General features: G+C 51.4%; 7 protein-coding genes and 1 long non-coding RNA gene across 19 annotated transcripts; 6 read left to right on the top strand and 2 right to left on the bottom strand.

Moving 5' to 3' along the window:
* Positions 1-2,537: 2,537 nt before the first annotated feature.
* LOC308561107 lies at positions 2,538-6,185 on the bottom strand. Of its 2 annotated transcripts, none has more exons than XR_013999434.1 (3): positions 6,115-6,185; positions 4,400-4,496; positions 2,538-2,789 (listed from the first exon to the last, which is right to left on the bottom strand). It is a non-coding gene; the product is annotated as an uncharacterized lncRNA (long non-coding RNA). The 2 variants fall into 2 exon arrangements; XR_013999435.1 differs by having other exon boundaries at positions 4,400-5,048; positions 5,804-6,133.
* A 385-nt stretch (positions 6,186-6,570) lies between these two features.
* IFNLR1 (interferon lambda receptor 1) lies at positions 6,571-24,348 on the top strand. The gene is made up of 7 exons (XM_081145655.1): positions 6,571-6,745; positions 10,224-10,347; positions 16,411-16,598; positions 17,933-18,075; positions 19,755-19,914; positions 20,225-20,358; positions 21,617-24,348. Exons 1-7 carry the CDS (start codon positions 6,688-6,690, stop codon positions 22,295-22,297), a joined length of 1,488 nt encoding a protein of 495 aa, XP_081001781.1. The 5' UTR covers positions 6,571-6,687; the 3' UTR covers positions 22,298-24,348.
* Positions 24,349-31,705: 7,357 nt separating this feature from the next.
* IL22RA1 (interleukin 22 receptor subunit alpha 1) lies at positions 31,706-46,576 on the top strand. Of its 2 annotated transcripts, XM_081144063.1 has the most exons (7): positions 31,706-31,797; positions 34,491-34,623; positions 35,504-35,682; positions 37,651-37,826; positions 40,321-40,459; positions 44,066-44,187; positions 44,585-46,576. In XM_081144063.1, exons 1-7 carry the CDS (start codon positions 31,755-31,757, stop codon positions 45,518-45,520), a joined length of 1,728 nt encoding a protein of 575 aa, XP_081000189.1. In that variant the 5' UTR covers positions 31,706-31,754; the 3' UTR covers positions 45,521-46,576. The 2 variants fall into 2 exon arrangements, with proteins under 2 accessions (XP_081000189.1, XP_081000190.1); XM_081144064.1 differs by lacking the exon at positions 31,706-31,797 and having other exon boundaries at positions 34,618-34,699.
* Positions 46,577-51,069: 4,493 nt separating this feature from the next.
* Positions 51,070-96,433, top strand: MYOM3 (myomesin 3). Its single transcript, XM_081144793.1, has 37 exons — positions 51,070-51,215; positions 54,306-54,484; positions 54,723-54,803; positions 55,522-55,681; positions 56,419-56,576; positions 60,510-60,605; positions 62,209-62,297; positions 64,135-64,179; positions 64,665-64,805; positions 66,281-66,442; positions 67,082-67,223; positions 68,395-68,594; positions 69,331-69,384; positions 69,747-69,874; positions 70,370-70,553; positions 73,461-73,635; positions 76,134-76,255; positions 76,617-76,804; positions 77,051-77,177; positions 78,189-78,367; positions 80,162-80,276; positions 81,196-81,352; positions 82,097-82,206; positions 83,612-83,656; positions 84,293-84,429; positions 85,929-86,073; positions 86,210-86,269; positions 86,604-86,671; positions 87,736-87,846; positions 89,442-89,529; positions 90,079-90,117; positions 90,368-90,476; positions 91,595-91,758; positions 91,963-91,999; positions 92,186-92,208; positions 93,890-93,945; positions 94,855-96,433. The coding sequence occupies exons 2-37, from the start codon at positions 54,324-54,326 to the stop codon at positions 95,116-95,118; spliced, it is 4,320 nt and encodes a 1,439-aa protein (XP_081000919.1). The 5' UTR covers positions 51,070-51,215; positions 54,306-54,323; the 3' UTR covers positions 95,119-96,433.
* Positions 96,434-98,730: 2,297 nt separating this feature from the next.
* Positions 98,731-123,253, top strand: SZRD1 (SUZ RNA binding domain containing 1). Of its 4 annotated transcripts, none has more exons than XM_081145238.1 (4): positions 98,731-98,832; positions 116,890-116,939; positions 118,664-118,918; positions 120,159-123,253. In XM_081145238.1, exons 1-4 carry the CDS (start codon positions 98,782-98,784, stop codon positions 120,259-120,261), a joined length of 459 nt encoding a protein of 152 aa, XP_081001364.1. In that variant the 5' UTR covers positions 98,731-98,781; the 3' UTR covers positions 120,262-123,253. The 4 variants fall into 4 exon arrangements, with proteins under 4 accessions (XP_081001364.1, XP_081001366.1, XP_081001365.1 ...); XM_081145239.1 differs by having other exon boundaries at positions 98,744-98,832; positions 118,667-118,918; XM_081145240.1 differs by lacking the exon at positions 116,890-116,939 and having other exon boundaries at positions 98,738-98,832.
* A 635-nt stretch (positions 123,254-123,888) lies between these two features.
* SPATA21 (spermatogenesis associated 21) lies at positions 123,889-142,690 on the bottom strand. Its single transcript, XM_081145237.1, has 9 exons — positions 142,613-142,690; positions 141,221-141,693; positions 140,696-140,784; positions 139,701-139,838; positions 137,326-137,397; positions 137,094-137,211; positions 125,654-125,829; positions 124,603-124,780; positions 123,889-124,067 (listed from the first exon to the last, which is right to left on the bottom strand). The coding sequence occupies exons 1-9, from the start codon at positions 142,673-142,675 to the stop codon at positions 124,010-124,012; spliced, it is 1,365 nt and encodes a 454-aa protein (XP_081001363.1). The 5' UTR covers positions 142,676-142,690; the 3' UTR covers positions 123,889-124,009.
* A 15,255-nt stretch (positions 142,691-157,945) lies between these two features.
* NECAP2 (NECAP endocytosis associated 2) lies at positions 157,946-170,737 on the top strand. 2 transcript variants are annotated; one of them, XM_081145235.1, is made up of 8 exons: positions 157,946-158,114; positions 160,648-160,748; positions 163,006-163,110; positions 163,193-163,274; positions 164,173-164,281; positions 166,663-166,840; positions 168,684-168,768; positions 169,496-170,737. In XM_081145235.1, the coding sequence occupies exons 1-8, from the start codon at positions 158,023-158,025 to the stop codon at positions 169,542-169,544; spliced, it is 801 nt and encodes a 266-aa protein (XP_081001361.1). In that variant the 5' UTR covers positions 157,946-158,022; the 3' UTR covers positions 169,545-170,737. The 2 variants fall into 2 exon arrangements, with proteins under 2 accessions (XP_081001361.1, XP_081001360.1); XM_081145234.1 differs by having other exon boundaries at positions 157,980-158,114; positions 168,681-168,768.
* Positions 170,738-179,173: 8,436 nt separating this feature from the next.
* Positions 179,174-214,046, top strand: CROCC (ciliary rootlet coiled-coil, rootletin). 6 transcript variants are annotated; one of them, XM_081145233.1, is made up of 37 exons: positions 179,174-179,319; positions 179,853-179,994; positions 181,161-181,315; positions 185,823-186,008; positions 186,105-186,188; positions 186,262-186,323; positions 186,406-186,499; positions 187,112-187,218; positions 190,293-190,529; positions 190,950-191,046; positions 191,713-191,796; positions 192,204-192,437; positions 193,073-193,272; positions 194,612-194,794; positions 195,582-195,726; positions 196,175-196,321; positions 196,745-196,975; positions 197,607-197,800; positions 198,075-198,202; positions 199,305-199,474; positions 200,948-201,127; positions 201,790-201,924; positions 202,202-202,345; positions 202,747-202,985; positions 203,476-203,635; positions 205,331-205,498; positions 206,662-207,034; positions 207,458-207,627; positions 207,732-207,852; positions 208,158-208,321; positions 209,381-209,596; positions 210,267-210,491; positions 210,913-211,062; positions 211,411-211,611; positions 211,824-211,955; positions 212,542-212,718; positions 213,404-214,046. In XM_081145233.1, the coding sequence occupies exons 1-37, from the start codon at positions 179,260-179,262 to the stop codon at positions 213,488-213,490; spliced, it is 5,982 nt and encodes a 1,993-aa protein (XP_081001359.1). In that variant the 5' UTR covers positions 179,174-179,259; the 3' UTR covers positions 213,491-214,046. The 6 variants fall into 6 exon arrangements, with proteins under 6 accessions (XP_081001359.1, XP_081001358.1, XP_081001356.1 ...); XM_081145232.1 differs by having other exon boundaries at positions 208,131-208,321; XM_081145230.1 differs by having other exon boundaries at positions 186,406-186,571.
* Positions 214,047-214,879: the final 833 nt, after the last annotated feature.

Raw genomic sequence — 214,879 nt, 5'->3', positions numbered from 1 at the left:
CTTGGTTAACTATTCCCTGGAAGTTTCACAGGCGGAAACCTTTGACGAAGTTTACAAAGGGCCGGGGAGGGGAAGGGGTCATTGTTTCGAAAGCATTTTGCTGCTCCCGCTTATCTTCAAAGTGGCGATTGTCAGGGTAGAAGATGGGAGCGCCCTACGTGCTAGACTTCACAGGCAGGGAACTTTCTGGCACTCGGGCGGTTTTTCTGGGCCGATAGACAGTTACTTAGCGTTAGGAACAGGCTCTCAGGCAGGCAGGGAACGGGGCCAAGCGTAACTGAACAGGTTGCTGTCTGAGTTCCTCTGAAAGTTACTCTCTCATGCAGGGGAGGGCTGAGCCCTCAGGAACATTAAGCTTTTGTCCAAACCTAACAATAACAGTTACCGGGGAGGGGCGGGGATCTGTGCTAATTATTAAAACGAAAAAGAAAGAATAAAAAGCCAGAAGGGAGAGGGAGGGAGGGAAGGAGGAGCCCCCCAGGAAGATGTAGCACACAGGCCCACAGGGACAGGCAGACAGGAACGGTGACCCCACTGAGATGGAAAAAGCCAGCAGGGAAGCAGGGAGCAGCAGCTCCGCTGCAGGGACAAGGTTGCCAGTCTCAGGTTCGAGCACCACCCCCTCTGCTTTCCCAGAAGTAGCCAGCCGGCCTCCTGGCCCCGAGCCAGGTCTCAGGGTCTTGGCACGGGGACTCTGTCCCTGCACCCCTGCCCGGCGGCCAGCACACCTGGGAACCACTGTCAAGTGCCTGGGGGCCTTCCAGGCCTGAAAGGAGCCGTTAAAGGCAGGTTTGGAAAGAGCCAGGCTGTTCTTACCAGAGACAGAGACTTGGTTCTCAGATAACAGAGGCCCCACCCCTCCTCTAGGAGCCCCCCACCCTAAGGGCAGCGTCCCCACCTCATAGGAGCAGCAGGGGAAGCTGAAGCCAGAAGGGAAGATAGGTCATCACCGTGGGCTCTTTCCAGGAGGCTCTGCCCCTGGGTTGAAATCCCAGCTCCCTCTCTCTCTTTGCGCCCTTAGGAATTTCCTCGCAACCCTCCTTAGTTGAGATATAATCTACTTACCATAAAATCCACTCTTTTGACGTGTACAGTGTTTAAAAAATATATCGAATAGACAAAGTCATGCAATCATCATCACTGCCTAACTCCAGAGCAATTTCATCACCTAGGAAAAGAAACCCCATACCCACCAGCAGTCAGGCCTCCGTTTTCTTTCCTTCCCCAAGCTCCTGGCAACGACCATGCACTTAATGTCTATAGACTTGAGTATTCTGGACATTTCCTATAAATGGAATAATAGAATATGCGGTCTTTTGTGACTGGCTTCTTTCCAGTAACATGTATCAGGATGTCATTCCTTTCACTACTGAAGAGTATTCCACTGTGTGGATGTACCACCTTTATCAGTTGATGGAAAGTTGAGTTGTTTCCACTTTTTAACTGCTATGAATAATGCTGTAAGGAACATTCAGGTACAGTTTTTGAGTGGACATGTTTTCAGTTCTCTTGGGTACATACCTAGGAGCGGAATTGCTGGGTCATATGGTAACTTGGTATTTAACTTTTTGAGGAACTGCCAACAGTTTTCTAGAGCAGCTGCACCATAGGAACTCCATTTCTTAACCTCTCTGAACCTGTTTCCCAATGGCAAAGCATTAGTATTGATACCTTATAGAATGGCTGATAAGAAGGCTCCAGAAACCTTAACATTTGAAAGGCTCACATGGAGTAGAGGGCCTTGTTTTACTTTGTGAGGCCCCAAAGGAAGAGCTAAATGATTGAGGGAAGTTACAGGAAGGTAGGTTAATTTAAGGAAGGTATTTCTAACTGGAATTGTTCAGAAACAGAATTGGCAGCCCCAAAGTGTAGTGAGAGCTCATCACTGGAAGATTCCAAGCAGCATCTGGAGGCCCACCTTTCCAGGATGTTGGAGAGGGGAGACTTTCAGGGGAGGAATTGGTGTGGGTGATCTCAGGGGGCTCCTCATATGTAACCTTCCGTAGTGGATGTGGGCTATTGTCTCAACAGCATCCATTCTTTGAGGAGCCACCCTTTTTCTGCTCCAGTGTTTGGAAGGGCTGTCAATCAGAGTGCTCCATTCGCCCCTCCTACCCCAGGGGAGGGCATACAATCCAGGCTAATTAGAGTATCCCAATCTCCCGACCACACTGATTGGTTCAAGGAATGGCATGTGATCCAAAGCAGGCCAATCAGAATCTGTTTCTGCTGGAGCCAGTTCATATCCACACCCACCCTTAAATTTTCCAACTTGATAAGACTGAAGAATTCTTTTTTTTGCTTAAGCTAGTTTGGGGGTTCCTGTCCTTGCTAATAATGAAGTCCTAAATACCATCACTCTATCAAAGTAGGTCTCCTTGTTCTTGTATGAGGGCCTGCCTCCCTCCAGCATTGCATTTAAACAACAGCAAGGAAAACAACAGGCAAAGCTACAATAGTTTCAAACCACTTAATCTTTACTTGAGACTCTTGAAAAAAATGCCAGAAGGGATTCCAGTCCTAATACCAAGCAAAAAAGTTTTAAAATCCATTATCTCCACCTCTCCATGCAGCTCAGATTCACAGCAGCTGGCCCCTCAGCTTGCTCCTTTCAAACACCCAAACCCCAGTTAGCTCTTAGCTTTTTCCAGTGTCCATCGACACAACCTTGCTGGGCCCTTTGCCCGCCCAGGCAGGACAGGAGGAGGCTGTGAATCCTCATACAGTAATGTGGTTTTACAGATGTTATTTTCAGGGTCAATGGAAGAGGCATGACTGTAAAATCCCATCTGTGGAGAGAGGCATGACTGTGAAATCATACTTTCAGAAGATACTGAGGTCTTTCAACCACAAGTCACATGCCAAGTTCAGCTTGGTACACATTTAGTGAGTGGCTGAGTTGTTTGGGGGCATCTGGATTTGTGTTTGACTGAGCCCCAGACATTGAAGGTCTGTTACTCTTCACTGAGTACCTGCTATGTGCCAGGCCCTGAGGGTGTATCCAGGAAAGAGAGATATTAAGGCACAAAAATGATTTCTAGGAAGTAGTGATTAAGTACTACCAAGGAGTCTTATATGGGGATTGGAAACAAAGTTGGAGTTAAGGAAGGCTCCCTGAGAAACATTTACCAACACCACCGTTTCCACCTAATAATCTCGTCCAAAGAGGAAGCTGGCACTCGGGCACACAGCTCGCCACTTGTGAGAGTTTCATGCTGTGATCTTTGCAAATCAGGAAGTGAAAGGGGCTGCGGGGATTTTATTTTTGTCTGACCTTAACCATCTGGAGGCTGAGTAGCAGTTGTTTTAAACCCACAGGTTTTGAGGACAGCTAGACTGAGGTCTGAAACCCAGCCCTGTCACTCATCAACTGTGGGACCTTAGGCAAATAATGCTACTTCCCAGAGTTTCACTTGTTAAAAGGGGCTTTTAATACCCACCTCAAGGGATTGTTGGGAGTATGAAATGCTGTCCTACAGGTAAACTGGAGTGCCTGCTGCACTACAAAGACTCAATAAATATTAATGCTATTGAATGCTGTTTTAGATAAAGAGATTTCAAGAGAGACGTGCCCATCTTATTGAAGAATGGACTTTTTATCAGTATTTGAGAAACTGAAGCAGCACACTGAGGACATATGTAGAGCCTATGTCCTGGTAACTGGCTGAGATTTTCTGACCTGCATCCAAGGTGGCTTTTTTTCAAGGTTTTGAGAGATGCAACTTGCCCAAGTTTGTGGATGGGGCAAAAGCAGGTTCATAACTGTTCATATAGAAAATAATACAATAATTAATAAATAATAATACAAGAATACACTGTGTTTTGCATACTCACAACTTTTGTGTAAACCTACTTTTGCCCCACCCTGTATTGATGTACCAAGGCACCCAGACACTCAATTTCCTAACTTGAAATGATGGGGTGGAGGGAAAGGACGCAGGGGAAAACAAGCAAAAAGAGTGGGTGCCACATTCGGACTAATGTCACACCAGCAGGGCAGATGCAGCAGGTGGCACATGAAGGCAAACCTGTCCCCACTGAAGAACTGCTCCCAGTTCAGAGGGATTCTTATGGCTGCTTGACAGTCATAAGCAGAGTGGCATGGAGTTAGGGCAAGGAAAGCGACTTCATTTTAAAAGCCGGCAAGCCAAGAAGACGGCACACTAGAGTCCTAAAGAACCATCCTGAGAAAGTACAGAATTTAAGCTTCTTTTCTGTCAGGGGAAGGGGGAAAATGGGAGGGGCTTGAGGTCAGGAGGTCATTGGTGACCACAGACATCTGGACCTTAGGTAAGGTCCAAGAGGATTGTGAAACTTCTTTGTATTGGTCAACAAACTCTGGCTGCCACTCACAAGGTTCCTATAAATCTTTAAATAAACAATCTGTTTTTCTACATACCTTCCTTATCTCCTTTGGGACATAGTTTCAAGCAGGGAAGTTGTTTCAGGAATTCCTAGGCTGCAGGTTAGAATCCTTCAGTGATTAGCATACCTACCTGCAGGATTAAGCAGAAGTTACCAACTGACATGTTAAGGGAACTGGGCAAGCTCAAGCAACATAGAGTCAGAAAGTCGGATAATTTTATTCTATTACAAAGTCACAGTGTCAGAGGAAATTCCAAGATACTTAAGTGTGCCTCCCACACTTCCATCTTCCTTGTGCGTGAAGTCCAAGCATGGCCACTGTGAGCTCCCGTGAAAAGGCCTGATTGAGCTGAAGGCATGTGGCCAATCCCAGAACTATCCTGAAATTTCTGAATGTCTGCACCCAGGGCCAAACTCAGGGCAACTTTGGGATCCACTAAGTTCTTTGAAAATGCATTCTCTCTCCCAAGAACTGCTGGGATCCAAGCTAGAGCCAGCATCTGCGACAGATATTTCTCTCTGCTACCCGCATGTCTGGTCCCAGTTCATGGGCTTGGTCACAGCTGCACAGCGGTCACCAGGCCCGTATCAGAGGCAGTGTGGAATGCGACAGGCCTGGGGCTGAATCCAGAATCCAGCACCTGCACAGGCTCTCTGGGTTCTCAGAATGGCAGTTTCCTCGCCTGTAAAGAAGAGGCAATTACCTCCTTTTAAGGGTTGTGGAAAGGACAGAACAGAACATATTTAATAAAGGAGAGCGATGATCATTTTTAGAATAAAAGTGACCTTTCTTGTTGGAAAAGCAACACACAGATTATTGAAAAACTTAGAAAGTAAACATGAACAGAAAGAAGAAATTAAAAAACAACAACAGCCTGGCCGGGCGTGGCTCAGCGGTTGAGCATGGACCTAGGATCCAGGCCATCGGGGTTCGATTCCCGGTCAGGGTACATGCCCCGGTTGAGGGCTCGATCAATGACTCTCTCCATTGATGTTTCCATCTCTCTCTCTCCCTCTCCTTTCCTCTCTCTGAAATCAAAAAAGATATATTTAAAAAAACACACACAAACCAAAAAACCCAAACACCTCACCACCCAGAGATAACAGCCACTAACATATCGGTGTATAGCCTCTCAAATCTGTTACCCATGCCTCCAGACACACATTTTTTTAACGGGCCCATGTTTTGGTGCTTCTTTCCTGCTCCTGAGTGAATGTATTGTGCACGCCCCTGAGACCACTCTGCACACGCTGGGGCAGCAGCCTTTTAAAGGACTGCAGACCATTCTGCGGTGAGGCTGGCTCCGTGATTTGGAAGCAGTTACTGAAGTGAGGGGTAACACACCACAGGCTTTGGCGTCGGGGGACCAGCTTTCCCAGGAAAAGCCTATTAAGCCCTGGAGGTGCCCCCCCCCGTGTGAAAAATACAGAAACTAACAGGACCAAACCCCTGGATTCTCCGGGCAGGTGGATGGGGGGCGGGGGGAGATTAAAGTAGATGGCGTGTTAAAGTGCTTGGCTCCGTATCTGGCGCATAGAACAGCTCAGATCCCGCAGCTGCGCCTGATCAGGGCTTTGTTTTTGAACTGGCCTTGAACTCTTCTTGGTCCTGCAAAAAGTCCCGTCTCGGAATCCCCAACTGTGGTTATTAATAATAAACAGTTTTCCTGCCATTTCTTCCCCCCTACACGGGTTTATTGTTCCCCCACTCCCACCTCCACCCCCACCCCGGGATTGGGCAAAACGAACCGAGCGCAGGCTGCTGGGGAGCTCGGAGCAGGGCAGGCACTGGGAGCGGGGCGCGGGGCGCGGGGAGCTGGAGGCTGGGAGCGGGGAGCGAGGAGGGGGGAGGGGGGAGGTGGGAGGTGGGAGGTGGGAGCCGGGAGCCGGGAGCCGGGCGCGGGGCGCGGGGAGCGGGGAGCTGGGAGGTGAGAGGTGGGACCTGGGAGGTGGGACGTGGGAGGTGGGAGCGGGGAGCTGGGAGGTGGGACCTGGGAGCTGGGAGCGGGGAGCGGGCAGCGGGGAGGTGGGAGGTGAGAGGTGGGACCTGGGAGGTGGGACCTGGGAGGTGGGACCTGGGAGGTGGGACCTGGGAGCGGGGAGCGGGGAGCGGGGAGCGGGGAGCGGGGAGCGGGGAGCGGGGAGCGGGGAGCGGGTCTCCGGGGGCAGCGCGGCGCCTCCGCGAGAAGCCCCCTCCGAGTCCCCGCCCACGAGGGGCGGGCCCGAGCCTCGGCCTCCCATTGGCTGCCGGTCGCGTCACATGAGCCCGGCGAGCGAGGAGGCGGGACCTGGCCCCTCCGGGCCGGCGGGAGAGCCGCTGACATGACCCGGGCCGGGCTCTGGGCCCTCCTGCTCCTGAGCCTGCCGCTGTCCGCTGGAGGTAAGGGCGCGGGGAGGGTGCGGGGAGGGTGCGGGGAGGGTGGGGGGCCGCGGGGCGCCCACCCTGGGACCCGGAGCCCCGAGGAGGGAGGGGCGCGGACCGAGCCTTCCGGCTGCCACGGCCGCGGAGCGTGGCCACCCCGCCCACTCGCTGACCCAGGTTTCTTCGGAGAATCAAACGGATTCGAGGCTTTGAAATCCCTTTTGCGGGAGAAAACGGTGCCAGTTTCCGAATGCCAGCCCGTTCAGCCCCAGGGGAGCAGGAAACAAGACGCAGCTTGTAAAGTAGCTGCATGTGGAAAGTGCATTGAAAGGTCCCCAGAAAGCTCTGGCTTCTGCATTAAGACCCTCGCTAGTTGGGGTGTCAGACAGAAGTGCCCCCCGCCCCGCAGTCCCTTCCCCTTCCTGCAGCTGGGGTGTCAGGTGGGCCACCTGGCCTGGGGGAGAGGATCTGCCTCAGCCTGTGCCCTGCTGTGATTCTGTCCAGCCACCTGTTTGCTGAGCCCCCCCCCCCGTCCCGCCCTCCCTGCCCCTCCATAAATAAGGTAGCGGGGTACAAAATACCTTGGGATAGGATCAGATCACCAAGTCCCAACCAATCCAGGGAGATGACCCTGAAATTTTCCCCAGGATACCTTCCTAGTTTTAGACTTACAATTTAAGAGCTTAGAAGGGCCCTTGGACATAATCTAAAAATTATATTTAAAGGCAACTTTCACTGAGCAACTCCTTTGTGCCAGGCGCCACATTACTCTATTTAAGCTTCACAGCCCAGCCATCCCATCACGTAGATATTATCTTCTCCTTTTCAGGTGTAGAAACTAAGGCTCAGAGCAATTCAGGGAACTGCCTAACAAGGAAGGCAGAGGCGAGACACCATAGAGAAGACAAGCTGGAGCAAGCATGGCCAGCTTAGACTGTGGGGTGGGTAGCTGGCACAGGGCTGTCCCCACCTAGGTCAGCTCAGGGATGCCCCAGCCCCTGGTTCCACCCAGCAGTGAGTGTTTTTGCAGCTGATGAGGGACAGTATGAGGGAGGGGAGGAGGGGTCCTCTGACCCCCAGTTTCACTGACAAACTCGGTACCTTTCTTGTCTAGACCTAACTGTACTTTGCCTGAGGGATTTTTAATTTGTGCAACACAAACTGGGAGAAAACCCAGAAGCTGGGAGCAGTGACAGCACCAGCATCCCAGTGATCCATTTCCAGCTTAAGCACAAGGATACGATGAAAACAGACACCCGCATTTGGGCCTAAAAGGCCAAGGGTACCCCAGCCAGTGTGGCTCAGCTGTTGAGCGTCAACCTAGGATCCAGGAGATGGCGGTTTGATTCCCTGTCAGGGCACATGCCCGGGTTGCGGGCTCAATCCCCAGTAGGGGGCGTGCAGGAGGCAGCTGATCAATGACTCTCATCATTGATGTTTCTATCTTTCTCTCTTTCTTCCTCTCTCTCAAATCAATAAAGCTATATATATTTTTTTATTTTATTTTTTTTCTTTAAAGGCCAGGGGTAGGGAGCCCAGCTGAGAGCCATCAGTAGAACTGACCCCTCTTTCCCTAATGCCGTTCTGTAACCTGTATGGATTTCTGTCATGGTCCGGGTGGGACTGAATTCTCCATGGCACCATGAGCTCATAGAGGGCAGGAATGGAGCTGTATTCTTCTTTGAAACCTCTGGTAATAGAAGTTGTTGACCAATAAGTCCATTGATGTTGGAAGAATAAAGCTGGACAGGCCTCATGAGAACCTCGAGGAGGCTGTGTAGTCAGGAGCTCAGATTTTGGAGTTGGCTAGGCCTCGATCTGAATTCTAATTCTACATCTTATTTATTTATTTATTGATTGATTGATTGATAATCCTCACCCAGGGATATTGATTTTTAGAGACAATGAGAGGGAAGGAGAGAGGGAAGGAGGGAAGGAGAGAGAGAGGGAGAAAGAGAAACATTGATGTGAGAGAGACACATCAATTGATTGCCTCCCTCATGCACCCTGACCAGGACCGAGGATCGAACCTGCAACCCAGGTAAGTGCCCTTGACGGGGATTCAGACCCATGACCCTTTGGTGTGTGGGCTGACACTCTAACCACTGATCAACACTGGCCAGGGCTGATTCTACAACTTATTAGCCGTGAGGGCCTCCGTTTCCTCATCTATAATGTGATGATCAGAATTAGTACCTACCTCCTAGGGAGTGGGGAGGGTTAAAGAGAAAATGCAGGCAATGTACTTAACATGGTGCCTGGCACGTAGTAGTTGGGACACAATACACGTTAGCTGCTATCATCATTGTCATCATCGTCACTTCTTAGAGATGTCAGAGATGGAGGAAGTGACATCCGAATCGAGTCATTAAAAGATTAGATGATGAACACCAGATAGTCAAAGCCACCTGGGTGCAAAGGCTCCCAAAAGAATGCGGTGGTTGGAGAAGGTCAAGAAAGTAGATTGGCGAAGCCTAATGAACCTGTGGGGAGAGGTTGGCCAGGTGGCCTGACCAGGCCAAGCTAGGCAGGGCCTCGTGGACCTGGATAAGGACTGTGGACTTTATTCCGAAGGCAAGGGAAGGGCGTGAAACTGGGCAGTTGTGTAATCAGATGCATATTTCAGAAGAGTTAACAGAGAGGAGGAGCCAGGGAGGGGAAATAAAGGTGGTCAGGAAAAGTGTCCCCGACACAGTGATACCTGCTGTTCACTTGCGGTTCCCAAAGCATGCCTGGCATTCTTGAGGAAGGGAAAAAAGCCAGTGTGGCCGGAGACGAGGGAGCAAGGGGGAAGTTAGTGGGTCGGCTCGGATAGAGTTGTGTGGGTGATTGTAAAGACTAGATTTTACCTTGAGTGAAATGGGAGCCCTTAGAGGGGGTAAAGCAGAAAGAGTGGCATGATCTGACTTGCATCTTAACTTGTGCTATTGTTTGGAAAACGGACTGAGGAGACAAGGTTGGAAACAGGAAGACCAGGTAGAAGGCCTTTGGAATAATCCAAGTTATCACAATATTTGTTCATTCACGCAACAGGTATTGACTGTGCATCTACTATGTGCAGGGACCATTGCAGGCAGGCTCTGGGGACATGGCTGAGAACCAGACAGAGCACCTGCTCATTGAGACCCTTGGGGCTGTTCCCTCCTGTAGTCCAGGAGACCCAGGAGTCTGTTAGATGGGTCCTGCTCTGTGGTCTGCTGGGACCCTCAGGTGTCAGAGTAAGCAGGAGCTTCCTCTTAAGGCACACGTGGGCTGCTGAGGCCTGGGGGGGGTGTGGGGCTGCAGTACAGCCGGTCATGGCGTGGCTGTCATGGGGATCCTGACCCTCAGGTTCCCAGCCTCCCCCGTCCCCCACGCTTCAGCCGCTCCAGATGGCTCCTGGTTCCTCAAACCCATTGAGTGCGTGACTGCCTGACATGCCACTCTTCAGCTCAGAATGGCTGAAGTCAAGACCAGCAGGAGCTCCAGGCTTCATGACCTCTTTTTTCCCCCCTAGGGAGACCCCATCTGGCCCCTCCCCAGAATGTGACGCTGCTCTCCCGGAACTTCAGTGTATACCTGACGTGGCTCCCAGGGCCTGGCAACCCCCAGAATGTGACCTATCTTGTGGCCTATCATAGGTAACGAGGAGCCTCCAGGCTGGTGGGTGGGAAGACTGAGGAGGTAGGCGGGGGTAGGAGGGGTGTCTCTGGTGTTTCAGTGTGGGCGGCATTTGCTGGATTTCTAGGTACCTCGGGATATGGCATGTGGCAGGTACTTGGAGAGGGCGCTTGATAAAGGTCTGGAGGTGGGATTGAGGTTGAATGAAGAACAGTGCACAGGTGACAGACCTTCCAGGGGTGAGGGTGGATCTTTGAGAAAATTCAAAGCAGGGTTTGGGTCAAGCTATGAAGGCCCCGTGAGGGGATTTGTGGCGGCCTGGATTCAGCGCTTGAAGTTGTTTCAGCAGATAAGGGAGGGCGAATGGGTCTCCTGCAGAGCCTGTGTTGGGCATCACTAGGTGTCACCCTTTTCCCCAGAGAACCCACACAGAGACTTGGGGTCCCTCCCAACTTGGCAGGCCAGACAGCCACTACTCACCCAGAGGTATCTCAGAATGTGAACAGCTTCACCATCCTTGCACATAGGTGGGAATCATGTGAGGTTCTCTAGTAGGAGAATAAGATGAGAAAAGCAGGTACTCAGGAAGATTGATCTAGAACTGGTGAGGAGGGAGGGGGAAGCTGGAAGGGGAGGACACTGCCATGTCCTCAGGACCTACCATGTGCCAACTGAGTGCTAAGGGCGTTGCATGAATATTTCACTCCCTCCCAGCATCGCCAGGCAGGCAGGTAGGCACTGCACCTCCCCCATATTAGAGGTGAGGAAACTGGGCTCAGAGAGGTGCCAGGGTTTGCCCGAGGACACTGGTGATGGAGCCAGAAAAAAATCTCAAGTCTGTCTGACCCCAAAGCTTGTGCTCCTCCCGTTCCATCATTGTCCCTCTACCCAAAGCACCCAGATGCGAGTGATGGGGGCCTGGCTTGGAGGACAGACTGCAAGAGAGCTTCCCAAAGAAAGAACTGTATAAAACTGTATCAGGAGGCAGAACACATGTCGTATGGAGTGTGCGTTTGCTGTTAGGTCAACACTGAGGCAATACATTAATCGTATTTAATCTCACACAGTCCTCTGAGGAAGGATGCAGTAGCTGCACTCTGCAGTTGAGGAAATTGAAGCACCAGGAGTGTGTTTTGCTCAGAGCCGCACTGCCGGGAAGAGTGGGGCTGGGGTAAATTGATTAAAGATCTCAAAGGCCCCTTGCAATGTTCTCCGTCTCTCTTACACTCCTTAAACACCTGTGACAATCGCCAAATGGTAACATTCTAGTTGTTAGTTTTCATTTTGTAGTTGGAATTATTTTATAAAGGGATGCTTTCCCTATGTAGTATCTGATCTTCAGAGGTTCTTTTCAAATAGGCCAGACAGAATAAATGCTTAATTTTTTTCCTCTTATTTACCAGTTTTCTAGATAATGAATTGGTCCCCTATCATCTCCCAGTGGTGGTGGATTCATGTTTCTTTTTATTATCATTATGAACTCAAGCATTTAAACGCATCTGATGGTTTCAATCTGTTGCAACTTACTCTACTCAATGAAGCTTGAGTTGTCCCATCTTTGGCCAGCGAAAGGCTCTTCAGATTGGCTCCTGAGTCCTTCCCACTTGACCCTGGTAGTCTTTGATATCTTTATTGTCATGACAAGATGTTCCAGGCTCCTTCGCACAATTCCTAACCTAAAATTTTAGAATCAGCCATTTCTCCATTTAGTAGGGAATAGTTTTAAAGAGCACAGTCTGCCCGGACAGCGTGGCTCAGCGGTTGAGCATCGACCTAGGATCCAGGAGATCGGGGTTTGATTCCCAGTCAGGGCACATGCCCGGGTTGTGGGCTTGACCCCCAGTAGGGGGCGTGCAGGAGGCAGTTAATCAGTGACTCTCATTATTGATGTTTCTATCTCTCTCTCTCCCTCTCCCTTCCTCTCTAATTCAACAAATAATTTTTTTTTTTTTTAAAAAGAGCACAGTCTGTGTGCTTGTTATACTGATCACTACTTAGCTGTTGCTTTTAGATCTTTTCCTGGCTTTTCCTGGAGATGGCTGATTAAATCTACAAGTCATAACCAAGCTCTCTTTATCAAAAAATTTTTCAGCCACGCTCTTGGCATTGTCTCCAGAATGTGCTTTCTCATCTTTTGCAATATACATAAGCTGAGAATTTTTCAAATACTCAATTTTTGCTTAACAGTAGTTTCTTCAACTTATTGCGCTCCTCTCTCATTTTACTATATAGGCAGTAAGGAGAAACCAGGTTACATCTTTAACACTTTGCTGAGAAATCTCCTCAGCTAAATGCCCAAGGTCGTCGCTTTTAGCTTCTACTTTCCGCAAAACACTAGAAAAAGATTCACCCACGTTCTTTGCCTCTTTGTACCAGTGATCACCTTTCCTTCAGTTTCCAGTAAGACATTCCTCCTTTCCACCTGAGATCTCCCCAGAATCACCTTGAACTTCCATGTTCCTGCCAACAGTCTCTTCGAGGCAGTCTAGACTTTTTTCCAGCATGCGCCTCAAAACTCTTCCAGCCTCTACCCATGACCTGGTTGCAAAACCACTTCCACATTTTTAGCTGTTTGTTACATTAGCTCCCCACTGTGGTACAAAAAGCTGAGTCCTTTTAATCTAGTTTGCTAAGGCTGCCATAACGAAACATTGTAGACTGAGGCTTACACGACAGAAATTCATTTCTCACAGTTCTGGAGGCTGGCCATCCAAGATCAAGGTGTTGGCACGTTTGCTTTCTCCTGAGGCCTCTCTCCTTGGCTTGCAGATGACCACCTCCTCACCTGGCCTTTTCTCTGTGTGTAAGCATCCCTGGTGGCCCTTCCTCCTCTTATAAGAATACCAGTCTTACTGGTTTAGGGCCCCACCCTTACGACCGAATTTAATATTAATTACATTTTTAAAGGCCCTGTCTCCAAATACAGTAGTCAAACCTTATCCATGGTTTGGCTTTCTGGTGGTTTCAGTTACCTGAGGCCAATCGTGGTTGAAAAATATTAAATGGAAAATTCCAGGAATAAATAATTCATAAGTGTTAAATTGCATGCCATTCTGAGTAGCGTGATGAAACGTGGCACTGTCCGGCTCCATTCTGGGAAATGAATCATCCCTTGGTCTAGCATGTCCATGCTGTATGCGCTATCCACCTGTCAGTCACTTAGTAGCCATCATGATTATTAGTTTGGTTATCAGAGACAGAAAGACCACATTCACTAACTTTTATTACAGTATATTGTTATAGTTCTGTTTTATTATTATTGTTACTCTTACTGTGCCTCATTTATAAATTAAACGTTATCATAGATATGCATGTATAGGAAAAAACATATATATAGGGTTTGATACTATCAGCAGTTTCAGGGGGGTCTTGGAACATGTCCCCCTCAAATAACGGGGGACTACTATACAGTCACATTGGGGGTTAGGGCTTCAATATACAAATATGGAGGGAACACAATTTAGTACCTAATAAACTGGATTTCATTAAATTTAAAACTTTTGCTCTTCAAAAAAAGCCTGAGGAAAATGAAAAAGCCAGCAACTGAGGAAAAATACTCACAATATACACACTGACAAAGGACTTGTATCCAAAATAAAGAACCCCCACATCTCCATAAGAAGACAAATCACCCAAAAAGATTTGAAAAGTCACTTCACAAAAGAAGATACGTGAATGGCCAGTAAGCACATAAAAAATTGTTCAGTATCATTAGTCTTTAGGAAAATGTAAATTAAAGCTACAATGAGACACTGCTACGCACCCACTAGAATGGTGAAATTAAAAGGACTGACAATACTAAGTGCTGTCAAGCATGTGGAGTAACTGGAACTCTCAGACATTGTTGATGGGAAAGTACAAAGGTACAGTCATTTGGAAAACAGCTTGACAGTTTCTTATAGTTACACATTCAGTTTATCAAATCTCCCAGTTTCTACTCCCAGATCTTTACCCAAGAGAAATAAAAATGTCCATGTAGAGACTTACACATGAATGTTCATAGCTGCTGAATTCACAATAGCCCTCTTATGGACTGGATTATTTCCCTTCATCCCCATATATATATAATTATAATTATATGTTAAAGCTCTATGTGACTGTATTTGGAATAGGGCTTTTAAAGAGATAATTAAGATTAAATTTGGTCATAAGGGTGGGGCCCTAACCCAATAGGATTAGTGTCTTTATAAGAAGACAAAGGGAAAACAGGGATGCTCACACACAGAGAAAAGGCCCTGTAAGGACACAGAGAGAAAGAAAGCCACCTGCAAGCCAAGGAGAGAGGCCTCAGGAGGAAGCAAACTTGCAGACACCTTGATCTTGGGCTTCTAGATTCAGAACCGTGAGAAATAACTTTCTGTTCTTTAGCCACCTAGTCTGGTATTATCATGGCAGCCAAAACTGACTAATTCATCAGGTTTCTTTTTTTCAGGGTAAAGGCTTTCAGTGTCCATAGAAATACTTGGCCGACTCATGGTCATGAAGATAGTTTTATAATTTTAGCATTTACATTTCTGTTCTTTTTTAAAAAAGCTTTTCTTCTTTTTACTTTCTGTTTCTTTTAAGACAGTATCTGTTGTATTAACTTGCTCTTTTATTCTAGTTTATTCATTTCTGAAGTGAGGTTTTTTAAAAATCTCATTTTTTTCTAAGCCTCTCTGTTTTATGTTGTTCTTTCATGTGTTGTATCATTTTTTAGTGTCTTTCGGACCATTTTGAAGGAGTAGGTTACAGCTTTGATCTGTTCATGTATGGGTGTTGTGGTTTTTGGGTTTTTTTGCATGTATTTCCTGACTTCTTCAGCTGATTGCTCATTAGCTTATTAATTTCTATCCTTTCTTATTTTATGCATATTTAGAGCTGTATTTACCCTCTAAGTATTATTTAGCTATATCTCAGATTCTTATTTATATTATATTTGTAATCATTTAGTTTTAGATATTTACTAATTTCCATTATAATTCTTTCTTTGATCCATGAGTTATTTAAAAACATTTAAAAATTTTCAACCTTTCTTTAGTTTTCTTTGCTTTAGTGACTTTTAGCTGTATTATTTGCAAACAGAGGAAACCGTTTATGAGATAACTATTCTTTGAAATTTCTTGAGAGTTGTTTTATTTTTGTTAATACTTGTTAATATTTTTAATATGTTATTAATGTTCATGTGTGGCTTAACCAGTTTGTTCAGTTTGTTCTATATGTGTTCATTAGACCAACTTCGATAATTATGTTGTTCATTTTTTACATATTTTTTATTCTTTTTCTTTGTTCAGTTGTCAATTAGTGAGTCAGTTGTACTAAAATTTTTCTCGTTATAATTATGGGTTTTCTGTTTCTTCCTGTAGTTTGTCTACTTTTGCTCCAAAATATATCCTGAATTCAACCCCTTCTCCCAAGTCTACCGCCATTCTCTCTGGGATCATTGCTGCAGCCTCCTAGCTGGCTCATCAGTGATCTTTTAAAAACATAAATTAGATCAGTCCCCTATTCAGAACCTTCCAGTGGCTTCCTGTCACACTTGGAATAAAATCCAAATTCCTTACCAAGATGGTGAAGCCCACCCGCTCTACCCATCTTCACCCCATCTGTGCACAACTCCTCCCTCCCTTGTCCACTGGGTTTCGGCCACATTAGTCTCCTTGCTAGTGTGTCCCCCTGTGACATCCACACAGCCCCCAGCAGGGTGGCCGGCACACAACAGGTGGTCAGTCCATAAATGCCTGAATGAATAAACATGTGGAAAATTGTCACTAGCACTGGCAGTAGCAGCCACCGTGACCCATGGCAGGTGAGGAGCCTGGGCCCAGGGCTGGTTACCTGCAGAGGGTCCCCGCGCTGGTGAGGACCGGAGCCACAGTTCCCGCCCACGTGTGTATCCTTGGAGCCTGAGCTCCTAACTGGACTGTTCTCGTTCTGTCGCAACCAAAGGCTGGCTTCTTGGACAGATGGACGGATGGAGGACAGATGGGTAGATGAGTGAATGGACCAGGCGGAATGGAGGGACGAGTGATCCCGTGTTCTCTAAGTTCCCTTGCCCCAGGAGGCTGAGTCCACGGCCCAGGCTCTTCTCTTTCCTCCCTCAGCTCTGCAACAACCTCCAAACGGTGGCGGAAAGTGGACAGGTGTGCAGGAACCCAAGAGCTGACATGTTCTCTGATGTGCCTGAAGAATCAGGACCTATACAACAAGTTCAAGGGGCGCGTGCGGGTGGTTTCAGCCAGCACCAAGTCCCCCTGGGTGGAGTCCAAGTACCTGGAGTACCTTTTTGAAGGTAGGTGTACAGGTAAGGGACCGAGTGGGAGGCTTTCTGTCCAAGAACTTGGTTCAGAGGCAGGCACTGCTGTGCAACCATCTGTCTCCCACTTCCCCAAAGCAGAGACCAGCCCTGTGGGGCAGCCACCATGGGCCACACAGCCTGCCTTCGTGGCAGGGAGTTAGGGGAGTGCCACACTGCCAGCAGCTCAGCTTACCCGTCCTGCTGTGATATTTATGATCTTCTATTGAGCACAACTTTGGTGTCATGAGCTCAACAGGCACTTATACTAGGAAAGAAGCAAGTATGGATGGAGAGATGGATAGGAAGGCAAGGCAGCTGGGCGGATCAGTGGTTAGAGAGCAGAGAAGCAAGGCTGGCGGCCTGGGAAGGGCGGGGGGAGGCAAAAGAGGCAAGAACAAACGGAGGAAGGAAAGGCAAGGAGGAAAGATATATGGAAAGGAAAGAAGAATAGATGGGTGAGTAGAAAAGTAGGCTGATTGGCTAGAAAGGATGGATAGGAGGAAGGAATATTGGTTGGAAAGGAAGGGTGGGAAGGCAGGAAGACGGGCTGCCGGCCAGAAGAAGGATGGATGAACCTCTGGAATGGTTGGATAGGTAGGAACGAGATAGAAATGGAGGGAAAGATGCAGAGAGGAGATGACCTTTGTAAATTAAATTTTTTGCCGCCTCCTCCCTGAAGCTCTCCTGATTCTCCCACAGCACACCCTAAGCCTGAATGAGCCTTCCTGCCTTTTTCTGCCCTCCACTGTGGCCCTGGTCACTTTCTCTCTTGAGTTTTGGCAGTTTGCATATTTCATTTCCCCCTAATTTCTTTCAGTTCCTGCACGTCAGGATCCATAAAGGCCTCATCTCCCCATTACCCTCAGCTCCTTGCTCAGAGCTTAATACATAGTCAGTATCCCCTGGACTCTGACCTGTAGCCCTGTGAGATAATAAACTTGTGTTGTTTTAAGCCACTAAGTTTGTGTTAGAGCAGCTGTAGAAAACTGATACACAAGGGCAGGATTCTGGCAGACCAGTGGTATGCGAAGGGTACTCAGGTAGAAGGGACAAATTGAATAAAGGTAGGTTAACTGTGACCTTGACCTCTTTAAGCCTCAGTTTCCCCTTCTTTAAAATGGGACTATCTCCCATGGACACTGCAGGGCTTAAATAAAATGGCTGGGAGGCTCCTGATGCATAGTAGGTGCTAGACAAACAGTGGTGCCATGTTCCCCTTCCCAGGAGAGCTCCCTGGGCTAGGTGAGGAGCAGGCTCGCCTGGAGGCAGGGGCGTGGGTGCACTGTGGCCCCAGAGGGTACTGACAAGTCCTGTTCTGTTTCTGCCAGTGGAGCCGGCCCCGCCCATCCTGGTAGTTACTCGGGCAGAGGAGATCCTGAAGGTCAATGCTACATACCAGCTGCCCCCCTGCATGCCCTCATCGAATCTGAAGTATGAGGTGGATTTCTGGAAGGAGGGGACTGGGAACAAGGTGGGAAGCCCCTTTTCTGCTCCCTTGCTGTTCCCCCTTCCCCCACCAACCCCAGTGCTCCTCACCCTCCCAGCCTACTACCTGCACACCTCCTCCAGGAAGCCTTCCCTATATACCCCTCACTCTTAGCATACCTCTGACTCTGCATAGTGTGAATGGCCTGTGGGCCCCCCCCGCCGCCCTTCTCCTCCTAAGAGGCCAAGGACAGGGCATTTTGTCCCTGTTACAGGTGGTAACAGCACAGCAGTTTTCTACCTGATATTTTTTAAAATTATGAAACCTTTTTAAAAAAAATAAAATCTGATTGAAGTATGGCAAGCTATAGGAGGTCTGCTTACCAAGCCACCAGATTCATTATAGAAAAATCAGAAAATACACATAAACTCTATGGGGAAAACCAAAAGTATCAGAGATGACCACAAATAAGTCTTTGGTGTCTATCTAGACTTGTTTTCTATGGGCGCATGTGTGTATGTCTGTATGTATTTATGGTAGGATTGGCAAACTTTTTCTGTAAAGGACCAGATAGTAAGTATTTGTGGCTTTGCAGATCATATGGTCTGTCACAGCTACTCAACTCTGCATCCGCAACACAAAAGGAACCAGAGACACTATGTAAATGCACAGGCTTAGGTGTTTTCCAACGAAACTGTTGCCAAAAAAGCTGGCAGCCAGATTTGCCCACAGGCTGTATGGTTGACTGATCCCATCCTATTTTATTTTTTCTTTCATTGAACCAACATTCACACTCCTGACCCCCTGCATCCTCTGGATCCTAGGATGTACACCTTCACCTGATGTGGTCCATGCCTTCTGGAACCTTACAAATATTCTAGACCGGCGCTGTCCAATCGAAATGTAATGCAGCCCTGGCTGGTGTGGCTCAGTTGGCTGGGCGTCATCCCATGCACGTAAAGGCTGCCAGTTCAATTTCCAGTCAGGCACATGCCCGGAAGGGGGCATGCAGGAGGCAGCCAATCTGTGTTCCACTCTTGCATTGATGTTTCTCTCTCTCTCCCTTTCTCTCTGAAAAATCCATAAAAATATTTTAAAAAAAAAGAAATGCAAACCACATATGTAATTTTAAGTTTCCTTGTAAATTAAGTAAAGAGAAACAGGTGAATTTAATTTTTGTAATTTATTTCATCCAACATAATGTTATCATTTTAACATATAATTAATATAAAAATTATTGAGATATTTGACATTCTTTTTTACTTAGTCTTTGAAAGCCGGCATGTATTTTATACTCAGAGTCCATCCTAGTTTGGACTAGTGCTCAGGAGCCACGTGTGGCCAGTTGTCACTGTATTGGATGGGCAGCCCTAGAGTTTTCTGGCAGCGATGGCTGAGTGATGTCCCCCTCTCCCCCAAGTACATTGGGAGGCCCTTAGCGTAGGAAGCCTGAGGAATATGTCTCTCAAAGGGAAGACCAGCAGGCCCTGGGCATGGGGCAGGGAGTGACCCAGAATGGCAGGGGTGCTTTTGAACCCTGACCATCTCTACCTCAAAATTCAGCAGAAAGGAAACCAGATGGTGCTGTGAAAAGCTGCCTTAACATTTGAACTTGACTGTAGGAAAAGAAGATGCTGGATCCTGCCTGCCAGCCCCACCCCGTCCTGGCTGTACAGAGCCGGTTCCCACAGCAGCCTGCTCACCTCTGCTTCTTACTCCAACAGACCCGATTTCCAGCCACCCTGCATGGCCAGCCAGTCCAGATCCCCCTCCAGCTGGATACCGGTGGACACCACTGCATCAGCGCCAGAACCATCTACACCTTCGGTGACCCTAAATACAGCGAGTTCTCCAAGCCCACCTGCTTCTCCCTGGAGACCCCAGGTGGGTGCAAAGTGGTACAGAATCGAGGACTTTTTCCCTGAGCGTCAGGATCTTCATAATGTGGTAGTTAAGAGCATGAGTCTGGAGACAGGCTCACCTCGATTAAAATCCTGGCTCTACCACACCCACTGTGCACCTTTGGGCAGCTTCCATAACCCTTCTGATTCTTAGTTTCCACAATCTGTAGCATGGGTTTATTCTTATGAGGATTAAATAGGATGATGTACACATGTGAGGTCCTCGGGACATATGCAGTTGCTAGACAGGAGCCATTGTTGTTGTTTCAGTAATTATTATTATTTTTGCCTAGGAGTCAACTGGGCATTCCTGGTGCTGCTCCCACTTCTGCTGCCCCTGCTGTTGGTTATTGCCACAGGGCATGTGATCTGGAAGAGCTTTGCAAGGAACCCCTGGCTGCAGCGGACAAAGATGCCACAGGCTCTAGTATGGCAAATCTGGGGATGTGCATCGGGGGGGGGGGGGTGTTGAGTAAGGAAGTAGGACTGGACTTAGAGGTAGTTTAGGGAGAATATTATCAAGATGGCCCAAACTGCAAGACTTCTCCTTTCTTTGTGTCTAAATTTCCACTATTAGTAATTCATTCCTTTGGCATCAAATTCAAATACCTGGGAGGGAGAAGTGCCTTAAGTCCCTGTTAGTTAAATAACTTCATCTCTGCTAAGGATTTGTCAGGTGCCAAGAGCAGAGCCCCCACCCTTGGGACTCAGGAGAGATGCCCAAAAGGGGAAGGGAGAGATGTCAAAAGGGGAAGTCTTAGAAGGGTCCCAACACTTAGTTCACAATCTACCCCAGGGTGGATCTTGCCTCAGCTGACCCTGGAATTTCCTCACTTGTCTGCTGGCTCACTCCCTTAGAATGCGGAGGCCAGCTGGGGCAGGGAAGCCTGGGGAGGTCGGGTGGGTCAGACTTGTTCAGATGAGGGCCTGGTGAGGGAGGCTGGGCCATAGTGAGGCTCAGTGGGCTCTTGGGCTGGGTGGGGGCTTTGAGGATAGATTCTGAGTGTCTCTGCTACGTGGGAAGGAGTATTTAAAAAATATTTAAATATATATATATATATATCTTTATTGATTTCAGAGAGAGGGAGGGAGGGAGAGAGAGAAAACATGAATGATGAGAGAGTCATGATTGATCTGCTGCTCCCTGCACACCCCTGCTGGAGATCGAGCCCACAACCCGGGCATGTGCCCTGACCGAGAATCGAACCATGATCTCCTGGATCCTAGGTCGATGCTTAACCTTTATTTTTAAAACTTTATTTTTAAAGTTCCTTCCAGCAGCTGGCACCTGCATCCTGGGAGCTGTCTCTGGCCTCTGGTGTCCACTCTGCCTGTGCACGTGGCAGGCTACAAGTGCCAGGGAGGTGGCACTGCTTCCACTCCTCCCTCCCCTCCCCTGATGGTGCTCTGAGATATGGGCACTGCAGTGGCTCCCTGAGTCTCCAGCAGGGTTAAGCTGGAGCTGCCTTAGAAGTAACTTGCCTGATAACACCCATTTTAGTGGCCACCGCCCCACCCACCCTCCCGGTCTCATTTGCTCACTCCCTTCTTGGCCTTTCCTGGGACCACTTCCCAAAGAAACCATTTATATTTGCATCACTGTCTCAGGGGAACCCCAATTAGAGAACAGTCATGCCTGGGGGGAAGCCTGAACTTTCTGTTCTTGTCTCCCCTCCCCCAATCAGGAATTTTCTGGACACAGACACCCCGTGGCAACCTTTCAGCCGAGTGTTCCAGAGTCCCTGGATGACTTGACCCTCTGTCCCCAAAAGAAATGGACCAGAAGGGTCAGACTGAGCCCTAGAGGCAGGGCCCCAGCCACCATCCTGGCAGGACCAGGGGAGGACACAGACGACAACATCAGTCTCCAGCCCTACCTGACGGCCTCCTGTTTCCTGGAGCAGGAGCAGCAGAGCCCGGGGCACCCCGAGGCAGGGCTCCAGGCCGGCGAAGGCTGTCCTGCTTGGGGTGCCTCAGACGGAAGCTGGGCCAGCACCGTCGGCTCCTCCCTCCTGGATGAGGCTGGGTCCTCTGGCTGTTTGGCCAACAAGGGTTGGAGCAGGTGTCAGGAGCCTCTCCCACTCCTCGACTTCTCCAAGGACTTGGGTTCCCTGGAGGAGCTCCAGAGAGAGGACATCTCCTGGGCCAACTGGGGCTCCTCTTCACCAAGGCTGGATCTGGTCCCTGGGGAGCCTCCAGTTTCTCTTCGGACACTGAAGCTCTGGGACAGCAACACAGAGGAGGAGGAGGAGGGGGAGGAGGAGGGGGAGGAGAGTGGGAGGGAATCAGACACTGAGGACAGTGGTGCCGGCAGCTGGGGGACCGAAGCCTGGAGTAGGACACTGGGGCATTACATGGCCAGGTGAGCTGTCCCCCAGCTTCCTGCCGAATCTGGTGCTACTGAGCTTCCTGAGGGCCCAAGATGACACCGAGACTCGAAGGCCTGGGAGCATCGTGCTGGGGCGGCCGAGTGTTTTTGCAGCGCTCCCAGAGCCCCGGCTGGAGGCTCTTTGTTGGCTGGGGTGAGCAGTGAGACGTCACCCCGTCCTCTGACCCACCAGCTATGGGCTGAGCTCCAAGAGGACTAGAGAATAGGATGGGCTGAGGTCCGACCACCCCACTGTCCCTGGACAACATGGAACAGGTGAGGCTGGGTCACAGTGGACATCAAGGGCTGACACCACAAGGGGCCATCTGGGTTGGGGGGAGGACATTTGGGGGCAGAGCTGTATTAGAGCCTCCTGCCTTTCTCCAACATGCTCCTCCCCAGGCCTTGGCGTCCTGATTCACGAGTCCCTAGGGTGGGCCCAGTGAGGAAATATCTAGTTCGCAGAGGGTGTTGGAGGAGAAGGGGAGGGGCGGCCGTCATTCAAACCCCAGCCTCCAGTCGTGAATTGCACAGGGTTACTCTCAGGCAGACCTGGGTCCAGGTCCCAGCTCTGCCATATCCAGGCCTTGTGACCTTGGGTAAACCGCTTTCCTTCTCTGTACCTGGGTTTCCTCATCTGCAGCTCCCAGCTGGGGTGTGGGGCGGGTCCTGGGAGAAAGAGGCGTGTGACGTGGTGGCTGGTAGGACCCTCCATCTGCCCAGGCTCTGTGGAGACCTCTGGGCATCTCACACCTGTGACCCTTGAACTCAGAGCACCTGGAAGCATTCGCCTCTTAGCTTGTGTCCCCTCATCTACCTCATGTCTTCTACCTTTGCTGTCTCCACCTCCTGGTCAGAAAACGGGGTTCTCAGAAGCCAGAACTCAGCCAAGGGGGACCTTGGTCCCACTTCCTTTTTCCAGTAAAAAAACAAATGACCCATCTTCCAGGGGGTCTGATTTGTTGGGGGTGAGGCAGCAACTGGCAGGGAATTGGCCTCCTGGGCTCCGGGCCAATTCCCAGGCAAATGCCCAGACTAAGGCTGAAGTTCTTTCTGGGACCCAGCCGGGCTGCTTTCTGAAGGTAAACTTCATGTGTGTGTTTGTTTTTTTTTAAACTAAAAGTCTTATCACTCTCACAAAAGAATCACTTTATCTCTATGATTAAACCTTGGGATTTTTTTTAAGCTCCCCCCCCCCCCCAAAGTTTAATTTCAGAGACAATCTGAGCTTTTTAGTAATTCTGAATTCCAGCTCCTTTATAGTCATTAAATCATTTAAAAACTGTAGGAAACATTAGGAAAGAGCATGATAACCAATATAATAACCTGTCGGGTGTGCTCAGCATTAACTGTTTGCAAAGCCCTGTCATATACACAGTCCAGGGCCACACCCAAGGGACAGCAGGTAAAGATGCCTGACGCCTCAGGTTAAAGCAGCCTCATAATTCTGAGCACAGTTGACTCGGAAGAGGTGAGGGGCGCTGACCCCCACACACAGTGGAAAATTCAGACAACTTTCAAATCCACCGAAAACTTCAATCATACCTCAGAATCCGCGGGGGGATTGGTTCCAGGACCAGTCCCCCCTGCGGATACCAAAATCCATGCATGTTCAAGCCCCTAATAATAAATGGAATAGACCAGTGCATACAGTTCGGCCCTCCGCATCCGTGAATTCCAAGCCAGGGATCAAAAATACCATTTTTCCATCAGCGTTTGGTTGAATCTGTGGATACAAAACCCAGGGATGCGAATGGCCGATTGTATACAGGGGTGGGCAAAAGTAGGTTTACAGTGGCAATACAAATACAATAAATAAAAATACAAGAATTAACTCACATACAACTGTATTTATTGAAAAAAATCTGCATATAAATGGACCCGAGCTGTTCAAACCCATGTTGTTCAGGGGTCAACTGTACTGAGATTATATATTAGGTTTTTGTATTTATTTCTAACTTTCTATGTTTATATCATATTTAAATAATTTCTTAATGTTCATTGGTATCCTGTCTCAAATAAAGAGCTCTATTTTTAGAGAAAAAGGCAGAACTGAATGGAAAAGTGTGTGTTTTTATTTCTCAAAGGCTCCTCACCACTCCGCTAGCTGTTTAGACCACAAGGGGTTGTGTCCCCAGCCGCTGACCCAGAGACCAAGATTTCAGAGTACAAAGCCCTGCAGTCGTTCCAGTAGGGGAAGCCACACAAGAGGAAGGACAGCCAGTCTAGGTGCAAAATCAAACAGGTCACTGCCCCGGGCAACTGGGGCCCTGTCCTTCTGAGGAGCATTGGGACCAATGTTCAGTGTTGGACACCCCCCAGGTTTGTCTGCCAGGGGCAGGAGCTGGGGAATCGATCTTCCAGCTCTTGTCAGTCCTGTGCAGAGGGCTGCTCCCTCCCAGAGAGTTGCAGGTACTTAACAGTTGGAATCCATCAAGGTGAGCGCCGGGGGGTGGGGGCAGGACACCCACATCACCTGCTACAGTGAGGCCAGAGCTGTGCCCACCACCCTGGCAGCTCACCCTACTGCAACTCATGGAAGGATACAGAGCATATTCAGCTTCTGGCCTTGCAAACCCAAACTCATTCCAGTAGATCGCTAATGGATCCTGTCAGGCCACCTGGTAACCACCCAGATTGTCACCATTTACTGATGCCATCGCAGGCACTAGATCCAAGCTGAGCTGACCCAAGTCCCTTTCCCTGGAATTCAGAAGTCTTCCTGGCTGGCTGAGCCTGGACCAGGTTCCAACCTACTACTGCCCAGCTTTCCACTCTGAGAAATGGGAAAATCAAGTATGCGGAAGAGACGAGAATGAGGCCGCCACGAAGCTGCTGAGATGAGAAATGATCAACCCTGCTTCCGATCCATTCTTGCAGCCCAGTGGCAGCCCTGTCATTGTCAGCTTCCCTGCAGCCCAGTTTTAAGCCATCTCCCAGGACCTATTACATACAACCAAATGTCCTTGCCAATCCACATTATGTGCATATGGCAGCTTGTGGTCAGGTTGGGCATCTGCCCCCTTGGATGGGTGTGCAGTAGGTCCTTTCCAGAACACAGGGCAGAACTTCCTCTGCAGGTGACCCCCAGCTGCCTCCCACCCTGCCCTCCGATGCCAGGTCACCTCTGAGCTGCTCTTGGCCTGTTGGTGGCAGCTTCTAGGTAGTGGTGGGTTGGCAGGGCTGCTGGGTCACACAGGTTCTTACAAGAACAGTGCTCAGGGGGCTGGGAGAGGGGAGGTTTGGGGTAATGGATGTCACATCCTTAGAACTCCTTTAGGGAAGGGACTGTTTTGCTCCTGGCACCAGCACCTGGCCCACGGTGGAAGCTTGGTATTGAATCAGCGAATGAAGGAATGATGTATGAATTGATGTACGAATTGGAGTCAGTAAGGAGCTGGCTGTGGCTGACTTATATTTTTATATGACTAACAGGAATTATGAGGGCCAGAGGTCTTGGGTTAGAGGATACCATCTCAGATCCCAAATTCTTGTCGCACGTGGATGACTGCTCTTCCTCAGCCCAGCATCTGGCCCGAGGTGAGGCCATCAGTGCTGCTCAGAGAGGAAAATGGCAAGGGAGGGGCCCAAGTGGGAGCAGAACAGCACCTGATCCCCTGACGGTAACTGTTTTTCGTATGACTTAGCACTTGGTGGATGGCTGCTTGCTTACATCTCCCTTGAGCTCATTCCTGTGTGTACAATGTGATAAAAGGGGGAGAAAAAAAAGAAAAAAAACACAGGCCAGAAGTTACATCTCTATCTAATGAGTGAGTCAGATTCATGAGTCAATTACTCAAGAGCTACTGGTTGCCGCCGGGACCCACTTCAGCCCAGGGAGCCCCACCTCTTGGCATGTGATGATACAGGATACAGAGGTGACAGCTTCTATTGCTTGTCAAGACTCTTTTTTCCCCCTTGCTGCCTCTCTAGGTAGGCGAGGAGGAGAAGCTGGGAATCCCGAGGTGGGAATGCCCCCGCGTATATTCTCCTGGTGGGAACACCTTCAGCAGGTGGTGGGAGGCCCCTCCAGGGGCTGACGCCTTCAGGGTGAGTCTCACTGGGTCTTGCACTGCATGCCTCCCCCCACCCAACTCTAAGCCTCAGCTTCTCTGGGCACTAAATGGACCGTCTGGGAAGCCAGGTCTCAGCAGGGGCTCAGCATCCCTCCCCCACTCCCATGTTTGAGCCTTCATGGACACCCCTCTTCTAAATAATCCTTACTCAAGCTCAATGCCTAAACTCCGGGGTGCGATGGCCGCACTCCTTGGTCCCTGGGATTTGGCCTCAAGCACTAATGTCAGCTCAGACTTCTAAGGGGACACTTATCGCTGTCCTCGTTGCCCCTCCCACCATCCCCACCCCGACACACCCAGGAGTGTGGGGTTTCCCCAGAGTTTTCAAGGGACCTCTCTTGGACTTGGTTCCTTGTCTTATGACAGAGGAGACATGCAGCAGGAAGCCTCCTCCTCAGAAACTGGGGAGACATCAGCTGCTTTTAACCTTCCAGCAACCCCAGGAGCGGAGACGATTACTTCCCTTTTGTGGCTGAGAAAGCTGAGGGGGAGGTGAAGCGACCTGCACACTGGGCAAGTGGCAGAGCCAGGACTCAAAGCTGGGCCTGCTGCCCAAAGCCCAATCCTGTTCACTGCCTGCCTCCCAGGGCCCCTGTGAAACTGCTCCCCCAATCCTGGCATGAGACGTGGGGTCTTTTTAATGATTTTATGAAGAAGCGTAGTCTTATAAGCGTGTAATAAGCTTCAAGAACTCCTTACTCTGAGAGAGCTGAAATGATAAGCAGAGTCAATAACTGCTGAGCTCACCCAGCTGGCGTGACTCAGCGATGCATCGACCTAGGATCCAGGAGATCGCGGTTCCATTTCCAGGTCAGGGCACATGCCCGGGTTGTGGGCTCGATCCCCAGTGGGGAGCATGCAGGAGGCAGCCGATCAATGACTCTCTCATCATTGACGTTTCAATCTCTCTCCCTCTCCCTGCCTCTCTCTAAAATCAATAAGGCATATTTAAAAATAATAACTGCTGAGCTGAATTTGTGTTTGTGTCACCAACAATAGCCATGAAGGGAATTCTGCAATGTCAGGAGAGGTTTCCAACCCCAAAGTGACATAAAAACAGAAGCCATTCAAGTTCCAAGGGCCATTAGGGGACTTCTAGACCAAGCCTCCATTACAGACAGAAAAACTGAGGCCCAGAGAGGAGATGAGACCAAGCCAAGGTCATTTGGAGTCAGGTGCAAGGTAAGGGCAAGAGCCAGGATCCCAACGTGGAACAGCTAAGTCCGTGTCCCTGGTTGACACAGCCCAGGCTTGGAGACTCCAAAGTGAGTCTGGCTCTCAGGCTTTTCTCTAAGAAGAGGCTCTGGGGCTGGTTGCCAAAGCTTCATTCCTTGCCCTCCCCATCCGTGAGTGATCAGGGACCCCCATCAGGCTCTCTCACTGCTGTGCCACCAACCACAGAGATGGCATAGCACTCCCCTTCCCCCCAAGCACACCCCACTGTCAATGTTCTTGCTTCTGCAGAACAGGCCCTGGGGTCCCTGCGTGTTGAAAGAAGGGACAGGAGCAGGTCACATTCCTGAGTATTTGTCATTCTAGGATATGTTTTTTCTACAGCTTAGGGATGTCCCACGGCCAATATCGAAACCCTGGCCAGTTCACCCAGCTCACTCATTCAGTCAACAGACATTACCAGGTACCTGCTCTGTGCCAGCTCGTGGTGGATGCTGAGATGTCAAAGAAAGCAAGTTACATACTTGGTCCCCATAACCGATGGCAGAAGGAAAAAATAATATGGTGCAATGCACACTAAGATGAGGGAGGAGCACAGAGCCGGGGCTCCTAACCCGCCCAGATCAGTGGCTCACATAGGCAAGGCTTCCTGGAGGAAATGAATTTGAGAAGAGATCTGAAGAAGGAACAGAAATCAGACAGGGAAAGGCGGGTGGGAAGGGTGTTCTGGGCAACTGGTACAGCTTGTACAAAGCCTCAGAGGCAAGACAATGCAATGTGCGTTGGAGACATTTATCAGAGAGAAAACAGGTGCTTTTCCTGGTAGTCCCGGCCAGAGAGAACCAGCAGGTGGATCTGCTGCTGTAAAGGTCAATTCCACACGTCAACACTGTACAGTTCTCTGTGTTCATCACGTGGAGGGTGCGGAAAAATACAAGGTGTGCTCTTTGCACTCAGAACATCTTGTCTCTTGCTGGGGAGACAAGAAGCATGGACTTTTAGAGGCCAGAGAATAAAGTGACCTATGGACCATGTACAGTGGTCACAGCCTCTCACTGACGTATGGAATTGACCCCCAGCAACCAAGAGCAGCCCATCTTCGGCCACGCCATCAGAACAAGTGCTATTTCCTTCCATCCAAAGAAATGTGCCTTCTTCGCCTCTCCCCTCACAGGCCGCCTGGTTTTCCTGTTTAGAGGCAGTTACTCAAAGGGGGACTAGACCCTTCTCCATGTGGCAGCCCCTTTGGTATTTGAAGTTGGTCCTCTTGTCTCACCTTGCCCCAACCTGAGCCTCTCCTTTCCAGTCTTAAACAAGAGCATAACTGAAGAATAATACTGGGAAATGCCAAAGGCACACAGACTAGAGCTCTAGAAGGATTTAAAAAGTGAAAGTGTGGTGGGCTGGAGTTGCCACAACATCACGCAGCAGGAGAAACCATCTCTGGGGATTTCGAATAAGTGGGAGTTTGCCTGAGGGAGAGGACATGGCATTCCAAGAGCAGGGTGCAGCCCAGCCAAAGGCACGGCTTTTTTTTATTACAGTTCACAGTCAATATTATTTTGTTTTAATCTCAGGCGCACAGCACAGCGATCAGGCAATCATACACTTCGCAAAGTCACTCCTTTCACGCCTGTTTGTTTTGTTCATTGACCTTGCCTTTTCTTAATACAAAGCATTTCCTAGAAAAACTAGAAAATGCAGACGAGCAAAGGAAAGGAAATAAAAACTGCCTGCAGTTCTACTACCACCCAAAGATAACTGCATTAATATTTTCATATTAGATCTTTCGAGAGTTTTTCTCTACGTGGGTGCGTATGTGTTTCACCCAGGCTTGTGCTCTACAAGGCGTATGATGCGCTTCTTTCCACTTGATGGAAAGAAGCCATCAGAACAAGTGCTAGCCGCAGGACAATTGTCTCCAGCATTAGTGTGAAGGCTGCTTTCATCTTGCGATGGGTGGACGTACCATACTCATTCAACCAAACCCCTATGGTTGGAGGTGGAGACTGTTTTTGTTTTTTTACTATTAGAAATGAAATCTGCATGTTCCCAAGTTCTCTAACAATTCAGGTATCTTCCTTCCCATAACTCCTACATAACCACAGTCCCTCAGAACGATGGGAAATCTAGCTCTTCCATCAAGTTTCTCCCTCCAGGGGCTTCTGAGAGTCCCCAAGGACGGTTTCGTGTCCCACAGATCAGTCCTCCTTGCAAGGCAGCCAACGTGGCTCCGGTGACTGCTCCTCTCCCTTTGTAACCTGTTTCTCTGGCCATGGTCTCCCTACACCACCTTGTCACTGAAGTCATCGAAGGCCCTGCATCCATCACGGTCCATTCAGGAGCACAGAAACCTCTCAAGTCTTTCAATGCAAGGGCCTTTAATACAGGTGGTTGGCGACCCAGATGATGGAAGAGCTGATAATCCAAGCAGGAAGCTGCTCCACCCTTTGAGCTAAAGGGGAAAACTAGGGGAGAGGAGATAGAGAGATGTTGTTACCAGGAGCTGGCCACCGGACAGAAAGATGTTGGTGGCTGGCTGCCTGGCCGCAGGGAGCTAGAGCTCCAGACGACACACAGCCATTGCTGGGGATGCCACTCAAAGCAAAGAAAGAGGGGAAGAAATACCCTGCCTTCCCTCCTTCACCTCTCCCTTCTTTCTCCAGTGCCCCCCATTGGCCAAACCTCTCAGAAGGCAGCTGACAAAGGAGTCTGGGAAATGTAGTGTCCTGTAATTACAGGACATGACTGGCACGGGCCAGTCTTAAATTCTCCCAAAGCACAGCTCAAATTTGGCTGTTTTGTCAAATGAACTTTACCAAAGACTGAGGGCTGATAGAAAACAATTACAACACAGGAAAGAACAGCTTAAATACAGGTCCCTGGTTATCACAGCCTCGCTTAGGAGCCAGCTCTCCTGCTATTGGCCTCAGCCTGCTGTGTCAGCCAAACTCTCCCCAGGGACAGAGAGCTATGGTCATGTCTACCCTAACCAGAGTCCAAGCCCCTTCAGTTTTCCCAGTGAGAAAGAGAAAATATTTCCTAAGCTATTGAGGAAATTCTTTCCTAAATCCCCATTCCAGTGAACTTCACGTTAATCCCTATGGACACAGCACTTGGTAGAACGATAGCTCGGGTGAACCTTCATTGTCCCAAACTAAAGGCCCATTCATGAATTCTGCCCCCATCTTTAGCACAATAGAGTCACTGAAGTTTGAGATCGCGCCCCCCCCCCCCAAACCTTTAGCAGATCCCAGACCCCAAAGGCTCAAGGTGAGAGTGCCCTGGCTTCTCACCCCAGCAATCTCTCTAGGAGGGAGACTATTCGCATCCCATCATCCAGCATGGGGACCTGCTTTGATATGGGGCACAGGAGGGACAGCAGACACCCTATACCTCCTCCTGCCAGAACAAAGCCAAGGAATCATTGCTTTTCCCTTGGCACAAGGAACATTCTGGAATACATTTTCTGCTCCCTGGTCCAGTGATTTTCCTCAAGGTAAATCCCTGAGAATGGAATTTCTGGAGCAACATGTATGTGTTATAGGCTTCTTTTTTTTTTTTTTTTTCAATCCTCACCTGAGGATATTTTTTTCTATTGCTTTTTCAGAATGGAATGGAGAGAGAGAGAGGAACATTGATGTGAGACAGACACATCAGTTGGTTGCTTCCCGCACGTGCCCTGGCTGGGGCCGGGGATCGAGCCTGCAACCGAGGTACATGCCCTTGGCTGGAATCGAACCCGGTTCCCTTCAGTCAGAGGGCCGATGCTCTAACCACTGAGCAAAACCAGCCAGGGCACCTGTTACAGGCTTTCGATACCCTGTGCCAAATTGCTCTCTGATAAGGCCGTGTGCTATGGATTCTTTTTGCCTTTTCTGCCTCTCGGTTCGCTGATAACCACCGAAGAGCCTTGGGATGAATCAGCCACAGGACCAGATAAACAAGCTGGCCTGTCATGTCACTATTGCTATTTTCTGCATCTAGAGAAGGAACTCCCTTGGATCCTACCCAGGACCTGGAATTCCCAGGCACCCACACCAGGCACCTTTGTACCCGCTCCCCACTGCTCGGGTCCCACCCTCTCCTGCTTTCCCCGCCCTGAGCCCTGGTGGAGTCAGCTGCCAAGGCGGCAAACCTTCCCGGCGCTCACTCAGTGTCGGCCCGGAGTGGAGGCCAGAAGAGGGCTCTGCGCCCGGCGGCCCGATGAGGACACTACTGACCATCCTGGCTGCGGGATCCCTGGCTGGTGAGTGCCCATCGCCCTGTGGCCCCCACCTCCCCTGGGAGCCAGTGATCGGGCCCATCTCCCTGCACCTTGCCTGGCCCAGGACAACCAGTTTCAGTTTCTCCTCTGCTGGGGCTGAGCTGCGTGCTGGGACGTGGTGGACAAACCCCTGCCTCTCTCCACACTCCAAGGGGGCCTCTTCTAACCCTTCTTGACAGATCTGGAAGGTATTTCCTCCCACCGTGGCCAGATTTGCCGCATTAATATGTCCTAAAGCACCCGGGCCCTTTCAAAACAGGGCCAAGGGCATAGTTTTCAAATCCAATTCAGTGGATTTTTTTAAAAAATTCTCACCCAAGGATATGCTTTTATTAATTTGAGAGAGAGAGCAGAGAGAGAGAGAGAGAGAGAGAGAGAGAGAGAGAGAGAGAGAGAAACATTAATGTGAGAGAGAAACATTGATCGGTTGCCTCCCACAAGCGCCTCGTCCAGGGATCAAACCCGCAACCTAGGTACGTGCCCTGCCCCGGACTGGAACCCTCAACCTTTCATGGTGCACAGGACAAAGCTCCAACCAACTGAGCCACCCGCCGGGGCTGGGGGATGTTTTGATTCATCATGACGGAGAAATTTCAGGCAGATGAGTGAGATACTAGATTGTATCTGCTCCCTGAGAAGTTTAATGAAATCCAGAGAGCTTTCTCAGGAAGTAAAAGCGTAGCTTTTGCTGAAGAGGGGAGATGGCTGTGCAGGGCCCTGTGGTTCAAGTACAGGATGAGCCCACGAAGGGCCAGAGCTTCACCAGCCGGTGCTGACTAGACGCACGGTGTTTCCCAGGCCCCTCTGGTCTCTTCTCCACCTGCCACCACACCGGGCCCAACACACTGGGCCTTAGATGAGCTAGGAAGATGCATCCTCAAGAGACACCAAGACATGTTCCTTCAGACCCCCAGGCGTTCTGGTTGGGAGTCACGGAGGCCCCTGGCCCTTTAAGACAGGGGAGCCAGGGAAGCCGACCCTAGGAGATTAAGAGTCGGTGAGGTCACTCAGGGAGCCCGGGTTCCCTCACCCCAGCTTTCTTAGGCTGATTCCAGAGCACGGTGAATTGTTTTTGTTCGTTTGTTTTCCTCAGCTTCCCATCTGGTTGACATAAAATCGTTTTTTCATAAAAATGTGCAAACTTCCTTTTATAAGATCTGTATAGTCTGTCAGTCTCCGCAACACATGTTTTCCCAGATTTCACAATGCAGACTTTCATCCGGGAAGTGTGGAAGGGACACAGGCCGAGGAACAGAGGATGGATTTGAGGAGCAAAAGAAACGAGTGGGTGGGAGGAGAGGGGAGAACTTGCTAGCCCTGACACCTCCTAAAAGAGGGGGCAGCCAGGTCCACCCGCTCCATTTCAGGGAGCCAGCTGCAGCTCCCTCCTGAGCAGTGGTGCCAGACTCCGCCCGACCCGGGCCATTGCCTCCCGAGCATGTCCCAGCCTCAGCCCCCTGCCTCCCCTCAACCCAGATAGCCCAGGATACTGATCCCAAAGAGCAATCTTCCCACTGCAGACCCTAACCCTGCACTAAGGGAGGCTAGGCCCACCCCAGACAGGCCCTGGCCTTCTCTCAAATCCCAACCTCTCTCTCTCCAGCCCTTGACCTTACTACCCCACCAGAAGCCACCGTTCAGTTCTGACTTCAAGGAGAGCCTTTGCCTTCCTAAGAAGGCACATAGTGGGTGCACAGGGACTGGTCTGGCCGGCAGAGAGGCAGGGACTTACAAACATCTGCTCCATCCATGATTGAGGTTACTGACTTTGGGCAAGCTACTTAGACATCTTAGTTGACTATCTCTAAACTATAGGGGAGGACGCCGGCTTCCGATGGTGTTCAGAAGTGAGTGAGAGGTGACAACCAGTGTTGACAAGGATGTGGGCTAATTGGACCACTCAGGCATTGCTGGTGGGAACGTAAGGTGGTGCAGCCACTTTGGAAGACAGTTTGGCAGTTCTTCAAAAACTTAAATATAGAGTTACCATATGACCCAGCTATTCCACTTCTAGCTATACACGCAAGAGGACTGAAGACATATGTCCCCTTGATCGTGTGTATACAAATGCTCGCAGCAGGCACATTCACAATAACCAAAGAGTGGAAACAACACAAATGTTCATCAGCCAATGGCTGGATAAACAAAATGTGGTATATCCATTCAAGGGCATATCATTCAGCCATAAAAAGGAAATAAGCACTGATTCGTGCTACAACGTGGATGAACCTTGAAGACATTCTGCTAAGTGAAAGGAGCCAGACACAAAGGCCACACACTGTATGACTCTCTTGACATGAAAAGTCCAATAAGCAAATCCACAGAGACAGAAAGCAGATGAGTGGCCGTCTAAGGCCAGGGGAGGGGAGGCTAATGGGCACAGGGTTTCTTTTCGGGGGGGGGAAATGATCTGGCATTAGATAGGAGTGGTGATAGCTGCACAATTTTTTGAATATACTAAAAACCCACTGAAATATATGCTTTAAATGGTACTTTCATGGAATGTGAATTTTAGCTTGATAAAAAGGAAGCTAAGTGAAGGAGAGCAGTGACGGTCAGTGAGCACAGCCCCTGCTGAGCGGGTGGGTGCGCCGTCTCACCCCCCTCCTTGGGCGGTCTGTGCTGGGGGCGGGGTCCACCAGCCCATCCGCTCACCCTGCTCCCACTCCCTGCAGCTCACATTGCTGAGGACGCCTCGGATCTCCTTCAGCACGTGAAATTCCAGTCCAGCAACTTCGAAAACATCCTGACTTGGGACAGCGGGCTGGACAGCGCCCCAGACACAGTCTACAGTGTCGAGTATAAGACGTAGGCTTCCCTCCCAACATGACCTCTTCTCACTCTGCTCTGAAACCAACCCTTCCAAGAAAATGCCCCCTTCCAGGTGCCCCAGGACCCCCACCCCGACTACTGTTATACCCCCAATATAGCTCTGCTCCTTTGGTTCTTTTGCAGAGGGAGCATGAAATAATTGTTAGAAGTATGGGCTCTGGCTTGAACGCCAGCTCTCAACTATATAACCTGGGGCAATTGGGCAACCACACCAAGCCTCAGTTTCCCCGTCCATAAAGTAAGGATAGAGATCGTGCCTTCATCATAAGGTCGTTAGGTGGAGTCAATAAGATAGTCATTGGCACCGATGCCTGGCAAATCGTTATTATTACTGGTGAGATTAGATCAACACAAAGTTGTGCCCACGCCATCCAGCCTATGTCCCTGTTCCCATGCAGAGAAGGAGGGTTGGCATGCGCTCAGGAATCTGCAAATCTGGGCTTCTTCCCTGGTCCTGCCACTTTACCCTGCGGCAAGTCACTCCCCATCTCTGAGCCTCAGTTCCTTCATCTGTAAAGTGGGGATAATAGTGCCCGCCTCAAAGGGTTATGGTGACGATGAGGCCAGAATGTGGCTTCGGACCGGCTGGGTTCAAGCCCTGGCTCCCTGAAGGCATGCTTCAAGCACCTGGGCATAATTTACTTGTAAGCCTCAGCTTCCTTATTTGAAAAGGAGAGAGGATAATGCCTGAGCCTCAGGGGATCAATGCGAGAACTAACAAATCATCCACATAAAAGGCCTGGAACACAGAGCCTGCTGAGTAAATATTAGCTATCGTTATCATTATTAATAAACCACAGGCCTGACACCAGGCCTGCTCATTGAAGGTGTGCTCGGGCCCCTCCCTTGCCTGCAGGTACGGAGAGATCGAGTGGCTGGCGAAGCAGGGCTGCCAGCGGATCACCCGGAAATTCTGCAACCTGACCCTGGAGACGGGCAGTGTCTCCGAGCTCTACTACGCGCGGGTCACGGCCACCAGCGCGGGAGGCCGCTCCGCCACCAAGATGACAGACCGGTTCAGCTCGCTGCAGCACAGTGAGTAGGAGCCTCATTACAGGGGCGGCCAGGACGGCCCAGGAGGGCTCTGCCTTCGGCCTGGGGGTGCTGTTCAGGATGTGGCTCCTAGGGAAGGTGTCCTGGTGGAGAGCGTCCCCAGTGTGGTTGTTCGCCCTCACCTCCACCCCAAACTCCCCAGTTCAGACCCCCTTCATCTTCCCTCCACTACGACCAAGGCCTCCGAACTTGGGCTCTTTCCCAATCCTGAGTCTGGTCTCAGCTTCAACATCACCTCCTAAGTGAGGGTCCCCACCACTCCCAGGCCCCAACCTGATGTTACCAGGTCACCGCCTGGTATTCTTTGTCACATCAGCTGTGCGTTGTTTCCATAGCTCGTATCCCACCCTGCAGTTTTAGTGTCTGCTTACCTGGCTGTCCTCCGCCTCCCCGGCTGACACCTGAGCTCCGTGAGGGCGTGTGTGGTGTGGAATCCACTGTACCCCAGCCCTTAGCGTGGTGCTTGGCACATGGGAGATGCTCCATACATCACTGAGGAGGGAAGGAAGGGAGGGAGGGAGGAAGGAACGGAGGAAGGAACGGAGGGAAAGGAAGGAATATTTGTTGCCAAACTCCCCACACAAGTGAAGCCGATGATGACGTTCACTAACTGACTCGACAACCACATGTGTGTCTTTTTTAAGAAAATTAAAAATTAAAGTAAACAAGCTATTTGATTTTTTCTTGTCTCATTCGATGAATACATGTTTATTGTAGAAATTCAGGAAAATATAGAAACGCACAGAGTAAAATAAAAGTAGCCCCACGTAATCTGAACACTTCAGCGTAGCTGCCGTTGCTAGCAACTGTATCTACTCTTTGTAACCCGGCTGTTTGTTTTTCATACAGTGGTGTCGTGCACATTTATTTGCTCACGCTCATTAAATATTTTTCCGTAACATGCTACTTCACTGCTTAAAATGATCCATGCTATAGAGGTACTCTGATTTACGCCCCTAACTCACTTTTGAAGACATTTAACTCAGTTTCTCAATTTTATAAACAACACTGAAGTGACCGTTCTTGTGGCGCAGATGTTTTTAATCTTGGAAGTTAATGGACCCTTGAGCGTTTTTTATTAATTAGCTTCAGGGGGAGTGAGGTTCATGAATCCCTGAAACTGAGGGCAAGATTTTTGTATGTACATTTTGGAGGAGAGAAGAGCCGTAGGATCCATCCAATTCCCAAAGGGGCCTGTAAACCAGTCAAAGTCATTTGGTTATTTAGAAAGTACCATCTGGGCCTGGCCAGCGTGGTTCAACGGTTAGAGCATCGCCCAGAGCACTGAAGGGTCACGGGTTCGATTCCCCGTCAAGGGCACGTAGCCGGGTTACAGGTTCCATCTCAGGTCCTGGTGGGGGCACATGCAGGAGGCAACCAACCAATGTGTCTCTCACATTGATGCTTCTCTCTCCTCCCTCCCTTCTACTCTCTCTAAAAATTAAGGGAAAAAATATCCTTGTGTGAGGATTAACAATAAAAACAATAAAAATAGAAAGTTCCATCTGGAGAAAGACTAAACTCTTAGGCCTGAGCTATTAAGGCAGAATCAATAATATTGGGCACCCCAAACATTACTTAGGATATGTCATTGAACTGTCATCAGTCCCCAAAGCTGTCATTGCCAATAGGCTAGGGGGAAAAGTGATCCAGGCAGACTCAAGGTGAGGTGAAGGGCCCAGGATATGTGGGGGCTGGGCCAAGGGCACGATCGACCCCCTAGGGGGGCAGTGTCCCTCTCCCTGAGATCTTCCTACTCACTTTTGGTCACCCCTTTGCCAGCCTGAAACCCAAACACCGGTCGCTGGCAGAACTCCTCTCATCTATTTGTTTCACTGAGGCGTTGAGAAGCAGAGCTGGGCCTAGAGTGGGAGGAGTAGGGAAGCAGCCACTTCCCGCTGCTGGCTAATTCTGATCTTTTTCTTTTCCTTTCTCTCTCCCTTGTTCCAGCTACCATCAAACCACCTGATGTGACCTGTGTCCCCAAGGTGAGATCCATCCAGATGACTGTCCATCCCACCTCCACGCCCCTCCCCGCAGGGAATGGCCACCGGCTAACCCTGGAGGACATCTTCCATGACCTGTTCTACCGCTTAGACCTCCAGGTCAACAAAACCTACCAAATGGTAAATAAATGGCCAGTGTATGTGCCGCCCTGGTCCTTCCCTGCCTGGGAAATCCATTCCCCTCTCAATTAGATCTGCGTTGCTTTAAGTAGGAAGGAGATGTGTTATATAAGTTAGCATTTCCCGAAGCATGTCCACAGCCTCTCCCTAGTGGAGTCACACACAATAGCATGCTAAAGTCCCTGACAAGTCCTGCAAAGCCAAGACGCCAGTTCCAATTTGTTTAATGCAAACTTCTCTCAAATGCATTTGACCTTTTATTTTGCACAATATTTATTGTTTCTCATAATTTTTTGCCTAGTGCCTTCCAACATCCTGGTGCACAACCTCTATTAATATCTACTTCAGAAAATGCTGGAATCAATTGCTACCACCTCTGTTCTTTTTGCTGGGTCTCTACTATTTGTAGGAACTGGATATAAGCAGGGTCTTAATATCAGTAATAATGAAAAAGATGAACAGCAAGGGCATGAACTGTCAAACAATATACAAGTTATTTCTTTTTGTATTCAGAAAATATGTGGTATTTCCTTCCCCCCAGCATGTGCAATTAATCAATAATTCCATTGAATGACTGTTTCTGCACTCGAGGAGTTTATTATGTAGTGGGTAGGAAGGGAATTTAAACATTAATTCGAACAGGTATAGGTAGAAGGAAATAAGGGTATTGTGTGAGGCAGAGCAGAGGCCAGCAAGAGAGAGGGGAGACGGCAGTGAAGAGAAATTGGGAAAGATTTCTGAAACAGAAAACTTTCTGGTGCCAATGCCGATTTCTGAGGTGCCCCAGATAATGTATGTTTATGATATCGCTTAATCTTCACCCAAGCCCTGTGTGGAAGGTGCTATTACCTCCTGTATTTTCTGAATGAGAAAACAGAGGCTCAGAGAGGTTAAGTCACTTGCTCAAGATTGTTCAGCAAATAATAGCCTAGTCAAGATTCAAACCCAGCCCTGTTCATAGCCCACATTGTCCCCACTGGCCTACACTGCCCCGCTGTGATCAGAGAGAGGAGCAGAGAAACTTAGGATGTTATTGGAAAGCACCGAACTGCCCGGTTTGCCTGGAGCAAGAGGCCATGCAGAACAATTTCTCAAAACAGGGTCCCAAGCCAGGGGCATCCGAATCTCCTACAGCATTTGTTAAAATGCTCCCCCTTCCCCCCTGGCCAGTGCTGCTCAATGGTTAGAGTGTCAGCCTGTGTACCGAAGGATTGTGGGTTCGATCCCCGGCCCCAGTTGGGGCATGTGCAGGAGGCAACCAATCAACGTGTCTCTCTCACATCGATGTTTTTCTCTCTCTCTCCCCCCCCTTTCCCTCCCTTTCACTCTCTCTAAACATCAAAGCAAAAAATATCCTCGGGTGAAGAATAACCAAAAAATAAAATAAAATAAAAAATGCTCCCCCTTCCAATCTATTTAATCGAATTCTCTAGTTGCTCCCGAGGATCTGAATCTTAGTGAGCACCCAAGTGCTTCTTGCCCACACTGAAGTTTGAGAACCACTGATAGATGGAGAGGAACCATGGGAGATATGCCCAGGAAGACAGGCTGGGGCCATGCTGCATAGGTCCGGGATGGCGGGTGGAAGAATCATCTCAGTAGTCAGGGGGAGCAATTTGAGATTATTGAGCAGGGAGAGTTCTTATCACAACTATTTTTGGGTAAATATTTGAGGTTTTACTGAATATTTTAATGTTATTCATTCATAATTTAATTCAGTTTGTGGTCAGAAAAAACTCTGTGCAATTTCAGTCCTTATAAATTCATGGAGACTTGTCCTATGGCTCAGCACATGGCCTATCCTGGCGAATGTTCCATGTGCACTTGAAGGGAACGTGTACCTGGCAGTCGTTCGGTGGAGTGAGCCACACATAACAAGTAGATGGAGGAGGCGAGGGGTGTTAGCCAGGCCTCCTCTGCCCTTCCCCACTCGGGAGGAGTTGCTTGTCCTTTTAACTGCTCGGAGTGTGACAGTCTCCAGCTGTGACTGTGGAACTGTCTACTTCTCCTTGAATTCGCAACTCTATTATCAAGCACATACACATTCATGATTACTCTAGCCTCCAATAAATTGGTGGTGGCGGTGGCGGTCATGGTAGTGGTGATGGTGATAGTGGTGATGGTGGTGGGGCTGAGGGGGTGGTGGTGAGAGTTGTGGTGGTGATGGTGATGGTGATGGTGGCCGTGGTGCATATGATGGTGTTGATGGGGCAGTGGCGATGACGGAAGCTAGTGTTTATTGAGCGCTTGCTATGTACCAGGCACTGTTCTAAGCGAGGGTGCGTGGAGCTTGGTGACTGCCTGGACTGGGGGTAAAGCAGAAGGCAGGGGACCGGGAATGGAGCACTGCAGACTGACCCCCCAGTTTCTGGTTGGGGGCTGGTGGAGTCCTTGCACTAAGCGCAGTAACCCAGCAGGGGTGTGAGCAGGCTTGCTTGAGCTCCGCGTGGAGGGTGTGTAAGAGGAGTCACCCTGGGTTCTCTGTCAAATCCAGCACCTTGGAGGAAAGCAGAGAGAATACGAGTTCGTTGGCCTGACCCCCGACACGGAGTTCCTTGGGACCATCACAATTTTTGTTCCAACCTGGTCCAAAGAGAGTGCCCCCTATGTGTGCCGTGTGAGGACACTGCCAGGTAAGTTTGGCTGAAGCCAGAGGGAGGGGGGACTCCTGAATCGAAGCCTTGACTGTGTGCTTTCCTCCCTGTAACCAAGGTGAGGCTGGGCAGTGCCCTGAAAAACAACGAAGGGGTTATTAACGTATTATTAAAGTCGATCTTTGTTTGTCCATAAACCTGTTCGCTTATCATAGCACATGTTTAATCTCCTCGCTCCAGCCTGTGTCCGGATTTCCTCTCTCTAGCAAGCTTAGTGTGTACCCCTGCAAAGCAACTGCACCTTAATAGTAACCCAGGTGAGATATCCTGGGAGATAATCTGCAGGGGGGCGAGCAGAGAAGATAAAAAATCCCTCCGTATCTTGCAGAGTCAGATAATAACAACAGCAATGACAACTAGCATTTCCGCCAACCAGGGACCAGGCGCTACTAAACGCAATCCTATTACCATCCTCATTTTACAGATGAGGAGACAGTTCAGAGTGGCTGAGTAACTTACCTGAGGTCACACTGGTGGTGAGAAACAGAACAGGGTCTAATTCTGGAGACCACAGTCACACCCTTGGGCTACTATAGAAATAGCTTTGAGTCCTTGGCTCAGCGAGATGGTGTCCCACACTCCCGTCCTCTGGCACTCTGAAACTCAACTCTCATCATAAGCACTGTGATATTTTTATTAGCGTTTATTTTCATAGACAGATGTTCAGAGAATGAAAGCAGTATGGTGGGTTGGATGGATTTGGAAAGCCAGTCTCCCCCGTAGTCATCTCGTTTAGATGAATGGTGTCAGTAGGTGATTTCTGTTCTAATGAACCGAGGTGGGGTGGCTGCAAGGGTGGGCCCTGGGTAAAACTGTGGCTTGGAGAATCATCACCAGGTAGGTTCTAGGCCTCAGTTTTGTTCAGAAACTCAGCTCATCCATTGCTCCAGGAGCCCACAAGAGACTGATTTTTCCACCACAGTGCATTAATGTTCAGGGGAAGATTGCCTGGTGAAACAGCCAGCGCTGGCCATGTGCACAGGACATGCCCTTCCTGGGGACAGGGCCACCTAGGAGACCAGAATAGACCTTGGCAAGAGGAAAGCTAGAGAAAGGAAATCAGTGTTACAGGCACTAAGCTGGGCACGTATAGGTGGCTCATGACCCCTCCCCTGTACCAAACTAGACAAATCTCATCCACTCCTGGCCCCCCTCCCCCACCCTGCTTTTATACAACATGCATGTTGGCTTGTTCTTTCATGATCTGGCTCATGATGTGATACCATTTTTTTCTAAGACTGAAGCTGCTTTTATATAAATCACCTTTCTTGTTGGCTATTTCCTGCTGGTATATAGAAGACACCTTATCCTTGAAAATAAAGTGTATTAACGATAATTCTTACCATTTATTAAATACCTACTCTGTTGCCAAGCACTGTGTTAAATGCTTTACCTATATTATCCCATTTAATCTTTATAACAATCCTGCAAGATGAGTGGTCTCACCCCCATTTTACAGAGGAGGAACTCTGGCTCAGAGAGAGTAAGCAACTTGAAGGTGACCACACAGCTGGTCAGTAAACCTAGTTAGGTTCATCTGATCCTGAAGGCTGAGCTCTAACCACCATTTTGCAATTTTGTTTACAGCTAATTGCCTCTACTGCACATTTATTCCTCTTACTGCCACTTCAGAATGATATGTCCTGCCCTTGACCCAGTATCCTGGGGTCTGTCCTATCCCCAGAGCCCAGAGTCTCCACTTTATCCACCTCTCAGAATATCTGGGAGGGTCACAGAGCAACATTCCAGTATCTTGATGTTGGACAGTACTCTAGGGGTTGTCTCACCCCACATCCAATTTTTACAGATGAGGAAACCAAGCCATCCTTATGTCATGTCTATGAGGATGCGCTTTGGAGTTATATATGTCAATCTTGGATTTTCCACTGAATAGCTGTGTGACCTTGGTCAAGTCACTTAACCTCTCTGAGACTCAGCTTCATTATTTATATGAAGGGAGCATCCCTGGCTCTCTGTGTTTGATAAGATAACATAAGTAGAGCACCTCACACAGTGCATGGCACATTTTAAGAATTCAATAATTGCTGGCTACTGTTATTAATAAATGGTAGACCAGAGAGGGTTGTACAGCAGAGAGAAGGACACTCAGCATTTCAGAGCTGAGCCAGACATCTAATACCCCACACTCTAGTGTAATTTCTATTATTTCTTCCTTCCTCCTCGTGGGTGAAATGGCATGTGGGAATGTTCCATGTCCCTGTCCTGTCTTGGTACAAGGAGCAGTGGTTTTCCATTAGCTATGTCACGTAGAGACATTCAGGTCATGTCTTCTCCCTGGAGCCGTGCTGGGGGTATCGAGTGACAGGGGACAGGGTATCACTGAGGTGGGAAGCTGACCCAGAGAGGCCACGGGGCTGGGGGAAGGGCAAGGAGGGGGCTAGAAGCAGAGGTCCCGGCCCACAGCGTTCACAGCAACTGCTAAGGTCATTGGCAGCTGGTGAGCAGTGCCTCCAGCTGAAGCCACACGGGGGCTGGGAATAGGAGGGTGACTTGGAGAGTCAAGACCCCTGGGTAATACAAATTGCCAGTTTTAACAACAACAACAACAAAATCCACTTAATTCTTCTTTACCAAGCCCCTCACCAGTCCCACTTGGGTTGGTGACAGGAAGTGTGACATGCCAAGAACTGGCTGTGCCCATCCCAGAGACAGGGGACCATCTGGAGAAGGCTCGGCTAAAGGCTTCAGTATCCATTCCTGTCCCTTTTAGAAAAAGCAGTGTCTCCCAGCTGCCTTCTGAGCAAGGTCTTCCCCGATACCCAGCCCTTTACCTTGGTAGGGGGGTGGGGAGGACAGGCCCTTCCCATTGTCAGTTCCCACCCCTGCCAGGGAGGCAGGGCTGTCCTCTGTGCCAGACAAGAGCCTTGTGGCTCTCCCAACAAGATGAAGAGTCCTTAGGTCCAAGTGGACAAGTCCCCCTGGAGCCTGTGACCTGCCCCCCTTCTAGACCACACTCTGAGTACCCCAGACCCCAAAGTTCCCTGTAGAGGTGCCCCAAGCCTGTGTCCACTCTGGGCAGGTCCCTCCCTTGAGTCCTTTCTCCTGAAGGGAGACACTCTCTTGCCGTGCAGACCCTCGGCACAAAGGGTGGCCCATAGTTGGCTATCTGTTGGGGGCATGGATGAGCTTGGCCATGTGGGCTGGGGGGTCCTTATCTGTGCTCCAGGCCCCTGGCACTGTGAGATGGAGCCAGGTGGGCTAGGGGCCTATGGCAGGCTCTCCCGCACCTCCACTTGTCAGCACAGCTCCCCAAGGCGTCCAAGACCTCAGACTTCGAACCAGGCCTTCCAGGCTGTTATGAAAAGTGCGTTTGTCAAGGTGGGAGCATAGAGCATATTTGCATTACAGCGTGAAAATGCGACTGACAAATTCTGAATATTTAGTCATGGTGAGGGGCCCTCTCCCTGTGCTCTCGCTGGACCGGCGAACATTCGGGTAGGAGAGGCTCCCTGGCCTGGCCTGGCCTGGGGCGGGAGGAGCCCTGAGAGTGTCGCATCCACACTCGGGATGGGCCCAGCCCTGCACCAGCCTCACCCCCGTGCTCTGGCCCCTTTGCTCACGCAGACCCGACGTGGACCTACTCCTTCTCAGGGGCCTTCCTGTTCGCCATGGGCTTTCTGGTCGCGGGGCTCTGCTACCTGAGCTACAGATACGTCACCAAGCCTCCTCCGCCTCCCAACTCCCTGGTGAGTAGCCCCGCCTGGGCCGGGGGGGTGGGGGAGAGGTCTGGGGGGGCCCCAAAGCAGTAATGTGGGTCCCCACCTCTAGAGCATAGCCCAAGGCCACCCCAAACCTAAGTCATATACCTCCTGGAGAAACTGCAGCCGAAATCCCTCTTCCTGGGATAACCCAGACCTTGGGAGTGGCCCCCAACTGCAGGGCTGGCAGCCCTGTCCCTCACAAGAGCCCCGGCATTTAGAGGGATCTCTGGGAGGCGAAGGGGACATGTGGGATATGCATCATGAAAAGCCCTTGATGGCCTCCCCCACACCTCTGCCTCCCCCCGGAGGACCTCACTCACCCTGGGCGCCCCTGGCGAGCTGAGAATGGGCCCTGATGGTGGCTGTCATTGTCCCTGTGCAGAACATCCAGCGTGTACTGACCTTCCAGCCTCTGCGGTTCATCCAGGAGCACGTCCTGATTCCTGTCCTTGACCTCAGCGGCCCCGGCAGCTTGGCCCAACCTGGCCAGTACTCCCAAGTCATGGTCTCTGGGCCCAGGGAGCCCCCAGGAGCCCCACCGCTGCACAACATATCTAAGATCACCTACCTTGAGCAGTCGGACATCGTGTTCCAACCCTCCAGGATGCCACCTCAGCAGACACCGTCCCCGCTGTCCTATGCCCCCCAGGCTGCCCCTGAGGTCAGGCCCCCATCCTACACACCTCAAGTCACCCCCAAAGCTAAAGCCCCATCCTACACCCCACAGGCCATCTCTTCCTACACCTCTCAGGCCAGTCCGGACAGCTGGCCTCCTTCCTATGGAGTGTGCATGGAAGGCTCTGGCAAAGACTCCCCTCCTGGGACACTCTCTAGTTCCAAACACCTCAGGACTAAGGGCCAGCTCCAGAAAGAGCCACCAGCTGACAGCTGCATCACAGGTGACCTTTCTCTGCAGGGGATGGCCTCCACGACTATGGAGGAGCCCCAAGAAGCAAAATCCTTCCACCAGCACCTGTGTGTCCACATGGACAGAGCACCTGACACTAACGTGCTGCACAAGGGGGAGCCAGGGACACAGGGGTACCTGAAGGGCCAGCTGCCCCTCCTCTCCTCTGTCCAGATCGAGGGCCACCCGGTGTCCCTCCCTTTGGAGACTCCTTCCCCCTCGTGTTCTCCCATGGACCAGGTTTCCAGTCCCTGGGGCCTGCTGGAGTCCCTCATGTGTTCCAAGGACGAGGGTCCAGTGTCCGAGACTGAAGCCAAGAGCACAGGCCCTCGGGCCTCAGACCTGGAGCAGCCCACAGAGCTGGACTCTCTTTTCAGAGGCCTGGCCCTGACTGTGCAGTGGGAGCCCTGAGTGGCAGCAGGACTGGCCTGGGGCTTTCTCTTCACCCCCAACCCAACCTCTTATTCTCTGCGGCCAATCCCAACCCAACGGTGCTGCGAACACAGCCCAGCCTCAGGTGGGCGCTGCTGAGAGAACCAGAGGAAGGAAGCAGGGGCACTGGGCCCCTGCCATGGCTGGAGCAAGAGATGCGATGAGAACTCCGGACCGGGAGATGCTGGAGTACATCATGTGCAAGAGTGTGTGTGCCAGTGAGTGTGTGTACGCAGAGCTCTGCAGGGCAGGGCGGGACAGTCAGGGTGCGGGAGTTAATGCAGGGAGACCTCCCGGAGATCCAGGGCTCAAGCTGGACACAAGCTTCTCCAGGAGCCTACCTCTCCTCGCCCCATTCCGGGCCAGTTTCATAATCTAGGTTGATGGAGAGCAAGGTCCTGCCTCCCCTGTGATTCCCCAGGTGAGAAAAGGAGCCTGGAAAAGAATGCCTTGTAGCAGGCCGGGCAGAACCAGAACAACCTGCACTTCTGCCAAGGCCAGAGGCAGCGCGATGGCAAGACTCCACGGAGGGGTGCGGCCTGGGGCTCATTCCCAACCAAGGCGGCTGCCTGGAGTTGCTCCATTTCAACTTCATTCCTCTACTAAATGCTGTAGCTCAAGCAAAATGCAGGTCTACCAGGGAGGGAGATCACATAAGCCTTTTCTGTCGGCTTGAAAAGGAGTTTCAGACCCCATCCTGAGAGCAGGGTTTGAAAGGAACATGGGGCCATGGGGCCCCTGAAGGAGACACAACCAACGAACAGTACTGACTTCACAACTTTGGAAACTCAGCCTCGGGTTCAGCCCATCTGGGTTCAAATTCCAGCCTCACCATTTACCAGCTGTGTGACTTCACAGTCAGGGCCAGGCCTCTGAAAGCAAATGACTCAGTGCTCAAAACCTCAGTTCCCTCATTTGTAAATGGGGATTCACCTACTTCACAGGGTGGTGGTGAGGGTGAAATGAAACAACGTCTGGAAAGTGCTTAATAGCACCTGGCTCATGGGCAGTGCCAATAAATGGCAGCTATTTCCTGTTGTGATTTTTTTTTTTAAACTGAACTTACTGCCCCAATTCAGGTTAGCTGAAGACCGGGAATTTTCTCAAATTATCCTGATTTCCTCAGGATGCTCCAGGCCCAGTCAGAGGACCTAGACTGTCAGGTGGAGGAAGCGAGAATGTTACAGGGCTTTCTGGAAACAGGGTGCAGAGACAAGTGGGACCTTCTCCCCAAGGTTGTAAGTAGAAGCTGTTTTGGGGGGTGTTGACATTCTCAGGGGACCCCTTTGCATGGAGCCCCCAGGCCTGCCTCCACTCCCTCCTGCCCTACATCTGCTCCCCTATAGGAAAAGGGCCCTTGCTCTGTGCTTCCAGGACCGGCACTGCCTTTGTGTCATTTGCATCTCAGATGACCCCTGTGATGAGAAAGCAGGCCTTGAGAGAAGGGACCCACCCAAGGGCCCCCAGTGAGCCTATGATGGTCAGAGCTCAAACCTAGTGCTTTTTGGCCTCAAGAGAAAGAACTTTCCATGCTGGTTTGGATTCTTGGAAGATGAGACATAAGGAGGGGAGGGCCCCAGTGGGGTTCCTGAGGGGCAAGCGCCCCCATCACCTGCCTGTCCCAAAGCCTGATCTGGACATTTCTGAGAAACAGGACCAAAGTCCGGCTGCCTCAGTGGGACCTTTTTGGGATGTAGTGTTCTCCTTCCCCTGAACCCAGATACGTCTCCCCTCCGCTCCCTCCCCTCTCTGTGACACAGCACCAGGTGGTGTTGCTCTTATCAGTTTGTAATTAATATTTAACATCTCAGGGTTGCTGGTTCAGACCCAGTATCTCCATAAGAGAGGGGTGGGCCGCCCTCCCAAGCACCCCAGGCCCATTCTCCTCTTAGCAGCCACTAAATCGATGTTAACAAATGCTTCCCCTCTCCCCACACTGCAAACAAGTCCACTTCCTCTCCCTTGGGGCGAACGTGGCCAAAGGTTGACTGTCTTCACCTTGGTAAGTAATGAAAACAGGCCCCACAGCTGGACTGCTCTCACCAGGTGAGACAGGGCAAGACAGAGGGTTTCTATTAAAAGCCATAAACATCGCTGGCAATCCACAGGGCCACAAAACTCTCTAAGCAACTCAGGGTGACAGACAGGGTGGAGCTGGAGTGCCTGAGGAGAGAGGTGAATGACTCTGAGCACTGTGACCCTCTTCAGGCTGACCCAGTCCCCACGGAGGGACAGACAGGCTGCAGGGCAGGGCAGGTCCCTGGTCTCCTGTCTCCTAGGCCCAGGCCTGCAGTTACAGCCGGAACCGCTAGAGGCCAGTGTCCCAAGCCCAGGGAACTGGCCGGGACCTTGGCATCCCTGAGTGACCCAGGCCCTGAACCCATTACCTGCAGTCTCTGAGCCGTGACTGCCTCCAAGGCCTGGCGGAGCCAAGCCCAGGAGTAAGGAACAGTAGCAGTCGTCAGAGAAGAACTCAACCATGTGGCCCCACAGTTTCAGCGGGTGATGACTCACCTTCCCCCACTAACCTTCCAGATAGGTTATATTACTGATATTTGCAAAGGAGGAAATGTTGCTCAGGGAAGTGACTTGCCCAGGTTGGTTTCCTAAACTTGCCTCATCCTGAGACGCCCCTGGGAGTTTAATAAAAGTACAACTTCCCCAGCCTCCCCTGCCCCTTTCTGCTAAATCTATGGCTCCTGGGAATCTGGCTTTTTAACAAGCACTTTTAGGGCTTCACTTCGGATGTGTTGATGGAATGGAGCCCTTACATCAACAGTTTCCCTATCCATGGCCTCAAATCATCTCCCTAGAGTCACCCCCATTATACCCCTGGATGGGGGTAGGGCTACTTGGAGGATATTTCAATCTGTGCTGCCTGCAGACCCCCAGCCTCCCAAGCCCCGGCCCCCCAAAACATAAAGGGGTTGCCTGAGTTTTCAGCCACAGAATAGGGGCCGATGGGACTTGAGCTCCTCCAGGGTCCCAGGAGACCAGGTCCCTCTTGCCCCTCCCAGGTCTGAGTGTCAACCTAGACAAGGAAGCTGTAGCCAGATGTCAACATCAAGGCTTGTCCCTTTTGCTGTCCCTATCCTCCCTTCCAGAAAGTGGGATAGACAAAAACAATAAGCTGAGGCAGGAACAGAGGGAGAGGTACAGACAACCCCGTCTCACCTGCTGGCGGCGATGCTGGTGGGACACAGCTCTGAGACCCCAGCCCCCTGCTTAACCCCCTTGAACCCACTTTCCTTCCCACTCTATGGATGGAGAGGCATTAGGAAGATCCATTTTAACCTGGAAGCGTGAGAAGAACAGTAACCGGAATTAACTGCAGTGCAGGAGAGACAGAGGGAGGGAAAGGAGACGAGTACAGGATGAAGGAGGTAGCGGGAGAAAGCATTGGGCCCGGCAGTTCTCTACTTGGCCGCCAGGAGAGCCATGAGCCAAAGACAGTTGGGTTGCTGTCTGGAAAAATGGTGTGGAGGTTCAGGGTGGTTGGTAGGTGAAATGGGGTTCAAAGGACTGTCCGAAATGTTCATAAGTCCAGAGAAGGCAATAAGAGGGAAAAGATAAGGAAGGGGGAGAAAGAAGGACATATTTTGAGGAATATTAACCGTGAGACAGGTACTATACCAGACATTGTACACATTGTGACCTCATAACCATTCTGCAAGGTAAATATTTGTTCACTCATTTATTCATTCGTTTTTAAACAAGCAGACACCAAGGGCTGTATGCCAGGCACTGTTTTTGGGGTTAGGGATACAGTGAATTCGACAGGCAGGCAAGTTCCCTGTTGTCTTAGATCTTGTCTCCAATTTACCAATTAAAAAAACCGAGGCCCAGAAACAAGGCCCAGGTCCCTCCACTGGAAAGTACAGGTGCCAGAGATTGGGATTTAGACCAAGATTCACATGACTCCCAGTCTAACCTCCGCTCAGTCTCATGACCTGAAGATTGTCTGTGTTCACAATAAGACACATTGGGACCTCTCTGTGAGGAGTGAGGGCATCACTGGGGCTTGGTCAGCAAAGGGGTACATGGGAATCCCACGTCCAAAAGGGCAGGTAGGAGAAGGCTCTCGGCATCCCTAGAGTCGTGCAGTTATCAGTGGGGCTCTCATTTAGCAAACGTCTGTTGGCTGCCGGGCACTGTGCTGCAGGCTCCACATTTCCTGGATGAATCTTTCCAATCAGGCTGCAAGGCAGGATTCATTGACCCCACTGTACAGATAATAAAACCAGAATGGTCAAGTGACTTGGCCAAGGTCATACAGTTAGCAAGTGGTGGCACATCTACCAGGCTGCCTTGGGGGGAAAGGGGGTTGCAGGACCAGTCTAAACATGTGTCTCCTGCTGGAGTGGAAGCCCACACCCCTCTTTGCTGTAGGTACACATTCACATCCACCCTCACCATCAGTGTATAAATGTGGATCTTGGAAATCCCTTAGCAATGCAAGATGGGAGAGAGCTGCCAAGTGTTTCCCCCAAAAGATGCTCTTAACACTGCACCAGGGAGAAGGGAGAATGCTTAGAAAGGAGCTTTCAAAGAGGGCAGGAGACTGAGATTTTGGCTGCGAGATCACTTGTGTGTTCTCTCTCTCTCTCCAGTGAGAGGTCCCGAGGCACTAGGAAGAGTGACAGGCGCTGTGTTTCTGGCCCCCTGAGGCCCCAGGAGAGGGCCAGGGAGGGAAGCTGTGCTGTCTGGACTGGAGCTGGCATAGCCTTCCCCAAACCTGGTCATCCCTTGAGATCTGGCTCAGGGGTACTTTCCTGATCTCCCCGTGTTGTAACCGTCTCCAGGTCTATATGCCTCCACATCGTGGGTCTTACCTTACTCAATTCCGCATCCTCAGTGCCCCCCAGGCCTGGCAAAGGGCGGGTATGACCAACGCGAGGGAAAAAGAACTGAGATGGGGGAGGGGTGCGGCAAAGCTTTGGAAGAAGGGTCCCCCGGCGGCCACTCTGGAAGCCCGAGGGATTTAGACAGTGAAGGAAAGATGGCATCCCCACTCCCCTCCTGCCTGTGCATGTCCCCACACAGGACCGTGGCCGCACAGGGGCTGGGGCAGTGGCCACATACTTCCATTTTAACCAGTTACAACTTCTGAGCGCTAAAGACGCATCTTAAGTCACATGCCTTCCACTGTCTTCATGAAGCCTGGGTGCCCAGTCTCACTGTCTCCATTTGAATCAGATCAGAGGAGCTGGGTCTTCCCCAAGGCACCGGTCAGTGGGGGCAGAATTCAGGCCAGAAGTCTCGGCAGCTGGGAAACCACCCTTCTCCGCGTCCCGTACAACCAAGCCTGAGCTTCTGCCTTCTTCCCTCTTTCATGGGGGCTGGAGGTGGGGAAAGGGGCCCAGCTGAGGGGAGGAGCAGTGGGGTGGGGACAGCTCCACCTGTTGCTCCAGGGAGGACGAGTGGGGTGGGGACAGCTCCACCTGTTGCTGCCGCTGAGCAATGCTGGACGGAGCGAACAGCCCCTCCCTCACCCCCCCATAGCCCGCATCCATTGTCATCACTGTCTCAGCGCTGCTATATTTAAGGCCCATGCAGGCTCCAGGACCGCATTCTTCCCCCTTCCCCGCCAAGCCCAGGGCACGAAGGGACCAAGGATCCTCTCGTCCTCTGGAATCTTCTCACCAGAGACGCCCAAGTGGACACGGCTGCTTCTGTGAGTCACCTCCAGGGATCAGGGTGGAGAGGGATACCTCCAGGGAGTGAGACCCTCGCTTCCCATTGGGAAGTGGTGCCTGTGTGTGTGTGTGTGTGTGTGTGTGTGTGTGTGTGTGTGTGTGCTGGAAAAGGAGTTGCCTGGGAGGTTTGGAAAGAGAAGGTAGGCATATGCCTAGGCACCCAAATGAAAATGGGAGCCTAGAAATCTCTTTTCATCCCACTGTTGTGTGATCCTGGGTCTTCCAAGCTAAGCCCTCTGCGATGAGAAAGCTGAAAAATAAAAAATAGACACCTGGGGGTACCTGGGAAGTGGAGGCTTTCCTGCAGTGGAGCCAGATCGGCAGGGACAGGGTGAGCTGGCAGGTCCAGCAAACCTAAGCAGTGCTGTCCGGGTCCTGCTTGACAGACCCGAGTGACAGGGAAAGAGAGCAAGCCCTCATCCAGCCTGGGATCACTGGCAGGAAACTGAGGCCCCGACAGGGCAGAAATGGTCTCAGTTCCTCCGTGGCAGGGTCAGAATTCCTGCCTCTCGGAAGCTGGCGGAGCCACAGCAGAAAGACTGGACAGGCTGTCTCTGCTCCGCCCACAGGATCCTGCTAGAAGCCTCCACGCACCTCCTTCCCTCCTGGGGTGGGGGGGAGAGGCTGTCTTGACCCTTCATACTCCTGTGCCTGGTGCAAAAACAGGCTGAGACTTGGGAGGAAAGTGGCCACATGGCAGGACCTCTAGCCCAGGGCTTTGCACCCCCAGGAGAGGGCAAGGGGCGGTTTTCTCACCTGGCCCTCACCCTGCTGACCCCTCCACCGGGCACACACAGCGTCTGGGAAGAGGGCAGAGGAGGCTGCGCTCTTGGTGCTTAATCCCGAGCCTCAGTCAGCGCTTTAAAAAGAACCGATGGCTCATCCGCTAAAGATGGGGGTCTGGTTTCGGGGAGGCCCAGGAGGTCAGGGATGAGCGCCAGGCCCACTCACTGTGCTAATTGGGACAGAGCATGGGGAAGGCAGCCAGCCCCTGACGCCAGGGAACGTTAACCCTCAGCTGTTGGGGCCAGGGCACACGGCGTCCCAGGAAAGCTGGGGGCCTCCCCTGCCTAGGGTGGTACCCAGCAGCTCTCCTCTTGGGCTGTGAGCAGGGCCATTCTTTGGGTACAGGCAGATGCTTTTCCTCGGGAGTGACCACATGGGAACCCAAGGGGTGGCTGTCCTGTTATGTTCAAATGAGGACATGGCACGAGGCCAAGGAAGCTTCGAGGGCAGCCCTTGGTCCTGACCAACTCCCCTCAGTGACCAGTCTCTCTTGGGCGTTCTTTGTGGACATGCAAACAGAAGAAACTTTCAGACACTGGAAGGAGTCAATAAGTACCCAACAAGATTGACATTTGGCAGCCTGAGCCCCCTGACACCCCACAACAGGCCCTCCAGGCCAAGGATCTCTGATGAGGCTAGCGGGCCCACCTGCCATGCCATGAACTTAGAGAAATGGTCACCCACATACCCAGGTGTGAACAGAATACACACGCAGGTCAGGGCTGAATGCCAGTCTCTTCTGCTTCCTTCTTCATGTCCAGGGTCTGTATCAGGTCCAAGCGCACAAGGACCCTCCCAGGTCAGAGGCCTGCCCCCAGAATTCCTACCTGGAGGAAGTGTCAAAGCCATTCTGTGGACTCCACCAAACATCCTAGAGCTTCAGCATCTGGGAGAGGACTTACTGCAAGAACCCAAAACTCCTAGCTCTGGGGCCTCCACTCCCCTCGCCTCCATCTCCAAGATTCACTCCCTGATCCCTGAGCCTCTTCCAGACCAATCTGATCCAACCCTACTGGGTACCACCTGGGGGCCCAGACCTGCTCCTCAGGAATACAAGGGAGGACCCCCTCCGTTGTGACCCCCTTATGAGAAGAAAGGCTATGTGGCCCCAGCCTCAGCCAAGGCCTGGCCCTGAGTAGATGTGTGGTGTAGAGGTCAGGAGAGCTCAGACTTGGGGAGACCTGGTGCCAGCCATGGCCCCACCACCAGCCCTCTGTGTGGCCTTGAGCAAGTACTTCCCCTCCTCATAGGTAAAGTGGGAGGATAGCAGTGCTGTGTCATTTGAGTTATTGCAGGGACAGGGGATAATGCATCTGAAAACTAATATGCGGCTCACAGTGAGCACATGCTGTTGTGACTTTTAATTCATTTACAACCTTGTCGAAGGTCGAGGTGCACAGATATGAAATAATTAAATCGCAAAAGGAGGCATTTTTTGAATCAGAGCTAAATTGTGAAGTCCAGATACAAAGTACAAAATGAATCAGAGGAGGGAAAATTTTAGATGGCCTGTAGTTTTTCGACAGCACTTAGAAAAATAACGTTAAAGTCTATCGCTTATATAGTACCTACTATGCGCCAGGTACACATCAACCCTTTACAACCCCCCTGAGAGGTTGATAGACCCATTTTATAGATGAGGAAACCAAGTCACGGAGTCTTGCCCAAGGTCACACACTTGTAAACTGGAATGAGAAGCTGGGATCACAGTTAGGAGGTTGGCCCTGGAGTCCCCATGCTGCACCTGTGTGCTCATGAGCATACTCAGGTTGGGCTTTGAAGCATGAGTAGAAAAGCAAGCCAGGGGGAGAAGGTTCTCCCAGTGAGGAGACCAGTCCAGGCAAAGGCTCAGAGGCAGGACTGCCTGTGGCGTACGCAGGAAGAGTAAGGACAGCTGCCCATCTTGAGTATAGAACAGCCCTTGACATCACAGTGATCAGTCATCTGGGAAGCTGGGGCCCAGGGAAGGCAAGGCCTTACCCCAGGTCACACAGTGAGGCAAGGACAGGGGTGCAGCTGGAAGCCTGATCCCCAAAGTGGGGCTCTGCTCCCTCAGCTGGGGAACACGTGGGGTGGTGGATAAGCCAGGCTCAGAGCACGAAGTCGGCCTCCGTCACCTTGGGCGAGTTCCTCTCCCTCTCAGGCCTCCATTCCCCTGTCTGCCCGCTGGAGAGAGAGCCCCCACCCTGCCACCCCACAAACCTCCCAGAGATGCTGGGACCGCACGGGGAAGGGATGGGCCCACGCCTGGTGGAGTGACTGTGCAACCTTGGCTTTGGCAGGTTGTGGTTCTCGCAGCCATGACTCTGCCCCACAGCCCTGGAAATGTGGGGGAGCCCCAGCCCCCCCAGGCCGTGGAGGTGCACAGGCTGGAACGCCGCCACGAGGAGGAACAGAAGGAGCAGCGGCAGCACAGCCTGCACATGGGATCCTCGGTGCAGAGGCGGACCTTCCGCAGCAGGTGGGAGCACTGGGGACCCCACCCCGGCCACTGCCCTACCCCCAGTCCCCAGTCTGAGGGGGAGGCACAGCTCTGTCCTCTGGAGGCTCCAGTCTGAGGGGGAAGGCATGGCCCTGCTTCCTGAGACCCCAGTTTGAGGAGGGAGGCTGAGGTGGGGAGATGCAGCCCTAAGCTCAGGGAGCCCCAGCCAGAGCCCCAGCCACACCCGCAGGAGCCATGGCCTCTCTTTTCTGCGCAGCGAGGAGGAATACCAGTTCAGCGCCGCAGACCGCGCCCTCGCAGCCGCCTTGGCTCTGACGGCCTCCTCCGAGATGTCGTGGTAAGTCAAGTGACCTCCTGAGAGCCCTGGGCTGAGATGGGCCATCCTCCCAGTCCCCTGCCTCCCTGCTGGGCTCCCACAGTGAGCTTAAAGAAGCTGCCCGAAGTGACACATCTAGACTAAGGGGCTAGACCAAAGTCAAAGCCCAGGGCTCTCTGACCACAAGGCCCACCTTGGGGCCCTGAATCCACAGGCAGTAGTGAGGGGCCATCCCTGAGAGAGGGACCCCCCACCCTTCCCCAGCCGGCTGCACATGGTATGGGAGGGGCTGGGGAGAGGAGAAGCTAGTAAACCAGCCCCAAGTTTCGGACACGAGTCCCAAGACTGGAAAGGGGCCTGAGCGTGAGAACATCAGGTGGCCTCGTCCTGGGCTGGGAGGCCTAGGTCCTGGTCCTGGCTGGCCTGAAGCAAGTCACTGAGCCTCGGGGTATCGCTCCTGTAAAATGGCAGGACTAATGCCTGTCCACTTGGGTGCAGTGAAAACCGGAGGAAAAATTAATGATCTGTGAAGGAGCCTTGCAAACCATACTGAGAGTAGTTATTATGTACCTACTGTGTTAAGAAGGACCCACTCAGGGTATTTTGGAGGCAAGAGAGGACTGAGTTACTCTTGTCCTCAAGAAGCTTAAAATATAGGTGGCAATGCTGGGTGCGGGGATGGCATTGCCACCCCAGCCAACCCTAGGTTCTCAGCCACTGATGTCCTCTGTCGCCACAGGGAGGCCCAGCTGAGGCGCCAGACCTCCACCGTGGAGCTGGAGGAGCGAGGGCAGAAGCGGGTGGGCTTCGGCAATGACTTGGAGAGGACGGACATCGCCTACCTACGGACCCAATGGCTGCTGCGCCAGAGCCGCGATTGGAAGGCGCTGAGGCGGAGGGTGAGGGGGGTGGGCTGGGGAGCCCCCGGGACCAGAGACCTGGGACCCATCCCAGGCCACGCACCTCACTCTACCCCCTTCTCAAGAAGCAGTTGGACACCAGGAAAGAACCCAGACCCTGATGTTGACCCGGGTTTGAATCCCGGTGCCCCCACCCCCAGCCCTGTGACCTTAGGCAAGCAACTGATTCCTCCTGAGGCTCGGTTTCCTTACCTGCAAAATAGATGCATGTGGTTGTACCAGCTCTCAATGTGGAGATGTGAATTAAATGAGCTTAGGCTTCTAAAGTCATTCTCCCGGAGCCCAGAACTCAACAGACCCTCAGGAAATGCTAATCCTGACGAATGTCAGGGATCTGAAGCCACGCTCCTTACCCCCTCCCTGGGCAGGAGAACAACACCCATGCTTTTCACATATTAGCTCATTGAATCCTCATTACGGCCCCACAGGTGGGGGGGGGTGTATTATTATCATTTCCATTTTACAGAAGAGGAGCCTAAGGACTTGCCTATGGTCTCACAGATCTAAGTGGCAGTTAGGCCTTGACCCCAGGCCAGCTGATTCCAAAACCCATGGTCTGCCCTCTGGGCCACACTGCCTCTCAGATGCTGCTGAAGGGGCTCCCGATCACGTGGGTCTGACTCCAGAGCCTGGGTGTCACGGGGAAAGGTGTCCCTGAAGATGGGGAGAGTTGGTGCCCTGGCTCGTAGGAGTCACAGACCTTCTCCTGCCTCCAGACGGAGGAGAAGGTTCGGGAGGCCAAAGAGCTGCGGGAGCTGTGTTCCGGCCGGGCGCCCTGGTTCTGGATCCCACTGCGTTCCCACGCTGTCTGGGAGCGCACCACGGTCCTGCTGACCTGCACCATCCAGGCCTCGCCTCCACCCCAGGTCACCTGGTAAGCCACTGGGGCAGGAGAGAAGGGTGCTCGCCTTGCCTCTGTGGGTACTGGGCGTGAGTTCCTTCCAGCCCAACATCCCCCAGGGGCCAGCCCCTGCCCCGGAAGCTCCTGCTGCCTTAGAAAAGCTGCAGCCCCACAGACCCGGGGCTCTGCCCACCACCCAAACAGAGCAGCAGCTGCTGGGGAGGCTCAGGAGCGGTTATTTTTAGCTGCCTCCCCGCCAGCCTGGGGCTAGAAGACAGGGCCACCAGGGAGCCAGCCCTCGTAAAAATCTGATGCTGGTGGCATGGGAAGGCAGCTGCTCCCAGCTGGGTATCTCCAGGGTTGGAGGATGATGGTGGGAGGCAGGGCAGGGGGCAGGGGGGCAGGAGAGGAGGTGGGGAGGGCAGGGGCCCTACAGTGAGAAAGAGCTCAGGCCTGGAGTGGGAGCCCTACGCTCCAGGCCTCGAGCTCTCTCTCTCTCTCTTTACTAACTCACTGTGTGATCTCAGCTACATCTCTTAACCTCTCCAGGCCTGCCTTAGTTTCCTATTCTGTAAAATGGGTTGAAGACCTCCTGCCCCCCTTGCATGTGGTGAGGACTTAATGCCACAATAATGGGAAAGCTCTCGGAACTTGAAAGGTGCTTGAAAAGCAGGAGATAGCATTCCTGGGGAGGTGGCAGGTGTCTCCTAACAAGCTTGGTGGAGGTGGGGGTGGGTGGGGCCATGTCTGGGTCTCAGTTCTACCCCGGAGGGAGGCGTGTCGTTCACACAGCTGAGCTCACTGCTTCTTGAGTTCCCCTGAGTGTAAGGCCCATTATCAGCCACGCTGGGAGACGAGGAAGGGATTTCAACCATTATTTACAAGAAATATAATCTGTCCCAGGCCCTGACTCAGACACTGTGGTGTAGAAATGACTCAGACACGGCCTCAACTTGAGAAACTGTCAACCCAGAAGAGAAAAGTCAACACGCAGAGAAATATAGTCATGGGTGACATTTGAGGTAAAAGAGCGGAGGTGAAGAGGAGGAAGTGGCTGCCTCCACCTGGAGGATCCAGGAAGGCTTCTCAGAGAAAGTGACTAGCCCATGGTCTAGTAGGAGAGAGAAGATAAGCACACAGAAACCGAGGTCGCAAAGGAAAAGGCAAGATCTAATACCTGAACCCGCTTAAACAGACCCAGCGCTTTTCTCTCATTTGAGCCTCAGGGCCACCCATGAGGTAGGGAATATTATCTCCATTTCACAGGTGGTGATATCAAGGCTCAGAGAGGCAGTGTGACCTAGGATTCAAACTCGGGGCTTTTGCCTCCCAGCCCATAGCTCTTCCCACTGGACTAGAGAGTGGGAAAGTCATAATTCTAGTTTTGTTTTGTGTAGTTTTTTTACCTTAAAGCATACATAATGCTTCAGAAGTCAGAGAATTAGAACACACTTAAGCCAGGAGCAATCAAGAAAGGCATCTCCAGGGTGTTGACACTGGGGCTGGCCATTGCCAGATGGCATTCATTCCAACAAGTGTGCCAGGCAGGGCACTGAAATGTTGTGGGGTCCAAAGTAGTCCCTGCCTACAAGTTTCTGGTTCAGTGGGAGGACTGCTCCAGACAGCTGGCTGGGCTAAGTGGGGGTCAGTACCTCAGCTGGCCTGGCAAGCAGCCCTGCCCTGCCCTGGCACCGAGGCCCACATCTGAGACATTCTGTGGGAACCTCTTGACAAGGGACTCATTTCCACCCGTGCCAGTAATGTCGCCACAACAGGGCAAGGTTGCCACAATAGAGCATTCCCTGTAAGAGGTGGGAGCCCAGGCCAGGCCCACCTCCAGCTGGAGGGACCCTGGTGGCCTCTGTGGCTCCTGGCTTTGAGGGCTAGTTTTCCATCATCAATCACCTTCAGCAGGACCACGTGTCATCCTGGGACTGGCTTCCAGAGCTCTGTCCAGGCCCCAGAGTAGACCCAGCCCCCAGGTCAGGAGGAAGATCCTGGCCCACCAGGCTGTGAGACAAGTCCTTCATTCAGCAGTTATTGAGCACTTGCTGAATGCAGGAGCAACAACAGGGCAGGTGGGGCAAGGCTCTAGTCTGGCCATGTTGATGCTGCAGAAGTAGGCCCTGGATGTGATTTTACCTGATGTCAGAATCAATCTCCTAGGCGAGGCAGCCTAAAAAATGAAAATCTAACACCAAAGTATGTAAGGAAAAAATTAATTTAGATAAATAATAAAAATCTCACCCTTTTATGTGGCCATCTCCAAGCCAGACTCTGGGCTGGGTGCCTGGCCTCACTGTCTCATTTAAGGCGATTTTATGATTGGCTGCCACTTAGGATCATCAGCACAGCCCATGCCAACGAGAGCCCACTGTACAGGTAGGAGAAGCCCAGGGAGAGAACAAGATGAGCACTGAGGTCCCTGGAGGTCCAGGTCATTCCCAAAGCTGGCCAGGCTGAGGTGTCTGGAATGTTCCTGATAAGTGGTGGTGGTGAGGGGGCCTGATCTTGGCCCCCAAGCCTGGGAGAAGTGGAGAGATTAGGCATCCAGATTAGGCACTGCCCTCCCCACAGAAGACCTAGTTGGGCTCCTTTCAGAAGAGGGTGTAGCCTGGGGTTTTTGTGGTGGAATGTGGGCCTGGCACTGTTTGGTTGCCACGGAGACAAACAGGGCATGGGGTGTGGGAGCCAAGTCCAAGGAAGGCCGAGGTGCCCTCTATCGGCTGAGGCCTGCTCTTCAACTGCAATCACTCCTGGGACAGCCTGTTCATGCAATAGCTTCGACTCAGAGGCCCAGAGAGGAGACTGACTTGCCCAAGGTCACACAGCAATATGTGTCAAAACCTCATAATTTTCACAGACTTTCATTTGCCAGCCTTGACTCCTCAGGCTCCAGACCTCCCTCAATGGACCATGGACAGAGGCAAGACCATCTCACTGCCCAGAGCCCCAGCAGGGAGAACAGGACCCCAGTGTTCACAGGAAATAGCAGTGGTATCCAGGAGCAGAGGATAATCGGCTGGCCCACCCTTGGGAATCTCCTGAGAACTGAAAAAATATCGATGCCCAGGTCCCACCTCCAGGAGTTCTGATTTTAATTCTGGGTTGCAGCCTGGGCATGGAGGTTTTTTAATGGTTTAAACAAGATAGTTTATTTTTCCTTCATGTAAGCGTCTGATGTAGACAGGGTGGGGCTGCTGTGGCAGCTCTGCTCACGGGTCACTCGGGGATCAGGCCTGGTCTTCCCTATGCGAGATGGCGGCATCATGGCCATGTCCTGCCTCGGGTGGCAGGAAAGGACGTGAAAAGGGGCGGGAGCAACCACGTGAGACTCATCTTGCTTTCTGTTGGCAATACTTAGCCACATGGCTACACCTGGCAGAAAGAGAGGCTAGAAAAGTTAGTATTTAGTGGCTCCGTGATGAGTTCTATTCCTTTAGCATAAGAGGAGAATCCCTAGAGGTGTAATTAGCAGTTTCAGATGCAGATTCCCAAAGGCTTATGTTTAAAATCTGGGCATGGAGATTTTTAAAGCTTCCTCTGGTGATTCTAACAAGAGCCAAGAGAAAGAACTGCTGTCCTGAGGGGTCAACAGGGAGGTAGGGATGGGGGTGCCTTCCTTGGCCACCCACCTCAGAGGAGGAAAAATCTGGGGAGGAGCAGCTATTCCTAGTTACAGGCTCCCTCTTCTCTGCCACCCAGGAGGGGAATGAACTTGTGAGCATCACTTTCCATATCTTATCCCATTTAATCAGTACAACAACCCTACAAGGTTGGTTCCATTCTCACACCCATTTCACAGATGAGAACAACTGAGGTTCAGAGCAGTGAAAGTGCTGCCCTGGGTCACATAAGTGAGTAAGTAGCACAAAGCTGAGGTTGGAACCCAGGTCCAAGAGGCTCCGAATCCTTCCTGCCAGAATGACACTGCCTGCCACAGACCACTGTACTGTGTCTCCACAGGTACAAAAATGACATGCAAATCGATCCGCGCCTCTTCCCTCCCGGAAAGTACCGAATCACCAACAACTACGGGCTGCTGACCCTGGAGATTAGGAGGTGAGACTGTGAGCCCTGGAGAAACCCACAATCCCTAGGCCAGAGCAGGATTCCCAACCCTTCCTCGAAGCTGTTTCCGAGTGGGCTGCCTCTTCAGAAGTGTCTGGCCTGCTTGTTCAAATATCAATTCGCGGGAGGACCCTTCCTTTGCTCCCAGAGATTCAGATTAAATAGGTCTGGATTGGGGCCCAGAAATCAGTTGTAACACACACTCCCATGGGGTTCACATGGTATTCCCTTGGAATACTCAGTGAGAAAAGTGGACCCAGAGGCTAGCAGCTAGGACTGAATGCTGAGCTAGGAGAGTTGGGAGAGCTCCTTGCTGGGGGAGAGAAAACACAAATCCTCACACACACACACACACACACACACACACACACGTGCATGCACTGGCATGCACACACACACAAGTGCACAGGGAAACAGTTGGAAGGGAGAGTAAGGCTTTCAGGAGATGCTGAGTCTTAAGCATGGTTTTGCAGGAAGAGGCCATGTGTGTGGAGGGAGGCAGGAAAGCGCAGTCCCCAAACTATATGTTACGAGCTGCCACATGTTACATTTCTCCCAGCACCAAGCCCTGTGCTGGGCGCTGTACACATTCGGTCAACACCGCCCACCACTGTTCCTGCAGGGAAGCCTTGTTGCAGGCGAGGAAACAGGGGCTGCGAGAAGTCAAGGGTCTTGCACAGCTTTGACAGGGCAGGGCCTGGGTTTGAGCCAGTTCTCTCCACCTGGGTTCTCCCCAATACAACAAACCCTTCACTTCAACCAACTTGGGCTTCAGAGACGCAAATATGAACAGGACATTGATCCTACCAGCCAGAAGCAGTGTAGGGACGTGGACATCAACACCTGGCCACACAATGCTACAAAGGGAGGTGTTCTGTGGGCTGTGCAGTCAGGGAAGGCATGCAGTCCTGGGGGGTGCTTGTAGAGGCAGGTGGGACTGGCCCTTAAAATAAAAGGGATCCCTGCCCTGAGCAGCCAGGGGAAGAGAGGGGGCACCAAAGGACCTCTCTGCTTGCCGGTGTGCCACATCCTGCCAACTACTCTCTTGGTCACTAATGTGCCTCTGGGATGGAGCTGGCCCAACCCTCCCCTGGGAAGATGACAGTGTTGGCCTGGATGGTGGGGAGGCCTGGGCCTGAGATTGAGAGCACCTGGGCATCTGGCCCAGTTCTGGCACGGGCTGGCAGCGTGTCTCCGGCAAGCCTGTGCCCTGCGCCTGCCCCAGGCTTCTGATCTGGAGGTGTTGATAGGGCGGGAGGCCATGCCTGGGGGAGGGCTTTTTGCCTGAAAGCTGGGTTGAGTTCCAGTTGCTGTGTGACTCTGGGCAAAGCACCTAACCTCTCTAATCCTGCAGAGTCAGTAATAACAATCGTACTTTCAGAGTACTTTCACCTGAGGTGCGTTAGGCGGACGTCATGTCTCCAGTTTCTCAGAGGTGGACACTGAGGCACAGAGAGGAGGAGCCAGCCCAAAGGCACACAGCTTCTCAGAGGTGGAGCCTGAGCCAGAGCCTAAAGTCTCCCCCCTGAGGTCCACTCAAGTTTCCCATGCAGCCCAGCAGTCTTGGGGGCACTTCTCCCTCTCTCCTTTTCAGATGCACCGTGGATGACACAGCCACCTACACGGTGAAGGTGAAGAACACCTACGGCCAGGCCTCCTCCTTCGCCAAAGTCCTTGTCCGCAGTGAGTCCTTCCATCCCCAGCAGGCCAGGCTGGCCCACAGCAGACCCAGGATGAGCAGATGAGGGTGTGACTCTGTGGTCAGAGTCCAGGAAGGGCCCCAGCACAGGGGTATTTGGCCTGGGACCTGGTGACCAGGGTAGCCATGGAGACACTCACTTCCCTGTGGCCTTTGGAGCAAGTGAGAGTCTCGCCCTCAGACTGCACAGCCTATAGAGCTGTCTCCAACTAGCGCTTGTCCTGTTGGGTTGGGCTTGGGTCCAGCTCCAGCTCCAGCTCAGGGCCTCTGGGAAGATGGTCGGGCCCTGCCAGCCCTGCTGAGGGGTCTTCAGGGGCGAAGGCCAAGCCCTACCAACTCCCCTCCTGATCCCTACTGCCCCATTTGGGTTCTGGTGCTATTTCTCAGTTGTGCATCTGAACGTTACCCCAAGGGCATCTGAAATGACAGCACAAAGCAGGAGAGGGGCTCAGGAGTTAGCCAACCCCAGTTCACATGCTGGCTCTGCCACTGACTGGCTGGGCAAGCCACTTCAGTCTCAGCCTCTTCCTCTACAAAGGGGACTCTTCCTACCTCCCTCAGACACTCATGTGGATTAATTTAAATAGTGTAGGCAAAGCTGTCCCTCCCCCACCCCATGACCACGACAGAGCACAGCCCAGAAGGCCATACCTCTGGGCCTAGGACAATGCTGCCCCTTGACCTCAGCAGCCCTGCGAGAGAAACAGCATGTGTGCTTGTGTGCGTACACAAAAGTGCACACAGGCATGCACACACACACACAGGCAAATGGACACATACGCACACACATACTCCAGCAGATTGGCTGGAGTTCAGCTCCTCCCCCCACCTCTTATCAGACCTGGTTAAACCACCCTTCACAGTCTTCTCCACCCTTTCCCCTCTTCCCCAAGTAGCTCTTGGGAGTCAAGCCCAAGGTCAGGCATCATGGCCCTGCTGCCCCCTCTTTCTGCCCATCCTTCCCCTCACTTCCTCCAGATCCCTGCCCCTCTTTGGGTCAAGGCCAGCAAGTTTGGATCCACCAGGCTTCTTCTTGGTCCCCAGACTCCAGCCAGGTTCTTACTAAGACCATCCAGTCCCTGCCACTACCCCCCCCCCCCCATCTCCAAAGCATCTGCGATGGTCCTAGGGGAAGGCTTTAGACTGGGAGGCAGGAGCTCTGGTTCTAATCCTGAGTCTTCCACTGACTCTGTGTGACCTTGGGCAGCCTCTTGGACCTCTTGCCCAGGACCAATGTTGCACGATAGCTCCAGGCTGGTTGGGTGATTATACCTCAGTTTGCCCACCTGCAGGAGAATGTTTTCATGGCACCAGCAGGCAGGCAGCACGCGGTACTTACTATGTGAACAGCAGCGTTCTTACTCTTCTCCCGTGTTCTGTGCCAACATCTCTTTGGATTTCACTCTGAAGCCCCCAGATGGCTCCCTTAGCACTGCCCCTTCCCCTGACCCCACCAGAAACCCCAGTCTGGCCAGGCTCTACCTCTGTGAAGACTCTATGAAGACTGTGATCCTGGCGGTGAGTTGGGCAGGGAAGGAAACCACCATTTACTGAGCCAGGCTCTCGGGCTCGGGCTGAGGGCTTTGTTTGTGCAAATTCACTTGTTCAGAACCCCAACCCCACCACCATCAGGCAGGAATCACAGTCCCCATTTTACCGAGATAGAAACTGGGGCACAGAGGGGTGAAGGAACTTTCTCAAAGCCAAAGGGGGAGCCACTAGCACAGCAGGATTCAAACCCACACCCAAGGGCCATGCTGCCACCTTCGAGCGGGAACACGGCTCTGAACCTTCTCAAACTCCATGTGCTTTGGTTTTCAGCTTACCTGGGGAAGGATGCCGGCTTCGACTCAGAGATCTTTAAAAGTAAGGAGGCTGGGGGAGGGACGAGCTTTTGGGAGGAGGGGTTCTGGGACTTCTGGTCACACCTCCCCACAGCCCCCCTTTAGAATATAACCGTCCATTGCCCACTAGGGAATGTCCATGTTGGGTTTGCCTATGAGCTGTTAACATGTCTGGTTTCTGGGGCTCCCAAGGCAGACTGGTTTCTGGGGCTCCCAAGGCAGCTGCCGAATTGCCTAGTGGCCAAAACTGAGGGGAAAAGGCAAAGCCAAAAAGACAAATGGACATGACCTTTGGGTAGTTGCTCTTTCGGCTCATCTGGTCCCATCTAGATAAATCTCCTCCCCACCCCCAGGACCTGGCCCCTCTCCTTGTTAAGACCTCCTCAGGAACTGTGGCTCCTGACCCAGAGACGAGAGCCCCCCAGAAGGGTCCTCGCTCCCACCTAAGCCCCAAGCTAGGCTGGCGGCCTCTGAAGGCTTCTGTCCTGAATTTCCGTCCCCACCCAGGATTCACATTTGGCCCCAGCGTGGAATTCACATCAGTGCTGAAACCAGTCTTTGCCCGTGAGAAGGAGCCCTTCTCCCTGAACTGCCTGTTTTCAGAAGATATATTAGATGCGGAGCAGAACATTCAGTGGTTCCAAGACGGTGAGGACCCCAGTCCTGGTCCCCAGCCTCCAGAGGCAGAGGTGGAAGAGAGAAACTAGAGCCCTGGCTCATTGCCAACCCTGGGACCCCAGGGGAGAGAGAAACTCAGCTCTGCTGCTCCCCCGATTAGTACAAGCTGAGCTGTGGTGTGAAGAGGGAGAGGGAAGCAGGGGCAGCCAGGTGCGTCCAGATCAAATGGTCACCGAGCACCACCGTGCCCTGTGCTGGGTGCCAGGGCAGGGGAGGCACAGATGTGCATGAGCTCAAGGGGCTCTGGGTCTGGGAGGAAGGAGGAAGCTAAAGCACAATTGTAGCCACTGCCCGTTGAGAGCCTGCCATGGTCAGGCCCTGGCTCAGCCCTAAGCGTGAGCGGTGGCATCCAAAACAACGGGAACAGATGCCAAGGCCAGGGGACAGGAGGCACCAGGGGGTTCAGGGCAGGCTTTTCAGAGTCAGGGTGCGGGTGCCGGTACATAATTACCACCCATGAGCTGAAGACCCCTGGGGGTGTCACAGGCAAGGCTGGAGAAGGCTGGTCAGATAAGGCAGGAGAGGTGGCCCAGCCAGGGAGGAAAGCACGGCTGACCTCCTGCCCTATCTGCGCGGCCTGCAGCCAAAGGACAAGCTGTACAGCAACTGCCCAGCCCCGCAGCTCTGAGCTGAGGGAGGCTGCGCCTGCCCCGAGGGGGGAGGAGAGAAGCCTTGAGGAGCCTTGGGGAACAGCTGCAATAACAAGTCTGAGATGTTTTCCCAAGCTGCAGGTCATCCAGAATAGCGATGCTGACAGGAGGGAGGGGCCTTGGGGTGGGACAGAGAGCAGGACGGCCCAGCAGTGTGGCCTCAGGGCAGGGCCCACTTCCCTGAGCCCAGAGCCCCTTCAGGGGGCCCCCATTCCTCTCCCTCAGGTCCCACCCACTGAGTCCCCAATCTCCTCGCTGACCCCTACCCCCCCAATGAGCCGTCTACCCTCCTCACTGACACCTCAGCTCTCCCAATGAGCCCCACCGCTTTTCTAAGCCCCCTCAACAAGCCCTCACTCCCTTCATTCAGTTCACTATCCCCCTCACGGAGCTCCCACACCCTTCCTAGAGCCCCCAGCCCCTTCGATGAGTCCCTAGCCTCCTCACAGAGCCCCTGACCCTCGCACGGGGCCCCATCTCTCGTTCATTTTTTCACAGAACCTCCAACTGCTCACTGAGCCACCACCCCAACTGTTTCCTAAATCCCCACTCCGCTGGTTGAGGTCCCAACCCCTTCCCTGAGCCCTGCCTCGCCCCCAAGCCTTCTGGAGAGTTCAGTGGCCACCTTGGCAGGGCTCTGGAGGTCACCACTCCCTCCCTGACTCTCCAGCTGAGCCTCAGGCTATAGCCACAATGGCCCTGCCTCTGCCTAGACCCCCAGAGCATCTATAGACTCCCAGGTGAGGCCAGGATCCCCCACGGCTCCCACTCACAGCGGACGCCTCTCCTCATCAGGCAAGCTCATGAGGCCTTCCGGACGCCGGCAGATCCTCTATGCAGACCGCCAGGCATCCCTGAAGGTGTCCTGCGCCTATAAAGAAGACGAGGGGTTCTACACGGTCCGGGTGCCTTCGCCCTCTGGGCCCCTGGAGCAGAGCACCTACGTGTTTGTGAGAGGCAAGCTAGGGGCGGGGCAGAAGGGACAGCTGAAGCCCAGAGACCAGGGCTCTGCCCTTGACTGATCTGCTGTGGGACCTTGGGCAAGTCCCCTGCTCCTTGGGGCCTCAGTTTCCCTGCTATAAATGGGGGTGTTGGGTTAAAGTCTCTAGGACTCTCTGTGGCCTTCGATGACCCTCCAGAGAGCACAACCTCACAGTCTCAGACTTGGTGGAAGCTGGCGAGGGTGCAACTGCACATGGGCTGGTATGAGTCTAGCGCCTGGTTCATTTCTGCCTCAGGGCTCTGCCACCTCGTTGACAGGGTGACCTTAGGCAAGTCACTTTTCCTCTGTGGGTCTTGGTTTTCCCATCTACAAAGTGGAGAGTTGCTCTGAGGCTCAGAGGTTAATTATGCCAGTTGTCCAGGCGCATGGTGTAGAATGGGCCCTAATAAATGGTACCCCCACCACCCCAGATGCTGCTGTTCAAGAGGAGGATGCTCTTATTCAGGCCTGGTCTTCAAGATCAAAACTGAGCCCCTGGGTGGCTAATGAAAAGAGGATGCTGGGCGGGAGTAGGAGGGAGCCGCTACCCAGCGGGCATGGGCTGGAAGAACCTCCACATCCCCCCTCTCTCCCACCTCCACCCTGGGTTTCAGATGCTGCAGCAGAGAATCTGGGGGCCCCAGGCTCCCCACTGAATGTCCTATGCCTGGATGTGAACAGAGACTGCCTCATCCTGACCTGGACCCCACCCAGTGACACTCGGGGCAGTCCCATCATCGGCTACTCCATTGAGCAGTGAGTCAGCCTCTTGAGTGGCAGAGTCCCATGGAGGGAAGGTAGCCCTCTGCCTGGTTGTCAGGACAAGAACGGGGGCCACAGGAAAGAGGGAGCCCCCATGCCCAGTCTCAGAACAGGGCAAGAGGCCATCTGTGTTGTACATTTTAGGGGCATAAAAGGGTGTTCACCGATACCTGGAATTCCACCCTGGAGTCAGCGCTGCCCTCTGGACCAGCTAGCAGGAGTGACCCTGGGAGGGGCAAACTCCAAGTGCCTGAAACTCGAGCACATGTGCTCTTGTTGAATACTTTCTGCCCTGGGTGACAGACAGAGATGGAGTAGCTGTGGCCCCCAGAGGGAGGGGCCCACCGAGGAGGGGAGGGCCCGGGACACAGGCCTCCAGTGCTGCCAGCTGAGGCCCAAGCCTGAGGCAACACGTAATCCTGCCACTTGATGGGGCCAGAAGACTATGTACCGGGAGCTTCCTGCCTTATCATTGAATCCTTCCAACAGCCCCCATCTAAGGGGCAGGGGACTCTTCAGTGCCCCATCCTATAGATGAGGAAACTGAGGAAACTGAGATACATGGGATGATGGCTTTGCCCAAAGACACATTGCTCCTTAGTGGTAGAGTTGGGATCTGGACCCACATGTGACCACTGCCCCATCCTGCCTGTAATGTGTGCTATGATGTGACCTGAGGACGGTGGTACCCAGAGGGGTCAGAGCCCACACTCTGAGGGTCAACCTGGAATGTTCACCGACTTAGGGAGTGGAGAGCCCCCGGGTGAAATCATAACTCCATCACTCACTCACTGTGTGACCTTAGGCAAGTCATCTCCCTCTCTGAGTTGTGGGTCTGAGTTTCTAGAGTGAAGGTTATCACACCTGACCCCAGGGACTGTTGGGATTAAATGAAATAATGGACGTGGAGGGCACAGCACAGCTCCAGGCACACGGGAAGCTCCATGAAAGGCATGGAAGCTTCCATCACAGGAGGTGGCGGGTGACCCCCTACCTCCTGGGGGCCAGAGGTTGGAGCCAGGCTTTTAAATGAAGAGTGGAACTTTAATTAGCTGAGACAAGCTGGGCAGGCTGCCCAGGACAGGGAAATGACCCTGGTGGAGGCTCAAACTGAGAAGGTGTGAGTCATGGGCAGGGGCTAAAGCTGGGGCATCTCTTCCCACAGGTGCCAGGGCAAGTCTGGGCAATGGGTGCCCTGCCATGAAGCCCCCGGAGGGACCTGTCGGTGCCCAATCCAAGGCCTCATCAAAGGCCAGAGCTATCAATTCCGGGTGAGAGCCATCAGCAAGGCAGGCAGCAGCCTCCCCTCCAAGGCCTCAGAATCGGTGGTCATGGTTGACCATGATGAAGCCCGGAGGATGACAGGTGGGTGCAAAGGCCCTGAAGGGACATCCTAGAGCATCAGTCAGGGCACACTCAGGACCGACTTGCACAGGAGACAGGTGGCGCAGCCCCCATGCCAAGCCTTATTCCAAGGCAGGAGACACAGCCCAGCCCTCAGGAACCCCTAATGTGATGGAGGAGACAGCCTCAGGAACCTCTAGTCTGTTGGAGGAGACACAGTGCCGTTCTTAGGAAGCCCTGGCCTGAGGGGGACGGCATGGCCAGTCTGATGGAAGAAACACAAACCCATCCACAGGAGATGCTAAGCTGAGGGGGGACCACAGCACCTCTACAGCTGCTCTTAATCTGAAGGGGGAAAACAGCCCTGCCTCGGGAGCCCCCAGCTGGGGGAAGGAAGGGGACAGCCCTCCTGGCCCTGAGGAGCCAACCCGGCTTAGGTTTGCCTCCCAGCTCCACCGGGCCCTAGGTGCCCGACCCCAGGCTCATCACTTCTCCTCTCTGTCCTCATGTGTCTGTCCCAAGAGGACAGAGCATCACTCAAGGTCTAGAGCAGCCTGCTCCACTTCGGACCCCTGAGAATACTGGGGCCAGCGGGGACCTGCCTGAGGTCGCACCATGAGGGGCCGAAAGACCAAGGCCAGGAATGGGGGGAGGAATTAGCACCCAGAGCAGGACAGGTCCTGCCCTACTCTCCTGACCCAGCCCCACATATCCTGCACCCCTACTTGTCCCCAACTTGCTCCATCCTCCATCCTAGAGATCCCCTTCGATCTGGGGAACAAGATCATGGTCAGCACAGATGACTTGGAAGGTACGTGTGAACCTCCTGACACTTTGCCTCAAGACTCCAGCCCCGTTTACCGTTCTGGAAACTCTGGTCCACAGACTGGCAAAGAGACAGAAGCTGTCCATGTACAGGGTGGGGGCAGGGGAGGGGAGGGGTCTAGTGGGAGGAGCTAGAGTTCTCAGGTGACTGTGGCCTGTCTTGCTATGCCCCTCCTGGAGGGGGTGGGAAGCATGCGTTCTGGCCCCAGCTCTGCCCAGCCTTGCTGTGTGACCTGGAGCAAGTTCCTGCCCTTGCTGGGCCCCGTTTCCTCCTCTATGAAGTGGGGGGCTGAGATTCGGGGTCTCTGAGGGCCCACTCATCTCTGCCCTGGATGACTCTGATTCTAGACTTCGTGACCATCCCCTCACCCCCGACCAATGTCCATGCCAGCGAGATCCGTGAGGCCTATGCGGTTCTGGCCTGGGACGAGCCCAGACCCCGGGGCAGAGCTCCGCTGACTTACTCCCTGGAGAAGGTACAGAGACCCTGCGGCCCCCAGCCCCAGGCCAGCCTGAGAAATAGACGTGCTGTGGGACCGTGGTTGTGGGGAGCTCAGGGAAGCGCTGAGAGGCCCTGGGCAAGGCAGTGCCCCTGGGGAGCCTTCAGAGCATAGCAGTGAGTTTCCTGAGCTGCTGGCCCCGCACAGGAGCAGGGGGAGGAATTAAATGGCCTTTTGAGGTTTCCCCCAGCCCTGAGAGGCCAGTTTCTGATGGCGGTTCTTGAGGCTATTCCTGGAAATACACAAAACTAAGAAACGCAGACAATAACAACAGTAAGATCCCCTATTCTGTGGGTCCCTCCCCACCCCCAAGATCTCACCCTTACACTCTACAGCCTTGCAAAAATAAGCTCAGTGTTCAGGGGCAGCTTTGGCCCTGATAAAAGTTAATGAGCCTGTGTGGGAAGTGGCCCCACAGAACCAGGCTCAAGCAGTTGCTTATCCAACTCAAGTTTCTCTCCTTTGTCACAGTCGGTCATAGGTAGTGGCACCTGGGAGGCCATCAGCACGGAAGCTCCTGTGAAGTCCCCGAGATTTGCACTTTTAGACCTGGAGAAAGGGAAGTCATATGTCTTCAGAGTGCGGGCGATGAACCAGTATGGCATGAGCGACCCCTCGGAGCCCAGCGAACCCATTACCTTGAGGGGAAAGCCAGGTACCTGTGTGTGCAAAGGATGGGGGCAGGGCAGGCCCGGCCGGTGGGCTGTCAGCATTCAGGGCTGTCAGATCCCAGGTCACAGGGACAGAGCCGTGCTCACTTCCCTGTTCATGACCCCTTCTCCCTACCATGAAGCTGAAAAGCAGCATGATCTCAGGCCTATAAAGTGTTAGGACATCAGAAATCACATTTCTCTGGACAGGAGGCTCATGGAAGTACAGACATTTTTTTTCCATAACAGTTCACAGCTGGGTCCAGCATAGCTGCTGATTGTGACCAAGTGGTCCCTTAGTTCTAAAGGTCTCCAACCGGCACCCACTGCTGCTTCCCAAGCAGGCTTCCTGCGCCCTCCCTGGTGGGGGCTAAGCTGTCTCACCCGAGCCCTGGCTCACCTGGTAGGACACCTCTCTTCTTCAGCACAGCATGGGCCTGGGCAAGTCATCTCAGAGCCGCAAACCTTGGTGTCCTCACCTGCCAAATGCATATGTATATTCATAACAAGTATCAATGGGTTGGTGGGCATATGGGGTTTTTCTTTAATTCTGGTCCAGAGAACATCTAGGCTTGATTTGGGCTGGCCAGTGAGTGGCTGTTGACTGGATGTGGGCTGTCTCTGGACCACAAGCCAGCCTTAGGGCAAGATTCTAGCACAGTTCAAAAAAAGGAAGGGAGAGAAAACGGTGGGAGAGGAAGGAAGGCAGGGAGAGGGGAGGAAAAAGAAAAGATATTTACTTGTATTCTAAAAGTAAAATTATGTTAAAATGGGAAAGTACCAAAAAGGGCAAAAGAGTGGGCCAGCTGGTGCGGCTCAGTGGTTGAGCATAGACCCATGATCCAGGAGACCGCGGTTCGATTCCTGGTCAGGGCACATGCACAGCTTGCAGCTCAATCCCCACTTGGGGGTGTAGGAGGCAGCTGATCAATGATTCTCTCATCATTGATGTTTCTGTCTCTCTCTCTCCCTCTCCCTTCCTCTCTCTCCCTCTCCCTTCCTCTCTCTGAAATCAGTAAAGACATATTTTTTAAAAAATCAAAAGAGTGAGAGAGGAAGGAGGAAAGAAGGGAGGGAGGGATAAACTGAGAAGTTGAGAGAGAAAAGAATGCCCCCCATCATGATTCCACTACTCAGGGGTAACCACTGTGAGCATCCAGGTTCCTGGGTTTCCGGCCTTTTGACCACATATATATCAATGCATCTTTTGCAAATATGATCAAACCATAAGTGGAGCTTTGCATTCTACTTTTAAAAATTAACATTACATCACAAATATTTCTTTAGGTCATGAAATCCTTTTTGACAACATGATTTTAATGTCTGAGGACTACTTCCTACCATGGAACCCTCAGCTCAAGTTCTTGCCCTTGGGTAGAATCAGGTCTCAGGCACATAGAGTCTCTGAGTGTCTCCTTCCAGCCTGAACTTTCCTGTGCCCAGGACTTCAAGTCTCTCTCTCAGTGCATCCCCTGTGCCGAGTGTAGAGCCTGGCTCAGAGGAGGCACTCAATAAACACTGGATTTATGCTGGATGGATGCTGAGTTCAGCCTTTTCCTGTTGGCTTTGAGGCACCATCAGAACATGAGGAAAAGTGTCTGGGGGAAATGGAAGATGAGTTCTAGAACTTGGGAGAGGACAGGGCTGGAGTTAAAGCCTGGGAGTCACCTGCAGAAAGGTGAGGGTTGAAGACATGGGAGTAGATGGGCCCTTAAGATGAGAGGAGAAAAATATAGCAAGTCGAGGAACAGAAGTTGCAGGAGTCTCACATTTGGGGACAAAAAATATGGGGAGCCACCAAAAGATATATAAGGAGTTTAAAAAATAGAAAGAGAAGGAAGCTCCTGTACCTGCCATACATTCATTCATCCATTCATCTATTCATTCATCTACCCATCTATTCATCTATTCACCCCCTATCCATCCATCCATCCATCCATCCATCCATCCATCCACCCATCTATTCATCCATCCATCCATCCATCCATCCATCCATCCATCCATTCATCTATCCATCCATCCATCCATCCATCCATCCATCCATCCACCCATCTATTCATCCATCCATCCATTCATCTATCCATCCATCCACCCATCTATTCATCCATCCATCCATTCATTCATCTATCCATTCATCCATCCATCCATTTATTAATCTATCCCTCTATCCATTCATCTATCCATCCATCCATCCACCCATCTATTCATCCATCCATCCATTCATTCATTTATCCATTCATCTATCCATCCATCCATCCACCCATCTATTCATCCATCCATCCATTCATTCATCTCTCCATTCATCCATCCATCCATTTATTAATCTATCCCTCTATCCATCCATCCATCCACCCATCCATCCCTCCATCCATCCATTTATTCATCCATCCATTCATCTGTTCATCCATCTTTCCACCCATCCACCCTTCCATTCATTTGTCTATTCATTTATCTACCCATTCACTCATTCATTCATCAATCCATCCATCTGCCCATTTAACAAATCATGGCAGTCCCTACCTCAAGGAGCTTAGTCTCAGGAAGCCATGAAAGTCAGCAGAGACATTTCAAGGAAAGAAAATCAAGTTTTCTAGAGACTGAATATAAACACTTTTCTAGAGATTGCAGATTTGGTAACTTCTAAGTGAGAGGGATTGTAAGGATTAATGAATGGAGCTTTAGTGAGGAAGTGGAGATGTTTGGAGGTAAGAGGGGAGAGGGCCTTTGAAAAACAAGAGTCTGGGGCACACCTCTGAGACAAGAAAAGAGCTGCCCAAAGCCCCAGGGCACATCTGGAATACACAGTTCTACCCTTGATTGCTGTGGAGGCTCCTCCCTACCTCTCCCCACACCCCACCCTTCCCCATCCTGTAACTCAGCATCCTTACTCAGCCCACGTTTCTGTTTTTTAGCTACTCTCCCTCCTCCAGCTAAAGTTCAAGCTTTCCGAGACACACAGACCTCCATCTCCCTGACCTGGGATCCCGTGAAAGAAGGCCCAGAGCTCCTGGGTTACTACATCTACTCCCGGCAGGCAGGATCATCTGAGTGGCAAACAGTTAACAACAAACCCATCCAGGGCAGCAAGTAAGTTTGCCCCACCTCTTCCTGCACCAGGGCATCCTCCAAGGAGGGGCCATAATAATCACGAAGCCCACCATTTCACAATATGGTACTGGGCACTGGGCACTGGGCACTATTCTAAGCTCTGCTCATATATTAGGTCATTTAGTTCTAACTGCAATCCTGTGATTTTAGGACTAATATTTTTATTACCATTGTACAGGTGAAGAAACTGAGGCACAGAGTGGTTGAGTAACTTGCCAAAACTCCCATAGCTAGTAAGTGGAGGAACTGGGACTTGACCCAGGTGTCTTCTCTCTCAGCAGACACTTGCTGAAGGCATCCTGTTGGCAGATAGAGGTGACTAATTAGGTCTCAACCTTTTAGGAACTTAGAGATACAGGGAGGCAGAGGGGACAGAGCAGCCAGTGGCTTCAGGACCAGGGAGGCCCAGGTTCAGACTCTGTACCCACCCCTCACATGCCTGGTGCCCTTGCACAGAGACTTTCCCTCACTGAGCCTCAGCTCAGACTTCAGTCCTCTGGCCTTTCCAACTCCCACTCCCCTCCAAGGCCCCCTCCTCGCTCAGAGGCGCTGGTCCTTTCAGGCGCGGTGAGCCGAGAGGTTTCTGGGCTCATGCCTTCTCTCAGTTTTGAGGCTCTGTGAGGTAAGGGGCTCAGGCGGTGACACCCCTCCCTTCCCTTTCCATTGGAGGACTGGACAGACCCTGAGCACCCTGGCTGGGCTCCCCTTGCCCTGGGCCACAAGCCCTGAGATCATCTTATCCAGAAAAAAGGACATGAACTTGTGTCCCTCTGGTCTTCAGTACCTGACAGTCAGTTGTGGGGGGGTGTCGCTCATAATTTATTTCTGCTAAAGTTTCCAAACTGAAGAAAAAGTGGGTGTTTGGCAAATTAGCTCAGAGTCCAAATTATTCCTAGAATAGTATCTCTCCCCCCACTTGCATTGAGTGTGCTTCCCTGAGGAGGGGCAGGGGTTGGAGAGTCACATGAAGGATGTGACATGCCTGGGGAATGCGTCACACATGGGGGAGTGGCATGCTCCTCTGATATGTCCAGAGAGCTCATCACACATGTGCATGTTGCTGGTAACATGTGTCATGGCTTGAAAGAGGCTAAACACTGCCGCCCGCCTGGGGCAAAGCACAAAAGTAGCTCAGCTGGTCTGTGGTGGTCAGTTTGGTGCCATGTTGCTGGGCCCCAAAGAACTTGGCTCATAGGAGATGCTCAAAGTGTGTCTGGATGGATGGATGGATGGATGGATGGATGGATGGATGGATGGATGGACGGATGGATATAATGGCACTGAGCTGGGACTCAGGAGACCTGGGCTTCGGTCCAGCTGTGTTCCCAATTGGCTGTGTGCTCTTGGCAGGCCTCTTTCTTTGGGGGGCACTTTTCTGACCTGTAAAGTGAAGAAACTGGACAGTTGGATCCATAAGGCCCCCTCCAACTTTCAACTTCATCTTCACCTTCAAAACTGGGACAAGTTACCGTACCTTCCCCAGGGGGAGTTAGGACAAGTGCCGTGAGTTTACACAGATTCCGTGGAAACTGAGTGCCAGGCAGGTGTGCACTGCGGTCAGTGTCCTCAGGCGCTGTCAGCAGGGGCTGGCCCGCGAGCCCCCAGCCTCGCCCGTTCAGGTGCTGCCTGCGTGTCCTTCTCGTAAAGGCCTGTTGCCCGTTAGATGCGCGTGTCCCTGAGCAGGGGGACAATCAACACTTGATTGAAATCCTTGGGGCTCCTCAAGGTCAAACTCCACATAGAACAAGATTTGCCACAGGAAAATGTCAATAAATGGAAAGGAGAAAGAGTTCCACAATTTGGGTTTTATCAAGAAGGGGCAGCCCAAGAAGGACATTTCTCTTTAAACCAGAGTGGACCTGTTTGTCTCTGGATGACAGTTCTCTTGGGGTGGGAGGGATGTCCTTAAAGGGACTCTGTGTTTTACAATCAGAGCATTTGTGCAGATAATAAGAGCCACTTGTGTTTCAAGGACAAGGCCAAAGCCCCGGAGATGTACTAGGAGAGCACAGTTCAGGGGTTGGCTACCTGGGCCTCCAACTGGTATGTTTCCCGGCATATTTGCATTTTAATGGTGGGCTCTAGGAGAGTCCCATTTGTTTTCTCTAGTTTTATTGAGAAATGATTGACGTGCATCATTGTATAATGTGTACAACATGATGGCTTGAATTACATATAGTGTGAAATGATTACCATAAGAGGTTTAGTTAAGATCCATTATCTCATATAGATACAGTAATAAGACAAGAATAACTGAAAGTTTGTACCTTTTGATCACCTTTAAAATCTTAAGGAATTCTCCCTCCAAGTGTGTACATCACTTTGGGTCAAGGGCAGTATTTCTAGGTAAGAGCTGGCCCAGAACCCTCAAATCCTACCACGCTGGTTACCGCTTACCCCACAAGGTTGTTCTAGAAAGTTTGGGGATGCCTGTGAGTTTGATGGCCATCTCTGAATGCTGCACATTTCTCCCCCAGGTTTACGGTTCCCGGCCTAAAGACTGGGAAGGAGTATGAATTTTGTGTCAGATCAGTCAGTGAGGCTGGGGTAGGTGAGAGCTCGGCGGCCACCGAACCCATCAGGGTCAAGCAGGCTCTAGGTAAGTCCAAGGGGAGGTGCAGCCTGCAAGAGTCTGGGGCAGCTCTGGGCTAGGCAGAGACCAGGGACTTAGAGACCACATCTTGGAGGGTGCAATCCCAGAGGCCAATGGGGATAAGCACCCTGAAGGGAGCTGGAGCGCCCCCTCCCTGACCAGTGTTTCCTTTGGGAAGGAAGCAACAGCAGCCTGAGTCCATGCAGTGAAGCCCTCGCAGGTGCCCTCCCAGGGACAAAGTCAAGGTTGCCAACAGGCACCTCTGGCTAAGTTAGTGCCCCTGGAACAGGGTGGGTGCCTACTGGGAAGGCCTGATGGCTCCCTCAGGCCCCACTGCCCCTGGCCTCACCTCCTTGCCTCCCCACAGCTACACCATCTGCCCCATATGACTTCACCCTCCTGAACTGTGGGAAAAATGACATGGTCATTGGGTGGAAACCCCCCAAGCGCCGTGGAGGTGGCAAGATCCTGGGCTACTTCTTGGACCAGCACGACTCAGAGGAGCTGGACTGGCACCCAGTCAACCAGCAGCCTGTCCCTACCCAGGTCTGCCAGGTAAGGCTGGAATGTGGCCACCCAGCTGGTGTCCTGACTCGTGCTGGTGAGTCACTGTTGGAGGTTCTGAGGCTGAGAGGGGCCTCGGGTCTCCTGGCCTCGGGAATCCAAGTGCAGACCCACTTGGCCAATCTTGTCTAAGGCCCCCAGGGACTTCCTGCTCTGAACCTCTCCCCACCCCAACTGCAGTACCTCTGCTCCCCCCTCCCCAGCCTCGGTTTTCAGTCTGTGTTTCTGTTCTTCAAGGTCAGCAAACTTCGTGAAGGCCACTTCTATGAGTTCCGTGCCCGGGCGACAAACTGGGCAGGTGTCGGTGAGCTGTCGGCGCCCAGCAGCCTGTTTGAGTGCAAAGAGTGGACGATGCCCCAGCCAGGTGAGGGGCCTGGAAGTGCTGGACCCCTGCACCCCCTCCCTCCCCAAATCCAACCAATTCGATGACCGCTGCCGAGCTCCGTATGTTCATGTTTGCTCTGTTGGTTCCTGACATCAGCCCCCTGGCCCCTTCCACCAACAGACCCTGTAATCTCTGACACAGGCAGTCTTAACCCTGCCTTAGAGGACCCTTGACCTTGACCATCTACTGGCCCTGCACCCCAGCACACACTATCTTCTAGCTCAACTCATCATCTGACCCCTGATTCTGGCCACAGACTAATCTCAAACCCCAAAGGCACACTGCTAGGGTGACCAGCTTGCCCTAGTTTGCCCAGTTTGGTTTTACCGCTGAAAGTCCTGGACAAACAAGGAGGGCTGGTCACCCACAGTCCTGTTCGCTTCTCACAGATGAACCCCACCCCTCCATCATTCTCTGCAGCTTGGTTCTGTTTTCTACACAAACCTTTACCTGAATGGAAGGTAATCAGTGTGTGTGATGCTTTAGCCAACAACAATTATAAACAGCTAATATTCACTGGGCATTCACTATGAACTTAAACTTTCTATACATTGTCATTAATGCTCACAACAGCACTATATTATAAGAACTAATAGTATCCCCATTTTACTGATGAGAAAACAGGAACACTGAGACTCAGTAACTTGCTAGAGTCTCCATAGCCTGAAAGGGCTGAGCTGGGACATGAGCCCTGGTGATCTGACTCTGGACGTCACACCCTTAGCCCCTCCACTAAAAACTGAAATGGCAAAGACATTGGAAGGATCCTGCTGTCTGGCACGGGGATGGGAGGATCTAACCCTATTTCAGGCCCAGACCAAGCTTTGTCGTGAAGCCAAGGCCAGCCAGGTCCCCAGTGTGGCCAGAACAGGTGCTTCCAGGCTTGGCGTGACTGACAGATTGACAAGCTTGCTGACCGACCGCCCAGCTCGTTACTGGCTGTCTGGCTGGTTGCCTGGCTGCCCAACTCCCCTACCCCCTCTCCCACAGGTCCCCCGTATGACGTTCGGGCGTTCGAGGTGCGGGCCACCTCCCTGATGCTGAAGTGGGAGCCCCCACTGTACATAGGGGCCGGGCCGGTCACAGGCTACTACATCAGTTTCCAAGAGGAAGGCTCTGAGCAGTGGAAGCCAGTCACCTCAGACCCCATCTCTGGCACCCATCTGAGGGTGAGTCCCTGTTCCTTCATCCTCTGACCCACCCTGAGCCTTCCTGCTGCTGGACATGGCAGGACTACAGAACATCAGAGCTGGAAGGACCCTCAGGGATTACTGCCCTCGCTTAATGGCAGCAGTGGACCAGAGAGGGGGAGTGGCTTACCCAAGGTCACACAGCGAATTGGTAGTAGGTTTGGCTGGCTGGTAGACTTAACCTGCTCCACTCTGAGCAGACTCCTCCCCAAAGACACACTTACAATTGGTAAGGCATATCAGCATTGGGATATGCTCATCCCTGGAACCAGGAATTCTGCTTCAAGAGTTGAATTGCAAAGAAATAATTAAGCAAGTGCGCAAAGATCTGAGGATGCTGCTGCTCATTGTTGCATAGTTTAAAAAGGCAAAAGTTGGAAACCACTTAAATGTCCATCAAGGGGTTTGCTTAAATAAGTCATAACGTATCCTTAAAGTGGAACCCTGTGCCCGGGAGCTAAAGACTAGGTGATTTAAGGAGTGGCAATAGGATCAAGATCAAGGCCAACATACATGTGGGTACTGACATGAAAATATATCCATCCTGTGTGGCTAAGAGAAAAAGCATAATACAGAGTAGGACATATATATGTTAGATAACATATGACACATGCGTATCATAGTACACATGTGACATATTAACAAACATATATGCAGATATATGTTTCTTAACATAGGTTGGCCCAGGCCAGGGCAGGACGGGCCTCGGTGACTTGGCACCGTCTCTGCGTGTGGATGGTTGGCTGGCATTCACTCACTCGGTCGCTCACTGAATACTTCCTGCCGCCTACTTAGTGCCAGGTCTGGAACCAGGAACCAGGTCCTGCACGTAGCCATCCTTGGGCGACAGGCCTTTATAATACCGTGTATTGTACAATGGAGGGGCGACTGAAGGATTCTGGAAGCTCCAAGGAGGAAGGTCAGAGACCTTCCTGGGTCCTTGCATCTGCCCGAGCTGGGAGGTCAAGAGTGCGCTGGGGGAAGGGGCGGGGGGCTCTGCAGAGGGCTCAGCAGAGGCAAAGACAGGGGGCATAAAACGATGTGACAAGTGTGGGGACCCTGAGGGGTTCATGGAGTAAAGGGGGCACAGGGAGGAGGAAGTGGACAGCCACGAAGGTCGCTAGGAGGAGCGCAGGTACTAAACCCTGAAATCTGAACTCGATTGACCCTGAGGGCTGCTGAAAGATTTAAGCGTAGTCAGACCGGCGTCTTAGAAAGGTTGGCAGAGGGAAAGGCAGGCCGGGAAGAGGGTTTGGGGCAAAGATGCAGTTTGGGGAGCTGCAGTTTGAGGGTTTGGGGAGCTGTTGGACTCACCCAGGTGAGGCGATTAGAGCTTCAGCGGAGGCCCTGGCCGCAACGTGAGCAGGAGCAGCTGCACTCAAGAGACGTTAGGAAAATAAAATGGGATCTTGGTGGTGGCATGTGTAGGGCTCCAGAAAAAGATGTCGAAGGTGGTCCCCAGGGGCAATAAATGGAGGAGAGCTGGGGTGCGGGAAGGGGGAGGGTTTCTCAGGGTGATCAGTTAAGCTCCGAGCCGAGCCCACGGAGTTCCAGGTGCCACAGGTCGGAGATAATCCCAGTGGGGAGACCTACTGACAACTGGGAGTCGGGGGAGCAATGTGCTCTTGGCCCGTCCCCACCAGGGCCGCCTGTGCCTTCCTGGGGTTCCACAAATGCGCGGTTCCCAGCACCCCGAGGCCAGGGCTTGGGGAAGGGTGGTCTTTGCTGCCCTCAGAGCTCACTCTCGCCTCCCTGCCCCACTCCCACCCCCAGATTTCTGACTTGCAGCCGGGGAAGAGTTACTTGTTCCAGGTGCAGGCTGTGAATTCGGCCGGTCCGGGGCAACCGTCCGTGCCCACCGACCCCATACTCCTGGAGGACAAGCCAGGTAGGGGCAGGCGGAGGGGCTCGGAGGGGTGGGGAGGGGCATGTGGGCTTGCAGGAGGCCTGGACCTGCTGTCCCCCACCCCCACCCCGCCACTCCAAGCTCCCTCCAGCGTTTCTTTCCTTCCCGCCTGTCCCCCCCATTCCCTCTCCGTTTATTTCTATGGGATCCCAGGATACGACACAGGTCCCCCCCCATTTGAAGGGGTCTTTCGTTCTTCCACATGCTGCATTCATAAACCCCTACGGCTCTTCATGGATATTTAAAACAATACCCAACTCCAAGTCCCAAGTATCATTTCAGATACCACCCGAGGCTTTGCCCGCTCTGCAGTCACAAACCCTGAGGTCCCCCCCTACCACACACGCCAGACTCTGTGCTAGGTCCTTCCCTCCCAACAAGCCACTGAGGGAGCTTCATCAAGGAGCCACTCGGGGGCGGGTATTATTGTGGCTCAGAGAGGCTGCATGATCAGGTCACAGAGCTAGGGCATGACGGAGCCACTCACCTCCCCTAAATATAAAGCATATCTCTTCCCAGCCTTTTAATCATTCATTCAACAAATATTGGGCGGCGCCCACATTGCACTGGGGACTCAGCAGTGAGGAGAATGCAAACAAGTAACCAGTTATGTGAAGGAGACAGCGATAAATGCCATAAGGGAAAGGAAACAGGGAGATATGCTGGGCTGAGGGTTACTTTAACCCGGGCGGGCGGTCAGGGAGGGCTTCTTTGAGGAGGTGGCATTTGAGCCGAGAAGGAGCCAGATCATGCAAGGCCTCAGAGGCCACAGCAAGGAGTCTGGGGTTGTTATTTTATTCAAGTGCAGCAGGCAGACGTTGGAGGGTTTAAGCAGGGGAGGGGCATCGCCTGGTTTATTATTTCTGGACATCCAGTGCCCTCTGTTCGATCCTGCCCTCAGATGCCCCGGAGATCAAGGTTGGCGTGGATGAAGAAGGCTTTATTTACTTGGCTTTCGAAGCTCCCGAGGCCCCCGACTCCTCAGAGTTTCAGTGGTCCAAGGACTACAAGGGTCCACTGGACCCCCAGAGGGTCAAGATCGAGGAGGGAGATAACAAGTGAGTGAGCGGAGGGGTGGCACAGCTAGTCCATGGGTCCTACACGCTGTCAGATGAGTCACATGGGTGCAGAATCTCATGGGTGAGACCACTGGGCAGGACCCACAGATGATGAATGAAGGGGCCTTAGAGGGGCTGCCTGTCTCACTAAGGATGCTGGCTGCCACCTTAGGGTGAAATGAAGGAACAGGGAATTTAAGGAGCTGAAATGATAGCATTCATTTGGGGTCTTTTTCTGTAAGCAAATGCCTGTGCCTCCAAGGAGACACGTAAGACTTGCTTTCTAGCCTGGGAGTAAGTGACTTGTTCTTGGAACATCTCTGGGCTCAGCATCATCTCATTTGTAAAAAGAGGAGTTGGGAACAGATGATTACAAAGGTCCCTGTCAAATGCCCCCAGGTCTCACTCTCCACCCCCAGCAGCTCATGGCCTGGACCCTGTCCAGCAGGAGATAAAGCCGATGACTTGAGCTCTTGGGGGGAGAGACGGAGAGAGACAGGGCAGGGCAGCCAGTAAGACCCTGAGCCAGACAGCCTGCTAATGGGGCCACTGAAGGCGCTGGGCCAGAGCTGCCCTGGGCAAGGGACCCCTGAGAAGGTGTGAGAGGCAGCCACCCCTGCTTCCCAGCTTGGCCAGGGTCTGGAGCTGGGCTGCAGGGCTCCAAAGCTGAGGGAGACTCTCCAGCTCCCAGGCCTCTAGTGCATAAGGCCCTGCTCAGAGCATCTGCTGTCCTTTCTCTGCCAGGTCCAAGGTCATCCTGAAAGATCCTGGCCTCAAGGATTTGGGGACCTACTCAGTGGTGGTCACTGATGCTGATGAAGACATCTCAGCGAGCCACACGCTGACGGAAGAAGGTAATGTCCCTGCTCCACTGCCACCTGCCCAGAGACAGGCCCAGATCGAGAGTCCCCCAGAGGTGGGCAAAAAGCAACAAAAATTAGAAAAGCAGCGACTTCCAGAGAAGTGGGTCCTCACCCACCCATTCAGTCAGCCAGTCAATTAATAACTATCTAGTGAGCACCTTCCATATGCCAGAGACTGTCCTGGGATTACATTGTGAATTCAACGGACAAAAATCCCTGCCTGAGACATTCTTGTCTCTCCTTTTCCTACTTCTGATAAAAGCAAAGATACCAGAATTATTTCACTTCCTTCTGTAGCCTAAAAATAACGACCCCAAAACCCCAAAAAGGATTTGGTCAGAGGAATGAGGATGGCAATAGGGAGCAGTGGGGATTATGACAAACCATAGAGTAGATGCCATGTCTAAAGGGTTATCCATGTTTGATTATTTAAACAGAACTGAAATCAGTGCTAATGACTGACAGACTCACTCTCTGCTGTCTCCATAGCAGCCAAGGGACAGCCCATTGTCTTCTCTGCCGACTTCCCAGGAGGTCCTTTGATTTTGTTAAGAAGTAGAAGCCAAACAGGCCCAATTGCAATTCCACAATTTTCTGGCTGTTTGACCTTGAGCAAGTCCTGTCACCTCTCTGGGCCTCAACTAAAACAATGTTATGCAGATACATTTAGATGATTCTATGCAAACGAAAGCCATCAACGAAAGGGGTGGGGTTTTTGTTTTGTTTTGTTTTGAATGGATTCTTGCTATGAATCTAGAATCATCATGCTAAAGACTTTGGGGCTTACACGGGAAAAAGAGTGTGGGCTCTGCCCCTGCCAATTCATCCACACAACACACATTTATTGGGCACGTACTGTGTGCCAGACACTCATGTAGGTCCAGAGCTCAGCCTAAAAGGAGAGACAAACAAACCTAACATAAAGTAGCAGTTAGCAAATGAGGCAGCACTCTGCAGAACTGCCCTAGAGACTTCTAGACTGAAGTCTCAGTGTTGGGGCCAGGCCTCAGAGACTGGGACAGTATATTACAGGGTGTTAAAATAGGGTTCAGAACCCAGTGGGCCTGGAGTGGGCAGAGGTGGACAATAATGCTCACCCCACAGCATTATGTGAGGACTAGTGAGATAATGCAGCACCTGGCACATAGTAGGTGCTTCTCTGGGCAGGTGGCACTTGATCTCAAGGTGACCTGCAGCAGCCCTCTGCATCTTCCTCGTGCCCCAGGGCTAAGGCCCACAGTGTTCATCATCAACTCCTGTGTTGCAAGTGACCCCAAATTGAGGGGGTGTCTCTGGGAACTTTCACCCAGCATGGACCCTAAGGTGGCTCCCATGGACCCCACTGGCTCCAGTATTTCATTTTCTTTGGTTTCTTCCTTGCTCTTCCCTGTCCCAGAGCTGGACAAGCTGAAGAAGTTGAGCCACGAGATCAGAAACCCAGGTAAGCAACCCTCAGGCACCTCCTGGGCTGTTTGGAGCAGAGCTGAGTCAGCAAGAGCCAAAAACTAGCTGGGAGGGGAGAGGAGGGGAGCAGAGGGTGAGGGCATCTTAGGGCTGGAGGGCCAGAGACCTGGGGTTTCAGCGGTCTGTGAGATGGAAAAAGGAAGCCAGCAGGGTGGAAAGGGGGTGAAGGGAGGGCAGACTGGATGTTTCTACTTAGTTGGATTTTGGATCATTGAAACTTCTGCTTCCCTCCACTGGCCAGCAGTGCGCAGGGGTCATAACTTGGGTGCACACTGGAATCACCCCAGGAGCTTTTCAAAACCCGATGCCCAGGCCGCACCCCAGACAAGTCAGAACCTCGGGGCCTGAGCCTAGACATTGGTGGTTTTGAAAGGCCTCAGGGATCCAGTGTCCAGCCTCTGAGGCGTGGGAAGAGGAAACATCTCCTTGAAATGAATTCACTCTAGAGTGAGCGTGCGTAAAGCCCTCCTCAGACCCCCCACCCCACCCCAGTCATTTCTCCTTAGACATTCAAGCACTGTCCAGAAAAGCTCAGGGTGTGGCTGGTGAGAGGAGGGAGGGGAGAAGGGGGACCCACCCTGCTCCTTCCTGAGCTCTGTCTGCTGCCTCCCAGTGATCAAGCTGATCTCAGGCTGGAACATTGACATCCTGGAGCGAGGAGAGGTGCGGCTTTGGCTGGAAGTGGAAAAGTTATCTCCGGCCGCTGAGCTGCATCTAATCTTCAACGAGAAGGAGATCTTCAGCTCCCCGGTAACTGGAACTCAGGCTCCTAAGAGAGGTTCCCCCCAGCACCCCAGCACGTGGCTTCCCCAGGCTGTGGTTCCTCACGAGGCGGCAGCACCCCCTAGGGGGCATTTCAGAACCGGCCACAGGCTTTGGCTGGCACAGTGAGGTGGGGATGGATGACACCCGGTTTTCAGCACCTGGGTAGCAGATGGTAGGGACGATAGATGCCTGCCCATGTGAGGGGCAACCCCACAAAGAACTTCCCACACCCTCTACAACTTCGAATGTCCCGCCAGACATTCTTCGGATGAAAAACCTACATTTATGCTTACAACTATCCAAGCCTAGACCCTAACTCTGAGATATAGAGAATTTTTGCACAGTTTTACTATACACTAACTAGAGTTTTTATCCAAGTAGACGCTTCGCCTATGCTCTTTCACTCATTTTCCTGTTCTCGTGCCAAATCGTCTTTATCTTTTTGCTTTGCCCACCTCTCTTAAATTCAAACCAAATCATTATAAACCAGTGCAGCCTGAGAGCGTATCTGAGCACCTGTGTATTGAAAATCATGTTACTGCTATTTCATCTTCCTATTATAGCTGTGGCATTCCATTGCTTTTTATTAGTTGACTCACATGAGTTTCCCATAGTCAACTGTTTTTACTACTTAGAAAGATGACAATTTCAATCTCATGACCGATTCAATCATGAGATCATATTGTTTGTGAATTTTATCGCCCTCAGAAACTATGTCTTATAGACAGGGCGCTGGTTCTGCAGAGGAGAGAGAGCTCGGGGCTGATGTCACAGGACCCGTATCATCCCCCATCGGTTGTGTGCCCTCAGGCAGAGCCCTTCCCCTCTCTGTGCCTCTGTTTCTGCATCTGTACAATGGGGCTGGTTGGCCCAGACTCAGGATGAGCAAATGAGCAAATATATTTGAATGTTCCGCTTCATGATTAAACATGAAGAGAAAGTGTCACAAAGTCTAGACTCTTAGTACACAGCAGTGGCCCTGAGAGAAATATAAAACAAAACTAGATGGCTCTCTCAAACCACACATACAAATAAGGCTGGGGGAGTAAGGTTCTAAATGTGGAAAAGAAAACTTTTAAAAACTGTTAGGATGTGACAAAATATAAACGAGTGTTAATTCTGGGTAGCAAGGGCACAGGCTTTTTAAATATTATCCTTTATGCTTTTATGAAGATAGAAAATAACAAACAAACAAAAGTTACTCAATAGAGGAATGGGGTTTATTATTATTTGCAATTAATTCAGGCGCCCAAGGCTCATTCCTGTGCCTGCGGGCCCCCACGGGTTCTTCCCGGCCGAGTGTGAGGAGAGCCCCACGCTATAAGCAGCAGAGGGTTATCCAGGGCTCCCTCCCCATCCCTAAGGCTTCTGACTCTGCACATATCACCCCCCAAGTCCACCCGCACCCCAACCTGTGCCCCACAGTGCAAATTCCCTGGGATTGGAAAAGGGCCAAAGTGATTCTTGGGCTTTGTTCTCCCCAGAACCGCAAAATCAACTTTGAGCGAGAGAAGGGCCTGGTGGAAGTGATCATCGAGAACTTGTCTGAGGATGACAAGGGGTCATACACAGCTCAGCTCCAAGACGGGAAAGCCAAAAACCAGGTCACCCTGGCCCTGGTGGATGACGGTGAGTGGCGCCCTGCCCACCCCTCCCACGCGCCAGGCCTCAGCTCTCAGCTCTGGGCTCTTCTGCCCACCCTGACGCCCCTCTCTGGACCTGTGTTCCTCTTGGCTCATGCCAGCCCCTCCCTGTGTGTTCACAGATTTTGACAAACTTCTGAGGAAGGCAGATGCTAAGAAAAGAGACTGGAAGAGAAAACAGGGTAAGATTTGCTGGAGTGAAGTTCAGAGGCTCGGCCACCAGGCCGGGGGTCAGTGCTGGGGAACTCTGGACTGGTGGGGAAATAAGATCCCCCAGCCCTTCTGGGCCCTCAGGGGAGAGCCACTGCCATTCAATCCAGCGCTGTCCCAGTGCCAGAACGAAAGAGCACCTGCCCAACCAGGAGAGTGAGTGCCTCCCTACACTCTGCACCCCAGGCCCCACCCTAGCCTCACCCCAGGCCCCACCCCAGCTGTCTTCCCTGGTCTTGCCACCAGGCAGCGCCCTGGCTGAGCCTGGAGCTCTGACTGGTGGGCGTGTTTGTTTTGCATTTGCAGGTCCCTATTTTGAGGAGTTCTTACAGTGGAAGGTCACGGAGGACTGCCAAGTGCTGCTGACCTGCAAGGCAAATCCCTATACCTGCCTCCAGCCCTGCCCCCAGGCCTTCCCCCAGGCCCATAGCAGTTTCTCCCCAAGCCCAGTGGCTGTACTTGCCCCGCTCCCCCCTGTGCTTGGCTGATCCCACACCGGGAAAGAACCCCAGGGGGACTGCATTTAACCAGAAAGCAAAGCTACCTTCACAGAGCCCAGGGAGCAGAATTCGTGTGAGCTGGGTCAGCCTTCAACTAGATCTCCAAGCTGCACCGGGTGGGGGTTCTTTGGGGCCCAGAGTCTGAGAACAGGTGAGGGGTCTGTGTGTTGAAGGGGTTCCCTGGTGGCTGTTGGCAGCCTTGCCAGACACTCTGCTCGGTGCCTCAGAGCATTGTTTTATTTCATCTGCTTCATGAGCATCTGTGAGTTAGGCATTGTTATCCCCAGTTTACTGGTGAGAAAACAAATGGGGAAATAGGCCAAGATCAAGAGGTGGAGCCTGGACTCTGTCTGACTCCCAAGTGGTGCTCCTTCTCGGCACCCTGCAGCCTCTCTGGGGAACTGAGGGAGGGGAGAGTGGGAGAGGGCACTCTCCCAGGAGCATATCCATTCGGCAAACTCGAAGCACCTACTATGCACCAGACACTCTGCAAGGCACTGGCATACAGGGAGAAAGAATTGGTCTCCTTAGAGTCCAAATCAGGATCCCTGGGAAACAGCGTGCCTCCTGCTGTGACCGAGACGTGCAGGAAATTGATTAATCATGAGGGGGTGCTTCAAGGAAGGCTTCCTGAAGGAGGTGACATCTAATAAGTCTAAGATACATAGGCGATTACAAAGAAAAATCAAGTAGGGAAGGGATCAAGAGGCAGAGGGAACACCATTAGCAAAAGTCCAGACTTCCAAAGCAAGCAGAGACATAGGTGTGAGGAAGAAGATGCATGAGACTTAGGGTGAGGGTGGGTATGTGCCGGGGGGGGGGGGGGGCAGGGGAAGGGAGGAGGTGTCACATTTGTTTAAAAAAAAAAAATTCTGATGAGCTGAGCTTTTACTTTAAAAGAGGAAGCCTGGCAGAGTCTCATTCTCTGCTTGCCTCAGGTGACCAACACCAAGAAGGAAACCCGCTTCCAGTGGTTCTTCCAGAAGAGAGAGGCGCCTGACGGTCAGTATGACCCGGAGACTGGAGCAGGGCTTCTCTGCATCGAGGAGGTCAGTGCAGCTCCCACTTCACGGCTCACACCCTCTAGGCTGTGCCCGGAGCACTGGGTGGGGAGCCAGAAGCAGGGCCAGGAGGGGGTGAGGCAGGTGAGGCACTCAGGGGGCACTAGAGACTCAGTAATCAAGATAAATAACATTTCATGCAATATTTTTTTTTAAATCAAAATTAATGCAAAAAAAAAAAAAGACTATGGGGTAGACAATACCAAAATTTTAAATAAAGGCAGGATCAGTCATACTGATTTTTCCTTCTGTTTGGACTCCAGTCCTGGCCCTGCCACTGTGTGGCCTTGGGCTGGTCACGGTTCCTCTCTGACCTGATTTCACCTGTGACATGAGAGGACTGGAAGGGGTGCTCTCTCTAAGGTTCCTCCTGCCCGACAGTCTAGGATTTTAGGACGAGAGGTGGGCACCAGGCCTGGAACTCAGTCCACCCACCCCCGTGCCCCGTGGCCTCCGAGGAGTGCGGCCTGGTTAAGACAGAAATGCGATTCTTGTTCTCAAACGTCCCGTGCTTTTCCGCCCCGCTGCTGGTTTCTGTGGCCTCACTGCGTGCCAAGGAGGACTGGAGCAAGGGCAGGTTTGCTGACTAGGAAGGAAATGACCGTTTCAGGGTCTTCTCCCAAATCCGTGCCAGGACGATGCCAACTTGGCCTTCGTCATCGTGGTGCAAGCTCCTCACACAGGGCCTGGCACTGAGTGGGTGCTTACTGGCGACTGAGTCCTACACTCATCCGGCCCCTTCGTTCGTGCAGAACTTCCTGGCTTCCCAAGAGGCACCTCCCCTGGTCCCCACAGCAACAGCCGCACGTAGCCAGGCCGAGGATCATGCCACCACCTTAGATGAGTAAACTGAGGCTCAGGGGGTTTAAGTACCAACAGAGAGTGGGGTCAGCAGTCATTCCAGTGGCCTTCCCCGGGGTGTGTCGGGGACTTTGGAGGCTTCCCTGGGGGAGGAAGGGAAGGACCTAGGGGAGGACTATCGGGGTTCAGCCCTTCGATCCCCAGGTTAGGAGCTGCCTCTGCCTTGGAGGCTGCCTCACAGCCCACTCTGTAGAAATGGTCAGGGTGGGGGGCCCTTTGAAGGGACAGGGAGACAAATATCACTCCCCAGGCCCTGAGGGAGACACTGTGTAATGAGAGGGACCGTGTTTTAAAAGTACCACCCAAGTTATTGGTTTACTGAGTGCTGATTCAGGCTTCGTTTGGGGGTTAACAAGCATGTGTCAGAGAGGACCCCCTTGTCCTGGGCAAAAGAACACATTGCCTTCTGGAGAAGTACAGAGGAGGCCCAGGGCGGCCCAGGGGGAGGGGGAGCCAGGCTCAGACAATCCCCACGAGGAGGGGACACTGTGCCCTGATTGGAGCAGCTGCTCTCAGCTCTCCATCCCCCACATCCTCAGACCCAGACCAGCCCTGAGTTGGAATCAGGGGGCTCTGGAGCTGGAGGGAGCCTTAGAGCTCACCCCTTCCAGCTGGGTAAACTGAGACCCGAGGAGGAGAAGGGTCTTGCCTGAGATCACACAGAGAACTAAGGCCAGCCTGGAGCCCAGGCTGACCCTGCCTTCACTCATCCTTCTTTCCAGTTGTCCAAGGAGGACGTGGGAACTTATAGAGCGATGGTTTCTGATGACCGAGGCGAGGACAATACCATACTGGACCTCACCGGGGAAGGTAGGAGCTGGCGATGTTGGAGATAGGCCAGAGGGGCTGTGGGGAGATTATAATGAACCAAGAGACAGTGATATGCCCTGTGGGGTAAGATGTATGGGATCCTCATGTTACTTGGAGCAACTGAGGCCCAGAGAGGTTAAGCGACTGGCCCAAGGCTGCACAGCTAGTCAGCGGCAGAGGCCTGATCTGTGTGACACTGATGCCTGTGTTCTCTGAAACATACCACAGTGAGCCCAGGTTCAAGACTCAGAGCCCAAGTTCCCTCCTCTGCCCCACAGTGGGCCCCGGCTCCTCACCCAGCTTGTTGGCTCAGCTGGCAAAAATATTGTGAGGTTGGCCCATGTGCCCTCCATCCATAGTGCCCCCTGCCCCATCAATCACTGAGTGCCCAGACCCCCCCATCCCCCCGCCATGGGAGTCATCCTGCAGAGCTCCTTGTGCCCCAAGAGCTGCTCGTGAGCTCCACCAGCCTTTCCAAGGCTGTCCCCATCCTGGTGGGTCCATAGGGGGTTCTGACATCCGCTGGCCATTCTCTCTGTCTCCTTCCAGCCCTGGACGCCGTCTTCACTGAGCTGGGCAGGATTGGTGGTAAGCCTCTCTCTCTGCCCAGCCCTGCCCTGAAGCCAAACCACCTCCAGGGCACCGCCAACCGGCCTGGCTCCTGGGGGTGGGTTTAGTCTCCAAATCCTTAGACGGGGTGGGGGAAGGAGAAGCTCCTGCCTCCTCACAACACTGAATCCTCCCACCACACCCGAGAGCAGGGACAAGCTGGCGGGCCCCAAAATGTGCTGCCCAAAAAAGCTTGGGGGAGACTCACGCTTCTTCTTTGCCTCCCCAGTCCTCTCTGCAACCCCACTGACAATCCAGGGCACTGAGGAGGGGATCCGGATCTTCAGCAAGGTCAAGTACTACAACGTGGAGTACATGAAGACCACCTGGTTCCACAAGTAGGTCGGCTTTACCCTTTAGGGGAGCCCAGCACCTGCCCCAGCCCAGTCCCAAGGGGTCAGCAGACAGGGTCTCCCACTGGTCCTGTTGCCCACAGAGGAAGTCAGGAATGGGGAGCAGAAGGGAGATCCCCCAGGGAAGGTGGATAGCCTGGTGGTAGGACCGTTGTTTTGAGAATATCCACGACCACAGAAGGATCATTGTCTTAGAGCAGCGTCTGGAACTGGGGGAGGAAAGGGTGCAAGAACAAGGGAGAACCAGACAGTCAGGTGGGGGTCATGGTGCCCTTGTGGGTCTTTGGGGCCTTAGCAAACTCAGGCTCATGCAGAGAGACTGACAGCTAACTGAGGGCCAGGGCTTGCAGGCAGGATAGATAAGGTATCCACGAAGACTTGGCCGTGAACTAAGTGACTCCAGATAGTTTGAGAGCAGGATTTTCCTGGTGCTTCTGGTCATTTGCACTCCTCAGCCTTGTGGAGCAGACGTTGCTGTGCCCATTCTGTGGAGAAGGCTAGACTGGCTTGGTCAAGTCTCTCAAATGAGTGAGAGTTAAGGCCAAGTTGAATTCCAGGACAATGAAGCTCCTACTGTAGGGTGTCTGAGCCCTGTGACTAAGCCCTAGAGGTGTCACTTCTGCAACACAACACTGGGGGCATGGGCCAGGTGGCTCCAGGAATGAACTTTAAGTTTAAAACAAAAAAAGAGAAAAAGTTTATATGGTTTCTTTCTAAGGGCTAGGGGAGAGTGCTTGAGGAAGAAACCCAGGAAGGGTTTAAGATGAGGAGGTGACCAGTGCTCACAGACCCTGGAGCACAGCACCATTTCCTCCGATTCCCAGCCTGCAGGATATGTCGCGAGTACAGACTCAGCAGTGGCACACAGTCGACCTGCCACAGGATTTGATGACTGGATGGACGGATGAGTGATGAATGGAGGAGTGCATGAATAGTTGTGGAATGTCTCATGGATGGTCACCACCTTCAGCCCACAAACCTGGAACAGAACCCCAGGAGAGGAGCTTGGGGGGGCCTGTGGACCTGCGCACATACAGCCTGTCCTGAGCAGCTAGCGCTGATGGGCTGAGCCGGGTTAACCATTTGTTTGCCCTCACATTCAGAGAGAAGCGCCTGGAGAGTGGTGACCGGGCGAGGGCTGGCACCACGCTGGATGAGATCTGGCTCCACATCCTGGATCCCAAAGACTCAGATAAGGGCAGATACACCCTGGAGATCGCTGCCGGGAAGGAGGTCCGCCAGCTCTCAACCGATCTCTCAGGGCAAGGTGACTGTCCACCTGCCTGTCCTCAGTGAAAACCCCGTGGTCTTTTGGGGGGATTCCCACCTCCCACCCAACCTGGCATTGGCTCAAGAGAATACCGGACTGGGAGGGAAGAGAGTGGAGGACCCGGTGCCCAGCCCTGTACCTGAGGGTCACGGGCAGACACCCTGACACTCCCCTTTCCCTTCCCCCATTTCCTTCTCACAGCCTTTGACGACGCTTTGGCCGAGCACCAGAGACTGAAGTAAGTGTCCTCTGTGTTTCTCAGCGTAATTCACAGGCCCCTTGGGCCTGATGTGAACCGTGCACAGGACCCCTTTCTGGCAGCCCCGGCCAGCTCCTCCTTTCCCTCGTCACCCCCTCGCCCCCGCCCGGGCAGCTCTGTCCTTTGGCAAATGGAACCTCAAGCCTTTTCGTTTCTGTTTTTCAGGGCCCTGGCGATCATCGAGAAGAGTAAGTCCACCCGCACTCCTGCTGTTTTCATTTCACCGAGGCGGCTTCCGGGGAGCGTATGTCTCCTGGGAGGCTGCAAAGTCCCCGTGGGCCTCTGTGGCTCTGAGCTGTCACGGAGCTGCCAGGGAGACCTGGGCGGTGGCAGCAGGAAGACAGATGATAAGGAGTGGAGGGTATCTGAGACCGTGGGTGTGGAAGCGCTCGGTGTGGGCCTGTGGGCAATGTCAGGTGCGACGTGAGGTGGGACCCGACAGGCAGGGGACAGACAAGAACCAGGCTGGGCGGGCCTCTCCGAGCCAGGTGCAGGGAGGGGATGACTCCAGAGCTGAAGCTGGTTCTGGCTGTTGGGACACCAGGGCCTCATCTAATTGAGGGCCCAGCCCCAAACCCAGAGGGACGTGGCGCGGTGTCTGAGCTGCCCGGGTGCCACCGCCAGGTCCATGCACTCGAGCTTCGCCAGGTCTGCCCGGCCAGACCTAAACCACCAGTTCCGGGGGCCTGACTATCTGGTCCCAGCAGGTCAGAAGTAGGACTTTCAATGAGGAAAAGACTTCCAGTGGCAGAGCAGCCCTGACAATGCAACAAGGAAGGAAACCGAATGACTTTGAGGAACAGAAGCGAGGACTCAAACTCTGCTGGCTTGGGGTCGTTTGTGGGAGGGAGTGCAGGCCTTGGCGTTCATAAATATAACCTGGAAGGGGCTGTGCGGGGTCTAAGTGGCCTTGCAGGGGGCAGTCCTTGCAGGGGGCAGCCTCCTTGGTGGGCAGAGTGCAGCCCGGAGACCCCCCGCAGCCTGCGCCTTGCCAGGAGGAGCCCTGACAGGGTCATGGAGACTCTCAGGCCCGTCACTCCGCCAGTCTAATCACTCACCCAGCAAGAACATCTCCTCCCCTCCTGGAATGCGTGTCCCTGGGCAGGACACCTGTCCAGGACTCTACTAGAGGGAAGCCGAATTCTCCATATATGGTTGCGGGGGCTTGTGGGATCAAGGGTCAAGGGCAGTGGATCCTGTCACCCAGCTGTGAAGGGCTTGGTGAACATTCGGCAGCGTCCATCTCTGGGGCCTTCTCTCCTCCCCCCCTTCAGCGTCCTGCTTCCGTTACATCCATTGGACTGCCACCAGCCCAGTGACAATCAGGCTCTTTGCACTTCCCTGATCCGCGCCCTAGGGTCCCTGCTGCCCACCCCTTCTGCTCCCACAGCCTCAGTTGCAGCATAAGAAATATTTTGACTTCCTGTGTAGTGATGTACAGCTCACCCACAACGGCCACAGGTCCCCTCCCTGACCAGAGTGTGTCCCAAAAGCTTCCATCCCACTTTTCCTGGCCCCCCTCTTGAGTCTCAGGTTCATCAACCACCTATTGTGTGCATTTGGCCAGGCTAAGGCTCAAAGCAACCTTATATACTGACTTTCCCAGTTCTTGAAAGGATGGGTGTCACCTCCAGGTACCACCAATCACGATGATGACTTCAAGTCCATGACAGAAACACATTATGTCCCCTATCTTCTGTTTATGAAGGCAAGGGAACATGGAATACAAATTTAAAGATTTCCACCCAAAATGATGAAAATAGGAAAAAGGAGCATCACTTACAAACAAGCCTGACTTGATGGAAACTTGCTTCTGGGACGCGAGCCACAGGAAAACCTTCCTCACGGGGCTCTCATTTTCCCTTCCAGATCGTGCCAAGGTGGTGAGGGGCCTGCCAGACGTGGCCACCATCATGGAGGATAAGGTACGGACTGGCCCCAGCCCACAGGCAGCAGTCCCATGCTGTTCCCGCACGTAGCCATCAAAAATCATGGCACAGCCCTGGCCCATGGCTCAGTGGTTAGAGCGTCAACTCTCACACCAAAGGGTCGCAGGTTCGATTCCCAGGCAAGGGCACGCACCTGGGTTGCGGGCTTGATTCCCAGCCCTGGTCCGGGTACCTGCAGGAGGCAGCCAATCGACGTGTCTCTCTCACATTGATGTTTCTCTCTCTCTCCCTTCCATTCTCTCTGAAAAGCAATGGGAAAAATACCCTCGGGTCGGGATTAAAAGAAAAAAAAAAAGAATTTTCAAACTCAATTGATAAATCTTTGTATTAAAGCAATATAGCCTTATTTGCATATGTCATAATGACATATATGCAACAAAAAGCAATAAAGCAGAGTTCAGGCCCTTCTGGGGCAGATAATTGCCAGGATAATGATCTAAAATCCTAACTAGTAAGTATTCTTATAGAAAAATTGAGAATGGGCCCTGGTCTGTGTGGCTCAGTTGGCTGAGCATCATCCTGTGCACCCAAAGGTCACAGGTTCGATTCCTGATCAGGGCACATGCCCAGGTTGCAGGTTCGATCCCCTGTCAGGGCGCATATGGGAGGCAACCAATTGATGTTTCTCTCTTCTCTCTCCCTCCTTCCTCTCTCTCTAAAAACAAATCAATAAAAAAAGAAAGAAAGAAAAATTGAGGACAGGGGGTGTGGGGTTAAAGTAAAATGTCTCTCCCTTCGATGCTACCCCTTTATGTGATACAATAAGACACACTGGGTGAACTTACCACAAGGAGCGTCTTGTGCTGGGAGCCCTCTGGGGCAGTGAGGTGAACGCCAGGGGTTACGACAAGGAGATGACTGAGCGTTTCCTTCCTCTCTTCCCAGACCCTGTGCCTGACCTGCGTCATCTCAGGAGACCCCGCCCCTGAAATTTCTTGGCTGAAGAATGACCAGCCTGTCACCTTCCTTGACCGCTACCACATGGAGGTGAGGGGGACAGAGGTCACCATCACCATCGAAAGGGTCAGCAGTGAGGACAGCGGGCGCTACGGCGTCTTTGTCAAGAACAAGTATGGCTCCGAGACGGGCCAGGTCACCATCAGCGTGTTCAAGCATGGGGAGGAGTTCAAGGTGCTGGAGAAGATGTGATCAGGCACAGCCGGAGGTCTAGTCTACATGGATCAGTAGGGTCAACCAGTGGGTCACAGCCTGGCACAGGCCCCAGCGGGGGGGGGGGGGGGGAGACAGAGGGAAAAGGGATAGGGTGGAATGCGGGACACGGGGGTGGGGTGGAGTGGATACACCACGGTGGAACAGCAAAGACCTTGCTGGGGTCCCACGAGGCCTCCAGGATAGTGGGATCATCCCTGGACTTGAAATAAGACACTACATGCAAGACCCAATTTCAACTCTCCACTCTCCACGAGCCTCACCTTTCTCATCTATCAAATGGGAATTCTTATTCCTAGGGATTGTTTATGAAAACTCTTTATAAACCGTATACCAGTGGCTCTCCACCTGAGGGACAAAAAGCAACCTCCAAATTTTTGGTTGTCACAACTGGGGGTGTCTATTGGCAGAAGCATCTATTGGTAGAAGTCAGCTCCCCACCACATGGAATTATCCAACCCCAGATGTCAATAGTGCCAAGGTTGGTTTGCCCTGCCATAAAGTGATATATTACAATATCCCTCTTTTAGGATTCTGTATTTTCCACTCACGTAATTTTGACAAACACTCATTTGAAGTCTAGCATGTGCCAGGCTGAGGATGGCATTGGGAACACAAAGGTAAATAATATTCAGTCCCTGCTGTTGAGGAGGCTTCAGCCCATTGGGAGAGTCAGACCTGGGTACAAATGACTCCAGGACAAGGCAGATGATTAGGTGTATAAAACAGGTGCAAATAAAGTGCCACTTGTGGTTGAAGGAGAGAGACAGATGCTCATCCCAAGAAAGAGAAAGAAGGAAGGTTTTCAAACACCTTCAAGGAAACCAGCAGAATTGAGTTGGACCCTGAAAAATGAGTCCAACTTGGCGATGGTGGTGGGAGGAAGACATTTAAGGAATGGAGCATGGCGAGAGCAGAGGCGAGGAGGTGGGTGACGCTGCCTTGGCAGTGTTGGATGCCAGGCTTGTGAGCTGGATGACCTTCAGGACTCCTTCCAGCTCAGGGTCTCTGCCTGCTGTGACAGATACCAGTTGGCCTTGCTTGATGGACCTCAATTCAGTACTGGGCATTTCACCACCCTCCAATTGCCTTCTTTTTTAAAGTAAAATTTGGATTGGGTAGGGTTTATTAAGTTATAGATGTATGTTGTAAAAAAAAAAAAAATTAGCCCTCTACCCTTCCTTTCTCTCTAAAAAACAATAAAAACATATTAAAATTTTTTTTTTCAAAACCATGAAAATTATAAAGGAGAAAATAAAAATTATCTATAGTTCCAACAGCAGAATATAACTCACCTCTGGTTTCTGAAATTACTTCTGAACTTGAGAATAAAATGAATCACTCCTACATCCTGCCACATGCATCAGTCATGGTGGGTAACATATCCCCCAGCTCATGTTCTGGGCTCATGGTGCAGGCAGACCAGGTGTTTGGGGGCGGGTAGGCAGGGGAACCTGGCTGGGAATGAGTATGGGGAAGGCAGTATGGGAGGCAAACACACTTTGGGCAATTCTTTTCCTTTCTCTGGGCCTCTGTTTCCACCTATAAAAAAAGAAAGGTTGAAATCATTTTTGAGGGCCCTTTTAGCTGACACTAAGGTCTTAGTGTCATCAGATGGAAACTTTTCTCACTAGGGGCTTTGCTCTTATATTTCCATCAGATATCAGCGTGTTTTATGTGGTGTATCTGTTCTGAGTGCCTGCTGTTCTGAGTGCAAGTCTCTAACATGAATCATGTGTCAAACATATTTCACAAGAAAAAGGAACTCATGCTTTAGAGTCTCTGCCACAGCCTCAATTTGAGGGGCTTTCCCCCTGAGAAAGAAACCTCCACCACTTCCTCAATTTCAAAGATTATTTAGTCTTTCCCCTCATTCTACGGATGAGGAAGGGACTTGCCCAAGGTCACGGAGCCTTCTACGATTAACTAGGGCTGGCCTCCAGTTGCCCATTTGGTGAAACAAAGGCTATTTCCTTTGGGGCATCCTCGGGTGATCTCCAAGGTCTCTTATCTTTCTGGTCTCCTGGAAAATTCAGTCCTAGGAATGTCCAACTAATTCCTCTGCAAAGTCTCACTGCCAAATAGAACAAAATTGTGATAAAACTATCGCCCTCTGGGGGTAACACGCTAGAGTGACAAAACCTAACCGGGCAAGTTCCTTGCATTTATAAAAAAACTAATGGCACCTCCTCAAGAGTGAGCTTTAAGTGATGATGTCTGATAGTTTCCACCCCCTTGCCTTCGCCAAGGCTCGACCAGGATAATTCACTTAAAAGAGTGGTTCCCAGGAGAATGTATTCAAAGTCAATATCGTTCCAGAGAGTGAACAAAACAAAGTCCTTTAGCTTCGGGTAAACTGGTCAGGATGTTAACAGTATTGGTTGTATTTTAGACAACAGAGAAGTTGAGCGGCTCGTGGGATATGCATGTGGAGATGCCCATAAGAAGTGTATCTGTATGAACGAGAAATGTCGGGTCAGGTCAGGTTAGGGCTGGGAGTCACATTCGGGATTCTTTAGGGGACAGTGGGTGGCTTGCACCGTGGGCACCTAGGACAGTGGGCTGAAAGACGAACGACAGGCCCACAGACGAACGACATTTCAGAGGCAGGAAATCGTTAAACCAGAGAATTAGCGAGCAGGCCGTGTTAGCTTCTAAATAAAGACTGGTAAACATTTAACACATGACTGCAATTTATCATCATCATCATCATCGTTCGGAATACAAATTACAACGTTTCCCTACAGGAAGCTGTTCCTTCAGCTTCGTGTAACCCTCACAATCTACTTTGGAAGAAGCTACGGCTACTATTATCTCCCTTTTTCTTTTTCTTTTTTTTTCTTACACGTGGAGAAACTAAGGCACAGAAACCTGAAGCAACTTGTACACAGTCCCACAGCTGTCGAAGTTGGGAATGTTCGAAGTTGAACTTTAAAGCCCAAGGTCTCCACTTGTATAGTGTAGGAAAGGAGAACAGAACACCGTTTAGGAAGATGCAAAATACGTTTTTAAAGTAATGCTGATAATGTATCTGTCCCTCAAGAGCTCGGAAGAGCTCGAGCAGGTCTGGTGGTCTAGCCCAGGTGCGATGCTACCAACTGACAGCGGCGTTTGCACCTCACAGGAGATGTAACTGTAAACGGAGGCTTGTTTGAGAAGAAAATACTGCGATCATTTTCACCCCATCAGTGCAAAACATTTATAGAATAAAATGTTTTACGCATCAGTAAATATTTTTCATCCTTTGTCCATAAAAGTATTTTTCAGACTTTTGAAAAACAACCACCTGCATTTTATGCAAACTACGACTCCCTTAAAAAAAGAATTTTTTTTTTTCAGTAATTGACTGCCCTTAGAAAAGATGGTTCCAACGCTCACACTTCCCGTTCTCAGGACGACGCTGCACACGGACTCGCATTCCGTCTACAAGGCTGCCCTTCAAAAACATGGCAACATCCTGATTTCTCCGCCCTCTTCCAAGATGGCTTCCTCCACAACCTTGGGCCCGGGCCAGGCGCCTCTTCCGGGCTAGGCAGGGGGCGGGGTCCATTGAGTAACTTGCGTGCCGGCGCCCGCGACGGAGGCGCGTATCAGGACGCAGGCGCGGGGAGGGGGTTGGGAGGAGGGAAAGCGGCGAGTAAGATGGAAGATGAGGAGGTCGCTGAGAGCTGGGAGGAGGCGGCAGACAGCGGGGTAAGGAGGAGCCGCCGCCCCGGGGCAGGGCCGGGCGGGACCCGGCGTGAGGGAAGCCTCCAGAGAGTGGGTCTGAGGATGGTTCTCCCCAAGGAAGGGCCCCACACGCCGGGCGGGCAGTGGTGGAGAGGCCCCCGGTCTCGGAGCTCTGTGAAGGCCTCTTAAAGGGGCCGCATTCCATTTCTCCCTCCACCTCTGCCCGGTGCGCCTCCTTCCGTCCCCCGACGTGCGCGTCACCCGAGGCGCCCCACCCGCCACCCAAGGCCTCTTTTCTTGGCCCCCGCGCTCTCTCGCTCGCTAGCTCGCTCGGGCCCCTTTGACCCTTCCTTCCCCGTCCGACCCTCTCGCCCGAGGCACCATTTTAAAGTTCCTGTGCCGTAAAGAGGAACGAAACACTGGGTGTCGTACGGGGCGGAGGGAGGGGTGGGTGCGCGGACCCGGGCGGCGTGCGGGGCTCCGGGGAAGGGCAGGAAGGGAAGCAGCCTTGTGCGGGCCCCTTCCCACTCTCTACTAAAATCCCCCACCGCCTTGCTCTATCCGCCACGGTAGGCGAATGTGGGGAGTTTTTTTCTTTCTTTCTTTCTTTCTTTCAGTTTTACTCTGAAAGCCTATTGCTAGTGGGTCTCCCAGGGACCCCGCCGGAAAGACCGTCAGCCCAGCGGGCAGACCTTTTCCCCGGGGACCCACCCAGCGATCGGAGCCCGGAGGGAGGGTCTCGGAACGTGCTCGCCGGCGTCCCGAGGGGAGGGGAGCGATCTGTACAGTATAAAGGAGCCGCATTCCAGGGAGAGGAGGGGGAAATGGGCTGTGTTGCTTTCGGGAGTTTTTCTTTGCCTCCCGAAGCTGTAGGAAAATAGTTTCGATCCCAAGCCGGAACAGCCAATTCTGTTAGGTTTGTGATTAATTTGGTCTTTTCAGAGTTTTGTGGTTTCGATGGATGGTGACCCTTGTGAAGATGGGGAGATGTCCTTCTGGCCTCCCTCAGGTTTGTGTCTGTTCAGTGCTGCCTCGAGTGACATCTCCCTTAAAGGTTTCATCGGGAGTCGGTCGTGGAGAGCCGAGGGTCCCAGGGTAGAGCAGAGGCTCGGTTTCCTTCTCCAGACGCCGTTCACGGTGCTTGTCGGCTCTGGGAGAGGCCGAGCAACTGACCCTCGCAGCAGTGGGTGTATCTCTGCGGGAATGTTGAAACGTGGCTTTCAAGTTTTTTTCTGGAGGTTCAGCATTTCTCCCTCAGTGTGTTTGTTTTGCCACTTAGCCTGATTGAGAATTTGAAGAATTAATTTGTTCAAAAGGTTTTTAGTACAGTTCTTAGGGTCCGACCATCTTCCTTGGATTTTGTCTTGAGTAAGGAGAGCAGTTGAAAGATTTTTTATAGGGAGCGACAGGTGCCACCTGGGCATTTATTCAGTCAACAAACATCTTTGAGTGTCTGCTATGTGCTGGGCCGTGTGTGTGCGCTGAGCAGTGACTCTGTGCCAGGGAATGCAAAATTTCCGGAAGAGGCGCCTATTGCCTACCACTAATGTGAGTGAATCATTCCGGCACCCCTCATGCCAGCCCTCTGCAGAAAAGCTGGGCCTACATTTTAAATGTGACTCAAATGATAAATTTCTTGAACATCTTGGCCTTTTTTTGTTTGTCCTCACCTATTTCAAAGGCACATGAATTTCTCACCTTAAAGAAGTAAGAAAATGAAAAACAAAAAGGAGTGAAGGATTCGGAAATTGGGGATTACTTTTTGTTTTTCACAAGGGGTAAGTTGCTTAGAGATCAGGGCACCCAGGACTGCGTTTTACAGCTAAATAAATGCCAGAGATGTAAGGTTTCACTTAGAAGCTTCCAATGCTTGTTCAGTGTTCTTTCTACTATCCTTTACTTTGTAGAACCCTTTAAAAGTTCTTAGGTACAGAGGTGGAACCCAAACCTTGCATCATTGAGCAGTAACTACCAAAATGCAAGATCCCTTATATTACCTTTTATTTAATTGAGCCATTGAAATAATCTGTAGAGGTGCTCCCCTCCTTTTTCTTTTTTCTTTTTTTAACTTACTGATTTGAAAGAGCAGAAGAGAGAGAGAGAGAGAGAGAAAACATCCATTCATTGCTCCACTTGCTTATGCACTCGTTGGTTGATTCTTCCATGTTCCCTGATAAGGGATCAAACCTGCAACCTTGGCGTTTGGGGACGACGCTCAAACCAACTGAACTACGGGGCCAGGGCCCATTATTCTCCTTTTATAAACAAGTACAGTGAGTTTAGGGAGTGACCTGTCCTCAAGGTCACACAGATGGTGAGTGGGGAAACTGGGACTTGACCCCAAGCCTGTCTGACTCCAAAGCTGTTTTTGTTTTCTAGCATTTTGCTGCCCCCCTTTACCTGGGAGCCTGGGGAAAACTTGGGAGTTGGGCATTAACTTTCATTTTTAATATGTTTACCTCAGGCTTATATTTGAAGGCTCTCTCGAATTTGATTCCCTTTTCAAAATTCACAGAGGGTCTTGTAAATGTGCACTTTTGAAGGAGAGGAGCCAGGGAGACCGGGTGAAGCACTGTGTCCCCATCACTAGGAAACCAATGGATTGTACATGTCTTTCAGATACAGCCAGTTGCATGTTTGAATCTTAGCTTCAGGTTACCCTACTTCCCTACTGACATATGGTAATGAGCATTAAGTTATCCCTCCCTTGCAAAAAAAAAAAAAAAGCAGACCCGAGCCCCAGCCCATGTGGCTCAGTTGGTTGGGTGCCATCCGGTGCACCATAAGGTTGCCTGTTCTATTCCTAGTCAGGGCACATGCCTGCTTTCTGGCCCAGTCCCTAATAGGGGATATGCAGGAGGCAGCCAATCCATGTTTTGATCTCACTTTGATGTTTCTCTTGCTCCCTCTCCCTTCTTCTCTCTCTAAAAATCAGTAAAAATATTTAAAACAAACCTGAGTGGCAAGAGGACTAAGCAAATGGGGGCTGTTGACTAATTCTTTTTTTTTAATCCTCACCAAGGATCTGTGTTTATTGATTTGAGAGAGAGAGGGAGTAAGGAAGGGAGGGGAAGAGAGAAACATCGGTCAGTTGGTTGCCTCCCATGTGCGCCCTGATCAAACCCACAGCCTAGCTGTGCGCCCTCATGAGGAATCAAACCAGCAACCTTTTGGTGTGCAGGATGACGTTCCAACCAGTTGAGCCACCGGGCCAGTCAACATTCAAACTTTGTGAAATCCAGAGGCAGTTCTAACCCTTGGTAATCCTTGTCCTTCACAAAAAAATTTTGACATGCTAGGATTTCTCTTATATTTCAGTACATCTGAGGTCATTGTTTCCTGCATATCTTCAGATTACTCAGTACAGTCCTATTGTGTCATTCTGAGAAGACTAACTTTGAGAAACACCTCAAATATTCTATAAATAGGCAGCTTTTTGCTTTTGGTTAGTATGGTGAATGCTTATCTGATGTAAAATTGTCCCTTTACCTGTTTCCTCCCAAGGAGTTACATCCCAATCAAAGGACAATTCAAAAAATATAACTTACATTTCACCAAAGAAATGCTTTTTAAAAAATATACTGCCTTTGGGAGAAATGAAAATATAAAATTGAGTTAATGTTGATTCTAAATTATGTCCTTCGTCTTAAGCACATCTCAGGGGACAAATAGAACATTTTGTCATTGAAAGACATCTTTGTGCTCCCCCCCAAAATCGTATCAGTTTGCTCAGTTCTTGTTGGTTTCAAGCTTTATACTCTCGTTTCCTAGTCCATCTTGTTGGTAATGAGCTAACCCAGTCCTAGGGGAAGGCAGATGGCGCATAAATGAAATTGGACTGGTAGTTATTATAAAGCATTGGCAACCTCTCTAATTTCCTTGCGTCTCAAAAATTGCCTTTTATTCTTTTTCACAAGGGCAAGTCGTGTAACAATTGGAAGATAATGCATCTTAAGTAAATTAAAGGATGACCAGTCCTTTGGACTAAGAATTTAAATTTCTTTTCTGCCTTCATTGAGCCAGTCATCTGAACATTACCCCATCAATGATGATGGGCAGTGTATAAGCCTATAGAAAGGTGTCAGTAAACATTGAATACCTACTGTGTACCAGGCATTTGGGCACAGTCCAGTGGAGGAGTCCGACAGGTAAGGCAGCACTTTCTTGGAAGAGGCATAGATGGGGTACCATGACTGGGATCAGAGACAGTCTAGTAGAGAAGGTGATGCCTAAATTAAGATTCAAAGGACTAGTTGAGTTAAGCAGTATTAAGTTTGGGTGGGACAGGTAGAGTGTAGGGCCAATGCCTACATAGGCAAGGAGGCAGTGAGAGAAGAGTCCATCATTGGGAGAGCTACAGTATTTCCTTCTGGCTGAAGGTAGGGGGTTGGCAGGGCTGAATGGAAAGAGATGAGGCGAGAGAGGTATGCAGGGGCCAGATCAGGAAGGGCCTCCTTGTACTTGGTTCTGGGGAGCGTGGGCTTTTTCCTGAAAGCAAAGGAGAGCTTTGAAGGCCTTTTTTTTTTTTTTAATATATCTTTATTGATTTCAGAGAGAGGGAGAGAGAGATAGAAACATGATGAGAGTCATTGATGGGCTGCCTCCTGCACGCCCCCCACGCTGGATGGAGATCAAGCCCGCAACTCGAGCATATGCCCTGACCGGGAGTCGAACCATGATCTCCTGGATCATAGATTGATGCTCAACCACTGAGCCATGCCAGCTGGGTGGAAGGCATTTTTTTAAAAGCGGAGTAGTGATATAGTTAGATTTTAATTTAAAAGATAAGAACTTTGATTTCCTTCTCTTTCTTTAGGGAAGAGGCCATTCTTCCTGAAGCATGGCTGCAGCCTCACTTAGTCTCCAACACTGCCTGTAGCTGCTGTCATTATGGAATGTGTACAGTGGCTGTGGGTGGTGGGCAGTTAACAGTTGTTTCAGGGCTACCTGGTGCTGATTTCTTTATGTCTGTCTTTATAGTGAAGAGGGCGTTTAAGATTTGTGGTATCAGAAAGCATAAGTCCTGAAGGAGCCATTTCTAAGCTATTCCTGGTCCTTTGGGGAAGATTGAGTGCTAGCGACTGTGAAGTTCTCAGGGGGCTTTCTGTAAAGCAGTTGGCCAGTTTAGACATGATTGTACTAAGCAGCCTGTCCCTGGAACTCTGGAAAAAGATCTGCTTTCCTGTGGTTTCAAAGAAAGGAGGATAATGAGCTTTTCACTAGTAACTTCTCAGCTCTTTTCGTTGAGGCAGCGTGGGAGGCCTGTTCCCAGCATGCTCAACTGTTCAGGAGAGCTGCCATGGTTGCTGTGGGTTGGAAATTTGGGCAATCGCAGGCCTTCTTGCTTTTCCTTCTATAACAGGAGAGAAGTTAGTGTATTGTTCTAAAACTTTTGCTAAAATTCTGCAAGAGAAAAGGTGCTGTTTTTAGGTCTGATGGCTCCAATATACTCTTGGGCCAGCCCTTTCCAGTTTCCACCTCTACACTGTGGTGCACGCGCGCGCGCACACACACACACACAAATAAACGTCAGTTTCTGGCTGTATCAGGTAGCTAGTCTTCACAAGATATAGTGTGTTCTTTCCTGCACACTTTCCCCACAGGAATAGAAAATTTTTCCTGTCAGGACAACTACTGACTTGTTGGTTTCCTAGGAGAAGATTGAGTTTAGCTACTTGTATCTATGGCCAAAATACAGAATGAAATGATTTTTTTACAAGTAGTAACTCAGAGATTTCTCTTCCCAAGTGTTTTTAACTCTGCTAAGCTCTGCCAAGCATGCTTCCCTTTAATATGAGTTCTATGCAGGATGTTGATGGGAAGATAAAGGTCAAAACCAACCACCACAAATGCCACTAATTGCCATAATTAGCAACAAGTCCCAGTAGTGGTCCAGTGTGTAGATAAAGAATCTTATTCCTGAGGGTAGAACATTTCAAAAAGTCCCCCACAGTAGGTCATCCCACACCCAAAACTCTTTCCTTTATAAAATGAACACAGGAAATAAGTAATTCTTTTCTAAAAGGAATAATAAATATGTACTGTTAAAATTACATTCTTCAGGGGCATTACCCTTAGATGAACTTGTATAGGGCAGTTATGACTTGAGCCCGGATAGGTCTGGACTGCCACCACACTTCATTGACCTAGAGAACCAAATTCCCCTCCCTCATGCTCTGGCCTTCTTGGCTTATAAAAGCATTTGTGACCCTCCAGCTGTCAGTTGCTTTTGCTGCCTAGTTGCACATCTCACTGGTGAATGGATACTGCCCATAAGCCTGGAAGCTCCCAATTGACACAGGCCCTTTTTTAGATAGCATCATGACGGCCCATGATAGGCCAGGTAGAGTGCATTTTTACATCCATCATCCCATTCAGTGCCAGTGGCCTAATGGGGTGTAGGTACTATTTTTCCTAGTGTTTAGGAGAGGAAATCATGTGATGTATTCCAGCCTTGGCTGTTGGCTTCACTGTTAGGGACCTTTTTGGACAGTTTGTTTACCTTTGCTTCCCAGCAGATAATTAACTAGTTAAGTGCTTTAGTATGCTTAGCTGAAGTTTTGTTATTTGTTTCTCTTGGAATTGACCCCCTGCTTCTGTAGCCTGGATGATGAGCTGATAAATTTTGTATCTCTTGAGGAACTTGAACTCAAGAGCCAAAAGGACAATGCTGCTGTTAGATGTACTACTAAGAGCAGTGACTTCAAGTGAGATAGATGCTGGTGAAATCTTGATCATAGATGGGAAATAACTTTAATATCTGGCCAGTGGAGAGAGACAACATAAATAATTTTTGCTCCACTCTTGAGAAGGTTTAACAACTCTGCTATCTTAGGGTCTCTATAGTTGCAGACTGGCAGCCTCTGGGTATTCGGCCTAAAGATTTTGGGGCTGCACATTGTTTTTTAAATATTGAATACCTTTACCTGGATCTCAGTTGCTCTCCTCTGCAGTGTCCCCATGCTCCTGTTACCTATTGTGTTCTGTTCTACTGGCTTTAGCCATTTATTTTATTGGCTTGGCTCTGGAGGCATTGTTTGCAGCCCCTGCTGCGTGCACCATTGGTGACTGCACCGTTCAGTGTTTGAATAAAACCTGGTGGTGGGGAGAAGGTATGGTGACTTTGTTCCATCCCCCAAAGTCTGTATGTCTATTTTCTTTGGGAGAGGAGCCTTGCTGTCTTCATTATATAAACGGTAGCAAGAAAGGATATGTCACCTCTGCCAGTCAATAACCCACTTTCTCCATCCGCAGCAATAGAAATCAGAAGACCAGGCTCAGGGTTCAAGGGCCAGGTCCGATTTTTGGACACATCACTGCCTACCTTTCTCTCAGCTTCGTTTTGTCATTTATGAAATTAGATTAATCTGCCTTGCCTGGTTTTGAGAGTTTAATAAAGCTTCGTTCAAAGGCAGATGTTGAGGCAGAGAGCGCTGTTGCCCTGAGTGTGAGGGACATTGTTCCCGTGCTCCCTAGCACTGACGGTGTGGCCTCTCGCCAGTTAGGGTGCGAACTTCCTAAGATGGGCTGAGGGCTAATACACAGTTCCCTCTGAGAGTTGTGTTAGTGTTGTATGACAACCGAAAGGGAAAAACAGTACTAACCCCGAAGAAAGGGGAGCCCCATTAAACTTTACCCCCTGTTTTATTCCAAGGGTAGGGCTCACCACCATAACGCCCACCCTCGCCTGCTACGCTTCTTTTTTGTTTGTTGTGTGTTAATCGTCACCCTAGGATATTTTTCTGTTGATTTTTAGAGAGAGTGGAAAGGAGGGGGAGAAAAAGAAACATCATTATGAGAGACACGTCAATTGGGTGCCTCCTGCACATGGCCCAAACCTGCAACTCAGGCACGTGCCCTTTTTTGGTGCTCAGGCCAGTGCTCTGACTATTGATGCACACAGGCCCGTGCATGCTGCTTTAAGGTAAAGCTGGCTGTATGGATTCCCTCCCCATGGAGACCCTTCGAAGAGTCATTCAAAACAGGACATCTCAAAGTGGCAGTTACAGAGTTTGAGGCCCTCCAGCCCAAGATACATCTAAATTGCTAGGCCTCTTCTCTGCTGAAGAATTATTTCCTTGTGGGCACTTCATAGGTTTAAGATCCAGACTTTAGATTTCAGGTCAGTCGTGGTCTGCTACTGCTATATAGTCCTTAGGAAGATTGGCCAGGGGTGCGGGCAGGTTGGTGTTAATTGTCAGCCTTTATCCTACCTTATCAGTTCCTGCGGCCACCCACCAGCTACTCTCCTGAGTGTTTTTGCCTTCTCCTTTTGAGGTTAGGGTTCAGTTCTGTTGCTTAATAGTTGAGTGGCTTTAGGCAAGTGGCTTCACCTCAGAGCATGCTGCAAGCCTGCTGTATATCCCTTGGGTTGTGGTGAGGTCTAGAGGCAGTGAAGGGAGGGTACAGTGCCTTCCTCACACATACTTCTGGCAGGTACTTGGAGAATGCTGCTGCCGCCACCACTGCTGAGAAATGCCTAAGGCAGCCTTAGCTCTTATCTTGAATATAGATAGTGCCTCTGATTTCAGATCCAGATAGACCCGTTCAAATCGTGGCTTCACAAAGATTACTTTCTAGTGAAGAAAGGTGGACAGTAAACAATAATGTTTTACACACACACAGAAGAAAAATAAAACAGATTAGGCATAGAAAGTGACTGGCAGGGGTGCCATATTATAAAAAAATGGTCTGAGAATGCCTCTCAAATCAAGATTGGCAAAGAAACCTGAAAGAAGTGAGAGAGCGAGCTGTGCAGAAGTTGATGTAAGTGCATTCAGGTAGAGGGAACCGCCAGTGCAAAGGCCCTGGGGCTGGAGCATGCTTGTTTTATCTGAGGTACAATAGGGGACCAATGTGATGGGAGTGAGTGAAGGGAAAGTAGGAGATTAGGTCAGAGGTAACAGGGAGCCAGATCCAATAGAGACTAGTAGGCTATGGTGGGAAGCCTAGCGAGAGTGTTGAGCAGAGGCTCACTGGTTTTTAAAAGGATCATTCTGTGTGCTATGTGTAAAATAAACTGTAGGGGCAAGAATGGAAGCACAGAGACTCAATAGGATGCTATCGTAACTGCCCATTCAAGGGCTGTTGGTAATTTGGAGCAGGGTGGTCACAGCAGCAGAATGTGTTGAGAGAATTCAGGATGTATTCAGCAGCAGAACCAACAAGATCTGCTGATATGGGGTGTGAAAGAGGCATCAGAGATGATGAACTCCAAAGACTTTGGGCTGAGCTGCTAGAAGACTAGAAGCACTGAGATGGGGTGGGTAGGGGGAATGTAGGAGGAGCAGGCTTGTGTGAGTGGGTAAAATCAAGAGTTTGGTTTTAGAATTGATGGGTTGAGGTGCATTTTGAAATCCAATTGGGAATGTCAAATTGGCAGTTGTATATCAATATTTATAAAGCTGTGGAAGTGGACGAGATCACTTAGTAAGTCAGCATAGCTGTAGAAGAGGAGAGGTGCAAACTCTCCAACCTCAAGGGTTCAGGAGAGGAAAGGAACCTATCCTGTTATAGAAGAAAGCAAATACAGTGTGAGAAGGAACTAGCAGGGAGGTGGAAGGAGACCAGGAGAGTGGTGTTTGGAAGGCCAAGTAAAGAAATGCTTTAAGGGAGAAGCATTGAGCAGTGCTGAATGCTGCTGAGATCAAGTGAAATGAAGATTTGGAATTTACCGTTGAATTTGGCAGCAGTGGAGGTCATTGGTGACTTTGAAAAGAACAGTGTTATTGGTGGTGGGGCTCAGAGAGCTGGAATGAAGTGAGGTGGTGAAGATGGGGCTTGAGCCGGGCACTGGGCTGTTGCTTTTGTTGGTTGACTAGTTGCTGTTATGCCAACATGACAAATAAGACTTATCAGAGTAGGTTTTTCACATCAATAGACAACATGGCTGGTGTGGCTCAGTTGGTTGGGCATCAGTCATGGGGGGGCAGGTTCAATTCCCAGTCAGGGCACATGCCTAGGTTGCAGTCTCGATCCGCAACAGGTAGCTTGCCAGGAGGCAGTCGATGGATGTTTTGCTCTCACATCGATGTTTCTCTCTTTCTCTCCCTCTCCCTCTCTGTAAACATTAATTTTTAAGAATCTTTTAAAAATAAAAAAGCATGCCCTTGGGTCATTAAGGTGCTCAGTTGCTAGTTGCTGAATGATTACATGTATAGCAGGTGTATCTCTGTACATTTTAATCTACGGTTAGATTTAAAGCAGTGTTGTCCAATAGAAGTACCATGTGAGCCATATATCCAATTTAAAATTTTCTGGAAGCCACATTTAAAAATTATAAAGAAATAGGTGAAATTAATTTTAATTTTTTTCCTTTCAGTTACAGTTGACATTCAGTATGACTTTATATTAGTTTCAGGTGTACAGTGTAGTGGTTAGACATTTATATAATTTCTGATGTGATTCTCCAGTAAGTCTGATACCCACCTGGCACCATACATAGTTATTAGAATGTTATTGACTAATTCCCTATGCTCTACTTTACATCCTCATGACTATTTTGTAATTAACCGATACGTACTTCTAAATCCCTTCACCTTTTTCACCCAGCCCCCAACCTCCCTAATTTTAATTTAACCCAGTATATCCAAAGTAGTATGTCGACATGTAATCAGTGTTGAAAATAAGTTAATGAACTATTTTACCGTCTTTTGTACTAAGTCTGAGAAATCTGTGTATTTGGCGCTTACGGCACGTCTCAGTTTGGACTGGCCACATGTCACGTGCTCGCCACCTAGCTGGAGAGTGTGCCCAAAGGATGTCCTCTTCCTGGGCAGGCGCAGAGAGGTCCTGAAAGCTGTAGTGAACTTCGGAAAGAAAGCAGGGCGTGGTTTTCCCTCACAAACAAGAATTGTTTCGTCTTTACAGCATGTTACCCCAAAGCCTTTCATGGTTTTCTAGTGCCCTGATGTCATCAAATTCATATCTTGCTGGCCATTGGAATTACAACTGATTTCCTGCAGCAGCTTTTTAATAGTATTGATACCACCTCGTAAAGGTCATTGCTGACAGCAGCTGAAGTAATCTCAGGTTGTTTTCCAGATCTAGATTAAAAGAGGAGGGGTTCACGGCAGGACACCTTCCTGGATTAGAATTTCTTAGTTTAGGAAGTCTCTTACTTTGTGTTCCTTTTGTTTCTTCTTCTCCTTCTGTTCATGTTTTCACTGTCTTTCTCCCAACTTATTTTTATGCCCCTTTCTTCTGTTCTTGAAATTCTTGTCCTCCAAGTCCCTGCAGCTTTCCCTGACTTGTCATAGCAGGATTGCTCCCTCCATTTTTTTTGGTCCAAACACTGTTCATGCAACTAATACAGCAACTGGGATTCCTTTTCTCTCTCATCACCAAGGAGTGCCTTATTTGCCTCTGGGTCTCTAGCGTCTCGCAATTCCACTTTGTAGTAGGTTTTCCATAAATGCTGTCTCCAGCTCTTTCTGTCGCAGTGAAGCAAAGAAAAATAGCCTTCGAGATACATGAAGTATAGACTTCCTTAGAGAGGAAATTTTAGAACTATATCCTGTGCCCTGCAGTACCCCACTTAATTAAAGAGGAATGTTTTCCCTTACTGTGGGAATAACAGAGGAAGGAGGAATGTTTTGTAGGAAATGGCACCTTCAGACAAACTAACCTGAGTCTATATTAAAAAGGCAACTGATGAATTTATGACCTACATGTGCCCCCATAGATCTTCTTGTCTCTCAGCTTATGAATTCTACTTCTTTTGACTTAGCCAATTATGTTTGCTCAGTAGTTGAGTTAATTCCTTGAACCTGACAGTGACCTTGAGGCATCACTGTGGAATTAAACCTGGGGTGATGTGACTGGGTGCTTTCCTCTCTGGAGTAACCCAGGGGAGGTAGAATAAGCAGGAGCACTGGCGATGGCCAGCCCTACCAGGCAGGACACTGCCACACCAAAACAAGGCGGGGCAAAGCATATAATTAAACTAACCTTTAAAAGACGGCATTTAAATTCAGCTCTGCAGGCATTTACTTTTTTGCCTCTATCTTATCTATTTTTTGAGTTATTTATGAAAAGTAAAAACATTTATAAAGAAAATGTATTGTTTATTATTAAAGTTATCTTTTAATATATGTTACTGATGTTAAAAAATTACATTTACAATTTAAATTACATTTTGCCGGGAACTAAAGTTCCCTTTCGTCTGATAAAGGCTAATCAATATGAAAGTTGTTCAAAAAAGTCTATGGATTGTACATCTAGACCTGAAAATACCAGTGATGCACTTTAAAGGTACGGAGACCTTCCTTATAGTTTCAGACCAAATTTTGCTGGTTCTATAAATTCTTTTGCTTTATTTCTAAGTGAAATTGGGGCCCTCATGGGAGGAGCCTGAATCCCATCCAGATGCATGGTATGGGAGACATGGGCGCCTTGCTGGGGAGACTGCTCTCCCAGGAGACCCTGACACGGGCAACACTGTAGCCAGGGGAGTGGGCATTAACTGCTATGGTGGAGTTCAGGGCCAGACTGTGTTGGAAGTTATTTCCACCTTCTACTGCTTCACAGGGTCTTCTCTTTGCATTTTTCTAAAATGGTGGCATTGTGTTCATCAGGACCTGTAAGGCTGTGGCTCCGAGAGGCATCTTGTTCTACTCTTAGGGTTCCTGTCTCTTCTTCAAAACCCCCCTTCCCAGTGTCTACTTGTAGTTGTGTGCTTCCCAGTTTGGGAGAGCTGGACCAGGCCAGATGAGCCTGTGGGACATAGTGGTTCACAGAGAACACAAGACCATTCACTATTCCTTGAGTTTAAGAGGCAAATCAGAAAATGTCATCTTCTGCCCTAGTTTGGCTCTGGTTAGAGCATCAGCCCACAGACAGGAGGTCCTGGGTTCGATTCCAGCCAAGGGCACGTACCTCAGTTGCAGGCTCCATCCCCAGCCGGGGCGTGTGCAGGAGGCAACCACTCAGTGTGACTCTCACAATGATGTTTCTCTCTCCCTCCCCCTTCTCCCCCTCCCCCTCTCTGAAAAGCAATGGAAAAAATATCCTCTGGTGAGGATTAAAAGAAAGAAAGAAAATGCCCTCTTCTAAAATGCAAACTGACAAAGAGGGGCAAACTATCTGAGAAAAGTTACATAGTAACTGTTGCTGATGAAGAGAGGTTATTTTCTAACTCAGCCAGTGCCTCTTAGACTTCAGTTCTCTACAAGATGACTTGGATTCTTAGGAGTCTGTTATTGGTAATGATGACCTGAAGATTCTGGTTATCAGAGAGGGATGTGATGGTGGAGCAGGACATTTCGCTCCTTGGGCACCACGGGGGAGGCCCTGGGGCTCAAGCAAGAGCAGGTCAGGCACCCACTCCCACCACCATAGTGTAACAGGTGCATATTTGAGTTTGTTCACTCTGTCTTTTGTGAGTTTGGCTAGTTTGAGTCAGTCCCCCAGGGCCTCATCACCCCTGGGTAAACTGATAGAATCTGTTTCCTAAACATTCAGGCCTGGACAGAACAGCTGTGATGGTGCTGTGCATGCTGTGCTCTGCACCAAGGCTTGTTTCTTTCTCTCCTTCCCCTTTCTTGGCCTCTCCTCTTCTTACCTTTTTTCCTTCCTCATCCATCTCTTGCTGTTACAGGAGTGACCTGTCATAGAATCTTTCTGCCCTTGCAGATACATTCCTATCCCGTCTCCTTTGTTCCTTTTGAAGATCGTGGCTGTGTTACAAAGTAGGCTGTTTGAGGTGTCCCCTCCCCTGCTCTTCCCCTCATATGCTTCCATTCCCTAACTTTCTGCCAGAGACTCACACAAGCATCATCACCGCAAGGTTCATATCATCAGCAGCCAGTGAAGCTGTGCTTCTTCCTCGGGTGAGTTGAATTTGCAGATGTTGACATATGATCTCATTTACCTTGTGGCTATGGCCTTTCCTTTACCTCCCACAAGGGATCAGCCCTGTCCAGAACCACCTCGCTCCCCACTGTGGTACTTCATGATGTCCTGCCTCCACGCTTTCCTTCTGATTTCACTTATTCTCTCAGATCAAGCGTGTACCTCATTTTGTAGCGGTATAGCCCCACAGGGCAAGTGATAACTGTGTTTGGTAACAACAGATCTTTTGTTTAGGGTTTTGACCCAAAGAAAGGAGGCCACCCCATTTATCAGAGCACAGGGCAGTATCTCGAGTCTGCTCAGTGCTACCTGGCAAAAAAATAAAGAACCTTCCCAGGAGAAGCCATAGGAAATCAAACTATTTTAGTACCTCGGCTCTGATGTGCTTATGCCCTAACACTTGCCTTGTGCCCTATGACCCTCCGAGCAGAGTTTAAGTCTGATGAGCTTATGGGTTTCTTTCACTAGCCATGGAGGTTGGGCTCAATCTTGGAGGAGCCTTGACCTTGGGCCAGGGCTCTCTGCATCCTTGTAAAAAGACAAGATGCCCTTTTGTGATAAGATTCCTTGTTGGGACCCACATCTAGATGCTTCCTCACAAAATATTGAGGACTATTTAATTCCATTGGACTGTTGCATCTCTGGGAGACGGATATTCTCCATGTAGTGTGCCCTGTAGGAAAGTTTCACCTTGGTCCAGCTCTTCAGAGAACCAGACTGAGAGCAGATTGATTGCAAGTCCTTGTCCAAGTAGGGAATGGACTGACTCATGATACCTGGATAGACTCCAGAGTGAGATGCAGTGCCCTCTCCAACTGCTGGCAGAGCACTCCCTCTCCTCCTTGGACGGCTCTGAGCTCACTGGTGTCCAGTGGCCATCTGGAGATGGCCAGGATCAGCTTTCCACCGAAGTTGTTGGGTTTATATCCCACTCTCTAATCTGATGGAAGAATTCCTCCTTAGCTCTGATAAGCCATCCTGCCTGATGGGATGGAGTTTGATGGGAGTGTTAGTTACTGGAGTGCCAGGGCCAGTGTGGAATTCAGGGGAGAGGAGGGAGAGGATCAGTGGCTTGACCAGCATTTTCAGGGGGTTGAGCAATTGTGAGTATGCAGCAGCATGGGTAGGGCCTCCAGAGGCTTTAGTTTTAGGGCTGCCTCTATGATGTACTCATCTGTGACCTTAGGTAAGTTCCTTAACCTCCCTGAGCTACATTACCTGCATCTGACAAAGATAAAAGCTACTTTGTCTATCAAACAGGGTTGATGTGAGCAGAAAATGTGTTTAGGAAAGTGTATGATAGCCATAAAGCATTATATTGACATATACTGGCATTATTTTTAAAGCCAGTAGTTTTATATTACATGCCAAGTATGCTAGTCATGTCCTAGTTTGGGGATAGAGACACATTTACTCAGACAAGACCTGCCCTTATGCCCTCTTGCAGGGCTTTTCTCCACTCAGGCTCCATTTCCTGTGCCTGGGCAGATTCCCTATCTTCCCTAAGGCCCTGGAGAAAGAAAGCAATTTGCTCTCCTGAGAGGAAACCTAGATGAGACCCCTCAAATTCAGCCAATGTATATAAATTTTACCACAATTTTTAAAAATTAGCTAATGCATTAGGCCCATTTGCCTATATATCTTATTTGGCCCTCACAGTGATATGAAAGCAAGAGTTCATGTAATAAAGTTTGAAAACTTAGAGCTTTCCCATAAAAACCTTGAGTTAGTTTTCTCCTAAAATAGCAGGACAAATGCTCTTTGGTGCCTTTGTAGCCCCTTCACTTCCCCACTGTGCTCCCTGAATGTGGAGTTTGGTTACCTGCCTGGCCTGTGGAGGCATTTGGTGTTGATCCTATTTGAGGGTATCTAAATCCCACAGGTGGTAAACTTTGCATTTATGGTGGAGGAACTTGAATAGGCACTATCATTTTTAGATTGGAGCAAAATGATACCTTGTGGAACTTCAAAACCTTAAGTTATTTGTGGAAAGCCTTGAAAAGCCCCTAAAAGGTAATGGACATTAGACTAATGTGAGACAAACTATTTACTCAGGCAGTGATACTGGTATTAATAAAAATAAAATTTTAAAAAACACACAGAATTACAGTTCTGACAAACTATGCTATGGGCATAGATTTTCTTTGAGTGTCTACTCAATTCACAGAAAATATCCAGGTCATTCCCTGACTCTAGGTGCCCTTTTCCATCCTGTCAGTAAACAGTCATTTGGGTGCCAACTTATGTTACAAGTTTGAGAGGTTTTCATTCTAGAGGTTTCCTAGCCAGAGAGTAATGGTGCCCTCAGAATACAGTCTGTTGTGCTTGCCTAAATATATTTTGGGTCTTTCATAAAACAAAATATTTTAAACATAACTCAGCACCAATCAGAATGAGTATCATTGTCAGACTGGGTTTAATTTTGAGTTCATGTTCATAAGAGACAAAAATACGGACATTGGAAAGATGAAACTAAAAGAGAAGCATAAGTACCAGGGAGTACTAGTCAAAGAACACTGGCACAGCTTTATTAATACTAAACAGTAGATTTTTTAAATTGATTTTTCTTTAGAGAGAGAGGGAAACATCGATTTGCTGTTCCATTTGTTTATGCATCATTGGTTGATTCTTGTATGTTCCCTGACCAGGGATTGAACCTGCCACCTTGGTGTATCGAGTCAGTGCTCTAACCAACTGAGCCACCCAGCCAGGGCCTAAACAATAGAGTTTAAGGTAAAAAAGATCACTTCAGAATGATAAGCTGTTTAATTTACTAGAAAGAATAATTGATTCTTCCCATAGTCAGCAGTTCAAACAGATTAGTAAGAATTTAGAAGATTTGAACATAGTTAACCAGTTTGAACTGCACCTATACCTGCAGAATACAGTCATTCTCAGGACATTTAGAGCATTTGTGAAAATTGGCTACTCACTGGGACCTACAGTGACTCAGCAAATTTCAAAGACTTTGTACTAAGGCAGTGATTCTTAATATTTTGCAAGTAATAGACTCCTTTGAAAATCCCATGTATCTTTTAAGTCAGGGTTTCTCAGCCTCAACACTACTGACATTTGGGATCAGATCATTCTTGGCTGTGGGGACTGTTCTCTGTATTATAGAATTTTAACAGCATCCCTGGTCTCTACCCACTAGATGCCAGTAGTAACTCCCTTTCAGTAGTGACAACCAAAAATGTCTCCAGACATTGTCAGATGTCCCCTGGTAGGCATAATCAACCCTGGTGGAGAACCACTATTACAGATCTTCTCTCCAGAGAAATACATAATTTTGCATACAGTTTCTCCCCTTTCCAGTATCTAGATGGTCTTGCCCTCACTGAGGACAGTTGAGTTGGGACGTTTTGTAAGAAAAAGCAGTGGGAGAGCCTGGATGTAGGGTTTGTGCTCTTCCCACAGCTTCTCCTTGTCTAGTGTATGGACTTGTGTATGAGTGTGTGGAGGCTTCATGGAGTTCCTGGTGCTGAGGGCCTAAGGACTGAGACTGCCATTCAGTTCTAAACTTTAGGCTTCTCTTTTGTTCTAAGCCTTTTGCTAGGTGCTAATTACAGAGAGTTCAAATCCAATGTGATATATGTTATCATAAAGGAAAGAAAAAGGGACAACTTACCTCTGAGGAGCAGGCGATTAACTATATGGGATCAGAGACTTCACAGAGGAGAGGTGGATAGCCAAGCTGGGTTTTGTAGGATAAATGGGAGTTTGCAAGGGAGAGGACATTGCAGGCAGGTGGACCAGCACCCTAAGTACTGGGGGTAGTAAGAGCTCACTTTTGCTGTGGTATAAAACAGAACAAAAGATGAAGGTAAGGGTGAGGTGTACTTAGGAGCTTGGATGTGATAGGACAAATAATTGAAGCATTTTAAGTGGGGAAGTGACACAATCAGATTTGTGTTTAGAAAGTTGATTGAGTGGCTCTGTGAAGGACAGCTGGGAGGTCAGGAAACTATTTGGATGCCAATGAAAGAACCCAGCTGAATGATGAGGTCAGAACTATCACCGCGGCTTTGGGGATGGAGGGAGATAAACCCGCAGGGAGTTAGGTCCCCGAGCCCCAGAGTTTAGTAAAGGGAGGTCCACATCCATTACCTCAAAGGACACAGTCATGTCCCTGGCCAGAGAGGACACTGCCCTTAGCTCTGAAAATAAAGACATAAGTTTTTATTTGAGAGAGATTTTTTTCCACTTTTTATATACATTTTTTTCCTCTAGGAAATAGACAGACGGTTGGAAAAAAAACTGAAGATCACACAAAAGGAGAGGTAAGGCTGCTGTCTGGTCTGAGGGCTCATGCTCTCTGCTGTTTGAGAGCTGAGCAGTCAGTGGTGTTCTCCAGCTGGCTGTTAGGGTTAGCAGGTCAGGTTCCTGGGCAGTGAATCCTCCTCTCAAGGACACAGTGGCTTGAAGTTTGGGGAGTGAGACTGGAGTGTTGCACTTTGCCTCCTACTTCAGTGGGCACCCTGTGTGAGGTGATTTGATGAAAGTGGGGTGGTGACAAGTCGGAAGACTTGGGTTTTAGGCCTGGCTCTGCTCCCGGTTGCTCTGATGTTTGGGGGAAGTTGTTTCCCCCATCTGGACATCAGTTTCTCTGTAACATAAGGAGGTTGGACAGATGATTTCTCTGGACCTTCTGTGACTTGGTGGCTTAGGGCATTATGGGGGTATCCTGGAAGAAAAGATTCTCGGAAATTCTTAGACCTTGAAGGATAGTGTCATTCCCCACCTACAGAGCAGAGGAAGTGGGTTTCCAAAGCAGGTGAAAGTTGACTTCAGCAGTCTGTCTTTGGGCTTAGGTAACCTGTCAGCTTCCCACAGGGACAAGTAACAGGAAGGAGGCGGAGAGGGCCTCACTGGACTTGCCTAATGGGCTACACAGACATTCCCCAGGGAACTGTGGGGTGTTCTGCCTGCCCAATAGCTTTCCTGGCTCCCTTCCTCTTTGATCAGATTGCTAGCTCCTTGTCTGTCTGCTCATCTCAGACTACACTAACACCTGGTTACAGTCCCCTGACAGCAGCAGAGTTCCTCCAGTGCCTACCCCTCCTGACAACCAAGGGTCTGAAAACAGCCCCCTGTGGGCTGTTTGGTTCTGAAGAGAAGCTAGTTGACCACTCTGGGGAGGGTCTTTGTGGCTGTTAAAGGGTGGTCATTCCTGCTTAGATCCCTTTTCTCCTGTGGCTTTTGTTTCTTTTCCTTCCTATGTTGTTTTCCACCTTGTGGACACATCGCCTGATGTGCACATCCACCAGCCTTGGACAATGCTTCTCCTTGAGCACTGCCAAGCACTGTTTCTAGGATCGTCCTTCACCCCAATCCCGCCGCATCCAGCATACCAGAGAGCCCTGGTGAGGGAGGTGTCTCTGCTCAGAAGCTCTTCTGAAGAGGTGATTCAGTTGTTTGGTGTAGCTTGTCTCTGGGAGGCACAAGTCACTCACCAGAAGGCTGAGGCAGTTTGGTAAATCCTGTCTTGGTGCCAGGCAGGGATGGTGGAGCAGGCTCCTTGGTAGAGTTTGGTTTGAGCACACGTGGTGGAAAACCTTGCTGGGAGTAAACACTTTGCTGACCCCCAAGCTAAGGGGCTCCCACCATACCAGCCTGTTAACACTCTGATCTGTGTAGGGAAGTTGGGATTTTAACAGAAGTCATTGGATTCTGGACATGAAATATTTTGCCACAGGGGCCAAATAGTGGTTGATGTAATTGTGATGAATGTGGGAACAGAAAATGAGATGGTGTTCCAGCCCCCTTTGCCTGGGGTTAGGTCTGAGGAGCAGGCCTGTGGACTGGGTGAGCTTATGGCAAGGTTGCTCTTTTGAGAAACCCTTCTTGAGGAGTGAGCATTCTGATGTCTGGTCAGAGACCAGAGAGTAATGAACAGAAATAGGAGGTGTAGGAGGAGGAAAGTTGTCAGGAATGGGTGTGGGACAGGGATGGGGCCTCTTTAATCAAGGGTAGGAGTAGTGAAGCTGTGTTTGCTCTTTGTCAGCAGGAAATCCAAATCTCCTCCCAAAGTGCCCATTGTGATTCAGGACGATAGCCTTCCCACCGGCCCCCCCCCACAGATCCGCATCCTCAAGAGGCCCACCAGCAACGGTGTGGTCAGCAGCCCCAACTCCACCAGCAGGCCAGCCCTTCCTGTCAAGTCCCTAGCGCAGCGGGAGGCAGAGTACGCAGAAGCCCGGAAGCGGATCCTGGGCAGCGCCAGCCCCGAGGAGGAACAAGAGAAACCCATCCTCGACAGGTGAGTGTAGCTGGCAGGCTGACTGTGGACCACCCCACCCGGCCACCTGAAGGAGGAGGAGGAGGGGGGATACAAGTAGAATAGTGAAGCAGGCAGAATCTGGGCTGGAACAATCGCAGCTCCAGCTGTCAACCTGGCCTACTGGGCCAGTTCATTGTGCTGCACTGGCTACCACACTGCTCTACAAGATTTGAGGTCATGGTTCTCTGGCAGACACCAGGGGCAGTGTAGCATGGAGGTTAAAAGCATGGACTTGGAGTCAAAAATCTGCTAGATAGAGTTGGAGCCCGCCTCTGCCACTTACTTCTTAATTTAGAGCTGCTTAACCTCTCTGTGTCTTCTTCATAGACTAATCTGAAAAATGGAACAATGATAGTACCTGTCTCATCAAGTAGTTGTGCAATTAAATGAGTGTAGGGTTCTGGGAATCCCGCCTGGCACAGAGTGCCCAGTTCAGTGCATAATGTTATCTTCTGGTTCTCATAATAGCCCACTGATGTTTTTGTGAATTTTCTAAATTCTTTTTTATTCCTGGTATTTTTTTCTCTGCAGTCCTAGAAATTGTATTTAAGATTGTCACCTCTTGATAAAGCAGTATTTGTTTAAATAACCTCTTTCTGTGAGAGACCTCCGTGGGCTTGATATTCTGGCACTTGAACTAATCTGTGTACCTTCTTTCTATCCCTTTATTATTCTGTGAGGCTTCCATTATCTCTTCTGTAACCGTTCACTTGGCAGAGAAGAAAAAGTCCATTTCCATTAGTCTTCCATAGTAATATGGGTCAACCATTAACCACATGATTTGGAGAGAAGCAGGAGGGAAGCAATGGTGGGTGCTGGGTCACTCAACTGAGCTCTGGGTTAGGAGTTTTTACCTTGGCCCAACACTCTGGGAATTCTGTGCTCATGGTTCTGCAGAGGATGTGCTGTCCATGGTCACTGCCTCTGGACAGCTTGGGCTCTTGAGCACTCTGCCTTCCTCCAGATGAATGATGGTGGGCCAGACTTGGGGGAACAGTGCTGCAGGTACTAGAGGTGGACATGGGCCACCCAACCCATATAGGAGCTTTCCAATCTGGAGGTGCTCTGAGTTTGCTTGCCAAAGAAGCAGACTCGGGGAGCCAGAGTTGGCTGATAGCCACTGTGACTTCTGCCCCACCTGCAGGGGTGGTTGGTTTTAAGATTTGGGAACCTCTTTTAAATCCTTTTTCAGGCCTCCCTCTGATCTTCTTCCCTTCAGGCCAACCAGGATCTCCCAACCTGAAGACAGCAGGCAGCCCAATAATGTGATCAGACAGCCTTTAGGTCCTGATGGGTCACAAGGCTTCAAACAGCGCAGATAAATGCGGGCAAGAAAGAATGCCACCGCTGCCACCGTCACCACCTCCTGGGTCGTCCGCCACGGGTCGCACTGCCGTGGCAGACAGCTGGACTTGAGCAGAGGGAAGGACCTGATTTACTTGCACTGTGATCCCCTTTGCTCTGCCCACTGTGACCTTGAACCCCATGCACTGTGACCTCCCCCTCCCCCCTTCCCACTGTGATTGGCATGTCTGCAAGGGCTGTCCCAAGTCAATGGAAAGGGAAAGGGTGGGGCTTAGGGGACTTAAGAGTAGAGAGTCAGACAGTGCCACTTGGGGTAAAGCCAGTGCCAGCAATAACAGTTTATCATGCTCATTAATTTCAAAACAAATGACAACTCCCATCAACCCACCCCCAAGTGCATGTCTTCATCACTTAAAAGCAAGTTCCATTTGAAAAATATCCTTTCTTTTTTTTTTCCTTCCTATTTTTGTTTGTTTATACAAATATCTGATTTGCAAGAAAAAGTGCATGGGAGGGGTTTTAGCATTTTAATGAATTTTTAATTAAGAAAGGGTAGTTTGGTAGTCTACTTAAAAATGTTTCTGGGAAATTCACTAGAAACATTAACCAATAGGTTTTTGGTGAGCTTAGCTTCTGTATTCCTACTGCCGCCCAGAAAAGGGGCAGGGCTCTGTAGCCCCCAGGACAGATGAGCACCCCATGCCTATACCTCCCTCCCCCCCCAGCTAAGTCCCAGGGCATCATGGCCCTACCTGGAGACTGGGCTAGTTCTATAGGCTCAGAGAGCCTGGGGAGGGTGCCAACCCCACCTCTAGTATTTTGGGAGATAGGGAAAGTGAACAGACTTTCCCTTCCCATTCCCCTCAGGGTGGTTCCCTACCAGCCAGGCTTGCTACTTCTAGAAGAGAGCAGGGAGTGAGACTGCACTCCTGAGCTTAGAAGTAAATGATGCGACGCTTGCTCAGTATTTCGCTGTCAGCACAAGGAAAGCCAGGAGAGAGTCCGGCTCCAGGGCTGAGCCTCCTACCTAGTGTGGTCAGAAGGTGTCTGTGGAGTGCCATCTCTCTTGATGGCATCAGCTCGGTAACTATAGCTGGTATGTTTCCTTTGTAAAATCACTACATTGGGAGCAGACCATTCTGAATACATATGGGAAAAGACAAGCTGTGCATTGCAAAGATTGGTGATGACAGACTGGTTCCCCATAGACCTAGGCTACCCTCCACCCTTTTTCCAGAGCAAGGACCTGGAATGAAGGCAGTTTCCCCTCTGTCCCTGGAGCCTAGAGATTTGCTTTGGCTCCTTGAGGTGGAAGAGACTAAGAGGGCAGCTGCCCACAGCAGCTCTGTGTGTGTACAGTCTGATTCCTCTCAGGCTTTCTCTGGTCTCTTCTGTTGCACTGCGCCTTACCCCTCAACCAGCCAGCAGACAGCCTCCCCACTCAGTGGATGAGTTTTGGAGTGGCGTGTGTGACGTTATTGTGATTTGGGCAGCTTGTGGTAGCCAAGGTGGCAAGCTAGGTTTTGGAGGCTCACTCCACCTTTGGTTCAGCTGGCTCTCGGCCTTGCCCTGTGGGAATGTAGGCCAGGCTCAGCAGGCTATGTCCCACTACATCTTCCCCTTAGAGGGAAGGGCCAGCTGCCAGTTGAATCAGCAACTAGTCCATAGCACAGTCTCTGGTGACTGTGTGAAGCCAGGAAATTGTCTATGAGCGGAGCTGGGATAGAGAATAGAGCTTCAGTCCATAAGAACCTACAGGGTGTTGAGTTGTGCCCGTAGACTATTCTAATGGGGAATTACCTCCAGGAATGGGCAAGGGAGAAGGTTGGCTGCTGTCTTTATAGTTCCACTGCCCTGACCAAGTTTCCTCATTCTAAGTGTATAGTGTCCATCCCTCATGTAATGGTTCCTGGCCCAAAGTAAGACTGTCCTTTCGGTTGGAGAAGGGTACAGAGGTAGGCCAGGTGGAAAGGCCAGAAGTGCTGATTGCCCAGCCACTGGGATAACCAGTTCTTGCCCCCCTCCCCTAATGGAGCCAGAGGGAAGACTGGCTGATGGGTGTCTATGGATTGAGGATATAGTAGGGACTGGTGCTCCCACCTCCCTCTGGCCAAAGATGGGGCTTTGCCCGCTGTGTGCCTGTTACCACCCACTAGCAGTCATATCCTTGGCTTCCCAGATGGAGAGGTAGCAAATTTTTAAAAAAAGAAAGGAAAACAGGAAACTATTGTGTTGGGGGAGGTGGGAGGGGAGAGATGGGAGAACGGTTTGGATTTTGTGTGTGTGTGTTTGGTTTTTGTTTTTGTTTTTGTAGTTGTCTGTAACTTTCCTTAAGTGCTTTTTTTTTTTTAACTTTTTTAAGTAAGCTGCAGGCTTTGGCTTAGAAAACCCCAGGGGGTAGGGGGCAGAAACCTGAGGCTGCTGCCCTTTTATCTGCCTTCATGGTACTGTCCTCTTCCCCCAGCTCCTCCTTGACCCCATGAGCCAGGCCTCAGACCTTCCAGCTAACTGCTTCCCATGAGCCACTACTCTGTTGTCAGCCTATAACCAAAGGAGCTGGGGGTCTGGGCCTGGTGACCAACCCTTCTCAGCCCACTCAATCAGGGTGCTCCCCACCTGCAGGCAGGAGGCAACACCCTATCTGCTACCATCAGCCCCTTCTAGAGCCCACTGCCCCGCCCTGCCCTGTCCAGCCCAGCCATACCCTGCTCTGCCCCATCTGGGGATGCTCTGCTCAGGGATGGGCCGGTAGGGCTTCCCCAGCCTCCCTGCTAAGCAGAGACTCTGGAAACCTCTGGGGTCCTATTTTCTAGCCATGTAATTCCAAGGGTGCACATGGGCCCCTTGGGTGTCTGAACAGAAGGGCATGGGAGGGAGGGCTGCACCCCTGCAGTCCTGCTCTGCTGGTCTAGTGGGCAGCTGCCCACCCCACCCCGCACTGCGGGCCCCTGAGTCGGCAGACTAAGCATTTTATAAATTGTATTTTAAATACATGTTTTAAACTTGTCAGAGCCTTGTCCTCATTTCAGTCCCTGGCCTCGTAACTTCTTGCTATGGCTGCTTATTTAACCACTGGGAGCTACCTCTGCTCAGTCCTAGGGAGGGTCTCTCTCTGTTAGAGAATTCGGCCTGAGGTGGTGTGTGTGTTGGGGGGCAAGGACCCACACCCTTAGGCTCCAAGGGAAGGGGACCCATAGGTCCTGGGGCTCTACTGGTGAGAGCATGGGTGGGGTACTTCCTGCTTTTCCCTGGGGTTTGCCCCTTTCAGGGGTCAGGGTCTTTCCCGGGTACTTCCCTGTGTTCACCACTCCCTTCAGGCAGGTAGAAAATTCCTGCCCTTGTGGGGCTCCTGGTCCAAAAGGAAAAGCTCATTTGAAGAGAATACTAGCTCTGTCCAGAGTGCACAGAAGATCAAGAACTTTGCACACAGGGCCACCTCTGGCCAGAGCCCCAACCCTGGGCAGGGTTTTGAGGTACGTCTTGCTTCGGGGGTTCCCAAGCCTAAGGGAGGCTGGGGCCCTGTGCCCTGAGAGCCCAGTGGAGGGATGAAAACTGGGTTGGGGGGTGGTCTTCCCTCCACCTGGATCTCAAGGAAGCAGATGAATAGTCGGAGGGCAGGGGCCCCAGCACCAGGCACAAAGGCTGAGGTTCTTGGTGTTTATTGGCTTACCAGGCCACAAAAGCAAAATCCAGCCGCAGTCTCTGCCTGATGACCTGTCTGTCTGCAGGTCTTGAACAGCTGTCCAGAATTAGGACTCTGCAGGGTCAGTGGGTCCGAGCCGGCACAGAGTTGAGCCACTTTCGGCTGTCAGAGCCATGTTCCCTAGAGGGAGAGGTGGAAGAGAAGGGTGGGAGGAGCTGAGCCATCCCCATGTGCCCAAGGGGAGAGGAGGCCTCCCCTGGGAAGTGATGAAAACAGCAGTCAGGCTCAGGGGCCTGATTCCAAGTCCAGTGTTCTTTTATCCCCAGATTGCTGGAAGGGGAATGCTGAAAGGGAAGCTTCCCCCTAGCCAGATGCTAAGTCTGTTCCCTGCTACTAATGTGGAACCAGACTTGGGCAAAGGATTTGAGTGTTAAACCCCCTGATGAGAAAGGCAGGTAGTGCCATCCTAAGAGAAAGATGGTATGTACCACTGAGCCCTGGGCACAGGGAGGCATAAGGAAGTGCCCTGACTGACGAACAATGTACTTGGTGCACAGCCTTCAACAAAGGTTTCCCCCTTTCTTTTTCCTCCCTGGAGCGAGTTTCCCAGGCTTCGTTGCTTAGAGAAGGATGGATTTGCAGGTTAGGCCAAGGGCCTAGTGTGGAAGGAGGTGGATGGGCCTGGGCTGGGGACCCCTGCCTTTTGGGCACCCACCTGCTTCCTTGAGATCCTGACTGGAAGAACAGGCTGTGGAAGTCAGGGCTCGGGCTGGTGGGGATGCACTGGTCCAGCACATACTGGCTGCCCTGCTTCCGGCCGATCGTCTTCTTGTCCAGTCTTGGGCAGAGTGGGATGCAGGGGACCTGGGCATAGGGGCTCTGCAGGTTGGCAGCTGGCGAGGGAGGAGGCAGGAGAGGGGAATGTTTGGTCATATGCGCAGCCTTAGGAGGCAGGCAGACCCAGGTGAAATCCTGGCTTTGCCACATAATGAGCTGGGCGGGTTTGGGCAAATTACTTCTCCGAGCCTCTATATGAGCTGGAGATGATAGTGGTGCCCACCTCACAGTGGATGATGAGGCTTGAAGGGATAGTATGTGTAAAGTGCTCAGCTAAGAGCGCTGTGTAAAGGCTAACAACAACTTAAAAGAGCAGGTGTCTTTTGTGATGGGTCCTGGCAAAGTCTGGCAGGCACAGTAGACTCTGGAAAGTTCCTAGCCCATCAGTTGGCACACAGTAGGAGTCTAATAAATGGTACCTACTATTTTATGGGGAAGCTGTCTTGCCCAGTGAAAAGAGCACAGGTTTTGGAGTCAGACCTGGGTATAAACTCCCCTTTCTGACATGCTGGCTGTGGGCCCTTGGGCAAGTTCCTTAAACTTACCCAGTTTCAGGTATCTGTAAAACGGGGTAAATGTGTGATTATGGGGACTAAATTCTAGCGCATCTGCAAAGAACCTGGCACAGTGAGTGACTCCAGTGGGTGCTCAATCAATGATGAGCTGGGAATGCTGATCACCCTCCATTCTCAGCCCTGGCTCTTGGGACCAACCTGTGGTCAGAGCTAAGGCACTGGGAAGAGTCCATGCAAAAGGCCTTTGTCAAAGGTTTGGAGATGAGCTAGTAATTATCAGCCCATTGACTGACGCATACAGTTAACCCTAAAGGGGGAAACCATGTCTCTCAGCTTGGTTCTGGCTTTGTAGGGGCCCAGGGAAAGAAGCCAGATGCGGGAGAGCAGAGCCCCCACCATGCCCAGGGCCCTCACCATAGTTCTGCTGCTTCAGCCGGCTCAGGATCCTAAGGACCCTTCGTTCTGGGACTTCCAAGGTGTCTGCCTGCTGCAGGTTGTAGGGAAGCTTCTTCCGGGACTGCAGCCGGCCTATGGCCGATTCCATCTCTTGGGCCTTACAGGTACCTTCCTTCAGCTTCTTCTGGTAATAGCTGGGGAGGCAGTGCCCACCCGGCTCAGCCTGGCCATGTTTAATTTACCCTCCTCTTCCCTCACTTTTCCTGGGGGCTCGTTCTGTTTGGCCAGCTCTGGAGCAGGGACACAGGCCCAAGGGTTGGAAGACCTGGGTTTTAGTCCTAGCCCTGCCATTAACTTCCTATGACCATGGGCAAGTCATTGCTCTGCTTTGAACCTCAGTCACAGTCACCCCTGTGTAAAATGGGGGAAATGGTTATCTCATCCCTGTCACTGCAAGTCACTTGACTTTTGTGAGCTTCAGGTGTCCCCTGGGATCCAAAAGTCCACGTTACAGGGTTAAATAACAATGCCCATCAAGCACTCAGCAAAGTGTGTGGCCCATGGGAAGAGCTTGGTAAATGTTACTTTTGATTTCCATCACTGATATTTTTACTTAGATGTGCAAGTTTTGTAAGTCAGCTGTGCAGTTAACTCCTGCTTGTCTTCCAGAGTTCAGCTTAAGGGCTATCTCCTCCAGAAAGTTCTCTCTCCCCCTGCAGACTAGCTGGGCTCCTACTGCAGGCCCCGATAACCTGTACTTACTCCATCGTAACCCACAGCCCACTTTAACGCATTACTACTTGCCTTTTCTCCACTAGACTGCTGCATCATTCATTCATTCAACAAATATTCACGGATTATTTACTATGTACTGACCACTCATCTAAGTACTTGGGAAAGAATGGTGCAGGGTATATTCATATAGGTCCCTTACCACGGTCCCTCGTCCCCACCTCATGTTCTAGCCACTGCCACAGCAACCACTTCCCCAAGGGCTTCCACCAGGTTTGCTCAGGCTCAACCTGACATGGTCTCGCCTCTGGCTTGAGCCCCTTGCTTTCTGCCCCAGAGCTTCTCTGGTCCATGTGCAACCCAGAAGTGCAGGGGAATTAAACACCTATAGGGGGCCACCTCTGACCAAAGGAGCCAGCAGCTGAAGTATACGGGCTTCTCTTTCTTCCCCTGCCTGAGTTCTGAGCCACCATTCATAGTCTCTTTCCTAAGATGATCCTGGAGGTGGTTGACTCAGTAGCACATCCTTGTATTGGCTCCTCCTCTTCTGTTCACGTCCCTTCCCCACTCCCGTTTCCTGGAATTACTTTCTAAATCAACTACCTAGGCACATATCTAGTGGGAGAGGAGTTAGACCATAAACAAATAAATAAAACACAATACTATGTTAGTAATGATGGGTGCTGTAAGGGAAAGTCAGAGCTAGGTAGGGGGTGGTAATGATGAGGTGCTATTTTGTTCACAGTGGTCAGCAAAAGTCTTGGAGGTGGGTGGCATTTGAGCAGAATGGGGCGGGGGGGGGGGGGGGAGCCAGCCAAATGGATATCTAGAGGGAGTGGCATGGGAAAAGGCCAGGAGGTTGCAAAGAGCTTGGTGAGCTCTAGGGATAGCAGGGAGGCCAGAGGAGCTAGAGCCTGCTGTGTGAGGGAGAGGGGAGGTGTGGGCAGCAAGATGACAGCCAGATGACCTGGGGCTTTGTAGGCAGTGGTGCTGCAAAACTCTCAGAGCTTAAGCTGGTGATTCTGCTAGGGCCCCTGCCTATCCCTGAGGCCTGGAATTTTGGCATTTACTGGGCTTCACACACACAAAATAGAAAATGAATACCAGAGCCCTCACATGGAGATTGGATCTAGACCCCTGTGTAAAACTGGACCTAAAAAGACAATGTACCAGATAAAAAGATGGACTAGAAAATAACTTCACCCCACAGGGGCTAGTGGAACATGAGCAGTGTATGCACTACTTTCTCGGTCACAATTTCAAAGGAAATTGCTTACTTCCCACCCCTTTTTCCTCTCCCTGTGGGCTTGAATTCATGTGTGTTGCTGGTAACAGCTTAGGATTGATGTAGGGAATGGTGGAACGATAAGTTGCAAAGAAACTGGGTGCTTGGAGGGACCTTGTCTTCCTGCCTGCTTCCTCCAGACTGTCAATATAAGAGAGGAATAAACTATCTTGTTTGAACTGTAGTACATTGGGTATATTCCTTAACTAAGACACCTAGAATTCTATACCCAGCTAACCTATTCAACTTTGAAGGTAGAAAAAACACTTCTGCAGACTTAGAAAATCTCAAAAATGTCACCTCCCACACATCCTTTCTCTAGAAGCTACTGAAATATGCATATATGCACAACCCAAGGACACGGACAATGGTGGGGAGAGGGACTGGGGAGGGAGATAGGACAGGGTAGAATGGGTCATTGGGGAGAAAAAGGGACATCTGTAATATTTTAAACAAAAATAAAATTTTTAAAAAGTTACTGAAGAACACATTCTTTCATAATGAGTACATAAACCAGAAAAAAGGAAGACCTACGTACAGAAAACAGGATCTAATACAGGAGAGAGGTAAAGGTAAAGGAAGGTAAAGGGAGATACCAGAGTGGCAGTGCAATTGCTGTATAGGACAGCCAATTTAGATTGGATCTCTAGAGCTAAACAACAGAAATTGCTAGGGCTGGCATTACTATACCTGTTGTTTGATTACTACTGCCTTTCTAGCCCTAAAAAGCTAGTGGGGAAACACGTCCCCTTTAGGGAAAAAAAAAAATAACAAGGAAGAGTAAGACTTCCAGCGAACAGAATCCTAATTAGAGGAAAGGAAGAAAGAATTCCTAGGATGGCAGACTCCTAAAGTGGTAGTCCTGCAGCAGGCCTAAAAAGATACTAATCCTAAACAAGATGAACATGCCTCCATTCAAGAAAAAGAAACATTAGGAAGGTGCAGGAATTATCAATAAATACCAACAAATCAAGGCAATAGCCCATTTTAGGAATTTTTTAAAAATAAAATCATAGTATACAAAAATGCTCAGCTATGAACAATTGCACAGTCATAATAAAAGCCCTAAATATTGTCAAAAATGATGATAACTGGAATGGGGAGGGGGAGGTTGAGGGGATAGTTGTATTAGCTAAATCCCAACCATCATAGGAAGTCAATAGATACAAGTCTAAAAATCACTAACCAAAATATTGCAGTATATGCGTATTACTTAGAAGTAAGGAGGGAGTCAAAAGTGCTTGCCTTTGGAAGTGCTTTTTCCCCACTTTGGAAGAAAAACGTCAAGGAGTGTGGAGTGTGGTGTATCGCTTGAATACTAAGCAAAAGGAAATTGGTATAACCATATTAATATTTTAAAACTAGGCCTTAAGACAAAAAGCACTACTAGAGACTAAATGATTACTGTATAATGATAAAATGTATAATTCATCAGGGAATACAAAATTCTAGACATGAAATGTAAAGCACAACCAGATATAACTGCAAGGAGAAATAATTCCACCATCACAGTGATGTTATTAAAAACTATTCCACTCTGTCATTGTAGTCATTGTAGCCTCAAAGAATCCATAGGTGATATGTAAATGAATGGGTATGGCTGTGTTCTCATGAAAGTTTATGAAAACAGAGCAGGCTGTATGGGGCCTGCAGTCCATAATTTGCCATCCCCTGCCTGCTATAGACCTTCCCTGAGACTAAAATCCACAGGAGAAACAGCATTTGAAGTTAAGTCTTACCAAGTTAGGGGCTTAGGAAAAACCTGGACTTTTCACAATAAAAGTAAAAAACCAAGCCTACACAAATTCATTGATGATCAGCTCGTAATTGAGCTGCTTACAAGAACAAAAATTAACACCTATCAAAGGAAGGTAACAGAATCTTGTTTTTAAACTATATCATCCAAAATGTCTAGGATATAATAATAAAAAACTTATCAGACCTGTAAAGAAAATCACTCATAGTAAAGGGGGGGGGGGACTTCTAAAAAGCAACCCTGAGATGCCCTAGATGTTGGGTTTAGTAAACAACAGCATTAAAGGAGCTATTAAAAATATGTTCAGATAATTGAAGGAAAATTTTATCTTAATGAATAAACAGAGAAGCGATAAACATGAAACGGGAATTCAAGAACAGAAAAGTGTAATAAATGAAAGTAAAACAAAAAAGCAGGTTGGAGACAGCAGAAAAAGGAATTCGTAAACTTGAAGACAGATCAATAGAAATCATCCAATTTGAAAAACAGAAAAGAAAAAAAAAAAAGGTAACAGAATTCTGTTTCTGGCCATGATGGAACAACTGGTACTGAACTTGCCCTGCTGCCATAAATAATTAGACGCATGAACAAAATACATGAAACTGTTGTCAGATACTGGACTACAGACAGCACAAGACTGATCTCTGAAAGGGGAGAAACCAATGAGGTGAGCCTTATGGTCTCCCTAGAGTTTTTTTCTGGGGGTCCTTTCTGGACTGCAGTGCAGGAAGCAGTATCCCAAGCAGAACACAGTAGACCACTGAGGAAAGGAGACAGACATTGGAGTTTAGGAAGATGCCACTGGGATTAATTAGTGTATTAGAACACCAGAGATGGGAGCTGTGCAGAGAGAGTTGCAAAATATGCGTGGGATACTCTGTGTGAACCGCCCTTTCAGACCCCTCCTAAGGCGTAACTACCCTCGAGAGAGCCAGTCCCTGCCTTGCTTTCTCCCACCTTCATGTAATCTTCCTTCTGTCCCCTCAATTTCAAATGCGTAAAAGAAACTGCAAAACTGCCTTTCTGAGGAGCATTTGAGGTCTTGCTCCCCGGCATATGTCATCAGTTTGGCTCAAATAAACTCTTAATTCTCTAGGTTTGGATGTTCTTATGTCAACAGAAGTATACTAGACATTGTATAAAATTCCTAGAAATCTGATACGTCTTGGTATAATGTTATCAGTTGTAATTCAGCTATCTTAAAATGCTGCATATCACACAAAAAATCAAATATCCCTGTTCATTGCATTTATGTGAATTCTCATCAGATCTTTAACCATGGCTATTTTAAGTCTTTTCTAATTCATAGTTACTGTTCTGTTCTGATTCCTCTCTGAAAGCCTTTGCAATCAACTAAAGGTAAAAAGACTTCATCTTCAAGGAAATTTGTGCAAAAGACTCTGACAAGTACTCTGGATTATGGGTCTGTGAATACTTTGGGTCATACCACTGAACTGGGTAAGAGTCTCCAGAACGCTGATGAAAAAGGTGACAAATTCATAAAACTGCTAACCCAAGATAAGCAGGACAAAAATCAGTTACACGAGACTGAACTGAGGAGGAGGAGAATTTTGACTTTCTTTTTGTTTGAATCATTGCCGGTTCCTTAATGCTTTGTTTTTCAGATTTAAGAAATCTTTTTTCTCTTTTCTTTTAAGCTATCTATAGCTTAGAACAATTTGGTAAAATTGTATCTTTGTAAACAAATGAAAACAACTTTTTCTCCCTACCTGATCCTTCTAAAATTCAAAACTCTATGGAATATATTTATTTTTGTAAGTATTTTTATTTTCATATAAACATACTTACATAAATTTATTTAAGAATCTATTTTTGTTACAGGACATACTTAAAAATATTATGTTACCGAAGCTTTGACACTAATGTCCTATTTCAAAATAATGAACATAGATATTATCAGGCAGATTTAAAGAACTAAAGTTGACTTTATGGAGGCACTGCTTAGAAAGCCCTCTTAAAATACTGTCCTGGTACCTGAGTTTCAGAGTTCTGGGTGTTACAGGTCAGTAAAGGTCACTTCCTGGCAGGCCTAGGAACCTTAGGACATTTTGGGGACCTTGAGAAAAGGAATTCACACAAGTCTATATGTCCTGCAGGCTAAGTCTGATGGCAAGGTTTTTTAAATTAAAGTACAGTTGACATATTAGTTTCAGGTGTTCAACATAGTGGTTCAGCATTTATATTCCTGATCACCACAACAAGTCTAGTAACTGTCACGCTACAAAGTTATTACAGCCCGGCCGGGCGTGGCTCAGCGGTTGAGCATCGACCTGGGATCCAGGCGATTGGGGTTCGATTCCCAGTCAGGGCACATGCCCGGGTGGCGGGCTCGACCAATGACTCTCTCATCATTGATGTTTCTATCTCTCTCTCCCCAATGACTCTCTCATCATTGATGTTTCTATCTCTCTCTCCCTCTCCTTTCCTTTCTCTGAAATCAATAAAGATATTAAAAAAAAGAATACAAAGTTATTACGATAATATTGGCTATTTTCCCTATGCTGTACATTACATCCTGTGATTTTTCTTTTTTTTTAATAACTGGAGGTTTCTACCTCCTATTCCCCTTCAATCTTTTCACCCACCTCCCTCCCCACCTCCCCACTGACAACCCTCATGGCTAGTTCCTGACTTGACTCCTTAGCCTTTTAGAAGTCCGATCTGAGGTTCTTCCTGAAAAGTCCCAGCAAAACAGACTTTAAAAGAGCTGTCTTTGCTACACTTACATAGTCAAGCCAAGTTATTGAGACAAGACTTATTTTTATAAACCAATTAGTCTCTGATTAACTTTGATAAAGATGGAGGTGATTGTAGAGAAAAAAATTCTATGTTGCAATAAAATCTGTCACACAATAAAAACCATTACAGCCTTTGTGGGTTGTTGAACAGTGTCGTGTTCACTGACTTTGAGCTTCTTGTCCCCTTTATAAACTGGCTTCTGCCATTTTATGCATTTTGTCAGTAAATTAACATTTCCAATTTATCTCCCACCCTCCAGGCTTGGCATCGTGCTAAAAACTAGGACTGCCCTTTTCTCAAAACCCTACAAGCTAAAGCTGAATGACTTAATGTAAACTTTCCCCCCAAATCACAACAGATCACGTATAAATAACCTTTGCGCCTGCAGCTGTATGGGCCACTCTCAAGTTCGCTGGAATATCCGATCACCCAGTGCCATCGCCAAAGACATTCAAACTGCAAGCCAGGAAACTGACCAGTTGCCACCGCCTGTCCTCACTCTACCATCTAAAGATGCTTTAAGCCCAAGGAGTAAAAATCTTGATCCACTGCCCGCTAGACTCAGACACTGAGCTTACAATTTGTACTAACCATTAACCTCTGTTTCTCTTTCCTCTCAAAGAAATGGCCCTCATTAAATGCCTTATCACAGCACACACAGGCCTCATTGGGTGGTGCCCACTCCCACCCACGCCAGTGCCCCCGCAGGTGAGCCGCAAAGTCTAACTGAACTGACCTGTTCTCAGGACTGACGACTGACCCACTGAAACATGGGACGCCGTGCTCAGGTTTGTCCTCTGCTTGTTCCAATCTATGTTTTCCTCCCCCTCTTACAGAGCTCTTAACTCGAATTTCTCTCCACAGAATTTTTTCTTAAAAAGCTTTTAATATGTGAAACTTCTTGAGAAGTTTCAGGTGGCAGAGGTGACAAAGGCATTCAGGACATGCCACCCCAAAATGGACTACCTTGGTATATTGATTATTTTGAGTTAAAGGCACTTGAAAAACAGCGGATTAAAAAAGGGCGCTCTGATGTTCCTTTCTCTTTCTGAAAGCCAGAGGAAAAATTTCCATGAGAAAGGTGCCCACCCGGTGCCAGGAGGGGAAACATTCTTGTCACAAGAGACAGGGAGCCTTGGCTAAGAGAACTCTGTACAAACAGAGCTTGTTAAAAGTAACTAAAATGCCTGCACGTGTTAGTAACTTTTCCACAGTTGTCCTTTGTTCAACTGATTGTACAAGCACTTGGGCCCAGTCACCTCGAGTCTTCACCTTCCTTGTGAGGGTGCCCGTGTGCATGTAAATAAGATCCGTATGCTTTTCTCCTGTTAATCCGTCTCAGCCAGTCCCAGTGGGCAGCTCTGAGGGGGAAAGGAAGGTTGGACCTCCCTCCACATTGAATGAAGAGAAGACAAACTAAGGCTATTCTTCTTTGGGTTTTGGCTGATATTTTCCCCAAAATAGATGAAGTGAGCCCATCACTTCCATAAAAACTGACACGGCATTTTTGTTGTCTGTGATAAAATCAAAGCTTTCAAGTAAAAGTTAGAATTTTGGAAAACTTGGACCGATCATCACAAGCATCTACAATGTTCATACACAGCATAGCTTATAGCAGCAAAAATGGGCGAACTACAACCACCCACAACACTTCTAGGGCTTTAACACTTTTGTGATATTATTGGTGACATAATTACATGTATAATGTACATCTAATTATAATGAAATATGTCAACATTTGGAAGATAACGCAGTATTTTCCAAATGATCAATGCATGTTACAAAATCATTCATGGGAAAAGATCCATTCAAACTACAAGGCAGACCAATAGATTTTTATTTAAAAGAGTCTGAAAACTTCATTGCTATGGTTTCAGATTCCATATTGCAAGCAACCTTTAAGACACTACCACCTGTCAAATTTGGTATAGTATCAAAGAAAAATATGCACATGATATGTGGCTATTTAATGAAAAGACTATTAAAAGACTCCCTCTCCAATTACATATATGTGTGAGGCCAGATTTATTCGTATACTTCAAGCAAAACAACGTATTGCAATGGGTTGAATGCAGAAGCAGAGATGAGAATCCAGCTCTCTTCTTTTATGACAGGCGATAAGAGATTTGCAATATTGTAAAACAATGTCATTCTCACTGACCTATTTTGTTTTGTTTTGGGAAAGTTATTTTTCATTTAAAATGTTTTTTATGTTAACATGTAATGGGGTTATTAATATTAAATAAATGAACAGGTATTTTTTGAATTTCTCAGTTTAAGTTGAAATATAGAAAATATTGACAGGAGTTCCTTGGTGTCCTCAATAATTTTCAAGAGTTTAAAGGATTGTGAGACCAAAAAGCTTGGAAACTGCTGCTCTGAAGAAACTCTTGCCCATGTGTTCCAGGAGACATACAAGAATATCCAAACCGTTTCTGCCATAGCTGGAAACCGAACATAGCCCTAATCTCTCTCTGCAGAATGAATAAAAATATTGTCATATAGTCATACTACCTCCTAGTAAGTAGCAGTGAAAATGATGAATGAGCTACAGCTATGCACAGGAACATGAATGAATCCGAAAAGCCTGACATCGAGGAGAGCCGGGCAGGGTGGATCAGTTGGTTACAGCGGCATCCTGATATGTCAAGGTTGCGGGTTTGATCCCCGGTCAGGGCACATGCAAGAATCGACCAATGATGTATAAAAAAATGGAACAACAAATCGATGTTTCTCCCCCCCAAAAGAAGAACATTGAGGAAAAACGCAAGTAACGGGAGACTTTTAGTATGAGTTCACTCATATAAAGTTCAAAAATAAAGTATTCAGGAATAGAGACAAATGTGAGTTTTTAAAAAGCGCTCTACTACATACCCACCCGAATGAATAAATTGAAGAGTGACTACTGGATTTGCACAAGACGCGGCGCAACCAGAACCCCCCTGTCGGCGGGAGGAGTGTAAATTGGCACGGCCACCTGGGAAAAGGCCTGGCAGCTGCTTATAAGTAAAAATACAGCTACCCTATAACCTAACAGTTCCACTTCTGGATATTTATCCCAGAAAATAAAAAGGTATGTCCACAAAAAGACTTGTACAAAAATGTTAAGAGCAGCTTTATTATAGCCCCAAACTGGCAACAGCCCAGAAGTCTGTCAATAAAAGAAGGGATCAACGAACTGGTCCATGCATACAGTGGAGTACTGCTCAGCAGTAAAAAGGGGAGGACTTGATGCCCACAGCAGCGTAGGCAAACCTCAGAACAACTGTGCTGAGTGAGAGAAGCTAGACAGAAAAGACTACGTACTGTATGTTTCCGTTTATATGAAGTCGTAAAACAGGCAAAAACAATCTGTGAAGGAAAAAATTGAGAGGAGGGCTTGCCTCTGGAGGGATGGGCTTGGAGTCATGAGGGCATTTTCTGCAGCCGTGATAAAGTTCTGTAAGTCTTGAGAGGGGTTCGGGTTGTCGGGTGTGGGCATTTGTGGAGACTTACAGGATGATTTGTGCGTTTCACTGAATGGAAATTACACCTCAGAAACAAAAGGCTCTAAGCAAATATTGACCCTTAGTTAATGTTACGTATACCCGAAGCATTTAGAGGGAAACGACTATAATTTATTTTGAAACAAATAAAAAACCACAGTATGGATTGATAATTAGATAGAGGGTGGGTAGATAGAAGGCAAAACAAGTATGGCAACATTGCAGTGGTAGAACCTAGAGCAGGGGTGGGGAACGTTGGGCCTGTGGGCCGTATACGGACCTCGAAATCATTTGGTCTGGCTGTGCCAAGGCAACTGCAAGTGGGACTCAAAATTCAATAAATCTGGGAGCTTTTGTCATAACCAGTTTTTTTAAGTTGATAGTTTTGTATGGCCCGCGAATGATGTTACAAATGTCCAAATGGCCCTTGGCAGAAAAAAGGTTCCCCACTCCTGAGGGAGGGTGTCTGTGTTGTTCACTGTAAAATTCTTTTAACTTTGCTGTATGTTTGAAATTTTCAGTAAACAATGACGGAAAAAATAAGGAGTGCCTTTTTAAAACAAAAAGCAAGGGCGTGATGGTGAGTTTGTTTTGGGGGGGAGAGTGTTTTGTGATTGGGGGTGGAGCACATGGTGGCTTCAAGGTTACTGGAAATAATCTATTTTTAAACTAGGGACATGTTTTATTGCTTTAAAAAACATTAATGTTCTTCAGCGTCATATGTATTGGAAGGAAAGTAGATCTCTTGTCTTCGGGGTTGCTAAGCGATGTTTCTGGAGCCAACTGCAGTCATCCCCCCTCCCTCACCCCATGTGGAAAGGTCTGGTCCTCGGTAGGAAAAAATGATCCAACTTACTGAGCGACAGGGACAAGCGTCTGTGTGACAGCCAGGCCTTCTGGAGCATTCTGCCCTCACCCTTTGCTTCCAGCCCTCGAGTGTCCATGATGTTTTTGTATGTAGCCATCTCTTCCCTAGATAAACCACTGGCCCACCCTGGAAACATGGGGAGGCTTCCCTCTCTGTGTTCTCTGGCCCCAGGCGGGCTCCATCACACCCCTTTTCTGGGATTGCTCTAAAGTACTGTAAGGAAAAATGTCTCTTGCTGCCGTGGTTGCTAAACTAAGACAGTGTGAGTATGGGGCTGCCACTTGCCATCCCCACTCTGGGAAGAGCCTCGCTGAGCCTGAAGCCAATGCAGAGATGAGCAGGAGAGAGAAAAACGCCTTAATGGTATCTGGTCTCCTGGAGCCATCCATTCCCGAGGCCCTGAACAGCTATGTGAGCCAATACATTCCCCTTTTGCTTAAGCCAGTTTTATTTGGGTTTCTTTCACGTCCCACTAAGAGTCCTCTAACTATCAAAAGCCCTCAGCTGCCAAAAGACTAGGTGCTCTTTCTATATCCCCAACCCTCCACCTCCCCACAACCAGCCCTACTCACTTGGTGATCTCCTCTAAGGCTGTCTCGGGTAAGGCCAGCATCTCCACCAGCAGGGACAGGATCTCAAAGAACAGAGTGTGGGGATCCCGGGAAACCGTGTCCGTCAGGGCGTTCTGTTCTGGGGACATGGGATGGTGGCTGCCATTACCATTTGCTAGCTCTGGGTACTCCCCACCCCCATCCACCTGTTCCCTTTCCGAGCTCTGACTGCCCTGGGTTCACCCCTGCTCACCCACGGAGCAGAAGAAGCGCTTGGTGTCTGTCATTACGGCCAAGAAATCTTTGAAGCCCACGTGACCATCTCCTGCAGAGGCCAGAAGAATAGGGGGTGGGAGGGGCCCTCCACAGCGGCTTCAGGCATTGCAACCCCAGCATGATTATTAGTATTTATTCATTGGGTTTGATGATAAAAGTAACATATAGTCAATGCAGAAAGTGTGGTGCACACAGGAGAGTGAGTAGAAGGCAAATATTAAAATCCCCTGGGTTAGAAGCTCCCAGAACTTGAGTCCCGGAGACAGCAGTCTGGGTCTGCCACTTACTATTCGTGTGACCTTGACAAAGTCTTTTAGTGCCACTAGGCCTTAGTTGTCCCATCTATAGCATGAGGATAACCATAATACCTATCTCATGGGAGATAAAATGAGGCAAAGGACTTCGAACAGGGCCATGCACATAATACATGCTCACTGTCAGCAATTAGTATTATTACCATGTGCTAGTCACGGCATGAGAATACGTGTGTTCATACTGAGTCCCACTTTGGCCTTCAGGGCCCCGCTAGACCTGGTTGTTACCTGTCTCCAGCCTCACCCAGTGCCAGGCTCCTTCAGCACTAACCTGCTCTCCCACCAGGGGCCACATGCTTCCCTGCTCAGGGCCTTTGAGCATGCTGCTTCCTCTTCCTAGAATTTTCTCTACCACCCTCCAACTCCTTCACTTAATACTTCCCCTTGACCATCCCTCAGAGAAGTCAGCCCAGCCCAGGTCAGATCCCCCATCAAATACTCTCATAAAAACCCCCTTACTTCAGCCCGGCCCACATGGCTTAGCTGTTGAGCATCGACTTAGGATCCAGGAGACCACAGTTGGATTTCCAGTCAGGGCAGATGCCCCAGCTGCAAGCTCGATCCCCAGTAGGGGGTGTGCAGGAGGCAGATCAATGACTCTCATCATTGATGTTTCTCTCTCTCTCTCCCTCTCCCTTCCTCTCTCTGAAATCAATAAAGACATATTTAAAAAAAAATTAAAACCCATACTTCAACCACACACTTAGAAGATCTGGAATTTAAAGGAGGCCCTGGGAGGCAGGAACTGGGCCTGTTTTGTTCTGCACTGTGTTCTCCAGGCTTAAGACAGGTAGGTGTTAGCAAATGTTCTCTGAAGTGCCTGACGAATGAATGAATAATCTCTAATCCTTAAAACCACCCTCTGGGGGTGCTCAGTACACTTATCCCCCTGTGACAGATGGGCCTGTTGCCGAGGGTCACGTAGGGATGGAGCTGGTGTCAATTCTTGTCTTGTGTGTGAAGATTCGCATTTGTACAGTGATGGAGGAAGCAATGGTCAAGAGCCCAGGCCCTCCACAGCTCCCATGTCCTGCATCTAGCCAACCAAACCATGTGTAATACTAGCAGCTAATGTCTTCTGGATGCATTTTGTACACCAGGTGTTTTGCTCAGTGCTTTGCCTGTACTATCTCATTAAATTTTTTCAGCAGCACAGTGAGATGGGTTATTGCCATCAGCTCCGTTGTACAGATAGGGAAACTGAGGCTTGGTGAACTTCAATGACTCATCCAAGGTCATACAGTAGGTAAAATGAGTCACCAAGTCACAGGGGACTGTCCAACGAAGCACATACAAGGGCCTAAAAGGAAGGGATCTCAGAGATCATGTACATCTTGGGGTCAGAAGGTAGGTGTTGGTCATCACCTCCAAGTCACCAGAACCTGGCACTGAGTAGGTGCTCAGGGAGTATTAACTTTCAGGGCCAGGACAAGCTATATAATTTGTGGGGTCCCACGCAAAATGAAAATGGCAGGAAACATTATTAAGAATTTCTAGACTGGCCCTGGCCAGGTAGCTCAGTTGGTTAGAGAGTTGTCCCAATGTGCAAGGCTGTGGGTTTGATCCCTGGTCAGGGCACATGCAAGAATCAACCAATGAATGCATGAATGGGTGGAACAACAAATAGATATCTGTTTCTTTCTCTCTCTCCTTTCTTCTCGCAAATCAATAATTATTTTTTTTAATTCTAGCCTGGCTGGCATGGCTCAGTGGTTGAGTGTCTACCTATGAACCAGGAGATCGGGGTTTGATTCCCGGTCAGGGAACACGCCCGGGTTGCGGGCTTAATCCCCAGTACAGGGCTTTCAGGAAGCAGCCAATCAATGACTCTGTCATCATTGATATTTCTCTCTCTCTCTCCCCTTCTCCCCTTTCCTCCCTCTGAAATCAATAAAAACATATTTTTTAAGAAAATTTTAGACTGGGACAGCAGAGCATTAAACCAAGGGCCGGGCCCTTTAAATGCAGTCCTGCACAGGACTCGCGTGGCCCGTGGGGCTGTCACCCCGGGACTCAGAGTGAAGCCTCCCTCACTCACCGTCGATGTCGGCACTCAGCAGGGCGTCCTTCACCTGGGCCGGCGTCAGGGACATGCCCACGAGGAGCAGGACGTTCTCCAGGCTGCGCGCGTCCACCTCGCCATGGCCATTGAAGACCTCAAAGTAGCTGTGGAAGGCTGGGGCGGGCAGTGGGGTCCCATGGGGTGGGGACCTTGTTTCCACCACTCACCCTGTCCCCTCCAGCCACCGTCTTGCCCAGTGCCCTCTACTAGCCTGGCCAGGTGGAGGGACAGGAACCACAGGAGTGAAAGTGGGGGTGGTGGCCCCAGGACTTGCTCCGCACTCTGCCCAAGGTCAGGTGCGGGGCTCAGCCCGTGCGGCAGGCTAAGTAATTAGCAGCCTTCGCCTTGCGCCAGGAGCACCCCCTATGTGCCGGGCACTGCGCTGGGCCCTTTATGGCCACGTTCTCATTTAATCCTCACGACAGCCTCGCAAGAGCAGGAGGCTTGTTCCTTTTGTAAAGTCGGGGAAACAGGCTCAGAGGTTAGGCGGCCAGAAAGGTCTTTCTGACTCTCAGTCTGCACCTTGACTTCGGTGCGCTGTGGTCCCCTAGCTGCATGGCCATGGCTCCTAGGAGAGCTTCAGTTGTCTGGACACGAGCAGAGGGCCGGGAAGGATGCCGAGAAAGCCCCGGGAAGGATGCCGAGAAAGCCCCGGGGCAGTGCCAACTGGTACAAAGGCCCTGTCCTGTCCTAACGGGTGTGATGTCTGGTGTCTCAGCCCACAGAAAAATGCAGGGTAGAATCAACAGACCCAGTGAGAAGGCGGCTCCAGGTTCACGGTAAGCGCTCTGGTCAGCCTCCCACCCTGCACTGTCCCCCAGCCAGATACCCCACTGGGCCCACCACACAGGACTGGGGTGGGCACAGGGCAGCGGTCTGATCTGTGAACCACCCCCACCCCAGGTCTATGAACCCCAAAGGCCCGAGGGCTCCGCCTGGCCCTGCGAGGGGCTTCCCTGGCGGGGCCTCACCTTCCTCCTGCTTCAGGGTGAGGTGCTCCTCGGCCCGCTCCTCCCAGTTCTGGTACAAGTTTAGGAGGCAGCGTTCTTCCAGCTCCTGCCTGCAGAGGACGAACTGCCCTGGGTGCACATCCAGCCGCCTGCCCTGCCCCTGCCCCTGCCCAAGGCTGCCCCAGAGCTGGGGGCGGGGGAGGGGGAAGCCGGGGCAGAGGAGGTCATGGGCAGGACCCCGGGGGGGAGGCTGGGAGAGAGGCCAGAAGAGGTGGAGTGACCCGGAGGAAGATCTAGGCAGAGGTGAGGGACACGAGAAAAGACGCACCGTCGCGGGGCGTTGGGAAGAGAACCGAGGTCAGACATGGGAAAGGAGACCTAGATATGGGGACACGGAGCTGGGAGAGGACACAGAGATGAGAAATGGAGAGCAGGACACACGAGGAAACGGGGCAGTGACAGGGACAAGAGTCGTCCAGGAGAGAGATGCCAGAGAGGAGGGGACAGAGGCCCAGACCCTGGACACCTTCCTGGGGCGGCTCCTACCGGGCCTTGGCGTGGCTCAGGCTCCTCTCGCTGCCCTGGTGCAAGAGCATCATCCTTCTCCAGCCCAGGTCCGGGGTGGGCGTGGGCAGGACCGCAACAGGTACAGAGGCCAGGACCGGGGCTCCCGCAGGGCCAGGGATTGGCCCAGGGGCCGGCGTCCGGGCCCAGGATGGGGCCATGGCGGAGGCCGAGGCAGGGGCCTGAGGCAGCGTCAGATGCAGGCCTGAGGCTGCGTTGCCCAGCGGGCCTGCGATGGTCATAGGGGTCAGGGTCCTGGGGGACTTGCGGTTTTGCAGGGCCCGGACCTTGGTGGCCCTCCGATGGGTGGCCTCCTCCTCTTCTACCTCCAGCAAGCACCTCATGAAGCCCTGGCAGGTGCGCCCAAGGCTCTGGGCACCGGTGGTCGCTGTGGGCTCCTGAGGTTGCTTCGGGGCACAGTCCAGCTCCCTTCTCTCTCCAAAGTCCCTCACCTCCTGGGGGCAGGACGGGGAGGGGATTGCAGCCTCCAGCCAGCCAGACTGTCCCACAAAGTTTCTTCATCCCACCCACTCTCCAGGGCATCCTCACACGGCTCCTTCCTCTCTGGGCCCCAGGAGGATGTCCCCCAAATCTCCTGTGCACCCCACTAGGCTCCCAACCCATGTGTCCCCTGCACTTGACTTGGGCTCTGCCGCCTCCCGGCTCTCACAGGAGCTGTGGTCTCGAGCTACTCTGGGTCCCGCCACTCGTGTCCTTCACTGCGATCGGCGCAGCCTGCGGGGGCCTGCCCAGGGGTAAGCTCCCCGAGGGCAGGGGCCCTGTCCACCTCTATTATCCACATCTACCCAGCACCCGGCAGATGGTAGGCACTCGATAAATTCCCACTCACTCATTCAGCCGTCCAGCCACCTCCTGCATCTGTCCCTCCCATTACAGGGGTGGCCGTCCCCAGCCCATCTCCAGCCAGGCCGTGTCCTGCAGGCTCCAGCCCAGCCTTTTCTCTCAAAGATGCAGCTCTTGCCACACACCCTCTCTTCCCAAAGTATCAGCTCTACTTCCCCACCAGGTTGCTCCCACCAGCCATGTTCTTACTTCTTTAAAATAAAACCTACTCTCCTGACACCACAAACCCCTCCAGCTGCTATCCCAGTTCTCTGCTCTTTTCTGGACCAAAATTCCCTAAGACGCGGCTGTCCTCCGTCTTCACTGTCCTGCTATCTCCAATCAGGTTTCCGCCCACCACGCCCCACAGCTGCTCCAGCAAGGCCATGGGCAGATCTCTGCCCTCCTCGGAGTCCACGGACGACCACCCATCCTTCTGGAAACACTTCCTCCTCTAGACTGGCTACTCCTCTCTGGCTTCCTCTGGCTTCCTCTGGCTTCCTCTGGCTCTACCTCTCTCTCCCATTCTACCTGCTGCGGGTGGAGACGCTCCTTCCTGGGCTGTGTTCCCTCTCTCCTAGAGGTTATCTCCATTTTTCTGACAGTCACGTCTCTAATCCTGGCTCCTCTTATCCTTCCTAACTCCAGCTGTCCTCCTTGACATTCCTTCTTGGGTGTCTGGAGCACGACCAAAGCAGAACTGTTGGTTCCTCCCGGCTGCTCCTTCCCCAGCATCACCACCTCGGTCAAGGACACCGCCTGCTGCTCAGGCCCCAGACCTGGAGGCCTTTTTGATTCTTTAACTTTTCCACTCTGCAGCCCACCAGCAAGTCCTGCTGGTACACATCCCCCATCTCTGCTGCTAACACCCTGGTCAGGCCATCCACCACCTCTTGTCCAGTGTGTCACTGTCGTCTTCGCCCTTGCCCTCCCCCCATACCAAGTTCATTATCCACCCAGCTACTACATCAGTGTTTCCAGCTTACATCAGCTCAGCTCTTGCTGAATGTAAAACTTACATTCTCTTGCCTAAAACTCTTCAATGACTTAGTGTAGAATTAGAGTTCATTCCAAACCCCCACCTGGGACGTCAAGGCCCTGGGTGATCTGCCCCCGCCATGCCTCTGACTTCATCTCCCATCCCCTCCCACCTTAGCTTCCTCCCCCCCCCCCACTTTGGCCTTCTTGCTGGACTTGATCTTGACAAACTTGGATCCATCAAGGCCTTGCCACCACTGCTGGCTCTGCCCAGAATGTTCTCCTAGATCTGTGCATGGCTTGGTCCTTTCTGTCATTTGGGCCTTGACTCAAATGTTACCTTCTGGGCCGCTGAGCACTCCGTCAGAGAATCTACCATCCCCCTCCAAGTCCCTCCCCTTGTCCAGCCTGACTTGGTTATAGCTGTCTACAGAAAAACTAGTCATTGGTCCACGTGTTAATGGTCTCTTCCCCAACTAGATCGTAAGCTCCATTCAACATTAAGTCCCCAGTGTCATGACTGGTGCATCATCCTCAATAAATCTGTGTTAACCCACGACTCTGGTCATGTCCCTTTTCTCAGTGACATCTGAGGAGTGAGCTAATGCAAATAAAGCACTTAGCACAAAGTAATTCTTGTTGAGGATTCTGCAGCTCAGGAGGGAGACCCTACTTCCCAGACTCTTTTGTTTTCCTGAATTAAGGACAAATGCTGGATTTCTGTCAGGCTTCAAACAAACAAACATCAAAAGCAGTTCTGGAATTTCTACTCCATTGTGATGGGGGAGCTCCCAGGTAGGGATCCCAGGTGGCAGCCATGAGCCCAGTCTGACATCACCTCTCCCATGACTCTCAGGGCTGCCAAAGTCCAAGGCCCCAGCTCAGATCCTGATTCTGAGCCCCAGGAGGGTAGGGGTCTGTCTCAGAACCTCCTCGGTTATTCCAGGACCCAGCACTGAGCTTGGCTCCCAGCAGGTGCTCGGCTCAAGAGAAGGTTGATGCCAAGGCCCCAACATCTTTCCTTGACGTTTTGGTGTCTAATATTGTAGATACTAACCCATCTTTGTATGCTGATGGGACTGATCCTGTAGACATGGAGAAATTGATCATAAGGGGGAGAGGGAATAAAGGATGGGATCTGCTGAATAAGTGGGGGACCAGCAGTTGATGGGGTCAGGGACCATCTTCATGGCTTCCATTGTAACCAAATGAATGCAGGGGTGGTGGAGATGGGGGTGGGGAGATGCGGTGTTTCTTGTCGTCTGATACTTCTCTCATGTCAATGACACATGAGGCCACATCACCAGCCCAGAAGCGTGGCAAGGAGAGTATTGCCATGAAATGACATCCTGGAGCAGAAGGGGAGGCAGCATAGCCGGGGAACAGCAGAGGATTGCCAGGAGCTTCTGACATTGGCGGTATTGCTTGAGAGTGAAACTCATCCGCAAGACGGAGTTTTTCTCCAACCGTGTTGAACTCACATGCAGGTGGGGGGTGAGTGGGTGGCTGGGTTTAGCCAGGGCCGGGGTTTGGCCAATGACCAGAGCAGAAAGAGGCAGAGGTGGGGGTGCTGGGAGGGGGTTGGAAGCCTCCCAGATGTTCGGGGAAGCTTTGGGTTGTGTGCTGTGATGGAGAGCAAATAGGTAGGAAAAAATCTATGCCGATGTGGAAAAAGTCACCACACAACCTGGGGTGAACCCAAGGGCTCCAGGTGTAAGAGCATCCTTGACCCCACCCAAGATGCACACACACACATACACATATGCAGACTCACACAGACACGCTCACACCTTCCCCGGCTTCACTCCAAACACTGTCCCATTTCTGCCTCTGCGCCCTTCCTCCTCGGGATCCCACCTCCCCCCACTCCTCCCCATCCCCACTCTGGCTCTACTTACTGGTAGAGGAACAGGCCCTGGTGCTGGCTTGGTCTCCACAGCCTTGACCCTAAACAAGGGAGACCCCCCGTGGGGGAGGGGCTCAGCTCAAGGCTTGCCCTTCTCTCAGCCCCCAGGACAAAGGTCCACCACCCCAGCCTCACCCCCCCGGCCTTTTCGTCTCAGAGGGGCTCCTCGTTCCCTCACATCCCCATGTGGGGCATGGCCCACGTGCAGGCCCACAGAACAAAGAATTCCCGTGTTAGAGCTATTATACAGATGGGAAAGAGAGCCCCAGAGAGCCAGGACCTGCCCCAGGCCCTCTACCGGCTCAGGAGCAGGCAGGACTAGAATTCCCCTCACCTGGAACTCAGCGGCAGAGCAGTCTCGCCGGGGTCAGGGGGTGGGGTGGGGTGGCATCAGCGGTGGCTTACCCTTCTCTGGGTGTGTTAGGTCCTGGCGTGGGCGGCGGGAAGGAGCTGTCAGTCTTTTCCTCCGGAGTTGGGGGTATTAGGGGCAGTGCTTCCTGGGAGCTGCCTTTGTCTCCCCCTGGGCCGGGCTCTGGCAGGGCCCCCTGTGGCCTAATGTGTGGGCTGCCTGCCTCCTTGGGGGGCTTGTCTTCCAGGCGCTGCCCACCGCTGTCCAAGGTGCAAGAAGGCTCTGTGGTCAGCATTATATCTGACTCATCTGCTGCCTGGGGACCTGGGGTGGGCTCACACTCCGGGTGCTGCTGAGAACAAGGAGACCAAAATGGGGAGTCCCATCCTGGCTCCCAGGTGAACCTCAGCACCCACCTGGAGACCCCAGTTATCACATGCTTAGTCTGTCCAGGCACTGCGAGCATCTTCTTACTGAGCTCTCCCAGCACCCCAAAAGGTATCACAAGTTGGCTGCCCCGTGCTAAGGGGTGAGGAAACTGAGGCCCAAAGGAGGCACGCGTGGCCCACCCAAGGCCCTAATTCCCGCTTCCCGGTGGAGGTAGAAGGGGAACCCAGAGAAAATGAGATGATCCTCTGTAAACGGGATTTCCCAAGGGATGTTTCCAAGAATAAGAATCCTTCATGGCACACCCTAAAAAGGAGATTCCTTCTACACTGATTTCAAGACTTACTATAAAGCTATTGTGATCAAGACAGTGTGGTGTTGGGAACACAGTTTAGGTTGCTACCTGAATCTGTGTCTCCCGGGCTGCAGCTCCTTTTGCTCAAATAAACGCGTTTTATATTTTAAAAAAAGACAGTATGGTGTTGGAATAAGGGTGGATAGATATGTGAATGGAACCCAATAGAGAGCCCAGAAATAGACTCATACTATGTGGTCCACTGATTTTCGACAAAGGTGAAAATTCAGCAGAGAAAGGATAGTCTTCAGCAAATGATGCTGCAGACTCATGCCACTGATAGAAATCAACTCAATATGGATCAGAATCCTAAATGTTAAACCTAAAACTATAAAACTTACTGAAGAAAACACAGGAGAAAATCCTATGTGACCTTGGGTTAAACAAAGATTTCTAAGAAATAACACCAAAAACACCAAGCCATAAAGAAAAAATGGATAAATTAGACTTCACCAAAATTAAGAACTTCTGTTTTTCAAAAGTCACTGTTAAGAGAATGGAAAAGACAGCTCACAGATTGGGAGAAAACATTTGCAAATTACATATATGATAAAGCACTTGTATTCAGAATATATAAGAATTCTCAAAGCTCCATAATAAGAATATAAGTAACCCAGTTATTTTTTTAAAAGGCAGAAAGTCAAAAGACAATCCATAGAGTGGGAGGAAAAATTCATAAATCATATAGCTCATAAGAGTGTAGTATCCAGAATATATAAAGAACTCTCACAATTCAACAACAAAATGACCAATCCAATTAAAGCGATGGGCAAAGTATCTCAATAAACATTTCTCCAACAAAATGTACAAATGGCCTATAGGCACATGGAAAGATGCTCACCATCATCAGTCATTAGGGAAATGCAAATTAAAACCACAATGAGATTCTCCAACACACCTGTTAGACTGCTTAGAATTAGAGAGATGGGCCATACCAACATTGGGGGGAAATGTGGAGCAACTGGGATTCTCAGACATTGCTAATGGGGATATAGAATGGCACGGCCACTTTGGAGAAAAGTTTGGCAGTTTCTTAATAAGTAAAACATACACATACCATATGATCCATTCTATTTATTTGCCTAAGAGAAATAAAAGCATGTGGTCATATAGACATGAATGTTTTGTTTGTAACAACCAAAAAGTGGAAACAAACCAAATGACCATCAATAGGTGCAGGGATGAAGAAATTGTTATATAGCCCGGCCCGGCATGGCTCCCCGGTTGAGCATCGACCTAGGATCCAGGCGATCAGAGTTCGATTCCCAGTCAGGGCACATGCCCCGGTTGCGGGCTCGATCCCCAGTGGGGGGCGTGCAGAAGGCAGCAGATCCATGACTCTCTCATCATTGATGTTTCTATCTCTCTCTCTCTCTCCCTCTCCCTTCTTATCTCTGAAATCAATAAAGACATATTTTTTAAAAAAGAAATTGTGATATATCCATACAATGGAATGTTGTTCCACAACAAAAAGAATAAAGTATTGGTCCGCACAATAACACAGGCGAGTCTCCAAATGGTCACGCTGAGTGAAAGAAGCAGGACAAAGAGAATGGATACTGAATGCTTCCATTTATGTAAAATGTTAGGAAATACAAACAAGTCTATAGCAACAGGATGCAGATCAGTGGTTGCCTGGGAATGTGAGACGGAGGCGGGTGACAGAGTGGCACAAGGAAATTTGGGGGGTGATGGATATGGTTATTTTCCTGGTTGTGGTGATGGTTTCGCGGGTATACATACATATGTCCGGAACATCAAATTGTCCACTTAAAGTATGTGCATGTGCATGTCAATTACACCTTACTGAAGCTTTTTAAAAACACAAAACCTTAAACACAAAACAGAAAGGTATTTTGAAGTCAAATAAGTTTGGAAAAGGCGCCGTAATCTAGCCATCTCTCGCAAGGTCCCTCAAGGCTGAGACACGGCTCCTAGGATATCCTCGTGTAAAGAAGCCTGTTTGAGCTTCGTTAAACCCAGCATGGCCCAATCGTAAGTGTATGCAGAACCCCACCTACCTGCTCCCTGCCCCCAGCACCCACTGACATACCACAGGGCCACCCTGGAAACAAGTCCTAAAGGCTTGCTGTGGACAATCAAGACTCTCCAGAACATCCCAGCGACCCACACAGACTGCATGCTTGACATCTCCAGGGCGCAGAGAGGAGCAGACACAGTGCACCAGAATGGGGGTGAGGGTGGGGGCCCTTCATCCCCCTGTGGGTCAGTCATTCCATGCCTTCCTGCCCAGTTCTCTGCAGACATTACCTGGGACCTCTCGGGGGCCTGATCCTCCACCGTCTCTGGGTTCTGCTGTGTCCCCTGCAGGTCCTTGGTCTCCTTCCCTGCCCCCTCCTGCTGCAGCCCTTCAGGGGCTGCAGGGACCCTGGAAGGCAGCACCCCCAGCTCACTCCCTGGCTTGGTCTGATCCTGGCCTACTTGCAGCTCCTCGGGCCCTTCCTGGGGGGCGCAACATGACAGCTTCTTCCTGGGAAAATAAAGGGACACCTCAGCTCCTGGACTGGGCCGTAGTTTTATATTCTTATACTTCTTCGTAGTTCCCAGAGCACAGGCACAGGACCAGGCACACCGTAGGTGCATACTCAATGCCTGGGAGAATGTTTGAAGGGCTGACATGAACTCCCTAAATCATAAACACTTCGATGTCAATGTTTAGGGGAGTTGGGACTTAATATTCTTCTTGTTATTTTTAAGAAAAATCAGATAGAACTGGAATTCAGAGAGGTTGAGAAACTTGAGCCTAGAGTCACAGAGCTCAAGTTGACAGCTCAGGATTTGAGTCTGTCTATGGATGTCCTCCAGGCTTCTTCCTATGGATATACATGCATCTTTGTAATGAGGATTTATTTAATTACCCTCTTCAAGTTACTGCATAATTATACATAGTTAAAATTATATGGCATCTACAGTTTTCAGTCTTTTTTCATTGAACATTACAGCCTAAATTTTTCCCATGACAAAAATATTTCATAAACATGCTTTTTAAGGAAAGCATAGAATTCAGTGTTTTATAGATAATCATAATTTACTTAACTCTTCCTCTATTTGGACATTTAGGGCGCATGGACATTTCTAATCTATTTGTGTTTAAAATGATATGATAGTAAAAATTTTTCTGCATAAAGCTTTGCCTGAATCTTCAATGGTTTCCTTAGGGCATATTTCTGGAAATGGATGAACGTAAAGGCGGTTCTAAGTCAGTTTAAACAGATTGCCAAGTTATATAAGCAGATGTGTTGAAATGGTTCATATTTCCGCCAGCCTGGTATGCAGCACGTGTCCTGGGGGACTCAAACCTGGCTTTGATGAAGTCCCCCAACTTTTCATGGAAAAGAGATTGTTTAGAGGTTTTGGTTACAATTGAATTTAAGCAGCTAACCAGGCTTCACTGTTCCTGCTTCCCAAGTCTTTCACTTTACCTTTCTCTGGCTCCCTCTTGACTTTCTCTTTTTAAAAGGAATGTGTTCTTACTGCAGACAAGTTTAAAATAGATATACAATGTTTAGAAAATAATAACAATAATTCCATGTAAACAGGTGTTTCCGTGTCTCTCTGCCTCTCTTTTGTTCTTTCTTCTATTAATTCAGTGAATACATATTTATCGAGCATCTACTATGCACCAAGCTCAGCCTCAGGTATGAGGAATTTGACACATAACAGAAGCTTGTGGTCCAGTGGGGGAGCTCAGACAAAGGCAAACACAAATAATTACTTAGTGTGATTTGTGCGAGGAATGAGAAGTTCAGGGGCTGTGACTGGGAGGGTCCGCCTTGGTCCGGGAGTCCTCCCTCCTCTCTCTCCTCGTTCCAGGTAGATCACAAGGGATTCTCTCTTGGACCTGCTCTCTGGGAAGCCCCCAGCTCACCCTGGGTCTTCCAGATGACTCTGCTCCTGGGTCCTGAGATCCGGAGGCCCCTCCTCAGATGCTTCTCCGTGTCCAGGCCTCTTCTCTGGCCCTTCTGGGGCTGATGAGGGCTCCTTCCCACTGCTTATCCCTGTAGCATCTGGAAACATGACCTGGAACAAAGATGCCCTTGGTGCCAGCTCAAGGGCTGGCCGTGAGTACCCATCTGGAGGGATACCCCCCCGCTCCCTGGGCATCACCCTGGCCTCAGGGACAGGGAGATTCTGTGCCTACCTAGGGAGTGTGCTGGAGAGAGGCAGGGAGGAGGCAAGGGGCGAGGAGAGAGAGTCCAGGGTGCAGAGCCAGCCCAGCTGAGAGCTTGTCGGTCAGCACTCACAGCTCTGGCATAAACCTGGGGTCCAGAGTAGTACCTGAACCAGGGTCTCCTGCTGAAGACAGCTTGACAGAGCACCCTGGGGGACTTGAAGACCCTCACGAGGTCCAAGAGAGGCCTCCCCGATTTCCACTGTTTCAAGCTCAGGCTCTGAAACTGGGTTGAGATGCCCATCTTGGTCTATCGCTCCCAGCTGGGTGACCTTGAGCCAGTGACTTAGAGCCGGCTCCACGCCTCACCTGAATCAGCCAAGTCCAGACAGCCTGGCTCAATCACTTGATGATAACTGATATGATGGAAGATTCTGATGTGCGCCAACGCTAATGGCACCTACCCGGAGGCAGGGCCTGTGCCGGGTACCCCAGGGATTTCACCCAGTTGGTCCTGACCACGACACACATAAACAGTGAGGCTCAAAGGGGCGCAGTGACATGCCCAAGGCTACGGCTGGCTGAGCTGCGGGACTGGACCCCATGACTATGCTGTTGAAAAAAGGAATGGGCCCGGCCGGGCGCGGCTCAGCGGTTGAGCGTCGACCTAGGATCCAGGCGATCGCGGTTCGATTCCCGGTCAGGGCACATGCCCGGGTTGCGGGCTCGATCCCCAGCAGGGGGCGTGCAAGAAGCAGCCGATCAATGACTCTCTCTCATCACTGATGTTTCTATCCCTCTCTCTTCCCCACCCCTCCTCTCTCTGAAGTCAATAAAGATATATTTTAAAAAGAAAAAAGGAATGGGTGGGTGAAGGAATGTTTGCCCATCTCCCGTCAAGGCCTCCCTTCAGGCTCTCTCCCTGCCCCCGTGATGTCTATCAGAGGCTACAGAGAGAGGGCGATACTTAACCCAAGGCAATGTTGACCTTTTTTATGGTGACATTTTGGGCTCTGGGGAAACTAGATAGGGGGGACAGTCTTCTCCATGCTCTCAGTTCATGCTGTTTGACACTTTAAAGAAAGTGATGGAAAGAGGCCGTGAAGTGCATTGAAAGCTTAGGGCAGGCTGGGGGCTGGGGAGGGGCATGGATGGAAGCCTCGAGCAGCTGTCGGGAATAAAGGTTATAAGGGGAGCTGAAGGTCATGGAAGGCACCTAGTACAATAACTAGGCAATTCTTGTTTTGCTCCTGCGGCATCTCTCTGGTAACAGAAGCTAGCATTCTTTTCACGGGGACCTTCCCTTCTCTGTTCTGCCAATGGGGCTCAGGGGTGCCAACTGAGTACCACCTCTGGCTTCATTATACCAAGAGATCCAGGCCACTCTGCCTTGCCATGGTGACTGATTCACAGATAAGCATGTGGACATAATCTGGGCCAATGACAGTGATACCAGACTTTCTTCAACTATTGCAAAGAGGCTCTCTTCCTGCTGGGGATGCTAAGTCAGAAGATGTGAACTAGGAGGATAATAGCCTGGAGTGGCCAGGGCAATCCTTGTCATCTTACAGGGAGAGCCTGCCTGGGAATGGCACCGAGGAAGGCAGGGCCAAAGACACTCATTTAGCACCTTGATCCAGCCATACCTGAAGTCTACTGGTAGATGTGTCTGCCACCCAAGCTGATGTGTTCTCCTTCCTGCCTATACCAGTTTGAATTCGGTTTTATCTCATTTACAGCTGAGTCTTAATTAAACCAGTTGGGGAGGCAGCCTGGGCAGGGGAGGGGAAAATGTCCTTGGGAGTAGAGAGGTTAGAACATCAGGTGCAGGTCCTTACCTGGTTGACTTCTGATATGGCAGGCTCAACACCAACACTCTTTCTTGCAGTCCTCAGGCCAGGACTTGGCTGGGCCCCTGAAGACTTGATCCTATCCTCCGAGTATACCTGGGTGTTTCTGTTGTCCATTGTGCCAAGGCCAAGGAGGGTACCACAGGGGAAATCCAATCAAAGTTCTAACAAGCCCATTACCTAACCACCTCTCCAGCCGTCCACGTGGAGCCTATAATGTAGGGGCCCTGGCTCAGGGGAAGAGGCAGGGCCTGGCACAGGAGGGGCACACAGCAAGACCAGAGAGCCAACCACACGCAATTTACCCACATGTTTCCTAATTCTCACAATGACTCTAAGGAAAAGGAGTTCTAGGAAGCCAAGTGACTTGCCCAAGGTCCAACGCTGACTAGGTCACAGAGCGGTGATTGGAACCATGGCCTGTTGGATCCCCCAAATCATGCACTTTCCCCTACAGCAGCATTTCCTAATGGTGCTCTTTGAAATACGAGTTGCACGAGGTGAATTACAGGAAAAAGGTTCTTGTAGGCCAAATGTGTTTGGAACGTGCTGAGTTAAAATTGAGTGAGCTCTGTCCTGCAGGAGTTCTCAGAGCCTTTAATATACCAGCATGCATTTTCAGGAGTGCCCAAGAGCATCACAGTTGCTGCTGCTATAAGTTGAAAACTCAAGTAGTTCTTGGGGCTAAGGAACAGAAGTGGGGGACATCTGTCTATGGAGGACCCTAAGGTTTCCAACAGCAATATGTAGTTCATCAAAGCACCCCCACCCTGCCCTGGACACATTCCTTTCTAAAGCCTTCCTGAGTGTCTCTCCTGCTTCCCTCATCTAACTTCATTGTCTTTCCTACCGCCATCCCCCACACAGACATTCTGCTTTCATCTGGGCGGCCTCCCGCAATCCTAATGCCGCAGACGCCCTGCCTCTGGGCCGCCTCCCCCTCCTGGGTCTCTCCAACGCCGCCCACCCATCCTTCAAGCTCCCACCTCCTTTCCAAGCTTCCAGCCACCTCAGCCTCCAACCCTCTCTCCAGCCTCTGAATTCCTTCGAGGCCACATCACCATTTCTATGGGTCCATCACGGGCCCCCTTTCATGGTTAACTAGTTTCTCGGGATAAGTCCTACCCCTCAGTGAGACCGTGTGACCTTGAAGCTCTTGCTGGGATTCTTCCAGAGCCGCCTTCTAGTTGCTGGGCACGTTTGCAAATGGGATTCTCCTAAGCACCCTGTGAGGTCAGTGGGTTTGGCCCTGTGTTAAAGACAAGGAAACCCAGGCTCAGAGTAGCCCGGTGTCTTGTCCAATGCCACATGCCGGCCTGCAGAGGAACTGGGTTCAAACGCAGGCCCCTGACACTCCCAAGACTTTATCCACCATGTTATCTTGTCTCAAAAGCAGCTTATGAGCATGCAGTCAACAGTTATTTAACGGACACGAGCCCACGCCGGGCATAGTGTCAGGCCTTGGGGACACACTAGGTGGTCTGGTGGCTCGCACATTTTACCAGGGGCTCAGAGAAAGAGCCCCTAACAGCTGCTGTCTAAAATCCCCCCCTCCCTCCTCCTTTCCTCCCAACCTTGTCTGCCCTCCAGTCCTCCCTGCAATTAGGCTTGCACCCCCACAATGCAAGCACAACCTCTGCTCCCAGGTTACCCCGCACCCCAGGTGGCAGCTCCGGGGTCCCAAAGGCCCGAGGTGCTCACTTGGCATGAAGAAGTCAGCACTGTGACCAAGTCCCTGTCTCTTTCCTTGGAGCTCCTCTGTTCTCCCTGCCTCTCTCCCATTAGGGTTCCCTAAGCCCTCCCGCCCCAGGGGGGTGGATGACCCATCTGGGGGGAACCTCCCTGCCCAGACCCCTCAAACACGCCCCCCATTGTTCATTCTCTCCACCTCAGAAAACACAGCCTCAATCTCGGAATCCTCAGGCCCCAATATTCCACCAGCTGAAGTTTTAAGTGGGCAGAGGCTCCAGAGGGCACCCAGCCCCCCGATGTCCCCATCGGGAGCTCACAAACTGAGACTGTGGGCAAGGAGAAGCCCCAGGGATAGCAGAAAGACATGGAACCTGAGGGCAGAGTTTGGGGGGGGGGGCAAATATAGACTGTGCTCCATTCGGAGAACCTGGTGCCCTTTCTCTCACAGCTACACTGAGATTTAATTCACATACAACTCACTCATGTAATGCGTGCAGTTCAATGGCTTTTAGTGTATTCAGAGAACTGTGCAGTCCTCACCCTGAGAACATTTGTATCACCCTAAAAAGAAAGCCTACACCCTTTAGCCAACACCTCAACCGACCCTCACCCCCACCCCCACCACAATAATTCTAGTAGCCGTCTGTCACCATAAGAAATTATTACAATACCATTGACTATTTTCCTGTGCTGTACATTACATCCATATGCCTTGAAAAAAATACCTGCAGCTTAGTACCTCTTCTTCCCCTTCACCCCTTTCACTCATCCCCCCCCCCCCCCCCGGCAACCATCAGTTTGTTCTCTGTATCTATGAATCTGTTTCTGTTTTACTTGTTTGTCTGTTTTGTGTTTTAGATTCCACACATCAACTGTTCTTTTTCAAGATCGTTTGGGTACCCTTGATAAGTGCTTCCCCCACCTGAGAAATGGGATTTCTCTTAGAAATGTCTATGACGGTAGGAAAATACAACGGAGGAAGATGCTAAGTGGACTATAATATACACTTCTGGAGGCCACCAAGGAAAGTTGCTCACATCAAACCCCCACCGTGGCCCTGTACCTGCCGGAAAGCAGCCGGAGGAATCTCAGGGAGATTGTACAGCTCCACTCCGCACGCATGGGACGGGCTCCGTCTGGGCCTATGCTCTGCCTGCTGGGATGAATTGCGTTTGTTTGGTAAATACTGTCCTTAAACTGTGAGTGGGCGGTAGGCCTGATTATCCTCAGCAAGGGGTTCAGGAACCTATTTCAGGAATGTCCAGCCTTTGGTTGGGGTTTGAGAATAAGGCGGGGACTGTCTGACCTCCTCCGACTAGAGGGCGGTGTAGTGTCCCTGGGTTCGTCACTGCCTCCAACACAGAGAGGATAACAATCCTCACACTGCCTACCTCACAGGGATTATTGTGTCAAGATGACCTCTTCCTGAGAGCCTTCCCCGACTGCCCCCAGGCTGAATGGGGTCTCTCTCTGCTCCCTCCCAGTACTTTTCACTCTGCATTGCAGATGAATTTTCCTCTGCATCTCCTCCGGTCCTTGAGCTTCGTGAAGGCAAAAGCAGGGTGGGCCTCACCTCTGTGGCCTCGGCACCCAGCACCTGGCATCTGGTAGGTGCTCAATGCCTATCTGTGTTAGAGTGAACTGAACTGAAAATGCTCTGAACACACTGTAAGACTTAGCTGCTGGGGCGCAGAGTGGTAATTCTCTTCGTGGTTCACGAGGGGCAGGTTTCCTACCTGTGGCAGCCACGTGGCAAGGCCCAAAGCAGTCACCGTGGGCCACCTTCACACTGCCTGGCTTCTGAGTGAAAGCGAGGGAACTTGGTGCTGATGGTAGACATTACCCCAAAGCTCAGCTCTTAAGAGCTACATCTAGGTACTCTCGCAGCTGGAAGTTTCTCTGACTCAGTGGGTCCAGGAGCCTTACTCCTGGGATACCCTATTTTTCCCTGTGTGCTGGGCACATACTGATGCAAGAAGTCGGGGTGTGAAAGAGAACACACGGTGGCCTAGCCCCAAATTGCCGCTTGGCTTTGGGATGCAGCCAATTGTATACACACACGCACATGCACACGCACACACACAGGCACACGCACAAGCACACACTTGCTCATTCATTCACTGAGCACTCGCTCTGTGCCAGGCCCATGCTGCTGAATACAGGGGTCCATAGGTGGCAGGGACAGGGCCCTACATCCCAGAAGCTCACAGTGTAGTGGAAAGGCAGACACAAGCGCAATGATGAGAATGGGAGGGGATAAGATTGTCCATGTGGGAGTGTGCTCTCCCCTCCCCTCCCCTCAATAGCTCTCCCTCTCCACCTTCTAAGGGGAGTTCTGTCTTTGCCACTCCATGACGCTGAGAAAATGACAGGACCAAAGAACTAGGAGGGAGAAACCTCATTTTTCTGGGTCATTTCTCAACTTCTTTGCTGTAGAGAATTAGGGTAGTAAGCAGAGTTGAAATTAGAAGTTAAGTCAGTTCACATAAAGAGAGGTTAACTTCACACCCTCCTGGATGGCTGTTAGAAAGGAAGTGAAAAATAGCATTTCCTGGCGAAGCGCCCTTGGTGAGGCACATCAAACCAGTGTTCTCTGCTGGTGGGAATGTAAAATGGTTTCTCAAAAAGCTAAACGTAGAAATATCATATAGCCCAGCAAGTCTACTTCTAGATATATACTCAAGAGAATTGGCAACAAGGACTCAGCCTGGCCAGGCGTGGCTCAGTGGTTGAGCATCGACCTAGGATCCAGGAGCTCGAGGTACTATTCCCGGTCAGGGCACATGCCCAGGTTGCAGGCTTGATCTTCATTCGGGGGCGTGCAGGAAGCAGCTGATCAATGACTGTCTCATCATTGATGTTTCTCTCTCCCTCTCCCTTCCTCTCTCAATAAAAACATAGTAAAAAAATTTTTTTTAATTCAAGAGGTTAGATCATTCCTAGAACAAAGAGCTTTTACAGAGTGAGCAAAAGGAGAGAGAGAGCAGAGGGGAGAAGGGGGTGGAGAAAGTTTGGGAATATTAAGTGAATCGGAGATTTGGGATCATCTGTGCCCCACATTGGACCTGGCACACTGTAAGCACTCAATAAATATTTGTGGAATGAATGAGAGTGTAGCAGAGGAGGGGAAAGGATTTTGAGAACCTAACTATGGTTAGATCTTATATCCCCTATAACATTCTGTGAGAAATTCAAGTTAAGACCAGGATTCTTTTTAAATTACTTATGGTGACCTTAAAAATAAAACAGCCAGTTATCCTTACCAGCAAAAAAAAAAAAAAAAAAAGGGTTTATTCAGGACAAGCATGCTACAGCAAAAAACTATAGGCAAGTCTAGCAAACAAAGGAGAAGAACCTTACTTTCCAGAGAAAAAGGAGGCAGTTGGGAAGGGGTGCTCTGAAGGAAAGTCCATTGGCGGAGCCCTGCCAGCGCGGCTTAGCTGGTTGGGGGTCGCCCCATGCACCTGGGGTTTGCTGGTTCGATTCCCAGTCAGGGCACATGCCCCAGTGTGAGCTCGATCCCTGGTAGGGGGTATGGGGGAGGCAGCTGATCCCTGTTGCTCCCACAATCCAGGCTCACAGCTAGACGCAGTTTCTGGTCGGCCTCACTTAGACGGAGGAGCTGGCCAGGCTCCCAAGCTCTCACAGATGGCCTTCACTCTATTCCCACTGGGTGGGATGGGGAGCTGGAGCGTCAGAAGGGCCCATCTTCCCATTTGCCATCACCTCCTGGCTCCACTTTAAATGGGGCTTCTTTACTCAGGATCACACTTGTATTTCTAAACTTTGCTGCTTTGAATACAGCCCTCTGTTGAGTCTAAGCCACAGGAGGCCCTGGGCTAGGATAAGGGTGGCTGGGGAGGGGGACCCCACTGAGATGGTGGGTCAGGTAAGGATTTCTGCAGGAGAAGCCTCAGTCGAGTCAGAGTCAGAAGGAGGAGGCAAAGGCTGAAAGAGTCTTCAGGGCGAGCTGTGTAAGTCGCTACAGCTTTGAATCTCAGCCAACTGGGCCGCAGATGTAAGTGCTGAGGCGACAGGGATGACCCACAGCCAGGTAAGGTGGAGTCTGTATGCCTGGTGGGAGGGTGAAGTCCCCAGAGCGCCCTGGTTCTCCCCAGGTCCGCCCGCCGCATGGCTTGAGCCAGGGCTTCCAGCAGGGGGCGCGCGGGCGCTGAGGCCCGCGAGCCGCCGCTCTAGCCTGACCGGGGCGGGGTCATAGAGTCGCGCCGCTTCCGGTCCCCCCGCCCCCGGCTGGGAAGGAGCAGGAAGTCTGGCGGGCCGCGGGCATCGAGATGGAGGAGGGCGAGTACGAGTCGGTGCTGTGTGTCAAGCCGGAGGTCCACGTCTACCGCATCCCGCCGAGGGCCACCAACCGTGGCTACAGGTGACCGCCCGCCGCCGGGCCAAGCTAACCCCGACTAAACCCCTTCCCGCCGCCCGACACGCCCACTGGGGGAGCGGAGGACGGCCCGGGCCAGTTGAGGGGCGGGGGCGGGGGCACGTTAAGGTGATGCTGCGGGGCCCCCCGGTTGGAGGCCCAGGCTTTCGGCCGCCTCGGTCCGACGCGCCGGCCCCCAGTGGCGAGGAAGGCGTTATAAGCCTTGTCTCGCGCTTGGGGACCCGGTAGGCTTCCAGGTCCTCTAAAAGCGGTCGGGAGTCGTGGTGTCACAGACTTTTTTCTTTCAAAAGATGGCCTTGGAAGGGGTCCCTGAAAAGCCTTAAGGGGGAGGGGACCTTTCCCAGGCGGAAATCCTGGAGAGGAAGGAAGGGAGCCCAGAACCGGCGAGTAGGACCGGTCCCGGGTCGCCTTAAGCTGGTGGCGGAAGCCCAGGGACCCCTCCCGGCCCCGCTCCCCGTGCGGGGGCTTCGCTCTTCTCACTGCCTGTGGCAGTTGGCAGGACCCGGCCGCGCTTCTCTGGTGAAATGTTCTTGAGACGAATGAACACACATTTGTAGAGTATCTGGAAGGGAGCTGCCCCGCGACAGGGGCACGGGACGGGCACTGGGTGTGGGGGTGGGCCGTTGAAAGGGACTTCCTTTTACTGTATACCTTTTTGTACTGTTTGCATTGTTGTCATGTGTATGTATTACCTATCAAAAGAAGACGAAAAATATTAAAAGAAAAAAAAAGATGTACGTGATAACAGACAACCCGGCCTATGGCTATTTTGTGCCACTTGAGGGGGTGGGGTGGGGTGGGGTGGGGGCGGGTGGGGGGGGTCGGGGGGGGCGCTGGGAGGGGTGGCTCTTGAAGGCAGTGTTTGTCCAAGTTATTTAGAAATACGGAATTCAGGATTGGCCCCTGGCCACAAGAATGATGGAATGTTGACAGATCCGGCTTCTTGTTAATTTCCTGTTGTGTTAACACTGGCTCATAGCCGATTTTGTAGTGAACAGATATTTTATTGAACACCTGCTACACCCGTGACATAACTTTAAAGTAGTATGAAAACAACAATAGGGCCCTGGCCAGTGTTGCTCAGTGGTTAGAGCATCCGCCTGCACACGGAAGGGTCCCAGGTTCAGTTCCCAGTCAAGGGCACGTACCTGGGTTGGAGGTTGATCCCCAGCCCCAGTTGGGGCACATTCGGAAGGCAGCCAGTCGATGTGTCTCTCTCTCATCCATGTTCTGTCTCTCTTTCCCACCCCCCTCTCTGCCCCTTTTTCTCCCTCCCTTCCCCCTTCCTTCCCTTCCTCCCCCCCTTCCACTCTAAAAAATCAACGGAAAAAATATCCTTGGGTGAGGATTAACAGAAAAGATTAAAAAGGAAGCACCAATAGTTCCAGGAACAAAAACACATTTGCTTTCTCTCATCAGACTGGAGATGGGCCACCAAACCAGGGATGGTCGTCGACCCCATCCCCTTCAGTAGGCTAGGTTTGGCCCTCCTTGGACCCCTAGAAAGTGAGGATACCAAGTGTCAGGGCTGGCTGATTTGGCATAGAGGAAAGTGCCGGCCTTTGCCCTTCAACTTCAGAGCTCTGCTTAGCCTGAATCTAAGGCCTGCTGCCCTAGTAAGAGGAACTGAAACTAAGTCTGCTGACTTGTGAATTGAGAGTCTGCATATGTATGGCCTTCCAAAGAACCTGTGTCCACAGTTATGGTGCCTCTCAGAGTCCTGGCATATGCTTAGGGATTTCCAAGGAAAGTATTGTGGAAACACCCAAGGTTCTTGCTATTTGGGGGTTTTACTGAGCTTCTTAGAACTAAAATGTGAACTTAATGCTTAAAAGTTTGTGATAGGTCCATGGTTTCCTGGGTTTCTTTCTGCCTAGGATGCCTTTGAGCATATGTTTCTCCAGCACCCATTCACTTTCCTCATGTGTGCTCTTGCTCTCGACTAAGGATTGCTCCCCTCTCTAGTTTTCCTCCAAGTTGATCTCAGTGGTCCCAAATGGTCACTCTGGCCACCGCTGCCTAGCAATGTCCTAAACAAACAGGTCCCAGGAGCCACTTCCTCTACAGAAAGAAAACTGGGAGTCCTACTTCAGAGAAGGTCTCTATAACCTAGAACTGAGGTTGGCCAACTGTGAACCACTGCGTTTTTGTATGGCTCACAAGCTAAGAATGGTTTTTACATTTTTAAATAGTTGTGGAATTTTTTAAAGAAGACTATTTCATGATGTGAAAATTATATGAAATTCAGATTTCGATGTTAACAAAGTTTCACTGAAATACAGCCACACTCAGACCATTTGGTTACAACCCTTAAAGCACCAATACACTCATGTACAGGTAGGACTGCCCTCACTGGTAAATCACAGAGTCAGTAGTCATGACAGAGGTCGTGTGACACTTTTTACAGAAAGTTTGCCAACCCCCCTGGTCTAGAGCAAGCAGCCTACGTGCCCTTCCTGTCCCCACCCCCAGCATTGGAGTAATGGAGTGAGAGGCTCAGTGGTTTTTGTCCCCTTAGGGCTGCGGAGTGGCAGCTGGACCAGCCATCATGGAGTGGCCGGCTGCGGATCACTGCAAAAGGGCAGGTGGCCTACATCAAGCTGGAGGACAGGACCTCAGGTAAAGACAAGGGAGGCCTGCTTGGGGCTGAGATGCTGGCCTCCCATTCTGAAGGGAAAGGCAGCCCGGGCCTGATTGGGCCACTCTGGGGTCATGGGAACCTGTCCTGGAAATCAAAGACCTTCGTGTACCTTTAAGCCTCCATTTCCCCACCTTTAATTTTAGTAACCAATGTCCATAAGTATTAAGGGAATATTTCTTGCCAAGCATCTGTTTGGGGGGGTACTTAAGAAGAAGCTAATTTTGGAGGCCAAGGAGAGGAGACCTATAGGTTGGTCCCAAGTGAGAAGCCCCAGAGGTTGCCTTGAGATAAGCTGAGTGAAGACGCACAGCCCTCTGCCGCCTAGCTCAGGTTCTTAGGGATTCTGTTGATCAACTAAATGGTAACTCCCCAGACTGACCACACCCATTAACTGAAAGAGCTGGAAACTGTCTCCTTAGCTCTTTCTGTGGTGAGAGGAGAAGCCAGGCTGGGTGGTGGTGGGGTAAGCTGGCAAAGGGCACTTTTGGGGAAATCTCTCTGGAAGTCCTGTGCCACCAGTCCCTCTGGGTAGGCTGTGGAGGGCAGCATGGCCTGGAATAGCCCAGCCCCCAGAGCAGGGATCAGGCACAGTGCCTGCTTGGTCAGGTGCCTTGGCATTTGGTCATCTATTTTTCTAATATGTAGAAATTTTCCTTCATGGAGTAGAACAAAGAGCAAAGATTCATAGGCAAATGAATTCTCAGCACTGTGTCATTTGTGTCTGAGCTGTGGGACCTTGAATGAGTTACATAACCTCTGGTGCCTTGGCCTCCTTTTTGTTGAAATAGGGATCACATTAGTTCCTACTTCACCAGGTTGTTGGAAACTCATCCAGAATTGCTTTGTGAACTACAAGGTGACCCAAAGCATTGATTTGTTCTGGAGCATGGGGTTGGCAGGGTGAGTATTGTCTGCAGAGGAGTTAGAAGAGACAGCTGCCATGGTGAGGCCAGAGAACTCTGTGAGGTTTGCTGGGATGTCCCAGGTAGTGTCACAAGGGAACGGCAACACCTGTTTTCTGGCGGCCTTGGGAACTGACTTTACGGTAACCACCTACTGTAGCAGCCAGCCACTGCTCAGGGCTGAGCCTCGCCCAGGATGCTCTTAGTTTGGGGTCATGCCCACTGGGTCATGTATGACTCTCACTTTCCAATCACTCTAGGCCAAGGATTCTCAGCCTCAGCACTAGTGATATTTGGGGCCAGGTGAGTGTTGTGGGCTGTCAAGTCAAATTTAAGATATTTAGCAACATCCTTGGCCTCTACCTACTAGATGCCAGTAGCCCCCCATCCTCCAAGTTGTGACAACCAAAAATATCTTCAGACATTGCCAGATGTCCCTTGCGGGAGGGGGTAGTAAAATCATACCTGATCGAGAACCACTGTTGCAGGTTGAAGACATCCAGGTGAGTCCCGGATCCCTAGGTACCAAACTAGGGGAGGGGCAGAGAAATTAACAAGAAGCTACAGACTGTAGGCCCACGGATTATGATTCAGCTCAGTCACCGCTAAACCACAGGTTTCAGTAGAAAATATTTGGTTAAATACTTAAAGCACCAACAAAGATCAGCACATGAGGAAGTGATGCCAGTCACAAATCCTCACAAAAGCTATGTGTCGCACTGCACCCTGGAGAGCATAGTTGACAAGAGGCTGCATTTCACAAGGACTCCTTTTAAAACCAATCACTCTTGCTCTTCTCTGAGATTAAATCAGTCTGCTTCAGATTCTTCTGTGGGTGCAAAAACTTTCTCCCTCCTTTCCACTGGGTTCACTGGCTGCTCTACAGTCCTGCCTCAGGTACCAAGTCTTTTCTGAAGCTGTGATATACCTGGACCAGGCCCGCCTGCTCCAGGGCCCTCAGGGTGTAGGCAAGTAATGTAAGTGGGTGAGGCAGATGGAATGGGTGGCCAGCAGCTCCAGCCCATCATTCTGTAGGAATGGAGGCCCAGCATTGTACAGCTTTGATTTTAAGAGAAGCCAGAAATTGGATTATTTTATGTGTAATTTGATTTTCAAGTGTTTGGCAGTTAAATGAAAAATACTAAAACTAAGCCACCTCTGACTGAAACGTTGCGTTGGTTATATTCCTGTGTCTTCCCTTCAACCAGAATGGATTTGATTTGAATCCCAGAGTAGGGTTTGCCCATCTGCCTCATGGGTAAAAGGCCCCAGTAAGATGGTAGAAACATCAGGCTAGAGTGGGCTCAGGGCTCACCCTGTCTTGTGCTTTCAGGGGAGCTCTTTGCTCAGGCCCCAGTGGATCAGTTTCCTGGCACAGCCGTGGAGAGCGTGACGGATTCCAGCAGGTACTTCGTTATCCGCATCGAAGATGAAAATGGTATGCGGGGGCTTTGGTGCTTCCTCCTTGTGAGAAAGTTTCCTCTGCCTCTAAGTGGGACTGATCATGTGTTATCCTCTAGGACGACGGGCGTTTATTGGACTTGGCTTTGGGGACCGAGGTGATGCCTTTGACTTCAATGTTGCATTGCAGGACCATTTCAAGTGAGTGGTTCCAGACACATGTGCTCATGCCCCCTCTTTTAGGACAGGCTGGCTTCTCTGCATTCTGCCAAGCCTCGTCTCTGCTTTGAAGTCATGTCCTTTTCTTGAAGCCCATCTCTGCTACCCCATTCAGCTAGCCCAGACTTTGAAGGGTCACCTTTCTTCCCTTACCAGCCCCTGAGCAGCCAGAGTCCTTGTCAGGCTTCTGTGGCTTTTCTGGGCCTGTTCCTCTGTGATGTAGTAAGTGGTGCTTGGTTTCCCAGGCCACCCAGGAGATGCCCTGGTGGTCCTTTCTGAGCTAAAAGGCAGGGCAGGAAAGACTGCTCCCTGCCATCTGCAAGCCTCCACCTCTGGCTTCCGGCAAGTGGGGAAGACGTGGCCATTCACATGGAGGCCTCTCTGGCTCTTGCCTGTGCTGGTGCCCTTGCACCGGGTGGCTACTGGATGGGTGTTTTATGGAAGGTGGGGGACCTTTGTGTTGTTCTCTCCTTCCTAGCATCTGTTTTGTCCTACCATCTACTTCATGCACCCTGGGGTGGGGGTTAGGGATGGAATTCTTACCTTAGTTCTCATGCCAAGTGCTGGGAGTAGAAGGCCAAGTTCTCAGATTTAGTGAAGACCCGCATTAGGACCCTCCACATAGGTGAGCCTATTGAATTTCCATAGCTCGCTTTAAGACTTATAGACTGGTCAACCCATTTTGCTGATGTGGAAACTGATAACGCATGCAGCTTCTTAAGTGTCAGAGACAGGATTTGAATTCAGGCCTAACTCCCAAGTCTGCGCTTCTCTACCACCTGCTGAAATAAAAGCCTCGTCCTGGACTGATGACAGGTAGTGAAGTGAGTGTGTGACTGGAGGGCAACTGGTTTCTTCACCTTGGTCTTCCTCTCCCCAGGTGGGTGAAACAGCAGTGCGAATTTGCAAAACAAGCCCAGAACCCAGACCAAGGCCCCAAATTGGACCTAGGCTTCAAGGAGGGTCAGACCATCAAGCTCAACATTGCGGTGAGTCCCACCCTTCTTGACTGTATTGGCCATGATCAGATGATACTTGTGGCCACCACATCAAGCCCAGCCCAGAGCCCATCGTTCTTTCTCACAATTCAGTTCTCTCAGCTCAGCAGATGTTTATTGACCAGCTACCTTGTTCCAGGAACTACATGAAAGGGCACTGCTGTCCTCTCAGAGTGGAGCCAAGATGGGCAAGTCACGATGTGATTACAGCATGGCAGGAGAGGTTCTATGATGTAGGGATGTCCTCAGTGCTGTGAGTTCCTAGAGAAAAGGCATATAGCCCAGAGTTAGGTGATTCAAGGAAGGCTTCCTGGAAGAAGCGGCCTGTAAAGAGGGAGGAAGGGTCAAAGGGTGGTTGAAGCAGAGGGCACAGCATGTGCAAAGCCTTTGAATTGAAGAGGAACTTCAGTCACTTGTTACCAGAGCTGGCAATTTTGTCCTGGCTGTTAGAGTGTGTGTCAGTGTGCCTGTTCCAAGCTGCAGCTTGGCCTTGCACCTTGAGTAAGGAAGCTTTGGGGGTGCTGTGGGCAGGGAGGCATCAAGATGGGCACGAGGAGTCATGAGCACCTTCTGCTGGTGGTGGTCTGGCTCCCTGTGTCTTTGTCCTAAGCTGCCCTGCATCTGGCTTTTCCCCCTTAGCTTTTGTCAAGAAGAGGAACAGGCTGGACTGACTAGGTTGCCAAGACTTGGCCTTGATCTGCAACAGGGGTGGCGTTGGAATGATTTGGGGGAACCAAGGACCAAATGGATTTGATTTTGAAGAAACTTTTTAACCCTAAAATAATACTCTTCCTCTTTACTTACTATCTCTTTCTCCTCTTTTCTGCTTCGTGCTAGTGATGATTTGGGACCTTGAAGTTGGCCATCTGGCCCTTAAGAGAAAATGCAGGTCAAATCCAGTGGACTGGTTGGGATGTGATTCTTTCTCTTGCTGGGAGGAAACTAACATTTACTGAGCAGCTGTGTGCCAGGTAGTGTTTTCCGGCACTTTCTCACATGAATTAAACATTCTCCCCTTTTACAGGCAAGGAAATTGAGGCTTGGAGAGGTTACAGGACTTGCCCAGGGTCATAGAACAAGAAAACTGGCATAGTTGGACTTACACTGAGCTCTTTGAGGGCTTTTGAGTTGGGGCTGTGGCTTTAGCATTTGATTAAGCCGCTGCTTTCCTTACAAGTAGGGATCCAGGTCATCTTCATCTTTGTAACTCATGCTGGTTTCTGGCTCATGCTTGGTGCTCAGGTTTTTGTTTTTTCTGTATTTTTTTAAAAAATGTTTTATTGAAGTATATGCATACAGAAAAGTGCACAAATTGTAAATGCAGAACTTAGTGAATTTTTAAAAACTGAATTTACCCACACAGACCAGCCCCCAGATCAAGAAGCAGGTTATCAGCACCCTGGAAGGCCCCTCTGCTGCTCCCTCCTAGTAACTACCTACCTCAAGTAACCACTATCCTGACTGAATGCCCTAGATTTTGTTTTCAACTTTTATTCATTGAATCATACACTTTGTACTCCTTTGTGTGTGACTTCTTTCTTTTACTGATGTGGTATTGTGAGAGCCTCGACACTGTCGCATGACTCATTCTCATTGTGGTGGCATATCCCATTGTGAGAATGTATCCAGTGATTTACCCATTTAACTGATGGTGAACATTCTGGTAGTTTCCAGTATGGGGCTGTTACAAGTAGTACTGCTGAGAATCTTCGAGTGCATGTCTTTCAGTGCGTAGATGTGTACATCTCTTTCTTGTTTTTCTTTTTTTGTATTTGTTGATTTTAGAGAAAGAGAGGAAGAGGGAGAGAGAGAGAGAAACACTGATTTGTTGTTCCACTTATTTATGCATTCACTGGTTGATTCTTATATGTGCCCTGACTGAGGATCAAACCCACAACCTTGGCGTATCAGGACAACGCTCTAACCAACTCAGCTACCCAGCCAGAGCCAGATGTGTGCATTTCTGTTGGGTCTGTATCTAGGAGGGGAATTGCAGGGCCATCAGGTCAGATGTCCAGTTTTTCAGAGGTGTGTACCCACCTGACACTTCCACCAGCAGTGTATGAGTGTTCTAGTTGCTCCATACCCTTGTCAGCACTTGCTGTTCTCTGTTTTAGCCATTCTGGTGGGTACGTAATGGTGTACCATGGTAGGTTTGATTTGCCTTTCCCTGATGATTATTAGATTTGGGTGCTGGGTTTTACAATTAAATGTGTTTGTGATAGTTTCAGAATTGTGACACATTGAATACATCTTGTAACAAGGAAAGTGTTGGACAGGTCTTGACCCTCTGTCCTGGGGGTCACCTTGGCCCTCCTGTGGGGTTTTCCGATAGCAGTGCTGACTGGTTCACATTTCTCTCCTCTCTCTAGAACATGAAGAAGAAGGAAGGAGCAGCCGGGACTCCGCGAGCCCGGCCTGCCAGCACAGGAGGACTGAGCCTGCTCCCCCCACCCCCAGGGGCGAAAACCTCCACCCTCATCCCTCCCCCTGGGGAGCAGTTGTCTGTAGGGGGATCCCTTGCCCAGCCAACAGTTGCTCCCAGTTCAGGTCAGTGCTTGGGGGTGACAACCTGCTGCCAGGTCTGTACCTGTGAGCTCCTCTTCCTACCGGCAGCTAGGGCCCATGGCTTTCCCTCCTTCACTCATTTATCTGTCATTTAGTAGCTATATGTGACCAACTGGAAGATGAGCCCAGCAGAGCTGATCCTGCCCACACTGGGTAAAGGGTTCCTCTCTCTAGAGGTCAGGCTTCAAACTTCAGCCCTGTGGGGAACACCCAGCCTAGAGGAGTGGCGGGAGCAGCAGGCAGCGAGCCCCCCACCCCACCCCACCCTACCCAGGAATTATTCTTTAAACATTGGCTCTCAGTGAGGTCACAGGACATCTACCTGGACATTGCTTGGGATGGGGCCAGGAGTCTGTGTTCTAAACATTATTTGTACGTGCACTAAGGTCTGAGAGCCACTGTCTTAGGCTTTCCCTTGGTTGCTGGTGCATTTTTAACAGATAATATGAAGGACCTGCTATGTGCCAGGTAGCATTTTAGGCCTTGGGGATACTGTCAGTATAACACCAAGTCCCTGCTCTCAAGGACTTATGTGCTAATGTGAAGGAAAGGCAGTTAGCATGTCTACAAAGTAAATGGTGTTGGGTAATAAGAGTCATGATTAGCTGACATTTATTTACCATATGCTCCAAAAACAGACTGGCTGAGTTCACATTCTAGCTTACCAGGAGTGTGATATTCAAAAAATTGCCACTTCTCTGTGCCTCAGCTTTCTCCTCTGTAGGATAGGGTAGTAATGATGCCTACAGTATAGGTCTTTTGTAGGGATCAAATGTGATAGTCCATGTATAGCCCTTATGAACATTGTAAGTTCTCACATTCGTTAGCCCTCATTTTATTAACATTGTCATCATTATCGTCACTGTGTGCTGGGCCTGTTCGAAGCATTCCATTTAAATTAATTTATTTAATCTTCAAACAGTCCTCTGAAGTAGTCACTGTTCTTGTCTCCATTTTAGACATAAGGAAACTGAGAGTTAGTGACCTGCATAAAGTCACACAGCAGGTGCTGGCATGTCCTCCCCCAGGCACTGTGGTGAGGTTCCATTGAGATAATGGCTGTTAAGCATGTGAACTGTAAAACTAAACTGACAAGGGCCTGAGTTTTATCTGGTCTCCCAGCCCAGAGCAGATTAGAAATAACAAATTGGTAGGAAGGCAGAGGAGGGTGGCAGGCACAGGGACAGTTGGGACTTCAGAAGGGACTGTTGGCAGCACTGTCTGGGGAGGTGCCCGGACAGCACAGAAGCAGGCACTGAGGCCCCATCATGCCACCTGCCTCAGTGAAGAGGTTCAGACAGCGGCTTCTGCGGTGCCTCTCCTGGACTGCGCCCCTAGCCAGCTTGGCTTCCGGGACTTCGCGCGTGTCTGACACACAGTGTTCTTAGCTGGTTGATGTGGACACTGGACTGAGGGCTTTATATGAAGATGACCTTGCAGTTTGAGTGGGCATTTTCCATTCAAGAAGCCAGGGCAGGAGATGGTAAATTTTAAACAGATTTTCAACAAAAACCGTTAATAGCAGGGTCAGCTTCAGACATGCATGACAGATGGTTTGTGGCCCACCCTTCACTAGCCCCCTCCCCTCCACCTTGTAGGTGGTAGCTTTCTGCTTTTTCTCCAGGAGCCCTCAAGGGCTCGGGAGAAGATGGTAGAAATGTGGCAACTTGTGGTGTTATGTTGCCCAAAAGCACGTCTCTGCGTGTGTCTTTCTCAGCCACCTGGAATTATAAGACTGATATCAGGGTCATTGAGACAACCAAAAAGATCTCTGACTCCTGTCTCCTCTTTTCTTCCTACCCATCGGACTTGGGGACATCAGTAGGAGGTGCCACTGTGTCCTGGCCACAGCCCACACCTGCCACTGCTGCCAGCGCCGACATCTGGGGAGACTTCGCAAAATCCACAGGGTGAGGACAGTCACATTCTCTGTGGTGGGGCTTGGGCCAGGGGACAGACCCCCAGAACACCTGCTTGGGTGGTGCATTTCTCTCCATGAAGGCTTTTGGTTGCTCTCCACTGCTAGGTGGGCTGGAGCCACTTTGTGCAACTCTTTCTGGCCTTTAAACCACCTCACCAAGTGCTGTGGCTTGTCCCCAGTACCTCCTTCTCCCCCCCTGCCCCCAGCTACTCCAGAACACTGGACTGAGAGTTAACCTGGGTTCTAACCTTGGCCCATCCTTATGGGACCTGAGGCAAGGTCTCTTGCCTTCTCTGACCCATAAAATTTTAAGCCTTTACCTGGGGTCAGGATGCTCAAATCCTACTGCGTCATTGTTTATGTGGACAGGCTGTAGGACAGGAGTCAGCACACATTTCTATGAAGGACCAGATAGCAAATAGTTTAGCCTTTGCAGGCCATATGGATTCTGCTCCAACTACTCAGTTCAGGTCTTGCAGCTCAAAAGCAGCCACAGACAATGTGTAAATGAATGGACATGGCTGTAATACCAATAAAACTTTGTAATTAAAGGGGGTTAGATTTGGTCCCTGCGCTATAGTTTGCTGGCCTCTGCTCTAGAATATTCAGGGGCTGACTTCTTGGAGTTCTTTTTGTCCAGAGAGAAACCACCTTTCATCTGCTCTGTATCTTCAAACATCTAAACCCTCCCACCCCTCCCTGTCTTCCCCTTACAGGGCAACTTCCAGCCAGACTCAGCCAGGCACAGACTGGGTCCAGTTCTGACCTGAGCACAACTCTTATTCTCATACAACTTCTGGAAAGGAGCGGCCTCTCCTGGGCCGAAGGAAGGAGGTCGGAGTGCCCCTGGCCAGCCTGTGCCTGTTCCGGGCATGACTTGCTCCTCTCCTTGCCTGACTCCACGGATGGGGCATGCTAGGCAGTCAAGGGGCATGTCACACTGTTTCCTGGGACTCAAGTGTGCAACCAAACACAGGAGAGGAAAAGCTCCAGGATCCCTGTCCCTGTCTATCCTCTTGACGTGAGAGAGACTCTGAGACTACTTCTTCCATCACAGTGACCCATAATAAACACAGGCCCCCAAAAGCAAAAGAAGGGGTTGAGTGTGCTGCCTGGATTCACATCAGCCCTTCTCGGGGATTACAGGCGTCATGGGATCGCTGTGTGCAAGGGGAGCTTTCTGCACTCCCACTGGCTACAGCTACTCCGGCAAGGCACCTTCGAGGAGGGCTTCCTTCCCGACTTCTAGCAGGTTTATAGGCTGCAGCTTGAACAGACAATCAGAAGGGAAATTGAGAGTGTTAACCAGCTTTCTAAAATTTTTAATATGCTTTGCTCATGTGCTGATCTGCACTAACTTGTTATCTTTGCAAAAGAGACTGTTCCTGCGATATGTCCCAGCAGGGCCTCTGAAAGCTGTCCTCACTTCTGGCCGCAGGCACTGCTCTGAGCTGCGGGCAGCGGCTTTCATCCAGCTACATGGCCTGGTTTCCATGTCTTCCAGGCAAGGTAGGCCATGCAGGGCCACGGCAGGCGCTGGAAGCCGGGTGGAACAGCGTTTGGGCAGGAAAGTGGAAGGTGCTCTCTTGGAGGTGGGGGGTTCGGCCTTCCTGTCCACTGGCTGCTCTGTGGGTTCACAGGCTCATGGTACAGTTCCTGGTGGACTGGAGTTTCCTTGGTTTCTGAAGGGCCTTGTTTGCAGACAGCCTCTTTTTTCCTTCATGGACTGTACATGACTGACAGAGAGCTCTGCCTGAACTCTAGGGTTGCCTGTATTGCTGGTTTATAAGAAATAATTTTATCTGAGCAACCTCTAAAATTGCTTTTATCAACATACTTTACCTCTTAATTGAAAGATTTCTTTTTTGAAGGGTCAAGATTATGAACTGAAAAAAGTATTGGCCGTTTTGTGGGACCAGATTTCTAAGATAAAAAAATAAATATTTTTACTTCTGTCAGTGTATGTCAAAGACAAACCTGTTTTTGGTGGCATGGCCCATAAACCATCCAGGATGCTACAGCTAGCTCATAGCCACCTCTCACCATCGATCACATGTACAGATTTAAAGTCTGGGCCAGGGTGTCAGGTTGGCCAAAACGAGAGAAATTGACCCTGTTGCCCTAAGGCAACCAGTCACTTCTCTCCTATGCACCTAGAGGAGTACAGTCTTTGCCATTCTGGAACATTCTGGTCGTCTTGCCTTCTAATGTGGGAGAGGACCCCTGCTCCACCAATCCCTCCCCGTGGAAGCATCTCCCTAAATACTAAGGGCATACAGGCACATGGAGGCCAAAAAATATAATTTAAGAAGTCCACAGCACTTCGCCTGAGGATTCTGTAAGAAAAGTGTAGTTTTTATTTTCAATTATGGAAATAGCCACTCAGGAGAGAGAGGGCAAAGAAAATTAGAATTGAGGGTCCTTGTGCCCTTTGAGTAAAGGTAAGGAAATTGCATCATAGGATTCTCGGGAGGGAAAGCTTTTATGTCTCTTTCCCATTACGTCCCATCCTTTGGAGTGCTTGGAGGCTGAGAATAAGGAAGTTTAGACCTAGAGGAGTCCCTTCATTAGAAGCACATGCCATGGAAGGTAAGCACTTGGTTCTGGAGACAGACCTGGGCTTTGGGGCTAGGCTGTCTTCTGGTTAGATGTGTGACCACAGGCTCCTTCCTTGACCTAAGTGTCACTCAGATGAGGCATATAAAGTGCTAGCAGGTGCGCAACCTGTAGTTGGACCTTAATCAGGTAATATCCCCAGTATCATTACTCATTATGGTAATGGTGAGTCAGCTGAGAAGAAACAGTTATTAAGAATCAAACCTGAGAAGCACCTTGAGGAGTATGTGGGGGGCAAGGCACAGTTTGGGGCTCTCCATCACCAATGAATCCCAAGTGCAAAAAACTGTTACTGGACCAAGATCCCCAGGAAACACCCCCATACCGAATCCAGCATCTCTTCAATGATACCCCTGATGGCGGTTTCCAAATTGGTGGGGGGAGTGGCTAAAATGGTGGTAGGAGGTGAGCACTGGTTTGAGGGTTGTGAGGCCTGAGCTGTTCTCTATACAGTGGGAAGGTTTGGATACACAGAGGTGTGGCAGGCAGACTCTCGGTGGCCCTCACCATCCCCACCTCCTGGTGGTCACACCTTTGTGTAAGCTTTGAGTGTAGGCTAGACCTGTGACTTCTAACCAATAGAACAAGGCAAAGAGGACTAGATGTTGCTTCCATGATTAGATTACACGAGATTATAACATCTGTTTTTAAAGAAGCAAGCTGCTATGTTGTGTGAGCTGCTTTAGTTGGAAGGTCAGTGACAAGAGCAGGCAGACAGACAACCAGAAGCTGAAGCTCTTAGTCCAGCGGTCAGCAAGGAAGCAAACGCTGCCAAAGCATGTTAGCTTGAAACTGATCCTTCCCCTGCTGATCCTTCAGATGAGCCCCAACACCTTGATTGCAGCTGTGCAGTGACTCCAGCTAAGCTGAGCCCAGCATCCTAAGCCATAGAAACAGTAAGTGAGTTGGGTTTTGTTTTGTTTTTCTTTTTTCAGAGAGAGGAAGGGAGAGGGAGAGAGAGAAACATCAGTGATGAGAGTCATTGATGGGCTGCCTCCTGCACACCCCCTACTGGGGATACCGGGGATTGAGCACGAGACCTGGGCGTGTGCCCTGACTGGAAATTAAATGGAGATCTCCTGGTTCATAGGTCGATGCGCAACCTCTGAGCCACGCCAGCTGGGCTGAGTGAGTTGACTTAAGCTAAGTTTGTGGTAGTATTGTTCTGCAGCAGTAGATAACCGATAGGAGAGGTGAGTGAAGGGTATTTGAGGTAGAAGTCAGTGTGAGAAAGGAATCTGGACAGATTTAATGGCTGTATGACCTTGGGAGGTCACTTAACATGCTCACTTGGGCCTTACTTTCCCCTTTATGTTGATATGATAGTAGCTATTATGTAATGCTTACTCTGTGCTAGGCTCTGTTCTGTGCACTCAACATAAAACTCATTTCATCATCCCAGTTTTACAAATGATGAGACTAAGGTAAGGTAAGATTATGTAATTTGCCCAAAGTCGCATAGTTGCTGAGTGACAAAGGTGGGATTGGAACCCAAACAGTCTGGCTCCAGCATCGATGCTCCTAATCAAGTTGATCTGCTTGAGCAGTGCTGCCCACAGGGCTGGCACATAAGACCATGCTTGATACATGAAAGTTCCCATTCCCTTCACATGGATTAAGGAAGCCATAGTATGGCCCTGCCAGGCATGGCTCAGTGGTTGAGCATCCACCTAGGATCCAGGAGATCATGGTTCGATTCCTGGTCAGGGCATATGCCCAGGTTTCGGGCTCGAACCCCAGTTGGGGGCGTGCAGGAGGCAGCTGATTAGCGACTCATCATTGATGTTTCAACTCCCTCTCCCTTTTTCTCAAATCAATAAAGATATGTTTTTTTAAAAAAGCCATAGGATGGCAGGTGCTGAATGACAGGCCAAGGAGGGGGCTTTATTCCATAAGTCAGTGATTCTCAACCTTTTTCACTTCACAGCACACATAAACTAATTACTAAAATTCTGCGGCACACCGCCCTGGCCTGGTAGCTCAGTTGGTTAGAGCATTGTCCCTATAAGCCAGGGTTGCAGGTTTGATCTCTGGTAAGAGCACATACAAAAATCAACCAATAAATGCATAAATAAGTAGAGCAACAAATAGATGTCTGTGTCTCTGTCTCTCTCAAAAACCACAAAATAAAAAAGATATCCATCAAATCCAGTTAACTGGAACACCCAAATCTAAGCCTCCTGGTTAATGTGATTTGCTGATGGTGGGCAGAGTCCAATCCCAGCCTGGCACCGGGATTAGGCAGGCTCTTGGCCCTAGCAACTTGGGGGAGGTAACTCTGTCACTTGTTTCCCAGTTACTCAAATTGCAGATTTAGAACCCTCTTCAGTGAGCAGATGAACACCTAGCACAACTCCCTTCTGGTAGTTGGACTTGGGGTCGCTGGACTGGACACCACTTAGTTATGGGGCAGGATGACTGGCAGGCTGCAGTCCTGGGGATTTGAATGACCATAGGGCAGGCTGGGCTGAGCTGAGCCACTGAGTCAGCACAGCAGGGGACCCAGCTTCCTCACAGAGTAGGGAGCCAGAGGCCTCCAGAGGAGGTGAAAGTATCTTCTTCCCTGCAGGAGGCTTCTTGGGCTCTGGAGGTAAGGGACAAGGAGAGAGGAGCTGTATCTGCTGCCATTCCAAAATCTCAAGTGACGCAGCATGGTGTATAGGAAAGAGCATGGCCTGCTGCTGTTCTTTATAGATATTAACTGTTTTCCAAATATAAAAATCATAAAACTCAACATGCTTTTTCAAACAAAGCACACCCCTCCCTCAGCCCTGGAGACTCAGACCAGCTTACCCCTTTGACATGGATGATTTGCCTTCAAGAACAGAGGGAGGCCGGTGGAGCCTAAGGTATCCTTACAATAGAAACGACATCCCCGATGTGTCTCTAACGCAGGGTTTCCGCTTTGCGTTTATCCCATCCCAGCCGGGGGAGGCGCATGAGCTTGTGAGAAGGACTGGACAGCAGACGGTGTTCCACCATTTCACAGATAGATAAACTGAGGCCGGAAGACCTCACCTACAGGTCAATACTGAAGCCTCGGTATTGCTACACTGGCTCCAAGGGGGCGGGCGAGTGCTCCCCCAGGCTAGCTGGGCGACGGGCCGAGGCCAGAATTTAGGAGTTGAAGGCCTTTAAGGCCAGGAAGCACGCCGAGCCCCAGTGGAACTGCAGCCGTTCTGGGTTCCGATTCTGCTCTGCATCTGCAGCTGCGAGACCTGGCACGATTGCTTCATCTTCAGTTTCCCGCTTATGCAAAACGAGGCTAATAGTCCCTGTTTGCTGGGTTGTGGGAAGCAGTAACTGAGATCGAGGAGAAGCCCTCAACCAGTGCCCGTGCAAAGTAAGCGCCACAAGGACCTGCAGGGTCCCGCCCCGCCCCAGGGCGCGCCCTCTGCCCCGGGGAGGCGGGGAGGCGGGCGGGTCGGGAGCAGGCTCCGCCCCCTGCCCCCGCCCGGCCCGACCCGCTCGGACACCGCGGTGGCGGCGGCGACGCGCGAAGGTAGGAGGCCGGCGGCGCGCGCTCCCGCGGGCCGGAGTCGCGGGCACGCGGCGTGTGCTCCCGCGAGCGGGGGCGCGGGGCGCTCGGGCGGGGCCGCGGGGCTGAGGTTGCGGCGCGCGCCGGGCGGGAAGGCGAGCGCGCGCACAGGCGGGCTGGAGCCGCGTCCCCCGCGCGGGCGGCGCTCGGGTCGCGCCCGCTGTCCCCGCCGCTGCCAGCCCGCCGGCGGAGCGCGCCCTGGGGCTCTGCGGACATCCTGCCGCGTCCGGTTCCAGTCCTGCCCGGGCCTCGGGGCCGGGGTGGGCGGGAAGAGGCAGGGGCCTGCTTGGGCGCAGCGGCCTGCAGGCGCCCCACGAGCGCCCCACCGCTCCGGGCTTCTCCTCGCTCCACGGGGCAGAGCTGCGGTAGGAGACCCTTCCCAAAGGTCAACACAAACAGCAGCCCCCTTCCTGCGGCTTCCTGTGGGCCGGGCGCCGTGTGGGATGTCATTTCACCTTCAGTGCAATCTTCGGAGGCGAACGTGGCTCCGTTTTAGGGATGAGGAAACTGAGGCCCAGAGCGGTCAATTGAGTTGTCCGAGATGGCACAGCCTGTGCAGGGATTTGGGCCCTCCACTCCTTGGGTTTCTCAGAATGGGCTCCGACGCCCCCGCGCCAGTCTCTGGTTGGCATTTTGAATGGGCTCCTTCGTGATTTTTGTGCAAACCCAAGAGGACAGTGCTCTGGGCGGATTTCTGACCCTGTGGTAGCCAGTCTTCCCAGCTGCCTCTGAAGCTAGGTCTTGTCTGGACCAATGGGACACTCCGGGAGGGTTCCATGAGAGTACCTTCTGTCAGTTTTTGTCTGAGATTTCCTATTTTCCTTAGCTGAGCTCACAGCAGTTGTTTAATAAATAAACCAGGAGCAGACCAGAGGTTAAGGATAGACTGGGCTCCTCAGTCAGGAGCAGAGTTCAGGAAAGACCTCAGTGAAAGGTTAAGGTGGGTGGTGTGCGGGCAGGCTAAACAGCCATCTCTGATGTGAACAAAGAAAAATTGAATTTATTTAAAGAAAAAGGGATGGAGGATGGGGGTATCCAAAGGGAAGGGCTACACAGCTCTGAGTCAAAGGGTATTGGGTCCATGATGGCAGCAAAAATACACTTAGGACAGTGAAACAAGGAAGAGCATAGAAGAAACAACAGGAGAGCCTAGGCTGGGCAGCTCTGGCTCACTGAGAAGTCAGTGAAAAGGGGGCCCTGGAGACAGGGTTGGGGGTAAGCCAAGGACGAGCTGCTGCTGCCCATTGCTCCCCTGGTTGCAAGTCTCATGGGGTAGCCTTGGAGGAAGAAGAGTGTAGATGGCCCCGGCATCTACCCTCAGGAGGGTAGGTTGGGGGTGGGGCAACAAGCACTGGGTCCTTTGTCCTGAGCATATTTATCCTTCTCTTGCAGGTGGAAATCTTAGGGGAGGGTCTCAATAGAATATTCATCAGCTCTCCAGGTGTGCTCTTTCAGGGTCGTGGTCTCCAATGATTGGTGGGTGCCAGGGGGGATCATTAGTCAATGTTGCTGGTCCTGAGGCAGCCAGGGACTCACTTGTCTGGTTTTGCTGCTTTTCTGGGCCTGGAGCTGAAATACAACTGAGGCCTAGATGATGTTATCTCTAGGGCAGAAATGCTTAGGGGGTCTAATATGTGGGTGGTAGCGGGGAGGGAGGATAGGTTACCCTGGGGACAAAGTTCTTGTTTTCCCAGTTTTGCCCCTTGCTAGGCATCCAGGGCTTTCTTGCCCCTTGCTAGGCATCCGGGGCTTTCTGCCCTGGTGAGTTTCTATACCTGGCCCATCATCCTTGCTCTGCTTATGTCTGTCTAACAGTCAGGAGTCAGAACCCCTAGATCTTGGGGGTTTCTCTGACTCAGCTCCTCCTCTCTGGTCTCTCTCAAGCCCTGGGGATGGGCATCCCCCCTGGACACTAGGCACCCCTCCCATCCAGAAGTCCTGTGGGGGAGGGGGGGCTGCCCAGTTTTACCCTGAACTCCTGGGATGCAGCCGGTGCTGGATGTGTTCATTGGAAGTCCTTCCTGGATCCCAGGCTGTGGGCAACATTATCTGTGGCCAAGACTTGCCCAGTGTGATCCTGCCAAAGCCCAGGGGAATTGTTTCTTTTCTTTTCTTTTTTTTTCCATTTAACTTCCTATATTATTATTTGTCTCTTAGCATTCATTCATTCGCTCAGCAGCTGTTCATAGAGCTTTGGACTTTAGGCACTGCGGAAACTGTAGTGAACAAAGCTGACTTGGTCCCTGCCCATGGAGGAAGCAGACAACATATGTGTTGGCGAAAACAGTGAATGACCACTGGCAGGGACTGCTTTAGCTGGGAGGTCAGGGTTTGTTCTCTCAGAGGTGACATTTTTGAGCCAAGATTTGGTTGACGAACAGGAGTCAGCCATAAAAGGAAGAGGGAAGAGCATTCTAGGCAGTGGAAATGGCAGGTGCAAAGGCCCTGAGGTGGGAACCTGTCTGGTGTGTTTAAGAATCAAGAAGGCCAGCAGGGCTGGAATGGGATGCACAAGGGGGAGAAGGAAGGAGATGATACGGGAGAGGTGGGCCTGGGCCAGATCAGGCAGGCCTTGTTTGCTATGGCAGGACTTTGAATTTTATTTTGAATGTGATAGGAGGCAGTTGGATGGGGAGCCAGTGGGGTAGGGGTTGAACAGAAGAGGGAAGTGATCCTGACTATGTGAGAATAGACTGGGAAAGGGGACAAGAGGGCAAGCAAGGAGCCTATGAGGAGCCATCTCAGCAGTCCAAGTAAGAGATGGCTTATATAATACACACCAGAGACCTAGGGTGGTACCTGGCACACAGTAGGCACTCATATGGTAGCCATTGCTGTTTTTGTTTTAAACTTTGGAACCAAGCATACCTGGGTCTTACCTGTGGCTTCAGCCCTTCATGGATGGGTGACTTTGAGCAAGTTATTTAACTTCACTGAGCCTTAGTGTTGTCATCTGTAAAGTGGTTAGAATAGTATCGCTTCACAGGGCTGCCAAGAAGGTAGAGATGCAAAGTTTTGGGCACAGGGCCTGGCTCGTGGTTGGTTCAGTATTTTTGTTGTTATAATTTCTAGTCAGCAACTGGAGAATAAAGAAGGGATGGGTGGGCAGGAGCAACTGGTATGCTTGAAACTGACGAGTAATCTTTGAGGAATTTTTTGGCTGGCTCCTGCCGCTAGACCTACAAACAGCGCCTGAGGGTCTCCTGTGTACCAGGCACAGGGTTCTAGTTTGGGTACTGGGAAGACAATAGTACTAGTGATAGTAAGATAACATGAATCATAGCCAACACTTATCCACTATTTAACAGTGTGTAGTGATTAAGAAATTAGTAGCCGATAGTGAAACCCAGAAATCTCCGAGGCTCAATACAACTGAAGTTTATTTCTTGTTCATGAAAAGCCCTGTTGGGTGTTTGGCAGGTGGCTTTCTACATGATGACCCAGACCGCTTCCAGCTTGTGGCTCTGGCCCCAGGACCTCAGCATGATTTCCTTCCAGTTGGACAGGCAGGGAGATAAACAATGTCTCATAAGAGGTTTTGGTGGTTTTTTTTAAAAAAACATATGTTTTTATTGATTGCAGAGAGAGGGAGGGAGAGAGAGAGAGAGAGAAAAATATTGTTGTGAGAGAGAAACATTGATTGGTTGCTTCCTGCCCGTGACCCAACTGGGGATTGAACCCAAAACCTGGGTATGTGCCCTGACCGGAATCAAACCCGCCACCTTTTGGTGCCCAGGATGATGCTCCAACCAGCTGAGCCACCCAGACAGGCAACTCTGTGTTTCTTGTACTCACAACTGTAAACCTACTTCCACCCATCCCTCTACATTCTTAACAAGCTGGAAGACTCTGGCCAGTCCTGTCTTTGGGTTGCTGACCCCATCCCCTGAGCTTTTAGGTCTCTAGGACCCAGCAGTTGGGGAGGGTGGGCAGTATGTATGGGGGGGGGGGGAGAGAGAGAGAGAGAGAGAGTGAGAGAGTGAGAGTGAGTATTGGGAGTCCTTTGCTTCTGGTCCCTCCCTTCCTTCCCTCCCCTTCCCCCTCTCCATTATTTCCCTTCCTTTTCTCTCCCCACCTCTTCCCCTCTCTACCCCCTCCCCCCATATCCTAGGTCTTCTCTCTGTTTCCCTCTGCCCCTCCTCTGCTTTCCCCTCCCCTCCCCCTCCCTCAGCTCCTCCCACCCCTGTGGTCACATGGGGACACCGGATTAAGCCTAAGCTGCCCAGTGCTCAGCACAGCAGTCTGGCTGTGGGGTGGGCTGGAAGGACTGAGCTGGTCTGGTGCCTGGGAGAAGGGCCTGGAGAGGGTTGCCCACAGCCTCCCTCCATGAGTGTGGGGCTGGAGGGGTCGTTGGAGACCCAGCCAGAACTGGAGACGGTTATCCAGGTGGGTCCTGACCACTGTGCGTACTCCATCCAGTCACTCTGGAAGGTGTGGGTGCATCTTGGGGATGGGAGAGGTGTGGTGGTGAGGTGCACAGGGGCCCCAGTTTGCAGCTCCCAGCTAGACTCATCTCATGGTAGAAGGGTGTGCTGTGGCTCCCTTATCGCAGTGCCCTGGGGAGGGTGGGGGTCCTTCCTCCCAGATTTTAGGGTTGGGGTGACTTCTGCTGGCATAATGGGATCCTCACCCATCTATTTCGGAGCTGGATTGGAGCCCCCAATACTCTGTGCTGCCGCTGTAGGGTTTGGTTCTCTGGCCCTCGAGGGGGCCTCCTTCCCTGGCAGGAGGCATACAAGAGTGTCCTTCCATGGGGCGGTGTCTGCAATTCTAACTCCCAGACTTCCCTCCATTTGGTGGATTTCCTGGCGGTCTCCTGGGCACCCACATCTTAGGTGACTGGATTTTGCTCTTTCCCACCCAGGCCAGGGATTCCCAGGATCCCAGGTTCCCCTCAGACCCTCTTTCTTTCCCCACAGACACTAGAGAGCAGCGTCCTGGGGCCGGGTCAGGAGACCAGCCTGAGTGTGCAGAACCCGGCCCAGGACTGTCAGCCTGCCCACCTGCCTGCCCTCATCAGGGAGATTGTCACCCGAAACTTCTCCCAGCCTGAGAGCCCAGGTACCAGTCTTTCCTCTCCTCTGCACAGACACTGCCCACATCTTACCTCTTCTCACAGCCCGTTCTCAGTAGTCATGATGATAACAATGATTGCCGCTTCCACCGGGAGGCAGGTACAATCCTGCCATTTTACAGATAAGGAAATAGAGATTTAGTGGTGTAATTTGCCCAGATGTGTTCTGGGCAAATTACACCACATGTATTGCTGCTAGAAGTAGAACGCAGGGCTGAGAATCCCCTCCTTGCTGCAAAGACTTAAACCCCAAACATGATATTCTCTCCCAGGGAAGGTGTGAGCCGGCTGAATCTGAGATTATAGGGGGAGGACAGTTCAGTTTAGCTCAGGGCTTTGTGGAAGTCCATTCCCCCCCCCTCCCCCCTCAAGAAAGCTGATGGGCCCCTGCTCCTTCTGGTAGGTGGAACTCACTGAATATTTGGATTGAGAGTCTGGGAGGGGCACACTCAGTCACAGCTGGAGTGTTTGCAGCTCTCTTTGATGGTCTTTCTGGTGTTCCTGCCATAGTCTTTGTCTAACCTCAGCCTCCTTGGGAGACCAGGGATGTTGGGGCCCCTGGGATCCACAGACAGGGACTTAGAGAGTTCTCACCCAGGTGGTATGTGTCCAGTTTACCGGGTGGAAGGGGAGCCCACAGGATGGGGTTCCTTTTCCCTCTGGTCTTTCTTTTTTTCCTCTGCTTCCTTACAACCTGACTTATACTATTTTAAAGCCTGATCTTAGAAGTTACATGAAGTGTTTCCCTTAAATCAGGCTTTCCTGCTCTCCTGGTAGGGTCTGGTTACTGTTCCACCCATTTTACAGATCAGCAAAACTGAGTCCAGAGAACAGTAGTAACTGGAGAAGGAAGGAGCTAGAACTTGGGGCCTTATCTCCTGACTACTACGGAGCTTCCCTCCTGTACCTCCCAGGCCTGCTGGGGCCACACTGCAGCTGTAGTTGTGTCCACTCTAAGTCTACCCTGAAGCCCATTGCTTTGCCCACCTTCCTGTTCTGTTCGTGCAGCCTGGTGCTACATGCACTCCTACCCAGGTTCCTTCTGGGTCCTGGTCCATCTTCCTGCCCCCATGGATGGGTGGGACACCTGTAGCGGGAGGATGTCCCCCTGGACCCAGTGGAAGCTAATCATGTGCCTGCTGTCCTTCTCCAGCCCCGCTGTCGGCCACAGAGATGGCATCAATGCTGTCGCTACAGGAAGAGAACCAGCTGCTGCAGCAGGAACTGTCCCGCGTGGAGGACCTGCTGGCCCAGAGTCGTGCCGAGCGCGATGAGCTGGCCATCAAGTACAATGCGGTCAGCGAGAGGGTGGGTGCTGCCCGGGCTGAGAGCTGAGCCAGGGGCTCCCTTGCTGTGAGGTCAGGGAGGTGGCCAGGGCAGGCCTGCATACCAGGCAAAAGGTGGGCCTGGACTCAGGCCGGCCTGGGTTTGAACTGTGGCTCTGCCAACTTGAATGGCCCTTGAGCAAATCACCCCGCTCTCAGAGTCTGTGTTCTGTAGTGGGGATGGTACTATGAAGTGGAGTTTTGAGGAATCTGTGAGCTAATGGAATAAAGTGCCTGACACCAGGAGCATTTCATTCCTGTCTGTTCCAGACCTGCTTGGGGGTGGGAGGACATAGAAACTAAGACCCCTAGAGGTCCCTGCCACCCCTGAGTCTCTGGGCATCTCCCTGTGCTCCCATTTACATGGGCCTCGGGGTTCACCCAACAGTGGCTGGGCTCTGAGGCAGCCTGGGGTAGGAACAGGCAGCCATAGGCCTGCCGCTGCTCCCCATGGGGGTGAGGCCCAGCCATGGAAGGAGAAGCTGGGCCTGCTTACGAGTCCAGACGGGATTCACATCCCCTGGGAACCTGTGCTGCAGGCTTGCAGGGGTCCCAGCGCCTGGGCCAGGAGGTCAGTGTAGCCAGGGCCAGGGGTGCAAGTTGTTCTCTGTACTGTCTTCTTTGGACCTCCAGGCTTGTAGGAGGTGACCCTGGGGAATTGATGATGGCTGAAACTTGGTGGGAGAGTTGCATGAGGGAGGGAGAATGTGTGCAAATGGATGTGTGCATATTAAAAACAGTCATAATAGTAGCTGCTGCTTACTGAGTGCCTACTACTTGCCAGACAGGTGCTGGGTGCTTTCCCTTTAATGCACCGAGGTTGGCACCATTGTGATGCTCATTTAACAGAGGAGATAACAGAGGCTCAGAGAGGGAAAGCACTGTGCTTGGGGTCACACAGCCAATTAAGGCTAGTCTCTCGACTTCCAGCCCTGCATTAGTTTTGTTTCTCAAGTATGGGAAGAAACAATTGGGCTGGGAGTTCCAGGGGGGCAGCTGGCCTCTGGGAAGCTGGAAAGACCTCAGATATGACACTCGGATGTTGCAAGTGGGAGACTAAAGCTTCCCCAGGGTCCCCTGTGTGGTACTAGACCCCCTGAGCCAACCTGTTCATGCACGGGCTTGCATACTCCTGTTGGGAAGAGGGATATGCATTTCTGAGTGTGGTTGTAGGCTGTCTGTGTCCTGGTATCTGGCCGCCTGGATAAGCCCCTGACTTGTTCGGACTTGCAGAGGACGAGGAGGCTGCAGTGGCCCCCAGCACTGGGGACAGCTCAGAACTAATTTTCCCAGGGTTTGCAGGGGGTGTGGAGGGCTAACTGGATGGAGTTCCACATTGTCAGTGGTGATGGGGCCCTGAGCCAACCCCCTCCTAGTTTAGGCCTCAAATCTTTTGGCCCCTGGCACAGTGCCAGGCCTCCGAGGGCGGGAGCTGCCTCTTAAATGCCAGCTTCTGACTGACAATGAAGCCAGCACACCCCCCTGGCTGGCAGGAGAAGGGAAGAAGAGGTGGCAGGTGGCAGGTCCTTTTTCTTCTAGGACACAGCTGCTGGGCTGGGGCCTCAGCACGGGAGTAGGGGTCTGCATTAAGTCTAGAAAATTCCATCCTGTGGTCAGGGAGGCTCTGAGTAAGTTGTAGAGTGAGCCTGGTGTTTGACTGTCCTCTGTCTGAGATAGCGTCAGTGCAGCACTTCCTGGAGGCAGGGATTGGCTGAGAGTGACCTCCAGGGCTTTCCTGGGGTACAGGTGGAGGTCTCCATAGAGAACATCAGAGCCTGGAGATCACCTTATTGTAGATGGGGAAACAGGCCCAGAAATGAGTGTGATAGGCCCACGGTCAGCAGTGGAGCTGGGATGAGACCCCTGGTCTGGGCTCAGGTCCTTTGGCACTGTGTCTCCCTGCTGTCCACTTGTCCCCATGCCACAAGTGGCAGGGCGTGCCTCTGTGGCCATAAGTGTTGCATGTGGGCTAGGCTGGGGGGCAGTCAGCAAGGTCGTTCTGACTTTTTAAACCCCACAGCATCCCTGGGAAAAGAAATTGGAAGCGAGGTCAGGATTTGTGCCCTCTAGATTGCATGCAGGGAAATTGAGGCACGGGCTCCCAGTGGCCACCTCCAAGATCAGAGGGAGACCTTCAGGGTTCCTATGGAACCCCCCCATTCTTCCTGTCCCTGAGGAGCAAGTGTTGGGTAAGGCAGCTGGGATGGGAAGAAGGGAGTGGCCACGCCCCCTGAGCTCCCTGTGTCCATGGCAACCTGGACCGAGTGACTGGAATAATAAGGCACTGGGGCAGTGGTTGCTAGGGGAGACCGTAAACTTCTTTCATCCCTGGCTTGGTGACACCCTCCTTTCTCCTTGAATAACAAGTGAAGTTGAAAGGCCGTTTTGTGAGGGGGTGAAGTCGGTGGAAAGGGGTGCGATATGGCTGGGAGTAGCCTGGGCCTGGCTTCGAGCACTGGGGAAGCGGGTGGAGCACCCGACGACTGCCTGAACCCCTCTAAATCACAAACGCAAACAGCACCAGGTCTAGACACCTGTGTAAAACACACTCAGCACAGGCCACAATCACACCCCACACAGACATACACAGATGCGCAAAAATGCACCGCACAGAAACACAAGCTCACCATAGCAGGAGCCGCACCTGCAGCCAGACACCACACATCCCACCTAGGTGTGCAGCCTGCCACCCAGATGCACAGTCACAGCACCGTGATACACACATTCTGCGACAACACAGCACATTGTCTCACATCCCGTGGACACACACAGGTGCATAAAGCATAGAGTCGCCGACACACACACCACAGACACACGCAGAGCTCAGACACACACTCCAACTCACCCACTTAGAGTTGTGCTCTCAGACCTGCAAACACATGACCACATGGGTACACACAGATGTACCCACACCTGCACCACAATGTAGACCTGTGACCACAGACACCACCTCTCTCAGGTCCCCGTGAAGACCTAGACACAGAGACACACGGTCCCTGGTGGAGACAAATGACAAAACACTCCCCACTCACTCCCATGAGCTATACCTGCATCGATGCACAACACACACAGCATTTCGGTGCCACCACCAGCATGCTCAGATGTGGACACTGCCCGTCTCCTCACCGAGGTGGACTTCTTGCAGACACTGGTCACAGGCCTACAGCCCATTCTTCCAGGCAGAGACCTCCTGCATGGCACCTCCTCCCACACCTTCAGATTGCATTGTTCCCCCCAACTTGAGGTGAAGCCCCCACCAGCCCCTCCCTATGGGTGGCTCTAGTGGCCACAGTCACCCCGCCCCAGCGCTGCCCCTGGGGGGTGGAGTGGGAGGTAGAAATGAAGTTGTTTTCAGCTTTCTCAGTGGCTCATTGAACATCTCCTGGGCATACTGGGTCAATGCAGGGAACAACTGGAGGGAACCTGCACCTGCCACTAACCTGGCCTGGCCCTGTCATTAGTGTGGGTGGAAGTGTAAATGCCCTGCCCCAGCTGTAGATGGTGAGTGTGAGCTGGTGTCAGAGTCTGCTGGGCTGGGCTGTCATCCCGTTGGTTCACCCTGGGCACTGTCACTCATCTGTTAGCCCCACTCATCCTCAGTTGCTTCCCCAACAGGTGGAGGAGGCTGAGACCAGCAGGTGCCTAAGGAAGTTAGCGAGTTCCAAGGCTATAGGAGCAGCCAGAGCCAGGCAGGCATCCTTCCTGTGCCCACAGGGCCTGATGATGAAGGGGCTGCAAGCCGCCTGGGGGTGAAGGAAGGGTGCTGACAGCAGAGGCTTCCCATGAGGTCAGGGAGAGGTGGCAGCCTGAGGCTGGGCTGGGGCTCAGGGCATTTTAAGTCATTTGGCCTATTAGAACATTTGTGTGCACCTCTTACAAATTTGAGCGCTGCGTATATAGGAGTGGGAGCAGGCTGGGGAGTTCATCTGTGTCACCCTGGGGGTGTTTGACACCTCCTGTGTGCCTTATATGTGTGCATGTCTCTAAGCTCAATACGCATCCATGTGTCGATGCCTCTGTTTGAATGTATTCCCATGTTCTTATGCCATTAATTCATGATCTCAGCGAATGTGCCACTAACACTCTTTTAGGTCTAAGATGCAGTGGGGAACAGCATGCTTTCCTAAGCTCACTTGGGTACGGGGTAGGGAGACATGGGCATGGATCTAGTAATCATCAACCACGGTGCAGTTAGTCGTTTTGGAAGACAGGCTCACGGTGCACCCAGGGCCTCTAAGGTTTACCCCCAGGTGCATCTTTGTGTTTTGCATGCACATGTTTGTGGGCCCACCGGAATGTGTCCATGCATACCCCATCTGTGTGTCCATGCACAGCTGCATTAGCCCGTGCATACGTGCGTTGCATCCTGGGCTTGCCCAAATGTGCCTACAAGGCATTGTGAGCCTGGGCCCAGCCTGACGCCCCCTGCAGAGACCTGTGTCTGCTTTCCCTGGAGGCCCAGGACTCTCATCCAGGTCCCTTCCCTGCAGCTGGAGCAGGTTGTACAGCTGGAATCTGGGGAGCTGGAAACACAGGAGCCCAGGGGGCTGGTACGGCAGAGCGTGGAGCTGCGGAGGCAGCTGCAGGAGGAGCAGGCCTCCTACCGGCGAAAGCTGCAGTCCTACCAGGAGGGCCAGCAGCGGCAGGCCCAGCTTGTGCAACGGCTGCAGGCCAAGGTCAGGGCCGCCCACTCCTGCTCCTGCCTACCCATGTGCTCATTTTGCCCTGCTCCCACCCCCTGGGGCTGACCACTGCCCGCCACTCATCCCCAGATTCTCCAGTACAAGAAGAAGTGCTCGGAGCTGGAGCAGCAGCTGTTGGAGAGATCCACAGAGCTGGAGCAGCAGCGGCTGAGGGTGGGTGCCAGGGCAGGGCAGGGCAAGCCCTTCCCTCCATGTGCCCAACCTGATGCCCACTTCTTCCACCCAGGACACAGAGCACAGTGGAGACCTGGAGAGTGCCCTCATCCGCCTGGAGGAGGAGCAGCAGAGGTGGGCACAGCAGGGAGAGGACGTGGCTGGGAGGGTGGTCTTCCCTAGCCATGAGCTCACTGATCCCTCTTGCCCCAACCAGGAGCAGCAGCCTGGCCCAGGTGAACGCTATGCTCCGTGAGCAGCTGGACCAGGCCAGCTCAGCCAACCAGGCTCTGAGTGAGGACCTACGCAAGGTGACCAGCGACTGGACACGCAGTCGCAAGGAGCTGGAGCAGCGGGAGGCGGCGTGGAGGCGCGAGGAGGAGGTGGGCGCGGGGGTGCTGGGTCCAGCCTGACCCGAGGGGAAGGGCCTTTGTACAGTGGTGAGAACTTAGACTTCGGGAGAAGGAGCGGGAGGGCCCTGCTGGCCAGGTGAGCCCTTTGGGAGAGGTAAATGACTGTCATAGTGATAGTTGGCCTTGATTAGCATGTACCATGTGCCAGGTGCTCATTTTCCTCACTGCTTCGCATCATAACTGAATGTGGTAGGTGCTGTCGTCCTCACTTTAAAGAGGTTAAGTAACCTGCCCAGTCACGCGGCTGGGATGCAAACCTAGGTGCCAGCCCTTTCTGCCCTTTCTCGCTGTCTCTTGCAGCTAGTAGAGGCATTGAAACCCATTTCCCGGTGCCAGAGGGAGGCTTGGGAGTGTGAGGGTGACAGTTTCAACACAGCCATGTGTGCAGGCCCAGACCTGGCCCACAGAAAGACCCCCTCCCTGGGCGAAAGTGCCTTCCAGGATGGTCAGAGCGGGAAGGAAGCGGGTGGTCCTCCTGCCAGCCCCTCACTCAGCCTGTCTTCCCTCCAGTCCTTCAATGCCTACTTCAGCAACGAGCACAGCCGCCTGCTCCTCCTCTGGAAGCAGGTTATGGGGGTCCGGCGGCTGGTCAGCGAGGTGAAGATGTCCACCGAGAGGTGAGGCCTGGCTGGCCAAGGGGGTGGCTTGGGGAGACGCTGTAGCAGCAGCTGGAAGGCAACCCTGCTTTTTAAGTTGAATTCGGCTGAACTCAGTTGAACTTCAGTCTAACCCAACACACCTACTGTGTGCCAGGCCCTTAGAGATACATGCAGAAGCAACTAGTAATAGTGAACTCTTACCACGATTGTGGTGATCAACATTTACTAGGTGTTTCCTCTGAGCTAGGCTCTTTGTACATTTAATTTCATCTCATATCCACAGCATCTCTGTCAAGTAGGAACTGTAATAGTTCCAATTTACAGATGAGAACACTGAGGCTTATATAGGTAGAGTGACTTTCCTAAAGTCACACAGCAGTGAGCAGATGAGTCAGGATTTACAGCTCCTGCTTTTAATCCACTAGAATATTCAGCTTATGCTACCCAGGTCCTTACCACCTCTAGCGATGAAAAGAAATAGACCCCCAGCCCTGGCCGGGTGGTTCAGTTGGTTGGAGCATTGTCCTATACACTGAAAGGTCCTGGTCAGGGCACATACCTAGGTTGCAGGTTTGATCCTCAGTCAAGGTGTGTATGGGAGACAGCCAATCCATGTTTCTCTCTCACATCAACTTCTCTCTCTCCCTTCCCCACCCCTTCCTCTCTCTCTAAGATCAATAAAAAAAAAACCCATATCCTCAGGTCAGGATTTTCTAAAAAAAGAAATAGGCTCCCAGAATTCTAGACCTAGAAAGTGAGTGGTCAGTAACATGAAAGTGGAACAGAGAGAATGTCCCGGATGCTTAGAAGGATGGAAGGGTTGGGGAGGTCAGAAAGACACTTCATAGAGAAGGTGGAATGTGGAATTTGCACTGAGCTCAGGGATGAGTAGTATTTTAACTAGCAGAGCTAGGGCACACTAGGCAGAGAGTACAGCCAGAGCAAAAGCTTGGAGGTGGGAGAAAATGGTGGGGTTGGAGAGAAAGTCAGGTGAATGGAGGTCAGGTTGGAAAGGAGAGCCTCAAAGCCACGCTCCAGCACGCGGGCTTGGTCCTGCAAGGTCTTTGAGCAGGTGAGGCTGTGGGGCAGAGCCCAGGGGCAGGGAGACCAATTTGTTTCCTTTTTTACATTAAAAATTTGTTTAATTAATGATCTTTTGTTAAAATCATCAAATATTCAGTGTTTCCCAATTTTTGGTGAACTCATCAATGTTATAGACGGTTTGCTTCAATTTTCGTCTTAACAATTTGTTTGAATCAGGATAGATGTTCACAAAATGTGGTGGGTTGATTTGCCCTTTAAGTCTCTTTTATTTGTTCAGGAGACTGGGGCAGTTGTCCTAAGATTCCCACAGTCTGCATTCTGTGGTGTCATTTAACACCTTTGTATTTCTTGTAGGTTGGATGTTGATCAGATTCAGGTTCAGGTTTTTTGTTGTTGTTCCTTTTGGTGTTTTTTTTTTTGTTTGTTTGTTTTTTATAAGACTTCTTCATAAGTGCTGTGTGCTCTTTCATCAGGAGGCCTGATTGCCTGGGTGTCTCTTTTTGGGCACTGCCTTAGATGCTCAATACCAAGGCCCAGACATTCATCAGAGGTTGCAAGATTCTGATCGTCTCGTTCTGTCACTCCTAAATGTATTAATTGGAATTCTTCCTTAATGAGGCACTTCCTCTCTTTATATTAGATACACAATGGTACAGTTCATTCAGGATAGGAGAGAATTTAACCTATTTGATGTACTTTAAAAATGCCCTATTTTTAATTAGCATTTAAAAAGTTAATATTTTATGTTTTTAAAAAATTGATTTTAGAGAGAGGAAGGGAGAGAGAGACATCGATCAGTTGTCTTCCACACACTCCCTGATGGGGGATCAAACCCGAAACCTGGGCAAGTGCCCAGACCAGAAATCGAACCCACCACCTTTGGGTGTACTAGATGACACTCCAACCAGCCCAGCCACATCGGCCAGGGCCTAGTATTTTACTTTTTAAATAACTCATATATTCACAAGATTCAAATTTCAAAAGGGTATAAGGTGAAAAGGCTCCCTCCCACCTCTGGCCTCAGACACTCCTCCCCCTCCTGGAGGAAAGCAGTATGACCCATCACTTTCCTAAATGACCTTCCAGGCTTATTTTATACAAGCAAGTGCAGCAGATCTCACACACGCACACACACCCTTTTATATACTCTTGGTAGAATTTCATCTTTGCTGTTCTTGATGATGCTTTCTTTCTAATTGATTTGGGAGAGATCTGCTGTTCCATCAATTCAGGCATTCATTGTTTGTTTTTTTGTTTGTTTGTTTTAAATATATCTTCATTGATTTCAGAGAGAGGAAAGGAGAGGGAGAGAGAGATATAGAAACATCAATGATGAGAGAGTCATTGATCGAGCCCGCAACCCAGGCATGTGCCCTGACTGGGAATCGAACCCCGATCGCCTGGATCCCAGGTCAACGCTCAACTGCTGAGCCACGCCCGGCCGGGCATTGTTGATTCTTGTATGTGCCCTGACTGGGGATCCCACCTGCAACCATGGCTTATTGAGATGATGCTCCAGCCACCTGAGCTACCCGGCCAGGGCTAGAAGATGCTTCCTTCACCTCATAGTCATAACTGAGTTACAAGTGGGAGTGGTTCCGCTTCAGGCTCTGAAGAGCTTCCCCATTCGTTCTTCTCAGCTACAGAGTGTTCCACAGAATGGATGTATCAGGGCTTATTTAAGAGCAGTCCCTTTTGATGGCCATTTAGGTTGCCACCAGTATTTCTGACCTGAGCAATGCTGCAGTGGGTCACCTTATACACACGTCACTTTCCATGTGTTGGGGCATCTCTGTAGGATAAATTCTTAGAATTGGAGTTGGTGGGTCAAAGAGCCGATCCGTTAGTAATTTTCAGAGCTCTTCCTGACTGCCCTCAGCTGTGGTTGTCCTCCAGCCAGCAGTGTTGCGGAGGGTCTGTTTAACCACAGCCTCACCCACACTGTGCGTTATATGACTTTTTTCCCCAGTGTGATAGTGACAGATAGCATCCCAGTGCCATTTGGGAGCCCACCCCATCCTATCCCTATCCTGTGTTCTCTCCACCAGAGACCTGCTGCAGCTGGGAGGGGAGCTGGCCCGGACTTCACGAGCTGTCCAGGAAGCGGGCCTGGGGCTGAGCGCGGGCCTGCGGCTGGCCGAGAGCCGGGCCGAGGCAGCCCTGGAGAAGCAGGCACTGCTGCAGGCCCAGCTGGAGGAGCAGCTGCGGGACAAGGTGCTCCAGGAGGAGTGCATGGCCCAGCTGCAGATGCAAAACAACCTGGACAAGGCCGACCTCAATGCCAGGTGGGTGCCTGGTAGGGAAGGAGGGGGTCTGTTCACTGGAGATGGGCCCTTCTGCTCGAGCTCAGCCAGTCTTCCCAGGTACCCCGTTTGGCAGAGTGGGAGACTGAGGTCCAGAAGGCTCTTGCCCAGGGCACATTACAAGCAGTTCAACCTCTGATGCCAAATTTGCTCCCAGCACCTGCAGCCTAGACAAGTCCCAGAGTGCTTTCCCAGGAGATAAAGGGGTGGCAACCTCATTCCCATTTACTGAGAAGTCTGAGGCCCAGAGAGAAGTGGCTTGCTGAAGGTCATACAACTAGGGAGGCAAATCCTAGGGTCCCTGCTGCAGGTTTGGGGAAGCGTGCAGGACACAGAGCTGGGGGGTTTGAGGACAAGCTGGGGTGGGTCTTCCATTTACTTCTGTTGCTCCCCCACCTCCAGAGTGACAGAGCTGGCCCTGACAGTGGAGCGCCTTCAGAACCAGAATCTAGAGAAGGATCAGGTCAACAAGGCCCTCAATGAGAAGCTTGAGGCCCTGGTGAGATGCAGCGCCCTAGAGGTGTGGCAGGGCGGGATGGGGCACTGACCAGATCCATGGACACAGGTGGAGGGCCAGGCTGCTTGGGCCACCCTGGAGCATCCCACTCAGACTGTTTTACCCCCTCATTAATTGAACACCTAGTGTGTGCCAGGCTTAGTGTGAGCACATTTATCTCCTTTATCCCATTTCATCCTCTCAGCAGCCCTGTAGCATGATCCCCATTATACAGATGAGAAACCTGAGGCCCAAGGGGAAATACTTGTCCAGAGACTCAGAGCCAGTGAGTTGGGGAGTCAGGACTTGAGCTCATGCCTGTAACCTGCTAGCCCAGGGCTCTTTCTCTTGGAGCTCAGCTGTGTCCCCACCAGAGGGATACCCTTCAAGGGTACTGCCTGGGTTGGTTACCCTCCTGTGTGGGGCCAGGCCTGGTTCTATGTCTAGCTCTTCCCCAACAGGCTGTGTGACCTGAGGTGGAACGCTGCACTTCTCTGGGCCTAGTCTGTTCAGGGCAGTTGGGGCCGCTGTGAGGTTACCAAGCAGCTGGACTATGGTCATGGCCTTAGAGGCTACCTGATTGGTGGGGGACCAGGGAGAGATGATTGGGTTCCAGATTAGGGCAGAGACCCTGACCACCCTTTCCTTTTCTCTTCAACACCACTCCAGGAATCCCTGCAGCTCCAGGAGCAGGCGGGCCTGGAGGCAGAGGAGGGAGAGGGGCTGCAACAGACCTTGAGGGACCTGGCACAGGTGTGATGTGGGAGCAATCTGGGAGAGGCCAGAGGGGTGGGAGCCCTGCGCAAGGCAAGGCCAGGCAGTCCAGGGCCACCACGTCCTTTGGTGTCCTCTGGTGGCCTTCAGCAGAACTGCAAGTGGTTGGGGAACCTGGGGAACCTGCCAGCAAGAGGTTCAGGCCCATCTGAGAGAATGGCTGAATGATGTCTTCGCAATACATGGGAGGCCTTACCTGGCGGGCTGAGGGCTGAGCTAGTGGGAGTGGAATCAGGAAGACTTGTTGGAAGGGAGCATAGGATGTGCTGCAGATTTGGGAATGAAGCTGGACACACGTCTGCTGCGGCCCCTCTGCCCCACCTGGGCTTCTTTGCCCAGCTAACCTCGCTGCTGCCCTCCTCCTGCCTCCTTACCGCACCCCTCAGGCCGTTCTGTCGGACATGGAGAGTGGTGTCCAGCTAAGTGGCTCTGAGCACACCGCTGATGCATCGGATGGCAGTCTGCGGGGGCTCTCGGCCCCTCGAACCCCATCCCCACCGCGGCGCTCCTCGCCCGGCCGTGGCCGCTCCCCGCGCCGAGGCCCGTCCCCAGCCTGCTCCGACTCCTCCATGCTTGCCCTTATCCACTCTGCTCTGCACAAGCGCCAGCTACAGGTCCAGGTAAGAAGGGGCCTGAGCATCCAGGGGGGTTTGGGCAGCCTGGGGTAGGGCCTGAGCATCCCAGGGGTGGAGTCAGAGGCCTGAGAAAGGGTAATGGAGTCTGGATCCCTGGAGGTGGCTGAGAGCTCAGGGAGAGAATCTGAACCCAGAGTGGGAGGGGCTTGAGCAGCTGCGGGAGGAGCCTGGTACATAAAAAAGGAGATGCGGTTTCCTAACAGGACTGACTGAGCTAGGACCCTGGGAAAAAGCCTGGGAGGAGGAGTCTGCTAGGATGAGAGGAGCCTGGGAACTAGGAACTGAGAGGATCTTGGGGGTAGTCAGAACCGTGATGCAAAGGGGAGGAGCCCTGGGGTATTCAGAACCGGGGAGAGGGAATGTGCTTGTGTTTTGTCTGGCATCCTGGGGGCTTAGGTTGGGTTTGCTGGGGACCTCAGGGAGATGGGGGCTCAGAGCCCTGGTGGAGGGCTCAAAGAGGTGGTGAGGGCACAGTGAAAGGGAGTGGAAACCTAGCCTGGGGGTTTGGCCCCACTCTTCTGCCTCAGGCCTAGGCCTCAGAGTAGGAACCAGCAGAGAGCAGCAGGGGGCTCTGAGGGCTTCATAGGGCTCCCCCAGACTCAGTGGTTCCCATGCTACAGGACATGCGTGGGCGCTACGAGGCCAGCCAGGATCTCCTGAGTACACTGCGGAAGCAGCTTAGTGACAGCGAGGGTGAGCGCCGTGCCCTGGAGGAACAGCTGCAGCGTCTGCGGGACAAGACTGATGAGGCCACCCAGGCCCAGGAGGATGCCCAGCGCGAGGCCCAGCGTCTACGGAGTGCCATCGACCTCCTGAGCAGGTGCCTGGGAGGTCAGAGTGGAGGTCCCAGAGAGTAAATCAGTGTTTGGGCCCAACGCCAGCCCAAGCCTGTAAGCGTGTGGATTTGCACCAGTATGGTCATAACTAGCCACGTGTGTGTGTTTTCTGGCAGTGAGGTCATAAACGTCTCCTGTACACCTACCGTGTGCCAGGCTCATTGCCAAGCATTTTACATGTATTATCTCCAATTAGTCTTCCTGCGAAACATGCAGTTCAGGACCCTTACTGTGCTGAGGTTGAGAGGCTTGTTGAAGCTCATACAGTGATGTGGCCGGGGATAGGAATTGGAACTGATAGCAAAACCAGTGCTTCTCATTCCTTAGAAGGAGAAGAACTTTTAAAAAATATATGTTTTTATTGATTTCATAGAGAGGAAGGGAATGGGGGAGAGAAAGAGAAACATTGATAAAAAACTTTAATCGGTTGCCTCCTGCACGCCCCCTAACGGGGACCAAGCCGGCCACCCTGGGCATGTGCCCCCACTGGGAATCGAACCAGCGACCTCCTGGTGCACAGGACGATTCCCCACCACCTGAGCCACAGCAGCCAGGCAGAGAAGGGCTTTTTATATTGTTGCATTCACGTGAATACCTCATTTTGTATTCTGTTTTTACTTAATATCATGTTGTATGTTTTTCCCACCTGCCAGCCTTCATATCTAGTATGCTTAAGGGTTGCTACTTCAAGCGACCAGGTGGGACAGTGAAGGATCTGACAGCCGTCAGCCCTAAGGCTGAGCTGGAAACCCCAGCTGGCTCAGAAGGAGTCACCCCTTCCATTGCTTGTGACTGCTGGGGAAATGGCAGCGCTCTGCAAATTGTCAGAGCTCCCATTTGCTGCCGCCCTGCTCTCCCGCCCTGGCTACCGTGTGCTGGCCTGTGCAGCAGGAAGCTGTGAGATCTGGACAGACCCAGCTCCACTGGGCCTCCCAGAATTGAGGGATGGGGTGAGGGGCCCTAAAGGCATTTACTGGTCATATGGACTAGCAGGCTGGCAGAAAAATTGCCCACGTGTCCCAGGAGCCTAACCTCTTCAACCTGGTGGCATACTAGGAGATAATGCCACTGCTACTGTCCATTCCCCTGGGCCCCAAGTGGGCAGTTTGGGGGAAAAGGAAAGCCGGGTTCCCTCTGCTAGGAAGAGTTAGCTTCAGGGAGATGTAGATGAAATGACTTGGCCATGGGCATGGTCAGGGAAGGCTTCCTGGAGGCAGGTGCCTTAGAAGACGGAGGATGTGGCTCACATCTAGCAGCATGGCCATCTTCCCCGTTGGGAGCAGCCCCAGCATCCCCTTTAGCTCCCTCCCCCCGGTCCTGCAGGGAGAAGGACAGCCTGGCCCACAGCCTGCAGGCGGCCCAGCAGCAGACTGAGGAGCTGCAGCAAGAGCGGGAGAAACTACAGGTGACGCAGGAGGAGCTGCGGCGCCAGCGGGACCATCTGGAGGAAGAGCGGGAAGACACAGTGCAGGACAGTGCACGGACACGCAGGGAGCTCGAACGTAGGTGAGTAGCTTCTGGCCTCCCTGCCAGGGCCACTTGAATGGGCCTTGGGTTTCCTGACAGTGTCCCTGGGGGCTAGAAAGCACCTGCTGTGTCCTGGGCCTCCTACCATCTTGAGAAGTCTCCTCATGGCTCCTCTCCGATGTAGGGCCTTCTCATCAGTCCTGTTTGGTTAAACGGGCTCAGGGAGGTATAGTCACTTACCTGGGATCTGAGAACTGGCAGAGTAGTGTGGATGGTAGTGCAATATTAAAATACCAGTAGTAATATTAGCATTATTTTTAAAAATTAAAGTTACAGTAATAATATTAATACTAATATTGCCAAGTGCCAGACATCATTTTAAGGAATTAGGTCATCTTATTTAACCCTCATGATAACTCTATGATTGGCTATTATTAAGCCCATTTTATGGATGGTGAAACTGCAGTTTACTTCTCTGAGACCTAATCACAATGCTATCCAGTACATTGTGGTAGTAGGTATTATTCTTGTTTCAAAACGCCCTTGGGGAGCTATGTCCGGCATTATTTTAAATACTTCATGTATCCTTAAGTAAGTCTTGTATCCTTATAACAACTTCGTGGGGCGGGTGTTACCCGTTTTGCAGATGTGAAAACTGAGTCCCAGAGTCACAGAGCCTAAAGGCGGTGGCCCTGGCTGTCCTTCTGGTGAGGCTGTGGCCCCCGCGGCCTTGGGCCTGACCCCCAGTCTGCTCTGGTTTGCCTGGCTTTGGGAGACTCAGGGCAGGGAAGTGACGCGGGGCACCCCCCTCCCCTCTGTCCCACAGCATTAGACAACTAGAGCAGCTGGAAGTGAAGCGCTCAGGGCTGGCGAAGGAGCTGATGGAAGTGAGGGAGGCGCTGAGCTGTGCCACGCTGCAGCGGGACATGCTGCAGGCTGAGAAGGCCGAGGTGGCCGAGGCGCTGACCAAGGTGTGTCCCTGTTTGCCACACAACCACAAACCTACCTCTCCCCTGGGCCACAGACCTTCTTACTCTGGCCATAGACTGACCCCTATTTCAGGCTGACCTCTGACACTGGTCACAAACAGATCCCTTCCTTCTGGACTCAGGCTAATATTTGACCCAGGCCACAAATTGACCTCTGATCCCAGACATAGGTGAACTCACTTCTATCAGTGGCCATATCCCCACTTTTCCAGATGCTTTGGGGCAGTGCCTGTAGTTCAGGTCATCCAGTCCCATTTCTGACACAGGCCTGGGGTCTGTGAGAGTTGGGCACAGTCCTTGGTGAGAACCTGCCCCACTCCCTGTAGTCTGGGCCCTGAGCATCTTTTCCCATCTCTCCCCATCTCTCTTCCCTCTCTCACCATCTCTCCCCACCTGAGCGCCTCTGGCCACCCTGTTCTTGACCCTGCAGGCTGAGGCTGGCCGCATGGACCTCGAGCTCTCAGTTACCAAGCTGAAGGCAGAGGAGGCCTCTCTGCGGGACTCTTTGTCCAAGCTGAGCGCCCTCAACGAGAGCCTCGCCCAGGACAAGCTGGGTCTGAACCACCTCGTTGCCCAGGTATGCCGTGTGCCAGCGGGCCCACCTGCCTCGCCCACCTGTGCTCCCCACTCAGAGACCCCACTAGGCATCTCAGGCCCAGCCTTGGCCCACATCCTGCCTCGCTGTACATCTCCCTGCACACCTCTGTCTCTGTACCTATCTGTTTTTCTCCCTGCCTCTTTCTGTCTCTGGCCTTTTGTCTCTGACTCTGTCTGTCTGCCTGTCCTCTATTTCATGGTCTGAGAGAAAAGTTCTGTGGGTCCTTCTCGCTTCTCCCCTCTCCTCAATGTCCATATGCCCAAGGGCACCACCCCTTCCCCTGCTGGGAGCCTCCCCTGTGCCGTGTGATAGGTGGGTGGGTGGCCCTTGGTGGGATCCCCTTCCCCAGGTGGAGGGTGGGGCTCATCTGCTCACTCACCTCTACCCCCACCGGCCTCACAGCTGGAGGAGGAAAGGGCATCCTTGCTGGGCCAGCAGCGGCGGGTGGAACAGGAGGCCACCTTGGCGAGGGAAGAGCAGGAGCGGCTGGAACAGCTGCGGCTGGAGCAGGAGGTGGATCGACAGGGCCTGGAGGGCTCCTTGCGGGTGGCAGAGCAGGCCCGGGACGCCCTGGAGCAGCAGGTCCCTACACTGCGCCAGGAGCGCTGCCAGCTGCAAGAGCAGCTGGCCCAGGTGGGTGATACGGAGGATGGGGAGCAGGTGGAGCAGGGGTTCTAGGCTCCCAGCCTCCTGCACCCTGTCTTGGGGTAGCTTGTAGGCTCAGGAGCCTGAATCTGAGTTTTAAGTTTAGCCCTACCTCCGCCAGCTGGGCCCTTGGGCAAGCTAAGAGAATTTTGGAATTGGAATCTGAGACTTGTTGGATCACCATCGCTGGAAGGGACCTCAGGGTTTTAGGACCCAGGGACCTTTATATGGTGTCTTTCCTGAAGGCCCCAGTTCCTGGGAGCAGCCTCTAGGGTATGGTCCATCGGTACAGGAAGCAGGGCTCCATGTTCCCATTCTGAAGCCTGCAAAGCAGCTCTCTTTTGGTCTGTTTTATATATTCAGCTTCTCTGGAAGTTTGGGGGTGCAGAAAGGGTTCTGTTATGACCCAAACTGAGTGAGGACCCTCGTGCGTGTGTATTGCAGGTTCAGAGAAGTCTGTGATTTGTCCAAGTACACACAGCACATCAGGGTGGAGTCTGGGCTTGAACCCAGGTCTCCTGTTGGGCCAGGACTGGGTCAGGTCCAGGGTCAGGGTGCTGCATGATGAGCAGACTGGGGGGTTCTGGGGTGGTGCTCACAGTGCCTGGGTGGGTGCCAGCTCTCCCGGCAGCTTAGCGGGCGCGAGCATGAGTTGGAGCAAGCACGGCGGGAGACACAGCGGCAGGTGGAGGCGCTGGAGCGAGCGACCCGGGAGAAGGAGGCGCTGGCCAAGGAGCGGGCTGGCCTGGCGGTGCAGCTGGCGGCAGCTGAGCGTGAAGGCCGGACCCTGTTGGAGGAAGCCACACGCCTTCGGTAAGGCTTTGGGCTCTGCCCAGCCCACCCTGGGGGGTCTGCCTGGGGCCACTCCGTCACCAGCCACACCCTGAAATTGGCCCACAGATATAGTTACTGAGAGGTCGGACTTGCAAATACGTCCTAGCTGTGGCTCAGGCTTCCCCAGGGAGCATGGGCCTGGCTGGGCAGGTAGGCTGGCACCTGGCCCACAGCTGGCCACGCCCTGGGATCCACAGTTTCCTGGGGCCTGGGAGGCTGCGCCCTAAGGCCTGAGGGATTGTGTGTACTGCAGCTTAGAGAAGGAAGCCCTGGAGAGCAGCCTGTTTGAGGTGCAACGGCAGCTGGCCCAGCTTGAGGCCCGTCGGGAGCAACTGGAAGCTGATGGGCAGGCCCTGCTGCTCGCCAAGGAGACCCTGACTGGTATGGGGGGACCAGAGGGTGGGTGAGGAATACTAGACTCCAGCCCAGACTAACCTGTCAAGTTCTGGGGTCTCACAGAAGTTGGGAGTACTGGCTTTGGGGTCTGCTGACCTGGGCTCCAATCCCACCACTGCCACTTAGATCTGAGCTTTCTTGAGCAAGCCCCTTCCCTCTCTGGGCCATAGGTTCCTCTCTAACAATTAGAGGTGACATTGCCCGCCTTCTAAGGCTATTGCCAGGATGGGGTGAGGCAAGCATTTGGAGCCTTGGCACAGTGCTAGGCTCAGCCAGTGATGCCTGCTGCCTATTGTCATCAGGGCACTTAGAGAGTTCTGAGTTCTCTGTGGAGCCATTGCTGCTTTTTCGAATGATTCTCTTGGCCCCACAGTCCCAGCCCTGGTTCTCTCCACATGCCGCACCTGGTTTCTTGAACTGTGAAAATTAATTTTCCTGTCCACGTCCACCCGAGCCAGACAGAACCAGGAAGGGAATGCTGAGTCTCTAGTGGGTTTCCTACCGAGGAGGTGGTTTTTAGATTGTCCACAGTGGAGTGTACCCTCCCCATGGTCACCTCCATTAGTGCTGACAGCTAATAGCCCACCAAGTATGTGTACAGCAGTTAGTCATAAAGGAGATGCCTCATGGAAAGCTGTGCAGCTTTGGGAAATTGCCTGTCTCCTCTGAGCCTCCATATCGTCATCCGTAAATTAGGGATGAGATAAGCTACCTTAGCGTGGTTATGAAGCTGTGATGAGATTAGATCTTTCAAGTGTTTAGCCAGGTGCCTGACCCATAGTAAGCAATCAGTAATGGGGGTGGCTACCCTCCCCATTTGTGGGAGCCTCATCATCAGTCATTTCATCCCTTTGAAGCCATTCCAGGGAGGGAGGCGGGGCGGAGGACAGGGCCAGTGAGTTCAAGCAGCAGATGGGAAAACAGGCCCAGAGGGCGAGAAGCTTCTCCAAGGGAACCCAGCCTAGGTACCAGGTGGGCCCTCTCTCTTCTGGGATTTTGCCTACGTGGCTCACCTGGCCTGAGTCTGCTGGCCCACAGGGAGGTTGCAACCCAAGCCTGTCGCCTCCCCACCATCCCTCCTGTGCAGGGGAACTGGCAGGCCTACGGCAGCAGATGACAACGGCAGAGGAGAAGGCGGCTCTGGACAAGGAGCTGATGGCCCAGAAGCTTGTGCAGGCTGAACGGGAGGCCCAGGCCTCTCTGCGAGAGCAGCGGGCAGCCCATGAGGAGGACTTACAGCGACTCCAGCGAGAGAAGGTTCGGGCAGCTGGGTCGAGGGGGGGAGGGGGGTTGAGCCACTGTCTCCTCTTTGATCTCATGGGAGTCATTCATCTCACTCTGCCTCGATCTCCACCTCTGTGAAATGGAACTTTATCTCTATTCTGGGGGTCCTGAGGGTAGCTGGGAGGAAACACCGGGGATTCCTTATCAAACATACAGATTTCCAGGCCCCGAATCTGGGTCCAGCCCTGATGATCCTGATTCAGGAAAGCACTTTCATTTGCAAAACTGCTGTTTGCATACAAAGGATCACTCTAGGACCTAAACTAATAGTAAGAAAGGTAAGGGGCCAGTTCACTAGAAGACAGAACAGAGCTGTCTAAGAACACTGGCTCTAGAGTTATATTGCCTGGGTTTGTATCTGATCTAGGCCACATATTGGTTATGTTACCTATGGTCTCTGTGCCTTCATTTCCCCATCTGTAACAGTGGGAATAAGGAAAGTATAAGGTATTATGAGGATGAGGTGAGATAATCTATGTAAAGGGCTTAGTGACTGGCACTTTGTAAATGCTCTATAAATACAGTTGCTATTGTTGTGGTACTAGGAGAGGCCTCAGCACAGACAGGTTCGGGCTGTCGCTGCAGGACTCCAGGGGGCGCTATTCACCCCGTAGCCTTGGACTTGGGTAGATAGTATCACACTTCTCCAGCAGGTGGCAGTGGAGCATTTGAAGTTTCACAGAGGTGCCAGGCACTGCCCTCAGACCCTAGGTGGGGCATTCTTTGCCTGTGGGTTCTACCCACCCAGTCCCCAGGGAGCAAACTCCTGTGCCGTCTTTACTCTCCCTGCTCCGCCTGACTTGGCCTCTTAATGTCACCAGATCTGTACCCTTTCCTGCTACTCACCCTGACCGCAAACTCCATTCCTCACAGCCAACCTAAGTCCCCTAGACCCCTACCCGCAATCCTGGTCCCTCTTTCTCAGTTCCTGAACAACCCCTAGTCTAAAATTTAGATTTTAGGAGATTCTCTGTTGCCCCAACTTTCCTCAGAGTCAGACCCACCCCTCTCTACAACCCACAAGGCCTGGTAAGGCCTGGTCTGGCCTGGTTGCTGCCGGTGGCTCTGGGCCCATTGCTCACCACATCCCCCTCGCAGTCCAAGTTCCAGTGACCCTTAAATATTATGATTTCCCTGTATTACCTGTTTTCTCCTCCCTCCCAGCCATCTCTGGGGCTGTACTCTGGGCTGAGGTTCTTCCCCCCCCCCCTTTCTTGGCTGACTGCTGCTCGTCTCTCCTCCAAGAAACAATCTCTGACCCCAAGACCAGGGCTGCTGCCCCTAGGGGCTCACACAACCCTGGTGTGTCCCTGCCATGGTGCCTATCATCTACTCCACCTTGTAGTTTTCTGGTCACCTCTCTAAGGGTCTGGGGTACAGGTGGTCGTTGCTGCCCTGAGGTTGTCCCAGCCTCGCGGGTCACATGTGCTTGGGCCTGGCCCCTAGGAGGCGGCATGGCGGGAGCTGGAGGCAGAACGGGCCCAGCTGCAGAGTCAGCTACAGCGGGAGCGGGAGGAGCTGCTGGCCCGGCTGGAAGCGGAGAAGGAAGAGCTGAGCGAGGAGATCGCTGCCCTGCAGCAGGAACGTGACGAGGGCCTCCTCCTGGCTGAGAGCGAGAAGCAGCAGGTTCGTTCAGCCCTGGTGTGGCCCCCACTGCTTCCTGAGGGGCCTGGGTTCTGGGGCTGGTTCCGCTCAGCCAGCCACCCAGCAGCTAGGAGTCCGTAAGCCATGCCTGGTACACAGTGGGAGCTTGCTGAATGGCAGCCACAGTCGTGACACCGTGAGCACTGGTTCTAGAAAAGCTGACCCACATTCTCCCTTCTCTCCTCCCACCCCAGGCTGGGCACGGCATCCCCATGGCTGCCTTCTAAGCAGTCCCCACAATGCCCACATTTATCAGCTGCCCCTCCTCAAAAAGAAGTAATTCTGACTTTCCCATAATCTCACGGGGACAGGGCAGACTGTGACTTTCTCTTCTCTTCACTAGCTGTGTCACCCTGGGTGAGTCACTGTATCTCTTTGAGCCTCAGTTTCCTCATCTGTAAAGTAGGAATAATGAAGGGCCCTGCTCCAGAGTTGTTGCGGCAAGTTAGTGAGAGATGAGTTGTGTCCGTGTCCAGAGTTACTGGTACTCTTGAGCCCTTTCCTGGGGCTTCAGGAGGGGTGGGCCAGTACCTCTGCCCTGGATCCACCTGTGTGCACATTTCCCAGGGCAGGGTGGGGGAGAGGCCTGAGCATGCCCCAAGACCAAGTAACCCCCCAGGCCCTTTGCTCCCTGCCTCTGCCAGGCCCTGTCGCTAAAGGAATCTGAGAAGACGGCGCTGTCAGAGAAATTGATGGGAACACAGCACAGCCTCACCGCCATCTCCCTGGAGATGGAGAGACAGAAGAGAGATGCTCAGAGCCGGCAGGAACAGGACCGGGTAGGTGGGCCTCCATCTGAGTGGGGAAACACAGCCCTGCCTAGAGGAGCCCCCTGTCTGAGGGGGAGGCATGGCTCTGCCCTGGGGAACCCCCTAGTCTGAGGGATAGACGAGCTACGTGAACAGCACTCTAGGCATCAAGGGATCACAGAGGGTCTGGCAGGCCAGCAGGAGGGGCATGTTTGGAGCTGAAGATAGACAGTTCAGTTGGCCCAGTTGGGAGCACTGAGGCTGGCGAAGGGGGCACAGCGCCATCTGAGGATCACATCTGTCCTAGAGCACCGTGAACACCCTGATGTCCGAGCTGCGGGACCTGCAGGCCCAGCATGAGGAGACCACTGCGGCCCATGCTCAGGAGGTGACAAGGCTGCAAGAGCAGGCCCGAGACCTAGGCAGGCAGCGGGAATCCTGTGTGCGCGAGGTGAGCCGTCCACCCCACCCTGCCAGGCAGCACCCCCTAAATGCTGCTGGGTGCCTGGTTTGTTGGGGGCCCACAAAAATGTAAGGCTCATTCCCGCATTCAAGGATAAATGAACTGCCAACTGAGAAAGGAGGCAGCAAGCGTTTATTAAGTACTTGTTACGTACATGTGGGACTTGGGGCACTCAAGGAGGGGCTGGTGGTCCCTGCCCTCTTGGTGTCGTCCGTAGGACAATTCTGATTATTACCAAAACACTGCTGACTCCAGCTTTGCCTGAATCATAACTGAGTCTATGCAGGGTGATGCCTCGTGGCCAGGGATACAGATATGGGCTGGTTTCCACCAAGGCCCAGCTTGAGTGGGGCCCGACCCTGGGCAGTGACAACCCGCTGTCCTCACAGGCAGAAGAGCTTCGGACTCAGCTGCGCCTGCTGGAGGATGCCCGTGATGGATTGCGGCGGGAGCTGCTGGAGGCCCAGCGCAAGGTACGAGAGAGCCAGGATGGCCGCGAGGCCCAGCGGCAGGAGGCGGGCGAGCTGCGGCGCAGCCTGAGCGAGGGTGCCAAGGAGCGCGAGGCGCTGCGTCGGTCCAACGAGGAGCTGCGGGCGGCTGTGAAGAAGGCCGAGAGCGAGCGGATCAGGTGGGGTGACAGGAGGGACCAGCCCGGAGTCCTTCACTGAGCCCTGTCTTTGCACTGAATTTTGTCCCTGGAAGCTAGCTTCACCCCCAAGGTTCAAGGGAAATGACACAGATGCGGAAGTCTCTGTCCTTGAACCAAGCCTGGTACTTGGATTGGTTTAGGTTATGTTCCTACCTGACGGACAGGGAAAGGTGGCAGCAGGCAGAGCTGGGTCCAGACTCTGACCCCACCTGTTGGCATCTCCCTGGAGACTAGTGCATGCCCCACACCCCAGTCACTGGTTCACGTCTCCCAGCTGAGGGCCTGGGCCCGGCCTTGGAGGGGTCAGCTCAGGACGGGGCCACATGGACAAACAGCACTTGGGGCGCCTTCAGGCCAAGAGCCAGTTGCACCCATTCCAGGAATTACAGGGACTTTTGTGTAGAGCCACACACTCTACTCTTCCTAAGACCTGGGGCTGCCTCTGACCTCTGCCCCCTGCCCCTTTCAGCCTGAAGCTTGCCAATGAGGACAAAGAGCAGAAGCTGGCACTCCTCGAAGAGGCTCGGGTGGCCAAGGGCAAGGAGGCCGGGGACCTGCGGGCTGGGCTGCAGGAGGTGGAGCGCTCACGGCTGGAGGCTCGGAGGGAGCTGCAGGAGCTCCGGCGGCAGGTACCCTCCACAGCTCTGTGCCCTCCCTGGGCACTTGCTCTATGCCCCTGGGCCAGTAGCACCCCCTTTCTGCAGCAGAGGGCCCTACATATATAAAACCAGGGCCTTGAACTATAACAAGGCTTCTTAACTAACCTTGGTATTAAGGGATGGGCTTTGAGAATCCTCGAACCCCTGAAACTGCAAAAGTGTGTGTATGTGTGTGTGCGCGCGTGCATGCATGTGTGTTTACATTTGTGTACAAACTCATTCACATCTCTCCAAGGAGAGGGTATGGAGCTCTTGTCCAGTTCTCAGAGAAATCTGTGAACAAGAGGTGCAGGTCCTGTGAACTAGATTGGGAGCTGGCAAACATTTTTTTGTAAAGAGCTCAGTAGTAAATATTTTCAGTGTCATATGGTCTTTGTTGCAGCTACTTTGCTCTGTGGTCACACTGAGAATGCTGTCCTAGACACTACATAAATGCTTGGGAGTGTGTCCCGTTAAAACTTTGTGTGGACACTGAAATTTGAATTTTATATAATTTTCATGTGTCAAAATACTGTTGTTGTTGTTTTTCTTTCAACCACTTAAAAGTGGACTGCCCAACTATTTAAAAATGTAGAACCCGTCCTTAGCTCAAGGCCTTTCAGAAGCAGGCAGCCAGTGGAATTTGGCCTGTACTTTGCTAACCTGTGAACTAGATGATCTTTAAACTCATCAGCAAGAGCAAGCATTTAATAAGTGCCTTCTGTATACTGGGCACTGCCCTGGGCACTGTGGGCTCAGGCTTTCGCACTCTGGAAGACTCTCAAAACAGGAAACAGACCCATTTGGTCCCTAGGCTCTACCTTCCCCAAAGATACACAGCTTGAATACAAATCCTTTCCACCTCCCACCACGGCCCCCTCTACCCAGGCCCTTCCTGTTGGGCTGAAGTCCTGGAAACCACAGGAGTCCCTGAAGTGTGTGTACCAGGCTCTTGCTGGGTGCTGTGCATGCCACAGCGTGATCTCACGTCCCCTCACTTTAGCACTGTGGGTAGATAGGCCTTACCCCTACTCCTGTGAGGAAATATGGGCTTAGAACACACCTCAGCATTCTACTTGTCTAAGATAAAATCCCAGTCTGCTGCTTGGGGGCTGTGTGACTTTAAGCAAGTCACTTCACCTCTCTGAGCTTCAGTTTTCTCATCTTTTAAATAGGGATAATGTCAATACCTACCCTATATAGAGTTGTTTAAAGATTAAATGAGTTAATGTGGGTGAAGTGCTTAGAACAGGGCTGGACACATGGTGAGCACTCCATAATAGTTAGGCATTGTACAGGTGAGAGGTGACCCAGGGAGCGCGGTTCCTGCCTGCAGAACACCTAGGGGCTCAGCACTCCCTCCCCCACTCCCCATGATAGATAGTTACGATTAGGTGGTAAACTGAGGTCATTGGTGCCCACCCATGTGCCTGGCATGGCTCAAGCTCGGTGGAGGTGTCTGGGGCAAGCTCCCAGTGGGTTTGGGCTGGTATTTGATGTACATGTCCCTGGAGCAGTGGGTCCTAAGTGCCCCCTGTGCCAGGCCTGGACTAGTCAGGGTACAGGGTCAGAGCTGAATAAGATGCTATTGGAACCTTCGAGCGCTCACCAACACCCTGGGCTAGATGGGGCTGTGGGTGCTAAGAATGGGTCCTAGGTCCTACCTGTGTCCACTCTCTCCCACAGATGAAGATGCTGGACAGTGAGAACGCCAGGCTGGGCCGGGAGCTGGTGGAGCTGCAGGGCCGCCTGGCACTAGGCGAGCGGGCAGAAAAGGAGGGCCGAAGGGAGGCCCTGGGCCTCCGACAGAAGCTGCTGAAGGGTGAGGCCAGCCTGGAGGCCTTGCGACAGGAGGTAACTAAGTGGGTGGGCAGGCTGCCTGGTGGGGGAGGGTCCTAGGAGGCACTCACGCTGTTCTGTGCTTCTCTTCTCCCTCCCTTCTGGGAGAAGCAGGCAGGGACTCTAATGCTGGACTCATTCTGAGAGACCAGTACCTAGCAACTATTCCTGTCCCCTATTCCTTGAGCATCTCCCCTCGGTATAATAGTAATAATAACAACAACTGCAAGAACTGTGTAGCAGGGTTGGGGGAGCTCTGTAGATATAACCTTGTTTGATTCTCCCAGCAGCCTCATGAAGTAGGTACAGTTAGCCCCATTTTACCAAGAGAACCAGACACTGAGGCTCAGAGAGATAAGGGATCTATCCAGGGTCACACACATGTAGGTCTGTCTAAATCCAAAGTTTCTACTCTGTCTTTTCTGGCTGTTTCACTAATTAAATCTACTGTGTGACCTTGACTGAGTCACTTAACCTCTCTGTGCTTCAGAGCACTCATGGGGTGGGGGGGTGGGGGTATACAGGGCCTCCACACAGATCCTGGCATCCAGGTGGTGCTCAGTAGCAATGAAACTGATGACTGGGAGAAGTTGACTCATTCCCTATACCAGAGAGCTCTGTGTGTGTGAGAGAGACAGAGACAGAGAGCATGAACTCCATCAGTAAATAATTTAGTACATTCCCCCACGGTGTGATTTATTGATAAATTATGTGCACTGAGAGGCAGTGTAGTCTAGTGGTTAAGGGAACAGCCCTTGGAGCCAGAGTGCCTGGATTTGAATCCTAGCTCTCAGCTTACTAGTTGTTTTCCTTGGGTAAGTTACATAACTGCTGTATGCCTCAGTTTCCTCATCTGTAGAATAGAGATGATTCACAGTGGCAGAGTTGATGTCTTTTGGAAAGTACTTAGTGCATGGCATTGGTAAGTCCTCTCTATGTAAGTGTTAGCTGTTAGTTTATTACTAATAAACCGTGTGCGTTAGAAGGAAGAGATAAATTCTAATAGTTCTATCCCACACCCGTGGATGGACCTCTCCTGCTTGGATGGAGACCACTAAAGGAACAAGAGTGCATGCCACTCCTTGGCAGGTGGGCTCTAGGCTAGGCCTGGGAGATGAGGCGTCAGGTTGGGTGGCAGCCTTGCTGACCCTCACCTCCAGGCCTCACCCCTGTCCCAGCTCCAGGGAGCCCAGCGGAAGCTGCAGGAGCAAGAGGGCGAATTCCGGGCCCGCGAACGAGGCCTGCTAGGCAACCTGGAGGAGGTGCGCAGAACGGAGAAGCAGCAGCTGGACCACGCCCGCAGCCTGGAGCTGAAGCTGGAGGCCATGCGGGCTGAGGTTGCGGAGCTGGGGCTGCGGCTGAGCGCAGCTGAGGGCCGGGCACAAGGCCTGGAGGCCGAGCTTGCCCGCGTGGAGGTACAGCGGCGTGCGGCCGAGACCCAACTGGGCGGCCTGCGATCAGCCCTGCGCCGGGGTCTGGGTCTAGGCCGCTCACCCAGCCCAGCCCCACGGCTAGCTCTGGGCTCCCCAGCCCGCAGCCCACCCACCGGAGGTGAGCTAAGCAACAGAGCCCCGTGGAAGGGGAGAGTAGGGGTGGGAGCAAGCAAAGAGAAGTAGTGGGGAGAGAAGGGACGGCATGTACAAAGGCCCCAAGGCCCTAGTGCTCTAAAGGGGAATATTCTAGAACATGTAGCTGAGGGTGATGGGGAGTGGCCAGCTTGTAAAGGGTGAGAGGCTCATGCTGGGGTGAGCAACAGGGCCTCTAAGTGAAGGCACGGAAGTTGGGCTTAACTGAGGGCTGTGGGGCTGGTGTGGGTAAAGCAGGAGGGTGAGGGGACCCGATGTGTGCTGTGGGAAGCTCATGTGGGCTGCTGGGCAAGGCAGGGATGGGGGAGATGCCTAAGGAGCCTGCAGGCACCATCCTGGCAGGAGAGGCCAGTGACTCCTGCATCTGTGAGCATGTCTCCTCCTTTAGGAAGTGGGGAAGGGCCCGGTAGCCCCAGCCCCTTGGAACGCAGCCCTGGATCTGAGCCACCATCCCCAGGACCTGCTACCTCCCCGACATCTCCAGACCTGGACCCAGAGGCCGTGCGGGCGGCCCTCCGGGATTTCCTGCAGGAGCTTCGGAGTGCCCAGAGAGAACGGGTGAGGCTGGTGTGAGTGGCTGGATAGGGTGGCTGAGGGCCTTGTGAGGGGCTGCAGGTTGTCAGAGCAGGGGTCTTCCCTTTCCCCTGACCTTGGAACTGCAGGATGAGCTTCGGGCCCAGACAAGTGCCCTGAGTCGCCAGCTGGTGGAGATGGAGGCTGAGAGGGACAGTGCAACCTTGCGGGCAAGGCAGCTGCAGAAGGCTATGGCCCAGAGTGAGGAAGGTGAGTCTGACCTTCCAGGTTCTTGCTTTGCTCTTTCATGCTCCTAGCAGCCAAGGTGGGAGGCTGTGGGATTGCTCTGAGCTTCTCCTGCATCCCTGTCCTGGCCACTGTGACCTGAGTTGGGGGCTCTCTCCTCTGAGGGACCCTCCCTAGTCTGCCCCACCTCATATCCAGACTTACAGACCCTTCAGGACTCAGAGACGCAGGTCCCGTGGTGGGTGGAGGGCAGGCCAGGCATTTTACGGCCTGGTTCAGGCATCCGGGCTGTGCCTGGCCAGGCCTCACTCCTGGGGTGGGGGCCTCAGCTCGGCGCAGCGTGGATGGGCGGCTGAGTGGGGCCCAGGCAGAGCTGGCGCTGCAGGAGGAGAGTGTGCGACGCAGTGAGCGGGAGCGCCGGGCTGCCCTCGACCAAGTGGCCGCCCTGGAGAGGAGCCTGCAGGCCACCGAGAGTGAGCTCCGGGCCAGCCAGGTAGGCAGGAGCTGAGGGCCAGCAGGGCGAGGGGAGGATCTGTGTGTCTGAATAGATGTTTGTAAGTCCTACTGTGTTCACGTATCTATGTTTCTGTCTGCCTGACTCTCCAGAAGCACATTCACAGCCTGTTATCTTGTTCTATGTTGAGATCACTAGGCTATAGAAGAAAGAGCTTGGCATTTGAACTTGACTGAGACAGGTTCAAGCTGGCTCTGCTAATTATTAGTCTGCCCAAGTCTCATTTCCTCCTCTGTAAAAGGGGGACACCAGTAATTGTCCCACAGAGACGATGCCCACGACTCTTGACACATAGGTGGTACTTGGGACCTCTGTTTCCTGAGTCTCTGTAGAGCTACGAGTGGTGTTCTGGGGTTTTTGTGTGTGTTTATTGGACATCTGTGTGTGTATGTGTGTATCTGGGCAGGATGCACAGGCCCCGGGGGTGACAGTCCAAGCTCCCGAAGACTTGAGCCCCTCTCATAGCCTCGGATCCCCTCTCTCCCTCCCCCCCTCCCCCTTTCCTTCCCAGGCCCTCCATTACTGTCCCCACAGCCCAGCCCCTGCCTCTGGCTCTAGGCCGAGCTTGAGCTGGGTTGTTGTGTCTGCGGCTCCAGCTCTGGCCTTGGGCCCAGCCGCAGGGGCCGCGGGAGGGGGCCAGGAACAAAGCTGGGCAGGAGCCAGCGTGGGGCTGGCGGGTGTAGACCTGGCAGGGTTGGGGCTCTGAGCAGGGCGGGAGAGGGGCCAGGCCTGGGGGGGCGATTGTAAGAACACCCCCTTGCTGTGCCCTGTCTCCAGGATGGTGACAGGGATGGAATGACCCCAGTCTGTCTTCCTGTCCTATCCCTACTCCCCAAGCTTCCTTTACCGTCTGAACTCATTTGGGGGGAGGAGGATCATCCCCTAAAACCCAGTGGGGCCCAGGACCCCTGCCAGACTCAACTCAGGTCACGCATGCAGCTTCTGGGCTGCTCCCCACTTTCTCCAAAGGGTCCTGAGGGATGCAGCAGGTGTGGGGTGGGCTGGACATCTGGGGCCTGAGCCCTCCCCCACCCACAGGAGAAGATCAGCAAGATGAAAGCCAATGAGGTGAAGCTGGAGAGCGACAAGCGGCGCCTGAAGGAGGTGCTGGACGCCTCGGAGAGCCGCACCATCAAGCTTGAGCTGCAGCGGCGCTCGCTTGAGGGGGAGCTGCAGCGCAGCCGCCTGGGCCTGAGCGACCATCAGGCCCAGGCCCAGGTCCTCCAGGATCGGGTAGACTCTCTGCAGAGACAGGTGGGTCCCCTCCCCCACGTGCAGGCTCCTCATCTGCAGGCCCAGTGCCAAGTGCTTTACGGGGGCTGTGTAATCCTCCCAGCAGCTCTGTGAGGCATTATCATCACCCTTATTTCATGGATGGATGAACAGAGGTTCAGGGAGGTGATGTCATTGCCCAAGAGCACACAGCTAATAAGAGGCAGAGCCAAAATTAGAATTTAGGACTGGTTGATGACAGAATCTGCACTCAGGGGAAGCCTGCTGGACAAGTTAGAGAAGTAGATTTCACTCGTCTCCTATTTTGCCTTGGCTGCCAGGAAGCTCATCTCTACCTGGACTGCTCAGTAATTCTGCTAGCCCTGCACAGGCACCACCAAAGTCAAGAACACAGAAAATTCCAGGGTTGTAATAGATACTCTCTCTGCTCCGTAGCAAGGAGGAGAGGGGAATGAGAACAGGGAGGAGACCGCGGGGTTTGAGACAACCAGGTTGATGGTGCTCTGGGCAAGGGTAGTTAACCAGCAGTGGGACGGGGCCCAGGTGGCAGGCTGAGCCAGTAGGAGCACATGGGAACAATGAGTATCAGTGATGAAGGCCTAGAGAGAGGTAGGAAGGGCTTGGCTTGGACCTTTCTTCCGGAGGCCACAGTGAGAACAGAGCCACTTTACCCCCCTGTCTCTCCTTCCAGTTGGCAGACAGTGAGGTGAAGGCGGGGACTCTGCAGCTGACGGTGGAGCGGCTGAATGGGGCCCTGGCCAAGGTGGAGAAGAGCGAGGGGGCCCTGCGTGACAAGGTACAGGGCCTGACGGAGGCCCTGGCCCAGAACAGTGCCAGCCTCACCAGCACCCAGGACAAGAACCTGCAACTGCAAAAGGCCCTGACGGCCTGTGAACATGACCGCCGAGTACTCCAGGTATGGGGGTTCCAGGGTCTGGCTGGGAATGGACCCAGTAAGCTAGTTAGTTGCCAATAGGGCAGGCTTGGCGGGGTCCGGTAGAGAGCCAGCCAATGGGGCAGGCAGTCGGAAACCCTAAGGAGCCAATTAATGAGAAGGAGGAGTGGGCCTAATAAGAGCAACAGTCAGTGAGAGGAGGCTCTGGAAGAGGCAATAAGAGAACAGGCTTGGAGGGACCTAGATGCAGGGTTAATGGGGGAAAGTTGGGGTCTGAGGGGTCCCCATCTTATATAGGTCAGTGGGTAGGCTGTGGGCCAGTCCTGCTGTCTGGCTCACCCCCCAGGTGAAATGACTACCTGTTTTCCGGGCTGTGAAACTGGCCTGAGATAAAGAGTAGAGGGTGTGCCCCAGCCTGGCACCATCCACCTCTGTCCCCCAGGAACGGCTGGAGGCTGCTCGGCAGGCGCTGTCTGAGGCCCGGAAGCAGAGCAGCTCCCTGGGCGAGCAGGTGCAGACAATGCGGGGCGAGATGGCGGATCTGGAGCTGCAGCGTGTGGAGGCTGAGGCCCAGCTGCAACAGCTGCAGGAGGTGAGGGCCAGGGTGGACCCCTTCTGTCCCCAGGATGCTGAGGCCTCAGGATGGAGTCAGGACCTTCCCACCTATCTCAACCTCATTCCAGACCCAGGCCCAGCTTCCTGGGAGGAGGAACCCCACAACCCACGAGCCCAGGAATGAAGCATGGTACCCCCATTATAGAGATGGAGAAACTGAGGCTCAGAGAGGAGAGCTGTCTGGCCTCAGGTGACAGTTCCCTGGTGCGGGCCTCACAGTCGTCCTGCAGAGTTAGTGGGCATAGCATGCTGGCATTGTCCTCCCCGAGCTACAGATGCACACACAGGCCCAGAGGAATTAGGGACTTGCTGGCTTCTGCTGCAGGTGGTGCAGCAGCGTCAAGAGGCCGAGGCTGTGGCCCTGCGCACGGTCCAGAAACTGCAGGACGAGCGGCGGGTGCTGCAGGAGCGCGTGGGCAGCCTGCAGCGTGCTCTGGCTCAGCTGGAGGCTGAGAAGCGGGAGGTGGAGCGGTCAGCCCTGCGGCTGGAGAAGGACCAGGTGGCCCTCAAGAGGACGCTGGACAAGGTAGGCTGCTCCCCAGGGCCCTCCCCTCACTTCTGTTAGGTCCTAGCCGTGGTTGGTCCCAGCTGCATGTCACTAGGGTCTGGGGGCCTCGGTTCCTTCTGGTTCCTGGTCCTGCTGCCTCTAAACTAACACCCCTTCCGGAGCCCCACCCCTGGTTCCCAGACCTCCCTCTGTCCCGGGCACCCTGCTCCCCTCCTGCTCTCGTCGCCTAGGTAGAGCGGGAGAAGCTTCGCAGCCATGAGGACACAGTGCGCCTTAGTGCAGAGAAGGGCCGCCTGGACCGCACGCTCACGGGGGCAGAGCTGGAGCTGGCTGAGGCCCAGAGGCAGATCCAGCTGCTGGAGGTCTGCCCCTTCCCACCCAGCTCTGGACACCCTCTCCCTAACCCATGACCCCACCCCACTCCAGCCTCTGTGTCAGGCTGTCCCAGGAGTTGCTGATAGCTCAGCCAGCCCAGGGCCCACAGCCCATGAGCCCAGACCCTGAGGGAGGTATGGGGGGCTCAGAGTGAGGTCCCAGAGGGAGAGGTCCTCCCCAAAGCTCAGAGAAGAGAGATGCTAACGGCCAGTTAGCACTTGAGCCTATGTGTTCATGTCTGTTGTGGACATGTAGAGGCATGAGTGTACATGGGTGTGTTCTGGTGCTTGCCACGGATGTGGCAAGTCTGAGTATTAACAACGTTGTATCTGTGTGCATGTCTGTACAGATGTCTTCGTGTATGTAGGAGTTTTAGGCATATACACCCATGTTTACATGTTTGCTTTTGTGCCAGTATGTGTATGGGCCTGTGTTTGAAAACATCTGTGTGTGTGTATGTCTAAATGGGGGTCACTAGGTACCCTAATCGCAGACCAGGAGGGCCGGGGGGTCGGGAACAGGGATTTCTCCTGCATCCCTGCCTGCACCCCTGACTAGCCCTCTCTCCTGCAGGCCCAGGTGGTGGTGCTGGAGGACCATAGCCCAGCCCAGCTGGAGGCGGAGGAGCAGCCGCCGCTGGAGCTGCAGCAGGAGATGGAGCACCTGCGCAGTGCCCGGGTGCAGGCAGAACGCACCCTGGAGGCGCGGGAACGGGCCCGCCGGCAGAAGGTGCATGGGCTGGAGGAGCAGGTACTCGGGCCTGACTGGGCTCTGGCCCCTCCCCAGCAGGACACCCCCTTGGGGAGCTGGGCCAGCGAGGAAGTGTGAAGCTCGAGGGGGAAGGGGAGGGGGGAGGGCTGGGTGTGACCTCTGGGGTGTAAGCAGTCCGGCATCCAAAACTAAAATGGCCAGTGGGGTCAACCATGGCTGAACACTAGCTTAAGTGCTGTCATTGGAGCTCAGTCCCCTTGCCATGGCTCTGCTCGCTGGCCCTGGGCAGGACTCTCCCTGAGTCGCACAAGTGGCCTCAGCGGCTCCAGCCTCAAGTTATCCCAACCACCCTGATCCCAGGGCCGGGGGGAAGGGGGTGTCTTTTTTTCTGAGAGTAACAGCAAAAGTCCCAGGGATGCTTGTCATTGACCAACTTCAATCCTAGGCCTGGGTCACAGGTCCACCCCTGGAGTCAGGCTAGTGCCAGGCCCATCTGAATGATGAGAGTGGGGATGGGGTGGCCCCCAAAGAGATGCTGAGCAGTCAGAGGACACCTGACTATACCACGGAACTGAATGAAAAGGGGAGAAAACACCCTGGTTCTAATGAGACCTGCTTTTTTCCTGAAATGGGCAGCATTGGGTCCCTTCTGGGGTACTAGCTGCAGTCACCCCCCCTTTTTCTCTGAAACCTGGGCTGGCTCTACCTGCTTTTTCTTCTCCAGATGTCCATGCTGAAGGGACAGTTGCAGCAGGAGCTTCGAAGGAGCTCAGCATCTTTCTCCCCCGCGTCTGGGCCCCCAGAGAAATGAGCCCCTTCCTGGCTGGTGGCCGGGGCAGGAGAGGGACCTCCTCTCTAGCACAGTCCACTCAAGAGCATGGGCCTATCAGGGCCACCAGAGCTCAAATGGAGGTGAGGTAGAGCCACGGTGGCAGTTCTGAGAGGTGGGGACTCCAGTGCCAGGCCAGACCCAGCAGTGGCTTCCCAGCATCATTAGAGCCACTGGCCGTCCGTGGGCCCCACCTCAGTCCATCCCCATCCCCAGATGAGCCACTCCAAACTGCACAAGATCCTCGCTGAGTGGCGGAGCCAAAGCCAGGGGTCAGGGAGACCCTCTTGTCTCTGGCTGGCCCTGGAGCGTGCACTCATAGGAAGGAGGGGTGCCCAGGCCTAGGGCAGGGGTCAGAGACCCAGGCCCTGCCCTGGTTTCCCAGAGGTCTCGCTGCCTCAGTTCAGAATGTTCGTCAGGAAATTCCTTAGAGTTCAGAGTCCCTGTATTTTTATACCTTTTTATAATGTTAACTGTTCAGAACTGTTTGTGTTTTTTATAACAAGAAAACCCCATTTTTCTAAAAACAGTTTTGTATAGATGTGTCCCTTTACTGTCAATGTGCTTTATCCGCCTGGTAGATGGGGGGGAAGACAGGTAGGGCCTGGGGCAAGAGGGATGGGTGCCCCCATGAGAGGCTCAGGGAGTGGGAAGCTTTAGAAAGGCGCCTGTGGGACTTACCAACCTCAGGATGTAGGGTGGGAGGCCTCCAGGGTCCAGTGCCACCCACTCCATTTAACAGATGGGTCTGCTGAGGCTTGGAGCTGTGACCCAACCTGTGGGGCGTGACTCTTTCCAGCTGATGTTTTCTCTTCCCTTTCTCTGGCCCCTCCCCAGGGTGGGGCCCACCCTCTGGATAGTGACAGGCCTTCCAGGCAGCGTGGTGAACACAGGCAGGCCCGAGAGTGGGCGTGGGGCCCTGGCCCCACTGAGTGAGCTTGGGCAAAGGTGCTTAACCTGTCAGAGCCTCGCTCGCTCATCTGTAAATGAGAACCTGCCCCACTGGTTATGGGGAGGTCCATATGGACGGTGTCTGATTAGTGTCTCCAGGGAGAAGCCACCTTCAGCTGTGGAATCCAGTGGAATCAGGTTCTGCTCAGTTCTGCCACTTCTAGATGCGGACCCTTGGGTGGGTTATACTTAATGCCCCTGGGCTTAGTTTCTCTTTCTGTATGACGGGGATATTAATTGTACCCACCACAGAGGCCTATTTGCAGGGTTAGACAGGACTTGCTGAGCGCTGGTTCAGTCTGGTCTCAGGGAAGCATATTGGCTCGCCCTGTTTCTGCCCTCTGGACTGCACCAGCCGCCCACCCCCATCCAAAGCCCTTATCTCAGAGTCCACCTACCTTGACCTCCTGCCTTGGCTCG

This window comes from Miniopterus schreibersii (genome assembly GCF_964146895.1).
Source record: "Miniopterus schreibersii genome assembly, chromosome: 8".
NCBI classification, from domain to species: domain Eukaryota; kingdom Metazoa; phylum Chordata; class Mammalia; order Chiroptera; family Miniopteridae; genus Miniopterus; species Miniopterus schreibersii.
The sequence above is the reverse complement of the archived record's forward strand: the minus strand, read 5'-3'. Positions and strand labels throughout refer to the sequence as shown.

Coding starts and splice junctions, on each gene's coding strand:
- IFNLR1 (XM_081145655.1), top strand. CDS start 6,688: ATGACCCGGGCCGGGCTCTGGGCCCTCCTGCTCCTGAGCCTGCCGCTG. Junction 6,746..10,223: donor CCTGCCGCTGTCCGCTGGAG/GTAAGGGCGCGG, acceptor TTTCCCCCCTAG/GGAGACCCCATCTGGCCCCT. Junction 10,348..16,410: donor TATCTTGTGGCCTATCATAG/GTAACGAGGAGC, acceptor TTCCTCCCTCAG/CTCTGCAACAACCTCCAAAC.
- NECAP2 (XM_081145234.1), top strand. CDS start 158,023: ATGGAGGAGGGCGAGTACGAGTCGGTGCTGTGTGTCAAGCCGGAGGTC. Junction 158,115..160,647: donor GCCACCAACCGTGGCTACAG/GTGACCGCCCGC, acceptor TTGTCCCCTTAG/GGCTGCGGAGTGGCAGCTGG. Junction 163,275..164,172: donor GCATTGCAGGACCATTTCAA/GTGAGTGGTTCC, acceptor TCCTCTCCCCAG/GTGGGTGAAACAGCAGTGCG.
- CROCC (XM_081145228.1), top strand. CDS start 179,260: ATGAGTGTGGGGCTGGAGGGGTCGTTGGAGACCCAGCCAGAACTGGAG. Junction 179,995..181,160: donor CTCCCAGCCTGAGAGCCCAG/GTACCAGTCTTT, acceptor GTCCTTCTCCAG/CCCCGCTGTCGGCCACAGAG. Junction 194,795..195,581: donor CGCAGGGAGCTCGAACGTAG/GTGAGTAGCTTC, acceptor TCTGTCCCACAG/CATTAGACAACTAGAGCAGC.
- MYOM3 (XM_081144793.1), top strand. CDS start 54,324: ATGACTCTGCCCCACAGCCCTGGAAATGTGGGGGAGCCCCAGCCCCCC. Junction 69,385..69,746: donor CAGCACAGATGACTTGGAAG/GTACGTGTGAAC, acceptor CTCTGATTCTAG/ACTTCGTGACCATCCCCTCA. Junction 93,946..94,854: donor CCACCATCATGGAGGATAAG/GTACGGACTGGC, acceptor CTCTCTTCCCAG/ACCCTGTGCCTGACCTGCGT.
- SPATA21 (XM_081145237.1), bottom strand. CDS start 142,675: ATGGAGATAACCTCTAGGAGAGAGGGAACACAGCCCAGGAAGGAGCGT. Junction 125,830..137,093: donor GCCTTAGAGGAGATCACCAA/GTGAGTAGGGCT, acceptor CTGCCTCCCCAG/CTATTACCAGAAGAAGCTGA. Junction 124,781..125,653: donor GCTGAAGCAGCAGAACTATG/GTGAGGGCCCTG, acceptor CTCCCTCGCCAG/CTGCCAACCTGCAGAGCCCC.
- IL22RA1 (XM_081144063.1), top strand. CDS start 31,755: ATGAGGACACTACTGACCATCCTGGCTGCGGGATCCCTGGCTG. Junction 31,798..34,490: donor GGCTGCGGGATCCCTGGCTG/GTGAGTGCCCAT, acceptor CACTCCCTGCAG/CTCACATTGCTGAGGACGCC. Junction 37,827..40,320: donor TCAACAAAACCTACCAAATG/GTAAATAAATGG, acceptor TGTCAAATCCAG/CACCTTGGAGGAAAGCAGAG.
- SZRD1 (XM_081145238.1), top strand. CDS start 98,782: ATGGAAGATGAGGAGGTCGCTGAGAGCTGGGAGGAGGCGGCAGACAGC. Junction 98,833..116,889: donor AGGAGGCGGCAGACAGCGGG/GTAAGGAGGAGC, acceptor TTTTTCCTCTAG/GAAATAGACAGACGGTTGGA. Junction 118,919..120,158: donor GAGAAACCCATCCTCGACAG/GTGAGTGTAGCT, acceptor TCTTCCCTTCAG/GCCAACCAGGATCTCCCAAC.